The sequence below is a fragment of the Acanthopagrus latus genome, chromosome 13, assembly GCF_904848185.1.
Source record: "Acanthopagrus latus isolate v.2019 chromosome 13, fAcaLat1.1, whole genome shotgun sequence".
NCBI classification, from domain to species: Eukaryota; Metazoa; Chordata; class Actinopteri; order Spariformes; family Sparidae; genus Acanthopagrus; species Acanthopagrus latus.
The window spans coordinates 3391938-3657707 of NC_051051.1; the positions used below are offsets into that span (position 1 = coordinate 3391938).

General features: G+C 43.3%; 10 protein-coding genes and 2 long non-coding RNA genes across 20 annotated transcripts in view; 4 read left to right on the forward strand and 8 right to left on the reverse strand.

The window, feature by feature from the left end:
• The window catches only part of ssh2b (slingshot protein phosphatase 2b), a 21413-nt gene extending 5369 nt beyond the window's left edge, over nucleotides 1–16044 (forward strand). Inside the window, exons 1-15 of one of the 3 annotated variants that reach the window (XM_037119644.1) lie at nucleotides 5087–5491; nucleotides 8114–8226; nucleotides 8309–8373; nucleotides 8472–8593; nucleotides 8767–8832; nucleotides 8926–8991; nucleotides 9139–9333; nucleotides 9559–9652; nucleotides 9867–9995; nucleotides 10302–10348; nucleotides 10462–10608; nucleotides 10701–10901; nucleotides 11602–12598; nucleotides 13029–14318; nucleotides 14498–16044. In XM_037119644.1, coding sequence (XP_036975539.1) covers nucleotides 5364–5491; nucleotides 8114–8226; nucleotides 8309–8373; nucleotides 8472–8593; nucleotides 8767–8832; nucleotides 8926–8991; nucleotides 9139–9333; nucleotides 9559–9652; nucleotides 9867–9995; nucleotides 10302–10348; nucleotides 10462–10608; nucleotides 10701–10901; nucleotides 11602–12598; nucleotides 13029–14318; nucleotides 14498–14518 — 3681 coding nt within the window. In that variant the 5' untranslated portion in view covers nucleotides 5087–5363 and the 3' untranslated portion in view covers nucleotides 14519–16044. Of the gene's footprint in view, nucleotides 1–5086; nucleotides 5492–8113; nucleotides 8227–8308; nucleotides 8374–8471; nucleotides 8594–8766; nucleotides 8833–8925; nucleotides 8992–9138; nucleotides 9334–9558; nucleotides 9653–9866; nucleotides 9996–10301; nucleotides 10349–10461; nucleotides 10609–10700; nucleotides 10902–11601; nucleotides 12599–13028 lie in introns of those variants that run through there. The other 2 variants (XM_037119643.1, XM_037119645.1) reach the window with 2 other exon arrangements.
• Nucleotides 16045–17993: 1949 nt separating this feature from the next.
• coro6 (coronin 6) lies at nucleotides 17994–32244 on the forward strand. Its single transcript, XM_037120561.1, has 12 exons — nucleotides 17994–18242; nucleotides 21786–21985; nucleotides 24712–24834; nucleotides 28176–28305; nucleotides 28448–28626; nucleotides 28759–28878; nucleotides 28982–29086; nucleotides 29231–29376; nucleotides 29562–29619; nucleotides 30238–30465; nucleotides 30816–32126; nucleotides 32179–32244. The coding sequence occupies exons 2-11, from the start codon at nucleotides 21788–21790 to the stop codon at nucleotides 30936–30938; spliced, it is 1410 nt and encodes a 469-aa protein (XP_036976456.1). The 5' UTR covers nucleotides 17994–18242; nucleotides 21786–21787; the 3' UTR covers nucleotides 30939–32126; nucleotides 32179–32244.
• Nucleotides 32245–32436: 192 nt separating this feature from the next.
• Nucleotides 32437–40904, reverse strand: LOC119031820 (von Willebrand factor A domain-containing protein 7-like). The gene is made up of 16 exons (XM_037120560.1): nucleotides 40881–40904; nucleotides 40101–40303; nucleotides 39740–40012; nucleotides 39552–39645; nucleotides 39278–39412; nucleotides 37239–37425; nucleotides 36965–37140; nucleotides 36753–36865; nucleotides 36536–36652; nucleotides 35718–35921; nucleotides 35489–35621; nucleotides 34722–34871; nucleotides 34167–34259; nucleotides 33808–34079; nucleotides 33212–33505; nucleotides 32437–33107 (listed from the first exon to the last, which is right to left on the reverse strand). The coding sequence occupies exons 2-16, from the start codon at nucleotides 40278–40280 to the stop codon at nucleotides 32700–32702; spliced, it is 2829 nt and encodes a 942-aa protein (XP_036976455.1). The 5' UTR covers nucleotides 40281–40303; nucleotides 40881–40904; the 3' UTR covers nucleotides 32437–32699.
• An 860-nt stretch (nucleotides 40905–41764) lies between these two features.
• LOC119031969 (von Willebrand factor A domain-containing protein 7-like) lies at nucleotides 41765–48412 on the reverse strand. 2 transcript variants are annotated; one of them, XM_037120824.1, is made up of 16 exons: nucleotides 48328–48412; nucleotides 47812–48079; nucleotides 47363–47635; nucleotides 46919–47012; nucleotides 46668–46787; nucleotides 46366–46552; nucleotides 46094–46260; nucleotides 45736–45848; nucleotides 45528–45644; nucleotides 45163–45372; nucleotides 44941–45073; nucleotides 44553–44702; nucleotides 44327–44419; nucleotides 43970–44244; nucleotides 43183–43476; nucleotides 41765–43098 (listed from the first exon to the last, which is right to left on the reverse strand). In XM_037120824.1, exons 2-16 carry the CDS (start codon nucleotides 48049–48051, stop codon nucleotides 42652–42654), a joined length of 2913 nt encoding a protein of 970 aa, XP_036976719.1. In that variant the 5' UTR covers nucleotides 48052–48079; nucleotides 48328–48412; the 3' UTR covers nucleotides 41765–42651. The 2 variants fall into 2 exon arrangements, with proteins under 2 accessions (XP_036976719.1, XP_036976721.1); XM_037120826.1 differs by lacking the exon at nucleotides 48328–48412 and having other exon boundaries at nucleotides 47812–48295.
• A 1593-nt stretch (nucleotides 48413–50005) lies between these two features.
• Nucleotides 50006–56401, reverse strand: LOC119031970 (von Willebrand factor A domain-containing protein 7-like). Its single transcript, XM_037120827.1, has 15 exons — nucleotides 56149–56401; nucleotides 55698–55970; nucleotides 55259–55352; nucleotides 55008–55127; nucleotides 54636–54822; nucleotides 54364–54530; nucleotides 53980–54092; nucleotides 53758–53874; nucleotides 53448–53657; nucleotides 53226–53358; nucleotides 52838–52987; nucleotides 52614–52706; nucleotides 52257–52531; nucleotides 51520–51813; nucleotides 50006–51435 (listed from the first exon to the last, which is right to left on the reverse strand). The coding sequence occupies exons 1-15, from the start codon at nucleotides 56362–56364 to the stop codon at nucleotides 51055–51057; spliced, it is 2823 nt and encodes a 940-aa protein (XP_036976722.1). The 5' UTR covers nucleotides 56365–56401; the 3' UTR covers nucleotides 50006–51054.
• Nucleotides 56402–58553: 2152 nt separating this feature from the next.
• Nucleotides 58554–62995, forward strand: LOC119031060 (protein ABHD15). Of its 2 annotated transcripts, none has more exons than XM_037119185.1 (3): nucleotides 58554–59364; nucleotides 60329–60558; nucleotides 60653–62995. In XM_037119185.1, exons 1-3 carry the CDS (start codon nucleotides 58639–58641, stop codon nucleotides 61344–61346), a joined length of 1650 nt encoding a protein of 549 aa, XP_036975080.1. In that variant the 5' UTR covers nucleotides 58554–58638; the 3' UTR covers nucleotides 61347–62995. The 2 variants fall into 2 exon arrangements, with proteins under 2 accessions (XP_036975080.1, XP_036975081.1); XM_037119186.1 differs by having other exon boundaries at nucleotides 60671–62995.
• Nucleotides 62201–84677, reverse strand: taok1b (TAO kinase 1b). 5 transcript variants are annotated; one of them, XM_037119183.1, is made up of 22 exons: nucleotides 84228–84677; nucleotides 83947–84012; nucleotides 75786–76038; nucleotides 75104–75175; nucleotides 73683–73784; nucleotides 73537–73582; nucleotides 73327–73423; nucleotides 73121–73234; nucleotides 72657–72748; nucleotides 71692–71785; nucleotides 71281–71362; nucleotides 69289–69456; nucleotides 68833–69039; nucleotides 68454–68588; nucleotides 68052–68288; nucleotides 67791–67919; nucleotides 67551–67634; nucleotides 67228–67347; nucleotides 66910–67149; nucleotides 66609–66821; nucleotides 66294–66476; nucleotides 62201–66020 (listed from the first exon to the last, which is right to left on the reverse strand). In XM_037119183.1, exons 3-22 carry the CDS (start codon nucleotides 75915–75917, stop codon nucleotides 65520–65522), a joined length of 3048 nt encoding a protein of 1015 aa, XP_036975078.1. In that variant the 5' UTR covers nucleotides 75918–76038; nucleotides 83947–84012; nucleotides 84228–84677; the 3' UTR covers nucleotides 62201–65519. The 5 variants fall into 5 exon arrangements, with proteins under 5 accessions (XP_036975078.1, XP_036975077.1, XP_036975076.1 ...); XM_037119182.1 differs by having other exon boundaries at nucleotides 84153–84677; XM_037119181.1 differs by having other exon boundaries at nucleotides 83947–84042; nucleotides 84153–84677.
• A 2392-nt stretch (nucleotides 84678–87069) lies between these two features.
• Nucleotides 87070–100321, reverse strand: smg6 (SMG6 nonsense mediated mRNA decay factor). Its single transcript, XM_037118842.1, has 19 exons — nucleotides 100220–100321; nucleotides 96619–99010; nucleotides 96248–96440; nucleotides 95746–95856; nucleotides 95379–95485; nucleotides 94895–94973; nucleotides 94540–94650; nucleotides 93865–94080; nucleotides 92863–92924; nucleotides 92564–92709; nucleotides 92212–92325; nucleotides 91475–91634; nucleotides 90707–90926; nucleotides 90403–90579; nucleotides 90122–90289; nucleotides 89834–89978; nucleotides 89370–89626; nucleotides 89176–89257; nucleotides 87070–89095 (listed from the first exon to the last, which is right to left on the reverse strand). Exons 1-19 carry the CDS (start codon nucleotides 100308–100310, stop codon nucleotides 88965–88967), a joined length of 4962 nt encoding a protein of 1653 aa, XP_036974737.1. The 5' UTR covers nucleotides 100311–100321; the 3' UTR covers nucleotides 87070–88964.
• Nucleotides 100322–102450: 2129 nt separating this feature from the next.
• Nucleotides 102451–110954, reverse strand: LOC119030893. Its single transcript, XR_005078448.1, has 5 exons — nucleotides 110857–110954; nucleotides 108670–108840; nucleotides 107640–107699; nucleotides 106209–106322; nucleotides 102451–104184 (listed from the first exon to the last, which is right to left on the reverse strand). It is a non-coding gene; the product is annotated as an uncharacterized LOC119030893 (long non-coding RNA).
• A 10407-nt stretch (nucleotides 110955–121361) lies between these two features.
• On the reverse strand, nucleotides 121362–123343 carry ovca2 (OVCA2 serine hydrolase domain containing). Its single transcript, XM_037118843.1, has 2 exons — nucleotides 122936–123343; nucleotides 121362–122111 (listed from the first exon to the last, which is right to left on the reverse strand). The coding sequence occupies exons 1-2, from the start codon at nucleotides 123075–123077 to the stop codon at nucleotides 121594–121596; spliced, it is 660 nt and encodes a 219-aa protein (XP_036974738.1). The 5' UTR covers nucleotides 123078–123343; the 3' UTR covers nucleotides 121362–121593.
• A 4129-nt stretch (nucleotides 123344–127472) lies between these two features.
• On the reverse strand, nucleotides 127473–139753 carry LOC119030894. The gene is made up of 3 exons (XR_005078449.1): nucleotides 139477–139753; nucleotides 130235–130430; nucleotides 127473–127926 (listed from the first exon to the last, which is right to left on the reverse strand). It is a non-coding gene; the product is annotated as an uncharacterized LOC119030894 (long non-coding RNA).
• Nucleotides 139754–154108: 14355 nt separating this feature from the next.
• LOC119030674 (reticulon-4 receptor-like 1) lies at nucleotides 154109–241792 on the forward strand. Its single transcript, XM_037118439.1, has 3 exons — nucleotides 154109–154760; nucleotides 236949–237403; nucleotides 238583–241792. The coding sequence occupies exons 1-3, from the start codon at nucleotides 154748–154750 to the stop codon at nucleotides 239471–239473; spliced, it is 1359 nt and encodes a 452-aa protein (XP_036974334.1). The 5' UTR covers nucleotides 154109–154747; the 3' UTR covers nucleotides 239474–241792.
• The last annotated feature ends 23978 nt before the right edge of the window (nucleotides 241793–265770 follow it).

Here is a 265770-nt window from a genome sequence, read left to right on the forward strand (position 1 = left end):
TTGTATGAGACGCTTAACCGTGATTTCCTGTGTGTCCATCAGAGGGCAGCAGGCTCCATGAGAGTGAGTCAGGTCTGGGTATGTGGGTCAGGGGGAGCTGCACTGCTGATTCAGGAGCAGATTGGTAGCCCCTCCCAAAGTCAGAGCGGCTCTGTGTCTGTCTGGTCATTGGAGCTCTCTGCGATCCAACTGAGAGGGCTTTCTGTATTTGTGCAGCTGGGAGTGAAATCTATATTCACATAGTGTGTGTGTGTGTGTGTGTGGGTGTGTGTTTTTGAGAGAGGGAGTCACAGAGGTATCACATCACATATCATTTTGACTTACACAGTGTTGTGTAAAATAATATTATTTTCAATGTTTTGTTTTGAAGTTCTGAGATTATTTGACCTTTCATACTGACGTACACTTTTGTCTAAATGTGTCTCTGTAACCTTCTTACTTGTGTAGAAGTGCTATTTCATTTTTTTTTAAAGTAACACATACCATTATACAGAATGAATATCAAGTTCCTGCTGAGGAGCTGCGCCTTGTCTTGACTTCAGATTAGCCGATTGGTTCATTTGCCTTTGGTTGAACTTGGTGTCTCTGTGCTGCCAGGCCGTCTTATTGCTCTCAGGAGTGACTCACTACTTTTCTTGCAACTTTATTTCAAAACATTACCTAGTAAAGACATTTTCATCCACACATCTTGGTAACGGTTAACACACAACAATGATGTAAGACATGACGAATGCAGCCCTGAATATTTTACTATCTTTGCTGTAGCTCCCACCAGCAGCGCACAGAAAGTCGTGGATTTCAGTTTTAATCCCCCCGATCTTAAAGCAAATTTGATTTGTTCAAAAGTTTGTCTTGCCTTTTTTTTAATCTCTTAATGTGGGAGCATCACAAGAGAAGAGTACTTGTATCTTCCCCAGTAAAGTCACAGATTTCCTGTTGAGTAATCAGATGACATAACTTCCACAATCACTGATTTCATACATCATCATTTAGCTAAACAAACCCATTAATCAGCTGTATGGACGGAAATACACTGTATCCGCTGGTGACGAACCATAGAAAAAGCATGAGAAAGGTCATGATGTGTAGGATTAAATGAGCCTGAGTGAGTTATGGTAGTCAATTTGGGCCAATATGCTAATTCAGTCTTAGTTTTAAAGAAATGGTGACACAGGAGTTGAAATGGTGATCATTGCCTCATAAATACGGTGCATTATAAAGCTCTGGAAAGATATGGAAACAACAATTTCCTTTCCCTCACCCAAATCGACCTGGTGGAGGAAGAAAATGAGGTTTACATGAATTAAGCTGAAGTTATTTTTAAAGTCCAAACAGCAGTGTAGAGTTTTCACACCCCAGTGGACTCAGATGTTGGAAAACTGGAAAACTATTTAAATGAAAGTGAGCCCACACGCTGAGTTACTGAATTAATGCTTCCACAGTGCTGCTGACGTCTGTGCCTGCCGCACCATAGAAGGCAGCTGCAGCAGAGCTCATCTCATGACACAGGTAGTGAGATTCATTCAGGCGGGAACAAGGCTTTCGTGATGCAGGGTGGCGCGCCTGCTGCAGTGCTGCTGATTAAAGTCAGTGACATCAGCAGAGCAGTGACATCAGCTGAAACAGCAACGTCACTGGAGGGCTTTCAGGGGAGGAATCGGAGGGGGGAGAGGAATTTATTATGGCACTTCAGTTGAGGAATTCTTAAATTGGATGATATAAATCTTTTTCGCCCGCTCTGTTGTAATCTAATATGTGTATTCTGATCGATAGGTTGTCTGGCAGATTGATTCAGCTGTAAACCATCGCATTGACTTCCTGTCAGCTCACAACACGTACAAGTCTCTGCTGCTGGTGGGATGGACGTGTGTGTAGTTAAGATGGTTGTGAGCTTCAAATCCAGAGCACACAGTAGCCTCAGGTGTTCTGTATTATATATGTGATGTTGTGATCACTAAGGTGACTGTCTGTGTCTTCTGTATACGTGGAGACGTAAGAGCAACAGAGGAGTGTCCGGTGTCTGTCTACATGTAACAACCACTTTGTTTGCCTTCGTTGATTGTCATTGGACGGCGTGAATTTCAGCCGTCGAATGAGGGAACAGTTAGGTAGAACCTGAGAGATGGGACCAACACAGCAAACATGTGGGTTGCTGAGAGTTTGTGGACCACTAGGAGTACCTGACCAATGGCAGGCAGAGAACAGGATGATGACTGTGACTGTTCCAAGCTAGATCAACCATTCTTATACAACAGATGTATTAAGCGTTTTCCTGATCAATGTGTTCAATTAAAGTCAGAAGATCAGGAGATGGAGGAGATTTTGGGGGGTCAATGTGGGAACAAGTCAGACAAGAAGAAGGAAACCTCATGACAAGAACAGGAAGTTGAGATGTGGTGCTGTTATAAGTCAGTGATGAATATGAGTCTTATTTTAGGCTGCAACTAAAGATGATTTTTCATGATGCTGTTGATTATTTTCACATTTGTTTATCATTTAGGAGGGTTGGGCCTCTAGACTATGTCATCATCCATTGTCGAAGGCAGACAGTCGTCGAGTTATGAGCCCTGTACCATCGTAACATCATGGTGATTTAGGTCCTCCAGAGTTGCCGTTGATGTTGTGTCTTGGTGTCCCATTGACTTTCTCAATTAGGTGAACCCAAGACAGTTGGTTACGTTGGTGACAGGGTTTGTTTCTTTTCAGCGGGTCACTGTTGGTGTGTTTCTTTCATTTGTACCATTTGTTATTTGCGTTTTCTTAGCTTATCTTCCTCTAGCTAGCCACTCAACTCCTTTTTTGACCATCTGAGACTAAATTTAATTGAGTTACGTCGGGCTGGATGTCAGTCTACAGTCCCAGGTACTGTCCACAACCACACAAAAGGCTCGTAATTTACTGTCATACAGGACAAATGAAAGCAGCAAATCTTTACATGTAAGAAGCTGAAACCAGCAAATATTTATGAACTATCAGCCAATTATCACATTAGTTGGTGATTAATTCCTTTTAGTCAACTAATTGATTGATCTACTAGTCGTTGCAGCTCTAGTCTCATTAGTTTAACTGTCGTCTGCTGTGAACATTCACAGTGATCATGCTCTCTCTGAACCCTTGACCTTTCAGCTGTGTATCTCCATCCCACTTTAATGTTTCCACTTGATGTTCGGCAGCCTTGTTACACCATCTAGTGCTGTGATATGTTAAACCTCCCGTGACTGAGACGGACTAATAAATAAACAATTTTATGCCTGTAAAGATCAGTGAGGGAAGGTCAAGGGCTTTAACATTGTGGGGTTAATTGATCCACTTCATCTTGTTGCTGAATCAATCAACATGGAAACACACACAGCTCATGTACCTGTATGCAGTATTAAACATGCCCTGGATAGAAAAACACCACTGCAGTTGTTGTTTATCATGGGATATGTATTGACAGTCAGGTGGTGGCCACATATTTACCCTCAGGTTGTAATCCAGCCTATGAATTGAAACCAGGAGGGATCAACAAGCAGCACGACCAGTCTCAGGTCGAGTTTCTCCTCAGCTCGCTCCCGATGTCTCCTTTCTGATTTCTCAATCCTTTTTCCGTTGTTGTTGTTGTTTTTGCTGTTGCTGTAAGCAGCAGCACATTTAGGTGTCAAGTGTCGCTGCGTCTGGTGAGAATTTTCCTTAAAGGACACAGGCGGAGAGTTGGTTACACAACCTCGTCGCCCTCCCTCCAGCAGCAGGGTTCAGACACCACACATGTGATCAGCGTGTGGCCCTCCGTCTCCAGAGGATGCCCCCTCAGGGTGTGTGGAGTAATTAATGCTTAATCAGGAGGAGTGTTGTCATGGAAGCTGAGGTACCAGGTTACTGACGCTGCAGTCGCCATGAGAAGAGAGAAAATTGACAGTGATGCTAGGTGTTATTGACAAAATGACAAACGACCAGAAGAAACTCCTGAAGCGTCGTCTTGATGTCTGTCAGGATCGAGGGAACCGTGTCATGTTGAGAAGGTTCAAGATGAAGTCAAATTAGTCATTTTCAGTCTAAAGTAAGAGGGTCAGGGATTGTTGTGTTGGTAGTAAATAAGTTTTGATTCTAAATTGGAAATCAACTGGCATAAGCTTTATATTTCGATACCAAACTTAAACTCATTCTGATGCCGTGAATTGATTCTATTGAATCTATTGTACATAAACTAGAAGTATGATATGAGCTGCATCCCTTTTTTGACTTAATCACATGAACTAATTAAATGAAAGCCAGAAAAATCCAGCTCCTATTTATTCATTTGTTCCAAAGGATTCAGTTTTATGACTGAAGAATTGTCTCTGTTAAAGAGGTCATATTATGTTTTTTATGTAGTTATGTAGCATTTTTTTTTGCATGTTAAAGGAAAAGTAACTCTCTGCCTGAAACTCCTGATTTGGAGTCAGGCCTTTACTTCCGATGTGCATCACTATGAAACATGTGAATATACATTTTTATATGTTCATTATGAAATATATACTCCGGTCGGTCAGCAGACATACAGCTGCTGCTGCTGTAGTGGTGTTATTTTAGATTTTAGAGTCTTACGATCTCTGCTGGAGCGTGCCGGTGGCGAGTGCATGTGTTTGGGAAGCGAGTGTCAGAGGATGTATCGCAGTCAGGTAACGTGTATATATGTGATATTTCATTAGTGATGTATGTTATCTGACCCAAACCCAGGCATTAATTAAACTATATGAAAGTCTTTATGTGGATAGTCTGGTTTGTTGTTACAGGTTATCAGAGGAATCACTAGAAACTGTTACATAAACGCTTAAATTCTCCTTGTAGTTACTTTTAAAGTGTTATTTTCTACTATGACCCCTCAAAACAAGTATAAACCTGAAAACTGGCACCATGTGAGACATTTGGCACCTGTTTAAAGTCATGTTGTTGTCCCTGGTTGTCATACCACCCCTCCTTACGCACCGTGGCACTGATCACCCCTCATACAGCCGTCGACGCACCGCTGTTCTCGGGGATTGGACCCTGCGTGTCTCCGCCCCTCCAGCGGATGGATTTACCGCAGCCTGCTGCAGACGAACCAGAGCGAACAGCTGAGCAGATGTTCAGAGGCACCTGCTCTGTCAGCACCTGTTAAATAACTCAATATCTGAATATTAGCGGATAAAACCGCACCTTTTTTTTTTTTTAACCTATTTGACGGGTAACTCCCAAACTAAGTCGTGATGTTCATTAAAAACAAGTCGTCAAAGTGAGATTTTTTTTTTTTTTTAATAACCGAGCATCCGCGTTCTCATAACCACCCTCCACACCTCGACACCGAGGTATCGGTAGCTGCAAACCCGCTTTCTGTGCGCCCTGCTCCCGCCACCAGAGCAGCGATGCCTCCCGGCGTTGTGACCGCGCCACGGAGCTCGTCACCCGGCTGCTTCTGCGCCTGCTGCGGGGTGAAGATGAGACCGCGTTTCGCCGGGAGCCCGGTGATCTCTCGGGGGGAGATTTATCAGCTGTAAGTTGCATGAGACCGGTGTGTTCAATCGGAGCCCCGTGTTGTCTGTGTGGACATCTGCTGCTGCTGCATGCCAGCTGTAAGAATCAGACTGTTTGCAGATGCTTTCTGACTTCCAGCTCACTTTGTCCTGCTTTCACACATTTCCTAACTCTTATCCTGCATGATGAAGGCATGTGGTTTTCCCATGATGACTCAGTGGGAAGGATGTGACAGCAGCAGCAGAGCCAGTAGCTGCAGGAAGACGTTTCCTTCCCTTTGCTCCTTGTGAAATGTCTGCCAGATGCTACACTCATCTGCTCACATGTACCCTCCTCCACCCACCCACCCTGTTTTTTATTTTAGATGTCCTTAAAATGCGTCTTACAGGAAGGCACACGGTGTACCTGAGACGGATCGTGAATCGGAGGATGTAATTAGTCTGTCAGCTGCATGTCTTCAGAGATTAGAAGCCACGAATGATGATGACATTTATTGGCAATTTCAGTTTTCTTGATCAGCCAAGTGGAGACGTAGTTTGTCTGCACTTGGCCATTATTCACAGCTGTATAAGACAGCTGTCAGGTGTGTATTTATACTTGGTGAGAGAGTGCTGTCAGCCTCTCACTGGGTACAGGACTGAGGATCTTCTAGGTGTGCCAACCAGAATACAAACCCCAATTTTATGAGTTTTATTTATTTGAACTGATGCAGTAAATGCATAGTTTCATCATTTGCCGGTGTTGATACAGTTGAACCCTCTGTTAGCCTTTGGAGGTTACAGAGGCTTCTTTTCCCACTTAAAAATAAAAAAAAAGGTTCACTTGGAGCCAGTCATGCTCGCTGTGTGCCCCAGATCCAGTTTTATGATAGACATTTCTAACTTCGCCACGAGAGAAACTGGGTGTGACGAGCGAGACATAGGTTTTGGAAAATGTTATAACAGCGAATCTGTTGATGTTAAATCTCTAACATCCCTCTAATTAAGGAATGTAACTGTATACTGTTAAAACCTCCGTCCTGAAGCTGCGGACTGTCTAATGTCACTTGTGTAATTACCGCTGTCCGTTGCCCTTCGCCTCCGCTCGTCTTCTCCTTCGTCCTAACAACAGATAATAACAAAATGGGACTTCCTGTCGCTGATAGGCCTCCCCTAGCCTTGGCCTGTATTTACCATTGGCCCCAGTAAGGAGTGAGAGTCAGTGATCAATGGTGTCAGAGGTAAATCTGCAGTAAGATTGTCACCATGTGAAAATTTTAAAGAGTTTAAAGAAAACACAAGCGATGCCTGTTTGGATATCAAAGCAAAAAGGAAGAAGTTCATGTTCTTCTTTTTTCAGTAAACAAGCTGCACACAGTGTCGGCACAGAAAGTGTCGCCAACCACCAACACATCGTGGTAATGTTAAAGGATAAGTTCACTTGAAAATAAACATTTTGTCATTATCTCACGTCCATGTGGACTGAAAGTCAGGCAAAGTTTCGTAGTCCACAAAACATTTCTGGGGATTCACAGTAAAACAGCTTTACTGCATTCACCTAAATAAGTGAAGTAGATGGGGACGTAAAACAACAACTAAATAAAATTACATAACAAACATAAAATGACTCCAAACTGCCTGTAAGTCTCCAGAAGCCCCAAGATCCCAAACTTATTTGAAAAGTGATTATGATATTACATTATCCTACATATTGGTCGTGTCTTTTCAATTACATTACATAACCGATTGTTGGGAGAGCCGTGGTGCCAAGAGGTGGAGATGCAGGTAGTTATGTGCCATAAATGACTACTGATAAGCTCTAATGGCCTGTAGAGTAAAAAGATAAAGAACTGCCTGTAGGTCGGCTAGTTTGAGAAAGGGCAAAGGTTCATGTGAACTGCAGGCTGGTTACATGAGTGTTGTGTTTGTTTTCCTCTGTGACTCAGCGAGTCGTCGTCGTCCGATCCCTCCTGTCATTTCATGTCCAGTTCAGTTGAGCCAGCTCGTTATTGGAACCAGCTGCTGTTTGTCTTGAGCTCATAAAAGCTCGTAAATCTCACATTAATTATGTTGTATATGATGTTTGTGTAGGTTGTTGTGTGTGTGTGTGTGTGTGTGTGTGTGTGTGTGTGTGTGTGTGTGTGTGTGTGTGTGTGTGTGTGTGTGTGTGTTTTCTAAGAAAACAGAAGATTAAGTCACCATTATTGAAAACGCAGTCGACTTTTAGATGAAGAAATCCTTCGTGGTCAATATTCAGCAGATGTTGAAGTATAAAGGCTTTCACAGCAAAGCCAGCCACTGTTTCAGCGTCATGTCTCTGAAGCTTCAAGATGACAACACATACAGTTTAGTCTAGAGAGTAAATTGTCATACAACAGCGGAAACTCCTGTCACAAGTTCACACAGCCTGTGGTTATGTCTTTATATTGCTTGTTTTTGCAAATGAAAGAGTTCACCGACACATGAGATGAAGAAAGGCACAACATCCTAACAATTTAGTACTTCAGACTGTGTTGTGTTTGGCATTTTTACTTAGTTCTTTCATTTAAAAACAAATATTTTAGTTAGACTCAGTTGTAGTGTGTTTTACTGTTTGGTGAGCTGTTTTAAAGGTGGTAATCACTCACTTTATTCTCTCCCTTCTTTTCTCTCCTTCCGCCCAGCATCAGTGAAAGTTTCCTGACAGTTAAAGGAGCTGCTCTCTTTTTACCTCGAGGAAATGGCTCCTCCCCCTCGTCTGCCTCTCGCTTCTCACAGCTCCGCAGCAAACATGCAGGTGAGGAGAAGAGAAACTGACTGTTTGACTGCATCACACGTTCGTTGACACTGATCAGATTTGTGTTTTATTCCTCCACAAGGAGACATCCAGCAGCATCTACAAACCATGTTCACGCTCCTCAGACCAGAGGACAACATCAAACTGGTGCGTAAACACTTTCACACACACACACACAAAGTTAAATCTTAAAGTTGTTGATCCACTTCCAAGACGATCAGCTTTGTTTTATCTTGTCGATCCAGGCGGTTCGGTTGGAGAGTGCCAACGCTCAGATCATCCGCTACATGGTGGTGGTCTCAACCAACGGGCGGCAGGACACGGAGGAGAGCGTGGTGCTGGGAATGGACTTCAGTCCTGTAGATAGGTGAGGCAGAAACACTGACACACCATCTACACCTGGGAATAAAAAATGATCTGTATCTGGAGATGTTATCAGGATAACGAATTATCCAGCCAGGTGTAATTGGGGCGTGACATGTACCCTCCTGTTTTGCACAGAGGTGTAACATGCAGCTTTACTTTTTTTCCCCCTCCTAGCTCGTGTTCTGTTGGGCTGGTTTTGCCTTTATGGAGCGACACGTTGATACATCTGGATGGAGATGGGTAAGATGCACAGGGCAAACACACACTAAACACTGTGCTGCTAGGATGACTGGCTGTGTGTTATTAATTGCACCTCTCTCTTCTTGCTCTCAGGGGTTTCAGTGTGTCAACGGATAACAGAGTGCATGTATTCAAGCCTGTTTCTGTGCAGGCCATGTGGTGAGTCACACTCCATTAATCACACACCTTGGAAAGAAAGAGATTTCAGCCCTTAAATTCTGTGCAAGTCTTCATCCCGGTATCCATTTATTGGAAAGTCTCTTTTTCTGTCCGGGTGTTAAACTCTCTCCCCTTCCTCGCCTGCAGGTCGGCCCTCCAGTCACTCCATAAGGGATGCGAGGTGGCCCGTTGTCACAACTACTTCCCAGGCAGCTTGTTCCTCACCTGGGTCAGCTACTATCAAAGCAGAGTCTCCTCAGACCAGGTACGCATCAACGAGTGGAACGCCATGCAGGACGTGCAGTCACACCGTGCCGATTCGCCCGTGCTCTTCTCTGACATGTGAGTGTCCAGGTCATCTTTTTATATCTTACTTTTTCCCTTTTGCTATCATTTCAATACGATTTACTGTGTTTGTTGTCCATGATTGAATGTAATAGCATAGTACCAAAAGGTAGGTTTGTTATGATGTCTCTTCTATATGATGTACTGACTGTTGGCTGCAACACTTCATATATGGAAATGGACTTTCACTTATCGTATTTTAATGTCACGTTATTTCTGCAGACCGACAGAACGAGAGCTGACCGAGCGTCAGATCAAAAACAGTTTGAGGGAGATCATGATGCAGAAAGACCTCGAGAATGTCACCTGCAAAGAGGTGAGTCGGTGCTGCACATGCTGGATTTGATGACGCTCCAAACAGATGAACATGGAAATTTGGGTCCAGAGGAAAACTTAGAAAAATGATGCGTTCATGTTCCGTTTTAGTCATCAGTAGATGAAAGTCTAATGCCTGCTTTACAGGTTTAGATTTGCTGCGTTGAGATTTTAATCAGTTTCTTGTCTGCTCTCCATCTGACTACGTTCTGTAGATCCGAACAGCGCTGGAAATGCACATGACGTGTAACCTCCGAGAGTTCAAGGAGTTCATCGACAGTGAGATGATTATCATCCTGGGCCAGATGGACAGTCCTACAGAGATCTTTGATCACGTCTTCTTGGTATGTTGAAGATGTTCTGCAGTACCAGAACACTTTACAATAGAAAGCATCTCAGTTCTTTTAAGTACATTCTATGAACATTACTTGTTCTGTGCATGAGGCTTAATTCATGTCTGGGGAACCTGCTAAGACATGAGATCATCTTTTTTTTTTTTTTTTTTAATTCCTTGCTAATTTTAAGGTATTTTGTTGTTGTTTATCTTGTGGACACAGACGTCACGCAGGCCTCGCAACAGGATTTAAGCATTATGAAAAGCTCAGCTGAAGGCTCTGAACTAGTCTGACTTTTGCTTTTGTTTCCTGCAGGGATCTGAGTGGAATGCATCCAATTTGGAGGAGTTGCAGAAGAGCGGGTAAGGAGGGGGGGACACAGGACAAGCTGTACTGAAGTCAGTAAAACCATGAAGTATTAGATCATTAACCATCATCTTGAAAATATTACTATTCCTGTCTGATTCTCACTCAGGGTTCAGTACATCCTGAATGTAACGAGGGAGATTGATAACTTCTTCCCCGGTGTGTTTGAGTACCACAACATCCGTGTTTACGACGAGGAGGCCACCGACCTGCTGGCTTATTGGAATGACACCTACAAGTTTATATCAAGAGCCAAGTGAGTTTGACATGACTGCATGTTTCATTTTGAGGACTTAGCTCCATTTTGAAAAACTGCTAAGTATGTTTGTTTCTTCATATCCGCTCCAGGAAAGCTGGATCCAAGTGCCTGGTGCACTGTAAAATGGGAATAAGTCGCTCTGCAGCCACGGTGATCGCGTACGCCATGAAGGAGTACGGCTGGGATTTGAAAAAAGCCTTTGATTACGTCAAGGAGCGCCGAGCTGTGACCAAACCGAACCCCTCTTTTATGCGACAGCTGGAGGAGTATCAAGGCATACTGCTGGCCAGGTACCCTCATATACACACACGCAAATAGATCTCATGTGGATTTGTGGGCGAAGCGTGAACACAACGCAGCATCGACTGCACGAGTACAAAGCTAATGAGATTAAACCGTTCAGCTGGAGGAAACATAAAGGCACACATGGCTAAACCACTTTAAAACCGCTCGATTACATAATCTTTCTGGATGACTTTTAATGTGCATCCTACATTAAAAAAGGTGCAGATATTTATATTTAAAAATAACTTGAAGAAAAATGTCTCTTGAGCACTGTCTCACCTTTTGAAACTGGACAGGTTAGCGTACACGTATGCGTACATTTATTTACAGCTTCATGCTAAAACCTGCTGCGGTGAAAGGGGTTGATGGAAACTGAAAACAAAGATCAATCAATCGACCTTTATTTATACTCGAGAGATCACTGAAGTGTGACCCTCATTTACAATGATGCCGAGTCAAACAACACAAAGAAAAGGAAAAAAAACAGTCACAAGGCGAAACACTGACGAAGTAACTGCAGTCCCACAGTTGTGCAGATTTAAAGTGCATTTCATATGAGAATACTGTCTCTCTGTAACACAACACATTTAGCATAACAAGCCTTTAAACCAAGTATGTGCTTGTTGATGTATGAATGTCTGCATAAAGAAGATAGGAGTGAGATGAAAATACGCTATAACAATGTGTTTTTTCCCCCTCTTACAGCAAACAGAGGCACAACAAACTGTGGCGATCGCACTCTGACAGCGACCTCTCCGAGCACCATGAGCCGCTTTCTAAATCTCACGCCCAGCCGCACAGCCTGGGTCACTCCGACCCCCATAACCAGGCCGGCAGCACGACCGGCTCCTCCATGAAGGGGCTGCTGGAGTCAATGGGAACTCCGAGCAACACTGGAAAACCAGCACACTCCTCCAGCCAGCCTGATACTGGCATCCAGTCCAATCAGCTCAGCTCCACAACCACAGAGGGAGTGGCAGCTGAGGCTCCCTCTCACTCTGCTGTAGTCCAGATCAGCCAGTTGGACTCCCCTTGTCCTGAGTCGTCTGCGTCTCAGTTATCTCCCCCGCTCTCCAACGGTGTGTGTCACTCCGAGGAGCAGCCCCCAACGCCTCCTCTCTCCCAGCCGAGAGCCGCCACTGTGGTGCCTGAGCTCCAAAAGACAGACATGGTGACTGTTGCACAGAGTGTTGTAGTTGGCCAGCCTCACCCGCCTCCGTCCTTTCATCACGTCCCCCTCACCCCCGCCCCGTCCCCAACTCCCACCTGCCTGGATGAGGTTATCAAACCACAGCCGTTGTCCTGCTCTCTGCCTAACATGAAACCAATGCTCGTGTCAGTGCCTGGGCTCATGGCAACGCAAGCAACAATCACACACCCGGCTGGACCCCAGTGTCTGTCTGCACCAGTGCCTGTCAAAAACCCAGACTGTGACCAGCAGATGTGTGGCTTGTCTTTGGACGATTTAACGGCCCATTCTCCCTCCACTAGTGATTTTATCAGCTACCCCAGTGCCATTCCACAAGACAGCGAGGTGTTGTTGGGCCACAGTGCAGATCACATTAACTTCTTCAGTGCCAGGGAAAAGTTTAAGGGAATGAGTCGAGATGGTAAAAGCTGCCAGCTGAAGAGTTGTGGCAAGGAACAGCAACCGCTGCCTCAGGACGTCTCCACCTGTGAGGGGAAGGAGGAGAAAAGAAAGGTGAGGTTACTGCAGATCCCCAAACTGCTGAGCTTTGGTCACATAAGTTGTGTTCAGAGCTACTCCCAGACTCTGATGAATTTTTGGGGGGATTTTTGGAGCTGTTGAACCTTCTGCAGTTCAGTTTGGTCGAGCTTTGTTGTTGTTTTAAGTACAAGAGCGCCACCTGGTGGCAAAGAGGGAAACACTCCTGCTAGAGTTTCTGTCTTGGCTGATGGTTTAACTTGAATATCTTCTGAGTTACAGGGATTATACCAGGTCTGCATCGAATTGTTATTTTCTTTATTGATTCATCTGCTGATAGCTTAATCAATTAATCGATTACTTCTTTGATATATGAAATGAAAGAAAATGGTGAAATCAGTCACAGTTAATCATTGCAGCTCTGGATTATACCAACTCTTTTATTTGGGGTCTCTTTCCGTTGTAGGAAATGGCCGTCCCTGTGCAGGTCACAGGACTGAAGCCTGCAGGGCACACAGAGGCTTCACCTCTTGGCCAGCTGAAGCCGCAGGGTCCTGAAGACCAGGAATCAAGGAGGTCCAGCCAGGAAATAGATGCTACAGATGTTCTATCACACACGGAGGCTGAGAATGGCAAACATGAAGTGAAAGACAAAGACGAGGAGGACGCAGCTCCTGCTGGTCTCTACAGCGACTGGACCAGGGGGTCCGTGCGACGAGTCACACGACAGCTGGAGCAAAGAATGAAGCAGGAGCACGAGACTCCGTCACCCTCGTCATCTCCACCGGCCCTCTCCGGCAGCTCCTCCTGTTCTCAGCAGCATCCACTCAGCGTCCATCCCAAAGCCATGTCCAGTTCCCAGGACGCATCAGTTTGCTTGGAGGTGTCAGTCGTCAGAAGCATGCAGGAGGAGCACGAGGAGGCTGATGGGAAGGTTGGATCAGTTCCAGTTGAGATGGAGGCACTACGAAGTGATAAGAAAAGCACAAAAGGACACAAAACCCAGCCTGCTGAAACTAGATTGCTCTCTACCTCTTCTTTCCACCGCTCCGCTCAGTCTCCCTTCGCCTCCGTCAACTTCCTGTGTCTGGAAGGCGTGACGGAGCTGGAATCATGCACAGACTGGGACTGCTCCACAGAGGGACCCTACAGTGACATCATCATGAGGGAGACATGGGAGACTCTGTGCGAGCTGGGTGCCTTCCTACAGCAGGTGAGCGGGGGAGGAGTTCACAAGGCCAGACATGTGGACCAGGTGTTTGATCTCAGTGGTCGAGCCCCTCAGAAGCGAGGCAGCAGCATCCAGAAGAGGGTCAGAGAGGTGGAGGCCAGAATTCGGCAGGCGGGACTGACCCCTCCGTCCCTGATGAAGCGCTCAGCTTCTCTGGCCAAACTGGGTTGTCTGGAGCTGCTCGCCAACGACCTGAGCGATTGGGAGCTCAGCCGCTCCTCCTCCGTAGCCCCGTCCTCAGCAGAACCTCCGATCCACACCGTCACCGACGAGTCCAAGAAGCAGCGGGTCCACAACTCCCCCTCCTCAGACGGCCAGCAGCCAGAAGTCCACGGGATCGGTGTGGAGAGGCTTTCTGATGCTGCGGAAACCTCACCGCCTCCATCATCTCCACCATCGAACCCGCAGGGAGGACAGCTGCCCAGCTCTGACCAAGACTCTCTGCATTTCTCTGGGCCAACTCTCATAACAACAAGGCAGCAATATGGAAGGACTCATCCCCTGAGGCGGCTCAAGAAAAGAACTGTTAGTACCCTTTACCACACCATGTAACCCTCACTGTGTGTGTCTGTGTGAGTGTGAGAGAGAGAGAGATCATGCACACCTGTGAGAAATGGAAATTAATGTTTAAAATGTATTCAGCAACACAAACCGATGCCTCTTGCCTTAAAGGATATTTTAAGTACTTTGTTTTTTTCCTGCAGATCTGCCAAGAGCTCCTGTGAAATCTGCGCAATGAGATACTTGTCTCGGTGCAAGAACAGTGACAAGGCTATGACGGCTCTGGTCAAATGAAATATTAAAAAAAAAAAATAAATGCTGACTGTAATTGGAAGAGACGCCTTGTGGTGTAAACACCTTCAGATGACGTTCAAAAAGCAGCAAAAACAATCAGACACGATGGAAACAGGCCTGAGCCTGCACACACACACACACACACACACACACACACACACACACACACTCTTTACATCACTGCTGGTTTCTCCATCATCAACTTGATATTTACTTGATCGCTGTTGGTTGATTTGAATAGTCTGACCTGGTGTTAGGTGGAATGTAGCCTCTGTTTTCCTCTTCTCATGTGGGTTCACGTCTCTTTATCAAAACATGCTGAGCTGACAAGAAAAATGACGCAGCTGTTCCTCTGGTACAATCTGAGGTCAACGAATCAGTTTAACACTCAAACAGACTCTCAAACCTGCAGATTTGGTTCAAGTGAGGATAAACTTTTATTCATTTGGCAGAAATACTTGAAATACTGACACATAGTACCAATCAAAAACTAATTCTGCCACCTTCAGACTGGTTTTGAGCAGCAGCTCTGTTTGAAACGGATGAATGTTTTTTTTTTTTCCCCTGTAGGAAAAGTAACCAGAGCTGGTGACACAGCTGCTTATTGAATCAAAATGCGAAGAGAAGAGGCATGCTGTCCTGTCTTTTTTTTTTTTTTTAATTTTTAAATACAATGTTTGTTTTGACTACACAATACCTCAGTCAGTCCGAACCAAATCTGACCTGCACAAACGTCAGGCTCGGGAATCCTGGAATGTCAGTCAGAACCATCTTTCACCTCTACGACTCGATAAACTGAAGTAAAACTCATCTCTCTCGTGTCCTCTCACAGTTCCGATGCCACTCAAAACTCGACATTTTTGTATGTATGTATGTATTTGTGTGTGTGTGGGGGGGGGGAGTTGAAGGCAGAGTGTATATTTGTGAGTTTTCTGCCGTGTTTCTCTTTGAGATGTAAAGGTCTATATTGTGAGTGTCGACATTTTAGGAGCTGTACATGTTTTTATATCTGGTTCGTGTCTGTGTGTGTGTGTGTGAGTGCGACTGTGCAGCACAACTTTACCACGTGGGTGTGTACATTTTATTTTATTTTTTAAACTGAGGTGTTTTTTTTTAAATTTTTTTCTCTTTTTGTACACATTTGTAGGAGTGTGCCTGTGACTGGCAACTGAAGTTTTCTCTGCAGTCTATCAGAAATGTCTGTACAGGGAGGTCTGTCATACATGCACTTTACTCCCTTTTTCTTTTTAATGTTGTTGTGTTTTTTTAATGTATGGTTGCTACTCTTGGGGAGCATGCTTAGGTGGTAGCAGCTGTTGGGTGTGTGTGTGTGTGCGCGTGTGTGTGTGTTGTCAAAAACTGACTTTTTTTTTGTTTTTGTTTTATTTTAAACTATCATTGTAAATAGACTTTTATATCCTGTGCTTCAACTGTGACCATTAAACGATGGAAGTTACCGAGTGATTCGCTGTGAGTCTATAAGTGTTGATTTAAACAACGGATGATGACGGCATGTTTTAAGATGTAGAGTGTCAGAAAACAGTAAAACAAAATGTCCTTCACAGTTTCACAGATTGTTTCTTCCTCAAATTGCCCTTATAGTTGTTAAAGCAGAGAAGCCATTCATTTATACAGATCTGTCAACACTGAACGTTTCAGCTCTGTGTTTCTTCTTCAGTGTGTTTTGTTTTCACAGCACGGTGATTGTTTTTCCTCCTTTTATGAGGTGAGTGTTTTCTGTGTTTGAGAAAACACACAGAAGTTTTCAGTTTGTTCATGTTGAATTATATTTTTTTATAACATTTGAGCCACAGCGTCTCTTTCTATGATTAATTTCTGAGTTATAATCCACCTTACGTCAATTAAAACTGCAGGTGAAACTCTTAAATTAAAATGATTCCCAAAGGCAGAAAGACAGTTGAGTGAACTCATGATTTCAAGGCAGTAAACTTAGTTTAAAGTAAAACTTAAACTCCTAAGATCTGGAATAAACTAAACATTTTGCTGACCCGAAGTCTTTTGTTGAGATACATTACTTCTCTTCTGTAAAAGAAAAAAAAAGAAATTAATATTTTAAATCAGTTTTCAGGTCAGAGATGTTAAAGACTCGGCCACAGTGACATGAAATGACATTCTAAACATTTGACCCAGAAAATCTTTTCGCCTGATAAATGTCTTTTTTTCAACAATTTTTAAATACAGATTTTTTGATTGAGTATTTTGCCGGAACACTTGATGATTACTTGTTGATACACAGATTTTTCAACATATTATACGACATGTTGGTATTCTGTTCTCCTGTCACTGCTGGTAAGTCTGAATCTTCAGTTCAACACACACACACACGGAGTGTAAAACACGGTGAGTGCAGTAAAAATGTTGACCTGTCGTTCCTCTGATTTTCTGTTCTTTTTGCTCCCAGCAGCAGGAAACATGACGACTTTACAAAGATCTGTTCTGTGAGCGACAGTGATGAACACAGAATGACTCCAGTTCAGGTATCCAGGTATGTTCAGTGTGTTAAATCCAAGGTGTACGACTAATACCAAGCTCTCCAGTAACACGGTGAGAATCCAGCACAACAACAGGTGATAGATGTGCAGTGGTGCGATGTAACATTTACCTAAATACTGTCCTTAAAGGGACACTATGTAGTTTTGGAAAAGAAAAACTCAGATTTAGTCATTTTTTCCGTAACTGAATAAAGACGCTGTTTTTTTTCACACCCTTTGAAGCTAAAAATGTGGCAGGGTCCGCCACATATTTAGAACAGCATGAGACCGTGTTCTTTAAAGTCAGATTGTTTATTTGGTCATGAAAGTGTAGAGAGTTTGTGTGTAAGTCATAGAATAAATTAAGATCTTTCTCTTCTGGTTTAAAATCTCGTCCCCACAACTACATACTGCACCTTTAAGTTCACATGTCGGATTGTAACATCCACTTGTGTTCTGATATGTTGCTGCAGAGACATTTTTTAAAATTAAATCTTGACTCATGCTCATGTTTGTTTCCAACCTGCTCTACAAACCAGTGAGCTCCCTCCATCTGACACACAAACAAACTGTGGTTGCATATCAGAAATCTCCACCTTCAGCTAAAGTGGAGCCCTTGAACGCAGCACCAGGCTCACCGGTGTGTGTGTGTGTGTGTGTGTGTGTGTGTGTGTGTGTGTGTGTGTGTGTGTGTGTGTGTGTGTGTGTGTGTGTGTGTGTGTGTGGTTTTATTTACCTGTCTAATATCCCACAATGCTTTAGCCACAGCTCCTCTGTTAGAAGTCCACCAGTTGTGGCACCGACCCCCGGGGACGCGCCGGCCCTCAGTGCCCGGCGCGCGTCACGTTTCCCTGCACTGACAGAGCTTGTTCCAAAATAGACGGCCCTCACCCTACACCCACCCACCCACCCACCCACACCCTCCTCTCTCCCTGCACTGTCCCGCTACTCTCCCCCTCTCTCTTTTCCTGCCGAGGAGCGTCACGCAGTTGTCCAGTGCGTCTCCTCAGCAAAGTCCGCACCGACTCCAGCAAAACGCACCACGGGGAGTATCATTTAATAAGGAATAAAAGCAGCAGAGGGAGGAGGAGCAGGAGGCGGAGGACATCCAACAGACACCGTGAGAGCTGTCCAGGGAAGAGGGGTCTCCCCAAAACCTGAGGTGAGCCGTCTGCTGGACCGTCTGTCCTAATATGTGTGTCAGTGTCGGTGCTGCAGTGAGGTGAGAGGTGCGTCAGCTCTGCTGCTGCACTGCTGGAGAGCAGCGAGCGCGTCCTCACCTTTGGAGAGCCAGTCGGTACAGCCAGTGTGATTGTGCACTTTTCTTGAGTCGTGCATGGCAACTGTGGGCTACTTATAAAAGCACGTTGCACATTGTTCGCTCCCTCCCCTCCTTCCTCCCTCACACCCCCTCTGCGCCCCCCTCTCAGCCCATGTCCCCGTGTTTGTCCGGGTTTATGTGTGTTTGTTCGGGGCCGTGCGCACTGGCCGGTTACATTTACATTCATTAGCGGTGAAGCGCCACAGAAGTGCGTCGCCTTCATTCTGGGACTATTTAGGATCCGGGCCCCGGGTGGGCGGAGCGGCCGGCCCGGGTGGGACAGCGCAGTTTGTCATGTCTATATTAGGAAAGTGGCAGTGTCATTCTTTCGCTCTGTCTCGACTCTCCAGAGCCGCGCCATGCGCCACAGAGGAGGGCTTTCTCATTAACCTGAGGCAGAACCAGAGGAGCACGCCCGAGATTCTGTCAGCGTTTCACTTATTTAAAGGTGCACTCTGTAGTTTTGGGGAAGACAATTTAATCAGAAGAGAGAAAAAAATCTTCACTGACTGATTTGTATTTTTATGTTTTATGCCCAAACAAACAAAAAAAGAATTAAAAAAAACAACAAACAAACTCTCAACCAAATAAACAGTTTCATCTTGTTTTAATGTGTTTACAGGTGGCGGACCCTGCCACCCTCCTAGCTTCAAATGTTTATTCAGTTATGCAAAAGTTTAATATTTACTCATTAATATTGTTTCCCAAAATGTACTTTTTCTCAGAGATCTTCTCTGTTCAAATCTCCCATATTCCATTTCAACGAGGCAGCTTTTTTATATAGTAAACAATTCATGTTTGAATTGAAAAGGTGCAGTTTGAATATAGATATTAACCAAAATGATCAAGAGAATGAGACGACACGACCGTTTACGGTATGTTAAAGACGTCTTTGTGCTGTGTTACTGAGGTATCTTACTGAACCAGCCCTGTGTCGGAAAACCTCGGTCCAAACCTCCCGTGGTGGTGTAAACACCAACACTCCCCTGGTAGTTCCGGCTAACTGCACTGCTAATTTAGCTAACTAGCTAACAAAACAGCATTGCAGCACTTTCCTAAACAACTGAAGTAGATGGAGACTTATGGTAGTAGATGGAAACTTATACTTATTTGGGTGAACTTATCCTTTAAAAACCACCCATGATCAAGGTGTTTTCATGCTCAAATCAGATGGTAAGGCGTGGAAAATGAAAAATATGAAGGCTCTAAAAGACTTTAATAGACGTCTGTCTGTTGTCTCGACTCCTAAGATGGAAAAACATTTAATAAGTTTAATAATACTGTCAAACCATCTCTGACACAGCAGCAAAATAAGAATATATCGTATGTGTGATATTGCCTTTGCCCTGAAATGCCCCGCAGCTGTCCCTCCTGAAGTGGCCACTGGAATGTAAATCTCTTGATAACGGAGAGCTTCCAGGAACGACGCCGGAGCTTCTGTCCTCTCATCAGCCTGGTTGAGTCGTGTATCCCACAGTCGTCACGTCCAGTTTTGGGGTTTATATGTAGAATATTCCTTGTGTGAGAGCGATGACGGTTTGAGTTCACGATCATCCGCTAAACAAGAGGACGAACTCTGCCGCATTCATCAGGCGTCTTCAGGGACTGCTGCAGGCCTACTTCTAGATGTGGGTTTTTAGTTTTTGCCTTATGTAAGCCGGCACATTCTGAGAGTGTATGTTAGATGAGTTTCAAACTACATATTCTCACAGGGGCTGTATCACATGGATGTGACTGAATGTAACCGCTGCGCTACACTCTGGGATCGTGTCTGTCATGTATTAAGTTCTCCCAGGCTTTTATCTGCTCTCTGCGTCTTAGTGTTCGTCTTTGATGTTTGGCCGTCACATAGCGTTCGGTGGGACAATCAACTATTAATATCTGCACTGATGGCAGGCACTGTTATAGAATATCTCCTGTGTTTGGGAGGATTACGGCCTGGGACAGCCGCTGAACAGCGAAATGTCAGTCAACAAACAGCCTAAAAACACATTACAGAGTTCATTAATCAGCGAAAAGATGATGGATTTTTAAAGCCACTTAAATTTGGACAACAGCGAACTAAGAAACAGCATAAAATAGGCAGAATCATGTTTAAATAATGCAATCTTTAGGTGTTATTTTGTAAGAGTTAAAGGTCCAATATGTAAGAATAAGCCACTTTTCAAATTTATACTCCCAACCAGCAGAGGGCAGCATAACAGCAGAGTAAACGCTAACTGCTGCTAACTGTAACTGCTGTTAGCTAGTTAGCTTAGTTAGCTGTGGAGCTAGCGGTCTAGACTGGGAGATCGGAGCAATGGTGGAGTGTTGGCGGTCTTTGGTGCCAACGAACCGGACTGGAACTAATCACAGCCCCTGAGAACGACAGAGGCAAGTTTGATGACAGTATGGAGGTGATTTACAACAACTCTCACTTCCTGGCACGACAAAGACAACGTGCGTTCATCCAGGGAAACACGACCGCGGTCGGGCACGAGTCAGTGCCCACCTCCGGAGGTCTGAGCTATACTGATGGACCCCAAAGTGGTATTATGAGACAGGCTGGGCTGTGGCTAGCTTGTTAGCATGCTAACTGCGACAGAATACATAGATATCTTTGACATAACATCAAAATTGTTATTTCTTCACATCCTGTTTATAATTTATTTAGTTTTTCAATGTTTTAAACAAAAATGTATTTGTATTGGACCTTTTGACACCCTGTGCTGGTGTGGTTTGATCAGAGTCGATTGATAGTGATGGTAACGTGTCATCGGCTGTCCCACGATTTCTGATTGGTCCATGAAAGTAGATGACATCACACGTTTAATTGAAAGAGCACAGAAGAAAAACAGAAAACTCTGACTTTGACCCCATCGCTTACAATAAGTAGAGTAAACTAAAAAAAGTTTTCATTGATAGATATGAAGCGTGAACGGACAGTCAGTAAAAAAACATAAGAAGTCCAGTCCTTGCCAGCATGTCAGACAGAATCTTTTATCTGTTCTATGTAGCTTTCTGCCTGATTGAAGAAAATATCAAACAAGACCAAACTGTGCTGTCTTTTTCAATAAATAAAGTGCTTGAAAGCGCCACAGAGCTGCTGATTCATCTTCAAACTTGGAGACCGATGACAGAAAACACAGGAGAAATCAGCTCTAAGCAACAGATGAAAACATTCAGAAACACTGTTCAACAATCTGCCTCAGTGACAGAGACAACGGCAGACTGTTCAGTGAAGGAGACAGTTCAGTTTTGTTGTCTCAGACACTCGTTAGGTTGTTTTTTTCTCGTTTCTAGTCGTTTTTGTTTCTTGACCATCCTTTCCCAACTTTTTTTTTTTTTACCACTTCTCATCCTCTCGCCTCTCTTTGTTCCCTGATCTATTTTTCCTCGCCTCAGCCATGAGTCGCAGCATCGTGCGGCAGAGCAAGTTTCGCCACGTCTTTGGCCAGAACGTCAAGGCGGAGCAGGGTTACGATGACATCCGGGTCTCCAAGGTGACGTGGGACAGCTCCTTCTGCGCCGTCAACCCAAAGTTCCTGGCGGTGATCGTTGAGTCCAGCGGCGGAGGAGCGTTCCTGGTCCTGCCCATCTCTAAGGTCAGTTAGGCCACCGAGTGGAAACACAACAGAGTGTCTATAAGTTTAAGTGTTCGAGTCAAACTGCCACTGATGATGAGACCAAATGCTGATTTTATAAATGGTTTGCCCATCCCTTACGTTATCAGGCATCAGAGGCAACAAGGAGAAAGAATAAGAGATGTAGAAGTTTACAGGGAAAGAGGGAGAAAAGACAGACGAGTAAAAATAGTTTGCTCATAGTTCGTTGATGTAAATGGACAGCTTGGAAAGTTTTCTACCTCAGTGTTTACGAGGTGGCTTTAGATTTCTTAACTAAACATCAGCCCTGTTTAAAAGTTCGTCTCAGTGACTAAATGCTGTGTGATGTTTAGCTACAAGCAGCTTTAACACAATTGATGATGTGTGAAAGAATCAGCAGGCTGTAGTGGTGAGGGTGAGGAAAAGGACGGCCAAAGACTTTGGCAGACAGCTTGGGGTCAAATCCTCTGAGGACGGGCTGAAAAGGTTAATGTAATTCAGAAAACAGTGCCAAGTCATGGTATCAGCAGTGTGATGGTGCAGTTTTAAGGCTGTTGTTGCAGAAGAAACGAAACTTAATATAACAGTTTGATTCGAGTGTGTTCTTCCTTCTAACAGCAGAGGGTATATATTCAGTAAGACTTGGGGGGGGGGAGGACTCCATGATTGCTAAAGCAGACATACAGTGACAGAAAAAGCAACAGGTTGAGACAGATATGACGTTTTGGTGTGGAGCCTCGTGAGGATAACAACATCGCCTTAAAATAAACATCAGAAAGACAAATCTAAAGCTGCTAATCAGGTCTTTCTAAGTGAAATCAATTCATTTTGTTGTTCATTATATTTTATTGATGTTTACGGTTGAGAGAAGCTCTTCTTTCCCACAGAGAACACTGTTCCTTAAACGCCTCGTCAATAGTCCCGCCTTTAATTATGGGACTTTGTGACATCACACTACATCACCATGTCACACAGTCACATAATTTATTCCTAGTGGCTACTTTGGCACGCCAACATTGATTTAGCACAGCTGGCTCAGGTTTGTGTGAGCTGACCAATCAGAGGTGACTGGATATTCAGGAGGGCGGAGCTTAAAGAGACAGTAGCTAAACCTGATCTAGCAGTAACCCTGAGCAAAGTTATGAACCTGAAAATTAGCGTAATATGTCGCTGCAGCTGCTGTAATCAGCCTCATCTGCTGCATTTTAGTTAAACTGTGAGACGCCTTCAGCTCAGCAGGTTTCATACGTTTCATAAATTCGAAATGAGTTGGAAAAATAGTAAAACTTAATTGAATTATTGGAGCATTTGTTATGGGACAATAACGAGGGCAATAAACAATCTTTCATTTTCTGAGCTGAAGACTTAAAATGTAGAAATGTCATGACTGTAACGAGGTCATCTCCGCTCAGATTCATCAGCGTGTCAGCAGCTGTAATTACTGAAGAGGAGCTGGATGAGCAGCGCAGAGTGTTTTGGAGACTCGGGGAAATGGATGTGATTATGTGCCGGAGTCACAGACGTGCTATTAATACTCGCCAACGTGCTCTCCATCCTCCATCTCCCCCCTCCGGGTCCCCAACAGGCCACAAGAAAAACTCCCCTTTCAACGCCTCGTCACTCAGCTATAAATACACCTCTCTAGGGGTGTGTGTGTGTGTGTGTGTGTGTGGAGGGAGTGATATCTCAAAAGGTGATACACATGTTCACATGGTTAGAACAGGGAAACATGGAATAACCTAGAAGGAGCGTGATGATTTTAGTCCGTGTCATATTTAAATGTCTGTTGTTTCCTGGAAGTCCTCCATGAAGCTGAGCAGACTCTTCTAGACTCGAGCCAACCAGAACATTCACGCTGGTATCTGTCTCACTATACTGAACTAAAAGGCTTCTGAGGCTGGATTGCCAAGTGGCCAAAGTGGGCAACTTCTTCAGGGTTCCCAAAAACAGTCTCACTTTAAAAGGGGGAACAAGAAGTGGAGGGTCAGTGTGGGTCAAACAACAACGTCTTGCCACGCAACACACTGATAGGATTGTTCTTTCAACAGTCAAGCTGTAGTTTGGGCCAATAATCTCACCACAGGTTCCATTTTTTTTTTTTTTTTTTGATCGTGTCCCATCGTCTTCATCAGCAGAAGGCGTTTGGATGGTTCTTGTGATATCACTCTTTAACTTTGTGTCGTTCATTTTTGCTTGAATATTTAGTTTGAATCTGAATTCTTGATCTTGGAAGCAGTGGCTGGTCCATTTGCACGACAAGTCCTTAAAACACTCAGATTAAATGAACTTCAGGCCGAGGTTGTTTTGTCGACCACTGCTTGGACCGGTTTCACACTGGAATAAAACTTCAGGATGAAGTTGCTTTTAATCAACATCCCTGACGCCAAAAAAAAAAAAAGTTGGCGCACTGTGTAAAAACAAAAATGAAACAGAATAATTGTGATTTTGCTCACATGTTTGATACAAGTTGCGACGAGAGCAACAACAAGCTGGGAAAGTTGTGAACGCTTCAAAAACACAACAGGTTCATTGTTACCAGGTGACAGTATCATGATTGCGTATGAAAGTGGCGTCCATGAAAGGCTCCGTTGTTCATCGCTTTGTGAAACACGTAGTTGCATAAAGGGTGCTGTAACACTTCTGTTTTGAAACACAATATGTTTGATTGCACGCTTAACTCTGTTTTCTACGTCCTAACTGTGCGTCGCTGCTGCCGTGTGTTGCAGACAGGTCGTGTGGACAAAAACTACCCGCTGGTGGTCGGCCACTCCGGGCCGGTCCTCGATATCGACTGGTGTCCTCATGACGACAACATCCTGGCCAGCTGCTCAGAGGACTGTACCGCAATGGTAATGAGAGTGTGTGTGTGTGTGTGTGTGTGTGTTTGATTATATACCATATACGTATCTGAGCGTGTGTGTAGACAAAAAGATGTGAGTGGGAGAGAGAAGTTGCAAATGCATGTGGAGGAGTTTGTTGTCGGGTGACTCAGACAGCAGTCATGGAGGTCGTCACAGCCCGAGCCTTCATCACGTCTGCCTGCTCATTGGACGGATGAAGTGATTCAGACGAGGTTCTGCTGTGTCTACCTGTCTTGTCTGTGTGTCTCACTGTCCACCCACCTGTTCCGCCTCACCTCCGTCTCTTCATCAGTCTGCTCGGCCTCGTCATTGTAATGCAGTTCCAACTTGTCCCTGTGTGTGTGTGTGTGTGTGAGAAAGTGGAAATGTTTGGCGCAGTCGGATGTTTAATTTTGTTTCTACAGCATGACGTGTTCCCCAGACTCTCTTGTCTCTGCTCAGTGATACGTAGCTCTGCGTAACTTCTGCGTCAGACTAAGTTAACAGACATACAGTCACATCCAGAGTCCTTCTAAAAGAAATCTACAGTCCAGCGGCATTAAACAACTTTCACAGGCTTGTATAGACAACAGTCCGTTCACTATAGCTAATAAAAGACTGATAAATACATGGTAATTGCTACAAATTGCTCCAAAGAGCCCCTTTAAGTGTTGTGACATGCATTCAGTGTCCTTCTGTCAAAACATCTCAGGCCGTCCTGGAGGCTGCACATGGACGATATGATGCTCTCACACAGGATGTGGAGAAAAGTTTTAATAATCATCATCAGTCTGTGGTGATCATAAATCTGTCTGCGGTTCCTTTAAGTACAAAATGGTGACAGTGTGGCCTGAATTTAAATATGGTGGGAAATTAATATTTAAAATGTTTTAATAGATGCAGATGTGGCAGAACAAACTCTAACCTCCAACTTAAGGTAATAATTCAAAGTCAGAAATATTTATTTTTTCCATAAGCGAATAAACAAGCTGAGAAAATAAGGTCAAGAGCATCGTGTCATGGTGGCAGGGTCCGCCACATATAAACAAAGCAGAAAAGTATGAAACTGTGTTTTTCTTTAAGGTCAAGTTTTTTTTTTTAATTCAGTCATGAAAACAGAGAAAGTTTGTACAGTTTGTTTAGGCAGAAAAAAATCTGTCAGTGCAGATTTTTTCTCCCCTTTTTAAAGATTTCATCCCTAAATCTACATACTGCACCTTTAAACAAACTGTATTGTTGACTCATGACTGAGGTCAGTCAGCAGAGGTCACTGTGACGCCTCGACTGCAGGACGTGAATACAGATGGTTGAACTATTGTCACTGGACATAACCTTGCTTTGTGCACTGGTGCACAGTCATGTTGGAAGAGGAAGGGGCCCGCTCCAAACTGTTCCCACAAGGTTGGGAGCATGGAATTGTCCAAAATGTTTTGGTATCCTGAAGCATTCAATGTTCCTTTCACTGGAACTAAGGGGCCAAGCCCAGCTCCTGAAAAACAACCCCATACCATAATTCCTCCTCCACCAAATTTCACAGTTGGTACAATGCAATCTGAAATGTACCGTTCTCCTGGCAACCTCCAAACCCAGACTCGTCCATCAGATTGCCAGATGGAAAAGCGTGATTCATCACTCCAGAGAACGCGTCTCCACTGCTCTAGAGGCCAGTGACGGCGTGCTTTACACCATTGCATCCGACGCCTTGCATTGCACTTGGTGATGTGTGGCTTGGCTGCAGCTGCTCGGCCATGGAAACCCATTCCATGAAGCTCTCTGCGTACTGTACTTGGGCTAATCTGAAGGTCACATGAAGTTTGTAGCTCTCTAGCAATGTTGTTAATAAAAACTAATAATGATAATAATAATAACTATAACCTGGATGGCATCTTGGAACTTGCTATATATATATAATGGTCCTTTATTAATTAAATTTTTAATCTTCCATCATCTTCCTGCCTTTATAAGCACAAGAGTTGAACATTAAATGATGTTACTGAAGAAAGTATCAGTAGAAGAGACGGTGACAGTGACGAGACACGACATGAAGCAGGAAACGAGGAGCTGCTTAACTGTGACGGCTGCGTGGTGATCCAGATCCTGGATGTTATCTTCCTGCCCAATTAACTGATTAGTTATTACTTAAAATGTTCATCACAGTCTCAAACGTGTCTGTTTGTCAGTTTGCAGTGAAATAAATCAGACAGAATCAGAGAATCCTCACATCCAAAGATCAGGAACAAACACATTTTAAGCAGTTTTAACAAAAATTTAGCTGCATAAATACACAACTTGTTGTATTTTATGATTTCATTTTATCTTCTCAGCCTAATAGATGAAATATGTGACATTTTACATGAGCGTGTGTGTTCACAGATGTGTCTCGTGTGTCAGCATGTGTCCACGCTCACACGTTGGTTTGTGTGAGGACAACACGTCTGTTGACTCAGCATGTGTCTGCTCCCGAGCACAGTTGTCGCGTTCGCCCACACTTGTTCGCAGCGACGTCGCAGGAATCTTTGTGCGATTGAATGATTGAATCGCAGCTTCTCTGATGGCAACAGCTGCTCGGATGCTGTGTGTTTGCCTTTGTCTGTGTGTGTGTGTGTGTGTGTGTGTGTGTGTGTTGTTGTTGTCGATGCCCAGCTCACAGACAGACAGTTGCAGCTGTCCAGTTTTTGGCCGTGTTACCGGCGTGGAGCAGAGAGGCCATAACTGTGATGTCATTCTCTTCACATTGTGTCATCTGAAAAGGCTCATTACAGTGTGTGTGTGTGTGTGTGTGTGTGTGTGTGTGTGTGTGTGTGTGTGTGTGTGTGTGTGTATCAATCAATCACCAGCTTACGTAACTGAAAAGGCCACATTCCAACAAACTGCTTGAACATTTAGTGACATTAATGAGAAATGTGCTGATATATTTTCAATCAGTTTTTAGAGCAGCAGCTTCTTCTTCCACTCGTTGGACGAGTTTGTTAAGTAGCTGTGATGGAGTTGAACGCAGGTGTGGAAAGTAGCGGGCGGCTGCAGAGCATCACTGCCGGTAAATTTAGGAACCAATTTAAAATGACTCAGCTGCACTGTAAATCATGGCCGTCTGTGAGCTTAATGGAAAAATTAAGGATGTGGGCCTGGAGTGAAGGAGGTAAAAATACTCTGATACAGCATCCGAGAACAGTCATCACACAACACACAAGGCGAGAAAAACAAACCAAACTGCAGTCTCATTTGTCACCAGGAGATTAAACTTAACTACTGTAGTACACGTACTATAAGAACAGTACTAAGACAGAAACGACTTCTTGTGTTACGTCAGAGTTTCTGCTGTGAGTTTCCTTCACCTCTCTCTTCTCCAGGTGTGGCAGATCCCAGATCACATACTGACCCGCCCCGTCACCGACCCCATCGTGGTCCTGGAGGGACACTCCAAACGTGTCGGCATCGTCACCTGGCACCCCACCGCACGCAACATACTACTCACTGCGGGTAGGACACACACACACACACACACACACACACACGCACACACACACACACACACACACACACACACATTCTGGTCTTTTGACTGAGTTACTGAGTGAGTGAGTGTGAGCTTGCACATGTTCATCGTCTGCTCTCCCTGCAGGCAGTGATAACCTGGTCATCATCTGGAACGTGGGCACAGGTGAGCCCCTCATCTCCATGGACGACCATCCAGACCTCATCTACAGCATCAGCTGGAACCGAAACGGCAGCTTGTTTTGCACCACCTGTAAGGACCGACGCCTGCGTGTGTGTGACCCCCGCAAGAGGGAGGTGGTTGCGGTGAGTGCGTAGAAGATACTAATAAATATACCGTATAACGAATTCTAATGACACTTTCTGAGCTCTCAAACATTTATTACCCAGGAGAAAAGAATCTAAGGAACTAGCTGTTGTTTCTCTGCTGACCAACAGGAACGTCTGGCTCCACATGAGGGGATCCGGCCAATGAGAGCGATCTTCACCCGAGACGGAAACATCTTCACCACAGGGTTCACCAGGATGAGCCAGAGAGAGCTCGGACTCTGGGACCCCGTAACAAACTATTTAAATATCGCATGCTGTCCTTGAATATTAAAGATTTAGAACAACACCTGCACACTGCTGAGCTGTCGCCACTGTTTTTAACTCTCCTCAGACGAACTTCGAGGAACCCATTGCGCTCTTGGAGCTGGACACCAGTAATGGAGTGTTGTTACCATATTATGATGCAGACGCAAACATGGTCTACCTCTGTGGAAAGGTACAGACACGCCGGTTTAGTGACTCGAATCGTGTTTGCAGAATATTCGCAGATCTCATCACATCTCCAGGCTTAACAACGTCACTGTCACGTGTGTTTCTGACGTGTTTCACGGTTGTTTCCTGTGTTTGCGTGTTTGTGAAGGGGGACAGCAGCATCCGTTACTTTGAGATCACAGATGAGCCGCCGTACGTCCACTACCTCAGCACCTTCAGCAGTAAGGAGCCCCAGAGAGGGATGGGCTTCATGCCCAAGAGAGGCGTGGACGTCAGCAAATGTGAGATCGCGAGGTGAGACAGTGATCGCAGCAGAACACAGCGTCACAGCATCGTTTGATTGGTCAGGATATGAAGCGCAGATCCAGCTGTTTTGAGGACAAACACACTTTTTATCTTTGAATTATCCATCACGCGACACTGACGATGATCGATGATCGATTATTAACAATTGTCTCGTCTCTTTATCGTCCTCTCAGGTTATTCAAGCTCCTTGACAAGAAGTGTGAGCCCATCACAATGACAGTGCCCAGAAAAGTAAGTACGGATCAAACTTTCACACTGGTGGAAGGTTACAGAAGAGTATCGGGGCCAGGGATGAGGAAAAAAATGAGAGGAAGAATTATTTTTCTTTTCATTATGCACTTAAAGAAAAAAGTTGAAATATGGAGAATAAAGTCAATTCTCTGGTCTCTCAAATCCAGTCAGCGGAGCGAGCTGCCCGATCATCTGGTCTCTGCCAATACGTTATTCTTTCAATTTCAGCCTCCACGAATGCAGCCGCCACCTCCTGATACTGACGACTACACTGCGTTTATGAGCTAAAAGAGAAAAAATGTCTTTGTTTCACTAGTTCATCTGCACGAGGCACTTTGTTGAGGCAGTAAAATGTTTTACGTTGTCTCAGAAAGTCGACTTTAAGTTTGTATTTTGTAAGAACTAAACTTCTCACATTCAGACGTGACACTGATCCACATATCCTGATGCATGATAAGCACTTTAACCTATTTAACGTTCTTTAAGTATTCATTGAACTTTTTTCCTTTTTTATATCTTTGAAACTCTCCTTCACTTTCCCTTTGACAAAAACAGAGAAATAGAAAGATTTTTGAGTAAGACTACAAAACAAAACCACTTCCGTCTCTTCTTGCACAGTCGGACCTCTTCCAGGACGACCTGTACCCGGACACAGCGGGTCCTGAGCCCGCCATGGAGCCCGAGGAGTGGCTGGACGGCCGCGACGAAGATCCAATTCTGGTGTCCATGAGGGACGGCTATGTGCCGCCAAAGAGCCGAGAGCTCAAAGTGGCGAAGAAGAACGTGCTGGACTCCAGACCCACCACCCGACGCAGCATGTCCACTTTGGAAACCAACAGTCTGCCGGTAAGTTGTGTAGCTTCCTGGTACCTGTTGTCTCATGAAGTTTGTTGTGCTATATTTAATAAATCACGTAATATAAATTCAATATTGAGTTTTGCAGCCCGTAGTCTGAATGAGAACATTTATCTCTGTTTGACACTTTCTGTTTATCTCTCTTCTATTTGTACCTGCCTACAACTTTTCCCCCCAAAGCTCCCTTCTTTGTTTTGGTTTATTTTTCCTAGATGCTCGCTGTCCTTGACCTGTTTTTCCTCTTTTTCTTTACCCTTAATTTCCCCCTTCCCTGTCACTGTCTTTTTTTCTTTCTCCTTCTGTTCCCCTTGTTTCCTTTCCTCCACTCTTCTCCTGTCCAGCCTCAGTTGCTGGAGAGGTTGTTGGAGGAGATTCAGAATCTGAAGGCCACAGTTTTGTCTCAGGAGAAGAGAATCTGTGACTTGGAGAATAAGCTTTCCCAGTACACCAATGGCACTGACTGACGCGTGAAAACACACCTTCTGGAGGACTGGTCAGAATTTCAGCATCACGTCGATTATAGAAACACGTTTCCCTTACATACACAAGGAACCACTTTCTTTAATTGTATGGCAAACACATTTGAATATTTCCCCAGCTTTACTTTGATTTGTACAGAGCGAGAAGAGTGCAGAAGTAGAATGAGGGTGCTGTAGGTAAGACGGACTTGTGGGCTGAGGAAAGTCAACACTGTTATCACCTTTTTGATAAACCTGCGAGAAATGGACAAGAATTAAACGCCGGAAACAGACTTTTGACCTGGAGCGGTTTGCAAACGACATAGTAAGAATTGTACTTGAACTTCTACTAAACACACGCGACATGATTTAAAGAAACACAACATCACATGTATTTGACCCGCTGCATCAGACGATCACTGACCAGTTTATTCAAATAAGTCCCTCAGAAAACTTTTCAAAATGTAAATAGTGATAAAGGTGACAGGAGGAGAAATTGTGAACTTGTAGCAAAATGTGAAAAGCAAAACGTTTTGTGCTCTGTAAAGGATTATACATTAGACACATTAAACCAACAATAAAAACAGTGTTTTTTAAAAAAAAATGCCTGCATCTTTCATTCAATCTTTATTTACTCTCAGAAAATGTTTCTACGTAAAGGTACAGTACATCAATTAATGCAAGTATTTTCTTCATGTTGAGTTGATATGAATATATTTCATAAACTTTGTCTGCTTACGTTACATTCATGCAAAACATTTGTGTTGCTGGGCAGGGATCAGTAGCAGAGTTCTCGAAAAGTCTTTCTCATAAACACACCTGCCGACATCAGGTTGTAGAAAAGAGGGAGATTTTCTAGGATATCGCAAATGGCTTCAACCCTCAACACCGCTGCCCCTCTTATACGCCCTCGTCACAGCCGTCATCACCGAGCAAAAGTCAACATCTAAATCTGTCACAAAAATATTTAAGTGCAAACAGTGGAAGCAAGAGGACGGAAGCCGAGATCGGCCATGGATTTATCTTCTTTTCTTATGCACTCTTATCTCGTGATAACGACTTATCATCTCTTCATCTCGATATAACAAAGGTTGTTTCCCTGTTATACAGACTTATTATCTCTTTATCTCGATATAACAAAGGTTGTTTCCTTGTTATACAGACTTATTATCTCTTTATCTCGATATAACAAAGGTTGTTTCCTTGTTATACAGACTTATTATCTCTTTATCTCGATATAACAAAGGTTGTTTTCTCATCATAACAAATTGATTAATAACGTGTTCGTCTTGATTTCAACCCACAATAGCTGCCAGAACGACCTCCGTAGCCGGCTGTAGCTGTTGCCTACCGGTAAGTTAGACTTCACGTTAGTCTGTTTACTTGAGCGGTAATCAGATGAGAGGCTGACAAACTCACATCTATCCGGCTGCTTCAGCTAAGGTAACATAAATGTAGGATAACGTTAACTTAGCAATGTAGTGTGAAACGTAATTAAACATTTATTAATTCATTTCATCACGAGAAAACAATCTTTGTTATATTGAGATAACCAGATAATAAGTCGTTATTGTGAGATAATAGTGCATAAAGAAGAAGATAAATCCATGGCCGTTCTACAAGCGGACGTATCAGAGCTTGAACCATGAAGTGAATCATCAGGTAAATGCACAGTGAACAGTTGTGGGTTTGACGCTACAGGGAACTCTTTCCACAGTACACACAGCCAGTTTAGTGTCGACATAGATCAGCGCAGCTTTAACTGTTTCACCGAAGGCCCAGTTGTGTCATTAAAAGAAACCCTAACATCACTGTGTTCAGGCAGAGGAGGAGAGGCTGTCTGACTCTGGTGGAGGAAGACTGAGCAGACTGTGAACCTTCCCTGTTGGTGTAGAAACAGGAGCCGACGTTACCCACCCGGTCCACAACCTGGAGCTGCACATCAGCGTCGCAGCAGGACGCGCTGTAGGACACCAGCGTTACGTTCTCGTTGCCGGCGTCCAGGCTGGTGTTCAAGGTCCCGTTGCCCTTTTGGAGGCTGACACGATCGACTCCCGTCCCGTCAGCCCCGTCACTGACCCGGACAGAGAGATCCCACGTGGACATGCTGCAGTTCTCAGAGCAGTTGGCCTGTAGTTGGATCAGCTCGCACCTCGGCTCAGTGAAGTCTGTCAACTATGAGGAGAAGAGAAAGTGGATAAAGTCTGGAATATTTGGATAATTTCACAACAGTTCACGAAACCTCAGGGAGATTTTTATAAGAAAACGTGAGTCGTTACCGGGTTAATGATTGAGATACGCAGCATGATATAGTTCGTATCTCCGCCCACCGCAGCCTCGGCCTCAATGGTCAGGGTGAGGTCAGTACCAGATGGAGTATTGCGAGGTGCCGTGAGCGTCACTGTGCCATTCGCATCTTTTCCAGCTTCCAGAATTAAACTGGTCGGAGATGTCGAGTCAAAACTTCGGCTGTTGGTGGCTCGGATGGTGAAGTTTCCTCCGCTCCCATTGGTCATCACAGAGAAGGGCACAGTGTACGGTGTTCCTGGTGTCAAGATGCTGTTTGAATCAGCCTGAACACAGATGGAATCAGGAGTGAGACCCCCAAAATCAAAAATGTATTATGTTTCTCCTTACCTGTAACGCTATTTATATGTGTAGTTTGTTTTGGTGTGAGTTGCCGAGTTGTGGAGATATTAGCCGTAGAGACGTCATTAGGAAAACTCAACAAATGTCTTTTAGCACCAGAAGCTGATTTTCCACTCAGTTTCATGACGTTCGAGTGAAAATCCAAATCCAAAACTCATCCACTCACAGCGAAACAGTCCAGATGATTAATAGCACGACATGTATGTTCCTGTGGATGAGGACTCACGGTAACCGTCAGATTGGAGGATCTGAAGCTGGTGGAAAACTGCCTTTGGAAGACTTCTGAAGCGGTGGAGGTCCCGCTGACATTCTGCCCCTTCACCCGCACCGAAAACTCCACCGATGGTATCATGCTGAAGAGGACCAGGAAGTTTCCGCTGTCCTGTGTTTCCACGACTCCTCTGATCCCTCCTGAACCCGACAGTTCAACCAGGGCGACTTCTGTCAGCGTGGCGGTGTCGCTCCCCGTTAAAGACACCAACAAGCTGCTGTTGACACCTTTTAAAGAAAAAGTAAATGCATCATGTCTGATGAGATGTTACATCAGGGGAATGATTAAACTCACATCTGAGCAGTTTCCCTCACCAGCTCTGGGACGCGTGTCCAGAACATCAAACCCTCCCATCGGACCCTGCGACGCCTCCACAAAGTCAAACAGGAAGTCAACGGGACTCTGACCTGCACATTTAAAAACAAAAAAAAAAGGCTCATCGCATTTCACTCCCTGGTTGTTCCTGCGCAGTGCCAACACGACACTGAACACCTGTGTCTAATACAACTGAGACTGTGTTAAAGGAGCAGTCTGTAGTTTTGGGGAAGAAAATTTAATAAGAGCAGAAACTGATTTTTTTTTTTTTAATGCCTCAGCAAACGAAATATCATTATACTAAATATGATCAAAACAAAATCTCTTTGTTTTCATGACTGAATAAAGTTAAATCATCATGCTCAGATGAATTCTATGGAAGCTGGAGACGGCCACGGATTTTTCTTATTTTTTATGCACTGTTATCTCGACTTATTATCTCGTTATCTCTGAATTATTATTGCAAATTTTGAATTTCCTCGACAAAACTATGTGGTGCTCCTTTTAGTAGCTTTTGTGAGATCTGTGCACAGATGAAATCAAAGAGTTCTCACCCGTGACCTTCAGCGTGTAGGGATCAGCTGACACCATCCTCACTTCCCATCGTCCACTTTGTTTTTTCAGCCGCAGAGTGATGAAGTTTCCCGCCGACGTGGACGCAGTGATCACTGATCCTGTCGAGTCGCCGCTTTGCTGAGATTCACCTTCAAACAAAGAAGAATAACAGTCACAAGAATTAATTAGATTTTTAAATATCAAAACATTTTCACATCATGAGGAAAATAAATTTAATTGTTTGAGGCCACTTTTCTTAAAAACCCGCTTGATTCCTGTCACGAACAAGAATCTTTGGGAACTGTCATGATTTTCAAAATGAATCAAATTACATATGCTGTATGGCTGCAAACACTAATTATTTACATAAGTGATTGTCTGCTGGTTATTTTTTTTACAATGAATGGATCAATCGTTTAATCTATGAAATCATTGATTGTAAGAAAATAAAAATAAAAATCTGCCTTTCAACTGCTTCCTTTGTCCGACTAACAGTCCAACACACAAAGACTTCATTTTATATCATTAATGACAAAGAAAAGCATCACATTTTTATAATCAAGATGCTGGAACCTGAAATGATTTGGTGTTTTTTGCTTGAAAAATGACTGAATATATATTAATGGAATATGAAAAATCTGTGAATCAGCAGCTCTATCCAGTGATCATAACAAATCAATTGTAATCAACAGATTTACGTCCAAATCAATCAAGAAAATTTCTTGAGTGAAGAGGTGAAGCAGAGAGTAGAGAGACGTGTTCATACCTGTCGGGCTGATGACAGTGAATCTGACGGAGCGTCCAGTGATGTGAACTCTCGGGTCTGTTACCGTTTCATCAACTATGAAAGTGAAGTTATCGGCCTCTCCAGGGTTCCTGGCTGCCTGCAGAAGAGTCACCTGGGGGGGGGGGGGGGGGGTGACATTAAACAGATGACTCAGCTGAAATCTTTGACTCGACAGAAGCAACTAGAAGTGAGACGTGTGTGATGTTACCTGAGAGGAGCTGGAGGACTCTGTAATGATGCCGATGGCCTTGGGCAGCTCGCTCTTGGAGACTTCTACAGCCAGACCTCCTGAAGTCTGAGCCAGGTCTGTGTACAGCTGAGCGTCTGACGCTGATATCCTGCTGCTCAGCTGTCTGTCATCACGCCGTCTCCGACGATTGAGCGCCGATGAGTTTGTAATCATGAAGTTCACCTGAAGAGGAAAAAAGAGGGAGTGACACATTAGATTGAGAAAAGACAGTGAGGTCTGTAATAAACATTAATGTGCGTATAAAGTAAAAAAAAAAATTCTTTATCATGTCAAAAAAAAAGTTTCATCTGCATATTATTTTCTCTATCAATCAATGAGTATATAAAATGTCAGTCACATAAATTCCTTCAGGTGACTTTCACTTTCAAGTAATATTTTAGCATTGTATAATTTTACTTAAGTAGGTATTAATAAGCTAGGTAGGTAATATGTATATGATTCTGAAATTTTTAGCACTTCTACTCATGTGGGATTTTGAACTCCTGACTTTCACTTGTAATAGAGTACATGTATTCTGTAGTATTGCTACTTTTACTCAGGTAAAGGATCAAAATACTTTTTCAACCACTAGTTTTTTTCTTTTTTTTATTATAGATAATTTAAAGGTGCAACATAAAGAACGCCAAAGTTTCAACATCTGTAATTTGCACAAAGTTTAGTCTGTTAGCTTGGTTGATGTTGTACAGAGGGAATAATTACACAAATAAAAACAACATCCAATCCATTTTATTCTGACTATGTGTTTGTCCACGCTGACTGGCGGATCAGAGCCTCACCACTGACTGGGTCCGCTCTATGAGTGCCGTCACGGTGCTCTTCAGCTGTTTGTCTTTAGCAGCTGCATCCGTGAAGAGGAAGATCTCAGAATTAGGAGGAGCGCTCATTAAAGCCAGCTGTAAGAGGAAGAGAGGACGGCACAGCGACGATAGTTTTAGTTGTTTACACATTAGTCATTCTGGGACGGGACACGGTAGAAGCGACACGTCACAACACCTGAAGCCCTGAAAGACTCGGCTCCTGCTCGTCTCCTCCTCCAGATGCTGATAGTCCATTAATGACAGTCTGGAACACAGTGGAATCTGTCGTCTTTACCAGCATCCCAACATCTGAGTTTCAGGTGGAGACAGGGGAAAGACGTTTGTTCATTTTCTTTATCATCACCAAAGAAATGATTTGACTCACGTGTAGCATCCTGAAGATCCTACCTGGATCGTTGAAAGGCACAAGAATGTACGCCGCGGGCTCGTCCTCTGTTCCCGCTTCACTGTTGATTATGGAGGAAGTGACGCTCTTCACTGCGTCAATGTCTTCGCTCATGCTTTGCGTGGTGTCGATCACAAAGCAAAGAGCTTTACTGGACCTTTTGGAGATTCCAATCATCCTGAGTGACGGAGAGAGACGGATTAAACGGAGACATAACTAAACAGAACCACGCATCCTGAGAGTGCACAGCTGAAACAAGCAGAAAGAGTTTCTTACTGTAGGAACGGTCTGTCTCCAGCATCCAGTCGAATGTTCTGTAGCAGCTCACTGGTCGCAGCTATCGCCAGATTAGCTGCGGTGGTGTGGAGATGTCCATGGCTGGCGCTGAAAGTGTCTTTGTTGATCCCACCTTTAGGTTCGATGGTACTTGTCTGATCAACTGCTCCACCGTGACTGCACTTTCCTGTCCAATATATACACATTTTTGTTTAGTTTTTAAATCATATCAGACTTTTCTTTGGTTATTTCTACAGACCACCGTGTGCAACCCTTTTAACTTCAAACACCTCATGAATATGAGCTTACAACCATGATAATGTGACAGCAGACAGATGGCAGCTGACTCAGCGCTGTGAGCAACGAGGTCAGGTCATATCCCTTACAGTGCATCTGGAGGAGGAGAGGGTGGAAAATGTCTCCAAGGCAGAAAAAAACCCCCAATGCAACGACAATAGAGGAGGCGAAACAAAAGCTCAGACGGAAAAGTTCCCGATGCAAAGATCAGTTTTCAAATGCCACGATGTGAATTCCCAGAGGGCTTCGCTCCAAATCACACACTTCCTCTCTTTACGCTTTGTGCCAGCTGCAGCTGCCAAAACACTGTCACATGCAGCGTGCAAACAATGAGGACATTCTACTCTGTACATCTGCAGCAGCCCATAGCGCAAACAAAGAAAAAAACCTTTTCGATTGTGAAAGTAAGTCTGCTGTCTTTGCTCTCTGGGATCAGCTGGCTTTCATACTGCAGAATGTGACCAGATACACTGATGGCGATGCATGCAAGGTGCCGACCAGCACGTCAGGAGCGGTTTAGTATCTTGCCCAAGAGCATTTTGACATGCAGACCAGAGGAATCAAACCACAACCTTCGGATAACAAGACCCTGGCTCCACCCCTGAGCCCAGATACCCCCGTACTAAATCCTTTTCAGGCGTATATACTAAATAATGTGATAGCGCTGGCATTGAAACGCAGCTTAAATTTGTGTCCAATACGGAAAGACCTGTGAATTTGCCTGTTCAGTGATTTTCAGTCCTTGTTTATGCACATCCTGACTGTATCAGTATATGTATAAATATTACAATGGTTTCATCTCCATCACCACAAGCCGTTGTCAAAAACAATAAAAACTTCCCCCCAAGTGTTTCCAACAGTGTCAGACTAATTTAATTCGAGGTATTCGGCCGTGTCATTTGGTCACCTGGTGCCATAACTTCCTCCTGAGCGTGACCAGGTGAATGACAAACTGTTAACATGACTAAACATGATCTGGTCCTTGAAATGAGTCACACAGATTTTAATCAGCAATGGTGGCTGTTTAACAAGGTAGAGTCCGACGCTACAGAACGTACGTCTCTTTGTTTTAACTGGGAGATTCCTGGTGGTAGAAATGACTGAAACTCTTCAACGCTGAAACCTGAAACCTCTGACACAACGGGACTGTGGGGACAGTGTGGCACTGAAACGTGAAACATTGTGTGGAGGAAGGCTTCTGTCTTTTCAGCTGTTACGTAAAAAAAAAAAAAACTGGGTTCAAGCTGTTGATTTTGTTCTGATGAAACCAGTTTTACAGTAGATAATACATGCGTTGTCGTGAATAAGGCGGACTGTATTCTGCAGCTGAAACGTTGCTGCGATGTTACTAAGACATTATGTCAGATGTGTGTTGGGTTAATTTATATATTACACACACAGACATTAAACTGTATTATGGTTCAGTTAATTCTAAAAAATCTTTGCAGTGTTTTAAACATAACAGAATTCGTTGATGAATCAACAACTGTTCAGTTTAAAGGAAATGTTACAATAGATTAAAAGTGGACTCTTAAATTTGAGGTTTTGAAATACAGTGCTCGACCAGTTTACCAAAACCTGGCGCCTACATTACCCACAATGCAACCTAGACACTGAGTGACATCACTGGAGGAAATGTATCAGCTTCAGTCACAAAAGGCTCTTGTACTACTTTCTTCACTCATGCAGTAGTACTCCCCAAGAAAGTGTGCTGAAAGTTTAATGTTGAATCAGTCATTTACCTTTTGGTTTGGTTGAGACTAAAGGCACAATCCCAAAATATCCCGAGGTCAGTATCTGCCCCTCGATGACGTCCTCCAAGATGTTGTTCGTGCAGTTGTCTCCATCACAGTTGCGACATGTCGCCCTGCTTTCATCTGCGGAAGTATACATCATGTTTTCTACTGGATAAAAGTTTTTTTTTTTTTTCTGCAATCACATCCAAACTGCATTCCTCCTCAGTGCTGCTCTCTGATTGTTAACAGAACGAGACATCACATCATACCATCTCTTTACCTGCTATGTTACCAATGCTGGTGTCGGATCTGATCAGATTAGCGTTTGGGACTTTGTTTCCCAGCTCCACCCAGTTACTGTGACTGTAGAAGTCCTTCAAGTTCACAAAAGAAAATGAAGGTTAAGGTCATCTGAATTATTCACAAGAGTTCAGTAAACAGCAGCAGTTTTAAAACAATGATGAATACCTGTGTGGGATGACAAATCTCTCCCAGTTTCTGCCTCGCTGCTTCAAAATTTTCTTGCTTGATGTTTGCTTTTATAGCCAGGAGTCCCTCAGTGATGATTTTCCTTCCTTGGACAAACATCTCTTCATCAAAGTGGAAGCTTGCATTGAGGGCATGACGGATGTCCACACGTACATTCATCACTGTGATGAAAATAATGGCTTGGCGGAAACTCTTGGATGATTTAGGTGCGCCGCAGGCCACGGCGACAGACTTTGCGGTGTAAGGCTGTGTCTACACGCAGACAGACAAAGTCAAATCATACCAACATCACTACACGTCATGCAGTAATTTCAGGAAAAAAAAAGGGGTGGATTCTTACCGGAAAAGAGAAGTCTGTCCCTTCAGCTTGAGCCAGAGCATGGCACACCTGCACAGCGGTATCTAAAATCGCTCTCTCGGTTATTTCCAGGTGATTCAGTGAATCTCCTGGCAATATCCCGAAGCCCTGAGCTCCAGTGAGCAGGAGCAGGAGACACAACACAGCCAGTCCTGAAGACATCGCTGCTCGACCTGACGAACACTCTGAGGAAGACAGAAACACGTTTACTGAACTCTTTCAGTGGTTCATCACCTCTTAGACTCAAAGAAAGGTGCTTGATTGTTTTGGTTTATAACTCCATAACTAATCATAAAGTCTCTTGTCAACATTTACAGTTATACCTTAAAGGAACTATTATAACGACTGGTAATTTCATTGTCATTTGACTGACAACAAACAACTTCTGAAGTGTCACCTCATTACTAAAGTACACTGTACTTTAAACTCTAAAAACAACAAAAATAATCATTTCAATGCAGCCAGCTCACTCCTAACTGCAACAACTTACTTCATGTGAAAAACATCATTTGTGATTATACGCAGCCTTCCCACAGTCCTCTCTGCATCTGTTCACATGTAGATCACACTCTAATCTCTAATCAAAGCATGAGCACCGTAAAGATGTTTTTCTTTAAACCCACAAAACTCACTTCTTTGGTTTGTCACAAAGGTTTTCATCTTGTGTAACAGAACTCGGCATATTTAAACCAAAGTCTGGCAGAAAGTAATGAAAATCTGATCAGGCATCACAAATATGTATGAAATAAAGGAGTAACGTACCTTAGAGCTCGAGGCCGTCCGGTGCACTTTATCATCATTGTGTCAGCACCTGTTTAATAGCGCCTCATGGGAGGGGCGGGGTCACTGCAGAACTTGTTCCACCTGTTGCTCTAATAGCAGTTTGTTAATGAGGGCGACACCAGCGCAGTGCCATGAAATCATCTGGGAGTCTAAACAGCAAATACGCCTCTAATAAATCTTTGCACTAAGCTGACCTGGCAAACACTGGTACTGGATAAATCCTGAATATCTGGAAGAGTTAGATAGTGAAACCTTTTCCTGTAAGGTGTGTGTGTGTGTGTGTGTGTGTGTGTGTGTGTGTGCTGCGTACACAGGAGCACTCAGCATTTTTTGTGTGGGAGTGACTGAGACAAACCTCCTGGTTGTTGTCATTTCTTTTCAACGGCGTCCTACATTATTCATTTTAGTTTCAGTTTACATCTGTGTCTGTCAGACTCATGTTACGTATGTAGTGAAGACTTTAAAGGAACTGAATTTAACTTGTATAAGTTCAGGGGAATGGTAGTTAGCAGCATTTTAACATGTATAATTTCACGTTCGCATTACATGCTTACTGGCCACAAGTCACAACAGAAGGTGGAGGGATGGGTGGTGGTGTTGCTGCAGACCACCGAGGCCTGAAAAGACGGACACCTGTCGACAGTTGCAGCAGTTTTAGTGGCGACAGAAACATGTATTTTTTTCCTGGTAGACACTCAAGATTACTGTCACCAGTTCTGTGTCCAAGTGTTCCGTGTTGTGTTTTCATGCGACAGGACAGAGAACCTAATTTAAAGATTGTTTAAAGGCAGTTTTATAATTATAATGGGAACATTCACAGGGGAAGCAGCTAAACAATGAAACAATGAGACAGTTTGTGTTGAATTTATGAATGTTCTCGTTTTGTTTTTTTTCCAGCTTTATTGTCTCATCTGTTACATTTTTCTGTGCAGGAAACAAGCCGCAAATCAAGTGTCTCTCTCATTTTTAAAGGGTCTTTGGGGAACTTCTGCATCGTGCTGGATGCTGGTTGTTTATGTCAGCTGAGTCCATTTTAAACTTATGTCGCAACATTAATCATGCTCAGGCTTGTACAGGCAACAGTGTGGTCAGTGGATCACATCATGATACAATCCTCTCACATGTGGTCAACAAAAAAAAAGTTATCAATACATGTAAATTGCAAAAAAATCGACAGTGCCCCTCGAAAGGATCAAAAACATTTAACAACTCAGAATACAACTTAATATCAGAGAATCGTGACTGTATTTTGATTTATGTATTATAATCAAACTGACATGATCCCCTGAATTATGTCTTCATCATTACATAATCAAAGCCCCATTATGATTTTAAAGTAAGTTTAACAATGGCATCAATCACCCTGCGATGCATAGAGTACATGCAATTCACATTTCATCGTTTAAACATTTCAGCATTGGTTCTGAAGTAGTATTAACTACCTGGTTGTACATACACTCAGTTGCCAGGTTATCAGGTTTGCCCATAAATCTATTTATTTCAAAAAAAGGTAGACCAAATATTAAAAGAAACAGCAAACAACAGCCTCCTGAATGTAAACCGTGAAGGGTAACTCCACCAGTTTTTACACACTGAGCTGACAGTAATCTGATTAGTTGCCTCCAATGGTGCCACTCAGTTGTTAAACTGAATTGTATATTAGACTAGCAGTATTTAAAGCTAAATATTCTTAATAAACAGACAACTGAGTATGTATTTGAAGTCAAGGGAGTTTCTGAATAAGTCCTCCTCAATTAATTCCCATCTCAAATGGTAAATTGAGGCCAAGGATGGTGATAACAATGCAAAGGAGAAAAGACTGAAAAGCTTTGGTGGAGAAAGACCCAACAGGTGCTGCTGTTGGAGTCTGTGGGGGGGCTTGTGAGCTGCTGGTGGAGGTTTGCCTGACGCTGTAGGAACAGGAGCCAACATTACCCACTCCATCAACAACCAGCAGCTCCACATCAGGGGAACAGCAAGATGCAGTGTAGGACACCAGCGTTATGTTCTCGTTGCCAGCAGCCAGGCTGGTGTTCATGGTGCCATTGCCCTGTCTGAGGCTAACACGGTCGATAGCTGTCCCGTTAGCCCCATCAGTCACCTGAACTGAGAGCTTCCATGTGGACAAGCTGCAGTTTTCAGTGCAGTTGGACTGCAGGCTGAGCAGCTCACACATGGGCTCAGTGAAATCAGTCACCTACAGGATGAGGAGAAGAAAAAGTCAGAGAAGAAAAAGCCAGAATGATTATTCACTGCCTTCACATTTCAACTGGAGAGTTACCGTTTTAAGGACAGTGAGACGCAGCACAAGGTAGTTGGTGTCTGCTCCACCTGGAGATTCAGCCTCGATGGTCAGGGTGACGTCGGTACCAGACGTAGTGGTAACAGGTGCTGTGAGGTTCACTGTACCGTTAGCACTGCCTCCAGTGTCCAGGACTAAACTGGATGGGAACGTTGATGTAAACCCTCGGTCATTAGTAGCTCGGATAGTGAAGTTTCCTCCTGCACCGCTGGTCTTCACAGAGAAGGGAAGTGAAAATGTTTCTCCTGGTGCAAAGACGCGATTTGTATCAGCCTAAAATGGAAGGATATATAAAAAATAAATGACATATGAGATGGCATGCACCAACTTTACAGAAGTTTTTGTTTCCTCACTGCTGTTAAAGAGTTTATTTTTCTTGCCTAATCAATAGTAATAAACATAAACCTGACACAGTAGCTAAACTTGCTCAAATGGCTGCCATCTCTCAGCTTTGTACATTTTATTGTAAACAGACTCTCCTTGTGAAAAGGTATTTTTTAGGGGAGTTTTTCCTTATTCAAATACAGGGTCGAAGGACAGAGGGGGTCAGTCGCTGTAGAGATTGATTTGACCTGACTTGAAAGTGCAACCAAATCACTATCCCTGATGATAATTAATTATTAATGAGTAATGTTGAGTAAAGCACTATAAATGGCGCCCCGTGTGAGGCAATGTACTGTTGGCAATCATTCATTCACACTTGACTCGAAAGGGCAACCAATCTTAAAAGTCATACCTGGTTTTCAGATGAAGTAGATTAACTTACAACAGTGACAGTGACAGTCGATGCTTTGATGCTGCTGGTTGACTGCCTCTGGAACGTCCCCGAGGATCTGGAGGAACCATCACTATTCTGCCCCCTCATGAGCACCACAAACTCCTCTGATGGTACCCTGCTAAACTGTACCAAGTAGTCTCCTCCACCCACAGCTGTCACATTGCCATTGACATTTCCTGACCCTGATGATTCAACCAGAACCACTTCTGTCACATTGGCGGAGGTACTCCCGGTGACGGTCAATAACAGAGTACCATTAGAACCTTCAGAAAAAGAGAGAATACGTTGAAATATGCTGAACTTAATCAAATGTCATGTGCCTGTCGTAAAGTCTGTTTCCTTTACCAGCTCTGGGTCGATGGTCTATGACATCAAAACCTCCAAACAGGCCCTCGGATGCTTCCAAAAAGTCAAACAGGAAATCGATGGAACTCTCACCTGCAAATAACAAAAAGGACAATCAACCAATGAGGGAACATGCTGAACATGAACATCAGCTTGATCATTACTACATCTGGAGGGACATACGAATCTCTCATGTAATTCATCCACATCATCATGGGGTTCTCACCTACAACCTTCAAAGTGTAGGGGTTTGTTGACACCATTTTCATTTCCCACAGTCCCACTTCTGATTTTAGCTTCAGAGTCTTGAAATTCCCCACTGTCTGGGATGCAGTGATCAGTGATCCTGTCGTGTCGGTGCTTTGCTGAGAGACACCTGACAGCAAAGTCAGGGCAAAAAAACAAAGCACACTGGTTAGAAGACTAGTTAGAAGGTTGGTAGTAGCATGCTTTCATATAACTGAACCTCAGTGTGACACTGACTACGACCACCAGATGGTGCCAAAGTCAGGAAGTTTCAAATCTTAAAATAGCTTCAAAACACCTTTTCAATGCTTATTGACAATAATCCAATTAAAAGCTTTTAAAAGATGTCATCTCCAGAGCAGTATCACCTGATGGACTGATGAGAGTAAAGGTGACTGATGTCCCAGTGATGTAAAGTGTGAGGTTTTTTACTGACTCGTCAACTGTGAAGGTGAAATTTTCAGCCTTTCCTGGAGTCCTAGCTGCCTGCAGGAGGGTCACCTGGAGGGTTACAGGAAACTGGTGACACAACTGAATATTTGAAACAATTAGGAAAGTCAGTAATCTCCAGTGAGAGCATTATTTAATACCAGAGAGGAGCTGGATGACTCTGTAATGATGCTGACGGCCTCAGGGAGCTCACTCTTTGTGACTTCAATACTCTGACCCCCTGAAGTCTGAGCCAGGTCTCTGTAAAGCTGAAGGTCTGATGCTGATAACCGACTCTGTTGCTGTTGTTGATCGTTACCTATCTGCCTTCTGCGACGAAATAGCCCTCCACCTGTAATCATGAAGTTCACCTGAAAAGAAGTCAGATGAATAAAACATGGAGTTCACTATGTAGGATTTGGGAAGAAATTTTAATCATAGGGGGAAAAATGTGCTTGTATTGAATTGGATGAGGTGGAAAACATGACATGTTTGTTTTTCTAACACTGAAACTAAGAATACTCACCACTGTCTTGGTGCGCTCTATGAGTGCAATCACTGTGCTTAGCAGCCGACTGTCTTTAGCAGCTGCATCAGTGAAGAGGAAGATCTCAGAATTAGGAGGAGCGCCAGTTAAAGCCAGCTATGAGAGGAAGAGAGGATCAAAATTACACAGCAGTTTGACTTTTTTCACATAATTTAATTCTGAAGTAGCGTCAAAGACATCACAGCACCTGCAGCCCTGACAGACTCAGTTCAGGAGCATCTCCTCCACCTGTTGCTGATAGTGAATTTATAGCGTTCTTGAATTTATCTGGGTCTGTAGTCCTCATCAGCGGCCCAAAATCTGTTCAAGGGCAGAGAAAACCATTGTAGGGATTTCAAGACACAGATTTTTTTAATGCATATTATTAGAGCATTCAAAATTTTCCATCAAGTTTTTAGCACATGTCAGCATACAACAATCTGCAGGTCATGTCAGTTAATAGTTAGCAGTTAGCAGATAAAGAGCAAATTCATAAACGTCACAACACAAACATCCATTTATTTCATTTACGAGGATAATAAGAATTAATAGTCTAGTTGCACTACCTGGATCATTGAAAGGTACGAGAATATAAAGTGAGGGCTCATCTTCTGTTCCCACTTTGCTGTTGATTATAGAGGAAGTGATGGTCCTCACTGCTGCAATGTCGTCACTCATGCTTCCTGTTGTGTCGATCGCAAAACAAAGAGCTTTTCCGGAAATTCCCATCATCCTGAGGGAAGGACAGAGACAAATAAAACAGACATGAAATACATAAAAAGCGTTTGCTTTGCCTCCTTATGGTACATAACCGAAACATGCAGAATATGTTTCTTACTGTAAGAAAGTTTTGTCACCAGCAGCCCCTCGAATGTCCTCCAGCAGCTCGCTGGTTGCAGCTGCCGCCATGTTTGCTGCTGCTGTGTGAAGATGTCCATGCTCAGCACTCATCTTATCTTTGTTGATCCCACCTGTAGGCTTGATTTTTTTTGATTTATCAAAAGATCCTCCATGGCTGCATTTTCCTGTGATTTATAAACATTTTATTTACAAGCCTAAAGACAAAATGACATTTTCTAAATAGTCCTTGTACTGTAAATTAAGTCCAGTTCTTATGACAGGCGCTGGCAGGACATTTACCTTCTGGTTTGCTAGAACCAAAATATCCGGAGGTAAGTATGTTTTCCTGTTTGATATCCTCCAAAATGTTGTTGGTGCAGTCATCTCCATCACAGCTGCGACAGGTTGCTCTGCTTAAAGCTGTGGGAGATAAAATCCACCAGACATTTTGAATCTTTTCAGAGTTTTAATTTGAAAACTATCCCTTTAATCACATTTCTCTCTCTCTTTTGGTAACACAGCCAAACACTGACATTGCATGAGCTCGTTACCTGCTATGTTACCAATGCTGGTGCCTGATTTGATCAGATTGGTGTTTGGGAGAGTGTTTCCCAGTTCCACCCAGTTACTGTGACTGTAGAAATCCTGTTATTTGAAAAGAAAAACAAGGTAAATATTTTAAATAACCCTAACCCTTTATTGTTCCTTTTTAATAGAATGTTGAAAAGTACATAAACCACAGAGCTTACACTGTAAATTCTAATTATTCTTACTTAATGATAATAGATTTAGTTTATAAAGCTCGTTTATTAACAAAGTTAGAAAGTGCTTTACAAAACAACCTTTAAACATGACCGAGTGCCATAAAAAACAGTAAAGTAGAACAACCATGTCAACATAAGCTTTGTCCATGTATTCAAGATTAGTTTTGAAGTGAAACATTTTTTAAAGAACATTTTAATAAACATGGGAACCAAACAAATACCAGACAGTACCTGTAGAGGGTGTGTGATTTCTCCAAGTCTTTCTCTTGCTGCCTCAAAGTTCATTTCCTTGTTGCTGGCCTTTATAATTTCCAGTCCTCTTGTGATGATTCTTCTTCCCTCTGCAAACTTTTCATTGTCAAAATGGTATTCGGGGTCAGAGACATGACGAGCATCTACGAGCCGATTCCTTCGTTGGATGAATTCAATCGCTTGGCGGAATCTCTTGGATGATTTTGGGGCTCGACAGGCAGCAGCAACAGACTTGGCTGTAAAAGGCTGAGACTGCACACACACACACACACACACACACACACACACACACACACACACACACACACACACACACACACACACACACACACACACACACACACACACACACACACTTGTTGTAGTGTAAAATCACATATATTAATAACTGATCCAAAATGTATAATTCACTCAGATTGAACACTTACAGGAAAAGTGAAGTCTTTTCCATCAGCCAGGGCCAGAGCACGACACGCCTGCAGGGTGGTATTTAAGATCGCTCTCTGAGTGATGTCTTCATGCTTTTGATTGGCTGCTTTACTGCGAAAAAAATCACTAATTAACTGAAAACCGATATTAATTAAAAACTCCAGATCGAGCTCAATGGTGAACCCGTAAACTCCAGTCTGCATGAGCAGGAGGCACAATGCCACCGAGCCAGGAGACATCGCTGCTCAGCCTGCGTCTGTTTCAGGGCTGAAAGATGACAAAAACACAGCTTTAGATCAGACCTCACCCAGGTCATTTATCTCAGTAAAATAACATTTAACAGCTATTTTGACACCCTAAAGAATCAAAGACACAAAACAGTGACTAAATTGTGTTTTAAAAAAAGTTAAAAATAATTCCAAATATTCTTGAAAAAAATCTCTGCACAGCAAAAGAGAAATGTGGCGCGAAAATCCTTCACATAAAAAAAAGAAAAATACAAACATCTTACTTACATCAAATTGTATATTTCAATACGATAAAATTTTGTTAGATCAGAGAATACTGTATCACAGGTCCTGGTCTTCTCTCTCTTATAATGCTGCACATCCGAGGTGGAGTCACTACTGTGCTGAGCCTGTTGGACCGGTTGCATGCTGTAGTTATTGGTACTGGACATGATTTAAAACTCTGATAACACTGTGTTTAATGTCACACTATGAACTGTGTTTGCAGAAACGTAGACTTGGAAAGTGGCCAGAAAGGGCTCAAAATGTGAGCGAGCCCTCATGTCCTTCACGGTCCTTCACAATTCGACAGTTGTACAGCCGTCACACACAGTAAGTCATCTCTGGATACCAGAGCTGGTTTTCTTGAGAAAACAAGAATAAGAATTTCACAAGAAAAGAGATCTTTGTGATAACAGCATTGATAAAGTTATTGAACGTATTGACCATAAATGGCCTCAGTTTATAATACAGTCAGCTCATCTCCAGATTCATTATATTGAGAAACTGATAATGATGAATGGGGCTGAGAGTAAAACATAAAACACACCAAGACATTAATAATATCAATCAGAGGCAGATATCCAGATTTACTGCTCCTGTAAGATTACTATTAAAACAAGCGAAGCACAAATCCTCCTGCTGTACATTTGAGTTCTTTCACCTCTTTTCTCATGCTCACAGGTTGGGTGACCCGTTTCACTTTCACTTTCCTGACAGAAGGAGCCGATGCACAATATGACAGATATCACTGGAATGGGAGGCCACTCCTTTCATTCAAGGTTACTCAACCAACCTCTCAAGAGAATAGAATAGAAATAAACTTTTAGAATTTTACACTTTTGAGTATTCAGTGTGATAGATAGATAGATAGATAGATAGAACAGTGTCAACAGCTAAAAATCAGTGAGATAATCAAAGATCAACTAAATGCAAATGTGTTCCTGTCCTGTAAGCTGCAACTTTTGTTCACCAGAAGGGAAAATAAACTACACACATCGGCGGGTACTTGAAAGCTTTAGGCCAATATTTAAATAAGCTTTATGTACATTCTGATGCATTGATCAATAATGGCTATTTCTGGATACCAGAGCTTGTTTTCTCAAGTAAACAGGAAAATAGATTTTCAAGTAAACTGATCACTGAGATGATTAAATAACAGCACCTACGGCCATTAAGAGCTTCTCTTTATATGACAGTCAACTCCATTTTACAGCTTTCTGTTGTGTGTTCTGTCATTGTCAGCTCTCATTCTAACAGGTTGGGTGAGATAACGTTTGTACACTCAGTTTTTTCAGACAGTGTGTGTGAACACGTTCATGTTCTCACGCCAACAGGTTGGGTGACCGACCTGCATTCTTGGTCCAGTTTCCTGACAGGAGGAGTGGATGTTCAGCAAGTGACTCACGCGGGAGGATACACAGAATATAAGTTTACACTGGTCAATATTTTCATTTAAATGTAAAGTGTTTCGGAATTTCGGCTCGCTTGACCGTTCAGGAGAGACAAAGAAAACTCAGAGACACAGATGACTTACTTTGTAGTAAAGCTGCAACTTTATCACTGATTTATTCTGCCCGAACAAACAAAATAAACAAAACAAAATTCATTTTCATGACTGAACAAACAAACTAGTAAGTTTTACTTACTTGTTGTTACAACACTTGTTACCCTCTGATGATGTAATGTGGCACTGCGAGGTCACCTTACTCCCAAAAATACACTGAGCGGACATAACTTTTTTTTTTTAAGCTTTATTGAAGCAAGCCTCAAATCAAATGCATTAAATGTATGTATTTTAAAACAGTCTCTGGGGATCTTCTGCATCAACACCTGTCAGATTCTACAAAGCCACATACTTTCAACTGTTGTGGAAAATCTGTCCTGAGACACGGAAAAGAGACGTCCAGTGGATCACATCATGATACAACCCTCTCACATATGGTAAATAGAAAAAAAAAATGTGTGCATGTTAATAGCTGAAAATTGTCACACATGCCCGTCTAAATGATTAAAAACATTTAACAATTCAATCAACTACAGCAGTACACAACTTAATATCAGAGAACCTTGATTGTATCTTGATTTACGTACAATAATCAAACTGACATGTCTTAATCACGACATAATCACAGTCCCATTCTGCTTTTAAAGTAAGTTTGATAATGACATCAATCACCCTACGATACATAAAATACATGCAGTTCACATTTCATAGCTTAAAGATTTTACAGCTGACTGAAATCTGACAAGTTGCCTGCAGTGACGCCGCTCAGTGATGATGAAGTTGCATTGTTGGTAATGTAGGAGCCAGGTTTTAAAACAAATGATTCAAACTGAACCAGAACTAGAGATATCACCTTTTTTATTCTCTACATTCTTCTTCATTTTCAAAACTTGGTGCCCACATTACCCACAATGCAACTTAGAGACTGAGTGACACCACTGGAGAAAATGATTACAGGCAACTTCTTCTGGTGCCACAAAAGGACTTATACTTCTCTAAGACATGTAAATACCTGTTAATGTGGGAAATTGGAGGAGTTCCACTTTAAGGCTTTGCCACAGTACACTTTCAGCTCCAGCAAACTAATTCATAGGGTTTACTGCAGTGCTGTTGTATAAGACTGCATTATTTAAAGTTATATTTACCCAATAAACTGGCAACTGAGGAAATATTTGTTTTCCCAAAGTCATGAGAGCTTCTAAATCTTCCCAACATTAATACGTCAACATTCAGTTGATTCCCATCTCAAACGGTAAAATTAGCCCAAGGATCGTGATTCCAAGGCAAAGAAGAAAAGATTGAACAACTTTGGTTGACAAAGACCGGTAGGAACAGGAGCCAACATTACCCACCCCATCAACAACCAGCAGCTCCACAATAGGGGAACTGCAAGATGCAGTGTAGGACACCAGCGTTATGTTCTCGTTGCCAGCAGCCAGGCTGGTGTTCATGGTGCCATTGCCCTGTCTGAGGCTAACACGGTCGATACCTGTCCCGTTAGCCCCATCAGTCACCTGAACGGAGACCGTCCATGTGGACAAGCTGCTGTTTTCAGTGCAGTTGGACTGCCGGCTGAGCAGCTCACACATGGGCTCAGTGAAATCAGTCACCTACAGGATGAGGAGAAGAAAAAGTCAGAGAAGAAAAAGCCAGAATGATTATTCACTGTCTTCACATTTCAACTGGAGAGTTACCGTTTTAAGGACAGCGAGACGCAGCACAAGGTAGTTGGTGTCTGCTCCACCTGGAGATTCAGCCTCGATGGTCAGGGTGACGTCGGTACCAGACGTAGTGGTAACAGGTGCTGTGAGGTTCACTGTACCGTTAGCACTGCCTCCAGTGTCCAGGACTAAACTGGATGGGAACGTTGATGTAAACCCTCGGTCATTAGTAGCTCGGATAGTGAAGTTTCCTCCTGCACCGCTGGTCTTCACAGAGAAGGGAAGTGAAAATGTTTCTCCTGGTGCAAAGACGCGATTTGTATCAGCCTCAGATGGAAAGTGGAAAGGAGAGTGGGAGAGTTAGTCATATCAAGTATAGATGACATATGAGATGTTAAGGAGGTCTGCATGAGCACTGAACAGAAGTTGTTTTATCTCACTGCTGCAAAAGAGCTTATTGTTCTCATCTGCCCAAATTTTCTTGGCTGCAATACCTAAGCTATGCACCTTTTATGTAAATCTGGATTTTTTTTTTGTAAAATAGATGACATTAGATTCAAAAATGACTTTTCACTCAGGCTCCTCTCTGCTGGACCACTGGCTATCTTTTATCATGTTCTTGAATAAAACATTTTTGTTCTCTTTTGGGGTTCTCAGTGAGGTTTCTTCCTTATGAAAAGGTATTTTTTAGGGTTTTTTTCTCTTACTCAAATGTGGGGTCTAAGGACAGAAAGTCATACCTGGTTTTCAGATGAAGTAGATTAACTTACAACAGTGACAGTGACAGTCGATGCTTTGATGCTGCTGGTTGACTGCCTCTGGAACGTCCCCGAGGATCTGGAGGAACCGTCACTATTCTGCCCCCTCATGAGCACCACAAACTCCTCTGATGGTACCCTGCTAAACTGTACCAAGTAGTCTCCTCCACCTACAGCTGTCACATTGCCATTGACATTTCCTGACCCTGATGATTCAACCAGAACCACTTCTGTCACATTGGCGGAGGTACTCCCGGTGACGGTCAATAACAGAGTACCATTAGAACCTTCAGAAAAAGAGAGAATACGTTGAAATATGCTGAACTTAATCAAATGTCATGTGCCTGTCGTAAAGTCTGTTTCCTTTACCAGCTCTGGGTCGATGGTCTATGACATCAAAACCTCCAAACAGGCCCTCGGATGCTTCCAAAAAGTCAAACAGGAAATCGATGGAACTCTCACCTGCAAATAACAAAAAGGACAATCAACCAATGAGGGAACATGCTGAACATGAACATCAGCTTGATCATTACTATATCTGGAGGCATATTAGTATCTCTCATGATGCATCCATGTTCTCAAGGAGTTCTCACCTACAACCTTCAAAGTGTAGGGGTTTGTTGACACCATTTTCATTTCCCACAGTCCCACTTCTGATTTTAGCTTCAGAGTCTTGAAATTCCCCACTGTCTGGGATGCAGTGATCAGTGATCCTGTCGTGTCGGTGCTTTGCTGAGAGACACCTGACAGCAAAGTCAGGGCAAAAAAACAAAGCACACTGGTTAGAAGACTAGTTAGAAGGTTGGTAGTAGCATGCTTTCATATAACTGAACCTCAGTGTGACACTGACTACGACCACCAGATGGTGCCAAAGTCAGGAAATTTCAAATCTTAAAATGGCTTCAAAACACCTTTTCAATGCTTATTGACAATAATCCAATTAAAAGCTTTTAAAAGATGTCATCTCCAGAGCAGTATCACCTGATGGACTGATGAGAGTAAAGGTGACTGATGTCCCAGTGATGTAAAGTGTGAGGTTTTTTACTGACTCATCAACCGTGAAGGTGAAATTTTCAGCCTTTCCTGGAGTCCTAGCTGCCTGCAGGAGGGTCACCTGGAGGGTTACAGGAAACTGGTGACACAACTGAATATTTGAAACAATTAGGAAAGTCAGTAATCTCCAGTGAGAGCATTATTTAATACCAGAGAGGAGCTGGATGACTCTGTAATGATGCTGACGGCCTCAGGGAGCTCACTCTTTGTGACTTCAATACTCTGACCCCCTGAAGTCTGAGCCAGGTCTCTGTAAAGCTGAAGTTCTGATGCTGATAACCGACTCTGTTGCTGTTGTTGATCGTTACCTATCTGCCTTCTGCGACGAAATAGCCCTCCACCTGTAATCATGAAGTTCACCTGAAAAGAAGTCAGATGTAATGTAGTTTTTGGGAAGAAATTTTAATCATAATGGAAAAAATTGCTTGGATTTTTTAACATCGACACGAAGAATACTCACCACTGTCTTGGTGCGCTCTATGAGTGCATTCACTGTGCTTCTCAGCCGACTGTCTTTAGCAGCTGCATCAGTGAAGAGGAAGATCTCAGAATTAGGAGGAGCGCCAGTTAAAGCCAGCTATGAGAGGAAGAGAGGATCAAAATTATCCAGTAATTTGACTTAAATTTTACATTGCATTTTGCAGAGGCTGATTTTGAGGTAGCGTCAAAGACATCACAGCACCTGCAGCCCTGACAGACTCAGTTCAGGAGCATCTCTTCCACCTGTTGCTGATAGTGAATTTATAGCGTTCTTGAATTTGTTTGGGTCTGTAGTCCTCATCAGCGGCCCAAAATCTGAGGTACAAGGGCAGAGAAAACCATTGTATTGTTCACGTTGTGCTTGTGCTTTGCAAGTGATTTAGAGACACTGATATCTTTCTGCTTATTATTTGAGTATAATTTTCCAACAAGTTTTTAGCACATGTCAGCATACAACAATCTGCAGGTCATGTCAGTTAATAGTTAGCAGTTAGCAGATAAAGAGCAAATTCATAAACGTCACAGCACAAACATCCATTTATTTCATTTACGAGGATAATAAGAATTAATAGTCTAGTTGCACTACCTGGATCATTGAAAGGTACGAGAATATAAAGTGAGGGCTCATCTTCTGTTCCCACTTTGCTGTTGATTATAGAGGAAGTGACGGTCCTCACTGCTGCAATGTCGTCACTCATGCTTCCTGTTGTGTCGATCGCAAAACAAAGAGCTTTTCCGGACATTCCCATCATCCTGAGGGAAGGACAGAGACAAAGAAAACAGACATGAAATACATAAAAAGTGTTTGCTTTGCCTCCTTATGGTACATAACCGAAACATGCAGAATATGTTTCTTACTGTAAGAAAGTTTTGTCACCAGCAGCCCCTCGAATGTCCTCCAGCAGCTCGCTGGTTGCAGCTGCCGCCATGTTTGCTGCTGCTGTGTGAAGATGTCCATGCTCAGCACTCATCTTATCTTTGTTGATCCCACCTGTAGGCTCGATTTTTTTTGATTTATCAAAAAATCCTCCATGGCTGCATTTTCCTGTGCAAAGAGGGACAACCTATCAATGTGTGATTTTAGAAACTAGCAACAGTTTTTTTTAGCTGTAGAGCAGTGATTTGTAAACATTTTATTTACAAGCCTAAAGACAAAATGACATTTTCTAAATAGTCTTTGTACTGTAAATTAAGTCCAGTTCTTATGACAGGCGCTGGCAGGACATTTACCTTCTGGTTTGCTAGAACCAAAATATCCGGAGGTAAGTATGTTTTCCTGTTTGATATCCTCCAAAATGTTGTTGGTGCAGTCATCTCCATCACAGCTGCGACAGGTTGCTCTGCTTAAAGCTGTGGGAGATAAAATCCACCAGACTTGTTGAATCTTTTCAGAGTTTTAATTTGAAAACTATCCCTTTAATCACATTTCTCTCTCTCTTTTGGTAACACAGCCAAACACTGACATTGCATGAGCTCGTTACCTGCTATGTTACCAATGCTGGTGCCTGATTTGATCAGATTGGTGTTTGGGAGAGTGTTTCCCAGTTCCACCCAGTTACTGTGAGTGTAGAAATCCTTTTATTTGAAAAGAAAAACAAGGTAAATATTTTAAATAAGACATTTTATTGTCCTTATTAAAAGGATGTTGAAAAGTACATAAACCACAGAGCTTACACTGTAAATTCTAATTATTCTTACTTAATGATAATAGATTTGGTTTATAAAGCTCTTTTATTAACAAAGTTAGAAAGTGCTTTACAAAACAACCTTTAAACATGACCGAGTGCCATAAAAAACAGTAAAGTAGAACAACCATGTCAACATAAGCTTTGTCCATGTATTCAAGATTAGTTTTGAAGTGCAACATTTTTTAAAGAACATTTTAATAAACATGGGAACCAAACAAATACCAGACAGTACCTGTAGAGGGTGTGTGATCTCTCCAAGTCTTTCTCTTGCTGCCTCAAAGTTCATTTCCTTGTTGCTGGCCTTTATAATTTCCAGTCCTCTTGTGATGATTCTCCTTCCCTCTGTAAACTTTTCATTGTCAAAATGGTATTCGGGGTCAGAAGTGTGAGAAGAGTCTACGAGCCGATTCATTCGCTGGATGAATTTGATGCTTTGGTGGAATCTCTTGGATGACTTTGGGGCTCGACAGGCAGCAGCAACAGACTCAACTGTAAAAGGCTGAGACTGCACACACACACACACACACACACACACACACACACACACACACACACACACACACACACACACACACACACACACACACACACACACACACACACACACACACTTGTTGTAGTGTAAAATCACATATATTAATAACTGATCCAAAATGTATAATTCACTCAGATTGAACACTTACAGGAAAACTGAAGTCTTTTCCATCAGCCAGGGCCAGAGCACGACACGCCTGCAGGGTGGTATTTAAGATCGCTCTCTGAGTGATGTCTTCATGCTTTTGATTGGCTGCTTTACTGAAAAGTAAATCAATGATGAACTCCAGATCGAGCTCAATGTTGAACCCGTAAACTCCAGTCTGCATGAGCAGGAGGCACAATGCCACCGAGCCAGGAGACATCGCTGCTCAGCCTGCGTCTGTCTCAGTGCTGAAAGATGACAAAAAAACACAGCTTTAGTAAAGATCATAACAGCTCAAAATATTTATCTATATGGTTAATATTTTTACATCCTGAAGAATCAAAAACACAAAACTGACTGAGTTGTTTATATGAAAAATGTATGTCAGTATATCACTGAGTTCAGTCCTCACCCAGGACACTGAACGGTGAACGGTGACTAAATTGTTTTATAAAAATGTGTAAATTAAAAATATTCCAAATATTCTTGAAAATATCTCTGCACAGCAAAAAGAGAAACGTGGTGCAGAAATTCTTCTCATAAAAAAGAAAAAATGTTAAAAAAAAAAAACATTACTTACATCAAATTAATTTTTTTCTAACACGATAAAAATATCATCAGATGTGACAATACTGTATCGCACAGTCCCGATGTTTGAGACAACCTTATTTATAATGCTCCACATCCGAGGTGGAGTCTCTACCGGGCTGAACCTGTTGGACCTGTTGCACGCTGTTGCTGGTACCGGCCCACACTTCAGTCTCTGACATCCCCTCATGACACTATGAACTGTGGTTAACTCTCTCCGGCAAAGTCTGCAGAAAATGTGGGCTCAAAATATCTGCGAGGGAACGGCCTCAAAGTCTGTGACTGTGCAAGTGGACAACTGCACATTCTTCAACATTTACCAGTGACCATGAAGGGCTTCAGTTAATAATACAGTCAGCTCATCTGCAGTTTCTTTATATGATTTGTGCAAATGTGCTCAGAATCTTTCATAAAAGCAAAAGTAGTTGTTGGTTTGTCATTTGCACATCTCCACATTCACTGATGATGATGAAAAAACATAAATCACACCAAGACATTAATAATATCAATCAGAGGCAGATATCCAGATTTAGTCCTCCTGTAAGATTACTATCTAAACAATGGAAGCACAAATCCTCCTGCTGTATATTTGAGTTGTTTCACCTCATGTCTCATGTTCGCAGGTTGGGTTCTGCTTCTCACTTTCCCGGCAGAAGGAGCCGATGCACAACACGACAGTTATCTCTGGAATGGGAGGCCACTCCTTTCACTCAAGGTTACTCAAAGTTTACACTTTTGAGTATCCAATGTGATAGATCAGCAGCTAAAAATCAATTTGATAATCAAAAATCAACTCAGTGCAAATGTGTTACTGTCCTGTGGGCTGCACCGTTCGCTCACTAGTGGGGAAAATCAGAATCAGAATTCCTTTATTTGTCCCGCAAACAGGGAATTTCTTCATCACAGCAGCCAAAGAACAGTAATATTGCAATAAACAATATAATAAAAAGGGAAGAAATAGAAATGGACTCATATACATTGTATATACATAATAATTTACACTACGAACAGTGTAATCGTAAGCAGTGTGGCAGTGTGTTGTTGTGAATAAATAATAAACTACACACAGCGGTGGGTGGGTGTTTGAAAGCTTTAGGCCAATAAAATACATATTTAAATAAGCTATATTTATATAATAATTCTCAAGTAAACTGATCTTTGTGCTGATTAATTAACAGCACCTTAGGGGCTTCTTTTTTGTGGTACAGTCAACTCTTTTTTACGAGTCAACTCAAAGCTTTCAGTTGTGTGTTGGAGTTCTTCTGTCATCGTCAGGTCTCATGCCAACAGGTCGGGTGAGATAACTGCGTTGCGCTCAGTTTCCCGACAAGAGAAGCTGATGTCAAAGTGTGTGAATCATGTGTGGAATTAACAGAAATCTTTCAAATTCTCATGCTAACAGGTTGGGTGACCTGAATTCTTGGTGCAGTTTCCCGTCAGGAGGAGCAGACGTACAGGAAGTGACTCGTGTGGGAAGACATATATATATGTATATATATGTATATATATGTATATATATGTATATATATGTATATGTTTAAACGTAAAGAATGTCGCTTGAGTAATTTAGAATAAAAATCAACCTCAAATGTCTCTAAAATCAGAGAGCAATGTATTGGAAAACATTATTTTAGCTCTTTACCGGAGTGAGCATGCAAAAGAAATAACGTCAGGAACGGCGTATGGAACAAAGTCAAAGGGCGACAATAGAGTTAACATTAAGGGGACAGATTTGTGTGGCATGTGTTTGCTTGCTGTAAATGATTTATAGAGTTAGGGGAGGAGTGAGATTCAACCATTTACATGTCAACAAGGCAGAAGTCTGTCAAAAATGGGGGCAAGATGTTTTTGAGGAAAATTGCAGCAAAATTTCCCAGAGGAAACATTGGACGTCCTGTATTTTCCAATGGCATCATTTGTCCAGGACTGTGTGTTCTGCCTGATTCCATCACTGCTGCCTCTGCTGCTGTGCTTGGCCCTCCGCTGGCCCAGGGTTCACCGCTGGACGAGGCAGGCTGTCAAAGCTGCAGCCTGGAGGCTCTGGGTCTTCATTTGCCTGATCCTAGAGCTGCAACTGGACGTGAATACAAGAGCATGGACGGATGAGGCTGGATCACCAGGGACCGATGTTTTGTCTGGGTCAGGTCGGGCCTCAGATGGCCCCAGGCTCATCTGCAAACACACTGCGCTGGCTAAATATCTGCTCCGGCACTGTGGCTCTCTGGCCAGGCCGAGACTGGCCTCCTGGCCCAGGGGAGACCCCCACATTCAGACTCTGTCCAGCATGCTGTGTGGACAACATGGAGACGGTTTACAGTTCACTAGAGACCATCTGCTACTGAGAGATGGGGGTATTATTGCTCTGGACTGGGGGGTTGAGAGGAGGCGGTGGGAGGGAAGGAAGGAGCATCAGACAGGAGGAAAGGCGCTCGGCTGTTTCACCACGACGCCTCCCGTCCTGCTCGTCATCCCTCAGTCCTGGGGAGGGATGACCCCCCACCTAAAGCTACTGTGCCAGGAGGCCGTGCGTCAGGGCTTCTACGTGGTGGTGTTTCACGCTCGAGGCACAGCGGGGTGCCCGCTGACCACAGCAAGGCTGACAGAGTTTGGAGACCCAGCCGATCTTGAGCAGGTACTGAAGCATGGCCGGTGGAAACAGGAGAGGTTGAAGGGTAACTCCACCGATTTGACATATTACAGTGCGATTCACGAATTCTAGTGCATATATTAAATAAAGTAGTCAAAAACCTTTTTGGTTCCACAGGAAGCTGCATGTAATCTGATTTACTGCCTCCAGTGATGTCACTCAGTGGCCAAATTGCATTGTGGGTAAAGTAGGCACTGGAATTAAAAAGAAAGAACGTGTTGAATATAGGAGGTGATATCTCTTATTATGCTGTATCAAACTGTAAGTAATGAGTCGAACAGTATCACAGGAGTGTGATGCAGGACCAGTGGACCGCTGCCTACATTACCCACTGTCGAGAGCTCTCTGGTGCTGGACTGAAAAACAGCTGCGGTGGAATAGAAACCCAGCAGGAAGTCAGTCATGCTTCTCAATTACCTAGAAGCAAAGTGGTGCTTTGAGCTAAATGCTAACATGCTCAGAGGGACAAGCATGTTTCACCATTTCATTTTAGCATATTAGCATGCTAATATTCACCTATTATCACTAAACAGAAGCACAGCTGACGCTGGTGGGGACGTCAGTAATCACAGCAGTACTGATAGAAAAATGATACTTTTGCGCCACATCCCTGCTGGAGAAAACAGCACAGACCAGAACCAAAACACAACATACGCTGGTCTTGCTGGTGACTGGATTTTCTAGCAGGGATGATAAGTTAAAGGTGGACCAAAGTTATCAGAGTTCATCCTCTGGGGATCATGAATACATGTACAACGTTTCATTGCGATCCATCAAACATTCGGGATGTTTCAGTCTGGACCAAAAACGAGCGTTTGAAATAACTTTCCACAGAGGCTTCCTGCAAAGCTGCTGCTAGCGAGGCCAAAACTTGCTTTTTGTTTATTCTGTTTGTTTTTATTTTTTTTTACCTGAAGATGATGGTTTATTCGTTTTCTTCCATTTTCAGGTGGTGGTTTACGTGCACAGCCGCCACCCGTCCTCTGCGCTGGTTGCGGTGAGCGAGGGTTCAGGCTCAGGGATTCTTCTCTCCTACTTAGGCGAGTCTGGGTCAAGTTCATACCTGAAAGCAGCTGCAGCCATCTCACCTGTGCTCCTGGGCCAGCTGTGGTTTGAAACAGCCATGCCTCCCGTGTATCGCTGGGGGGCTTTACTTCACAGGAAAATGCAGCTCAGCAGGTGAGAGGAATCAAAAACAAGCAAATTATCAGTGGTTATGACTCGTATGAAACAAGGACAGCGTCATAAAAATGTTATTATTCGCTCTCATAAGATATGAAAGTTCCTTCAGGGGAGTCCTGGATGTGGACCGGGCCCTCAGCTGTTCCTCCCTCCGAGCCTTTGAGGAAACTCTGTTCTGCACTTCAGCCCAGCTTCGGCAGGGGGCCCCCAGACCTCCACTGAGCTCAGGATCTCACCCCCCACAGGGCCTGGCCCCCTCGGTGGCCTGGGCACTGGGCGAGAGGGCGCACCCAGCCAAGGACTGGGACGGCTACTGGGAGAGGAACGAACCTCTGAGAGATGCAGACGAGGTGGCCGTCCCTGTGCTCTGCATCTGCAGCCGTGATGACCCCGTCCTCCCGCCTGCCTCCACCTTACCCCTTTTCCTTTTCCAGAGCAATCCTTATTTCCTCCTGGCCCTGACAGACAGAGGGGGGCACTGTGGATTCAAGCTGGAGCGGGGGAGGACTGGTGACGAGGAGCTGGAGGAGGGCAACTGGAGTCATATCGCAGTTCTGGAGTACTTCAGAGTGGTGGCTGATTTCCTGAAAGGGGAGGAGAGGGACGGGTCGAGCTGCGGTGGCACATCAGGAGAATACAGTCAGGCTGGGCAGAGGAGCAGGAGCAGCCACGCCGCGGCTCCACCGCGCAGGAGGACAAGGAGGCCGAGACTGCAGGCACCTGAGCAGAGCGCTGCAGATGCAGAGGGAGCGAACTTCACCTGGAAGAGGTCGTACACGCGCTGAGGAGGAAGAGATGGTGAAGATCTGCAGACAGAAATGTTGTTGACTTTGGACAATATTTTTCTTGATATTCTGTCACACACACACACACACACACACACACACACACACGTCATCAGCCTGCAGACCTGCAAGAACCATCTACATCTATGATACACAAAGATTTTTTTATTCTTATAAAATGAACTAAGGCCCAACCAGGAGTATCAGGAGCATCTACCTGACCTGATGTCCATGATAAATGTCTCAGATGTCGAGCTCAATCCAAATAGTTTCATCTTCGGTTTGTGGCAGTACAGTTGGCTGGAGCACAGGACTGCAATCGTGCCCAAAAAGGGAGATAAATATGGACTATATCTATATCTTCACATGCTCAATAAGGCACCTGTTATCAGGTTTTTCATTGAGAGGACACTTCAGCTAACAGATTTTTACATCTTTACTGAGCTAAGTGAGTGAAATAAATCAGGGGGACAGAGGACTTCTGGTAAAGAGAAGCATAAAGGACTTGTTATAAAAACATTTTTCACTTTTTCAAACAATGATAATTAAAATAAAGCGGGGGGGTACATAATGTTGCAGCATTTATCAAAATGTGTTACTTATTAAGGCAAAACTTTTTTTGGCAACATCGCTGCTGTTTGCTTTACGAAATCCCCCCCGAGGCAACAAGAAGTGAAGGTTAAACAAATATTTGAAGAGCTGAAGCTTTGAACAGAGGTGTGGTAACGTAGTACAGTTAAAACATGGAGCACAATAACTCAGGCAGTTTAAGGAAAGAACAATTAAAAGCTGAAATTTTTAAGGCTTTAAAATACACAAGACGAAACAATCAGAATCAAACAATGCGACAAAGAAATATTAAAATTACTTTATTACAGATGATTCTTTATCCAGTAGCCCTCTTCCAACAAAAAATAGTAATTACAAACAAAATATTACATTTATCCCCTAAACTTTGTTTCTGAATTTCTTTTATACATTTTAAATCACTTTGTCATCTGTAAGGAATAGCTTTTCTCTTCTGCTATGCGACATTCAGCTTTTTGCACAATCTATACAATTGAATACAGTTTAATACAGGTCTCTGGACTACGGAGAATAAAACAGCAAGATCCACCAAATGACAGGAGAGATAAAGGGAATACTGATAAACAGACTGTACAGAGACATAACCCTGCCTCCCGCCTTCTTTCAACCAATGGCAGCCGTCCCTCGGCACGCTGAGGGGGGATCACAGTAGACTCTTTAATCTGGTCAATCACTTGTGCAATCAGTGCAACTGATCCAGTTCAGAGTGACCGAGGTCTAAAGCTAGACTCTGTCCCGACTGCCTCGCAAAACACCTGGGAGTTCTAGTAAACACAAGAGAAGGTCTAAAAAAAAAAAAAAAAAATCCACCAGTCGTTTGGCCCTCTGCAGACGCCATCTGGAAATTAAAATGAGCCTTTCTGGCAGAAAAGTAAATAAAACACTACGGCGCCGGGAGAACGGGCTGATAAAAAGATGTTGGGTACGATGGCATACTGGCTGAAGAAAGACCGCCACACTCTGTTGGTTCTTTTTTTTTTCTGTCATCAGAACTGAGCCAAGAAAAACGACAGGATTATAAATTCTGAGTGCAGGTGGTGGTCTTCGTTTCTTTTTTTTTTTTCTTTTTAAAAAAAAGGCAAATACTTAAGTGCAGTGTGAAAATGCTTCGTGTAGAACCACAACAAAAGAGGGCGCGCGTTTCATAAATCAGAAATAAAAAGTCCAAATAATAACCGTGGACCCCACAACACCGAAGAGTAACCCTTTGTAGATATCAAACAACAGATATATTTTCACTGTCTTGTGCAAGAATTTGGAAAGAATTTGTGGAGCTTGTGGAGTGCATCAAATATGGATTATGCAGCCAAACACGATTCAGCGTTATTTTGTTTTTTTCAGATTTTACAGATCTTTGAAATAAAATTCTTTCTCTCTCTACGTCTTCTAAAAACCATGAAAAACCTAAAGAGACAGGCGAGTCTACATTTGGGTATCATAATGTCAGTAAAACATAGCCAGTGCTAAAGCAAAGGCTACACCTAACTACATCTCAAATTATGTGCAAAATCATCCTCATTCAGCATTAAACAAAACGTTGCCGTCTACTCGAGGCAACCTGCCCTACAGTTGTGTTGTTATCAGTCACAACAGAATATCTGTAACACGTTTCCGAACTCGCAGCTGCAAGTGAGACAGTGAAAACTCTGCATCACAACAAGTTAATTTTGTCTTTGATTTGTCGATCAGATTTCCATATTTTCAAATTCAAAATATACAATATTAACAGGTTTCCTGTACATCTTCACCTCTGAAATTCATATAATGCATAACCTCTGCATTTCACAATAAGACTTCCACCTTTATCTCTAGTTCTCTATAATCCTTCTTTTCTTTTTTTTTTTTTTTAAAGATTTATATAATAATACATATATTTTTTCTTCTTTTCTTTCACTTCAAGAGCTCTTCCCAAACACATCAGGGAGGAGGTGAATACCACACCAGGCTCAGGAGGGGAGGAAACGGAGGTAGAAGGGAGGCGGGGAGATCGTGACCAGGGGTGAAACAGAGCAGGGTGTCAGAACGGGGGGGAAGGTTGCAGGGGCATGGCAGCGGAGATCACAGCACCACCACCCATCCACCCACTGAGACATTCAGCAGTCGCCAACCAGCAGAGGGCAGGTGAAGCTCCTCTGTCACGCTCCTTTGCTCGTTCACTACATCTCTGTGACCTCTTATAAAATCAAAAGTGCTCTCTTTTTCACACTTTTATGTCCCAGTATTTACCCCTGTACATGCATTCATCAGCCAAGTGTGCAAAGGGACATACTGTCAATTCAAGAACCTTTGTATCTATGTGTGAGTGTGTGTGTGTGTGTGTGTGTGTGTGTAAATGTCTGATTAACATTTAGTGTGATGTAGAAGGCCTGTGCCAAAGTGCAAGTCATTGTCCAGTCATGACATCCTGTGGTGAAGCTCTACTTGGTGATCTTGAGGTAGACCAACAGCCGTGTTTATTTATTTATTTTTTTTACTGCGTAGTTAAATCGCTTTCACTGACCAAACACAGTTCCAAAATTAGACCTGGAAGTTAATGCAAACGAGCGACGAGTGAACACCAGTTTGGAGAAAAGTTGGTGGTTAGGCGCTGCTGAAATATCCATCCCTGTCCCGAGGGCGCGTGTGAGCGAAGTGCAGAGGTCTGTGGAAACCCAAGAGCCCAACGAGGCCGAGCGTGCACGAGAAATGACTCCAGCGACAAATGCACCACATAGAATTATACTGAACGTTCACTGACATCTCTGGCACAATCTCTTTAAAATACATTAATATGTTGGCATGGATAATGACAAATCTGACTCTGCACCTTTGGCATCTTTGCAGGTTTTTTGTGTCGGTAAAACGCTGCACCTGGCGGTCAGATCTGCCCTCTGCTGGAGGAGAAGCCTCCCGCTTATATTGCATGCTTCCTTGCCTTGGTACTCACTTACGGCAACCTTCGTCCTCCTTTCATTTTCCCTCTTCACCTGTCTGGCACGTTCTCAAACTGCTCCTCAATCGTCAGTCCTGCCTCCTGCCTGCAACTGCACATAAACTATAATCTCAATAACTGTCTGTCAGTGAGCTGTCAGTTCTTTAATCGTGAGCGGTTTGAAGGAGTTTGCACACTGATACATTTTAATGTTAATCAGAAAAATGCATACTCAACTTTCCCCATTCTGCTCAACTTTTGTGCTACTTAACATCTAAAAGCATCAGATTAACTCCACGTGTGTGTATAAAACAGCGTACTGCAAACAGACAACTCCTGATAATAAACTCCATGAATATGACACTTTGGGTCTATGGCAACGGAGACTAACATGGCGAATACGAACACATATAATAGCGCTGTAGGCTGCAGTAAATATGACACTATTGCACTGTGGCGTACTGTAAATGACCCTCGGCCATCTTGGATTGGACTTTTGGGCTTCCAGAGACACACTGATGTAAGAGAGCAGTGGTGTCTCAGCACTGTGCAGTGTGCGCTGTATGCATGGTGTGTGTGTGTGTGTGTGTGTGTACAGTGTTACCTCGGCGCACAAGAATTTGACTTTAAGACAATTACTGTGTGTGTGTGTGTGTGTGTGTGTTGTTTCTTGTTTAGGTGTACGACAGATGGGATCCGTTGGATATCTGAGAGGTGATGCTGGCGCTCCTGCTCATGCCCTGTTCATTCCTCCCCCCTGATGACGTCCTCCTCATAGCCTGCGGGCTGTTCCTCACCCCTCCCGCCCCTCCGCCGCTCCCCCTCTGACTCCCTCCTCCCGGGTGGTGGAGGCTCCAGGGCGGCGGGCCCCCAGCCAGCATGGGGTGTCCCCAGGGCTGCTGTGAGCTGGAGCCCCCCTGGTGGTGATGACTATGGTGGCCGCCTCCGCCGCCTCCTCCGGGCCAGTGGCCTCCCCCCTGAGCCCCCTGGCCTCCTCCACCTCCTCCCCCCCAGCCCCCCTGGGAATCGGGAGCCAGGTTAGTGAGCACCATGTTGCTGAAGCCCAGCCGCATGGACTCCGAGTCGAAGGCCTCGATCTCGCGGGCCTGGCGCTCCAGCAGCGAGCGGATTCGCTCCAGACGCTCGTTCTGCAGGGCGAGCATTTCCTCCTCAATCTGGGGAGATGAGCACAGTGAAGAGATGAGTTTGAGATAAGTGAGAAGAACGTGAGTCTGCTTTGAAAGGACAACGTCAAACAGAATGTAGCCACTCAACTAGATATTTTCACACTACAGACAAAAAGAGGGAAAAGAAAAGTAAAATACGAAAACTACGTAGAATCATCCGTTACTAACCCACAGACAGTGTAATGTCAACGTCAACAATCATCACTGCTAAACCTATAGACAAACGTCCTGACACTGCAGGAAGTCGAGCGCCTCTCTTACTTTCTGCTCCAGCAGAGCCCTCCGCAGAGAGACCCTCTGCTCCAGCTCCCTCCTCTCCTTGTCGTGCTGAGCGTCTGTTTGCATCTTGATCTTGCTCTGGTAGGCATTGAGCAGCTCCAGCTCCTGTTGCAGCTGCATCCTCAGAACCTGACACTCCCCCTCCTGAGCCTCGTCTAACCGCAGCTGAGAGCGAAGAGGAAAGACAGGAAGTCAGAAATACAGAATAACTCATTTTCATCTGTGACTTTGGACTCAATAATCTGAGTGAGAACGATAGTATCTGGTAGTTTTCAGGCCTCCTCTTCAGGTACTCACAGCCTGCGTAGAGAGCATTTCGTTGATGGAGTGGTCGTACTGCTCAGCCAGGATGGCCAGCTTCCGGGTCTGCTCCTCCTTCAGCCTCTTGAGCACGGCCTTGTGATCAGACTTGGGTGTGGTCTCCAGCAGGTGGTTCCTGAGGGCCTTGTACTGCCTGGTCTGAGTTTTACAAGTCTCCTGGAACTGCTTCTTAATCTGAAGCTCTTTAGACTGTAGACCGAAAAGAAACAAAGATGTCGAGTGAGGGAATGTGTGTTGTTTGGAGTAACGTCAGTCACAGAGTGGCACGTCCGTTTACCTTGAGGCTCTTGGGCTGCTGTCGGACCTCCATGACATGCTTGCGCCTCAACTCCCTCTCCCTCCTCTTGTTGTATTCCAGCTGGTTGGTGAGCTCAGTCTGGTGCTGGGTCCTGATCAGCTCTGCCCGCGCCTTCTGGATCGTCCCCAGGTGTCTGAACTCCAGCTCCTGCATCGACTCGTGATGCCTGAGCAGCATGGCGTGCTCCAGGTCCTTCTGTGTCTGCCGTTTGTTTAGCTCCTGGAAAGAAGGAGGAAATGCTGGGTGAGACCAGTCACATCAATAAAATCAAACATTGAATTCAGAGTGACTAAGTACCTCTCTGGCCAGGTCCTGCTCAACATTGTGTCTGGCAATGAGGATCCTGCGTTTGAAGCGCCGACACTCCAGCTCCAGGTACTGCCTCTGTCTCCTCAGCAGGTTCGCCTCCTCCTCCGCCTGAGAATCGACACCATGTGGCATTATATGACGTGCTGTCATGTATATGGAAATAAAGTTTGGGGACACAAATCCAGGAAGCAGGGTCTGGCATGGTTAGTAGTTGGCTGGGAAATCAAATTGATTTAATGTCACAGGTTCTATTAACTGTAAAATCATCATTTTGTTTTGGCAAGTGTTGATGTTGTGTGAGAGATCCTGACCTGGAAGTGCTGGATGTTCTCTTTCTGCTTGGACAGCCACTCCTGCTTCTCTTTCTTGGGAGTCGATTGATTCTCACTCAGTTCCTGCAACACATTCAGTTTTATTTAATAGAAATAGGAGCATCACATGTTGAACTTAACTACATGTAAAAGAAGTTTAAGTATACACTTATGTTTTTTTGTTAATGGACAAAACCAACATAGGTTGTGGTGAAGCTGTATGCTGTGTGATTGTGTTACCTCTTTGAGCTGCTCCTTGCGTAGTTTGTATTCCCGTTTCTGTGACTCCAGGAAGCTGCTGAGCTCTTTCTTCTGCTGCACCTGGATGTGCTGCTGGAACTTCTTCTCATCGTTGGTAAATGTCTTCAGCTGAACAAAACAAGAGACAAAACAGCACTTGATTTACATGTTGAGAACGGGAGAAGACAAATACTTCAGTACAGACATTTAAATGAATATTTTATTGTCATTTTTTTTTAATCAAATGTCTTGTCTTCATACATCTTTGTCCAGAGCCGCCTGGTGTTTTTTGAGCAGCTTCTCCATCTCCTGGGTGAAGTTGTTCCTCTGACTTTCCAGCTCTTTGTCCAGCCTCAGCCTGTGCTCGTCCATCTCCCCCTTCAGCTTGTTCTCCAGGGCCATCAGGTGCTTCTGATGTTGCCGCCTCATGCGTTTGTAACCCGACATCTGCTCCCGCAGCTCAGAGTCCTGCTCGTGTTCCTGCATCTCACGCGTCACCTGCAAGATGTGGATGCAGTGCCGTAATTCAGATTACTTGAATTATGACACAATATAGAATTTTGACTTGGTGCTTGTTAAGAGGGATAATGGCATCTAGTGTGGGGGTGTTAACAGCCACTAACAAATGAAGTTAGTAAGTGAAATAAGCAAGTGTGTTCTCACAAGTGACGCTGTACGTATGGTGGCAAAGTGCTCTCTGTTGCGGTAGTGCTTCCTCGGGGCCTGAGCTGGTGTTTGAGGGGGCTCAGAGGGTTGACTGGTGGCTGCCTGCTCCCCGGAGAAACTCTCCTCTTCCTCCTGCAGACGTAAGGCAGCGTAATTAACATATTATCTTGTTTTAGCATTTAACAGGACATAAACAGAAGCATTAGGGGCATGGGAAGGTAGAACCGTGTACACCAAATTCAACAGAAAAGAACCACATAAGACATTATCAACTAATCTGCATGTGTAAAATCTGTGGATTGCCCCGTTGACCAGGAATTAACATAACCCTACATCTTTGCTCTAATTAAATGTGTGTATGTGCCACTTCACCCACCGGTTTGAGGTGTATGACGGAGCTGTTGGACATGACCGTGTGGTCTCCCTCCATCAAGTCCAGCTCGCTGCGGCTGTCCTGGGCCGCTTCGTTCAGACTGTTGACGGAGCTGCTCTGGGAGCTGGCGCTGATGGACATGCTGGGGATGGACTGATTACTGCCGACACTGTTCACGGTTCCCGTTCGACCTCCGCCCGGCTCCAGCTCCTAGAGACGGAGTGGAAAGAGCAGAGAGAGGTAGAGACAGAAAGGGAGAGAGAGATGGACAGAGAGGGAACAAGAGAAAGAAACAAGAGACACAGACAGACAGACAGGAATACAACCCGATGCGCGCTTGGTTATTTTCTCTGCACGATGGAATGCCATGAAAGTGGCAAATGTAAAACAAAAAAGGGAAAAACTCTTATTCTAGCTCCATTACTTTGGTCTGATTCTAACATACAAAGTTCCACAGACCTCGTCTCCATCCTGGACCTCTGCTGTGGGTCCGTTGTGGGCTTCCTGAAGGAGGATCTTCTTCATTTTGCGGTACTGCAGATTGTCCAGCTCTCGCACCGCATCCTTGGTCCTCTGGATAAGATCCATCAGCACAGAGTCTGGACGCTCACGCTGCAGAAACGCATGCTGGACAAGAAGGAAAAGAAAGAACACTGAGAACGGAGAACACACAGGAGTAGAAGGAGCAACGTCAAAGTGCAGGGACCATGGGAAATACACTATAAAATCTTATGTACTGTCCAGTCTGAACTGTCTGAAATATTCATCTGTATTAATCAGATTTCTGAATGACGTTCACATGTGATGTTGTTTTTGGACACAAATCAAGAAATGCACTCATCACAAACATCATGGGTGGAAAATGTTTAATTTCCTCAAGGAGCCCGTCTCATATATATCATTAAATATGTATAGAACATATTTTAAACATGTTATCAGTCTGTATGTTCTTACATTAAGAATATATATACACACATTAGGGCTGGGTTATCATGTAAGACTTCACACCGTCTGAGATTCTGGATCTAGATATTTCACACTACATCATGAGTGTTGTCTTCTCTTGTTTACAGACTGCGTTACAGTAAAATGATGTCATTTTCTGAACTTACTGGACTGTTTAACTTCACCACCAAGTTAAAATAAGCCCATTACTGATGACTATCATAAACGTCATTGTGTTGATTTTTGCAGAAGTGCCAACAGCCATCCCTACAAAATTACCACAATGTTTATTTTGAGGTATTTGCTCAAAAATAAAGTAATATGATGCTTCATTCTAACATTTATGAAGTGCTTTTAAACACATCTTTATAACACAGATATATCATTTATTGCAATAAACCCTAAAAATACTGTCACATTATTTATGGCCATACTGCCGAGCCCTGATATCATCCAGTATATCCTTTATATTTATACCAAGAAGCTATCGTGTGTTATCATTTCTAAAGCTATATTTCTATACTTTGTCTTTTGTACATTGCTACACACCATATGCATGCTACACTTATGGATGATTTTTCCATCTGCTTATGATTCTTGAGCTGTTATAAAAAGCAAACATCACCAGTGATCTTATATCAGCCCTGCTAGTGTGTGGAACATACGTCATGTGAGCCATCCAGAGCTAACGGAGCTCTTTGAACATGCAGCTACTGTTGAAAATAATGAGCACCACATACACACTTACCTTTAAACATTAATTAAACTAGTTTCCTACTAGTTTCTTTATTTCCAAATACCGTAAGTGTCCACATAGAAGCTAACATTACAACGTGGCAATCAATCTTCGACAGTGTGGGACAGTGGGTCACGCAGACGATGACTTATTGTCAGAATCAACAAAGAAATCGCAAAATATGAGAATAAAACCCAGATTGACCAAACGCAGCAGTTTATTCTGAGATTAGCATCAGTTGTCTTTGCACTTTCCTGGAAAATAAAAGCAGAGCCTGAAGTGCAATTTTAGAGGATAACATTTGGAAATCAATCGTAAAAAGCAAATCGTAACTCTTTAATTTTGTTTGAGAACAGGTATTGTTTCAGAACTTGACATTTAAAAAATACTGCGGAGAAAGAGTGCGGAGCTTGTTCACCCTGAGGACACCTTCCATTAGCAATAGTGAGTCCATTAGTGAGCTAAGTGACAGCTGCTCAGTTACTTAACGATGGACACAGAAGTCACATCTCTACAGTAATTACATCTGCGTTCTTTCTACAAAACCACGCTTTGTGTGTGTGCGTGTGTGTGCGTGTGTGCGTGTTCTGATTGTGTGTGTGTGAATCCGGAAGCAGAGGATTAGTGAATCAAAATAGAAGCTTATGGGGGAGAGAACAGAGCTGAAACATCAGAGAGATTTATCACTGGAGGGGCTTTGTCAGCCTCCCATCTTAACACGCTGACCCTGCTCCCTGTTTCTGTGCCGCAGCGCTACAGTGTGCACTTACGCCCAGCATGTCGTCGGAGTGTGGTCTGTCCTGGGGGATTTTCTGAAGGCATGAATCGATAAAATTTCTAAAGTAATCCGACCTGGAACAAAGAGGACAAACAACGGAGGGTCAAACCAGAGCAGACACACAGATAGCCTTCAGCAAAAGAGAGCACGGAGCAAAACATGTAACATAATTACAGTAACAGCTGTGAACTGGATGCAACAAGTTTCCACATCAGTTTTGTATTTTCACATCTTAGAAAACAAACTATTATATACGTATTGTATCACATTTGTTGCTGCTGCATTGTCCGAATTATAACACAACCAGCTTCTGCACAAGCTCTCACAATATCTTAGACCTGTGTGTGTGTGTGTGTGTGTGTGTGTGTGTGTGTGTGTGTGTGTGTGTGTGGTGGCAGCTCACCATTCACTGGCTTGCAGTGTAGGGCTCTCATTCTGCGCTATGTGATATAAGGCACTCATTGCATTCATGTTAAACAAGGGAGGCTTCCTCTCCGCTGGAACGGAAAGGACAGTCAGCATATACTATCATTAAAACATTGTAATGTTTCTTTAAATTGCAGGTTTATTCAAGCAATCCTTGAAGAATTCAGGTTAGATTTATTACTCCTTCTTTTTGTTTGTTGGTTTTCTTTTTGGGGTGACAGAGGAAAAAACCTGGGGAGGCATTTTTCTAGGTTTTATGAAATCAACAAATTTGGAATATAAAGAACACTTCAGAACATAAGGAATGTAGATGAGTGTAAATTAACTAAGTTAACAACATAAATAAGTTAAAACAAAAATCTCATCTACATACATCTAGATGTCTTAAAATCACATGTGAGCAGTCACAGTCTGTACAACCTGCTGCCGTCTGGCAAAAGATACAGACGTATTTGCTGCCGTGCCACCAGAATACTGAGCAGCTTTTTTCCTCAGGCTGTGAGACTCCTGAGCTCATCCTCAACACTCCACCATGAATAGTTCATTTATCTGACTTGATTATTATTCATTATTTAGTGTGTGGAGTTTTTGTGTGTTGCTTAGAGAAATCTGATTATACAATCTCGTGTTGCATAACGACAAATTCATCTTGACTCTAGAATCGTGAATGCAAATGTATCAGCAGCCCTGAATGCACCATATAGAAAGCAGTCAGTCAGAAGAGGCAGCAGCTGTTTGCTTACATTAAAGCAATCAAATGTAGTTTCTGACATTATTTCTTGGATCTTAAGCATCGTGTGTTTAAGGCAGATGTCAGGTCCATGGAGCTGCTCACACTGGATCACAGACTGCAATTTTTCTGGGGTTTAAACTAATTTTTTTTATAGAAAAATGTTTGTTCTACTGCAGTTACGCTTTAATAGACACAAAACTGCCACCCACCTAATTCTATACAGGTGATCCCTAAGGACCAAACATCCACCTTCCCGTCATACTGGCCCTCGTCCATAGCTAGAATCACCTCTGGGGCCATCCTGGATGAAGTGGAGAGAAGGACAAACCTCTTGAAATGTGGATTTTTTTTAACTTTAAATCTCTAAATTTAAAAGCCACTGTCACTTTATCCTTTGGAATTAAATAACAGTGCTTTTCATGACTCATCTCAGTAGTTTCTCAGCAGCATGGATAACACCAAAAAAGGAGAGTATATAACCCTGAGGATGATGCATGAATCCTGAGCTCACATCATCTCCCAAAAATCACTGCAGCTACACACTTGAATGTATCAGCAGGAATTCATGAATAAATGCCATTTCAAACTCAAATGGCAACTCTTCATAAAGTCAACATTCTGGTCATCCCAATATTCAAAACACACACGAATAATTCCTTCAGTTTTCACTCACCAATATGGCGTTCCCACAAAGGAGTTGGCAGGTGAGGCGATGGAGGCGGAGCCGAAGTCGGCCAGTTTGACCAGCCCAGGCTCAGTCAGCAGAATATTACCTGCCTTCACGTCCCTGAGAGCGAGAAGAACGAGCGTGTTTGAGAGATACGTGGGAGATGTAGTGTTTACACAGGCATCTTATTAAACAAAGCAGTAAGAACCCACCTGTGGATCATATTGTGGGAATGAAGGTAGGCCAGCCCCTGCAGAGCACCATGTGTGATGGCAGCAATCTCTACTTCTTGTAAAGGTTTTTTATGAACTGAAGGAGTAAAAAAAAAAACAACAGTTTGAAGAGGAATCAACATCAGTGACTGAAAACGCATCAAAGTCAAAACTCAGACAAACAAAACAGAAAAAGGAAAAACTGCTCACCTTCTAGCAGATCGGAGGCTGAGCCAAGACAGTATTCCATCACCAGCTAGAAGCGAAAGATAAAGCCGAGGATGCATAAGGCCCTTTAATGTAGCAGACTGAGATAATCTTCCAACGCTGTGCATGGACAGTAAACGAGCACTCACCCATGCTGTGTGCTCACGGAGGTAACAGCCTTTGTACTCTATACTGTTGGGGTGCCGGATCCTCTGCAGAAACTTCACCTCCTTTATAATGTCCTGCCATTTCTGTCGGAGAAGGAAGGGATTTAAAAATAAATCAGGCAACGCTTTCTTGGCTTTCTGTGCTCGAAGTGGCTGTGTGTGTGTGTGTGTGTGTGTGTGTGTGCAGAAGATTGTCTTTCAGTGTAAAAGGAGTAAGGTGGCTCTCTTCACAGATTATGTGTAATCTGATTATAGCTAATCTGAAATCATGAGTAGAGTAGACTGTCTCTGGGACGACAACAGTGAAAGTGAGCACGCAGGGGTGACCTTGTTGAGACGGTCGGGTTCGGTGAATTTAACATCAGACTCACGATGACACCAAACATTAACACTGTAGTCCAGCAGCTCTTTATCTTTCGTCCGAGTCTGACAGAAGAATAACACAACAAACGACTCTAATAGCTACAATCAGAATATCTTAATTTAAAAAGGGTCAACTTTCTGTAATAGTTCTGTTGAGTTATGTCTACATCTGGTTATATTCTGCATGGAGAAGAGCAATCAGCTTAGTTAACTACAGCTAGCATTCATTACATGTCAGTAACTTCCAGCATACTTAATAAAGACTCACCGCTAACACTGTGATAAAACCTCCTCTACGGTCTACAGAGTAATCACACTGCACTGATGCACACAGCAGCTCATTAACAGGCTGCGCTATGTTGCTTCATGTGGACTTACTGAGACACAACCGACGATCTGAACTAGGGATGTTAATCACTAATCGATTAAGACAATAAGAGTTTAACCAATTAAAAATATTTTAATCAGATGATAGACAATCACAGACGGCCACAAATACATCGAAGAGTAACTTGCTACAAAATTACAAACACTTGCTTATCAAATAAAGTGTATATAAAAATAAAATACATGTTTTTAAATGTATTTAACTAAAATAAAGTAACTTGGCTCTATACAAGCTGCAATTATTAGAGTTTAGACATTTATTAGACATTTGTTGTATTGGAGTAATGGAGCTGACACTGATTTTGCAACAAACAGAGATTTTAGTGCTTAAAACAGTTTATATACATATATAAAAAGAAGTACGTTGATTAAAAAAAAGCCCATGTGAGCATTTCATACAACAAATGTATGTCTTCCTACCACAACAGTCTGCCGAAGTGCTGCTGAGTAAACACATCGTCAGATTGCTGAGCTCAAGGCCTTTTTCCTTCTACAGCTTCTACACTGATCAGACTGTAACACGCTACTGTTAAGCAGGCCGTGTTTTTCACTGCAACGCGACCAAAAACATACAGAGTTAACAGTGAATGTATGATGTGAATTCTTTATGGAGGAATTGAACTATTACATTATTACAATCAATCTTTTCTCACCTCATTAGACTGTTTCCCACTGTAGGACATCTTTTTAATGGCCACCACCTCGTTAGTGCGCACATCCCGTGCCTGGGAAACAGATTTTTCAGTAACACACATAATCAGTTCACACACTTCAAAAAAAAAAAAAATACAGTACATTTAATTCTCTGTACAGGATGTGCTTTTTAAACCTCACTGTGTGCAGCGTTCAAGAACTGAAGTCAGATCAGACTGCTGGGGTGAGTCACATCACTCCGCTGTAGCTCGGTGCTATTAAACCTCACCGCAGGCTGGTAAAAATAACTTTGCTCAAATAGTTTCTGTTCTTTATCAAAGAGGAGCAACAGCTTAATTTTGTTATGATCGTGAAGCAAACTCAGGCTCATTTAAAGCCCACAAGTGTGTTAAACAGAATTTAAGATGTACTTGATTCTGCTGCTAGCTGTAACTAGCCATGAGGTTCTGTATTATTCACAGAAAGGAACTCAGCTACCGTAATTAGATATTGAGGCAAAGTTGGATCAAAGAATTGATCATTTCAGCTGCACCATGTGACTGTGTAGAGACTTTACTGACTCAGAACTGACAGTGATTGTGTATTTAACTGATTGTAGCCCTGATTATCGTCAATGAGTTCTGTCTACAGATGAGTTCATGCTCTTTTGTGTGAGTCAGTGTGAGGATGTATCTGCCGTACAAAGTAGACAGCGCCGAAGCTGCCATGGCCGATCTCTCGGAGGTCAGAGAAAAGCTTCTCTGGGTCTTCTTTGAAGAAAAGCTCAGCCACCTCCGGATCCTTCAGGCTCCCTGCCCTTACAGAGGAGGGCATCCTGGTGAATGTAGTCCCTTATCACCCACGCAAAGGGGACGGGACTATCTGGGTGCTGAGCTACGCCACAGCAGCTGAAGATTCATCTGCGGTAATGGATGGGCCTAAGGAACATGGGCACCTAGACGGACAGAGAGGGGGACAAAGAGAGAAAGACGGGGGTGTTAAGAAGGACAAGATGAAACATCCGAATCATCCTGCTGATGTGGGATTGAAGATACCAGAGAGGAAAGTCGATGGGACAGACTCTGAAAGAAGAGAAGAAGGCAACTTCTGCACAATTTTGAGCTCTTAACACAAATCACAGTCTAGAAACACGATCACGGTGGCTTTGAACGGCAACATAATTAACGATGAGCTTCCTCCACAGGTTTAATGCACGACATCTGGCCACATCCAAACATTTAGAACAAAGAGGGGTATGTAGCTCATGATGTTGTCACTTTTTAAACTACATATGAATTCTTGTTGTATTTTGCATGCAAAGTTTATTTTGGAATGGGGAATAAACTGAAGGATTATCCCAGTCCAGTCGAGATATCCTACCAACCACACCCTGTGAACACTCAGACTAATCAATATCACATATGCAGCCCTTATCCCACTGATGTGTTTAACCTTTGGTAGAAGACACAGACGGAGCTCTGGACGACTGACTGGTGGCATTTAACACCACCAGCTAAAGAACACACACACAAAGTGTCTCCAGCAGGGTCAGGGGCTCCTGAAGTACTGTAAACTGTGATTCTGACCACTGCTCACAGCCTCAAGTGCTGACCCTGATATAATCAACTATTTGCAGACTCATCACTTCAGACTGCTTCAGCTACTGAAATGACTGGGCAATGCAAATATCCCAGCTCAGGGATTGATTTCATGTCCATTGCTATGAGGTGGCCTACAGTAATGAGGGGTGTGCGGCATCAGATGATCAATTAGATGACCTGGGGTCAGTTCGTACAGTGCAGCACACTCCAAACTGGACGCATCAATTTAGTACAAGTTCATTTAAGGAGCATGCATGTTAGATTAATGATGTGTGTTATGTTTGCATTGTGTGTTTTTGATTGTACTGGTTTTGTTGCATTTTTTAGTTACAATAATTAGCGAATCCTTTCATGGTTGTAAATTTTTCCATCACAAACAGTCTATTGAGTAAATTACCATTAAATTATCAAGCTTGCAGACCTGCAGCATCCTTTGTTCCCCGAGTAAACACTTGAAACTTCTGAGCAGGAAGATAATGTTCAGAATGAGCTTGTAAAAAACCTTTTTGTGTCTCACCACAATTTTCTGATGGCTTGATGACAAATAACCTGACATGCTCAACAGAGCTGCAACATCTGGTCAGTAAACCTACCAGTCAATTCTCTGATTCCAGATTCTTAAAGGTGAATATTTTCTGGTTTCCTTCTCTGACAGTAACCTGAGTGTAACAAGACATTTGAGGACTTCATCTTAGGTTTTGGGAAAGGCTGATAGACTTTATTCTACAGTTTCTGACATTTCATAAATCCACCATTTCATCAGTAAATTAAGTAATACATTGATCAACATTGAAAATAATCCTTAGTTGCCAGTCTGATCTGTTTGTTACCGAGCTGCAACAATTGGAGACTATAAAGGCCTTGACGAAGAGCACCTGATCACCATGTGGCCAATATATGAAACACTGCATGAAGTATTTCAACTGCCATTTTGTTACATGTCATCAAAATACTATTCCGACGGAAATCTATAACTGATGACACTGAACTGTTACCAAGCTATATGTTCCGACTGGTGACCACAAACAGGGGATACACCTAAAGACTGGAGAGGAAATATACAAAGCACTCTCCTCTCGTAAAAGTATGATCAAAAGACAATCGACATGCAGCCTTAAAGTTTGACTCCACCCTCGTCAACCTCATGTCCTTGTCTTGTCTTCAGCCAGTTCTCAAATTGGCAACCACCTCCTCCATACTCAAACACCACACATATGCAATTACGGAAACGCTCAGTGGGAAAACTGCTAGTTTCCTCTCTCGGTTTATCTTTGAGTCGGCAGCACCGCTAACCTAGCCAGCTACAGTTATCAGTGCAGGCCGCTCCACCAAAGCCACACTGCTGGCTGAATGTCACAAGGTTTCGTCCGGCTGAAAAAGCCATCCAGCTGACTGAGGGGGAAAAAAAAAATGAAAGAGTGAAACTTATACAACGACACACAGCCCTCAAGGACAACAAATATCTCAGTGAAGAGAAGCTAAAAACTGCTGCTGGTAACAAACTTTAGTAACACCGACCAGATCCAGATCTTTTTATGTGGGCCTCTAATGAACAGAGAGTTTGCTCAATACCTGCAGCATCATTAGAAAAGCACTGTAATGACTGGCTGCTAAATTCATCCCAACAACGCCAAACCTTGACTGTTTGAGCTGAAATAAAAGTGTAATGTTGTTGTCAGGTTAATGCAACTGCACTGAACACTCAGGATGTGTCTCTTATCTTCAGCTGGTCATGTGCAGAGTCAGTTCAGGCAAGCACTACCTCTTTCTGAGAAGACATGCCATCTTATCTGACTCGTCCTAAAGTGGATTCAAATGATTCATTCTTTGAGCCGGACAGTGCTGCTAAGTGTTCACTGGTGAACGTGGCAGACGTATAGGCGGTCATAGGAGAAGCAAAGAGAGAAGCAGACGGCACTACAGAGAAGGAAAAAAACGTACAGTCTGCAGAAATAACTCATGAATTCGTCGAGCTGACGATCAAAGCAACAAAGTGAGCTCCGGTATTGGGCAACGCATGATAGCAATACTTAATAAGTGTTGCAACAGGCCAGTATGCAGCAGGGATATAAGAACGATGCAACATATTTAAAAGGCATTATGAATTCAAGCTATAAAAGGTAAATGGTGACAACAGAGAAACCTGACATTCAGTATATTTAATAGACAGAAACCTCTGTGTGTTTGTGTGACAGACTTGATTATAAATGTTCAATGAGTTGAAGTTTCTGAAGATTTTTGTGAAAGTCTTCGAAATACTGTTGACAAAGTAAAATCCCTTCTGCACTCTACATGATTAATATCTCGGCGTAGACAACACTGACTGTCTCTGCTCCCCCCAGAACAACAGCAGGACCCAGTGAACTGACACACATGAGAGTCAGCAGCAACAACCAAACTGAGTAAATATCACTTTCAAAGCCGATGGATTTGCTTTAATCAGCACACGTTGATTTCATTCACGGCTAAATCACAAGCTAGTTTCAGTCTTCCTAACCCTCAGTGGAACTGCAATGAACACTTCCTGAGATAACTTACTCCTTATAGCAATGTTATGATTCATTTTACAGTTTAAAATCTGCCAGAATCCCTTTGAATTTTCTTTCCATGTAAAAATTCTGCAAAAATAATGTCAGATGCCCCAAATCATAAAACCTTTTCACAGACCATGTGAGCTAAAACACACAAGAGGCCTGATTCTCCATCACAATAACTCACTGATACACGTTCATAATTGTCCAGGCAAACTCACTGAAATATGCAATAACCAAGATCAGGGTATACAACGGAACAGCAGCATTATAATGTGCCATATTCTCTCTAAGAATAAACCTGCACTTAAAGTTGGACTGTGTGTACATTTCTAATAGAGTGGATAACACAACGTGTAGGAAGACACAACAACAAAACACACTCTGACTCTCTCACAAACACACACACACACACACACACACACACACAGTGAAACAGAGCACTAAACACCAAGTCACAAGACTGAATCTGGAAGACATACAGTGGACTGCAAGACACACACACACACACACACACACACACACACACACACACACACACACACACACACACACACACACACAATCACAAAGAACAGTGTGTTCAAGAAATGCACCAAAAGTTGTTTTGCTTTGCTCCTCAAGAAAATGGATTCTCTCTTGCTGTATTATGTGAATTGATTTCCTCTGCACTGTAAAATCACAGAGGCCCAATGAAGAGGCACGCGATACGCTAAGCTGAGTAACAACGGGCGTCACAGAGAGAGAGCGATAGACAAAGAGAGAAAGAGAAGTGGAGAGGGATGATAAATAATCAAACACTTTATTGATCCTTATGGTGAAATTCTCTTAGCTGCGCTGGGGTCAGATACTGAAGAGCAAACACGGAGCGATCCTGCTGTCTGCTGGTTTATCCACACGCGGGGATAAGATATGTATACACAAAACACGTATGTGTCAGGCAAACCTTCCTGAAATCCTGCCTAAAACATCCATCCATCCATCACACCGCATGTCTTGAACTGCACAGTTCAGGACAAATACACCAACTCTGTTACACCCCTGCTACTCAACCATCAGGCCTATTACACCTCCTCCATGCATACTGTGCTTGACTGACATCTCCCTGACCCTCTGGGTTTTGTTGCACCTGCTAAAATTTGGACAACTTTCTCACACCGTTGACTCTTTTCACGTACCGGGAGCTGACCTCAGCAAAGCTCCAACTTTAAATGTCAGCCTGAAAAGAAACCTCCTCAAGCAGAACAACTGACATCACCTGTGTGGGTGTGCAGGGCCTTTAAACTGACTCTACAGGACTGTTCGAACTCAGAAGTCATTTTGATTTGCTTCAACTCCTTTATATTACACCTACTTATTGGTCTCTGTGTGTTAAATTGTAACAAAGCAGCTTAGTAACAATTTATTTACATATACTGCATGCACTCTTGTGCTACCTCAAACAAGGAAGAATGACCCCAGTGAGGTGTACAGATTTGAAAAAGAAAAAAAGAAAGGGACATCATCAGTCAAGTGCCCAATCCTACACAAACAACATTACAGCTGTGTGCTCAGTGACAATGTTCGTTTCATGACCTACATGTGCGCTCTCGTTCAAATGGCTTACACACTACGTTTCTATCCCCCAAGATAGAGGGTGGGGAGTCCATGCTCCTGCCTCCCAGACTGATTACAGATTGTGGCTTTCAGTGAGTGGAGGAAGTGACAGACGAGAGGAATGGAGTGACCAAACACTAAGAGGATTTGACCCATCCCATTTCACTCACAGAGCTCCATTTACACTCTTCCTGTTGGGATAAATGTCACGAACATTAACGAGACACCGCGTCTCTATTGGACAAGACTCACTTAGGTTAAAAAAGAAGACACGGTCCCTGTGGCACCTTGAACGAGACATACGGGCATCCGAATACTCTCAACCCCTCTCATCTTAGTGGATGTGGTTTGTCAAATCGGACGGAAGAACTAATGGATGATGGAGTAACTCGGACTGGAGACAGAGTCAGTTTGACTGCTCAAATAATTCTCTGAAAATGTTTCAAATTTAAGCCTGAAACTGATCACAAGATTAAATCTGTAATGTGCATCCTATTTCCTATTTTTTTTTCCTATAAACTGTAACATTTTTGGACGTTCCTACCCATAACTTTTTTTCTTCTTGCTCTCAGTCTGACTCATCAAATATGTGAGTGGTTTCCAACTGTTCGGCAGCCAGCCTCAAAGACCTTGACCAGATGCTCAGCGAAGTCCTTTTATAGGTCTGAGAATCTCTAGACACCTTATGAATCAATGCAGGTCCGATTCAGAGGGTTGAAATCTTAAACGCATCTCGATTCTCAGCGCAGAAAGGTCAGTAATCGGACATTTAAAACCCAATTCTGGAAGGCTGAACGCCTGTAACAATTTTGTACGCTGCGTGTGAAACTTAACGGACATATAAATGTGTCGCGTTTGTGTTTACATGTTGTTACGAAATGATCCAATAGCAGTCAACAGTACTATACAATTATGGCACGCAAATGTAAACAGTATGATAATTATTGAATTTGATACTACTGTGTACCTTGAAAACTATATCGCTGCAACCCTGTTTCGCGCCTTACAGACGGGCTGAACGATAAGAAAAAAAACATCATATTATGATTATTTTGACAGATGTTGTGATATGCGTCGCCTTTATAGAGAAAAATGGTCGTCATTTTTTAATTTCATTTTTACGGAAAAAAAAAAATACAAAAATGACTGTGTGACTTTCGCTGGAGTCTACACCAAATACAAATGTTCCCTGTACCCACATGTCTGGAGAATATGATTGGTAGGCTGGGACGTCTCTGTATCACCAAAATGCTTCATTTCTATTTACTTACTGAACCAACTGGAAGCTTTAACGTAACAGACCTTGTTGGTCGGATTAGTCCACACAGTTTACCGGTTGTTAGATTAGCCATTAGTCTTGCCAAAAAATGAGAATCAATATTTTAAAAAACAAAACAAAACACTGCAGCGTTACAGTCAGTAAGTTAAATAGGTTAATTCATAAGTACATTACATAACTCCAACCACTAACAAATAAAAACATGGTGGCGACGCTGCAGTGGATCATCTTGTGGAACCAGCACTTGTTTCTGCAGCAGCTGACTGTCACCGACTGACTTGGATCTAGACTTCAGCAGGCAGGGCAGGCTTTGCTCCAGTGTCTAATCCATTTTTCCTGGGAGACGCTTAAATCCATTATGCAGTGTGTCCACATTCGGCACCCCCTGATATAACACACTGACACAAGGGAAAACACAACTTTGCAAGGGCTTCTCCTGCACCGAGATATGCACCGTCAATAAACAGCTGCGTACTTCTCAGCATCAGCTCACAGCCCCTTGAAAGTGAAGAAGGGGAGCTGTTCCAGCCCGTGAACACACTGTTGTTCTGACAAGCATGCAGAGACCTGAAATGAACAGATGACAGGTGTGCAGATCGGCACAGGTTACAGAGAATACAGGAAGGCAAGGACAGACAGCCTGGCAGAGATCTGTGATACCACAGGAAGAGGACAAGTTGTACCTGCCTCTGGGATCTAGACCACAGCCTGCATTCACAACATGGACAGTTCATCCCGGGCTGAAGACATCAACAAAGAAAGGTGGAGGGCTCATACTGCAGTGCACATAAAACATAAATGCACATGTGTAGGTGTTGGGGTGGATCAGCCGTCAACAACTGGACAGCAAATCTGACCAATCACCCCAACAGAGAGCAGCTTCTTGGTCAGATGGATGTCACAACACTGGCGTTATGATTTAACCACAATCAAAGTGCTGTGCTCAGTCCCGGTGTGGCCGATTCACTGTGTCATGCATAAGTTAAGCGGCGAAGTCACAGATAAGCCCAGCAGAAGAGTAGCCTGCTGAGTGATGGCCAGTGTTACGCAATATCAACACAGAAAACTGAGGAATGCGACTCACGTCAGTGCACAAAAACAGCCATCAGCGGCAGATGGACGCGAGCCCGCTCACACAATGATCACCACAATGATCTGACACACTCTCCTGACTAATGCTGCTTGTAAACACAATGTCAGCACACACACACACACACACACACACACACACACGAGCGACGGACAGTGAAAGCGGCTTGACCAATGTCACCTACCGTGACACTGCTAACAATTCAGTCGGTGTGTGACTCATGATGTCCCCTTTCCAGGTGATCAAACTTCCCAAACAGACACATCCGAGACCGAGTTTCACTTAACGCACACAGCCACAGTGGACAAAAACAAAAACGAGGGAGTGGCACTGCTTGCAACGATAGTTGCATAAAGCGGATTAGCAAGCTAACGCAGCTAGCTAACGCTTGTTGGGTAAAGCAATCCGTTACCATTATTTACAACAAACCAACCCACTGACAATGAAGCTCACCAGCCTCGCTCAACGTACATCGATATTATATGCTGATGTGTCGCATTGGCATTCACAACAAACACCCCTGTTGCTAACGAGGAATCACTCAAGTTGCCCAGTGAGGCAGACTAAAATCTGTCGATGCGACAGACCATACAAGTTGTGACAGCAACTTTTGCTTTAGCTGGCGAATAGCAAGCAATCTAGCTGGCTAACTGGCGAGCTAACCTCTGTTGAAATCGAGCTCCACTGCAGCATGAAGCGCCCGGAGAACAAACCCAGCGTTACCAGCCGTTAGTTAGCAGAAAGCTCAAGGTAGCGACCGACTCACCTGGTCAAGATGAGTCCAGCCCGGATGAGAAGTGGGGCATAAGCGGCCGATTAATCCAGTCAGTCCCTGTAACACGGTCAGAGTTGGTGGCTGACGCTAAAATCACAGACGAGGCAATGCAGTCCAGAGAAATCAAAGTGTGAATTCGCTAGCTTATAAGTTAGCAATGCTAATATTCGGTATTGTAACCGTTACAACTGCCCTACCCAATATAGACGGCTACACTGACTCCAAGTGTAGCTCGTTCAGCAGTACGGGATGTTTTTGTCATGTATACTGACCGGCCGCAGGGACGATTCACATCAACGTGAGGCAAGCTAGCCCCGCTAACGACTGTCAAGCGTTAACTGTCACCGCGAGACTGGTAGGCAGGCTACTCGCCAACTAGCTAGCTAGCTGCTAACGTGAGGCAGTAGCTAGCAAAGTTTCTCCTCGATAGGCAGTTCCCTAAAAATGGCGGCGAGGAGAATCACCTCCCTTCCATCGTGAAGGCATCGAGGAGCGAATGAATCGGCTAGCGGGGAGTGGGAGCGATGGGAGTCAGCTCTAAACTGAGGAGAGAGAGTACACGTGTGACAGGAGCTGGAGAGGCTCGGGCAGCAACTGTGTGTCCTGCGGGGTAAACGTTGCCCCCTCCCCGGTCTGAGAGGCAGTCTGGTGCTGCTGCGCCCCCCGAGCAGCTGCAAGCATCTGGATGGAGATGCAGGCAGAGACTGTCAACACAACATGACCCCTTAACCCCTAACAGTAACCAGGTATTACACACATCCCTCTCCCCTGTGTGTGTGTGAGTGTGTGTGTGTGTGTGTGTGTGTATTTACCCTCATGCACTTTCAGTCTCCTCAGAGCTCCTAACCTGATTAACAGTTTGAGTCTTAATCTGGCCTCTGCTATAAATAGCCTGTCGTTAACTCAGAGACTTAAAAAAAAACAGTTTTGTATATCTGTGAGTAACAGATCTTCTCAAGGTGTCTGGAGAGAGCCAACCAACATTTAGATGCAGTTACCAGAATGTGCATCAGTCACCATCTAATGCAGAGTGTTTTTGTTGCTGTTGTTGTTGTTTTTACATCATCTGTTCCAGTAAACAGTCATAGTAATATGACTGCAGTACTATGATTAGATCCTCAGATGGAGCTGTCAGTCTGCACTGTGAATCTTGTAGTTGCATGATTATAAAACATGAGGTTTGGGTTGACAGTGAAGCTGATGAGTGCAGATGCCATAGCTAATCTTAACACCTCTGCACTCAGACCCCCAACACATCTGACACACGTCTATTAATGTGCTCCGGATGTCCTGACACTTTTTCTAAAATCATGTCATGTTTACATCACTGATGCTCACACGTGACCATGTGTGCAGCTGAAGCCTCGGTTTACTCTGCACTCACACAAGAAGTCTCCAGTAAAAATGTTCTGCTTCCTGACAACAACTCATTATTACATCAGCGTAAACACGCCACCCTATCTCCAAGGATTACACATGTAGGTGTAATCTGCAGGAGGAAACTATACAGGATGTATGCACTGTGTGTGCATGGCAGCAGAGAGGTTAAAGATGGGCATTCCACAACAGGCTGCAGGCCGAGAAGCCAATCAGCTCGCAGAAAGGGGCTCCGAGGGCTTTGATTGGTTGCTCAGTAGTCCTGTTGTCATGATGATGGGAATCAGGTCCTGCCTGTGTGGTCTGTATCCAGGCGCAGAAGTATACCAGAGCAAATGATATGGATGGATAGGCTGCAGAACTTTCTGTTCCTGACACACACACACACACACACACACACACACACACACACACACACAGATACATACATATGATGTAAATACATGAACCCCATTGAACATAATCATAGATATGCTCTCAAACTTACAGTAAACATATGTGTGATGATGGTGCCTGAGTTGATGCTGGAGCATCAGTAGCTTCTCATTATGGTGGAGTGAGTTACATCATGTAACAGTGAACAGTACGAGCCCCTCTGAGCGCTGACTTTATGCTGTTTCCACTGACTGACTCTGAGCCTCACTCTTCATTATTAACACTGGGAGTTTGAAACATTACCATATATCAACTCTAAGAATAGAATTTCAGGACTGAACCAGAGCAGCTCAGTCTTTTGACGGACGTCTGGATAATGATCATGGACATTAAACTTCCACACGTCATCTTGCTCATCATAGGATGGCTGACTTCTACTGTACATTCGCTCGTATTTGCCTGTTTCGTCAATATATCGAGACTGTCCCTGTATTGAACACTTGGTCTCATCACCACCTGTGTCTTCTCCAACTACCACATGAGGGCACGCATGTAATGATTATCACTGATTGAGATTTAACTTTTGGCAGATTATATAGTTATGTATTTTATGCATTTGGTATGCAGTTTCTTGCAATACCTGTATATAATTGGAGGGTTAAAGGCTGCTATTTCATTTGTTTTGTCCAATTTTTCATTTAAGAATCTCAATGTAGCCCAAACTATAAAAGCAGTAAAAACAACAGGTTTTGATGATCAGGCTCTTAAACTTTAAGGATTAAGATAAAGTTTATATTGAGCCTGTCTTTATTTATGCAACACTCACAGCATTGTCGATGTGACACAGTAGGATAAGTACAGGTATGAACAATAACAATTAATAGGCTGAATTTCAGTTTCCTGGTATCGTGCATGCTGTTTTACTGGGACAATTTTGTTAGTGTAATTAAAGGAGCACTATGTGGTTTTGGAGTAGATATTCAAACATTTTTAACACATTTTTTTTGTTTTCATGACTGAATAAACACGCTGTTGTCAGAGGACAATAAGGTCCCAGAACACTGTTTGTAGCTAGAAAGGTGGCAGGGTCCGCCACATATAAACAATAAGCAACACAGTATGAAACTGTGTTGTCCTTTAAGGTCAGTTTGTTTATTTAGACTAGAAAACAGAGTTTGTTGAGGCATAAGAAATATCAGGCAAAGATCTTTGTCTTCTCATTAAAATGTCCGTCTCTGAACTGTGCAGTGAACCTTTAGAAACATCTCGGCCTTTATTGTTAAGCCAACTCAAAACGTCCGCGGTGAAAAAAGCCGGATCGCATCCTTCAATTGCACATTAATGAGGTCAAAACAAAACAAAGACTTTAAAACATTTTTAATAATGGAAGATGAAAAGGAAATCTCGGTTGAACTGATTATGGGTTTACAACTGCTCCAACACTAAAACTCTGCAGCACTTGACACAGTAGATAGTACTGAACACTACAGCAGCACCAGAACAGAATAATCAAACCTGTCGGACGGTTCACACAAATACACAAACATCAACTGCTGACAGAAGCTGTATAAGCCGGGCTGAAACATTACAGGACAAATGGAAAGCAAGGTAGCCACTTCTATGTACGGTATTATTCTAAATCCATATGATCAAGCTGCTATGAGGAAATAATGAATTATGTATGATGCAACACAACAGAGGACACAGGTGTACATTACATCTATTTTAAGCATCCAGACACAAAGTCTCAAATGCACACAAAAACAAACACAAGTATCACTCAGAATCTCATGAAGCGATGTATAGAAAACAAAAGCACCAACACTCCCTTTGTGTTAAATGTTAGCTGAATGTGTCGGAGAGCCGCTGCTGTAACGCAATGGAAGTTTTACAGGCTGTGATTTATGGTGGTGCACCTAATGCAATTTTTTCAACTGAGTGGATAGTGGAGGTGAATAAACGTGGAAATAAAGTGTCACCCTGAAGAGAAGAACAGGTATTGTGATTAAAAACATTTCATGAAAAAGGTTGCTGTCGTGGTCATATGCACTCAAAAGCACAAAAAGCTGTGTGTAAAGATGAACAGACAGTAAAGTGAAACAGTCAACAACAATACTCGTTATTTAAGTATCTGTAAAGTCATGGATGAGGACCAAACAATCTCTGAGTGTCTGAAAAGCTCTGTTCCATTTTCTTTTAAATGAGACAGGTGAAATTTCATTCAAATAACAGAATCCCGTAATTAGCGAATGTATATTACGTAGTGGTGTTGATATATTAAATGTATCAAACTGTTGTCATTAATAATTTGCGTTCGCACTGTTTGTCTGGAAACTTTGCCATTTTTTTTTTTATCAGCGTCAACAAAATGAAGAAAATCGAGAAGGAAACAAAACTTTTTACACACATGAGCTCAAAAACAAGTAAAAAAAACAACAAAAACATAAACAATCAATGTTTTTTTGTTGTTTTAAAAACATTTTCTTAAAATAACCTCAATGTTAGCATCAAGCTGGAGGAACAACCCAAGGTACCAAACAGGCAGGAGGCACTTCCTGGTTTTAGCAGGAAATACCACACCTGCGTGAAGGTGTTGAGGTTGCATGATGGGTCTTGGTCAACCTTCACTACAATCAGCCACTTGTTATTGTCCTGACAAAGACCCTCCAGCTGTGCTCCTCTCCGCATAGCTTTCTCTCAGCTCTGCAACACAGGCCAACGCAGTCAAACATGACCGGGCTCACACACAACTGTGGAAGTGCCAGTCATGGCCTTCGTTACTGCCGTCTTTAATCAATTAAATGACCATTAACTCCCTCCCTCTCTCTGCCTCCTCTATCATTAGCCTCAAATTTTAACACTGCTTGCAGAGTACACTCACTAACTAGGAGCAGAGGCTCGAGGCTGGACCACTCAACTTCCAAATCAAATCACTCCATTTTTACCTCCCTACTCCCTTCCAATCCAGCCTTTCCTGAGACTTATCATGTCTCCCGTGGCTCTTTTCTGAGGAAGCTCACTGATCTTAACACATACATACACACACACACTTCATCACGAGGGGGGGGAAAGCTTAATGAGACCACCCTGCTCTCACTACATTTGCTTGTATTTCATAAGAAGTGGTTCTTTGCTTTCTTTATCATTTCCTCTCCCCTGCTATCTCCTCTTCCTCTGCTTAAGTGTGTCTTCTCTCCTTGGCTGAGTGGCAAGCAGGCTTCAGCAGTTGGGCTCCTTTGATTCCAGCTTAGCCTAGTTCAGCCCACTTTGGCCCAGCTCAGGAAAGCAGGGATGTCTCTGACTGGGACGTTTCGGGTCAAAGCTTTGACGCGGAGGTTACGGTCATCTGTAAGGAGTACCACCTCCCTCTGGAGCCTCACTGTCCCATCTGTGTGTTTGTGAAGAAGCACAAAGAAGTAAGAATTTGCAAGTGTTTTCAAGTGTGTGAGGACAGTCAAGGTTACATACTTCTCTGATCAGGCATGAAGTCTTTAGCCTTGTCTTTGCAGTAGTGGAGACAGCAGGACAGAATCACATCATCATTGTTCCCCTGAGAAAGAAGAGAACACAAAGTTACCAAAAACAGTAGAAACATTTAATCTGATTTGTGTCACTTCTTACCAGCAAAAGAGAAGGAAACTAATGAAAAAAAATCGTCTCACCTGCTGTCCAGAGGTATCTTCACTGCGGAAGGCAATCGACTCAAGCTGATTTCCTCTGCTCGTCAGGGCTCGGAGGCACGGCTCCCTGGCTTCAAATCCTCTCTCTAGGAAAGCCACTGCCAACCGGGCCTTCTCCTGCACGGCCCGCACATGGGTAGCACTAACATTGTAGTTGCCACGACTACCAGTGCTGCGCCCTCCTGACCCTCCACCAAAATTGTCCTGGCCTTTAGCCAAGCCGTCCAACTCTGTAATCACTGCGAGAGAGAGAACACGCATCACACTAAGTACACATAAACAAGGATTTCCTGTTTCTACACTAAACTGCAGACACATGGGACATTCTTATCATTCTAAACAAGTCACAACACCACAATTTAATCCTCCATCATTTCTCCTACTAGAGAGCATACTCATTCTTACATTTCTTTCATATTTTCTCCGTTTCTGTTTTTCATTCTTACCAATGAGTGGCACAACTATGATGTACGTTCCACACTGAAGGAGTTTCGTCAGACCTCCCAAGTGATCGATGAATCCATTTGTGTCCGGAACCAAAAACAGAGGCCTCACTTCCAGCTCCAACTGCCCACTTGTCTGCAGCACTGCCTGGAACACACACATTGTGTTTGATGTTAAATTCAGCAAAATGTTTTAACAGAATACACCTGCCCTTCTCAATTTATAATGTATAATGTTCTCCTGATGTGAATATTTACTATTAGATACATACATTCATACTTCAGTTTTACCTGTATTTTATCCCTGCGCTTCTGTTGCTGTGCCAGTTTGTTGGCGAGGGCGTGGCGCCGTGCCTTCAACTGTCTGATGTCATTCTCACTGTCTCCTGCCTCCTCTGCATCATCCTCTCCGTCAGATGCGGAGAGAGAGGATTCTGCCTCGACTATGACGTCATCAGCCTGCAAAACAGACGCAAACACTGGATAAGACATAGAAAAGATGCAAAGAACAGAGGGTGCTAAGCGAAGAGGGGATGTTATTTTCTGGGGGAATGTAGGTGAAGGACAGTCACCTCTTTTTCTGTGAGAGAGTCCTGCCTGCTCCCTGTTTCTATCGAGTGGTTAGGTGGAGTAGATGCCACAGAGATGTATTTTCCTCCCTTGAAGGCCAACAGAGGCTCTTCCTGTCCACACAAAGCCTCCAAAAAGTACTTCAGCACTGTGACTCTCTTACAATCTGCTGCTATTGCCTGAGGATAGAGGATCAAAGTGTAAATGCATGTGAACAGGAAGAGCATGATGTAAAATCAAACAAGCTAAAGGTGAAACAAAAAGAATTCTGCATGAGCTGAATGAAATGAAACACTGTCCACTCACCATGTCAGTGTGTTTATCTGTGTAACAGGGCTCCTGTGGTGCAGCCAGCAGAGGTACAAAGCCAGCAAGGAGCCTGTCCTCCTTTAGCTGCAGCACAGTCAACTCCTCATCTCCCTCACTTTCATCAGTTTCGACTTTGTACAGCGGCACTTCCTCATGGTCCACTCGAGCCAGCACGTTACACAGGTCAGCCAGACACTGCCAAACATCAGGGCAGCAACTTGACAGAGAGGAAAAACCCAAGTGATGGTGAGGAATGATTATCTTAATGAACTGCTATGAGCAAAACAAACAGACTACGTTGAGGTAGTAATTTAAAGCTGTTATAGTCAATATTTTTATGACGACAATGTATCAGATGACAAGGTGTAATACATAGCTAGTAATGATGAACCCACAGAAAACTGTTCTCTGCATCTGCGGCTTTACAGAAGTTTAAAGACACTTTCAGCTCATGTTCTGTTCTGGTTCACCCTCACTGCTCTCATAGTGTCTTTTTAGGCTAAAAAAAGAAAAAACACTGTCCACTATCTGTTCAATACCAAAAGACAGCAGCCAGACTCAGTTAGTGACTAGCTGGTAAACGTGCTGGAGCATTAAGTAGAGCCAGATATTCCCCCTCAGGATTTGGTAGAGTCCCACTGGAGAGCTATAGAGAGTCAATATTGGACTTTGCAAAACTCTATACTGTGTATATGTGTTCATTACTTGTTTCCACTGCCTGCGAGTGGCCAAAAGCATCAGTTATTACCAGTTTAAAGGACTCACTCTATAGTGCACGGTGGTGGGTTCCACTGGTCTGGCTGTCCCAGCATCCAATCAGACCAGACCTTGATGCTCGGCAATAGTTCTCTCAGGTCCGAGGGGAAGGCAGAGACCCTCACCATGCCCTCCAGCTCCTCTTCTCCATCTGCCATGGGAACTGCTTCTGAAAGAGACACAGAGAGGAGCATTCTTTTAAACCCTGCTCTTATGAGTAATTAATGAAACAAAAACAACTGAAACTCCAATTATTTGGGATAAAGGATTATGTTTTAATGCAAAAAATGTTATCACAGCTGTACAAATAAAGATGAATTACACTTATTTGAGGATGTTAAATCCATTTGATGTTGAGACACATCTCTTTACAGACACACAACATATTTTCAACAATATTAAACTGTTTGAAAGTAAAAAAGACACCTGGCAACATTAATTAGCCAACTACATGAACGTGTATTTTTGCTGTAGCTGATACTTCAAAGCCAAAACTGACTGCATGTTCAACTACACGGTTTATTAAGTAGCTCTTTGAATAACTTGCACTGGTGATCTGTGGGACAGCATGGACATTTGTGGTTTTTTAACGGTTTATTTGATGTTGATGCAAACACCTAAATACTATGTTGACCTTAATTTCAAAGTACGTGAATTGGATACGAGAGTAGTACCACAACTTTGACGAATGCTGCTGATCCAAACTTGAACTGAACGACTACATGTGGATGTTACTGTGTGTGTACCTGCAGCAATATCTTTGAGCAGCTCTGTGCAGCGCTGGACCAGTAGTGCAAACATGCTGAGACCCAGAGCAGTGCTTTGCTCCTGCAAGACAGACCTCACTTCTCCTTCTTCACCTGAAAAGGACAGACAAGAATTTGAATTTTTATGTGAGAGATATAAAATGAGTCAATGGTCAAAGTCAAACATGTCAAAAAGTTACAACAGAGTTACAATTTACACAACAAATGAAATCCATATTCATCACCTGCATAAAAAAATAAGTTGTACCCCAGCCAGTTTAGCAGATAATGTTTTAAGCCTGGACACGATATTTGTTTTTTGATGAATGATGGTGCGTGTGTGTAGAATTACCTCTGCCGTGGGCATTGTGTATGGTGAACATGTTGATGGTGATGATCTGCAGCATGTGCGTGCTTCCCAGTAGAGAGGGGCCATGCTGCAGCAGTGTCTTGAACTCCTGCAGAACACGGCTCGCCACTCCAGGAAAGGATTCCATCCTGTGCAGAACAACATACATATGTAAAACATACACATTCATACAAGAACAGAATGAACAGATACAAGGGCACATACAAAAAAAAAAAAGAACAAACGCATATTATGTTTCAGTCCATTAATTTAAGGGCTGGAATATTTGAGAAATCACTCACCCCACTTTAGTGAAGAGCTTTCCATGTGCATGCAGGAAACTCAGAATGAATCTTTTATTTAGCTGTAGCAAAATAAGAGAAGGCCATGAGAAGAAATGTATTAGTAACAGTTTTATTTAGCTACAAACCCTGGAGCACAGCATATGACAAGAAAACACATCTCCATCCATTGACAAAGCACAAGGAGAGCTTTGGAGCTGATGTCATCATTTAAATGCACCCGGGAATTTGAACAATAGGGGTGGGAGGAAATGGACTGAAAGGCCACGGAAGCTGGAAAGAGCAAAGTGGACACACATAAAGATGCCTCTATCAACAGGATACTCTGACAAATAGTGGACAGAGGCAGAGTATCGGACAGAGACAAAACAGTTTTGTCAAGAAAGTGCCACACGTTAACAGGATATTTTAAGCTACGATTAGCATAATTGCTGGGACTGCTATACAGACTGTCAATAAAACTAAAACAAAGAGCAAACAAATGGACAGATGTCCAATCACTCCATATAAATATATATATAGTTGAGAACACAGTCTGTTTCGCTTCATAAAACCATGGTGAGTCATTACAAGCCTAAACGAAACAAAACAAAAAAAACAACCAAAAACGGCCAAATAACAAAATATGAAAGAAGGTTGGAGTACATGGTTAAAAACATCCTTGGACATAAAACAGCTATGAAAACCAAAAGGATAGCATTCAGAATCGAAGGCCTGGGAAATGGAGAATAAGTAAAAATGAAATGACGACAGAAGAAATAATGAAATTAAGGTAATGAAAGTAGAGGACGTAATGAATTAGATTACAAAGAGAGAGGGGAAATTAAATTCTATAAAACAGTGTGGTAGACGTCAGCAGGGATTAGAGTCTTTAAGTGTTTTAAAAAAAACTGCATAAAAAAACCAAACGGTGTCTCTGAGTGCGTACATGTTAAGGCGTATGACGCATTAATGTGCAATGTGCGTGTTTGTGAGAGAGCTAAAGAAAGAGAAGGACCTTACATCACTAGCGCTGAGACTGCCCAGCTCTCCATCCTGTTCAGAGTCTCTGCTGGATTCACTACCTCCTCTCTGTGAGGACGGGGTTGCTGCTTGTCCGCTGGGGCGAATCCAGATCTCAACACGTGCTCCATCTTCCCCTCTTCCTCTTCCTCTTACTGCTGGACCCTTGGAGCCTCCTTCATGCTCCTGCCTCCTCCTTCGCTCAAGCTGCTCAGCCTAGAAAAACAAAGGTTGTAAACAAGAAGGACCTTTGCTGCCTGAAGTCTTGGTGTACACCAAATTATAACCATGTGGACCAGTTATGCAGATAAGGTAACCTTTATGTATATATATTTGTCTTCATAATGGGTGTAATATTTGTATGAACTCAAGGACATGGTTCGTGTTAAAATCAGCAAGTGTGTCAGGTATAAATACGATATCAGTCGAAACCTCATGCAGCCATTCTGCTCTGATAGTTCTGTTCTAAATAAAGTTATGAGATTATACCTCTGTCAAACCAACAATTAATGTCCACCATGGTTCATTTTCAAGGTTTTGACTCAAGCTATTTTCTGAGTCTATCTGCGCCAAGGCTATGAGCTGAGAATTAAAGAGACCTTGACATACTTTTAGTCCAAGAAAAAATAAAATAAATATTCTGGCAAAAGTTAATGACAGAAGTGTGAGTCTCACCTTACGCTTTGCTTCTTCAAACAGACTCATTAGGCTTTCCTTTGCGGTCAGGATGGGGTTGGAAGCTGCCAAGCTGCGCATATAATAATACACAGCATCCAACTTCCGCTTCTGTGAGTGAGAGAGGTGGGAAGAGAGTAAGAAGAGGAAGGTGGCCGACAGAAGGATAGAAACTAGGTAGATGCGAACAGACCATTGCTCAAAATTGTTGTCTTTTAGATCATCCCTGGGGCTCGTCAGAAGAAAATATAACCTAATACGACGTAACTCCACTTGTCTAATTATGCCTCATAAAACTTTTTAGCTAAATATCAAACTCAACTTTCCATCCCTATTTGAGCTACATGTTACTTACTGTATAAACTGCCAGCAGGGCCAGCTGGTTATATGGTCGTCCATTTTTGGGAGCAATCTGTTGGGCCTTCAGGTACCAGCTAAACAAATGGAAACATGTTATCATGAGATACAATCATAGAGACTGTGTGGCAGATTTGGCCTTTGTTTTCTGCTTCTACCTTTAAATTATTAGGTCAAATGCAACTGAGCAAACATGTTCTCTATTATAGATTCTCTTGTTTATTTTCTTTAAGAGGAAGAATCTCAGGAGAAAGACTGCAACAGGAATTTTCTAAATATTTAAGACTAATTGTATGGAAGAAATTAAACGGTAAAGGTATGACATCCCACAGCAAAATGGCTAGTCCTGACTACTCATTCTTGGACTTAAGAATGACCAAAATTTGATTATCTGTTTTCATGCCAATGCAAATAGTGTACTCTTCAATGTATCCGTCATTTTTTTTGTACAATACCTAGAGAATGCTCAAATCACAGCCTACCTGCGAGCCTTTCCATAGTTGGCAGAGTCACTGGCTTGTTCCCGGTAACGTGCTATATCTCCTAGACAAATCATGCAGCGCTGAGCACTGATAAGTGCATATTTTACCTAAAAAAAGACACAACAAAGAAAACCATTTAGCACCAATATAAACTTAGGTTGGGATATAATTGTTTAAACAACAATGAGTAGTAAACTACAAAGTCACTGTGTAGAACATGTTTATATGACATGACAATTTTGAAGCTTTAGGTTATTTTTCATTCCACGATGCATTTACATCTCATCAGTTTTATTTTTCATACTATGAATATTTGAACACATGTCAAGTGCTCATACAAGCACACACAGATGCAGTATTGCTGTACCGTTTTGCGTAATGGCCGAGCCCTGATAGCCATGCCGTCCATGTACTCCTCTAATTTAAACTGGTACACTGTCTGCAGCTTCTGAAGCAGCGCATCAAAGAAAAGTGCTCCCTGTAAAAACACAAACAAAAAAACAATGATCACAATAGACAAAGAAAGTTAAAGTGGATTTTTTTTTGTGTGTAGCCATGTAAACAAACTTAACAGGTTTCTTCCTCATATTCAAGATCTTAAAAAAGTGTGACAGTAATTGATTTACTGTGGTCTGTTACCACTACAACAAATGAACACTGTCAATGGGTTTGGACACAAATATTTCCAAGATTCACAGGCTGTAAAGAAACAATCATTCTAAATTGGGGTTTACTGCTCACAGTGCTTAAACTAAAGAGACAGTAGACGTATCACATCATATCCTGCATATACACTCAGTGTCAGACACAAAACTCCAATATGCCTCCCAGACAAAAAGGGAGGTACACATTTACCACACATTCCTTACCTCATCAAGCAGCGTGAGCAGCATGTTCCTGATATGGGGGGTATTATCACAAGTGGGATCTTTGAGGAGCTGCCTGAAGCGCTCTATGACCTGGTAAAAGACGTTCTTCCACAAAGCTTGATCCACGTTCTGAGAGTCTGACAACTCAATGTCATTCAGGATGACCTGCTCATACAGCCCCAAAAGTTCGGCTCTAGAAAACAAGAGGGCATAACAAGATTTTTTGCATTTTCAGTGTGCCAACTGGTTCAGTTCTGCTGAGTTCATTATTAATTAGTCCCAAGTGGCAACTCACAACTACAGACCAAAGAGTAAAATATAAAACATACACCAAAAAAAGCCACCACACATCTTTTCCACTGAATCCTCACCTGAACTGAGCCATACGATCCAGTCCATCAGCACTCACTCTGTCTCTGGAAAGCAGGTTACTTAGCTGGAGCTCCTGAGCATCTGCAGCCCTCAGCAGCCTCCCCAGCTCCCCTCTGGCTTGTTGCTCCACCTCTTCATATGTCACAACACCTCCTGCACCTGACTGAGCATAACCTGCCCCCCGGAAACTCCCACAGAACTGACCCACACCAGGGCCTGTGTACATGCCGTTAGTGGGAGCCATTTGGTAGGGCCCCATATGATAAGAGTTAGGATAGCGCTGGCTGGTGGCTGTGCCGGGATTATGTGGATTGCTGGTGGGCATGGGGTAGCAGTATGGGTTGTCAGAGTTTTGGAATTTGTAGTAGGACATGGCAGCAGCCTGCTTGGAGCGAAAGTGCTCACCATGTGGGACCGGAGGACTGCCTGCTACCTCATCGTCTGTGTCCAGAAAGTGAAGTTGCCCATACCCAGTCCCGGTCTGAAGATATACAGGCTGTTGGAGAGATGAATGCTGTGAGGATTGGGTGCTGGTAAGAGCTGGTTTCTGGTCAGGATTATTAGGATCCCAGAGTCGTCTCACTCCCCCTCCTCTGCCTCCTCTGCTCCTAGAAGCTGCTCCTCCCCTTATTCCACCAAAAAGAAGCCTTTGCCCAACCTCAGGTGAATTAGAGATGTCTGTGCGGGCTGGAAGCACCAGAATACCTCCACCTCTGCCACGAGGAACCAAGCCTGGCTTGCGATGTTGTGCAGCCCCACTATGGGACGAGTTATCCAACTGTTTTTCAAGAGAAACCCTCAGGATTCCTCTACCTACACCTTTGTTTCCCTTTGGTCTGTTCCTTTCTTCTCTCCGCCTCTCTGCACTTTGCTCCTCCTCCCCACCTCTTCTTCTCCTCCTTCTATCTTCTGCAATGTCACTCATCTCACTCCCTTCACGTGATTCTGTCGATGATTCCCCGTTGGCTGTCCAGCTTTGTAAGTGACTTCTTCGTCCTTCCCCACTATTAGCCACCCCATCTTTGTTATTGTGTTTAGGCTGCAAGCGAGGCCACTTGGTACCCTCCATATCTCTTCCCAGTCCAGGACCATCCAGACTTGTCACACTGCTGGCTGAGCTGCTGCTGTAAGTTCGATTCCGTGAGCGCCGAATATCAGATTTGGAATAGCGTTTCGAGGTTGGTGTTGGGATGTTTGCATTTGATTGTTTTCTATCATCTCTTTCTACAGCCCTGTCTACATTTCTTTGTGTCTTCACATCTTTCTCAGCATCTCTGGGTCGGTTGTTGTTGTTGTCTCCTCTGCTGCTTTCTCTGCGATTTTCTCTTCCTTTGCTTTGGTGTGTCTCTCCTGTCTTTCCTGGTTTGTTATCCCGATCGGCTTCTGATGATCTCTTGTCTCTTTCCTTTTCAGCCTTTCCCCAGTCACTCTTTCCCCCACCAGCTACTTCATCTTCTCCTCTTCTGGAATCCTGATTCCTCTCTTTTCCTTTCTCCCCTCCTCTTCTCCTGCGGTTTCCCCTTTCCCTTTTCTTCTCTACCTTTTCCCCCTCCTCTTTTTTTCCTCCCCCATGGCCTTTCCTTTCCTCAGTCGATTCCCCTCTCATGCAACTTGGCTCTTCAACAGCTTGGCCCACCTTGCCTTTCTCTTTCACACAAAGCTTTTCTACTTTGCGAGTAATTTTCTCCAATGAAGCATCAGTTGGTAATGGAGGTTTTTCCATATCTTGGCTTCTTTGCTTTCTGTTTCTCTCACTAGATTTAGACAATTTTACATTTTCCTGTATACATTTTACTTCTTTATCTTTTCCACCCTGATTATGTGAAGGTGCCTTTTTGTTCCCGTCCCCTTCCCCTGTACTCAATTGGGATTCTGGTTCAGTTTTCTGGTCATGTTTCCTGGGGGAAGGCTTATCTTCCTCTCTTCCAGCTCCACAGTCCTTCCCCTGAATACTCCTCCGACTCCCAGGTTGATAAAACTCCCGGTCTGGTTTGCGGGCTTTCTTTGTCGGCTTTGCCGCTCCAGCAGGTTCCGGATTTTCTCTGTCATTTTGGATAAGGCCTTTTGGTTCATTTGCTTCGGTTTTCGCCTGTGACTGGTTGCCCTTTCTACAGTTCTGAGTGATACTACCATCGCCTCTCATCCTGTCTTCTTCCCTTATCTCAGTAGCTGTCCCACCGTCTGTGCATTCGTGTCTCTCTAAAACTTTTTCAGGCACACGCTTTTTCTCACTCTGTGATGGTTGATCATGCTCATGTGAATCAGTAGCCAGGGAATCACTTTGCCCAGTTTCTCCCTCCTCGCTGTCCAGGTGACGCCGCTGGTAGCGCTGGAGTTCAGGGCGCTTTCCTTCACGTCTCCCTTGTTGCTTTTGTACGTGGTGCTGCTCCTCTGCAGAAAGAAAAGCACACAAAAGTAAGTAAGATGCTGATAAACAAAGTCAGTCCTCAACACAGTAATAGGAGTATGGGATTGATGAGGCTGTCATATCCTGTTTCTATTTGTGTCAACAAATCACATGAAAATAACAATTTCAACAATGCCTTTGACTGTCTCTCAGTACTTTCCAGCCTCTCTACTCTGCCTGTGGCACTCAGCGCCAAACCAAGGGTGTAAATCATTAGGAGTGCATCTCAAATAAATTGTTGAATTTCTATAAAGGGCTTGATAATATACCTAATCAATTGGTCACTGTAGTTTATAGCTCTCAGTACATAAACAGGAGTGAAAAGAACATTTGTTGTGGCACTATTATCAGCTGTTGTAAACATGCATTTAGTGCTGTAGGAGTCGCAGTCAGGCGTTTATACAGTTTTTGGTTCACAACAAAGGGACATTCTACAGTAGAGAAACATGCAGAGCATCATCAAAGATACAACAACTGAAATTCTGCTTTTTAGTAAGCAAGTCACTGGAGATGAAAAGATTTAATCTAACAACCAGGTGTTTGGAATCACAGTCAGTGAGGGAAACAGATGTCTGCATCGTCATAAACTAGAGCTACTCACGAAACACTACATCATTCACACTTAAGCCAAACGAAAGTCAACAGTCCCTGTGTGAAACTTAAGGAGTACACTTGGGAAAACTGGCATGTACTGTTTAGACTACTTCTTAAATATAGTTTTTCAGAATAAAGCGTGTGCTCTCTTCCGTGGAAACGAAACGCAAATGCTGGCGTTAGTTGACGTCAGCTGAGTGAATTCTGACGTTAACTAACGGTTAACGTCGTCAAGAGTCGAGCTCATGTCATCGGTCGCAAACTCACTCATCATTATATTCTAATATAATGAACACATTTCGTCCACTAATGTAGTTGCACATAGAAATAGCACGAACGACCCGAAGAATATTTAAAAAGTGTTCAATTCGTGGCACGTAAATGCGCTGGTGTCGTTTTGGTTGAGGGGGGCGTTTAAAACAGACCGCGCGCCACCAAAGAATGGGCAGGTAGTTAGCTCACTAGCTAACAACATTAGCTGGTTAAAAACTTAGCAACTCCGTGGGCGACTTTCAGCTAACTTGCGACACCGCTTCGCTCGAATTTATCACTTTTTCACGAACGTCTCCCGTCCAAGTGTCTAGTTCACTTCCTCTTACCTCTCTGACAGTCCGAAACAACGACTGCGTTCGACGCCTCAGCTCGGAGTTCCGCAGCTGAGATTCGCACTCTGTCGAGTTCGTTCGCCATCTTTGCTTTCACTAAAACAAACACAACAAGTATGGTGGCCCAGCTGGGTCAAACATATTCAACCGGTGACGTTCCGGCGAAGGCTGTCGGGTAATGTAGTCCGGGTCTCCCTGACAGTTCAAGCAATTTATAATGTTTTCTCCACTTCGCACACACAAAAAAAGAAAACTTCATAACTTTTGAAATATTTAATCATGTTTAAAACTGCAATCAAGGTTTTGTTATTGTAGTATTATTTTACATTTTCTAATCCAAATGAAGAATAACAACATAACTATATATGTATAGTAGAATATACCTTTTCACTTATTAAACTTAAATGTATAAATTCCTGGTATTATATTAGGCCTATGTAAAGCTTATATTATCCTCTATGTTTACTGTACTTAATATACCTTTTAACGTTTTAAAGCTGGATTTTGTGCTGCATGTTCTGGATATGTCCAGAAAATCATTGCACAAGGTTTTCCATCTTTGATTGTAATTATTATCCTTTCTATGAACATTCTCTGGTACAGTCTGTGCCATTCTACAGTGTGCCATTATGTAATTCTTACGTAGGCCTTGACCTACATATGAGTCCTGGGGGAAGGGGGCTTAAAGGTCTCCACATTATGTAAACTAAGAAACAAACAGATATGCTCCATACATACACACACCCTCAGTTCCACACAGTATCCACCAGATGTCAGGATTGATCACTTATTCTCAGTTTTAGCTCAACGCTCCTTTTTTCTCCAACCGTTTGGATTGGCCCAGCAACGAACTTTCTCTCTCCTCCACTTTTGTTTGAGAGAATTTTCCAATGTAGTGCAGATCCTGCGCCTCATCACTTCTGTTTGACGTCTCCTGTCTCCACTGATGACTTGGACGTGAACTGACGAATTGCACGAGGACGTGTGGAGGGAAACAAATGACAGAAACACACAAAGACGCTCTGTGTGTGTGTGTTGTGTGAGTGTGTGTGTATATGAGGTGAGGGGGGTGAGTGGAATCTCCATGCAGACATCTTCAGTGTGGCTGATGCTAGAGTAAACAGCTTCATTTCCCTAGCAACACCAAATTAAAGGGCCAGAGTCTCTTGTCCTTCCTATAAATCTCCCACACATGATTCTTCACCCAGAGACAAACCTCCTCTTTTTTCCACACGCGCCTCTTCATCATGTTACTAAATTATTCATCCAAGGTGCTTGGCTCACTTCTTTGGAATTGTAATCGGGACGGTCTACACATGGTTGTGAAGTGTGTAGATTACAGTAATAGAAGTTACTTCCGTCTGACTGAGGCACTACAGTGAATCATAAAGCAGGCAGGTGGCAGAGAGGGGAAATACAAGCGAGGGCTGAAATAATGACAGTTTTAAACACCATTTGTTTGGTTTCTTTATTGCTTTTTCTGAATTCATGAATTTGATACAAAGGTTCAATTAAAATAACATTTCTGTTTTGTTTGTTTTTTTTCATAAATTTTAAATCTCCACCACGTCATGAACTGTTTCTCTCATTCTCACGGTGTTATTACAGTTATTCCTCTGCCCTGTAAACAATACGCCACATTTGATGTAGCGCTCGCAGTGTCTCTTGATGAAGCACTCGCACACCAGGGGTTGTAGAATGTTTCGTGTCTGCAGTGGAGAGGTGTGAGAGGGGGGGGGGCTGCCGGAAGTGGTGGGCGTGTGTCTCCCTGTGTGTGTGTGTGTGTGTGTGTGTGTGTGTGTGTGTGTGTGTGTGTGCAGAGTTCTGATTGTCAGTGCTGCACCACAGTGCAGGTGGAGCAATGCAGGATGATAAGAGACACAGAAGGACAGAGAGGGGGAGGCAGGGAGATGTTGTGAGGGAGGGAGGGAAGGAGGGAGAAGCGGAGGAAAAGAGGAAGCGAGGGAGAGAGGTGAGGAGGCATGATGCAGGAGGAGAGGAGAGACTGTGAATACAGATGAGGAAAAAGCGGGGGAAGCAGGGAGTTTTTGCAGGTGAATTTCTGACACCAGGGGGTTCCTCCAGTCCAATCATATCTCGATCTCTCCTGCCCCCATCTCATTCTCTCTCTCCCTCTCTCTTTCTGTCTCACTCTCTCCGTCTCCCCCCACTGGGACACCGGGAGGTGGGAGGAGATGACTTTTAGAGATGACTGGAGTGGAGGAGGAGGAGGAGGAGGAGGAGGAAGAGGAGGAGGAGGAGGAGGAGGACAGATGGGGGAATACAGTCAACAGAGAAAGGTGGAGACAAGAGCGGGGACATGGTGGATGAGGATGGAGCAGAATGAAAATTGTAGGGGGGTTGAAAAACGGGTAACAAAATAAAAGAGAATGAAAATGGCAGGGAGATGAAAGAGAGATGACTGGAATGGGATCCACATCTCAAGTAGTGAGAGACACAGAAATGAAAGAAGGCGTGTGTGTGTGTGTGTGTGTGTGTGTGTGTGTGTGTGTGTGTGTGTGTAGGAGAGAGGCAGACAAAAAGGCACAGAGAAAGAGAGTCTGAGGCCAAATACTTGTGTGACGCATGTTAGCTGGCACTAGATGTTTAGAGTATGTCCATTTCGATTTTAATGTATAATTTACAAAAAGCAGAGATCGCGGGAGTGACAAAGGAGGAAAGCGTGAAAAGACAATATGAGATGCAGCACGTCGAGCGATGTGTCAATGCGGAAAGCCGAGCAGAATATAGAGAATATTTGAATCCAGGGCAGAATGTAACAGTGGAAGCTACTGACTGCATTTCACGACCTCGTTCAATGAAAGCTTTATCAAAGACGTTGGACCCAAACTAAATTTTATTACTTTTGACGATGTTGTGCACTTGATAAACAGATTCTCCCCTTATTTCTCCTTCAGCAGCTTCGGTGTTGTTACAATCATCATTTTCCACACTGTCTGACTGGTTCCATTGTCTGTACGAGCTTGCTTACTCTTCCTGAAGCCGAGTACAAATTGCAACCCCCTGAATGTTTTTAATGACTGCACTTCTCCCTAAAATTCGGCCTGACATCTTTGGTATCTCTTAAAACTTTAGTCTGAGATCTTCACTGTGAAGTTCTGTGCGTTTGAGCATTGCTTGGCTGCAGGCAGGAACACTGTGTTCAAGAGTGGACTCCAGTATAATGGTACCTCTATCTGGAACCAGCTGAACAGGCACATATGGGGACTAATGAAAAGTTACACAGAGCTTGTAGGAAGAACTGAAGTATCTCTTTTCCCTACAACCATTATTATGAGTACTTAACAATGATAACATTTGCTAGCTAGCGTCAGGAGCGTTAGCTAGTACAACAAACTGGCGACCACTTCAGGGGGGCAGATGATTCGAACAACAGTGGTGTTGAAACGTGAATGCAAAGGAAGCGGGAAAAGTTGAAGCCACACATAGAGACTGAATGTTGTCAGTTATGCCTTTAACATAATCGCTCTTCCCTGGAAATGTTGACTGGAGCAGGTGGAAAGTTTGAACTGACTGTTTTTTCTCCCTAGAAAAGCAGAGTTGCCACCACAGACTGTATAAGTAATGGACAAAGCTTCCAGATTTTGAAAAAACTGAATTCTTAAACCTGCATTCTCTCTCGCAGCCTGCAGGGGGCGACTCCACTGGTCTCAACAGGAAGTCCAATTAAGACTAAGTTTACGAGAAAGAAGGACCCTTGCTCTCACTTGATTTACATTTCATGATGGGTTTAAGATCTCAATTGCTTGTTTCTAAAAACAGTACGATGTTCATTTAGTAAATTAAAGTCCCATTTAGAGTAATAAAGGTGATAAAGCTTTAGGGCGTGGCCTCCTTGTGATTCACAGGCCGCTACTACAGCGTGTAACAGGGCTCTCATTCGGATCCAATCAGGACATCCTCCCAGGCTCCACCCTCTTGTCCAAATATGGTCACTTCTGGCTCCAAAAGAAGAGGAGGAAAAATAAAAAGCTGGTGATGACTGTGATGCCCAGTGGTATTCCACAAACAGATGGGTGACGTCATTTGGTTGATATTGAAATGCAGTATGAGTTTGTAACCACCTGCCCGCTCGCAGGAGGTCAGTGAGTTTACAGCTGGTTCTGACACAAACTCCTGCTTCGCGAAGATATACATATGTGGACATACAGCATACGTGATATTAGGTCATGCGGTGGGCTTTGACTCATAAACACAAACACATATGCTGCTTCAAATTTTGCTGTGTGATCTGCACTGATAATTCAAATTATCCCCACATCGAACTCACGCAAACAGATGCACACACTCAGTCACTCAGTCACCCTCACACTGATGACACCCCCCTCCAACACATGCGCATGCACAAACGGCTGCCCACGCTTACACACACACACACACACACACACACACACACACACACACACACACTCATACAGCTGGCATTGCGCGTTAATTACATTCAGCATATGACTTTGGCATAATGTTGTGAAGTTTGGTGTGAGTCACTGTTGGAGTTACAGCAGACGTGAAGAGATGGCATATGACTTTGCAAAAGGACAGCCCGTCTCGGCATCCTTAGCCACAGATGCTCCTGTGAACGTAATGAAATCATAGTAATAACCTCATCATGCCATCTCAGGTAAGGCAATTTTCCTGGCGCCATCTAACTGGCTCCGGTGGCTGATGAACGCATGTCACCGAGGAGGAACGCGCGCCATTACATGCTTCCTCCTCCGCCTCTGTCACGCAACCTCAAAAAAACGACACACACATATTCAAAGTTTCTGAGGAGAGACGGGTTCACAATAACTGTTTCTTCTTAGGATTGTGTGTGTGTGTGTGTGTGTGTGTGGGTGGATGTGGAGTTGCGATCTCACAAATCTTGTAGGCAAGAGGAGCACAGAGACAGTGGAGGGAACGACGTGGGGGCGAGAGGGGTTTCACCAATACACACCCACTCTCTCTAAACCTCCGTCTCACTCTGACACACACACACACACACACACACACACACACACACACACACCCACCATCACCACACACACACACACACACACACACACACACACACCTCCTCCTCGGCTCTTTGACAGAATCCTCATTACGGGCACGTTTTGGCAGCACAGAATCTTCCTCCTCCTCCTCTTCCTCCATGTCTCCATCCCTCCGCTCCTCTCTCTCTCTCTCTCTCTCTCTCTCTCTCTCTCTCTCTCTCTCTCTCTCTCTCTCTCGCCCTAGCTCATTGCGTTTCGAGCCAGCTTGGCAATCAAAGGGAGAGAAAACACAAATGAGAGCGGAGGGGTGGGGGAGGCAGGGAGGGAGGGAGAGGGAGAGAGAGGGAGAGAGAGGGAGAGAGGAGGCTCACTGGGATTTCAGTATGAGTCAGAATGGGAGAAGGGGAGGTGGGAAGGCAAGGTAGGCGGTTGTGAGGAGAGAGAAGAGTGTATGGGAGGGAAGAGTTTTTTTTCTTTCTTTCTTTCTCTCTTATCTGACTGCATTCTCTGTTTGGAATACAGATGAGGAGATAAAAAAGAAAGCCAGCAACTGGGCTTGACAAGACGGATAAGAGATTCTGAACAGGAAATAATCTGCATCCTGATTCACAATCAAGCGTTGAGGCTGAAGTTGAGTGTTGACGGCCTCGGGCTGATCACTCAGAGTCAAAGCAAAGGAGCAAAAGGTTCACAGACTGGGTACATGATCCAGAACTAAAGGAAGAATCGATGTAAAGATAAAATAACGAACCTGACACCGCAGCAGTGTGTGTGTGTTTGGTGTCGTCGTGGTTCCAGTAATGACAGAAAGCTTTAAATGTAGGAAGGAGTAAATCAAGGAACTAGTTCATTCACACTATTCCAATCCTTCATCCAGCACACACACACACACACACACACACACACACTTAGATATTCATGTGGGATGTATTATGACGAAATCAGATTGTGTACGCTTGTGCACACCACGCTCACACAATGCTTACCCTCTTCCACACGTCAGCACATTCGCTGTTCGGTTGCAGCGAGTGGAGATTCTACATTTTCGGAGAGATTCACACTCCTCCTCCCCCTGCAGTCGTTTCTGAGGTGAATCCAGTCTAAGAAAAGGAAGAAAAATACCAAAGTGTAAGAACGTCTAATGTTGCACCTGCCTCTTCTGTGGGTGTATTGTTGTCCTGATTTCTTATCGGGGCTGCAGGGATGTTTCTTTTTTCTGTTTTGGTGATAAGCGTGCGCCCCAGTGGGCTGCCTCTGAATGTAGACTTGAAAGTGAGCAATGATCTATACGTGCGTTCATATCGCGTCATCCTTCAAACATCAATGCGAGTTAAGACGCACCTCAGCAAACTGGGCCTGTGCACACTGTATTTATGATAACTGAACTGAACCAGCGTCACTGACACTGATCCCTGATGGGAGTTAAACAGGGAACTCTAGCTACATGGCGTGCACCTTAAAGGATGAGGTCACCCAAAAATTATACCTCAGTCATGCCAAAGAAATTTCGTCATCCATAGAAAGATGTTTTGGATCTACACAGCAACACGTCACTGGATCTTCTCAACAACTGACCTAGATGGAGACTTGTTTAAAACGCTCTTTTCCAAGCACAATCCAAGTCTCCAGAAGCCCCGAGATCCTAAATTGACTTGAAAAGACTTAATTTACATCCTTTTAGAGCTAAAAGTGTCCAGTCTGAAGTGGGTATAAGAGCTCGACTGCATGTCGCGGGTGTCAATAACATCTTTTCAAATCACTTTGTGATTTCTGGGCACCTGGAGAGTATCGAGTCCCCGTCTACTTCAGCTGTTTAGCAGAATGCTGCAGCGCTGTTCTGCTGTGAAGATCCAGAAACGTTCTGCGGACTACGAAACTTCACCCGACTCTCCATCAGCAGGAGGGTGAGCAGATACTGACTGAACCTTTACTTTTGGGTGAACTTATCCTTTAAGCCCCATGTCTTGTTGTTTAATATAATAATAGATCTTTTCATCCAGGCAGAGAGCTGAGGGAGCTTTGTTCTTGAATCACAGCTGTACCTGAGTCATTTACATTTAACTGACGTCTCACCCTGTCAGCTCATTTAGATTTTCATTTGACTGTAACGTTTCAGCTGTGTGATTCAGAAAATGTTCCGATTCGGCAGGCAAATCAACACTCCTGTCTGCAGCAAAATGTTCCTAAAACTCAGCTTTTGATCACATACCATGTACTTCTTCAGTGACTGAGCCAAGTGATGGTATTTGTCTGTTCAAGGATGATCTCTGGCCTCTGCAGGCATCCATTGATCCAACCGTCTTACATTTACAGAGGAAATGCTGGGGGATGTGTTTGAAAACTCCAAGATAAATCTCCTGTTTTGAATATTTAAGTGCACATATGTGTTCTCAAGGTTAAAAAAATCAGCCTCTCACCTCTTCGGTTTTGGAGTTCTGGCAGCCTCTAGGTGAAGGTTGAGGCCCAATCAGAGCGACCTTGAGAAACAGAGAGAAGTAGCAGTGAAGGTGAAGAAGGAGGGGGAGCTCTACACAGCTCATCACCACTACAGGCTGTGTCCTTTCTACCTCATTTAAATTCACAACGTGGGATTATGAATTTTTGGGTGTAACTCCCCGTGTCGCTGAATGTTGCTCGGACACATGCACCCTCAAATTGTGTTTGTGCATTTTCCAAGTGATGAAGGAGGGATATTCATTTTTAAAAAAAAGTTTTAAATGGCACCAGGAGAGTGAGAGGAGGTCTTTCTCTTACGTCTGCCCACCTTCACCTGTGGCATCTGGCTGCAAACTGAATGACAGTCATGAGAAACTTTTCTTTTGAAATCCGCAGTGATTAAGAGGAGAATCATCTCCAGTTCTTTCAGTAATGCCTGAACAAGAGAGGCGTGCGGGGGTGGAGGTGTAGGTGGAGGCGGTGGCCTACTGCCCCCCCCCGCAGGAGCCATCCAAGTCTCATCTCAACTTCCACTCGGTGCTTCTCAACTCCACCGGCATCTTTTCTTCCTCCTCGTGTGTCCGAGGTGCGTCTAATCTACAAGAGTCTCTCACCGCACGCGCCTGCCTACGCGTGTCTGACACACTTCTTTACGCACGAGGGTCTCCCCCAAAAAACCTCCCTGAATGTGTTGTGAGTTCAAACTCGCGTCTGGGTGGATTTTACGCACGACTCCTGTCACGTCTCCTCTTCGACGCTCCGAGTGATAACGTGAAATCTGGGCTGGATATTTGGATGCATTTTTTTATTTACTCATACATCAATATTTAAAAAAAGAAAGAAGGAAAGAAAGAAAGAAAATCTGTGCACTGCAGCAAATATTTCCAGTCAGTCTAAGCAGGCAGCTGCAGTGATTCATCGCCTGATCTCAACATCACGATTTGATCTTCACCTTGTAAACAAAAAACAAAAAAAACAAAACGTTGTTAAACATATGCTGATGACACTCACAGGTAAAAGTGCATCGAAGGAGAATCGAGGTGTGAGATGATTTCACTGGACTTTCATGATAATCTGATCGGTTCTCAGCATTGCAAAGACAATAAACTGTTGATGCCTCGGATGATTCTGTCACCGCAGCAACAGATCAAATCCTCTGACAGGAGAAAATTACAGCATGTTCTGCGAAAAGAAAAAAAAAAAAAAAAAGAAATCAGACAATGAGAAGCTGAAAACACACACACACACACACACCCCCTGCGAAATTTACCAGCAGATAATTATGTAATAAACAGGCTGGTATAGGAAGACCAGGAGACGGAGACGCGCCGCAGCTCACTAATGAGCACCACCGAGACTCCGAATGTCTTTATTTTACAGGAATTGTCTCGCTCGATGCTTTTAATATTTCACGTCTCCGCTGTAACGGAGCTCACACACAACAAACATGCTATTTTCATCCTCCCGTTTCAAGAGTGATTCAGGCTATACTTTTCCTCCCCCTTTATAAATAGCTGCACTCCGCTCAATGACGTGGGATACGCACGTACATGTGTAGGTGAATCTTTGAATGAGCTTCTCCTTCACCACCACCACCACCGCCGCCGCCCCCCACCCTCTTCCTCCCCTCCCTCGCCCTCCTCCCTCCTCCGTTCCCTCTACTAGTTACTACGGGATCTCTATAAAAAGCCTACGGTTGATGGGAGAGCCCGGTCTGTATGGGAAGCGACTTTGGGAGAAGAGGGACGACGGCGCGCCGTGAAGGCAGCGTGGCACAGATTTTCGCGCTCACAGTCTGATGTTGGCGAAGACAGCGAGGTTAGAGATAGGACAGACATATTTCTACAGCGAGGAGCCGCAGCCACACACGGAACTTTGACTGAGGTAAGTTATATTTATATTTTTTGTTTCGACTGACTAGATCTTGTGTCACTTCATCTAAATCTCGAGAGGAAAAATCACTTGTAATACGGGTCCACAGGGCCCCTCTTCCCTAAGAAGCGTCATATAGAGTGACAGAGTGCTTTGACTGACACGGTGCTCATCTGGACTCGGTTGGAAGTTGCTGCAGTGTGACTCATTTTCTCTCCCATGTGGGCAGCAGCCACCTGAAGACAAAAAAACTCGGATGTGTCGGAAATTTAAAAAACAAAAACGTCTTAAAACGCGTCTCTGCTGTCAGAATCTGGCACTTTGTTCCAGTTACGCGCGGTGCAGATGTGTGTAACCCCCACACACACGCACACTCACAGCGAGTGACCGTGTGTGTTGTGTGATCCTGTTCACCTGTCGGTTCGGTGCTGAACAGGTGGGCGCTGTTTTGGAGCCTCTGGTGCAAACTGACACGTGCGCAGACACACACACACACACACACTCGTCTCTGGTGCTGCGACGTGTGTGTACGCGCGGGTTTCTGTGGGAGTGTGTGCGTGTCATGGGGGGGAGTGTGTGTGTGTGTTTGTGTGTGTGTGGAGGTGGGTGAGTGCTCCTTGCCAACCCCGCTTCGTTCTCGGGAGCGCGTGGCACCGGAGGTTTCCGGTGATAGTGATGTCATTACTGCCATCACTTTCTTCCGGTGTGGCGGTCCACTCCTCTCCTCCGCCCCCACCTCACACCCCCCTCCTCTCTCTCTCTCTCTCTCTCTCTCTCTCTCTCTCTACCCCCCCTCGTGCACTTCCGGTCGGCGTTTTCCTTTAAACTTTTTCTTTTTTTTTTTTTCCAACTTCTGTGACGTCGTCAGCCGGTGAAGTCAGCCCTGCGTCATTCTTGCGCACTTTGCAGATGATACGCAGTCACCTACTATAACCCTTTTAAGGCATTGCGCGCACGCACGCAGGCAGTCACGCATGCACGCACGCGCACACTGACGCGCACACCGCAGTGTGATCCTCCGGCGTGCGGGGGTGTGAATGCGCAGTGTGAGAGGCTCGTGCACGGACAGCACGAGGGAGGAGTGGGTGGAGCGAGTCAATGAAAGCACCTTGTTCATTCACAACTCGTTGTTGGACTGACTTTGATCTTAATCAGGCGTTAGTAATTAATACACGTGTTATATAAGAATCTATTATTTAGTAACATTTTGGATGAATATATGTAAATGAAACAATAGTCCATCATGACTCTGACTGTTAGTTCTGTGTCTCAGTACAGCGCACGTCTCTAACAGCCAAATGCTTACGTCTCCTTCTCGTGACGTACTGTGTCTGTGACGTACACGCAGAGAAGATCACTCCCTCAGTCACGGCTGACTCCTCTATCATCTCCCTCCGTCGGCTCAGTCGGCACGGAGCGGTTTCTCCCCGGTGCCATGGAAACCGAGCCAGACCAAGCCGCTGCCCACGCGCTCTGATAAGCCAGGCGGCAGAATGCGAAGAGAGCCCATTGGTTCGATCGCCAAGTGACGTCACACGCCCGTACCCCTCGGGCACGTGACTCGCCGAGCTCGGAGACGCGTGACGGCAGCCTCCGCGTCACCTGACCGACGTGTAGTCGGTAATGAGAGCAGAGAGCGCAGCGCCCGGGGCTCGCTGCGGAATGTAGGCCACGACGTGTAATCTAGTGTTTACACTTCGTAGATTTAACACGTCTCGTTGGGTTAAAAACTCACTCGAGTGTTTGAAAAATCACAGCAAACTGAAATATGTGATTTATCACGTGTGAGTGTAAACAGACACCAGCTGCCGCTCCGCTGTTCAGCACCGCGGACAGCTCCGAGCACCGGGACGCGGGTCGCTGTCCGGCAGCGGCGGTGCTGAAGCAGGTGGAGGGACCTGTTGCAGAGACTCCTCCTGAAGAGAAGACACAGTACTGATACCTGAGGTAGAATTAAATTAACATCGTGAGTGGAACTGATGGAAGTTGGTACAGACTTAACAAACATTCGCCCTCTTGAGAAAACTTTAACATGACAGCTTTTAAAAGTCTTCCAGTGAGTCACTGAGCTGAGAAGTGTCTCAGTGTCCAAGGGCCCAAACACAGAAGTGTAGCAAGAAAGAGAAAGGAAGCTGGTTCTTAAAGTTTTCAAGCTGCTTTAAGTTTTAGCAAACATGTCAGTATTCTAAAATTCATGTCCAACTGTGGCTTGTTAGAAGACAAGGCAGCCATCATCATCATAATCACAAGTGTTCAGTGAATTCCCAACAAAGTTCTTCTGTCCTCCCTCCTTAGGGAGAGGTGACAGACTGACACAATTTACTACATCTGTTGTCTCGCTCTCTCTCATCCTTTCATGCATTATAACACCGACTAAATCAGAGACAGGAAAGAAACAGTGGGTGGATGAGGCCTGACACCGATCCTGACAAGAAGTTCTACATAAATATTCATAAAGTTTGAGATTACTTGTTGATCTTCTAACAAATGACCGTCCTGTCTTCTCTTTGACTCGACTGATTATTGACCGATCAGCACAGCACTTCGATGATTACATGAAGTGAAGTTCCTGTGATGTAGTCTGGATACTGCAGATGGTCCATTCACTTGTTGAAACATGAGTGTAAATGACGTCATCACCTGCCGTCTTCCCGTCCTGCCAGGTGGAGGGCGACCACATCTGAGAGTCAGTGTATCGCTCCGGCCTCGAAATAACACAGGACTGAAAATTTGACTCATGTATGCTTGTTTCTAACCCAGGCAGTAAAAGCTTATACTGGACTGTCTGTAACTTAAGTCAGCAACATGTTGTTGTTGTAAACTTAATGCACAGGAATAAATAAAAATGCAGAGTTGGTGTTAAATCTACAGCTAAAATAAGAGGAAATATCACCGGGATGGCTAAAGCAGTAGCAGTATAATCTTCTATTCGTGTCTCTGGTTGTAAAACACTGTATTATTGATCAGCACCTCTTTGGAACTGTGTCAGGTTTGATCACACCTGTATCTTCTCCTCTTTGTGTTGATGCAGGTCTCCACAAGAGGAGCGCCTCCCCTCCCGCCTCGGCCAGAGCATCAGCACCTTGGCTTTAGACTGCTTACTGCTTATACAGTGTCACAGTACAGTAACAGTCTACAGTCATGGCTACTGAAGCCTGGTAATGCACCAAACGGCTCGCTGGAGACCGTGGAAATCCTGCTCGCTCGCTTTTTAAAATGGTTGACACCATGGTTGAGAGCTGATGCATGTTGGAGATTTCTCCCCTCGCTGCTGCTCAGGAAGGAAACCTGTGTGGGCTTTGCATTGGGGGAGTCCTGCAGCCGTCTAAGTGCGTAACATCCACGCTCCAGCCAATGAGACCCCGCAGTTTTTCCAGTTACCATGCCAACTCCAGCCCCGCCTCCTCCACCCTGCTGTCTCCATGGCAACCGTGGCTTTAGATTGTTACTCTAGCGGTAGCACCATGGTAACAGTCTACAGCCATGGTCGTTAGGGGCAGGTGTCATCAGGAAGGAGAGAAGAAGGGAGTGAAGGAAAAAGTTAAGTTGCATTAAGTTTGTTTAGAAAGTAGGTCACTCATCCACGCAGACGTCAGTCTGACTTCCTCATGGCTGCATGTTTCTCTGTGGAGACACCAACACTGCAGCTTTTATTTGACTTTATATCATGTAATCACAATTATACACATAACTTAATCCATCTGATACAACAAACAGATTTAACAGTCAAGCAGGAGAGTTATTATAGTTTTGTATTATTCATTATTCTTTTTTTTTTGTTGTTGTTTTCATTTCTGTTCAGTCACAGTTAGTTTCTGAAGCAGGTTTGCTCACTTTAGTTTGGTTTTTATTACTTTTAGTCTTAGTTTGAAGCGTCACTGTGTAGTCTTTGAGAGAATATTCAAACTCAGGAATATTTGATCTTTTGTAAGAGAATAAACAAGCTGTTCTCAGAGGAGAAAAGTGTCCTCAGAACAGTTTGAAACTAGAAAGGTGGCAGGGTCTGCCACCTATAAACAAAACACAAAAGCATGGAACTTTTTTGTCCTTTAAGGTCAGTTTGTTAATTAGTTTATTCAGTCATGAAAGAAGAAAAGAGTTTGTTTATTTAGTTTATGCAGGCGGAACATTCAGTCAGTGCAGATGTCGCACCTTTGAGGTTTTTGTTATTATAAAATGAGTCATCACAAGACAAACACAACACTTTTTTTATGTAGACGTCACATTTTCAATAAACATACACACCGATTCCTCTTCATGATTGTTGAGTCGACCCATTCGACCAGCCTGACAAAGTAATTAGTATAATAAGTACAAAGTGTCCCTTCAGTTCTTTAAAAAATAAAGTTAATACTTTGATATGAAGTACACAACGACACACTCAGACACATATTGCTTTTCGCTTGTGCTTTATTGGCCATAATGTGCTTCTTTATGGTTTGAGTACAGTATTAAACGCAGCTGAACGGATGAGTCAGCCACATCCAGCACCTGTTCCTCTCTCTGTTCAGCTGCCTCGCTTCACAGTAGGCAGCGCTGTAACCTGCAGGCAGGCACAAAGCGCACTCTGGGTCCCGCACAGCTCGGCTAACCCACAATATACGCATGCACACACACGACAAACACATACACAAACAATGGGCCAGTTCTTGGTCACTGTTCTCACTGCTCACTGCTCACTGCTCTCTAAATATCCAGAGCTACGCTGCCCTCTACAGGTCAGCATGTGTCTGTGGCGCCAAACCTCCCCCAGTGTTTTGGAGCAGAACATGTATCTGATTTAAATTAAATAAACATGAAAACATTTGCCAGTGTTTTATTTATTTGTATATTCTTGCTCAGGTAGCAGTTTCTCTGGTGCTGTAATGGATGTGACAGATGGTTTGTTGCTTTAATGTCTGAGTAGAGAAAGTTGGTCAAAACAAGACAAACACTTTTTAAGTGACTCCAGATTCCAGAACGACAGAAAGGTGGATTTCAAAATCAAGTTATGCGTCACAGCTCCTCGATGGTGGAGTTTTTCAAAGTAAAACAAAATGTTAGGACACACCATAAGTTTAACTACATGTAAATCATCTAATTCTGTTACAGGGGAGTCAGTGTGTATAAATTAAATAACTACATGTTACAGGATTATGTTTATTATTATTCTTTTGTTGGAAGTTCCCCTAACTTTATGTTTAACAACTGAACACATAATGTTTATGTATAAATCTGCATCCATTTAATTTAAATGATGTGCTGCAGCCGTCTGAAGTCTCAGACGTCCTTTCTGGTGGCGCTTTTCAAAGTAAAACAAAAAGTTAGCACAAACTAAAACAAGACTTTAAATGTACTTTAACTTTAAACATTAATTTTACAACAGTTTAAAATAAAGGGTCAGATTTCATGCAAAGTTGAGAAAAAATAAACTAGATTTGCGATTTTGTTATTGGAGAATAACAATATAAAATGATAAATAAAACATAAAACTTGTATGTTTTACACATGAGTAATTAATACTTGAAAAACACATTATGTTTAAGTTAAACAGACACATACTTTTCAAAGTAAAACAAAAAGTTAGCACACACACACACAAAAATATTAAATATTTAATTTAGACATGAATTTTCCATCTAGCTTAACTACAATTTCAATTAAAGGAAAATAGTTTTTTTTATATTTCATATGCAACACTTATGTTTATGTTTAAGTTAAACACACAAGGTTTATTTATAAGTCTGTATTAATTCAATTCAATATAATTTAATCAGACCAATTATCTATTTTATACACATTGACTCAACGTCATATATTGAATTTATGTAACAGAATTTCATGGTAAATATACATGTGATTAAAATATACAGAATATAATTTGTGATCCTTTGGATGATCGGTAACATCTCTATTTATCACCAAGCACACTAACTGATTTTTTACAGAAGTTTATGAAGAAGCGATCTATTTCAATCTCTTTACACTGCGACATTCAACATCACATTTCAACCACACATCGTCTTCTTCGTCCACAACAGCAGCGTACATTACAGTATTCGCTGTGTTCTGACTGAGTGGAGCAAAGAGAAGACGAGATAAGAGAGAACAAAGCGTGGAGAGAGATAAGTTGGACGAACAGCTGTTTATCCTCCGCCTCCCTGCACCGTAAGAGCTCGTGTGCTGACGGAGACACAACAGCACATAAACTCTTACTGTTCAGGGCTGAGAGGGAAACTTCTCTCTATCTCTAAACCATTAATATAAAATAAATATCAGTATATCTGTCTGCACTTCCAGCAGCACACATTAGGTCCTCAGTCTGGCATATGTGAACATCCGTCAAATGTTATTTTTTTAATCCTGGAGGTTTGGTGGAGTATGACAGCAAATCAACAGCCTTTACGTTGATTTATTTTACTTGACACTGATCATTTTAACCTCAGAAGACAACCACAGCACTCCTGTTTATCCTAAGATTTTATAACTAGGTTGCCGAACAAAGATTGATGATTGACTCCATTTACACATCCCTCCACCCCAAACCCCCTTTTTTCTTTTCTCTCTCTCATCTGAACACAGAAACCACTCGGGGCACAATCTGAATAAAGATCCAAGCGTATGAAGAAATGGTTCCCCCCCCCCAACTCTGATTCTCAACTCCCCTGGTGCATCATCCATCCTTCCACAACCCCAGTTTCTCCTTCTCTCTTCCCTTCATCCCTCTACCCTAATCCCTACATCCCAGCCTCCCTCTGGACCGTTAATCTATCCCTCCTACATCATAAACATCTGTAATAAGCAATAAGATTCTACAGCTTAACTGCTATGGACTTTGTTAGTAAAAGTATATGATGACCTGGCCGTCTTTGCCCGACAAGTCTTTAGAGTTTCTCCTCCTTTCTCCCACTCTGAACGGCGAGTGAAAAATAGTTTATACTGTACATATAAACTGATATATGATGGAAGCGCTGAGGGTCAAGTGAGATTTCTAAATTTCTTATTTGTGTGCCGTGTGAAACAGAAACGGAAAAAAAATAACTTCAACTTTTTCTTCGTAAGGCTAATTTTTCTCTTTTTTTCATACACAAACACAATGAAAATAGATATTGTTTAATATTTCTTTCCCCACCAGATCGTATGTCATAAACACACGGGAGAAAACAATTAAGAGCAGATCAAAAAAATGGATTACCAGAAAAAAAAACCTCACTTGCCCCTCAGAGCTTCTGTAATATGCACTTATCTGTACACAAATCCATAAACAAAATACATCAAATGTGACTTTAAGTACTTCAGGAGGTCGTTGATTGTTAAACACATCCTCACTTTCTTTGGCCTGGACTGTGTTCAACTACAAATATTATGCAGCTACACAAGCAGAGCCAAGTCTCTTTACGGAATTAATGTAACGTCTCTTTTTCACCGTCCAAACCTCCTAATAATTGTCTGAAACCAAACAAGATTGCGCAAGTGTTCACATTTTTGGGATCTGTGAGCCAAGCCTCTCTCTCTCTCTCCCTCTCTCTCCCTCTCTCTCTGTCTTCTCTCGCTCTCAGACTCTACCACAGTCCTCCTCCATAGTCCTGATGACTAATATTTACCCCAGTAGTGTCAGTTAGGCACCTTCAGAGGAGCCAAACCACAGCTCTCCTCGCCAGCGCCCAGCCACGGCCTCTAAAACAGAAAAGTACACGCGCAGACAAACGACTGCAGATGACCTCATGCATCAAAAGTCCTCTGCCCTGACTTCAGACGGCCTCATCTGTGTCCTCGCTTCACCTCTGTACCTCTGAGCATATTCACATCTGGCGAGGCAGACACACCCACGTTTAGCAGGATCGAGCGGCCAATCAGAGACAGGATGCTGCAGGAGATCAAATCTGGGACAGTTTGCCAAAGTGACAGGACCAAACAGGACGGATAGAGAGGATAATACGCCTGATGACTGGACCGGGGCGAAGAAAAAAAAAAAAACAGAACAAAAAAAAAAAAACACAGACCAAGTGTTGGCCCGAGCCAGAGAACACTTTGTCCACACAAACAAGAAAACCACAAAGTGGAGCAAAACCAGAAGTGTGTGAGTATGCAAGCATGGAATAACAAATGACCAAATCACACCCATATGGGGGGAAAAATATGCAGACACACACCCACGCAGGCACACACACATAAACACACACACACACACACACACACACACATAAACACACACTGCCTGCTGTTTGGGCCGAGATATCACACTCACACTGCAGCGTGGATGTCTTCACCGTGTAGCTCCACGACTTTAGGTAACATGAGCTGTTCTTTTAATAGCTAATTCAACTCCAAACACACTCGCACAAACAAAAACAGGAAGCAGAGAGGCACGGCTGAATCCCCATGTGATGCTGGACACAGGCCATACCTCTGGAGCACATCCAAGTTACATCACACCCACTGAAGCACACGCACACACACACACACACACACACACACACACACACACACACACACACACACACACACACACACACACCTAGACTTAAATGAGTTGTGATATTAACATGAATTCATTTTGACAGAGGAGTGAAAATCCTCAAAACCCCAAAACACAACAGTCCCTCTCTCCTCAGAATCTCCTCTTTCACTGCATATTAAAAAAAACAAAAAAAACAAAACGAAAAAGGTACGTAGAGGTGAAAAAGCTGCAGAAAAAAGGCAGGTAAATCCACAAGTCGTAGGTCAGGTGATAAAATCTCATGTCCTTGTAATCACAGGTTATTCCAGTGGGAGCTGTCAGAGCTGGAGCCTGCCGGCAGGACTCGGTCATCAGTGTCTGGACCGGCCCGGGCCCTGGGATGACCGGGCTCTTTGGAGTTTAAGTGCAAGTCTTTTATAGACGTACGCACCACGTGGCCCCTCCCCTCCTTCCGTCTCCCATAACAACAAACGCTCCGTAATCAAAATAGAGCCCATCTGTGCCGTGACACACCCCTCTGCCCCCTGCTCCTTTCCCCCACACCCCGACAAGAGGGAAAAAGTGATCCCTCAATCGCGGCGAAGAACTTGAAGGCGCCCTGAAACTCTCCCTTTTTAAAACCACAGCAGCCAGAGAGAGGGAGAGGGGAGATGGAGAGAGAGGGAGGAAGGAGGGAGGGTAACTCCACCCTCATCTGTCTCTGTCTCTCATTCCATTATTTCCCGGTTGTTGTGCAACAGGGGGAACGGATTCCTGAGAAGAGAGTCACGGCTCTGTTGTAAAACTTACTGGCAGGAGTGACCCTCTGTGTTTTTCTTTTACTGTTTCCCCCTCGCTCGCTCACTCTCTCCGTTCGTCTTTACTTGTTATCAAAACCATGTGTGTGAGTGTGTGTGTGTGTGTGTGTGTGTGTGTGTGTGTGAGTCTGCTGTGAGGTCTTGGAGGGACACAAGGGCCACAGGGGAGCTCAGGAGAGAACGAATGCGATGGCTGTGACGGTGAAACGGGACCACGGAGCCGTGATGTGTGCGTCTCCGTGAGAGTGTCGGTGGAAGCTCATCAGAAGTCGAAACAGGTGGCACGATGTAAACATTCAGACAGACTGATGAGGGTTAGGGTTGGTATAGGATCAGGGGTTAACCCTGTGCAGTGACACACTTAACCCTGACCTTCACTATAAGAAGGAATTTCATCCTCGCAAGACAAACAACAACCCACAAGCAGCCCACGTGTTGTCTGCAGTCTTTAGATGAAGCATGAGCTTTTTTTGAGTGATCCAGACCAACAAAACTATTTCCGTCCTTGTCATAAACGCAGCGGACATGTGAGAGTGGATACGTTGCGCCCAGAGCTGATGACACACAGGATGTGGAAGGGAGGAGGGTGTCGAGGAGAGTTCGGAGCGAGGTGGAGGCCGGTGGGAGATGAAAGCAAAGAGGGAGGGGAGGAGAGAGGAGAGAGAGAAAGAGGTAGAGACGAGAGAGAGCACACATCTGGAAACAATCGAGCGAGCGCAGTCTGACGTGCACATGCTTTCAGCTACAAAAGAACAACATGTCCTTGAACTTTGCACGTTGGAGCGTTGACCTGCCTGTGTGTGAGGGAACACCTCCACAAGCAGGGAGATACTGTACATCAGCCTCTGACGGCGGAGCAGCTGTCCTCCCATACATCGCAGTGCCGACTCACTGGGAGTGGAATGAGTCATTAACAGCATAACTGTGTGTAAAGATTTTGGCGCCAAGACAATTTTTTTTTTAAGTAACTATCTGCTGAGGATCTGTTACACAGCTGTCACAATACTCGAGACCAGTTTGCAAAAATGTTACGCAAATTGTTACTCAAGCTTATTAAATCAAGGTTTCCACTGTGGCTCTGATGTAAAATTCTTCTCATAACTTTCCACAATCATGGCAGAGTGTTCCCAGAACCCAACAGTGTCTGTGCCATCCTGGCGTAGACATGTTTTTATGAACGGGAAAACACTTCTGAGCTTTCATATTGAAATTACTGCACATACAGATTGTTTGTCCTCGCTGCAGCGGCCCCGGGTTGGAGTCCCGGCCTGGGGCCCTTTTCTGCGTGTCACCCCCCGTCTGCCTCATCCTGCTTCCTGTTGTCTCTGAAGCTGTCCTATCAATAGAGGCCCAAATAATAATTTAGAAAAAAAAAAATTACTGCAGGGAAGAAATGGAAAATATACTCGTCGACTCTTGGGAAACGAGTGATTTATAATATGTTCCTAATATCATTGTGTTCCCAAACAAATTTCCAAAAATGTCCCTGATTGATTCCATCTGACGCTCTGTGTAAAGGCCTCAGTACGCTTCAAACACAGCACGGGTTAGATCGAATTACACTGTTTGAAAATGTTGTACCTTTCTGAAGCGATCAGGCTAACTTTAGCCAGCAGCTAGCCACGTGGGCTGTTTCCATTCTTCAGATTTCAGTCAGTTTTCTTGTGTATGTCAGAAAGTGAAAGCCTTTAAAGAGATGTGTCTCATTAGCCGTGCAAGAGTACGAGAGCACGTAAAACACAGCAGGCAGGCGGACGCAGCCACGAGGAGGCGAAGACGTAGGTGGAGATACTTTGGCACCGAGACATTTGTTTTGTTGGAAGCGTACTGAAGCCTTTAACTCATCTCGATTTCTTTCAACGCAGAATTCCTGAGTACTTTATGGCGCAATCAGTTATTATGTTACTTATCATGTCCATGTTGGAGAAGATGGAAGAGTTAAGAAGCTGGTTTCAAGACCTTTTGAATTCGTGCTTTTCTCCTTCTCTCTAGTAAACAGCAAACATTGATAAGGCAAGAATAACAAGTCTATCATTAAAATTTGAACATTTTGGCTCAAAAAAAGCATTAAACTTTTATTTAGTCGACGTCTCCACACTGCTGCATGACAGAGAAAATTACTGTTGAGTCACTGTCTCCCAAACTACAAAATATTTTGAGTTGGTTTTCCAATCCGGAAAAGCAAAATGACCCTGGATGTTTACTAAACCACAATATTATGATTTGGCTCTGAATAAATCCATTAACCTGTTTTTTCTTTGGGCCCTCTGCAGTCGACTCAGCCGTTCGACTGAGCAGGTTTAAACTGTGACTTGTAAGCTCACGGTAAGTTATTCGTTCATCTAGTCTGAATCGTGCAAACACTCAACTGTAACCCTCTATTTTTATCTTTGAGATTTAAGAATACACGACACTTAAACAGAAACATACTCATAATTAAATCTGCCCAGATTTTGATGCTTAACTTCCTCTTTCTTTTACCAATAACTGGTGATTTGTTATATGATTATTTAACTGGAGCTCAGAAGTATCTTTGTCCAACAAGAAAAACTTTACACCACCCCCAATAGAAACAGAAACCACAGAACATTTGATCCATTATTATCACTTAATTTATTATCTGTCAGAAGACATCTTCCCTGAGATGGACAGCAGCCATTCAACTGTTTTGGATGGATTAGACCAGCGGAGAAACAAAAACAGTACTTCGATCCAACTTGGCATTTTAACCCAAACTGCCTCGTTACCACAAGATTTTTCTCAATAATAAATAATCATTGTCCTTTGGGAGCATGTGTATTGGCTATTTTTCAGTGTTAATTTTCACTAGAATTTCTTCAGAAATTCCTGGTAGGTTTGTCTGTGAGCAGAAGCAGCTGGAACAAAATGGCCACCCGGATGGGTCAGAACCTGCGGGTCTTGGAAGGAGGGAAGAAGCTCCCTGCTCATGTTGTCAGGGATGACTCGGTCCTCCAGTCCAAACACATGCAGGGACGGGATCAGGAGGGGAGTACCATAGAACGTCTGGTGTTGCTTACACGCGCTGCGGAAACCAGCGACAAGTATGGCAAAGCGGAAGTTGAACTCAGGCTCCAGTTTTTGTTCCTGAAGAGAGCAGACCATGGCCACAAAAGCAGCTCCCTGACTAAAGCCAAGGATGCCATCAAATGGACCTTGGTCCTTCACAGCTTCTCTTACAGTCGTCAGGCTCTCGTCGAGTCCCAGGCTTTCCTGACACTGCTGCTGTGCGCTGAAACTCCGAGCCTGGACATCAGAAAACCACCAACCCCTCTGGTCCTCATCGTCTCCAGCTCCAGGACCGGAACCATCCTCCTTATCCGGCGCTTAGGAAAGAAGAACAAAGTGGTTATTTTATTCTATCAAGGCACAAATTGGACACAAATACAAACATTTACTGTTTGATTTACAACATCACTGCCTGTTATTAGTGCATGAAAACATAAAAAAACTTAATTTTCTGTGTTGTGAGTGCTGCCTGTCAATCTGAGTCTTTCAAAATCTAGTATTACAAATACTTTGAATACAAAAAGGAACCTATTTTCAGACTGACCATGTACACAGTGTACTATAGGTAGGGGAAGAGCTGATTATCGACACTGGCAGACTGACCATAAAATAACCTAATTTAAATATGTCCCCTCACACTTTGTCCCGCTTACAACAATATCTGAGAGGTAACATGTCACAATTAATAGCTTATATCTAACAGCTAATCTGAATCTGTAAAACAACTAGTAACTAAGTGTGTTAAATACATTTATAAAGGGGCAGAAAATGGAAATACTCAAGTAAAGTACAGCAAAATTGTACTTCACAGTACTTGAGTAAATTGTACTTGATTACTGGTTGATGGACATTTTGACGTCAGGTAAAAGTCAACTAATAAACACCAAAAAGCTACATTTATTAAAAATAATCCTGACTATATTTAAGCAGTAATTGAGTACTGTCTATGCCAAATTTGCTTTTTGATTAAACTGTTTACTTTGTTCAAAACACTAAAACACGTCGATGAGAAGTCAGTGTGGAGTAAAGTGAGAGGAAGCTTCATGTCACCACTTTACTGTCAGTAACATGAAGTCACCTAGCTAACGTTAGCTGTCCCACCTGTGAGAGTTTGGGGGACAGTGTAAGGTTGAAGACCCACCTTGCTGCACACTGTGCGGTGCACTCAGGTAAACCAGCTCCACCTGCTTCTTCAGCAGCTTCCGCAGAGCTCCCGTCTTCTCCCGGAACGAGGTGCCGTTCTGACGGTACCCGTGGATGCACAGGACCCGGAGGGGCGCCATTCAGAGGTTAGCCTAGCCTAGCTAAACTTAGCTAACGCTAGCCGGAGAAGTTAGTTTCAACTACCGCTCGGAGGAAAGAAAACGAATAACAAGTCGTTTTCATTAAGTTAAACACTTGAACCGGTCAGATAAAATATACTACTGTAATATTTCAGGAGATTTAAACGATACGGAGGAGCTGGTTCGCTGTTATAGGAAGCGAAAGTTCAACACATTTGGACAACGGCTGCTCACGAGACCAACCGGAAGGAAGGAACAGTACTTCCGTTTATTCTTTTCAAATTAAAATTCTTGTTGGTTAATGAAAATAAACAAATGCTAAAAATTAAAGTGTTTGTTGTCTGTCGTCTGCACAGTAAAACAAAAGAGAGAAAACATTCAGTAAAAGTGAAGATATTCTGTTACTGTAAATATTTATTGTGTTAATGATGAATGACGGCTGTAAAAAAAAACCAAAAAACATTGTAGATCAAATTTTGGACCATCAGCTTTCTCCATGAATGGCTGTCAGATCTCTGACACAGTACCAGCTGAAATCTAAACTGATTTTAGATGCAAAATCCTTTACAACAAAGGTGTGCTGGCAAAGAGCAAGCCAAAGTTGTACCCATTATTGTATTTTGATTCTATAATACCGACCATTGACATCTGTATTGTTTTTATGTCTTACAGGCTTTATGTAAAAGCCTGCAAGAATTGAAAATTAGCAACAGCTATAAGCTCTCTGTGCAGAACATTAGTTACAATCTCTGTAAATTTACGTATCTATTAAATTAAATTCAAATAAATAAATGAATAAAATGTTACTTTAGTAAAGGTTAAAGCCACACAAAACAATATTTTCTGTAATTCTCTACAGTGTCTACCACTTCGATTAATTGAATTGTGCCGATAAATGAATAGTGTGCTACTGCATGGTAGAGTCCAACACATTTCTGTAGGGAAAATCTGTCAGACTTTGAGATATCTCGGTCAAAGATGTCCTGGGGATTTTTTGCAACATACTTTTCCGAGAAAGTTGATTACTGGAACCAAAACTTCCCTCTGTCTTTATTTGTCTATGAACAAAGGAAAACCATTCAAGCAAACAACAGCAAAAGTCTTCCTCTTACTGTCTGACTGATGCAGGACTAATGGATACAGTGTGTTCTTGCATTTTTGGGGCAGAATAATGGACTCTTTGCTACCTGGTGGGATGCTGACCCCTAAAGACACAGATGAAAACATTTCTTGCTGTGACATCGCAGACGAGCCAGGTGATACAACGCAGCTACTGTAAAAATCATGAAATCTTTGAGCAATTAAATCTTTCATCTCTCTGCAGCAACACAGACAAAAATACCCTGACAAAGAACTTCATTTTCAACGCACATAAAAGTGAAATGCTAATTCTAGGCCACAGGAACTCGCTTATCAGACTCGCTTTCTACTCCAGCGCCAGCACAGTTCTCCCGAAGGACCGTGTCAGAAAAAATACAGACATTATCTTTGATCTGGATTCTCTTTTGACAAACATATGAAGCCAATATCCCGAACACCACATTATCACTTCAGCAGTGATATCCAGGAGCTGGCATTTAGCCAGTCCTCCTAAAGGGTTTGGGGACGGCCCAAAGCGGTGACAGCTATAAAAGCCCAGCGCTCAAAGAGGGGAAAATTGGATGATGGGTGAAAAAATGAAAGGCCTTAATTAAGTTTGCATTAAGCATTACAGCCCACCTTCTAGGCATCTGATGCACACATATTTTCCCAGGTCCCATGTTATGCTAATTTTAAAGTGAAACTCTCGCCAAAAAACAACCAAGGCTTTATTTGTGAATGTATATAAGCCAAACCTTCGTGTAAAAGCATAATTACAACGAAAGAGGCACTTTTAAGATTTACCGTAGTTTCATTTTCGGGCAAGCTAATTTTCAATGGAGTGCAACCGGCACTCTTACACTAACATCAAAATCATATACATTTACAAATAAAGCCTCGGTTGCTTTTTTGGCGAGAGTTTCACTTTAAGATCTAATCTTTTAATTTAGGGTGTTCACTAGAAAATGTTTGCATGCCTTAATGTACATAAAAAAACAACAAAACATTATTTTTCTGATACTGTCCATTGCTGCAGCACCTCTATTCACGCTCTGTTAGAAAACGCTTAATTTTGGTGCCTGTCTCTTTAAGGCCGCCCCTCAGGAAGAGCCCAATCTGCTCTGACCAATCAGAGCAGAGCATGTTTTTATGGCAGCCAAGGGTTTAAATGAGCGTGATTACTGTAAAGCTGTGACATCACAACCATTCGGAAATCCCGGCGGCTGGTTTGACAACTCCGTTTCTGAATACAGACTCCATTTCTTTATGGATAGAGCAAATTGAGACTTTAATTTGATCAGTCAATGTCATGTCGGTTTCTGTTAATGTATCTGTAAGACTAAAATCTCGTGGCTCCAGGGTCAACCCACTAAGATGATTACTGAGATGTCTTATGAGCATTTGTGTGTTATGAAAGCGCTCTGGTCAGGGTTCACCCAGCTGGGACTTTGTAATTGAACAGGGGGAGGACACAGACTGTTTTGCAGGTTTGGCCTTAAGGCAAGGCAGGATTCTTCTCTCCTGCGTCTGTGTCCTCTGTGTCAACAAGCGATTGTTTCCTCTGTGGATGTTGTTCCAGTTTCTGGAATGCTCTCATCTACAGTATCTACAGGGTCTGGCAAATGGTTTTTAGTCAAGGTTTTCTGTTGTTGCTGAGAAGGAGCATGTGTTGCCTGGCCATGACGCACATGCATGCTAATTAGGAGAAGCAAAAAAGAAAACAAAAAAGAAAACACAATACACCCGAGGGACGAGGCTGCTGTTGAGGTTCTCGAGTGCTGGTGGAGGAGCCATGTGTCAGAGGGAGCACTGGTGTGGACAAACTGATGCCCTGCTTAATTTTTTATTCTTAATTCCTTCCAGAATTGGCTGCTGCAACACATTACGCGCCACGCTAAGACATTTCCTGTTATTCAGAACTCAGCATCCTGATGTTGATCACAAAGCACAACAATCATCATGGTGAACAAATACACAGCAGCCTATTAGCATGAAGATTTCATCATGAGCCACTATCATCACGCTAATGATCTAAAGCATAATATAATACACAACATTAGGTATAATGGTAATGGTAACATAATATAATGCACATAATTATTCTATAAATATAACATGAGGCCATAATGTGAGTCAGGATACACTATAACTAAAACCAAAAGTTCACTCATGAGCTGACACGTCTATAAAAGCAGTTTAAATAAGTTCAAATTACTTTTTTCCTCTTTGATTTATTCTATTTTGAATTCAGTGAGGGATATTTTTCTAATTTCTTGGTCAAAGCAAACATTTTATATCAATTTTAGAACTATACTACACTCACAGTGGTTTCTTTGATTATTCTAGAACAGGTCTGCCATATTTTTCGGTGTACTCTATAAATATGTAAGATCCCTAATTATTAAAAGGAAACATTAAAAGACCTCAGTTTTCTCATTCTGTCTGGTGCTGCAGCTCTGTGTCCCCCCCACACTCTGTTTTAGCTCCTGTCCCTTTAAGGCCCGCCCTCTGGTATACCCACTCTCCTCTGATTGGTCAGCTCACACATGCCTGAGCCAGCATTGCAAACAACAACAACAACAACAGAGCAGCTCTGCCAAATCAATTCTTACGTGCTAAACTAGAAAACAGATTTATGAAGTTATACCTTCTCAGAAAACAGCGACTGTCCAGAGTTTAATAGAGATCGACTGATCTCATCGCACCTCCGAGGACGACTTCTGCTCGTCCTCTGAGTTGAAATCTGTTGTTATACCCGTGATTTTATGACAGAGTTTTCTAATTATTATCAAAGCGTTTCTGATTTCTTGTCAGACTGATTTCCGTCCAACAGTCACTGTTTTTTCTGTCACTGAAGAGCACCTCATTTTTCTCTCAGATATCACTTCACTATTGTTCCTGACCCAGTGTAGCGCGCCCTGTCATTTCTTTCATGAAAAAATAGATGTAATCTTTAGTAATATCTGAGAGACTAAAACACAGAACAAACCCATGCGAGTTGGTTTGTGTAAAAGATTGAGACTTCTGTGTGATGTGCTTTGGTAGTCGTAGAATGTCTACAGGCATCCAAATCTGCCTTTGAAGACGACTTAAAGAAGTTACCAATTATTATGAGGTGAAATGAGGTCTCCCTTCTCGTTTCACTGCAGTCCACAGGGGGGCAGCGGAGCACCACGAGTGCAGGATATGCTGCCGTAGCAAAGCTCACAACTCCCTGGCAGCACATTCCTCCCAGCAAGCTGAACCTACCTACCTGTACGAGCATCCAAGAGAACAAACCCACAGCAAATAACTGCACAGAATAACAATCAAGAGTGGAGTCATGCATAATGTTGTAATTACGATACTCAGGAAATGCTGTGATTCAAGACTGAACCATTCAAATTAAAAGCAGCCGATCCACCCTGCAGAGTGAGGATCACAATATGAGACAATCCTGAATGTATTTTCACTGTACAGCCAGCTGCTGGAGTGTGGTGGTGCAGCAGGGGCACGAGGACACGCAGGTTAAGCTTCGCAGCCAGAGCCAAGAACTAAAATAGGGGGAGCGGCCGGGTTCATAGAGGTCAGAGTGGCCTGCAGGTGGTGTCCTCCAGTCGAGGATCTGTGCTGCTGTCCTCTGCTGTTATTAGAGTCCCTGTCATTCTGCCATGTGATCTGTGAAGTCTGTGTGCACATAAAGGAGGACAGAGAAGAGTATGACGAATGTCCTGTCTGCTTCGCATCCTCACTGGAGCTGGCAATGTAGGCCATACACAATGTGAATGCCCTGGAAGAAAAGCAGATAGACGTGGGGAGGAAAAGAGCATCTTTATTCCTATTCAAAGTATTTATCTTCGAGCGCTGCGTTGTATTCAGGAAGACACCCCTGTGATTCTTATCAAGACGAGCATAGTGCGGAAACGGAGTGATAAAAGGCTGTTTTGTTGTTGTATTGTTGGCAGCTGACGGATGTCATCAGGAGACAAAGGTGACAGGTGAGGCTGCAGAAGTCGGGGGCTGAAAGTGTCAGCACTATAACTCTGTTAGCTTTATTTGGTAAAACGGTAAGATAGTCGTCTCAGACAGCTGCGAGTGTTTCAGAAGTTTCCTCTGTGTTTAAGATTTGAGGCAGAGTCCCTCCAGGTTTTTTTTTTTTTTAATCACGTTTTTGGTCCTTGTGTTTCATTTCACATGTTTTCATTCGTGATATCACGTTTGAGCCACACAAGGCTCTGCTTTCCCATCGGGCTTATCTATGCCAGATTGTTTTGGCAAAGCAAACAGGTACAGCAGAACCCCAGTTATTATAAGCAGCGCAATTAACATCAAGCATAAAGCAGGGAGGGGGGGAGACATCACTCCCTTAAGTTTCATTAAAACCCTGTCAGTGGTATGTGAGATAATGTGTGTGGAAGAGCTCATCTGTAAATATCGAGTCGAGGTACTTCCTGTTACAGAGCCTCTCATCTCTTCCTTTGGATGATGTGCGTGGCGCTCTGAATGAGCAGGCTCACACCTTGCTGATACAAAGATGAGTTTACTCATCGACTCACGGACTATCCCTCCACAGCAGCCCTGAAACCTGAGAGCTACTAGTGTTTATTTAAAGCTCTGAGTACGATTCTGATTGACTCACATGAGAGGGACTCCTCTCTGAGAACGAACCGCAGCAAGTGACTCAACTGGTGGGAATGTGAGGAACGCATCAGTTCACTGAGTCAATAACTCACACTTCACATGTAAGCTTATGAAGAAGGTCCCTTTATTGATTATATCAGACTTGCTTGTGACTAAGTAGTGTATGTTGGTTTATGTGTGTTTTAATGTAATTAACTGGAATTACTTTTTAAAGGACCAATTCTACCTGTACGGACATTTCCACCATGGCAGCTATGGAAACCTTTTTTAACTGAATGTCAGTGAACGTGTCGTGAGGGGTGCCTGTGTGTCAACTGTTGAGTCACCTTTATGCAACCTCATACTTCTACATCTAAATACAGCATTTTTACTTCACTGCAATTGACAGCTGTACTCTAAAATTAGCTTAACACGTTATAAACTTAGCTTAGCTCCTAAAATATGATGCACTGTCATGGATTGAGACGTCCAACAGCACAGAAAACATCCAGCTGCTTTTAAAAATAATGCTGTCTTAAAAGTGCAATATGTAAAAACTGGCCACCTGTTGAATTCATATTTAAAACTAATAGCTGCTGTTTACTGTAGCTGCTGTTAGTTACTTAGCTCAGATAGCAGACTGGTACTTATGCCACATGTGCAGAACAACGGAATACAAATTTTTACCTGTCTGCAAAAGGCCAATGGCCAATATGTAGAGAAACATTTACAGACAGAATAGACAGTCTCAGTGATGATATGAGCATGAGTTTTGTACTGAATAAAACAAAAAGTGAAAGAACCTTCAAGAGGACCAAAAAAGGAAAAAAAAAAAAAAAAACATACTTTAGCCTCGAATGATTCTTTCCCACATGTGGGAAAAAAGTCTTTGTTGTGAAGCGCTCCCCGACACTATTCTCCGGTGTGTGTTTCAACAATGATGCACTGATGCATCGCTGTTCAAATCCACAGTCCATCGCCTGCTGCAGAGCTAAAGCAGAACTTCAGTGGATTGCAAGTGATCCTGATGCTTTTGGCTGCGGGCTTTCATTAAGAAATAGATCAAAGAGATTGAATTGATAAAAGTCTAGAAGGGGGGGGATAAACCGTGTCGCCACCAGAAATTAAATTTCATGATCAGACGCACGGGAATCAAACACTGAACATGGGAAATCCCACTCTTTTCAAACACGCCATCATCCGCTTCACATGCTGCTCAATTATTTAATTTTATGTTTCAGAGATTTTCAAGATTTCAAGATCAAGTAATTAAAGTCAAACCGCTGCATACGTTATAAAACATTAACTCAGTGCGACTCCTCTGTCGGCAGTAAAGCAGCGACTCGAGCAGAGTGTTGCTGATCTTCTCCCCCACTAAACAGTAAGTATATCTGTTGTTTCTGGTCCGAACATTCAGAGAGACGAATGACCCCAAACTTGTTCAGAATTGTATATCAGGGACATTTGGGAAGTCTTACCGGCTCGCAATGGAGGAAGCTGCAGCAGGAAGAGTTGTCCGGAGGGAGGGACAAGATGAAGATTGAAGAGATGAACATTGAGGTACTGTATTAGTGCTCTCAGAGAGACAGTGGAGAAAGACATCCCTGTCTAACGTCTCCTGAAAGGGCTTCTGGTATTTCACTTGCCTTGAGCAAATGGGTAACATAATGGAGGCTGGCAGGAATGGAGAGGAGAGAAAAAGTTACGGACTGTACTTTCTCACAATTTCATGGGACCTTGTCAGAGTTCCTTTCAGAGAGTTTCACCACCAACAGGCTCGACATTTTCTTTTCTTATTAAAGTCTGCAAAGATGGATTCTCAGATGTAACAATGAAGGACCATACCCATCATTATATATATAAATATATATTTTCCAAAGCAAACCATATATTTGTAGAATGACTTTTCTCATAGAAGTTGTAAATCAGAACTCTGACTATATTAGAAGCAGCGGTAGAAGAGAGATTCAGATCCGTCAGTTAAACCGACATTAGACAACTTATTTTTTGGCTTTAAATACTGACCGCACAGTGTAACGGCTGTAGAAAAACAACACCATCTTGACTGGTTCCTTATAAGCCTTGTTTACACTTCGCCATTCGATTTCTCCAGAAAAATTAAGGACAGAAGCCGGTCAGGAATTTCACAAACAACCCGGTAACCGTGGAACAACCGCAATTAATATTGAACTCTACATCGCAAAAGAAAAAGACGCATACTGACGAAGGCGGAGAAAAGAAGAAAGATAGTGACAGAAGCTAGATTAATACAACATTCACTCAACGGAGAGTGCCAGTTGTGTTGTGTCGAGGTTTGTTCCCCCACTGGGACTTGACATGGTTCGAAAACAACATTCTCTCAATTAAATCGGTAAGTAGCAACACCTGCCTTCTTAATTAATACAACACAGTGTTTTATTCTTCCGTTTCATAGCACTGAGATCAGGATTTCTGGGTCAAATCGGTTGTGTTTGGCTTCGGTGTGTAGCCAGGCTGCCAGCAGCAGCCATGTTGCTGACGTTATCTTTGCTTCGGCGGTCCCAACAGTGATACCACAGGGAGGCGCTGGGAGGGAGAGAGAGTTCAAGGGTTGTCTATTTCTGCTTTAAGTAACATTTGGCTCTACTACATATAATTGTCTTGCATTCAGAATGATAGTTTTTATCAGCAAAATGTGCCTTAAATTTCAAAAGTACTCATTCACTAAGACCAAGTCCGGTTAGAACCAAAAGTCATACAATAGGATCGTTGGAACCGAGTGTGTGGTCGTTTTCTCTTCAATATATATCATCCACCAGACACCTCCTGCTGATTGGACCTTCTCCTGACAGCCAATAACATCTGTTCATTCTGCTGCTGTATGCAACTCAACTTGCAGAGACCCGAATCACGCTTGAGATAAGATCCCCATCATCAAAGTGAACATTTCACCACCTTTACGTTGCTCAAAGTCATTTTCCTCATGTGTCGTTCCCCAGATGTACGCGGGGTCAAGAACCACATGTCAGAAAGTTTAAACCATGTCGAGAAACAAGAAGAAAACATGGATGTTGTCAGAAAAGGTCACATGATTTAGCTGATTTTATTGTGTTTAAAAGGTCGCTTTGCCGATCAATATTGTTCCATTAACACCGAGTAAAATAAGGATTTGTTCAACAAAACAACATTTGTGTACGTGCGAGAGACAAAACCTTCTAGCAGCTGCTGTTATTATGACTCTCGTCCATCGGAGCAAGGTCGGGTGATGTCATTGTTGCGTCCGTAGATGGAGGAGGTCGACGCATAGGTCGACAAAACATGGGACACTGCCACGGGAGGCAGCTGTGACATGCAGAGAAACATCTCTATTAAAGATGCGTTTCACTCAAATTTGGTCTGCCTCTTCCTGAATTCTATCCTTGAAACCATTCCATCCATAATCCAGGTTTTTGTTTTTACACATTAGAAATTTGTTGATCTTAGATTGTCCTATAAAGTCTGCAAAACTTTTTTTCTCTAACCTTTTTTGCTACTAAATTTCCTCCACATTTCATCTGCATAGTCTATCATTACATGCATCCCAATCTCACTGGCTATTCTTCAAAACACCCCAACTGCTTGATTTAGTCAGCAATGTGAATCGTCTTGAACAAACTGGGGTGGTACTTGGACCTTTAAAGGAGCAATTTGTAAGATATGGACAGAATTTTAGTTTAAAACATACACAAAAATGAACTACTGACGTCACGTCAAGAGGTGACAGTCGGCAGGTAGGTTGTTTACTGCCACAATCTCCATAAATCTAAAGGAAATTATGAGAAATCTGTACCTGTCAGCTTATTTTGGATTAGCAAGATTTAAAAAGTGTATATTTGAGTTGTAGTGAAATGGTTTGGGGGCAGAGGTAGCAGCTGGTTTCAGTTGGAATATTGTTGTTTGTTCATTGGGTGAAAGATGCATAAACACGTGGTTTTAAAGATTTACACTGATCTGTGGTTTCTACAGTAGCCCAGTGTGGACAAACCGACTCGAGAGAGATCTATGTTTTTAGTGACCATGTGGTGGAAGGCGAGGAGGGATTTCACTCAACTTCTCCACTTGATGCCTCACAATCTGACACGCCAGCGTTAAAAACACGGCACCTTACACATCTTCCATGTTGCTGCCTGTATCTTTAACAGAGAGACATCACTGCCCACACAGCTGTGTCCTGCAGGAGTCCTGTGAGCATCTACATGTTTTCAAAGAGCCCAGCTGGGACCTGGTAGTTAGGCGGGGATGACACCAACTGCCTGATAGGTGTGGTCTCTGGACCTGCTTCAAGGCAGCTCCCAAATGAAAGTGTTTACAGTCCCCCTGTCTCTTCTCAGCATGTCAGTTATTGTTTTCTTTTTCTATTTTTCATCCTAAAGGATGTGACACTGGTTCTAGATAGGTGTCACATACAGGCTCCGCTAGTTACGTTTACTAAAAGTCTTTTGTTGCTGTGAAAGAGCACACAGGCCGACTGTTGCGTCGTGATGCACATGCCAATTAGGGAGAGTTAAAAAACACACCCGGGGGACAAGGCTGCTGTTGACGTTCTCCCGCACTGATGAGGAGCCATGTGATGGTCCCCCGGGGGAGGCACGGGGGAAAGAGAGTGCAAATAAGAAGCGGGTGTGATAAAAAGGTAGGGAAGAGGAAAAGAAAGTGGGGAGTTCCTGTAACCAGGTGAAACGTGGCCCCTCGCTGTCACCGTGATTTATGAGGAACAGAAATATTATAATATTCCCGCTGCAAATCTGAGAAACGGGAGCAAAAGGGGAGGGGAGTAAGGAGGTGTTAAGTGTGTGTGTGTGTGTGTGTGTGTGTGTTATGTGTCTAAGACAAACAAGTCAGGCACAATTGATTGAAGCCAAAACCTGACAGGAAGCTTCGTGGACACTTACAAGAACACATGCTGCTCCGGATCTACAGTCGGCGCCTACACAACACGCCTGTATGCCTTTGAGTGCGTCGCTGTGCAGATGCTTTCTCACACAGATGAAGCAATAAATATACCACCGGGATATTTTAAATGCATGCGACGCCTTTGCCTTTCTCCTATACTGTAAAGGTTGGAGTCTACTTAATGGATTTTCACAGTGATGACTCGACTCAGTGTCCTTTTGCATTTGAACACCAGTCACTTTATAGGTCAGACGTAGACTAAAAATTGAGTTTCTCTACTTGAGACTTTCTTTTACATTTGTGAGTGAGAGCTGCAGCTCTTCTCTGCAGGCTTCAGCACATACGTGAGGCTCAGCTTGTGCTCTACATGTGTCAGTGCAGTTGCATGCACATGTCTCCTATGCGGCTTTAATTAACCTTATCACGGGGCAACATGCACACAGAGAGAGAGAGAAAGGGAATGACTGATAACCTTGAGACAACGTTTCTCGACGTGACTCTCTTTGCTTTCCCTCTTTGAAGTATTGCTCTGCGACCCCTCTCCCAAACGCTTATCACAGTCATCCATGCGCCAACACATATCTCACCTAACACCCTCCCGACAAACACACACACACACACACACATACATATGAACGGGCTCATGTACTGTACACCCGCTGCTTTGCTGTAGGATTAATGATACGTCGCTCTCATACACATTACTTATAAGCTTCAAATGTGCTCCACCATGAGAGCTTCTGCCATTTCCAGGGTTTTAATTAACACAAAATGATATAGATTATATTTCAAGAAGAAATATTGGTATTGGTGTGCGCGAATGGGACTTTCCTCCTGATCTCAATTAATGAGAATACCAAGAACCATGGGATCAATCGATCTTTGACTTTGGCAGAACATTTACATTTTTAGCGTACATGAGTCTGTAGCCGCTGATTTCCGTGGGGCCGCTCTGGGGACCTCTAGTCAGCAACAACTTTTAACCTTTATTTTGAACACCTCATCTAAAACACGCACCAGGTATTTCCCAGAACCATTTTGCTTTTATGCAGTGGAGGGGAAAGGGAGTGAGCGTCGGCCGTGTAGAGAAAGATGGACCTGTCCTCAAGTTTGACAGAAAAGGTGAAAAAGTTCCCAAGAAGTGGAACGTTCGTTTAGGCACTGCGATGGCAGGACGTTGTTATTTTTACAGAAGTCCAGTCAGAGAACAGCACATTTAAAACCTGTCGCCAGAATAAATATTGGCAATGTACTTTTCTGCAAGCCACAGATATGCTGAAAAATGCTTTAAATTTCTTTGGTTTAGAGTTTTCTATTTTATGGTGTGACAGCACTTCTAGTCAGTTTGTGCCACAGAAACCACTTAAAATACCTGTTTTGGTCGCCACAAATGCGGCTGCTAAATGTCCTGAGGTCTCCTTTAAAATATCCAGTGGTTTTCTCATCTGTAAAGGCTGATTTATTCATCTTGGTTGGGCGATCTAGTAGAGTAGATACATGCCTTACACTGTAGTCTACAACCTAGCCTGACGTGCATCTCCCCAGATTTATAACACTTAGGCGTTGCACATAGTGGCGGTGGTAAAACGAGAGGTTGTCACCTGTAGTTTCCCCAGTAAACACGCCGCGGCTCTTTGCTGCAGGAGTGTCGCAGGGCTTTGGAGAGCTGACAGACCTGCTGCCCCTCCACGAGCAAAATCTGCCTTTCCGAACTGAGTCATTCAAGCTCGGCCGGTCCAATCTGCCAAACCCAGAAACACAGCTGAGAGCCACAGGTGTGTTTAACGGGGAACCATCAACTCAGACATGCAAGCTCACATGTATGACTGCTCACTACGGCATAGGCCACCAATGTAGGTTAAGGCACCGGCTCTTATGGCGACCGTAAAGGAGCACTAACTCCACCACCATCCTGTCAACGTCCTAACATGAAAGTCAGGTCATAAATATTCAATGTGAACATGATTTGAAAGGTTTTCTGGAAATGTCCGTGGCACAAATGCGAGCGCATCGGTGGTTTGCAGAAATGTTTCCCGCCTACGTGTTTTCCTGGCAACTGGCCTGAACGTCGACACGCTCGCACATACACACAGCAGCTGATTCCACTTCAGGTAGGACATTTACAACATCGTCTCCTGTCGTTAGCGACCTCTTGGTGATGATGAGGACGGGGGGGAAATTCAGGGGCCGCACATCTAATAATAATGGCATGCAGAGTCAGTGGGCTGAGAGATGCGTGGAGTGATGCAGGAGGAGCGGAGTGAGATGAAATGAAAGAGGGCAGAGGGGGGGATTAGCTACAGCTATTAGCAGCTTCTAAAGTAATCACACTCATTAGCTGCTATCAGATCGGGTTAGATGGTTATAAAACAAAAGAGAGAGAGGCAGACGGAGAGACGCATGGAGCATATTCTCCTTTTTTCTTTCACTGTTAATGGCAGTGATGCGCAGACATGGTACATAATGACATGTCTGGCTGTTTAAGTGTTGTAAGAGGGTTTTTTTTTCGGAGGCTTTTTAAAATAAAGTTAGAGGTACCTCACTGCGAAAAGAGGTCCTTGAATAAAAATATGTAGTATGACAGCAATTATATGGTCCATGTTGCCGGCCTCTCAAATCTCAGCGCTCAAGTTGATGAGATGTTAGTCTTGGTGGTAGAAATGGTGATTAAAACCTAAAATTGGGATCCAGCATGAAATAAAGCATAATCATCTTTTAAGCAGAAAGTATCTCCACTCGAACCAACACATCACCACCGCCCGCATAGCATTTAAAATCATTAACAACTTCAAGATTCAAGAATTTGTCAGTAGATAACAAGATTGTAGCTTGTAGCTTCCAACAGTCTGTCAGACGTTGTGCTGATTGTCTTTGGAAACGAGTAAGAGGCCTTGATTTATGTGAGTCATTTGCGGAGGTATGTTTTCGTCCTGGCTCTCAAAAACAGGACTGTTTTTTTTTTTTTTTTTTTTTTTTATATTGTTCAATATTGGTTTCTGTATCTTGTTCTGCGAGCTGCTGTTGCAGTAAAGTTCAGGCCGCCCATTATATGACTGCATACAGTAAAGATTTTTTGCTGACTGGGTTTTTCATGAATAATTTTCACCTTTTTTCCCCCCCAACGGTGTGAAACACACTGAGACGGGGTGACACAGGCAGTGAGGAAGAGAGAGAGGAGACACCAGTTTATAACAGAGGTAATGTGAGCTCTCTGCTTCAAACGTGAAGCTCCTCTTGTATCTGTCAGGAAGTTAAATATCTATTTTTTTTTTCACCAGTCACATGGATGAATTAGCTGACCTAGTCTTGGTTTGGCTGCAGAGTAAGTGTTGATATTGATGAGCTGCCTGAATAGATGAACAGTGTGGGAGCCGGCCAGTGTTTATCATTAATTAACACAATGAGCAGTGATACGTGTGTTTTAAAGTACCATCGGATTAGAAAAACGTCTTCTAATGGTTTCATCCCACACTCTCTCTGAGGGCAGAATTAAGTCGAAATGATCCGGACTTGAGATGTGAATCTACCTTAATCAATACTTTTATTAACCACGGTAAAATCACAGTGATGCCACTTCCCTCAGCTCTATAAAGCGTGTTAGTGTCTTGCAGCCCATTGTTTTGTTTTTTTCAGTTCACTTCCATTAACTTAATTCCGAGTCGGAGGAAGTTGTTGTTATTTATCTGTGTGTTTTGAGCCTTAAAGCTCTTAAAAGCAATGCTCCCTACAGGCTATTTCCCTGCTCTCATCTAGCAGTGCCTGATTTTATTATTTCATAAGAGACACGGCAGCTCTCTTTAAAACAAAAAGAAAAAAAAGAATGAGGAGAAGAGCCGGGAGGGGTTTTAACAGCTCCTCTCCGACGTCTCTGGACTCCACTCTGTATTTATCTGTATTCACTGTGCACTCTGGACAGAAAACACAGTGTTGATTACATTAAATGTGATACAGATCTGGTGCCGGTGCCACTGGGTCAATAAGAGAGAAGGCTAAAGACAGCGGGTTTTTAGCTCACTCAGCACTCCGCCTCTTACTTAATTACTCCTGATAAGTCGTCTCCACACTTCTCTCACCACTGTGTTTATCACTGCTGCTCTCTCTTACTGCAAACCACATTTGATATTCGAATTCTGCCGTTGCTACAAATGTGTCTTTGACCTAAATCACGACCACATACAGAGAGATGATTCTTTTATGCGTTACGTTGATGTCCTTTTACTGACATGATTCAGAGCGTCTGTAAACAAATAGTGTCCTCTCATCATGATATCATAGATCCAGGTGAAAAAAATGGCTGAGACATTTTAGGAAATTGGCTTATTTGCTTGAAGTAGATGAGGAGATCGATATTTTCAATTCAAAGGGGTTTTATTGTCACGGACCACACGTGTTTATATTACCAGTGTGTGGACTAAAAAACGACAGGTATGGATTATATCTCTTATCTGTATACACGGTATATCACTGTGTTTATAGATAAATTTATTAAAAGAAAAAGAAATGTAGACTTGTTGTAGGATAAATAATAATAATAATTCCAGTTAATGGAGAACATAAAAACGTTGTCATACCAAAATTGCATGTTGTCTGTTTTGTGACATTATGAACTTTCAACCTTGGAGCGCTAACAGAGGTCGGCTTCTGTTGTTTTTTGATAGGTTGGTCATTTTTGAATAACTGCATTTTCTTACGTTTTTCACGGGAGCTCTTGTACTTTTTGTAATCTTTGTATATTGTAGATTAACCTGAACCTGTTTGTGTGTTTGGTTGCTGAAATTACAGAGACTACAGAGACGCCTACCCTTGGATTCATTGTCTGATGGATTGTGAAACCTTGTTCAACCAATTATCAAACTGCACATCTGATCTAGGTCGACTGTAACTGTTTGCCACATGTCTTTGTCTGCTCTTCGCCTCAGCTGTCCTCCAGCACCAGATTCAGCTGCATTTTGCTGGAGGCTGCGTGGAGAACCTGTTTTCTGATTGCATATCAGATATTGCAATATTTGCATTACCAAACCCGCTGCAATACGTTTTCATGCCTGTTAAAAATGAAGCTCAAACCAGGAGATTGGTAATTTAGCAGCGCTGTCCAAAGAAACCATCCAGCACACCATCCTCTCTAATACCAAAACTTTGTTATCAATACAGAGATAACTAAATAGATTTAGTACAATTTTGAGGTACTTGTGCTTCACTTGACATTTTCCATTTTCTGCTTCTTTAAACTTCGACTCCTTTAAAGCTGCGGTCTGGAGTTTTGAGGAAATAGTGGACCGAAGAGGAGCCTGCTGAGGACGAGCAGGCTTGTAACCATGGTAACAGGATGCCAGATAACCAAGATGGCGCATTCAAAATAACAACAACACAATAAGCCCTGGCTGTTTTATTTCTGATCAATAGATCTAAATTACAATGATGAGTGCCCCATGCTGATCACTGTAGTAACAAGTAACAAACAATATTTCTCAGTGACCAGCTAATCATCACCCGGTGCAACATTTTTGCCACATTGCCTTTCTGAAGCATGAGTAACATTATTTCTCTAAACCAGTTCAACCACTTCAGAGCGTCCTGAACACAAACTAGTTATTATAACTGCCCGGTCACTTGACAGACACTTTGCTAACCAGCAGCCATAAAAACAAAGCTAAACACTGGAGTTAGCATACAAGCTAACAAGCTAGATTTACCAACAAGCTACGTAGCTCGACTGCAACATCAGTGATATGCAGTATTACTGTAACCGCCGTCACCATGGCCTTGAGGATAACACATAGAATGAAACATATCAAGCAGGAGTCCTTACCTGTCCAGAAGAAAAGCCACTAACGCTGCGTCGCTCTCAGTCAGCAGCTCCTCCACCTCTGAACTGACACTCTGGTTCGGTCCAATTCTCTCTTTTTACTCTGCTCTCCTTCGTCAGTCTTATTATTTCCTCTCTTCGACGTGGGAAATGGTCGAGCATTTCTCTGCTGCTGCCTCTCTGCCATTGTTTACAGTTTGAGTTTGAGCTTGAATTTACCTGAACAGGTGAGAGCAGGCACTGCACCAGTGTGGGGGAGGGGGGCTGCCATATACACGAGCGTGACTGACACTTCTCAGACACGCCCCTTGGCTCTGATTGGTTGTGTTGATCCAGGAGCAGTGTAGGGGCGGAGCCACAGATAGCTGACCTGTATATACTGTATAACAAATCATAGTTACAGACTACAACTTCAAGTATTTTTGAGGCAAACTGTTCTTATACTCCCCTACGTTTGATAAATTACTTCAGAAACCAGTTACTTTGCAGAATTTAAGCCACTTCAGCATCAGAGAGCAGCACACCTTTACATTATTTATCGGTCTAAACAATGTTCAGATAATCAGTAAAATGCTGAATGTTGGATCCAATAATCGGCCAAGAAGCAGTTAGCGTTTGATAACTTCATACATTCATTGCTGTAAATTACATTTAATGTCAGAGAACTTTACTCGAGTCCAACTCACCAAAGTAATATTTTAGTAAAATGTTTTCACTTGTACTTGTAGAGTAACACAGTGCAGACATGAGAGTCGTATATGATAAAATAAGCAGATTTTCAAACTCAGCTGAACGGAAAATTATGTTTCTGTTTACAATTCAGATCTCGTGAGACGCTCCATGTTACTTTGTGTATGATTATCAGATCTTTCTATTTTTTTTAATTATTAAAGCTAACAACTGTTCTCTCCAGTATCCCCCTAAATAAAAAAAAAAAAAAGAAGAATCAAAGCTGGAACAAAGCGACGCCTAAAAACAAACAAGAGCCGTGGAAGAGTCAGGGGAGGTTTTAACAGCTGATGGCAGCTCGAACATCACGAGGTGAAATGTAAATGTTTTTGTACCAAAAGCTCTGTGGCTTTTTGGGAATACATTGTTGTTTTCTCATTCAAAAGAATCAAACATTCATGTATATTAACTACTTACTGGAATCACCAGGTTTTTCAGCTAAAACCCAAATTTTAGAAAATGTTAATGCATAAAATAACCAAAGAATGTGCGACAGGAACAAAGGTTATCAGGGAGGTTATTATGTGTTTTGTTCGGTATTGTTGGCTGTTAATTTCCCCGTGGTATTCAATTAAACACGATTTATATGTCTCTCTGCATGTGAATTATTCATGAGGCTTATTATTGCTAATGCTTAAGTGAAGACCATTATCTTATTATGTGGGAAGTTTTGAGAACGACATTTAAAAACCCGCTAAACGTTAAGGATGAGCTGCGCTATTTAAAACAATTTGTGAGACAGCGCTGCGTTCTAGAAATATTAAGTACATGAAGAGGAGGAGAGGGTGGGGGAGGCTAATTACTGGAGGGAGATGGGAGTTGTGTGAATTATATTTGTTTGCTCTGGTCTGTGATATTTCGCTGCTTACGAGCGGAATAAATGCATGAAGCAGTGAGGGGCCGAACGGTGGCTCGGTGGAAAGAGTGCCGCACTCAGTGGTGGGTGATGTACTGAGCTCACAAATGTTTTCTTGCAGTTTTCATATCAGTAAAGATAATTGCACCGTCCAGCAGTCTTTTTTTTTTTCCAGCTTCCTCTGTAATGGTGACACTGTTGGCCTGCAGTGTTTTTTACCAAGAACCACAGAGAGGCTCTAACAAATGAAAGCGACATGTGCCCATAAAACAGGACGAGTGGCGACACTACAAACAAAAAATACAAATCAGTCTGCGTGAGCCTCCACACAGAACAAACAAGTGTTTTCAAACACTGAGCCACATCAGATGTAATCACTAACAGAAAAGACGGCTTTTAGTAAATCCTCGCAATTAAAATATTCAAATTACAAGACTGGTGGTAGTCTAATTTGCTAATTGTCAACACATCCCATGAAGTCACAGCCCAGTCAGCTCAGTAAAATGTTGGCGGTTTCTGCAAATCAGTGTAACGTTCACATTTGTACAAGTCGAAGGCTGCGAACTATAGTGACGCTCCCAGGGGTGGATGCAGGACATATGAGGGGCCGGGGCGAAGAAAATAAGGCCACCATGTTTATGTGAGAGGCACCAGCGTGCAGAAAGTCATGATGTATTTATAGAGAAGAGAGGGAACTTCACCATGTTTTAAGACGGATGCAAAGCCAGTGACCACACTCAAGACTTTGTTTCAACCTTTTTCAAGCCATTTTCACCACCGGATGTTTGTAGAAACATGAAATGTAGCATTTGGACAGTTCCCAGTTGTGCTTCTGGGGACAAAACAGGAGGTCTGGTACATTTCCAGCTATGTTTGCTGCAACAAACATCTCCAACTGTGTTTGTGTCGACCAAAAGAGGGATTTGAAGCCAAAACATAATCTTTTCCTGAACCTGACCACGTGGGGTTTGTGCCTAAACACACAGTTGAACCTATAGAGATGTAAAGTTAAAACATATTGGTGGTTTGCAGAGATGAACATCATCGACTAATAAACTTATTGTTCTATATAGCTGTGCAAAAACACATTAGTTATTCATACTGTTGCGCTGGATGATATGATATTATAATGAATGAGGGACACTGTTGTTTGTTTTGAGACGAGTGTGTTCCAGTTCACAGCTGCAGCTTTGAGTGACAAGTAGCCGGCTGTATTAATTGGCCTCTTTTTAAAATTTTTCACTTGTAGCTGAGTGTCATGAACAGGGCAGGAAAACACGTACACAGAGTTGTTTTTCGTCAATTCATGTGATTTTTCTGTCGGATTCAAGAAATAATGTGAGGATCCTTCTTGACTTATGTCCCGTTAAATTTTATTTTCTTTATCATTTCTACACTGTACCTACATCTTTACATACAGAGTGCATGTTTATGAGCTGAATTTCTTGATGGGAAACCAACAAAACTGGATAATTTTAGTAACCTTTGGGACTTTCTGATAACTTTGTGGCAAGAAAACATGATTTTTTTCTAACTAGACCATCATTTTAACTGTATTTTAAACCAAAACATGATTTTTTCCTAACCCGAACCAGGTGGTTTTTATGTCTAACCCTCACAGATCGTAAGCACAACAGAAAACTGAAAACATAAGGGGACAACATATCCATGGTTTGCTGAAATATACAATTAGCTCGCATCTCTACAAGCAGCTTCTTCCACATTACACACATTATACAGATATCGATAAAGAACAGCGCAATGTTAATTAAACAAAATAAAACTATATGTCTCTGGCCCTTTAAGAACGAGGTTTACAATGTGTCTTGCACACCCACTTAAATCTCTCGTGCATGTTTTTGCGTATATGAGCCGGAGCATGTTCGTCAGTGTGCACACACTTCAAGGTGAAGGCCAGCGGGCTCTCCCACGGGGACCAACACATGAATATTGCTGCAAAGCTCCGCAGTAAACACACATCTTTGTCTTCCCTGCTTCCTCTCTCTCGTTCTCTCTTTCTCTCTCTCTCTCTGTATCTCATTTCCCATAACCCTGTAAAACAAGATAGACAGCGATAAAATACAACAGGGAGAGAAAGATAAACGACAGGACAAGTGAAAGATATGGATTGGGGGAGATAAAATAACTCCTTCATTTGGGTTCAGTCTCAGAGGAGTAAATGCAGTGTGTGGGCAGGCGCTGCTGGCGGTTTACAATCGAGCCTATAGTCACCGCTTTATATTATATATTGAACATTTCCATCTGCTGCTGTGGCATTGTTCCCATCTGAAAGTAAGTCCAGCTGAGCAGTTGATTGACTGCAGAGGGCGAAGCTGCTTTCTGAGCTCTGCAGGTCGTCAGCTCAGGCGCCAGACTGACACGTGAAAACCACTGATATGCTTGAAAACGTTACCTGTCACATGTGCCATGTTGATATTATAACAATACATTTCAGATCGTATTCGCATTACAGATATCAGCCGTGAGGTGGAGATCCAATGTATATCTGACACGCTGGTTCTGCTCCAGCACCGACATTGAAACTGACACATCACCTGAAACTCTGTGACAAAGGCCAGAACAATGTGCACATGGGAGAAGTTATCCTTCCGAACACGTGTTAACATTGTTAAAAAACAGACACAGAAAACTGAAGTGAAATGGGAAATAAAAAGGTATGAAACAATGTGTTTCAATCAGGATTTAAACCCTGTTCTCCTGAGTGAGGGTCTTAAATTTAACCCATCTAGCCACAGTGGATTGAAACGAAATGACGGTCCTGGATCAACATTAACTATGATGCTCTAATAACACCACCAACATGTCAACAACAGATACCGCGCCAAGCCAGAGACTGTCCCTGTGGTGAGGACACAAATGCAGATACGGAGGCAGGCAGAGCTTTAATGAAGCTGATGGTCAAAAAAACAAAAAAAACTAAACCAAAATCCAATAATCCAAAAGGTAAGCAACAAAGGCAGGCAGACACAAGTCCAAAACACAAAGGCAGTGAAAACTCAGGAGATAAAACATACATCGGCGAGCGACAAACTAAACAAACCGGGGAGACTCAGGTTGATAAAAGAACGACACGGGACCGGTGGACAGAAGAGACAATGGAGAGTGATTAATGGAACACAGGTGCGAAGCAAAACTGTCAGGAAAACAGACAAAGGGTGGAAGTAGAAAGTGAAACATAAACACATACATACAGAAAGGACGAATGAAGGCATGAAACACAAGTGTGCACAGAAAAATGAATAATACCAAAATAAAACAGGACACGTCTCAACTGAAAACAACCACAATTGTAAGATAAAACATGATTTCATAACCCTAACGTACCTGAACCTGACACGACCCTCAGCAGAGCGTCGCAACAACATAACATTTTACAAACAGAACCAAAGGAAACATTTATTCTGGCGATGTGGGCCGGAGGAATACGGAGGAAACGAGCGAAGGTGTACTAGAAGCAAGTTGAGGAGTTTGGAAGAAGAGTGAGCTGCTACAGGAACTGAAGAGTAACTGAAGAACATCCTCAGGCTGGATTCACCTGGAGGACACAGTGAAATGTAGGAGAACACAACTACAAATTCGCTGTGGTTAACAATGTGGTGGTCGATAAGCCTCATCATGTTACCCTTCAGAAGCAAAAAGGGGAGACGGGAGACGGGCTGCTTGAGGTTGAGTGTTGGATTCCATGTGTGTGTGTTTTTGTGTGTGTGTGGTTTAACGCTGCTGCAAATGAAGGCGGTGGAGAAGCAGTCGGGGCGAAGGAAGAGGCAGCAGGAAGTTGGACCTTTTGGCTGAAAAGGTCGTCCAAATAGCTCCAATTTTCCGGCTAATCAGAGAGGGACGCGGTAGACACTAATCGGCTGGTCAGAAGGCAGCGAAAGGTCGCTAAAAGGTTGTAGAGGTCACGGCGTCCCGGCGCAGATCACCTGTCCATCATCTCTGCGTATGACCTATCATGGCAAGGTGAGCCGGAGAGCGAGACAGGAGACGAGTTATTAATGTCTCCGGTTTGCATCCGTTTTTGCTTAGGTGAGGCCAATGCAGCATTTACTGAAAATAGGCACAGCTCGCCTGGTCAAAGAAAAGAAATTAGCCTCACAAGAGCTGATAACTAGATGAGCAGGAAGTATTTTTATAGCAGCGATGCGTGGGGATGCTGGAGAGACACATGGGAGGGTGCAGAGGAAAAAAATATACGATTGCAATTAAATGAATCTAACAAAAAAAAAAGGACTGAGCAGAGCGGCGCACACAATCTAATATCTCTCAGGAAAGATGAACAGGAGCATAACAAACGAGTCTATTAGCAGATTCGGATGGAAGATAAAGGAAGCTAATGTGCGCCGGACAAACTGAGAGACTTGACATTGATTGAAGTCTGAAACAGGATCCCTGATGACCCTTTTCACCTCTTTATCAATACAAGCAAGTGAGCAAAAGGCCATTTTACTCTCAAAGAGAATATATAAATGTATGATCAGGATGTGTTACAGAGGCTGATGTATCCTAAAGACTTTGATTGTTTTACCCACCAACCCGTTTTAATCATGAAATACAATCCGCCAACAATGGCTGGCAACCCGCCAGAGCCACCAGTAAGTAGATAATACTGAACAACATTTGGCAGATGAGTGACTCGATGGACAGATGGCGGCTGACCCGTGCTGACATCAGAACTGAGAAAAAGACCACGTTCGGGCTGGAAGGTTTCACACGCCAGGAGCCGAACATCGCTGACTCGAAGATAATTATTCGCTTTATTATGTTGCATAACTGCAGATCTTATTTTGATAGGAAGTGACTGTCGACAGGAGGTGTGGATGTCATGAATAAATGTATGAGACGATCTGTTTGTTTTTATACACGAGAAGCACTTTTTTTTTTCCTTGAACGGCCGATGCTCAACTGTCAGCTACCAAGAAGTGGATGTGGAAAGATCCCCCCAGGAAATGTTTTAAGACATTTTACAAACACCACGCCTTGAATAACAATCAGAGTCTGATATGGTTAAATATCCTTAATAAAAGCACATTTATTCTTCCTCCATCATTGGAACATCCAGAATATATGAATAATAAGTTTAAACTGGATTACTCTTGTTTAAAGACCATGTATGACTTCTGAAATCGCCATAGAATCTTTCCCCGGATGTTTAAAACTCGTATCTGAGGTGAGCACAGATACGATTTTCTCCCCCTCGGATAATGAAGGTGAAAACTCTGCGTACGTTCATTATGCACAGTGAAGGTCAAATATCCAAGTGAATACTTGATTCGTGCACAAACCATGACAGTTTGAGTATTTAACATCAGGATGCTTTTCTATTGCTATTTCTGTTTCTTTATACGACTGTCTGCACACGCGCAGCAGCAGCCTGTAAACCCCCTGAAGAGTTCCGCTTGAGGCGCAAAATACTCACGACTGCACCGTGTTTACATTTAGTTTTATATCTAATCATCCTCTAACCCTGACAAACCTTCTGATATTCCATGGGCAACTTTTTAGACAATTCATCAAACCTCTGCTTAGATTTTCTTGAGGTCCTTTTTAACATTTCAAGCACAAAAAACCCCCAACTATACCAAGAAAGTAGAACCCGACCGGTACCTGATTCTTCGGGCTGATGTGATACAGATGCTGTGTTATCAACGACTGTGACACACATATTTCAGTCACGAGACGAGTGAAGAACATGGTTATGATGGCAGATGATACGTGATAATGAGTCTTTGGCATTTAGACTCGACAGGGCGATTGATGCGATGGGTGGTTTTGATTGACTTCTTGCAATCGAATTCATTTCTTGGGGTGATTTTTGTTGATGTTGTTGTAACAATTTGTTCCAGGCGAGAAGAAACTTCTGCACAGATTTCCTCCAACTTGTACTGTAACGAGCCACCACCAGCCTACCAGCGCTCACCTGTCTCAGCCCAAACCCACAGCAGAAAGTGTTCCTATTCTCATGACAGTTTCATAATTACCATTTTGACATCCTCCACAGTCTTATAATCATCCCACACAAGCCAGCACCGTAAAAACAATTAATCCGGCAGCTCTTGTTCTGTGCAGTTTGAAAGTTTGTCTCCAGTAATCTCCTGCGAAAAACCGGACCGACCTCCCGCCGCGACGGAACAAGTGACCTGACAGACGATTATGAGCGCCGCCGCACAATTATCACACTTTTACGTGACGTATTACACTCATTTACCGCTGAGTATCATCACAGGACCATCCGAATAAGATTGAACATCAGACATTAGATATTGCATTACTCAAGTAAATCTTCAAATCTGTCATGATCTTAATTTCATTAAAGTATGCACATTTATTCTAATAGGGCCCAAAAGCACATTACTTTCAAGTGCAAAATTGATGTATTAAGCCGAGTATCCAGCACCCATACAAATCACTTTCCCCTCCACGTTTGCTCCTGATGAGCTGCTGGACTCGTTCAACACTGAAACCAGAACACAAGAGAGTCGGATTCTACACGTTTTAATGGCCTCGAGATCCAGAGATTCATTATATTCACAGAAGAAACCAGAACGTATTTCATGAGGCCACTTATACAACTGATACACACATTCGTCTCAACTGTGTATCATATGGATCTGTGCTTTACATACGCCTGTATATTATCACCCCGTGAGTACTAACAATACTCTCGCATGCACGGAGCCGCCATTTACAATATCGTTAAATCTAAAATGTCCAAAGAAACAACAAATCAGGAGAGCAATAAAAATAAACAGAACCTTAAATGAAGTTGGGGAATTGAGCGGAGCACTGGAGAATTGACTGCAACACTATGCAAAAGTTCTTCTTCCAGAAGCACATCTGTGACATCACACACTGATGTTTGTCAGGAAGGCCCGGCTCTCAGTCTGCAATCTAATTCATCCCAAAGCTGTTCTATCGGGTCAGGACTCTGTGCAGGCCAGTCAAGTTCATCCACACCAAACTCTCTCCTCCAGGAAGGGACCATCCCCAAACTGTTCCCACAGAGCTGGGAGCTGGAATTGTCCAACATCTCTTGGTGTGCTGAAGCATTCAGCAGGTACCGTTCTCCTGGAAACCACTAAACCCAGACTCGTCCATCAGATTGCCAGATGGAGAAGCACGGAGAACGTCTCCACTGCTCTAGAGTCCAGTGGCGGCGTGCTTTACATCACTGCATCTGACGCTTTGCAGTGCACTTGCTGATGTACGGCTTGGCTGCAGCTGCTCGGCCATGATAGTTGACTGTGGAATATTTAGGAGCGAGGACAATTTCACGACTGGACTTTGTTGCACAGGTGGCATCCTATCACAGAACCACGCTGGAATTCACTGAGCTCCTGAGATCGACCCATTCTTTCACAGATGTTTGTAGAATCAGTCTGCATGCCGAGGTGCTTTTATACACCTGTGGCCATGGAAGTGACTGGAACACCTGATTTCAATTATTCGGATGGGTGAGTGAATACTTCTGACTATATATATATATATATATATATATATATATATATATATATATATATATATATATATATATATATATATATCTATATATATATATCCTCCATTGTGTACACTAATAAATACTTGCTGATGGGATATTTCAGTATTATTAAACACAGAGAGCCTCTCGACCTGGACTCCAGATTAATTTCCATGAGTATGTTATGGTTGTTTCATTTTAACACAATCAATCCATTCTGCAGCAAATTAGAAAATAAACACTTTCAGTCCAGTGCTCCAAAAAAAAAAAAAAAGGCACATTTGCTTTGTGTTTTTATTGTTTCTGTAACAATTATTTTATGCTGATTGAGTCCATTTAGAGCTGATTTGGCTCAAGGGCAGCAATTCAAAAATGTACAAAAAAAAGCGAAATTAACTCTGATGCAAACACTCGTCGAGTGTTTATTTTTTCATGTCCGAGTGGAATTAACACTCACGATTTGAATTTAGGAGCAGAGAGTTCTCCTGTGCCAGTTTACACAGACTTAATAAGGAAGTATTTTTAATCCTGCTGTATCTGCTCCCTACTGTTTCACTCCTATATCGTGTTGCAGTATAGAGAATCTTCCTGTTCGCTGCGGCCAAATCCCTCCGAAGGAAGTCTATTTTAATGATTGAATATGGGACACACAGACATCCAACTGCTGTTGCTAATGAAGCTCAACTCTTTTGGGGGGGCTGGGGTGGGAGAATGGAAAGAGAAATGGGCTGGAAAAAAGACAAACAGATGTGATTCAGACGATCTGGAAGAGAGAGAGAGTCGGACAGATCGTCACATTTTGTGGAGGAATCTATTGTGGTGTTGTAAAGGCCTGTAGTCGATTCAGTGGTCAATTTTATTAATATAGCTCAAAATCACGACGCCTCAAGGGACTTTACGATACTCTCTGTTCTCAGACCGTCGATACGGGAAGGAAAAAAGCAGAGAAAACCTCTTTTCTCTCACTGCAGTCTCACCCCGAGGTGCAGCGTAGGCCGACAATTGCTCGTTTCCATCTTACACAATTTTGGGCAACCGTCGAGTCCACACCAGGTGTAACCTTCTGCCCTTCCATCTGCCTCCACCTCTCACCTCCACGCTCGCCTCAGTCTTCCTCGACTGTGTCTGCCTGATGGAGTTCATCCCACTGCCTGTTTGGTGATGATGTCCTGGATTATCCTCCAGATAAACTCTTGGACTCTCCTTAATGTGGTCTTTGTAGCGAACCAAGATTCAGATCCATCAAGGAAGACAGTTACATCACTGGTGTTAGTGTCGTTATGACCCTGGCCTGCTATATTTTCTGTAAGATGTTAAATGCTGCTCCGGCTTTTCTGATCTTGGCCTTGACGTCTTCATCTGCACTTCCATTAGTAAGTATTAGTACCTCCGAGGTTGGACAGGGGACGCAGCCCTGCCCTCGAGGTGGGTCCAGGGGCACGTCTTCAGGGAGAAACTCTTTTAAAATGTCTGCTTTTAAAATGTGGATTAACATCCGATTTTAGCATGAGGATGAAGGGAAAAACACACCCTAGAATTAAAGTAATTTTACTGCTATAGAAATAATGGGAGACATAAAGTTCAGGGCACTTAAAAACAGTCAAGAGACTGCACTGAATCCATTATACAAAACGGTTCATTGAACAGAGCAAAAGCACAACATCCACAAGAACTGACGGACCAAATGGAAAACACAGCGTATGTTATATTTTGTTACAGAGCATCTGTATTTGTTTTTCACAGCTAATTGCAACTGCTGTCAATTAAAACACTCGGCTTTTATCCTGACATTTATAAATTGATTTCAGAGCCGCTAGTCGCTGCCAGTCCGGCTCTGTTGGCGTGAGTGCGTCCCAGAACGCCGTCTCGACTTTTAGTGTGTCACATAAACAAAACACTTCAAACGCAGACAGAGAAAGAAAAAAAAGAAAAAAAAAAAAAGAAGCAGGCAGGCGAGAACGGAAAGCATCGAGCGTCACACAGCGAACTCTGGTAATGCAGTTTATTCAGAGGCCGTTCTGAATCGCCCAGAGACCCTCGTATGGAGAGGGCAGGAAGGAGAACCGGCGGGTTGTGAGAAGTGCCGACGCACAAGAGAAGAGTCGTGGTTTATTTATTCATCTGTCGACATCTGACTGTGGGTTTTAATTTCTTCTCCTGTGTACAAACTATTAAAACAACTTTCCCCTAGTGGGATTGTTAAAGTTGTCTAAATCTGAATTTGAAGTGAAAAATGAATAAGTGCTGGTACAACGTAACAGTGAGTACATTTCCAACACTGGTAACATCATTATTTAAGTCTATTTCAGCTAAATGTTATCTGCGTAAAGCATGAAGAAAGTGGATCCATCAGGCACTAATATTAACTCTGAGCTGGCAGATTGGCTGAGGAGCTGAATTTAGGTTAAACAAGTGGTCTCAGGACGCTAACATCAGAAATGTTACACGGTTTAGAACAACAAGTACACTAGATAATGTCAGACTCCATGGAAATAATGTCAAGGGCGACAGCCCTCTTTGACGACTCAGAGGGCGTGGTTCACATTTTAATCCCTCCTAAATAACAACCATGAGATCTTTACCTCCTCCCACCCTCAGCACCTTCTACAGAGGGACCATGAAGAGCATCCTCGCTAACAAGTGCCTACAGTTGGACATCTGGTCAGAGACGCTCTGACGACAGCTGAGACGACCATCCGCCGCCATCGCTGCACTTCCCTCCTCCCTCTCCTCCCGTGGTAGGGCGGCGGTCCTGGATCATCTGGGCCACCTCCACAAACCTCTGCAGCATCTTCCCCCCTCAGTCAGTCAGTGCTGCCTCCTCCACATCCTGGTGCTGATCCACATAGTTTTGCTCAGTGGAATGGTAGATATCAAAGTTTCTCTTCTGGGGCTGATGGTGACGAGATGCTCCAGGACGTCTCTCTGATTGGACGAACATACTTTTCTTACATCTTTGGCTGCTGGTCAGTCTTCTCTCTCCCCTCTCGTTTCGTTCATAACCAGTTTAAAGTTTAATGAACTTTCAGCCGGCGCGGTTACTGCCAACTCTAATTTGATTTGTGATGGCAAATGTTCCTGATTGTGACAAAACAGCTCAACTAAATCACTGCAATCAGACGGAAACAAACGGAAACAGGCAAAGGCTGATGAGAATAATCACCATTTTGTTTCTTAAATGGTTTCCTGCTTGTGCTGATATATTTAGCTGTCTCCGGGGAGGATTTCTGTCCCAGGAGGCATCGCATTTGGATTTGTTCAGAAGATGTACCATTCTGTTTGAGAATTGAAATTTGAATATTATTTTTGCAAAGAATTTGGCCCCCGTCTGTATCATATTTGCTACAGTGGAGCAGAAAATGTTCGTCTGTCATCTCATTTCGAGGGCAGAACTGACACATCATGCCTTTCCTCCGCTGCCAGGTTTATCTTTGTGTCGTCTAGTATTGATGTCTGCCTGCTCGCGCTCACTTTGTGTTTGTCTCTGTCGATGATGAGCGGTTTATACTGCGTTCAAACTGTGACAGAGAGGGTTTTTAGAATCTTTTCAGAATCTATTCTGTTCTCTCTGTTTTCACCCTCGTTTCTCGACTTGGTTTTCTCTCCGTCTGTTCCCTCAGAATCATAAATGTTAGCATTAATATTTTAACTGCCACAAATGGAACATAAAACAACACAGCTCAGACAATTAGACAATAAACTGACTGCAGAGCACAAGAAGGGAACTGAAGTGAAACACACGAGTGTCCGATGTGACTTGTGTCAGCATCAAATCTCAAGAGGAAATCTCACCAGTGATCACAAAACACGATGAAACCGTCCCCCCGTCTCTATCTCCAAATGTCTCGTATTTGTTTGAACGCACATGCAAAAGATCTTTTATTGAGTGTTTGAACGGACTGATATCACATGTAAGATTCTCCACAGCTTGCTGGACTCTTTGGTTGCAGGGAGGCGAATTAATGGGCCTCAGCATCAAGACACGACACGACCGCCTGTTAGTGCCTCTATCTAAATAACTTCGACAAGGAAAACATGGAGAGTGAAACAAATTAATCTAAATTTATATCAGTAAAACCACCCCAAAAAGTATTTTTTCTGTCGTCTATTTCTGGCTGTTTGGTGGCAGCACATCAAACTGGCAGTTAACGGAGTCTTGTTCCTGGACATCTGCTGATACAGCGAACTGTGTCTCTGTCAGTCCTGCTGTCTGTGTGTCCTCTGCATGTCTCAGGAACTGTTAATCCAATCTACTTTGGCAGGTTAAGTGCTTTGGTCCAATATGGTGCAATTTGGACACGCAGCACATTCAATATTAATACATTTTGGATGAGGAGTGAAAAAAAAAACCACCGCTCGGTGCCGCAGCGCAGGCGTGGCGTTGGCGCTCTGGCTTCACGGCTCTGCAGACACTACAGGCCTTTTTGAAAATCCTGAAATTTGAAAAGCAGAAGGTTAAACGAGTCTGGACGGGCGAGGAGACACGATCAACACAGGTGTTCTACCTTACAGCGTCACTGCAGGTGAGTGTCTGTCAACAGTAGTCTGCTAGCTGACATTAGCATCAAGGGCTACATAGTTTTGTCGTCAATGGTTGTTTCAGTCCGGCTTGGAAAGCACAAATGTAATCAGTGGGTTTTACATGCGGCTTCCCCTTTAGTGATGTCACTACAGTTGCATTGTGGGTAATGTCGGCGCCAGGTTTTTGAAGAGGAAGAAGAACACCTGCAATCAAAAAAGTTGATATCTCTGAACTGTCCATAATGAGTCCAGCAGTGTGAAATGAGGACAATACTTAATCAGTGCTCACCTACATTACCCACAATGCAGCTCAGCCACTGAATGACATCACTGGAGGCATTGTATCAGTATTCATACAGAAGAATATCACAACCCGTCAGCACCGTCAGAAACGCATCAATGAGTCATTTCTAAAGGCCTAAAGCAACTTTTTGGGACTTTTTATAAACTTTTAAAGGCATTTCATTGTTAGTTTACAGTCAAATAACTATGAACTAAAGTTTGATCAACTACACATTTAGCATTTATTAATGGTGGTTATTACAAGGTGTTATTCTACCTGCATTTTACATCTTTCCGCCTGCAGCATGAGGCTGAGGGATGACGGCCGGATGACCAGAGGACAGAGAAAGAGGAGAGTCATTGAATTGTGACTGAACGCTCCTCTGACTCTGTTTGCGCAACAGTCACGCCCATAAAAGCAAAGCTGAACAGGTTGGGGGGTGAAACTGAATTAAGGGGGAGACCAAGGTGTCGGTGGAGACTCGGGCACAAGAGGAGAGGAGAGAATTTAATATGGGAATCTATAATAACCGCTCCAACTACATGCATGGGCTTCATGCAGGCCATGATAAAGCCCGATAAAGGCTGTTTTGAGAGAGAGAGAGAGAGAGTGTGTGTGTGTGTGTGTGTGAGAGAGAGAGAGAGAGAGAGAGAGAGAGAGAGAGAGAGAGAGAGAGAGAGAGAGAGAGAGAGAGAGAGCTGCCCCGGCTCTCATCAGTCACATCTCGCGGTGGGAGGGGGCTGGAGCGGCTGCCTCGGAGCTCTCCGGTAACAGAGACAGTCGACGGCAACTGACTCACACCGCAGCGCATCTGAGCCTCCACCTGACCTGCAGCCTGACAGCAGGAGGGCAGAGGAGGAGCACATGAAGGAACTTCCTCCCGCTGCTTCATTAGTATTATTTTTATTCTTGTGTGTGTTGCTGCGCAGTGGGGGGGATGTGGAGGGATTGACAGACAGCGCTCCGCTCCTCTTCCAACTCAGGGCATCGGCTCGCATGTCACCGGTCCGCAGACAGCAGGTGGCGGGTGAGTTGACGCACATGTGAGCGCGCTGGGACGGGACTCTTTCAAACCAACTGCGGTGGAGACAAACTTGGCTTCTACCAGCAGCGGATCTTCTATTTCTCCATCCTTAGTTCTGCCAAAACATCATCCGACCCGCTTTTCTCTCCCCCCCACCACCTCCTCCTCCTCCACCTCCTCCTCCTCCTCCTCCAAGCATCTTCACTTGAGAGAACAGTCAGCGAGGAGACGAGACTACAGCCTGCCTGCGGTCAGAAAGGAATCAGAATAACAGTTTGGTGAGCGGCAGCAGAGGATTGGACCCGCACAAGGATGCTACTCCCGCACAGACACAACTAGACGCTCCGACCAGCCGCTGCCAACATGTTCAGGCGAGGTAAGAGAAGGAGGACCGCTAGTTCTGCTGCTGCTGCTGCTGCTGCTGATGATGATGATGGCGGGCTGTTTGTGTGTGTGTGTGTGTGTGTGTGTGTGTGTGTGTGTGTGTGAGAGAGAGAGAGAGAGAGTTGGTTCACATTATTATGAGAGTGTGTTTTTGTGTTCTTGGTGTGTGTTTTGCGCGCTGAATGGAGGCGCCTCGGGGAGCCTGTCGCCAACTTACCCGCCGTCCTTTACGCGCGCTGGTGGAGAGAAAAGAGGCGGAATTAAAAATTCATCCACTTCATGAAGAAATTATTCTTTAAATAGCGAAACGCTGCCGCACTGCAGCTCGTGGGACTTACCTGCACGAGGGGGGATACGGTGCTGGTGCCAGGTCCTGCGCGCGCTATTGATGATAATGATAATGATGATGATGATGAGGATGAGGATGAGGATGATGATGTGCGCGAGCGTGGAGAAGAAAGAACGAGAGAGCGCGTGAGGATGAGTGTGGTTATTATGGGGAAAGTTGGTTCATTTTTGGTTATAAAAGAAAAAGTTGAACTCGTTTTGGTCACTTTGTGTGTGTGTGTGTGTGTGTGTGTGTGTGTGTGTGTGTGTGTCTGCGCGCGCGTGTACCTGTACTGTTTACTATCACGCTGACAGACTGCTGTTCAGTGGTGAGGAAATGGATTAAGTTTAACCACAATGACCTTGCCTCTGTGTGTGTGTGTGTGTGTGTGTGTGTGTGTACCTCTGTGTGTGTGTGTGTGTGTGTGTGTGTGTGTTGAAACATCACTTTTAACCAACAAGCTTGAAGCCCCACCTTAATAAAAACCCCACACCCCTCATTAGTCATAATTAAGATGAAAACAGGAGGCACAGTTTGAGGGTGCAGGCACTCAAACGCACCACAGCTTAGTATTTTGTGTTGTGGTGACTCATCTGCCAATCCCCCTTTTTTGTGTAATGAAAACTCCCTCTCTCTTCCTCTCTTTGTCCCTCCCTCGTTCTTCCTCTATCTCTCTGCTCGGCCAGTTCCTGCAGCCAGCCTCAGTCTGAGAGGAGGAGGAGGAGAGAGAGGCCTGGCAGGCTGGCTGGCTGCTGGCTGGCTGGTTTGGGTCGCTGCCGACGCTTTGTTTCCCAGCGTGTTTGAAGCTGGATTTGTTTCCCTTACTTGACTTTGCCTCCGTCTCCAACTCTTTCAGTTGTCTCTCTATTTATCTGCAGCTTTTCACAGTCGAGTACGCAGCGACACACACACACACACACACACACACACACACAGACACACACACACAAAAAAACATGCCAAACCTTAAAATTTAGTGATGAAAAGAGCAGCTCTTTTATAAAGGAGGGCACAAAAGAGAGGCTTTATCCTGCTCTGTCACAGCCGGTAAGAAGAGAGTCGCATGTAGGTTTTTTATGTTTTTAATGGAGGCCTGATTATTTTATAACAGAGTCATCTGGCAATTCATTTCTTGATGAATCAATCTGTCTAAATGCTGAAAGAAACTGAAAGAAAACATGGTATGGATCTTGAGAGCTCCTCGACTCCTCTCTCGATGTCATTCACCTCCTTTTAAAGATGAAATCTTTGCTGTAGCTACTCAGCTAAAGGCATTAGCTTGCTTAGCGTGTGTCGAGTGTGTTAATGATCAGTTTGGGATCACGAACAAGTCAAGTCAATTCAAAACAAGTCTCCATCTACTGCACTTCAGTTGGTGTTTTGACTGTGAAGCTCCAGAAGTGTTTTCTGGTCTACAAACCTTCACGTGACTCTCCATCAGCATGGAGGTGAGGAGATGATGATGATGAGGAGGAGGATGAGATATTATTTTTGGGGTGAACTTGTCCTTTAAAATGTTTAAATTGTCCCAGCAACAGTCCCAAAACCAGAGATATTCAGTTCACTATCGTGTCTAAATCAAGAAGACGATCTGATCGTTACATTTTAGAGGCTTTTAAAGCAAATATTTGGCATTCTGGCTGGAAGAACAACTTGATCCATCGACTGTTTGCTTGAATTTTCTGTAATGAAACAGTTTAAATATACAAATGTGTTACCACAAATGTTAATGGAGCAAAGCAGTCTTGAGCGAGTTTTCATCTTTTAGAGCATTGGCTTTGAAAACTGTGTAGAATGGCACTCAGTAGAGCGTATACCTCCGCACAGTGACCTTCAATTCAGCCAAGCTGAGATCTGTATCGTCATTGGATCCGTGAATTATTCCCTGGCTGAGAAATGTGTGGAAACATCAGGAAAATCCTGCGACGTTAAAGAAAGTGAGCAGGCATTTCCAGGATCCGTCCCTTTATCCGATTCTGCACCAAAAATAAATAAGCTCCATTCTGAGCTGAAACTCATCCTCCGTCCAAGTTTCCTGGAAATCCGTTCAGTAGTTTTTGTGTAATCCTGCTGACGAACCAAGAAAGAGACACGGGTGGAGACAAGGTAATTAAGGTTAAAGCGCCATTTCATTCAGAAAACATCATCGTTCGGAGTGAAGTGACGTGCGGCTGAACTCAAGAGGAAACATGTGGATGAAGCTTTAGTGTTCTGACAGTTGTGGATTGGGTTTTTGTATTTTTGATAGATAGTCTTCTTGTTCAATAATTGGAAAATGGCACCGTGCCATCGTGCTACTTTCAAAACGAGGGTAAGATAATCGGATAAAAAAAAAAAAAAAATGAAATTGATGGCACCATTTTCTGGCTTTCTGGCGAGACTCCTCGGAGATTTAATCCTGATTTGTTAACAGCGATCCTCTTGAATTTTGTGTGTCAGAGGGTTTCAGAAATAGCTTTCACTCAGCACCTCAGATAAGAGAATGCAAATCCAAAATGTTCAAAATGGGCAGTTCTCGCTGACGGCTGGACTGATTTGAGGAATAATTCAAGTCGAGTCAGTTTTATTTTCATAGCACAACGTTACGTAATGTCTGTAGTGTCATATTGAGACACACAAGTTCAATTAACATTAAAAAGAAAACAATTTTAAATGGAGTTTGGTTCAGGCTGTGTGATTTTGACATTTTTGGGAATAATGAGAAGAAATGTGTCAAAACAGCCACAACTTTTACTTCCTGAGTTGAGAGATTATAAACCCACGACTCCGTCTCGTCCTCCGTTCTCATCATTAATTGTTCATTTTTCTTTCATCCGCTCGCTTTCAGGAGGAAAATCAAAGAATATTCCGTAATCCACCCCAAAAAATGTGCTATCTGAAATGGTGAAATGATCTGTAACATTACCTTCAGCCATAATTATATCTAACTAGCTTCAGCTCAGTTCTGAAATTCACTGATCAATATCAATACAAGATGGTAAAATTGCAAGTCACTGTTCGTTCAGACTGCAGCCTCAACCTCGCTTGAGGGCCGATGGCTTTCTCCAGGCTCAAATGTGAATAAAGTCTGGCCTAATTATGAAACTTTCCAGCAGTATTATGGAGTTCCCGCTCAACTTTGAGCCTAAACGAAGCAGAAGTTTGTCCTGATTCAACCCCAAACATTTTCCTCACAATCTGCACGTTGGCGCTGAGACGTCGACCTGAGCAGAAGTCGCTCCGATGCTAATTAGGCCGAAGCAAAGTGGCATCTTCAGACGCACTCTCATTTGGGAATGAATTTCATTTGATCGACGCTGTTATAAGCACATTATCACGCGGTGCATCTGATGGCATCGCGACAAATACCAATGTCACATCTGCACCGTCTCTCTCTGAGCTGACAGTCGCGTTGGCACACATACGTTCTGCCTGCAGGCCGCTGTCAAATCTACAGTCAGACAATTAGAAGCTGCTGTTGCTGCTTTGCGTCGCCGTGCGTGTGCGTTGACTTGCAGCTATGATAGCCTCGGTGGACGATAATAACATATGGATTAGTGACAGAATGTTTATGCGGGTCGTGAAGCACCAAATGTTGGGATAATTGAGTGCTGAGATTGATCCAAATTTGCTGTTGCGGCGCCGGCATCCTGAGGCAGAGGACAGACTCCACAGATTAGATTAAATTTGCAGACAATGTACGAACTGGGTGTGGATTCTGCTGGATATATTATTGTTGGGTAAGTAAATCATCTTCAGCATTTGATGACTGGAATGGAATTCATATGTTAATCAATTACATCTCTAATTCGAGTCACAGCGGAGAGCAGGATGAAACGCTTCATCACACAGGCGGCCACACACAGCGAGCGTCCGTGCATATCAATGACCTTTTGCGGCCGCCACTCCCGCCTGATCTCAAGGTCACTCACAGACGCCTTCTTTCTTCTGCCTCAGCCGGAGATCAGTGTGGGCTGCTCGCCGAATTCTGTTCCATCATTAAGTTGCACAACAATTTTCCGGGAACCCGCATCGATACACCGTGTTGAAACGTGCTAAAATAATTACAGCGGCTGATGTTTTACAGCTCCGAGCCTCTGAACTCTCACAAACACAGTGCAAAAAAAAAAAAAAGAAAGAAAGACAAAGAAACGGGTGATGAGCAGGAATTGTTTTTGATGCTAAATAAACGAACGCCAAGTGCAGCAAATTACGCCGTACGGACCATGAAATGGCATTTCACAATGCACCATGGAGTTTCATTTCAACTTTCCTGCCAAACAAAGCTCAATCACACATTTATCTTTATGTGCAAACACACTGCGCTGCACTTTAAATATTTCCCACCAGGTTCCAGTTCAAGTTAATAAATGCAGACAAACAGACGGGCGGATGGCACAACAGAAAGTGAGCTTTAATGAGCTTATTGTCTGGTCCCAAAAAAGAAAAATCCAAAATGCAAAAGTACACACTAAAAGCAAGAGACAAGTGGGGAACAGCCACAGGAGCGCAGGAGACGCGAGGATGACAACAGATGAACCAGCGAAGAGGGAGGGAACAACACGGGCTTGAACAAAACCAAACTAACAGGGGGATGATGTGCAGGTGGAGAGACGGTGGGAACGGGGCAGCGCTAATGAGGCTGATGTGAGACAGATGTGGGGGGACAATCAGAGCGGGGAGGAGCACAGGAGGGAAACAGAACACTGGGATCACAGGTGAGCAGGAGGTAGAAAGTGACAACGAGACGCAAGGGACATAACCACAACATCAAAAAAAGGAAATCAACAAACCAAAAAGCCCCGAAACCATGACAAGCGCATCAAAAAGGAAGCGAGCGGGAATGTTTTACGCCTCGGTTACATCTAGTTACGCTCGTACTCTTCGTTGAGTTGCAGCTGAAGTGAAGTTATCGGCTGATTCGTGGTAAATACGGAACGCTAATTTGCTCATGAACCTCGCGGTTCACCTTGAGAGCCGGCTGCACGCACAGCAGGAAGGTCCTGTGTGAATAGAGTGCCCAATCAAATGAGACATTACTCCCTAACAGGAGCCCCGCGGAGGCCTCTGATTGCAGGTTCACATGGCAACAACTTGGGCTCATTGTGCATTTGTGTGTGTGTGTGTGTGTGTGTGTGTGTGTGTGTAATACAAAGAAACAGAGTGAGATGCATGGGTGTGTCTGCATCCAGGAGCGTGACGGCGTTTCTGGATGAAAGGGGGGAAATGTGTGTGATCACATAGCGAGAACAGGGCAATCATAAGGAGTGTGTGTGTGTGTGTGTGTGTGTGTGCGCGCGTGTGTGTGCGTGCGCCTCAGGAATCGTTAGTGTAAATGTCAGAGCTGGAGGACCAGAGGAGGAGCTACACTGTAAACCAAGCAGATGCTCATGCAGACATGCAGGAAAGAAAAGAGAGGAGAGGCAGAGAGAGAATGAGCGATTATTTGGAAGCAGACTTCACCTGGAGGATGAGAGAGGAAGCCAGTGGCGAGTGAAAACTGAGCTGACGGGAGCTGACTGTGTGTGTGTGTGTGTGTGTGTGTGTGTGTCAGGCTGATTTCCACTCTCCGGCCCAGGAACTTTGGTATTTTCTCGTCTCCGCAGGGAGAGAGAGATAGTTGGACAAACCAGCCGCTTGCAGCAGCGTCCTTGTTTGCTAACTGAAGTGAATGAGGCTCTATTATTCATGCTATGATGCCGGCGTGTCTTATTATATTAGCCATAAAGTTTAAAATGCGAGGAGCAGATGTGGACGTATATCAAAGTCATGTTTGTACATGAAGTACAGGAGCTTAGCATTACAGCTGGAGGCAGGTACAATCATTAGCCTAGCCAAGTATTTGAATTCCAGAGTTAAAATAACAGTGGGTGTTGTTTCAGGTGCTCTGTGGAACAAATGGAAGTAAGAAAATATGATTTAAAGCACTTTCAAGGCTCTGAAGTCTGAAGCTACGATATCAGTGTCAGTCGTATTCACTATTCACTCGAAGACGGAGGATCTCTCCTGTTGTCAGCATGTAAAGCAGTGACCTTCAGTGGCTGCAGGGCTACTTTTGTTCATGTTGGACTGACGCTTAATGCACCATCAGATTGATTTCTCAGGAAAAAAAACAATGAAGCGTATTTTACAAATGAAAGTGATAGCTGTGTTATCGACGAACGCGCACCACAGAGCGAAATACCTGCACATACTGCCAGAAAACAGCAGAATCAAAGCCTTTGTGTCTAACTCCCATCCCAGGATATATCTCCTCTATCCTCCCCCCCTCAAATCTCCTCTCCTCCCATGCCTTCGCCTCTGTAGCTGGTTCGCTCTGTACCTGTTGAATAATTGATAGCTGTTTTGGTTTCCGATAAGGCGTTTGGGGTCCACAGCTCTCAGCAGTATGGGCTCGCTGCTTTTCCTCACGGCACATCACACGGCTCAGTCCATCCTTTCACTTCCCCCCTCTCTTCCCCGTCTCCCCTCATTTAATCTGATCTTTTTTTATTATTATTATTATTATTATATTTTATTCTACGTGCCACTTTTTTCTTGATGTGCGCCACTCACACTCTCCGCCATGCGTTTGCATGCGTGTTCTGTATTGTAGCCAGCAGCTCCGATTCCATGTTTTATTCTAGATAAGCTCTTGATATCCATCTTCTTCTCCTGATTACAGACGTCCCTGCTATCATAAATAAATTGCCTTTTTTTCCCCCCTGTATATTACCATGGAAACAGAATTTGTAGAGACAGGAAAACTAAGTAAACAGGATAAGGTATTTAGCATGCGTCTGTAACCTGGCCCGTACTGCAGCAGCCCTGCTATCACATGCAGGTTTGTTGGACGGGATCTGAGCTCCACCCCGGCGTGTACAAAAGCTACACAAACGCAACGTGAAAGATTTTTTAACTTTGAGGTGGCTGAGTCATCAGACGAGCGAGTCAAACAGCTTACATGCCCGTAACGACCTCCCTCCACACTGTCCATCACGTCCCCTGCTGGTTCGCTTCAACCTGCCGCTGTTGTTCCCCAGAGAGCAGCGAGCGTCTCGAGACCGTCCTCACACGAGAACAACGCTGCTGCTTGTTTGTGCGTTAGTCTTTGGCCGTTGCTCATTTGAATGGGACGACTGTGTTGGTGCAGAGAGCTCAACTTTTGTGATTTGCTCAGACATTTGCTGCACTGGTTCCAGTCCGACTGTAACATGAACACTGTATATCTTCATCACAATTAAACCTTGTGTTTATATGCATCACCGGGTACTGAATGAAACACAGGGCTGTTTTCAGTATGTTTCTGCAAACCACAGATATGTTGAAACTTGGCATTTATTTTGTGATGAAACTCAAAACTCTGTCAGCTAAACGTTTTCTTTGGTTGCACTGGTGCACTGTTACGTTCAGCCGGTCAGATTGTTTGTTTCTTAATTATGTTGTTGCATGTGCTGTGATCTAGATAAAGAAAAACATATATCTGAGCTTTTATTCCTGTTAACAGCCATTTACATTTAATCAATGTGTGTTATAAGGTGGCTCTAAATGGGTGCACCAGTGCAACCAGTGTGGAAAGTTAGTCTGGAGCGCGGTTTAGGCACAAACACCACTTGGTTAGGGTTTGGAACAGATCATGTTTTGGCGACACAAACGTGACCTGAGACGTCACGACTTCCTGTCAAAAATCATCTTTCTGTTTTTGGAGTCACGAGCCACAGCTGGAAACTGTCACTCATGCTTACAGATGCTGAAACTCAGTCCTGAACACTGGTCACTGGCTCAAACTCCACCACCCCCATTCAACCTCCTGATACGAAATACTTTTAACGTGAATGTGATATGACACATTTTGTATAAATGTCAATAGGGTACTGTGCAGAAATGTTAACTGCCAACATTTTATCCTGGTGACTTTTAGTAGTCAAGCTAATTGTAACTTTTGTCTCTCTGGATGAAAGGAAGCGAGGCGAGGCACCGTGTAGGGAGGAGCAGAGAGTGGACAGAAGTACATGACTCTGCTGCTGATCATGTCTAGTTTGGAGATAATGTTGGTTTCTTTCAACAGCGACAACAACCGACCTCAAACCGTAAGCAAGGGGTTTTGTTGTGGGACTGCAGGTCAGGCTGGCTGCCATCCGAAAGCATCAGGATCTGACAAGTTTGGAATAAGAATCAAAAATGAGCTTTGGCAGATAAAGAAGGGAAACATACGTCTTTGTGGAAGGTGTTGGTCAACAGTGAGGTTTTTTTCGTTGCTCTCTGTGTTTTGCTCGATGCTTTTATGATTTTTGAAATGTTTTGCTGACATATAAAATCCTCTGGCTGTGTTGTTCTGCCTCGGTGGAGTCCCCTTTTGTCCTGATTTTTCCATTTGAAAACCGCTCATCAGAATTCTGATCCGCGGACCTCTCCCGTGGTTCTACAAACACTGCACACTGGCAATCAACCTCATATGATTCATTCACATTACCGCGTTGTTTGTATTACAGTTAGTTCACAGTTAATGGTAATTTTTCATTTATTATTTACGTTGTTTTGTCTGCCCCCGTGCAACAAATCACAAATGGAGCGCTTGAGTATCCCAAAATGTTTGGCTGTATTAATATGCATGCGGGAAAATAAATGCCCTACAACCTTTCTTCTTCATTTATTCCCTCTGCTTCTCGGGCTCTCTCGCCTCCTCTGCTGCTACCTCAGTGCAGTAAAGTGTTTCGAGGCTGTATCAGCTGTTACCCAGCGTGTGGGGAATTGAAGGAGATGGGTTAAAGAGGGAGACGAGTTCATCAAACCCAGGACAACAAGTCAATTCATCCTGATTTACCACCTCACTCCCCATCTGTCGCGCACACTGTTGCTCTATACGCACACCTGACCTGATGTGTGTGTGTGTGTGTGTGTCTGCACATACATAGCAGCTCGAGCCGACACACACACACACACACACACAGTGACTTATTCACAAGCTCTCTTTTACATTTTCTCCCTCTCTCGTTCTCTCTCTCTGTACTGCGGTACAGACAGACAGGAGCGGCAGCAGTAGCAGGTCTTACATAACTACATCACTGCATTAACGAGCCCATCTGCCTCTGACTGGTGCTTACACTCCCAGTCAGAGCTCTGTTTGAGATGATACGCGCCGTATATACAAGAACACCTGAGCTGCCCTCACAAACAGAGTGACCGGGCGGGAAGGAACTCAAGAGCCCCCGATGTTTGTTCTTTATCCAGTGAGTTTTCATTGTTCCGTACGAGACGTTGTCCAAATAGATAAAACGTAAGTTTGAAGATTTATTGACACTTTTAACTTTGAAGTTACAGTCGAGGCAGAAAGCTGTTGCCTCTTCACTCAGTTGCTAGTTTAATATGTACAACAGAAGTGAAATTAATCCGTCCGACATGAAGGATTCAGCGTTTTGTGTTCGTCCTAAACGTTGTTCCAAATTCCCATGAATCCCCTCTCAAGATGAAACAACAACTCTCGAAAAACTAAATTTGTCACATGATGCTAAAACTCGGTGGATGAAAGTAAACACTGTGTTGTCATTTATTGTGAAGTCATTGTATTGTTTCCTTTGACTCACATAGGGGGAAAAGCTGTCAGCGTGCTGTTTAAACCATCACCTGAGCGATCCAGATGCAAAACAACTTCTTTTTGGCGTCCATGTTGCTCCCACGTTCCAAGACGACACACATGAACGACTTCCCAACTCCGGAAATGGGACCAAACGAGCAGCACGTGAACGCATCGATAAAATCATAGAAACATCTGCACAAATTGTGATTTCAGTAATGACCATAAACATGAATCGACACTTTTCCAAAGCATTTTCAACATCACTGACCATTCTAACCCTCAAACAGACTGAGTTTATTACACGACTGCCACAGTCTGATCTGCCGGCCACCGGGCAGCTGCACCGGAGCGGTTGGGGGTTAAGGGTCTTGCTCGAGGGCGCCTCTGCGGTGGTAATGAGAGAGGGGCAGAGCGCTGCCTTTCACTTTCCCCACCCAGAGTTACCCTGCACGTCTGGGGAATTGAACTAGCAGCGCTCTGCTCGCTTCTCTGAACTTCTGGCCACCGCTGTCCAACACTGTGTTTCCTGTTCCCACGTAGAGTTAAAGGTAAAGGTTCAGTTAGTGTAATTTTATAACAGCAGGGTTGTAAAGCGGGCGGGTGGGTTTGTCTTTTAGTATTCTGTGGACGATCCTTTGGGTACCAGTGATGCTCTGGGCGGCTTGTGAGCCTTTTTGAAGATGTCCCTTTGATAAACGTATCGTCTTTTTACGTGTCAAAAACGAGTAGCTAATTATCACATTCGGTTTATATTTATGATTTACTCAGCATCCCAACCTTTTTTTTTTTTTTTGGACTAACGGCTGTGTCTTAAATTGAATTATATCAAGAAAACACTCATTTATTTATCATGTATCAAACTCCTGAGGCAGGTACGGTGGAGAGAAGATACAGGACAGTGACACGACCAGCAGTAAATCTAAATGATTGAAGAGCGTTACAGTGTGAGCGAGCGGTGGACAGCTCACTGATAATAATGATGAATAATAAACTGACGACCGAGCGCAGATCTCTTTCATCTTTTCTTTGAATCGCTTCTGTTCTGCCGCTGCTGTCGCGTGCTGACACAATCAGACGGTTCGTCTTGAGTGACAGAAAATGAGTCAACAACGAGTCCAACAATGGAATAATCACCAATTAACATCTTCTAGGTAAAAATTACAGAACATTCCTCGGTTCCACTGTCTTAGACTCTTAATTTGTATCTTTATAGAAATCGTATAAATCGATTTTTTCTCTTTTGTTTTTTTAACAGTTTCTGAGGTTTTATCAATGGCCTCATTATCAGTAGATGATGAGCAGACTGATCCATATTTCTTGCATCCATCTCTCTCTCATATACATTCATCTGAGCTTTATTTAAGGATCTGGGTTGTACAGCAACAGACTCCCAACACACACACACACACTCAGAGTCACAGCTGCCAAGACCCACCAGTGGGTTTAATGGAGTCCATCCTGATCCAATTTAACTGAAGCTGAATCCAAGTCCTGACTAAATTCCTAAATTTACCCTAGAACAAATAGGGAAATGCCAAAAATGACTTCACATGGCAGAACGCCCCCGCAAAGGTGCGCCGGCGCTGGCAACACCACACAAAGACAATGACGCATGAAAATGGCTGAAATTAGAAGAAGCCTCTATTTTGTGGGAGTCGGTGTTTGATGTGCACTTCACAGTGACGAGAGGAAGTCAAGATGGAGGGATGTGAGAGAGGAGGAGATGAGGGACGTGTGAGAAAGTGTTGTTTGTCTGCTGCCACAGCTTGTTTGTGTCTTCGCTCCGGGTCTCATTATAACGCTGAGGCACTTGTGTGTGTGTGTGTGTGTGTGTGTGTGTGTGTGTGTGTGTGTGTGTGTCAAACTTTGTCTTACATAACAATCAAGATGCTCAGCTGGGGATACTGTACAGATGACTCCCATGGCACCCTCTTATTGGAGCCAGGGTGGAGGTTTTTCTGGAGCACAAGCGAAAAAGTAATCAGAGGCGAGCAGTTTTTTTCTACAGAGCCGGGAAAAAAAAAGTCATAAATGTGTTTCTCGCTGTAACGTTCAAGTACATCAGCCTCATTATTACACATCGCCGCACAAACCTGCAGTCATTTTCATGACAACGCATTTATATTTTAGGCATCGCTGTAGCTCTTTTTCCAGAATGAGTGAGTCAGAATACTTCAGATGGGCTTTTACAGATTTAGCTTTTTGGCTGTTTGCTTTTCCTTTTACATTTCGAATTCAAGCCTGGAAGAGCTATTTTTATAGCATCCACTGTGACGTTATGAAACTGTACCGATTGTGATATTCTAGGTCAACGTTGTGCTGGCGTTGTTACCGCTGACGGGAGGTCGTGTTTTCACGGTGACAAGTTTGGATTTTAGAATTACCGGAAAGATGTCGGCTTCAAAATAAATCAGGAAAACAATACAGAGCTCCACTTTATCGAGCACTTGTGTGGATATTCACATTCATCCCGATAATGAAAATACACCAGGATCAGCTCATCTTCAGGGATTATTTACTGTGATTGGTGATCAAATCATGTTTGTCCCACCCCTTTTCTCAGCCAAACTAACTGAAGTCATTCAGACTTTCATTCCACCGTCTTTAAAAGAGCACAATTGGATCATGCAAATGCATGAAACACTGTTTTCTCAATTAAAACACCTTCTCTGTACAAACATCGACCACTGTTATTTGTGTATTTCTTTCCTATTTGCTGACTGGAGACGGATGTTTGGACGATGTATTGATGCATCAACTGAAGCTTCACGAGCTGCTAGAAAAGCAAATGTGGCGATTTTGTGGTCAAATATGATTCATGATTAGTGTGAATGATCGTTTTTGCGTCACAACTTTCATTTTCACTGATAAAACTAATCTGGTACGAGTCTGTTCCAAAACAAATGTACATCTGGAGATGAAGCGTTTTATAGGCCAGGACATCCCTGCAGCACTTCATACTTCATTAAAACGTCTGGACACATTTTTATTAAAGCAGCTTCTTCTTCTCTTGGCTGTAATGTGAATTCAATACTGTTTCAATTAATTGTGCATTATCCCAACTATACAGTATGTTGTGTATCTGTAACATATCAAGGGAATAAACTGAAAGCACTAAACCCACCGTGACGCCGTCTGCTCCATGTTCTGCAAATTGGAAATGATTTGTACACGATGGGCTCGAGGTAGCGGCTGTAATGATCCATAGTGTGTTTTTCCTTTCCTTTTATGTAGCCGTCTTTGATTTTATGTCGGTAATCATTCAGATGGCGGATCGCGGGCTGGGAATGAAACGTCAACATTTGTGGCGTGCACACAATCGTACTGTACGTTCGGCTTTGAGTCATGGAGAGATTACGACAGGTTGATACCATAAGAACGCTCACCAAGAGCTGCGGTGTGTGCCGAGATAGACAACGTTATATATATAGTGTGCTTTAAATAAAAGTGTCAGGACGGCGCAGACATTGTTGATGGAGCTGGTTTACGTCCCTGCTGCATGTGTGTCGGACGAGGCCAGAACAGCTAATGTGAGGAGTTTGGGTCTGTGAGAGGATGATTACCAATGTGTTCTTGTCTCACAGCCGAACAGCGTGTTACAGCGGCGAGAGGGAGGAAGGGTGAAGACATCCACAGCGCTCCCTCCGAACTCCCTCACCCCCTTTAACCAATACTGCATTAATCTCCTTAAGCTGTCAGCGTGACCCAAAACTGACGACGCACAAGTGCGCAGAAGGAGAAGGGGAAAAACTCTCCCGCCAAGTAGACAACAGCTTGTGACTAATAGTGAGTTTAGCACAGCTCACCAAGCTCATAACTGACTTGTAGCGTCGTCACCTTGGCACAATTCAATTACGGCTTTGAGAAAGGTGCTTACCTCGCGTGTTTCTGCTGGCTCGTAAGTCAGTCCAAACTCTGCTTGGTGTGTGTGTGTGTGTGTGTGTGTGTGTGTGAACTCTGCGTGAACCAACGGTCACCAGCTTTTGAGACCTATTTTTTAATCTTTTTTTTTTTTTTTTTGGGCCAGATGTGTAATTTAACAGATGGCAACAGCAGCGGCTCATACGTTAATGTCGGCTCACCCACACGACACGAGACACTCATGCGGTTCTGCAGGTGTGAGTTAATGAAAGGTGCGCATGCCGAAGCGGCGTGGAGCTAATGCTGCAAGACCACGGAGGAGGTGTGAAGTAGCGAAAGAATGGGAAATGAGACGGAGGACGGGAGGTGTGGGCAGGAGCAGACACATCCGCGCTCACGGGCGTCGCAGGACAGACTTTTTATTTCACCTTTGTCTGCACCTGATATTTCGTGATATAATGACCCGATAGATAATCACAACACAACAGATGCCTACCTAATAATGCAGAGAATTTCCAAAAAGCCTGAATGACCCGTGCTGTTGTTATGATTACAACAGTGCTACTGCCCCCCCAAAAAAAGACTCTGGCTCCACTGCAGCACAGCTGTCATGAAGATGGGCTGCCTGCCCAACTACACCAGCTGTGCCAGCCCAACCATCACTTAATCACCCTGGGAGGAAAGGAGGAGAGGGGGAGAGAGGATGACTCGTGAGGTTAAGGAGGAAAAGAGGAAGAGGAAGTTGTGAGGGTGAGGAAGAGCGACGAAAGTGAGGAAGAACAATGGAGGAGACAAGTGACAGCAGAGGAGGAGGCGCCGCTGAAACAGGAAGGGAAAGGTGATGGATCTGAGAAAGCAAAAGGATGCAAAGAGAGATGTATGAGGAAAACACAGAGGCGTGAGAGGCAAGAAAAAGTGGGGAACCGGGGAGCAGACTTTGACGGATGAGGGTGGGGTGGAGGGTGAGCGTCGGCAAAAAGAGTGATGGCGGCGAGGGTGATAACAGGAGGAGAGGTGAGGTGAGGGAGCGATTTGTAAATGGAGGCAGGAAGCAGACGTGAAGGCGAGCGGGCCACGCTTCAGAGTGATGAAAGGGACGGAGGGCGTAGTGCGAAAGAGACGGAGCAGGACGGAGGAGAAGATGATGTCAAACACGTTTTAGGTCGATCTATCAGCTCACCGGAATCGATACGGCGGTAAGCAGTCGGGTTTAGCAACTTCTGTCAGGTGTCCGGCGGCTTCACCGGAAAAAAAAAAAACACAAGAGGTCTGACTGCAGTCAGCGTCTCTTAATGAACTCCACCAAATACCACCGTCAGCATTAAACTGAAGGTGGATCTGTTGGCCTGTGAAACAAAACAAACACCACGGTGCATCTGTCTTTTCTTCCTTTGCTACCAAACTATCCATCAATCACATTCCTCCCTCCTCTCTGAATACGTGTGACTAACATCACATCAGGCGTCTGCGGGGCAGATTTGTGCAGCGCTGCTCAAAAATTTGGGACAACCGGGTACATTTGTCTGCATCGTAACGACAGGTTATTCTTTATCTCCACGCTGACTTGCAGATGGATCGACGCTGAAAGGGAGGATCACTCATATGTGAATATTTTTTGCCGGGATAAAAATATCCCGGCAGTTAAAGCGAGTTTCTGTCGACACATTCATTCACTTTCACCGACTCAGAACTCGCAAAAACTAATTGATATGAACGACTCCCAGGAAGTGCTGTCGTGCTGCAAAGTCCACTTGAATTTATTTACGTGGAAGGTTACCTGAGGCTATGAGCGCCGCGAGAAGCTCCAGGCCCCGAGAGCGGATCGCTGCGCCTCTTAACTGCCGTCACAATGAAGCAGTTCTTTGTGTTGGAGGACTGAAGACGACTTCGAAGCACGAAAAGCAGGTTTATATAAGAACGAAACAAATGAACGATGAAATGAGACGTGCGAGGTGTAATCAAATTGAAGATAGTTTTCTGCATCCTACCATTACTACTATCCTACTATGAAATATTAAATATGACACTAATACGGAGCGCCAAGCTTCCTGCCCACCTCCTGCATCTCCCTGTGCCTCCTCCTACCTGCCCCGTCTCTTCCCATCTGTCTCCTCTGCTAGTCTGAGGGACCTTACACGCTCCACTCGGCAGCAGATCAAGACAGCTACATCTTCTACCAAATGTCATTTCACAAGCTTTTCCCCAGACGCGTTCACGGAAGAGCTTTTCCGTGTAGTCACATTCGCATGTAGGCCGCCGGCGTGGGAGTCGAAGGCTCGCTCGCAAAAGATGCCGCAGTTTTGTCCAGATCAGCCCGAGCAGTGACCAATTATGTGTCGCCTGTTAAACAGATGATAAATATTGTTTTTTTTCCGAGGGAGGACGTCGTGATAAAATAAAGTATTGTGATGTGGTGGAGAGACGGAGACGCGGGGACTTAATTCCCTTCTTAATCGTCCTGAGATGTCACCAGAAAAGATGGTAATAACATGTAATCCACTTCTCCAATCCCCTCCCACTGCTGCAAGTTCATCTGGACGCTTGTTTGGCGTTTTAATAATGACAAGAACACTTCAGCCAAGGTAGAAAAATTGGATTAAATGTGTCGTGAAAACACAGCGTCGTTATTTCCCACCTCCCTCTCTACAGCTGGGCGTTGTTTACAGCCACCCCCACCCCTCAGACTCTCCTTCCTCTTACAATCCCTCCACGTTAACCCACGATCCCCCTGTGGTCCAGAGGCGGTGGAGCGCAGGCTTACCTTTAAGAGTTAGCATGGTAATACCTTCTGGAGTCGGGAGTCAGTCAGCCGGGGCCGGAGCTAAGAGTTAAGCCCCTGCTCTACTCACATCAAAGAGGCCAGGCCGTCTACAGCAATCTCCCAGAGAGGAGAGGAGGGGGGGGGCTGTCATATATTCCCTTTATCACGGGGAATTTTATGGTTCAGACCTGTGATTCTGAGGGGAATTTTATGGCCGGACCAAAGATGGGCTGCCTCAATTCAAAAAGCTGAGCTGTCTCATCACTTCCCGAGGTGTGTGTGTGTGTGTGTGTGTGTGTGTGTGTGTAGTTGTGTTTGTGAGCTTTTTGGTCGCGTTTGTACTTTTCCTTTACTTTAAAGCCATATTTTATCACCCCGACAGCTTATTGGTTATCAATTTGGCGCTTTGTACAAGCTGATTTAATTGAACGCTCCTCCACAGGGGGGAGGAAAGCAAAGCAATTCATTTTTTTGTTTTTTGAGGAGGGGGCAAAGTTGTGTCGCGGGCTGTTTCTCTCTTTTCTCGGATATCAGCTGTGTCGTTTCAGCGCCAGCCTCCCCCCCGCAAACATGTCAGCACTATTACGCACTTGTGATGTTTTATGGCTAGATTATCAGATTACAGCTGTTTTAGTTTTGAAAGCCTGATGGAGATATTATGACGGTGGGTGACGTAGCCACAGATACGTGCCTCACATAAACGTTTGGAGTAAACACAGTGGATACATCGCGTTAATGAAACATGCTCCCTAGAGATTATTCGCATTCAGTTTTAATTATGAGATGGTCTCACTACACAATAAGCTTCTTATCTGACTGCGAGCATCAGTTTATTTCTAAATGAGCCACTGATATCCACACACAAACACACACACACACACACACACACACACACACTGGCACACAGCAGCACCTAATGCACTCATTTCATCCTAGAATTACGATTATATGCAAACACTTATCATGAAATTAAATTCCACGATAACACAGTCTCTCAATCAGCATCTTACTCTGACTCAGTGAACGCACCATTCTGGCAGAATTGTGGTAATCACGAGAGACAGATTTCTGGACTGGTGGTTTGTTGGTTTGTCCGCAGCAATGCACAAAAACTACTGGCTGGATTTCAACAAAACTTGGATGTAGGATGGGTCTCTGAGCAGAATAGACACAATTAACTTTTGGTGCATATCCGAATGACAGAAAGCGACGGATCCAGGGGTTCTCTCTAAACTTCCTTTAACATTTTAGTTAATTTCTCAGGGAAATCTGAACTAAAAATTTCAGTTACAGCTGAAGCAATAAATACTTAAAGCAAAATGCAAAAAACTTTTAACTCCTCCCCCAAATATGATGATCTTCATCTTCTTTAGATTTCAGACTGCTGATGAGACACACCAAGACATTTTATCGGTCTGTGCTCTGGTTAACTGTGATGTCATGGGCAAATAATTAACATAAATCATCTTTACAGTAGCTGCAGCTCTGGTGAATAACTGTTGTTACCAGGTACAATGTAACAGTCAGCAGACGTTTCACACTTGTGGCCCTGTGGGCTGCTGTCCAAACTCCACTAAGCACTAATGGTGGACCACACATATGCAAGCTGTGGCTGCATTATGTTTACAGAGCAGTCTGCTGATGATGCTATGATATAATTAATGTAGAATTTGGCATCACTGCCTCTTCTACAACTCATTTGTGTCGTGTATACTTGCTGAATGTCGGCCAAACGGCAGCTCCGGTGGGAGGCTCTCACCTCGTGATTGAACATGAAACAGCGATTCTGGTATTTAGCTGTACGGGAAGAAAAACGCAGCGTGACATTACATCATCACTGATGAGTCACGTATCTGTGAAAGTTGTTGTTGGTGGCGATGATGTTTAAACGATGCGAAGACATCTTCAAACTTGTATTACTGACTCATAAGTTCTGACAGCTGAATGGGAGGCAAACAGAAGCGCAGTGTGAGGACACACAGTCACCGTGTGCTTCTGACCACAGCGACCACAGTCAGCGTCTTCGTGATCAAGTCTGTGCGTATTCGACGGTCCACATCAACGCGTCTCTTTACTGACGGTGTGTTAAAATAGAATGCTTTGTTGACATGTTGACAAAAGCAATCTGTGCCATGTTTCGCCCAAAATGTGTTAAAGTCCCTAAATAGATCCTAAATCTCTGCTTCTGTACTGACAACTCATCCTCACAACACAAATGACTGAAGCAACACGCGTCATGGAGTCTGGTTACATTTAGGCAAGAAAGATTGGGTTGAAATCACCTCGATACTTCTGTGACTTCCATTAAACACGTCAGGAGGTAAAATAACTCACCAGACTTTTGGTTTCAGCGGTCTCTTGAATGAAAGTCCTGCCCTTGTTTGATTCGTCCAAGCTGCTTTCATTTTTAACATGTGGTCATTTTTCTGATAAAGACAGGCTCCTAAATGAGAAACAGTCAACCTTAAAGGTGCACTATGAGCCTGTGCAGTTATGGAAATATTTTCTTTTTGTATTATTTCCTCATTAACATTGTAAATATAAAAATTCAGAGTCTGAGTTTCATCTAAATAAAACTGCATTGTGCCCCTTTGAAGTTCAGTTTAACCTTCAGAACCTCGTCTTATCCACCAGGGCTGGTTTGACTGGATGTTACTGACAGCCGATTGCACTGACACCCCTTGCGGACGTTCTTTCTGAGGAGTTTGTGGGTTCTGACAAAGTTTAGAAAAGACACCGTTGTCCTGAGCAGAGAGGAAGGTCACCTGTTCTCCAGAGAGCGGAGAGCCGAACAGTTCGGACTGGGTGGAGCAGCGACAGATCACACGTCACCGTTCCACCATAGAAACTGATGGACATGTTCTCATTACAGTAAACCAGCTGAAAAGGTTTCTATCTTTGGTTTCCTGTAAATAGCTAGTGATGCATAAACAGAAGCTAAGTCCACCCGCGTGCTAATTTCTAAGTACTCTGCGTAAGAGCGTCATCACGGTAAATATTAAATGCACTGAAGTGTCCTCAGAAAAGAGCCGTTCACTGTGCTCGCTTCTATTATAGAGCAGACTGGACCCGAAAAAAGTACTGCATTATTTTAAGTCTTTCAAACTCCACTGCAGATACTCTGTCTGCCTCTCTCTCTCACACACACAGCGACAGAGCCGTATTGAATGAACTTCATTCTACTGAGTATGTTCATTGACTGTGTCACTATGGTATCTGGGATAAACCAATCAATTCTCCTTCATCTACAGTAGGAAGCTGGAGAGACACTAAGCCCGTCTACGGAGTGGCATTATGCATTATGGACGGACCAATTAAGAAAAGGGAGACAGAACTGGATTGGGATGAGACACTGAAGCAAAAAACAGAGTGAAATGCGGGGAGACGGCGACGTGGGGAGACTATGCATAAAGTCAGATTGATGGTGTCGAACAAAGACTGGATGGGAAAAGAATTATTTGAATGGATGAAAAAAAAAGAAAGCGACTCATCGAGCCAACAGCGAGAGATCGATGCAAATGAACAGCGTTCGGTTTGGGAGTGTACTGGAGCGGAGAGTGGATCTTTGCAGCGATATAAGCTCGGTCCAATAACCATCACTCTTCCAGCAGAGATGGAGATGGTACAGTGGAGTAGCTGCTGCTGTTTTAGAATATATAAGCACAGCTGTCGCCTATAGCTAAAGCAGAAGGATTACGGCTTAACTCCGTAACATCTGCTGCTCCCTGGCCCGCGGAGAGCAGACCGCTGGAAAATACTGTAGAGACAGGAATTAAAAACAAGGGTAGGCGCGGGGCGGAGGCCTTTACGCTGTGTCATGGTGTCCATCTTATCTGTGTCACCTCTGCTCGTGATCCGTGCTGTTGCCCACGTTTAAAGCGGTGGAAATAAAGGGGAGGGAGAGAGGTCGAGAAGTGTAAAACGTTGACAGATGGAGAGGAAGGTTTTTTTTTTTCTTCTTTTGTTGCACCAAAGCCACGAGGGTCTGCAACACCACCCTGAGAACTGATCGGGTGCGAGCGTGGTTTGGCCTCATTAGGAGCTTGTTTGGGTAGGACAGGGCAGCGCTACCGTGAGAAGGAGGATCAAGAGGGAGCAAAGAGGAAGCTTGAAGTAGAGCGGGGATTTGAAGGCTAGTCTCTGCAAAGACTGCGAGAGAAGGACATCAAAGAAATGCAAGAAAATACAAAGTTAATGGGCTCACTCATATGTGCAGGGGCCATTCATGTAGCCTTGGCTGAACAAAACCTTTTAAGTGAGTGGAAAAAAGCAACGGGGATCCAGAGGAAATTATTTCATTTCCCATAATAGATACATTTTTACAAGACCATAAATAATTTTAGTTATTACATATAATAGCTATTTGAATTTGGCAATTAAAATAGTGCAGCTGAAAGTCTAAAAAAAACAGTCGTAACACTCCAGGATACAAAAATGTTGGAGCGACTAACACGCTGATGATTTCACGAGTTTTAGAGCCTCTTCAGGAAAAAAAGGCCAAAAAGGTTTTAACGGATGTTTAAAGAGACGCCAAGGGGTCGTTAAGATTAAGATTAAGAAAAGGTTCATGGCCGTGATGTCATGACTGGGCTCCTCCTAATCTACCAATCAGACGAAGAGATTTATGAGGTTCTGGATTGATATCTTGGCCTGAATGTGGCACTAGAGGGAGATCAAAAATGTTAAATTCATCCTCTGGGGATCACGAATGTCCTCAGCAGATTTCATGCAACTCTAGAGATTTGGTTTTGATGATTGGTCAGTTCACACACACCCACCACGGCTAACGGAGCAGCTGTTCTGAATCAATTCTTACAAGCCGAACTAGCTGCTAGGCATGAATTATGCAGATGTGTGACATAGTGACGTGGTGTGATGTCACAAAGTCACAAAAAATTAAAGGCGGGACTACTGACGAGGCGTTTCAGGGGCAGTGTTTTGTGTGGGAGAGAGGAGCTCCTGTTGTTGTGGACTTTTTTACCTTTAAGATCATTCACATGCAGCAGAACTTATATAACACTAAAGGAAAGGAAATATTACATTAAGTAACGTACGCTGGCTGACTTCCTCCCTAAAATTACGTATTACTCACAGTTTTATTTAATCGTATAAATGTTACATATTCTATCTTTTCACGATGGTGGCATCAGAGAAAAGAAAGTGGGTCACCACTAACAGCATTGATCTTCTGGATCAGAAACCACAAAATAAAAATGGTCATCCAGTTTGATGTCGATATGACCAGCAGTTATGGAAATATAACGTTGTGGAGCAGATCAGCCCACTGAACTCCACCGCCTCCATCGTTTGGCAAAGCTTTGAAAAAATGACATACATGTGCTGATGATTCATCAGGAACATACAGTGAGTCAAAGTATAACACAAGCACATTACATATATATATATATAGACACACAGAGGGAAAATATTATCCCTGTTTGTTTTTATTGCCTTTTGCTCGTGGAAGGATGCAAACGTTCGGTGAAAAATAAAAGCATAAATCTGTTAAATGAATGTTAATGTGAGAGTTTCATTTCAGCCAAGTTATGTTTACAGTGTAAGCTTCAGAAAAAATATGCTGATGGGTTGTCGTGTTATGACTTTCAAACCAACACACACACACGCACACACACACGTATCCCAGCATGCTCTGGGCAGAGGAGAAAGATAAACGCTGTACAGGTCGTCAGTCCAGCGACTCAGACAGAAAATGATTGCTTCCACAGCAGTTCATTTCACCACTGGTTCTGACGTGCGAGACGGGTCGTGATCCTGCTGCATTTGTCTCGTGCCATCACACATACTGAGCAGATTTATATCAAACAGTGAAAACTCTGTATGGTCAGTCAGGTCTATCACACACCCACTCACTGAACGATCCTGTGAGTGGAATCTTCAGTGGTTGCGAAAAGTCCTCATTATAAGTACATTGGTACTTTTATTTTGAAATTGATAGTAACTTTGGGTCACTATTTGAACCAAATGAGTATGAGCTCAATTTTGACAATGATTTATTTATTTTTTTTAGAAAGAAAACCTTTCAATAATACAAATATAATCTGCTGATTGTAGTTTATTTGTCATATTTTAGCGGTTTGACCATTGTGCACGACATAATAGTTGCACTGTGAGCGCAGTAGGATCGAATTCAAGTGCAGTAATCTTCGTCACAGAGGCTAAGTAGACGGCGGAATTAAAAAGCACAGCAAGAGAGGAGAGAAAAGAGGAATTTGGAGCAGAATTGATGAGGTGTAAAAAAGAAAATGGGGCTGCGGTGGCTTTGATGTTTTCACACAGCATCCCTGACAGCTATGCTGCAGTGGGACCAGGAAATTTTCCCATTATTTAAGCCATGAATGTGGAGAGTCTATCTAGTTAACACGGAGGAAAATAACAAAAATAACCACGTGAAAGCAGGCAGACTTCAGTGTGGAGCTGGGTGGCTGCAGAGGTTTGCTCACACGTACTGGATTCCATCCGTGCAGTCATATCTAAAGAGTTTTCAGAGTAGTGCGTTTTACTCGTGGCATTACAATATTTGTTTGCAGACAGTCGACTGCCCGCATACAAAGTAGCTCAGCAACCGTACTCCCTTCCCCTCGTGGATTTTATTTTGTTAACATTTTATTTCTCTCGTCTGCCTCGTCTCAGTCGCTCGGCACCCTTCCCTTATTTTACACACTGCTGATTTGTTGCTCATGTGAAAAATATGACAGAAATAAATTGTGGAGGAAAAAAAAAAAAAGTATCCAGATTCACTCGTCACACTGCGATATGAAAATGCCCGTAAGAGTAAGAAATGAAAAGTAAGTCCTGCATTCAAAACACAAGTCAAAGTGTGACTGAGCAGAAAAACCTAACACTGTTCACCCTGGAGAGCAGTCCTGTTCAGAGAGCTGAATTACTGCTGGTCACAGGCTTTGTCCCACTCATTTGGATGCGCCTTAGCAGCTCGGTGGTTTAAACTACAGCAGAAGTCAGGAATAACCTCATGGCTGTGTTTAGATTTGGGAAACAGGAGGTGAAGGTTCAATTCGAGAGCCATGGTCCATCGACAGAGGCGCAAAGTTAAGAGCGTCAAGTCGAGTTTAAGACCATGTCCACAAGTACCAAAACAATCTTTTTCCCTGCCGTCTTCCTTGGCATCGTTTCAAGAGTATTTGCGTCCAAATGGATCCATTGTAAATGACTCAACACGCTTTAGTTCATATTCCAGGCCTATAGGTCAGAGAAGAAAAGATAGAGCATGCACAGGAGAAACACAAGCATTGTTGTTGTTGTTGTTATGAGACATTGCAGGGTTTAAGAGGTTTTAATTACACAAAAAAGCGTTTCCATTTGCATGTGGATGTCCCCTAAATACAGAGAAAGACAAAGACAAACCAACAGGTGAAGAACGAAAACAAACAGTTTCACTCTCTCTCTCCACACACACACACACACACACACACACACACACACACACACACACACACAGGCCTGTGGAGGTCAAAGAGGACATGCTGGTGATTACAGGTAGGAGGTTTCATAACACTGTGCAGAGTACACAGAATCAGACACAGTGTCTGCCGGGCTTATGTTGTGTAATAAGGACTGAGGAGCAGGATGAAGAGAAAAACAGAATTCTGCTCGGTTCTGCGTAAAGATAGCGAGTGTTTTGACACAGATGAGAGTGCAGTGTACTGTTTATGAAAAAAGAGGATTTGCAAGTTTATCTGAGAAACTCAGCGGAGCTTGTGGCAGAATTATGATAGAGATGTGTGAGATTTTTCAATACTGCTGTTGGAAATGAGTGAGAATGTCAGTTCAAAATCTAATATTCATATTTGCAGCCATTCATAAATATTGGATTCACAGGATTTTTGCAGGACTGTAGAGGTTTTGACCACTTGCACATTCATACAGGTTTTCTTTAAAGGAGGACTTTTCAGGAATTAAACATGTGTTGAATTAATTCTCAGAACAAATAGGCAGCAACATATGAGCAGAGTAACCGCTAACTGCTGCCAACTGTGGCTGCCATTAGCTAGCCAGCTGAGTTAGCCATGCAGCTAGCGGTCCAGACTGGGACGTTAGGAAGTGTTGGTGCTTTCACCGCTAGCACAGGAGCTTTGGACCAGGACAGGCCGGAGCTAGTTGGTTAGAGCAAACTTCAGTAGATATCTCTGCAACACTTGACTCTTTTAGTTCATATTTGAATGTTTTCAGCTGAGTCCTTACATATAGCCCCTTTGAACTTGGCTAAACCTACTAAATAAACAGCAAATTGAGATCTTTCCCGCTGCCAGTGTTTTTTTTCCCCCGTTGTGTCATGTTTGACAACACAGAGAAGGGAGCAGCAGAAAGCAGCCAGAGGCCAGTGACAATGTTACCATGGTTGCTTTTTTTAAACATCTTTTTTTCTTCAGTCTCTCCTACAAACCAAGTGAACAGTGTTTGAGTGCATTTATGTGTCATAGCATCGCACCGAAAAAAGGGCGAAAATGAACGTCTGTTAGTGGTCAGAATATCGAGACGCAGTTATCAATACGCTGGCACCAAATATAGATATTTTTTTTTAATTTAAAACATTTGTATTCTTCAGATAGACAGATATCATTATGTATCATTAGATGATTTTCTTGCAACGTGTCGATTATCGTATAATTCCTGTATCATTATACTATCAATATCTTGGGCGATGTAAGGTGACTTGTATTGTATTATTAGTTACTCTGTGCTGATCCATCCAGGTGTTGGGTTTCCATCAGAGCTGGAGCCAATCAATACCCATGACGAGTGAGGAGTCATCTGACCCGAGAATGGATGCCAATCATGCCCTTTTTGTCCAGTCTCAGAGGGGTATACTAGTTTTCTGGGGCAATATTTATACAAGTGGGTCTCCGTTCTATATGCCTGGTGAGAAAGAATGCGAAAATTGTCAAAAAAAAAAATCAGCTATGCAAAAGGGGATCCTCCTCAAGATGTATGTGTGTTTTCTTGTACACAGATGTTTTACTCGGCTCAACTTTTCTCCAGCCGCCCGAATCGTGCTTACGTAACTCTGTTTCATATTTCATACCCTTCTATTTCAGCCCCTGTGCTTGACGTTGGAATCTTCGTAAGGTAGAAGATGAGGAAATGTCTGAGGAGTGACAGGCATGTTGGGGGTGAAAAAAAAACAACACAGGGAGGAAAGGCAGAAGGAAGGTGAAAGAAGCCGAGGCTGACGGCAGAAACGGGAGCGAGCTGAGGTGACTAAATGAAATACTCAGGCGTGCGCACAGACCTGGGTCAAACAACGTTTTGGGAAACTTTTCATAGTTTGCTGTGACTTTCTGAGATGCAAAATTCAGAGAAGAGAGCGTTAGAAAAACATTTCCGTGCGCTCTTTCCGTGACTGACTACTTACCTGATCTGACCTGACGGTTTAAACCCCGCACATTAAGCCGAATGCTAATATTTACATGCAGAAGTGGTTTGTGCCGGGTCTTTGGGCGTTTTAGGTGGCAAAGTTGTGCCCGTGTTGTGACATCATGCCTGTAATCCCGTAAAGACAGGCAGGAAGTGGGCAGAGCATTCAAACCCTCAGCGAATATTGTTCAGCTGTCAGATTCATCAGAGTCTGATCCCATTTGTGAGGATCAGCACCCCAGGAACATAATCTCACAATAATCTCTCTCTGTTTATAAATACAAGTCACAAGAGTGTTTAAATCAAATGTATTTTTGTTGTTGTTTTTGCAGAACAAAATGGACTCACATTTTATTTTGCATGTTAGCGTCCCTGTCCAAATCAAAAACACAACTTCTCTAATACAGTAATATTGGCTATTTAATGCCTTTGTGTGAGATGCTTTCTCATCATGTTTTAGCCTCCGTCGCCTCGAGGTTCACATTAAGTCATTTTCCCATATGCCTCAGACAAACAACTAAAACACACACACACACGCACACACACCCTCAGACACAATCTAATCCTCCTTTATTGTCCCCATCCACATCTCCTTTCACACGGCCGCAGGAGAAAGGCATTTATGCAAAACAGGCCCCAGTGCACTAACAGGGAGATACACAGACAAGCACAGTCACACATATATTCATATCTGCAAACACGCGCACGTGCACACGCACACGCACACGCACAAGCTCTTTCTCTCCAGTCGTGTCCCAGATGAAAACGTGCCAATGATTACAGCAGTTTTACAGCAGATTTCATTTCTATCGCTGTATGCAAATTCCAAACTTGCTTGAAATAAATGCCTTCCCATCAAAAAAATAATTTGCTTTTGTACCTCTCCCTATTTTTGTCATAACACACGAATGCGGGCCGCAATCAGACACACTCGAGCACGCCAGCGAGTCAAGCGCTGACAAACTATGAGAGGTAGCCGCAATGAAAATCTGTCAAAACTGGAGATGATAAGACAGCTGTGGCGGCGCATCACGGCACCAAGGCATGTTCATTTGTGAGTCGCCCGCAGAGATGCGAGGAAATGTGCGAACGTAGAGCATGCTCGTGCACAGGTGTGTTGTGAGGCTCTAACACAGGCGAATATTCATGGTTTAAAAATGATTACAACAGGCTGAGAAGGTCTACAAGAACACAACCCTTTTCAAGGTTGATTACAAAGCAATTAAAAAGAGAGATGACAGTCGTGTTCAACCAGTTAATTTTAGTGTCAGAGATTTCAATTTTAAATGATTCCAACAAAAATAACAACGGCGAAATTACAAAACATCAGGGATGTCTTCCTGATTTCCGAGCTGCCGTCAAATTTTAATTATCTTCAGCTTTTCACTGGAACTCATCTGCTTCCACTTATGAGGATGTTTGCATGTTCTGTTTAACTTTGTGATTGATATTTAATAAGGGAACTCCACAAGAGATAATGGCTCATGCCTGGATTCACCTCATCTGTGTACTCGATGAAAAACAGCTTCCATCCCTAATGTGTTGCGTATTCAGTGCACAGCTGCAGCCCCCATGTGACTTGAGAAATATTCCCTGACCCCGTCAGCTGTGGCAGTTCTGTCCACTTCTGTACATCAGCGAATCACACTCTGGAAATCCTCTCTATTACTACTGACAAACGTAACTTATGTCAAGATTTCCTCCACACCAAAGCGGACACAGTTCCTGCAGCCAAACACTTTCCTCCTTCATCGTCTCCACTCCTGTCAGATTTCACCTCTGTGACAAACCTCTCCTGTTCTCAAATCTGTGAGATCTCAGCCACTGAACACGCCAGACTGGTTGCGGTGAACGTGAGAGGATGCCCAATAGAGTCGTGACCTCAAACACCTGCGTCCCAGCCCTTCTACCAAGCACTACTAGTTTCGGTAGAAACTTTCAATTAATTGGAAATTCAGCCTTGTTGTGACAGGGCGAGATCCTCCAACCTAAACTTTTGCTGTCACACGTAGCCTCGAGCAATCTGCATCCTAAGTACACATTCACCCATTTTCTAAAAGCTGTGATGGAACATTTGGTTGGAAAACTGTACCTTGACTGCAGCTACAGCCAACATCTGCAACACTCCGAGGAAAACAGAGCTCATTTTGGAACTAATGACAAGTTTTTTTGTGATGCAAATCACATTGAAAACAAAATGGAGCATTGTCGTGGTAACACTTCATTTAGGGAAAAAAAGAGCATTATCCTTTGCTAAGGAAGAAAGTTTCGGGCGAAAACAATAGGACTGCAGCTGTGTTTGGCAGTGGTTGGCTGACGTGTAGGAGGCGTTAACACTTAAGACAGTTTGGCTGAGCAACACTAAAACATTCAGAGCTCATGAATATCTTAATTTTCTGCACTTGTTCCTAAAAAGCTTGAACTGAGGTCACAGGCAATTTTATTTCACTTCTATATACTAAACACGATTATATTAAATAGAAACGATCATCACTGTGCCGTGTTGATGATTCAGCTGTCTAATAAAAGGCTGTTGATGATGCTCTCAGCCTTTAGTTATTTAATGTGCAGTGAAGCGTTTTACACATTACTTTTTTAAAAAGTCATGCATTACTTATTTACTCCTTATAAAGTACTTTGTTATCCTTGTTACACTACATTTAAACATTTGCAGCATCACCTGAGATGTATTTTCATGTGATTTTCAGTTAAGAATATCACATTAATATGTTACATATGGCTGTTTATCAGTCCTATCCTCAAAGATCTGTTAGGCTTTTAAAAAAATTTAATACCACACAGCCAAAAGCGAAATAATGAAAACCCGCCTAAACAGGACAGTAAAATGTCAAATGCAGTAGTCAACAACAGCCTGAACATATATATGCAAAACAATATGAGAGGTTGGTCTTCCCAACAGCATTTACTCTAAATATTTGGCTAAAATATCTATATTTATATAATAATATATCAACAAGAAGCAGGCCTTCATTACAACATTAGGCTGTCATTTACCTAAACAAACGATGTATTGTGTCAGAGATACAAATAACAAATGATAGACTACACAGAAAAAATAGATACGACTGTCATAAGTGGTGCATAGCAGATATAAACTCTGGTCAGGTTTATCATAGATTGGTAGACTGTAATGTGATTACTGAATTTAGGAACAGTAACTGAGGTGGATATGAATGTAATATGATTACAGCAGTGCGTGGCTGTGGAGGACGTTACCACCAACACTGATAATGTGGTGGTTTACTCGTCCGCACAGTAAAGACAACAAAAAGTGAGCAGCAGCACCACAGCTTTATTATTTCTAAGTGGCTTTCTCAGTGTGCACCAACAGTGTTCTGCATTCAGATAATGGACCAACAATTTGCAGTTTATAATGTGGAGGGACGAGGTTTCCGGATACAAAAAGAGCATATTGCAAACAATTCTTTGATGTTGGTAATGATGATAGATCTTTCAGCATTCAAGGGTGCTGCACAAGGCCAAACCCATCTCAGGGTCTCAGACAATTTCCAAATGACCTTTACATCAAACAAAGAGAGGTTCATCTGCTGTAAAAATTGAGAGCTAGTGAAGTACTGAGCCTAACAATGTCGAGTAGGCAACCGCAGAATAGAGAAGCGCAGCATTGAAAGCAGCTAGTGTAGACAAAAGACATGACAATATCAAAATAGGTTTGCAACACAAATGTAAGAAGCATCCACTCGACATCACAGAGCAGCAGCTGTATGGTAGTTCAAGTTCAAGGGTTATATTCTGAGAACAAACAGTGCATGAAGCTCACATCCTCTGGGTCATCAACATGTTATATCAAACTTCTTATTCAACTCATGCAAAGACTTGTCTAACATTCGTGAGCAAATACTTCCAGACAATGAACTCACAAAGTTATATTCATGCCGTGCATCAACAACAGCTTCCCTTTCATGTTACTGTCTGTCATCTCTCTTCAGAGAATTGGCACTCAGCAATACAAGGTTGTCAAAGAGCAGTGTCATATCTTTTGAAGAAGGTTTAAACAAAGTGACACTGTCTGAAAGATGGTTATATAGTGCTGCAATGTTAAAGGAGAGGATGCCGTGTTTACCTATTCAGAGCTTGTAAACTTCTGATGAAACGGACATTTAATTTTAATACAGTTGAACATTTGAACATTTCTTAATTTTCAGGTGCTCTTATCTGTACCTGGCGCTTTTTTTTCTTTTTTTTTTTTTTTTAAGATACTCTAAAAGTCTCAAAGACCAAGACATGTCAGAGTTTATCAGTCCTGGCAGCTGTGGTCCACGGTGCATTGCAGTTTTCATCAACAGTGAAAAGAGGCCATGATTGGAAGCTGGAAGACACAATTCCCAAATGTACCAACATGTTGCTGCCATTTATCTGCATTTACATGCATCTGGAGTTCAAACACGACTCATTCTAATAATAGAGAAAACCTTACATGCAAACAGTGTCATGCATGATCATACCCATACAGATCAAATTACCAAACAAATATTAAAGATATAATCTTTTGATTGTTATGAAATCAGCCTCCCATTCTTTTTTTCTTTTCCGATATCATTTAATCTATTTGCATTCAGTGAATACCTCTTCATATGCTAATTCAACTTTTAGTGGCAGCGTCTGCCTTTCCCACTCTGGACCTTAAGGATTACATTTTTTATTAGGTCACTCTACCAGATGATGTTAGAGTTACATTAATACAGTATTAAGTCTGTGTATGCCACCGCACAGTTGGGTTGTGTAGGACTCAGAATGTAAGTCGGCTCAGATAGATGAGAGCAACACTTTAAGATCCTTCAAAGATCCTTTTATTTCCTTTTTGCTTCAAAACGGATGGTTGAAAACAGCAAGGGCATAAATACATTCACATCGAGAGGAAAGAAAAACTTGCAAAGCAAAAGATGTCAGCGTGTCCACATCCAGGCACCTCTCATCGACATCTTACAGTACTCTGGAAAAGGCCACTGCTGCTCATGCACATGAGTGGCATGACAGCAAGACTTCCTCAAGTGGATACCGCTTTGAGTTGGTGCCACAGTTTTTACTTTGTTGCAGTGCAGCTGACACATTTCTGAAAATTCATATGGATGCCCCAGTGGTAACCTTTTAGGTAAAGGATCTGGAATACGGGGGCTTCCATCAACTCCTGGTAACCCCCCCTGACAAAAGGGCAATGATCCCATCAAAAAAAAAACCACAGTGGGCTGTAGATACAGCATCATAAAATCAACAGAAAAAGCACAAAACCTTTAAATGGATGAAGACAGCGTGCTTGTCTCCCACTGCCACCATCAGTGAAAAGTTGATTAAGAGAGCTGCTCTGATGCACTCTTGATCCTGTGTTTATGGTGCAGCTGCCAGAGCAGTTGGAAAACATCTTATAGACTGTATTCAAGTGTTGATCTGCCTCCCAGTGGCAAAATGTTCACTGGATGCAAACCAATTGTGACCGAGATGATTACAAAGTGCAAAGCACTGTTACATTTGGTACACAGCATCTTTTACTGAGTCAGATGATAGAACAGTGGGAGGATGTTGTCTGTAGATGCTGATGGTCTGTCATGTCTTGTAAGATAATTATAAAAAATATATTTTAATCTGATACATTTACATGCATTTATGCTCATGCACTCTCATCTCCTCTCAGAGCGGGTGATTCATCAGTGATTAGTTCAGTCTGAATCAGTCTTTACAGCAAATCTGGTGGGATAATGAATTTGTGTGAGCATGCTCACTTGACACCTCTGTCCGCAGTCAACAATACTTGGCTCAGGTGTATATCCTTACTTTTCCCGCAATGCTTACTTCACACACCAAAATAATCCAGAATTTATTATTTATATTCTACTTATGTAAGCACAACGATAATTACTCATCGGTATGGCAGCAGAATGTCGGTTATGAATCATGTGTGTTTTGTAACAAGCTCTTATTGTTAAGCCACTCATTTACATACGTCATTGTTTTTATTTTTTAGTTTTTTTTCATGAGAGGCAACTTTTCTCTTTTTGTGTGACACAACCGCAGCCCTCTGCTGTTCCCCTTGACCTTTGGTGCTGATGGAGAGTTTTCAAAGCCTATTCATCCTTTAGCACGCCTACATATTTGACCAACATGTATTTGTAAATAGTAAACACTGCAATTTACTGTTTACACTAGAGCCTCCACACAAAAATGCATTTTGCTCACTTTTAGCACTTACCTGGATGTTTGGCCTTCACTGTGCAGAATGATGTATGTGAGTGTGACACTAGAAGGATGTTCGCAGATTCACCTCTCAGCCTCTCTCTCTGTGCTCTTTCGCAGTAAATCATTGTCCAATTTAGCATGATGTGTACGCTGAGAATGGCCTTTAGAGTGACGCAGGACACATTTTGTGTCAAGTGGCTAAAATTTAGAAATGAAGAATATATGCGTATTCATATGTTCTGGATTCAACAATGAGGGAAGTCATTTTAAGTATTAAAAAAAAAAACATCTGGCACAAATCTGGATTTTTAGAAGCATTTTTTTCCCTTTCCTAATGCTGTTTATTCATCCTGATTGTTTTGTTGTTAGTTGCTGAATTTCTGAGAGAAATGTCTACCTTCTCTCCAGTGTAATTAAACTAGATGGCACAAAAAAATTAATGCCCCCTGAAGTTTCTACGTGACACTGCTCACGATGAGAGTTGTGGATTATCTGGTCTATCTATTAACTGGTTCATGATTCCTGGAAAGAGACACTGTTGTTGAGTTTTACCAAATTGTTCGTTTAACAGACACAAGACATGGCTCTCAAAAGAATGATGGCTAACAAAAAAACTAAACACAAAAACTAAAGACCATCTTCAGCTTTAAAAATAAATATTTTTCCTAATAAAATAATAAAATTAATGATATAACAGTCTGTATAACACAAAAAAAGAAATACTACCTTAAATTGCTCACAACAAGGTCTGTGGACTATCTTGAGTCACTTAAGTCATGAAGTCTGGAAAGAAACAATGTTGTTTGGTTTCCAATTCCACCATATTCAAGAAAACGCAGATATCACAAAGGCCGATATCTCCAAAATTTGGGATCGCACACCAACACAAGTTAGATAGCTTTCCTCTCATCTGCAGCGCTATTTTTTTGGGCAAACCGTCACCATAAAGCAAACTATCCTGTGTGTCTGCAGGGATGTTTAAGTATCTGTGAGATGTGAAATAGGGCACAAACACACACGCATACTGAAATGCTAAAACTAAATTGAATAATGCAGCAAAATGAGAGTAACGAGATATGGCTCCGAATGGCTCTACTGCTCTGCTAATGTGACATGGGACTACAAATTCACTGTTTTATTAAACAGTTATTGCTTTTGGCACAGCGTATCTTTCTACTACTGTGGCTCCGTCACTTAGTACATCATATAAAAAGGAAGCATGTCCTCAAGCTAGCGACCAAATCTGCAAGTGTTTTAATGAAATGTGAAGAGACTGTCCTGCATGTGCATTTAAGGATAAGTGAAGTACATTACAGAGTAGAGTGTGTGTGTGTGTTATCTGGCTTTTCTCTCAAATATTCCTCGTTGTAAAAAAACTGTCGCACATGAAGTCCTCAGGGCACCCTGGTGGCTCAGTCGGCTCAGCAGTTATGTACCAGTGATGTCCTGGTTTCATGTCTGGTCTGTGACATTTGTCTCATGTCAACTTCCAGCCCCAGTTTTTTACATCACTCAACCGTAGACTGTCAAAAATAGAGACGAAATATAATGTCCATAAATCATCCAGCTCCACAGTTAACACACAGGATTTTCTAAACTAGAAATCTGAACCAAAAAGGTACTGCAGTGTCCTCCCTTTTGCTGTCCTGCTCCACAAGGACACAACATTTAGTACTGTCAATGCTGCTGTAAGCTCTGACCTTTTTAAGTCTATTTCCATCCCATGGATCTGTATCTTCAGTGGTTACTGTGCACGCCTCACAGAGCAGAAACTCTATTCCCCAATAAAGCCGAGACATAACACAACCGTCATCTTGTTGCTTATGTTTACTGTGCAGTTTAAATCTTTGTTTGCAAATAGTTGGACATTTCAGATGATTTATGTGCCCTAGATGTATCACCAAATGTCAGACATTTAGGTCAATGCAATAAAAAAAAATATATATTCAAAATACAAGAGGCATTTCAAGGCAAGCAAACAGAAGTACACATTGATATAATTGATTCCCATACATACAAACCAATCAGATCAATACAAATACAATGATAATTCTGATAAAAGAGACACATACAAAGACTAATAGTAGTGGTCCTTCCATAGCAGGCCAACAATATCCAACAACCTGAAAACAAATGTTATGTAAATGTAAACTGTCCCCACTGGGTAAGCTAATAGTTCAATTATTTAAGAGGAAGTAAATCTATAACAAGTTTGATCATCAATTGATATTAATTGATATTAATATTCCTGGGTAATTCTCACTGAAGATTCAAATCCCCCCAAAAAAGCATACTCGCACAGCCCTAACAGTATCAGGGAATGTTTATTTAATATTCGTTTTAGCTGCAGTCCCAGGTGAGGCAGTGCACAACTTGATCAGTTTTTCTGCCGTAATCACAGTCTCAGGTTTGTTTTCCTCTCGGCCTCACAATGAGCATCTCTTCATCACATATTCACAATCACCGCCTCTGCCACTTTAGTTTATGTGACAGTGCCGCTATTTACATGAACACTGCACCTCATTGACCCCAGTTTGTTCCCGTTTATTGTTCTCTCCCATCATTCCTTTCCTCTCTCTGCTCTCCCTCTGCACACCCATTATATCCGTCTCACTATTTCCCCTCAGCTCTTAGCATTCAGGTAGACTCATTATATTCCAAGGCCAGCTGGTAATTAGTGGTATTTTAACAAGCTTGTGAATTGCTCCCAGTCCCACCCCTCTTCAACTCTCTCTTTCTATCACCATCTCACACCTCTCACCCCCCTCCAGCTACAGTCTTTCTCATGTCCCAGCGCCCGTCTCCCTCATATGTCCCAATTTCACAAAACAGCTGAAATCAGATATCAGATAAACACCACGGATGGAGTAGCTGAACCTCAGCCTCTTCTGATTGTTCCATTATCATGCTACCTAATTTTTCATCACAGCTGCAGTGTCGTATTATATCATCTTCTGGTTTGTCTCATCTGAGCCACTCGAAAACGGTTAATTTGGACACCTTTCTTTCTTTCTTTCTTTCTTTTTTTTTTTTTTTGATCTGATCTAATCTAATGTAATCGTGCAGCACTGCTCTAGTATTCTGCTTCTTCCTGTCTTCTCTGACTTATTCCTCCCTCCCTTTCCCCCCCACCTCCCTGTGGCTCCTCTATCATTCTGCTTGCTATGCTGCTCACACAGACCTGTCTAATTACAGGGGGAAGAAAAAAAAAGAGACGGAACAAGAAAGAACAAGACACATCCCTCTATACACACCTTCAAGCCTCCTTCCTCTTGTTCTTTCTTTCATTCTCTCTGTTTTTTTCCTCTCTACCTCTCTCTCTCACACATACACACACATAGACTCTAATGCAAACACACTTTGAGCTGTACACTCGGCACATATTGTCCAGATGGGCGAGGAAGCTGAAGACGTGAGCTGTTGTCATCAGCAGATTTGAGTAACTGCATGTTGAAAAAAAATAGAAAGAAAACGACGTGATGGGAGCATTGCTTGCCCACTGTGTGTGTGTGTGTGTGTCTTCAACTAGAGCTCTTAATCTTGCACTTTTTTTTTTTCGGTCCTCACAAGTAACCAAAACACAGATGGACCCCACAAGGGACAAAAACAAGAATAGCAGGGGTTAGCATCAACCTATGAAGTGAGGACGTGGTTGGAATATGGGGACATTTTGGCCTCACAGCTTCAAAGGGCTGTTTGAAGGTTAAGACTTGGTGTTGAGGGTTGGTTTGGAACTAGATTTAGGCATTTAATTGTGATGGTTATAGTTAGGGTAGGGGTCTGTTTGTTATACAGAACCATCTAAAAATGGCGCTGCTAGGACTTGTTTGGAAACAGGCAGGTGCTTGAAACTTGACAGGTGACTGGACGACCCATTTGTCCATCACAGGCTTACTAGACCAATCACATCAACAGTGGGAGAGTGCTATCATCAGTAGAACCAGCAGCTAAATCAAACTTTTACTGAAGTCAGCTGAGAGGATTGCTAAAACATCGTTTCCACTGAGACAAGCCCTCAGTGTTGTTATTTGCTCTTCTATCAATGACGAATACCCTCTAGTTCTGATATAACTGATGCTGTAGCAGCTACGGTAACCTCATTAGGAGCAGTAATTGTTGTTTCCAAAAGAACAATTGCCTGGAGTCATGATGACAAATAATAATAAACTTAATCTATATAGCACCTTTCAAAACACTGTTACAAATTGCTTTACAAAACACAAAGCAAATTAAACAAGCTAGAAGCAATAAAAACTAAAAAAGAGAGCACAAAGACACTAAAACAGAATGTCATAAAGCAAATAAAACCACCACAAAGTCATTTTTAAAAAGTGGGTTTTCAAGGAGCCCTGGTCTCCCCTTAACAACCAAACACCTTTATATCCCACTTTTTCTTGTTCAGTGAGAGAAGTGAGCTTGAATGTTTATTTTCTGTGTTCTTTGGATTTTGAGTGGGTATGTTTGCTCAAAAGGCTCGTGCTTTGTCTCATAATGGTGCGTCACACCGCCTCATTTAATAATCGCCCCGTTCTCAGAACATGTGTGACACAGTGGTTTTGAAATCCCAGCTGGAAGAATGAACATTTAATCCATTCTTGAGCTGCTTTCCTTGTACAACCTTGTCTTTGTGGAGCATGGCATATGAAATATCTTCTCTTTAACTGTTCAATTGTCACTGGCACTGGAGTTACAGTCGCCTTACCTCTCCAAAAATGCTCAGATTTGATTGGCTGAGTAGCACCACGTTAGATGGTTTGGGGCCAATAAACCAGTGCTGTCAAGGCTAGAAAAAATATGGCATTTAAGATAGAAATACTCCAGTAAATTGTAATAATTCCCAACAATGTATCAGTTTTAGGGCTGGGTCTGGATAGGAAGGTGTCAGGTACCTCACAAGTATAGAAGTCCAGGTGTGTGTGTTTGTGTGTGTGTGTGTGTGTGTGTCAACTAACCCCCTGTGAACTTCAGGAAAGCTGACAAAAAAACCCATCTAAAAGATTGTGTCCTTGAGCAATATACTGAATGTGTACCAGCTGCAGGGATCCTGTTCTGTTCTCAGCTCTTCACTCTGACCTTCCTGTGCTGAGGATACACCGAAAAGTGAAGAGAATCTCCCTGCAGGAATGAATAAACTCTTATACTTAAATCCACACATCACCAAGAGTTACAGAAGCTCCAGTGTTATCTGATTCATGTTTGATGACGGATCCAGATGTGTGTTCAAACGCTCTCATTGCCTTTTTGAGCCTAACACGCTGAGTCTGAGCAGCTCGATTAGCTTGGCCTTTGTCTTGTCACATGGGAGACCTGAGTTAATTTAGGCTGCTTGGTCAGGGCTGGTTGCCATGCCAATTGGTGATCAAATCACAATGGTGCTTTTTTATACTCTGCAGCCAAATGGGTGGCTTTTATTGTGTTTCTCTGCCTGTGTTTGTTTTGAACAGTTGACATGTTCTCCTAATAATGCTGCTCATTTATTTTCACATGGTAGGTGGGAACAGGCCCGATGAAAACAAGTATATTAACTGTTGTGGCGACCAGTGATTAACTAATTGTGGGCTCATTAGTTTTGCAATCAAGTTTTTTCACAACAACTTATCAGAGGGGGAAATTGGATGGGAGTTGACTTTTTTGTTTTGTATTACCAGGAAGCGTTTGGGTGCACAATCAGCAGCTTATCTATCTTTTCTCATTATTTTTTTGTCTTTTTGATTGCATGATGCATGCTGTGAGGAGGACACATTCACAGTAAACAACAAAAGGTTTCATTCAAGGGCAACCATGGTAGAAAAACTTGGCACAATACCTGTCATGAAAATATGCCACCGACACCACTTAATTCTGTACAACACAAACAGTTGGGTTTTTTTTGTTTACATTCCCAAAGATTTATGGATCGAACAAACAAGACATAACATTTAAAGCCCAGGTAGTACTGAGCACTCTTTGCTTCCGGTCTTTATGTGAAGCTAGCGTAAGCTTACCACGTCTAGCTTTGTACTTTATAAACAAGATTGGTTATTTTTCTTGAGAAATCTGAATATTGCTGAGCCTCATGTTCCTGAAGCTGCACCTGGATTAACCCACATGTGTTATTAGTGTGTCATCGTCATTTGTGTGTTTTGTCTCTTAAAATGGTATTATAAAATGTTTTATTTATGGCATTACTGTCATTACTGGTGGCAGGTAGGACTAATAAAATAATATGAGCATGTGTGTGTATGTGTGTGTGTTCCTGTGTGCTTGTTTTTGGATTATGTTGGGTTGGCAGAAGTGCTGAAGATGAAGGTTAGAGTTGAGCTAATGGTCGTTAAAGGCCCCAGTGTTTATCTTGTCCTTGTCAACATGAAATATAACCCCTCGCTCTCTCTCTCACTGGCAGTAGTTGTGTGTTATTGCTGTGGGTCTCGGTCGTCCGCTCACCTCTGAAAGCCGGATTCGTGTGTAGCCACCGCAGCGGATCATTGGGAAATTTAATTACCCGTCTGAAAGCTCTTTCAATCAGACAGATTACCCGCTCTGTGTGCGTGCGTCTCTGTGTTTATGAGTGAGCATCCACACCCCGTGTATGTGCAGGCATATACGGTCAGTGTGTATGTGTGTGTTAGCACAGGCTGCCCACTGAGCACCGCTCCTGGGAGCCCATGGCAGCAGCAAGTGGGGAGAAATTTAAGAGAGAAAAAAAAGAAGCTTTTTTTCTCACACAAGTGAGAGTAAGATTAATAGAGGGTGTGTTTGATCGATTTTCGTCACGCAGAGACAGATTTCTCACAAAGAAAATCAAAAGAAAACTGAACCTTTGATATTCCAACCCCAGACTCCGTTTTATTTAATACCGGCGCACGATATGAAGCAGCTCACAAAAGCAACAGATTCCGTACCTTAGGCAAATAAAATAGCCTGAACGCTTTTGAAATGTACAACTGGATGGAAAATCGAACACAAATCAATTTGGTACTGAGTGATAGATTCTAGCACTTTGACCCTGGCTTTCTTTAAGCTAATCCCTTCAGCCATGTGGACAGACTGCATGACAGAGAGGTTTCTGTTTGTTTGTTTCGCTTTTCTTTTTTTTTTTTTCCTCAACAGGAACAAATAACTCCTGTTAATTATGCAAAAACACAAAACAGCCAGAGTGTTCAGTCCCCGTGCTGGAAATAATGTCCCATTCATACAATGCGACAAAGAAGGCATGGAGGCTGAGGGGAGGGATTTAGTGTTGCCTGCACCATCAGAGGTCTGGGTCCAGATGTGTGAAAACAATATCAGCAAGTCATCATTTCCCTGTGTTAATGATCTGGTAATTTTACACTCCATTGTGAAGTTATTTGTAAAGTCTGTTTAAATGTGAGGACAGTGAATTATTCATCAATTATCTTTCTGACATTTAATAATGATGATTGAGACACGACCGCCACGTGATTCATCTGATGAATTAATGATACAGGCACTATAAATCACCACAGCTGTGCATATACATAATAGCGACAGCTGCTCTGGTCATGTTGTAGAGCGCCATGGATCAACGTCTTTGTTGTGTAAGTATGCGAACCGGTGGTTTTTTATTGATTTAAGGCTAACACACTGAATTGGACACCTGGCTCGTTTTATCACGACTGATAAAGCACAACTGTTGTCATCCATGGACGCAGAGACTGAGGGGAGTGCAGCTCCTCCTACAATGATCCATTTTAATATCCATCAATTCATCTTGAGTGATTCCTTGTAATCAGATCTCACTTACCTGCTCTATACGCAAAAAAATATGTACATTACAGGGACCAGTGGACATGAATTGTTTTTAAACAAAGAAAGAAAAGAAAAAAAATCAAAGAAAAAAAAATAATTCGCTCCCTCTTTATCTAGCTGTTGACTGATGCAGCTGCTTTGACTTGAAATGTATTTGTGTTCAAGTTTGCCGTCAGTTGTCATGCAAATTGGTGTAAATTGGTGTTAACGACTATTAGTCATCTCGGGCATTCAAACCATATGTAACGACATGTCATTATAAAGACTGTGACTGACTTTCTGCTTCTGTGTAACCCACGGGATTTCAAATCTGACTAGAACAATACACTCGAATATTTGGGTCTTTGGAAACAAATTACAGGAAAAATCACGACGATATTTCCCATTTTAAACTGAGGGGCACGTTTTTTGTAAAGCGTGACTATCATTCCTTTCAACACATGCATATCATGTTGAAACCTCCAAACCCTGTTTCACTTCATTTTTATTCAATCGTTCAGCGAGCCCTCGTGCTCTGTATGGGAGCACCTGCATTTTTTATGTTACCCCACTCATCTATTGTATCCGTACACTCAGCGTGAAGGGAATAATATAATTCCTGTAGCAATGAGTTTCCCCAATGGTGATTTCTACAATAATGAAAGCTGTATTAGCCTTCACATACTGGTCTCCAGTGTGTTTAAAGAGTTTCTCTGATTGCTCTGATACCATGTAGCCGTGCAGTTTAGCCTCCTGCTACATATCAGACCTTGTAATCCCTCATGAGCCAGTTGGCAGCCTTGACTCCACAGGGAGGATCGTCCTGGAGTTTCTAAAGTCAAAGAGAAAAGATGACCAGGCTTTTGTAGTCAGAGCCCAACAGCTTTGGAAGACACGTTTGAAGAAGCTAAAGGAAAAGCTAAAGAAGTTTCATCTAAATCTCTTTTTAAACAACAACAAAAAAAAGTTGCTTTCATGATCAAATCTCCTCACAGTTGTCAATTTTTAGAACTTCCTGATTTCATCTCATTATCTGTGAATCTGTTCTACCTTGATTCACTTCAAATATGTCTCAGAGCTGTGACTTACTGTAACCTGTCTTTTTTTTCTGTCTATTTATCATTATTATTATTATTATTATTATTATTATTATTATGAGCCGGACATGTTGGAAGAGAAGCTCTAGCTGTAGCTGTTGTAGCAGCCATCTGGCTTTTATTTTGTCTGTCTAAACAATTGATTCTCCCCAAAAACTTTTAATTGGATTTTCATTAAACTTGGCGGACTGAGAAACCTTAAGAGGAGAGAAAAGTTGATTAAATTTTGTGATCTGGAAATAATGTACTGTTGAAAAGAGTTCATCTAAATTCAGCTGCTTCGCTGAAAACATTTAAGTCGATTGAATTTACTTTATAGTTTTTCTGTAAAGAGTTTGTTGTTTTGTTTATTTGCTTTCTGGTTAGTGGTTTTATTATTAGCATGTTGTCAGCCAGAGCTGTTAGTCAAGCACATGGTTGCGATGTTTTGATCCAAGAATTCCAATAAGAACTATTTAAATTGTAATTGACAAGATGGAGGCTCTCAGGTGTGACAGCCACTACGGTTTGGCAGATAGATGATGATTTCCTCCTTCGTCATTGAGGTATGAGCACCAAATATACTTAGGCCACAATATACCATTACCCAAGTGAAGTCTATGTGTGGGAAACACTAAAATTGTATATCCGGCTGACACTGCCAAACCCTAATAGCAACTGTACAATTGATGACCATTACCGGAGATGAGCACTCTGAGTGCATTTTGGGTTATTGATTGATTGATTGATTGATTGATTGATACTGGACGATTTCCAGTAATGAGATAGTTGATCAATATCTTTGTACTTTGTCTAAATGTTCTTCTCAGCTTAGTTTTTTCTGATGAAGGTACTTGTTTGAGGTTGAAGGATCAGCTGGTGCTTTTTTATACAGACAAACTCTCATGTACAGTAGCTTCTCATGAGTAGGCAGCAAGCGCAGCCTGGAACCAGACAACATATCGTGTGTCCATGTGAGAGGAGATGGAACGGACAAGCTGCCTGATGTTCAGAGAATAAAGTCCACACTGTGACTGTTTGGACTAGGAGCAGACGAAATTCAGGAATATCAAATCTCTTGGCTGTGCCTGACGGATCTACTGCTTTGCATCTTTCTGTTGCCTTGGGCACACACAGAAACAGTGCAGATCAAAGAGCTGATGTGCAATGTTGCAACAAGATTTAAAATAAGATTGTTCACAACTTCTGATTTCCTTCTCATGGTAGAATAAGGTTATCTTATGATAGAGTGGCAGCCATGAATTAATTTGTCCTCGCTGTCTGAACAAAATATATGGGCAGGGTGACACACTGAAAGATGGCTACTAACTATGACTGACACGGTACAGAAGACGTTTGACACATCAAGGAGGGAAAACAAAAAATTTGACTCAGAATCTTTCAACTTATTTTGTATTAACAAAATATATTCTGGGGATGTACTTCTCCAAGTACGAACAGCTCACATTAATGGGAGGCAATGATAAGCAGAAGGCTCTCCTAGTTAATGAGGTTCATCGTTAATAATTTGATGCCAAATTTAGAATCTCCTCTGGTGCCCCTCTGAAAACTCCTGGAGGTACACTTACCCCAGTTTGGGAATAGTGGTACTACATTCAATATGTTCTTCAGTGTAGACGGGGGGAAAAACCCTCAAAAGATCCTGAGGCCTAATTTCAGATTCTTACACACACACACATATTGTGTGCTTCCAAAGTACTCAAGTTAAAATCACTCCATGCGGCTTTATACTGAACTGGAAATTTTGCAAATATTCTAACTTTATTTTTCTCTAAATGTCAAATGATCTCCTTTTAAATGGTTCACTGCTGAGCCGCTGCTGTACTTTTGCTCAATTTCCAGATCGTATATCGGTTATAAAACTCTCACTGGAGATATGTTGATGCTTCTTACTTGTACAGTGACACAACACAGCCAAAGCAGCTTAAATTGAGATGACTTCATTAAAAAAAGGGAGGATGGAGCATTACTCATTTATTAAAATTATCCATTCACACTCAGAGGCCATGTTGCTAACCAGACAAAATAATTTTCTAAAATAATTCATGCACTGATCATCCGCCACACTCCGCAATGAAGCTTAAATATTTCATAAAGAATGAGCCGTGATTTGACAGTAAAGTGACACGAGCAAGTTAAGCCGGAGTATGTGCTTTTTGAAGTGAGTTCTGTCTGAGAGACGGAGCAGGGAATTGTTAAGAACGGGATATTATAGAATTATCATTGTTCAGAACATGTACTGCTGCATAATGCAAGAGTCAACTCTTTGATTCCTCCAACTGCCTGTATGCCTTAACTTCCAGCTGCACAGATGCTGTCTTTCAGCTTAAAACAGTATGCAAATGTACTTCTGGGAATCAAGTGTTTTTTTTTTTTTTTTTGCTGCATAAAAACATGCTTATTCTGGTTCAAGCCTGTTTTCACTTTGCACTTGTACTTGCATTAATTTTCCCTGAAGTCCTCCTTGAGCCCTGAGTGCAGCAATAACTTCAATCTTAGTCCATGACATAATTGCATTGTTTCCTATAGTTATTTCCATATTCATAATCCCACTCTTATTCCCACGTTTCCATAATTATGACTTCTTCAGTCGTAATACTCGTGCTTGTGGCATCTGCTTGCAGCACTTCAGCACTATAGTAAGTACTGCAAGTAAGTGAACAGCCTTGAAATGACAGCGGGCTGTCGTGGTGCGTACACATGTGCGTGTGTTTGCAAAATTGTGTGCTGTATTTATGCACAAGGTCAACTTTGATCCAGAGGCATCTCGCATCACGTTTGACCCACAAGAGTCATGTTGCATGTGTATCTGTGTTTGTTCCTGTACAGTCAGGACCAGTTATAGCTCAGTTTGATGCTCAGTATGGATGAGTCACATCACTGCCGGTTCCTGTCCGTCACTGTTTGCTTCTTCAGCTCTCCACGTTTACATTGTTGTGCTTGTGCACTTAAATCCATTTTTTATGTTTCACTTGATTTGTCTCAAAAGGCCTGAATAGGTAAAAAAAAATCACCAAGTAAATCACTAGAAAAAGAACATAAGAAAGTCATATGTCAGTGTAGACGAAAACATATCACATCAGGTTAATATTCACTCGCACTTAGATATTTCTTCGTTGTTTTTATCCAGGCATCCACCACTTTGGTCCAGACTGAAATATCTCAACAAGTGTGTTATTGATTGCCTTCTCTCTATCTACTGTGGCCATATACTTCCAGAAAGCTACTTAATTTCCTGCATATCACTAACACTATCTGTTTAAAAACAAAATGCTTTGCACACTGACACCATTCATGATCTTTTTTTGCTTATTGCGCAAAACTCTTCTATAAGTTCTGTGTTTTGTTTTTTTTCTAACAACATCTGTCACGTACTTTACAGTACATGCAGTATGAACCTTTGGACCTTTGGGTCTTAACTGAGGAGTCGAGCTGAGAGTTAAACAGCGCCATCATGGCGCACATGTTTATTAAATCCCCTCAACGATGCACAATTAGCATATTCTCTTTCCATGTCACTGGATGTAGGTTGAAACTTGCTGGTTGTGTATGCTCATTTCTCAGCTCAGTCATGTGTGCTGGCTTTAATGCTTACCCTAGTGTGTTTTCCCCGAGGCAATACGCCACCAACGTGTATGCACAGAAACAGTCATACGTTCAGTTTGTGTCCATGTGACTCCCGCTCACTGGGTTTGACACTCTGAGGCTGACCTACTTGACATAATTTTTCATGTATGCCCTGCTTTCCATCTGGTAATTTCTCTACATTTTTTTCCCCATCTTTCTCTTCTTTCCCTCAGACCTCAGCTCCTCCCTCTCATTTTCCATCCTCACCTCCCATCTCTCCTCACCTCCTTGCTGCATGACCGTGCACAAACCAATGCCACGCTTCATTAGGTGATCACGCGAGTGTGTGGAGAAACATTTCCTGTTCTTAAAGAAATCGTTAGTTCTGACCTCTGCTAGCTGTAACGTTTACCACAGTTTTTGATCTCATGAGCTCAGAATCAGTCCTTTCGGAGTCTCTTAAGGGGGTAAATTAATGACTTTAGATTTTCACACATACGGAAACATCATACTAGACTTTCAGACTGTTATCTCATATCCCAGTTTAGGTAATTTCATATCTAGTCAACAATAGATCATTCTAAATTAAACACTGATGTCACAGTGTAATGACTGTAGAAAAATGACACCATCCGTGTATAGGGTTCCCTATAAACCTCTCTTTCATTATGATATTCAGTCTGCAACCAGGCTCGATGTTTCCCGGAAAAAATTAGGGTTGGCATTACAGGAAGCGCATCTGCCTCTGTGAAACCAAAACTTGAAGAGGCATTGTTTCCCCTGTTTGCTCTACACGGCAACAGAAAAGGAACCCCACTGATGGAGGAGGTGAAGACAGTGAAGAGGGAGAGCGAGAGAAACCGCAGCAAAACAACAGTGAACAGACGGTATTCACTCAGTGGATTGCGCCAGTTTTGTGTCAAAGTCTGTTCCCTCGTTGATTTGTGTTTTTTCTTACTGTACCATCGGGACTTTATAAGGTTCAACTTTGGCATTCTTTCTTTTAGATTTGTAGAAAGTACAAAACCAGCCCCTTTTTGCTTTGGGTGGCAGCCAGGCTGCTAGCATTAGCATGTCGCTAGAGGTGCAAACAGTAAAACCGCAGGGGAACTTTATATAAAATGACCACGTGGAGAGGCTTGTTTGTTGTTCTCGACAAATGCTTACTCGTTTTTTCTTTAACAGTTTTCTGGTCTGTGAAGACTTTTGATCTGCAAACAAAATGTCCGCGCTCTACTCGCATGTTTGTTCCCAGTGCCTTCATGCAAAACCTCATCCAGCTAAAAAATAACACCACATGTGACACAGCAAACTAAACCAGAGAGTGTAATCTGAAACGATAGTGAATTATCACAAGACGTATATCATCATAGTCATCCATCGTATAATTAATGAAACAATCTGATCCCTACGATATATTTTCCTTCTTTCAAGGAACAAATCTATCGTGTTTTTCCTCTCAATCAGTAAATCTGTGCACACAGAACGAGCAGCAGAGTTAACAGGACATGATGTGCCTCAGCTGCTCTGTTCTGCTTTGTCATAAGGGGATCTTTCCATGTTGGCAGGCAGGCCGACTTCTTTATTAAGCATTTTCTAATATTCTATCATCGCAGTTAATCTGACTTCACTAAAACCCACATGCGTCAACTATTATACCCTGGTGTATTTAAGGCTTATGGCTTTATCAAAGCTTTTTTTTTTTTTTATTTCCTCTCTCAGCAAAATAAAAATCACCTCACAAACAACAGCATGTTTGTTCCTGCAGGGCCTGCAGCTACTGCAGGTCAAAACACAGGTTAACAGTGAGAATCATTTTGTGAATGTGTGCTGCACAGCAGCAGAAACAGAAACAGATTATTTACTTCTTGAGGCCTTTCGGCTTTTTTTTTTTTTTTTTTCTTTTTTGCACATCGTTTCTCTACTTTTATGACGGCTTCATTTAGTGTCTGGGTGTTATGATCTGCACTTCTGAGGACTGCTCTCGCCACGTTCCATGTTTTAATCCTGCTCTAATTTCAGTTTCTACCTCGCCAGAGGTAGAAAAACATCCCATAGAATTAAATCCTATTTTCTTCTATCCTCGATAACCTCTCACCTTGGCTAAGCCAGAGAAAAGCCTTCTGGGAAATGAAACATGAAGCCAGTTATTTGACGCCTGCACGCTACCATTCATTGAAACACACACACGCGTACACACACACAGATAAAAGTAGTGACCTCTACACCTGAATGACTACAACACTGACCATTTAACATGAAGATGATCCTGTGACCCTGAGGTAACACGTCTACTCTTTGACATCACCAGTCAATTGTTCGTATTGATGTGGGTCTTTAGCCGCTGACTTTGATGATAGAAGGCCTGTGTGAAGACAACTCTTGGCGGGGGGGCGGGGAGACTTCATCCCTGAGGGAGCAGTTATTCTGAGAGGGAATGGATGGTGTGTCGCATTGTGCTGCGTTGGGCAGAAACACAACAGTTTTAGTAATGGCAACCCACTGACCTTTCCTCTAATGCCTCGCCCTCCCTTCAGAGAAACACAACATCTAACACCTCCAAAACAGCACCGTCTGGTAAAATTTAATGAAATGCAGAAATTAAACTCTGATATGCAGATTGTGAACTGTGTACTGAAACTGTGTGAGTGCTTCCTCCCAAAGAAAAAAGACCTGAGCTCACCTGAGGACGACAAAAGTATAAAGAAACTATGAAAAAGAAGATTTAAAAAGAAATGTTGTTGTGCTGTGCCCGGATGTCAGACAGATCACGTTTTAGCAGCGGCCAGCCTGTGAACTGCCAACGATTAATGCATCACTTATCAAGACAAGAGCTGACCTCCTCTCACCACCTGCTGCCACCTCCTGCCAGCGTGAGACACGCTCGCCACACAGACGGCCACGAAAACTACATTTCAGAACAGACAAATAAAACACCAACCAACAACAAACAATTTACAACTGATCATCCCACGGCATGACAGATCGGTTATGAAGAGTAACCTCTTGTCCCTCACAAAGCCGGGAGTTATCGATTTCGGAATATTTGGATTAAAACAATAACGGTGGCTCTTCCTCGTGTCTTGACTCTGTTCTCCGTTCTTACACAGCTTTTATGAGTGAAGCTCGACTGAAAGTGTGTATTATGAAATTTTTACTGCAAACATTCCTCCGTAGGAACAAGAGCTGGATGTACTCAAACACTCCCACATAAAAAAAACAACTAATGCCAGATTTAGACTTCATGACATCATCCCTAAAATACTGCGTTCAGGATTGTAAAACGGGCACCGAGTCAGACAATTGATTGTTGTATTACACTGAATGAAGACCGACGTTGCATCTTAGACACCACACAGTGTGGAAAAACTAGCATGTGACAATGTTTTTACCTCCAACGACAGGTTACACAGCCTCCAAATATTTGCCTGGTTTGCCTCCTCTAGAATCTGGCAGGAGAGAGCGTCCTCCTGTTTAGGTAAAACGCAGGTTGAGGGTTAAAAGTTTGGCTTTATCGGAGGACACACCTTGCTTTCATGGCTTTTTATCTTTAGATGCATTTCCCGTCACCGCTGCACCAAATAGGCGCCTGACTGTTGACTGAACTGATTAGTCTCATGCTGTATGTTGTTGTGCTGTGAAACTGCGGGGCATCGTGCACATTTGCATCGCGGCCGTCTGATGTTGGCGGGAACATCGCAGCGTCCTGGTCCACAGTCGCCAGCACAACGTTGCTCCATGGTGCTGCTGTACAAACATCCACGAGGGGAAACTCTTAATAACGAAAACTAGAAATGGCAAAATTCTGACCATGAAGTTTTATACGAGCACCAACACGCCAGCTCCTCGTTCTGCTTCTTCTTTGTGTTTTCAGTTCAGCTCTCACGTGTGTCAGCTGTGTCAGAAATGTCTTATTTGTATGCACATTTTAAGATGGAACTCATCTGTATTTTCAGAGCCCCGGCTTGGTTCAGAGCCAGTTATTATGATGCCATTTTAAAATATTTTAATATAATATTCAAACAATCAGGAATCCTCAAATTTAGTCCCTGATTAACTGTGAACTGAGTGGCACCGGGGTGTAAATCAGCGTAACATCACAGACTAAAGTCTCGAGTTTCTGGTTTCCAGCTGTGACAGACACACACACACACACACACACACACACACACACACACACACAAGCTAACACTGATGTCCTACTCAAGAAAAGAAATCACACTGAGCACCGTTAGCCTTGAAACGACACATCCGTGTGATCATTCTAGTTGTTATGTGGACTTTAGAGTGGTGCTCTTTTTTTTTTCTTTATTCTTGCATCCATACTGAGGTCAGCTTTGATCATTACCATTTTACGAACTGTCTCGCTTTCTGCCGATAGCGAGACGACTGAACAGAGCTGTGTTAATAATCGAGCTCCTTCAGCAGCAACAAGAAAAAGTTTAGAAACATTAATCTGGTGTTTTTTGTTCCATTATCGATCACCAGGGATCCCATGATCCCTGGAGGAGGAAACGCTTCGAAATACGATATTAGCGGAATTAGACGAATCTGTGGAAATGGTCATGGTGGTTGAACAGGTGGAGGTTTCACAGGGTTTTCTGCATATTGGAAAAAAAAAGATTCAAGAAAATATTATGGTTTGGTTTAAAACAGCCCCTTTCAGAACATAACTACATGTTTGACAGTTTAACTTCTCCCATGTTTGTATTTTTCCGGTATCTTTCCTTCTGGTATTATTTAAGGTCCTGGAGCGACATTAATCATAATGTTTTAGAGACAACACCAACAGTGGTCAGCATTGGTGTATATATAATATAACACCTTTAGAATATATCTGCACATCCCTTCTACAGTACAAACAGCATGAACAGTGCTGACTGAGTGGCTGCCTGCTCCTTCCTCACTGCTCCTCGCCCAGCTGAATCCCTTTTAATATCACCTTGATGTTATAACCATCAAGAAACTATGCAAATCTTGTCACAATAAAAGTAAACCCTGCTTCAAACTAATCATTACAAGAGATGGAAATTACAGTAATCTTGTAAGGGTGTCCATTTTTCACGTCTCCCTTGTGTCTCATTTTCCTGAACACACAAACGCTGTTAATTTGTCAAAGCTCGTGCCTGGTGTGTGTAATCCTCGTCCGTCTGTCCCCATCCATTTATCAGCCCGACTTTTTTGGATTATTTTTCGTCCTCATCCTCCTCCTCTTCCTCCTCCTTCTTCTTCCTGCCCTCCTGGCTCCAGCGGCATGTCAAATGGTTAATCAATAGCCTCGTGTGGCTTTGTCCCGCTGCATGCTAGATAATGGTTAGAGTTGCCAGTGTGCCGAACACACCTCATTAACCACTGGTTGCAGTGGTTTTGGCTTCTCCCCGTGCAGCCCCAGCCTCTAGTCTACAGGGTGAGTGATGCACCTGACAGTCACGGCAATGACACACATATTTCAGTCCTGCTGCTGCACGGTTGACAAAATTCTCATCATCACCACGCTTGGAAAAAAAAACAAAAAAAACAATCAGACGTCCGGCTTTTCTTTGCATCATCTTTGTTTATTTGTCTTTTATGCTCAAACCCGTACATGTCAATCAGAAGGTGGGATAAGAGCGTAAACACGACCTGGATCAGAACCAAGAGGTCCGTCCTGTATCGCACATACTGTACACGCACAAATGTGAAAGAAATTCAGTCGGAACATGAATGTGGGAGGCTGAATGCAAGAGGAGACAGAGAGGATGGAGGGATGGACAGAGGCAGACGGTGATGGTTGTGTGAATCGTAAAGAAGGATGGAGAAGCTCAGAGATAATCCAATGGCTGTTGTCAGCAGTTCTGCCTCAGTGCATGTGTGTGTATGTGTGTGTGTGTGTGACAGAGAGAGAGAGAGAGAAACCTGCATGTGGTGTTATTTAAAGTCACTCTATGTACGGTGCTTCTGTTGTGGACTGTCAGGGAGGGAGACAAGCATCGCCTCTCATGTGACATGTGTATAATCTGCCGCGTGAGGGTGAAATAAGCTGACTTCCAATCGGCCAATCAATACATTTTATTTATCTCCACTGCGAATGTGAATGAGAAAAAAGAAAAAAAAATGGTGCAATTCTCCCTGCCGTTAATGACTTATTTACACCTCGGATTGCACATTCACACATCTGAAACGGCTGGACAAAATGGACAGGCGGGAAAATGAGTGCAGACAGTTCGATACAAACAAAGCAATCAACATGGAAACAGCCAATTTCGAGACAGCAGTTAACAGCATGAAAGGACCAACAGGCAGCTAAAGATTATAATTATTATCATCCTCAGTTATATTGATGAATTGTAGGTAGAGTTTTTCTGTATTTTAAATTATTGTGATGCTTCAAAGAGAAAAGTGAAGGTTAAAAACAGGATGTGTTTAAGCTTTAATCCTCACATCCCTCTTCCTCTCTCTGTTTCTTGCCTCCTCTCCTTCTGTTTTTTTTTTTTCCCACCACCTCTCATTCCACCTCTTCCTTGATTGGACGAGCTCCCTCGCTGCGAGCTCTTGATTGGCTCAGAGGGCATTGTCGTGCGGAGTCCGTGTCATACCGAGCAGACGAGGCTGGTGGTGTCTCAGATTCAGACATTCACAAAGGTGCAAACACGTCTGTGCATTTAAGATTCTCCTCTTTTCTCCCCAAAACACTCCACTGTTATGATACTGGAACTAAATAATTGAAATGGAGTCATATCTGCACTGTGTTCCCTGAAGTAATTATGTGCAGAGATGGAGACTGTGTGCATCAGGTCCGTCATGTCATCATGCTCATTCCATTTCATTTCCTACAACAGTAATATTTTTACATTCGATGTTTTTGCCGCAGCAAGTCAAGACATTATTTAGTTACTCAGATCATTTCACAATAAGGTGGTGGTTCCACAAAAATAAAGTAGTCCAAAAGCACATGGAGGCATGAAATGTCTTTTGGAATGAATCTTTATTTCCTTCCTTCCTCCCCCCACCTGAAAAAATCCCTGTCGGAGCACAGTCAATCTCTCCCAGCAATATCTTTCATTATTGAACAGCGTCTGCCGTCAGCACAGTATGGGAGATCTTACTGTCCCAGATTTGTACAGTTACACCTTCACAGAGATCATTTCTGGTTAGGACTTTTCCCTGTAAAGCTCTGGTGATGAAGCAAAGCCTGCAACATTATAACCTCCAGGTAATAATGTGTTTCCAGTTCTGGTTGTTCTGAAGTTTAAGAGGAAAAGTTCAGTCGTGTTCGCTGCTGTAAAGTAAAGTCACTACACCGAAAAATACCACATAAAAACACAACTTGTCGTCGCCTTTAGAGGTGCTGGTCATCAGATTATTCTCCCGGTTTTTGATCATGGCTCTAAAGACTGAAATCAATACCATCAGTTGTTAGCAGAGTCACCAAAGTGTGTCCGTGGCAATGTGATCGACCCCGACCAGACAAAACTCCATCGTGTGTTGAGCGAACGAACCCACTCAAGTGAGGGCGCAGGAAATCAAATATTTTATCTGGCACTGAATCACGACTCAAGCTAGAGAAATTACAGACAAAACCTGACTGGTATCATGACAGTGTGACCAGAGAACACAGAACAGTAGTGTGTCACCTCACTAACGTTACTTCTCCATGTCCCGTTTCTGTAGCTACAACTGAAGTCGTCAGTGGTTTTTTTGGGGGTCTTTGTTTGGTTTGGTGGGGCGTAACTTCATTATTTCTAAATTTCCTGGCTACGGCCGTGTTGTTTCTTTTCCAGGGGCCGCCGTTGTCATTTGCATTTTCATAGGTAGCTGGCTAATTTTTTTGTTTTAACCCTGTGGACATCATGTGTGACGGGAGACAGTTTTCTTTGCTGATTTGAGATCCATCGGTGCCAGCAGTGGTGTGTTAATGCCGCCTTACTGCAAAACTACGGCAACTTACGTTAAACTAAGCCCTCACCCAATTCTGTAGACACTACACAACCCTACTATTAAAGAAGGCATAGTAGAAATATAGGATTGTACAGCCTTAGCAGAGGAATGGATTCTCTGAGTGCTTTTTAGATTGGAAAACATTTGGCACTGGTATATATATATATAGATATAGCTGCCCTGCTTAGCAAAAAGTTACAGACGCAGCACAAAAAGCTGTGAACCAAAGCAACCAGAACTGTGTAGAACCATAAGCTCACATCCCTCCAAAAAACAGGATCAGGTTTTGACCTTAATGTGTCAGATCCAATGATGAGGTGCACGTACCTCAATTCAGCAGAATCGTGACTCACTCATTTTAGGAACAAAGAGTACACACACAGTATATCAGCAGCTCGGGAAGAGAAATACATGAAATGAGCAGTGATGAATTATTTCTACCCACAGTTTAAGTTGCTCTATTGAATTCTTTCTACCAGTCATCTATCACTGAAGTCCTTCCAGGCTCAGCAGAGCATGTTTCCCCTCCGCTGTATATCAGATAGCTAACTACCAGGACTCTCTCGCTGTACGTCACATTAACTTATATAATCCTCCGCGCCGTGATCCTTTACGTTAACGTTTCCGCCACACAGCGCGGACTTAAACCCATAGATTACGGATTATTTCAGGATTGTTAGATGAAAAGATTGCAGGAGAGGGACAAAGGAAATCAGGCAGAGGTGGGGAGGACGTGGAGGGAGTGATGGGGGACAATGGGATGCACAGACAGGTTCTGGATGACGCAGGGGAAGATAGAGGCGGTTTGGATTTGAGTGACAGACGAGGCGGAGGGAGAGAGAGAGAGAGCGAGAGCGAGGATATGTCAGAAGAAGATGAATGTACAAAAATGTGAGTGGTTACTGAGGAACAAGAGACGAAGGACCTGATGATGACTGAATCATTAATGAGGAATAGTAAGGGAGGATTTAAAAAGGGGAGTAACGGTGGGTCAACAATGAGGTCATGTGAGGTGTGTTTACTAACTAATGATTAACTAATTAGTTATGAATGAGTCGTTACTAGTATGTGCCGCTCAGTTAGGGCTGGAGGATGTGGCCTTAAGATGATATCACCACAGTACATGATTTTTGACCAAATACCGCAATATCAATATTGCAACAGTATTGTAGGGAGGACTATTGGTACTTACCGTCTGGTAAATTCAGAAAATTACATATTTTTACTGTGATGCAGCCTTTTAAACCACCGCATATCACAATATAATAATAACCTAAATCTACGTAAGATGAAATGTCGTATCAAGATAACGTCAACATAATATTCAAAATGTTTCCCAGCTTCTCATTGGCTGATTGACTGATCAGGGAGATTGAGATTGATTCAGATATCGGACTAATCATTACTAAATGATTCATTAATGCAGTTAATGTCCCCGTGTGTTCTCTGGTAACTCATCATTATCTATTAGTTCATAAGAGTCCATTAGTTGCTTGTCCTTGTTTCGGTCTCTATCAACATCTGAGGGAAACATCTGGATCTTTGTGGGCTCAAGGTGTAGCGATATAACGAGGCATTAAAAAAAAAAACATCAAGCGAAAAACTTCATGTATAACGTTTGCCAAATTCACATTTCAAGTCCCTAGTAATTGAGAATTTGTCCTAGGCGACATTTCACAAAGTTTGTAAAGTTTCACCGAACTCAAAAACTCTCAAAATGTAGAGTTTTTCTAACTGGAGTCTGGAGAATTTCTCTCCCTTTTCATCTCCTTGCTGCTGTTGACGGAGCTGTGGCTGCTTTGAACTGCAGTATATTAGTGTTGTAGTTTTCTGTCTGCTGTCGTGCAAAACATTCTCAAAATGTTGTAATTTGTTGTTAATAACTGTTAGATCACTATAATCTCCTCTATCAGAACTCCACTCTGTTAAGCAGTCGGTCTGTGGCCTTGCCGTCCGGGTCTTGGTGCTGAACACCTGAAAATAACACTGATGCCTCGAACGCTCATTAGAGCCGAGAGGAACAACAGAGTCAGACGATACGTCCTTCACATTACAGTCGGTTGTATATTAAGAATGGATGGAAGTATCGATTTTAGAGCTGCTCTCACTCTTTAACGGTGAGACCTGATGTAGTAAATCACTCGTTTAAAAACTAGCTAGAAGCTACTCAGAGCTCAGGAAGGACTTAACATGCAGACTTAGTAGAAATGAGTTTAAAAATAGCTGGAGCAACCCGGCGCTGCCGAGCACTTCCTCCTCTCCTTTGCATCTTCTCCACGCCTTGTTTTCTACCACACTGACTTTCCCCCTGCTCACACAATCACTTACTATTTTCTCCTTCCCCCCAGCCCTCCCGCTCCTTTCACCACCACCACCACCACCTTCTCCCCCTTTTTTCCCTCCTCGCTCTCTATTAAAAAATGCTTGCCTCTTTTCACCCTGCTCAGTCTTGCAGATTTATTTTGGTCCTGTGCCTGTTAGCACAGCAGAGTGTGCATGGTGGCTGTCACCCTCCCCTCACTCTCCCCCCCACCTCCCTCCACTTTCCACTGGCCTGAATCATTTTCTTCCTGGTCATCTCTTCCTTTCTTTTTTGATCACTTCTTCTCTCCCGGTCGGTCAGTTCCAGCCTCGGCCGACTCATGCACCCTCTTCCTTTTTTTATTTACCTCTTCGCCCTGTCTCCCTGTCTGTCGTTCTCTCCACCCCCGGTCTTTTAGCAGGGATATTTTCAGTGCGTTTTCGGCCTCCTTGCTGGGGTTCATCAGTGGCGGAGTGCGAGGACTCAGTTGGAGAGGTTGCGCGAGGGTTACTGCCACTGTGGAACTATAATTACCTCAGCTGTCCGTCAAACAGGGGCGCGTCTACGCACGTGCACGCACCCACACACCCACACAAAGACTCTTGTGAAGTCAGTAGAATGTTTGAATCCTTCATTTTATATTGGAATATACTGACACAATTGCTTCTGCTCAGCATCCTGCTGCACTCGTCTTCTGGTGCCAACACAGGCAGACTTAAATCTGGTATTTAATGTGTAAATGAGCATTAATATTTGTACTCCTGTTCGTGTACGTGCATGCATCTACTTGATTTGTCGATGTTAGGACGACGCTAACGTCTCCGTGGGGCAGTTTCGTCTGCTGACTCATGCTTCCGATTCTTTTGGGTCAGCAAAGGTCGTCTTTTTTTGTAGATTCTGATCCTGCATGTGATCGCATTGCTTGAGGAAAACCTCCAGACATCAGGAAAAAAAAACAAAACTGAGCTAATTAGTGGGGTTCTAGCCGACTTTTTTGAAGGAATATTTTCCTATAAGGCTGTGTGCGGCTGTCAGTGGGCGTACTACTGTATAAAACAAAATATCTGTAGGCCAGGGATTTGGTATTAACTTAATGGTGTGCAGGATTTTACACAGAGAGACATCTTTGGGGTATGGCAACAGTAAAAGGAGGAATATACAATGAAAATAAAACCCCCCACACTCTCATTTCTGAACAGATTGTGAAAATACCCTGTCAGTCACCGGAAGCAGCATCCATCATGCAAAGTATTAAATTGTTAAAATATCATTTCCATGTTGTCTGGCATGAAAGAAACACAATTTTAGTCATCACTGTACACAAAACAAACCAATAACCAATTATTTTTTCTTCTCCAGCTGTGACAGCCGGCTCGGACTGTTTTTTTTGTGTGTGTGTGTTTGTATTTCCAGCACTTTCGCTGGAATTTATTTAGCTGCAGCGTGCCTCATGTGTCAGATGGGTGTTATTATATGTTTGCTGCAGCGTCCTGGTCTCAGCTTAGCCAGGCACAGCGCAGTAATTGGTAAACAAAGTCAAATTCATTTTAAATCAAGTTTTGACCTCGCAAACCTTGAGGACTGCCAATTACTGATGGGTAGTGAGCGCGGTTTTGCGAGAGCGAGAGACAACATCAACATTGTTCGGAGAGGCGGTTAACGCTGCTAACACAGCGCCGCTTGTACGCTGAGTGTGGACTCGGGGAGAGCGGTGTTAAATATTTCAGCTGATGTCCTCCTTGCAGGCGTTTGCTGTGCTGAGAAAGAGAAAAAGAGAGAGAGAGACTGAAGTGAAAGATGGATGAGGAAAGATCAAACTAAACCAAAATAGCGGTAACAAAAAGGCAATAACAGTCTCTAATCTTTGTTTTTCACTGTAAAATTACTGCACTTCGGAGGATCATTGGAAGGGAAACTGTTTTGAAAGGAGATGAGGAGTGATGGAAAAACTGAGCAGGCCCCAGAGTGCTGAATTATTCGGGTCCCAGCTGACTCCCGAACAACTGTTACGCCAACAGGGAAGGGTGGATGTTGATGTGGAAACAGAAATCACCTCAGCTGTTTGTTTCCACAAATGTTCCTCTTATCTTATCTTTTCCGCTCTCTGTCACTGAACCGGGCCTCCTTCCAGAATATGTATGTTTGTTCAGCGCCATCGTTAATATCAAAACAATGAGCGCATATCCGCTCAGGGAAGAAAGAGTCTGTCCCACCTTTGCCTGCCTCTCTCCTGTCTCTGCCTCCACAACAAGGTGGATTCAGGGCTCAAATACCACAACACAAAGCAGAGACAGGCTGTAGATGTTTGCCCGGCTATTATTTCCAGCTCTCTCCATGTCGTAATATGCTCAGCGCTCTGTTTTGATGTGTACAATAAACTTACCAGAGGAACGCCACGGGAGGTCTGTGCTGCACTGGGAGTGGCGCGGTAGGGAAGGCAGCTTAGGAGCTTATGGACGACCAACACAGCTGTTATAGACAAAACAACAAAAAGGAGCTGCACTGTTCGCACCCGCTGCCAAGCATCGCACACCACGCAGCGCCTTTCTCCTCCTAACAGGTGCAAATGTTTACGACTGACGATAAATGAATAAAGAAATGAACAAATTGGGGGAAAATATGATGGAACGCGGCAGATTCTTGGTTTAATGTCTGCTCAGGCAGTCGCACCGGAGTAGCAGACAGCGGAGGCAATAATAAATGATTTTTTGAGCTCTCGCTGTGTGCATCAATTTATCCACATAATGACACTTCTCTGCAAAGTGCAAGAGAGCATAAACAGGTGCCAAATGTTCCACCCCAGAGTGTCTTTCCCCATTTACTCACTCGGCTGTTTTACATTCTTTTGAAAGTCTAAGAGTGCTCACGTAGTTTTTTTTTCCCCTCCCCTCCTCTCTCCCTGTTTTACATCCCTTGTCCTCTAATCGGACTTTTTTTTTTTTTTTTGAGAAGGGGAGAGGAGGGAGAACGTCTCCAGGAGATTTGAGAAGCCCATAAAGTAAAGCGGCTCTCTTCCAAAAAAGGCAGCTAAGAGGCTCAGGGGAGGATGGCAGTCGCCGTCTTCTTCCAAAACATGTGCCTCAAAGCAGTGACATGGTGTCACAGTGTGAGCGAGGCAGAGGAGCGCAAAGGGAAAGAGGAGAAAGTGAAAGAGGCAGAACGAGGGAAGGGAGAGAAAGAGAAAGACAGAGGGAGAAAGAACTTGGTCAACTTGTCATCCATTATAGATCGGCCATTATTCATTCAGGCCCGACCCGCCTGGTGCTGTGCTGTTCTCCCTCTTCATCTTTACTCTCTTACTCAATCTTTCTGTGTGTCTGTGTCTGTCTCTAGGCAGAAAACCCACTGTGCAGTATTTTAGGATCTCATAAGGGGCAGCGCAGCCGCGTACAGTAAAGCGTAGCGCTGTGCACTTCCCACAACACGGACACACACACACGCACACAAACACAAACACATTAGGCTATTATTCTATTACTAGACAGCACACATCAAAACAGAACAACAAACTGAATATCAGCTGAACACGAGCTGCAGGAGAGAACGAGGTCCTGCAGTAGATCTGTTCTCACAGTCTGGATGCTGAGAAGTTTAGTTTAAAGGAGAGAAATTGAAGAAAACTCTTGAATGCCTCGATATCAAGTTTTCAAAATGTTTTTTGCAGCAATCTGCCAATTTGGCCGTCCTTTTTGCAGCTAGGTCAGTTTTTACAGATTTAGACAGAAGGCGGTAAATTAGTGGTGTGTTTTGGTCCACCTCGGAGGGAACACTTATTTCCACCTCCATTGCTGTGTCAATCCAAGCCATCGACGTGCCGGCAATTGCGTGAGATGGGCGGAGGTGTCGATGACCTGCACTGTTGTGTGACCCACAGCTGGGGGAGTTTTAAAACCAGGAAACAGCTGATCACAGCGGTCAGTCCATCACTTCATCCGCAGACGTCAAGATGATCAACTGGACAGCTGCAGAGATCCAGGAGATGCAGCGTCTCCTCGGTCTCTGTAGCCGTCTTCACTGTCCGCTTGTTGTTGTAGCGGCGAGCTGCTAACGGTCGCTGCTTTCAAATTAAAAGCCCCTCGCTAAGAACCCAGCTCTAAATTCGACCTGCTTCACTGTTCACGCCCAAATTTAGGCTTCATGTCACATCACAGGTTTACGCCTACCACAGTGGCGGCTTTTTGGAAAAGAAGGAATATTACACCTCCCTTTTAGTGAGATAAGGAGGCACATTGCAGCATTTACCTTGCTGCAAATGTGCCATCTTTTCTGTCTAAAAGGGGCTAATGATGACTAGTATTATGCTTTTTACAATACTATTAGTATGTTCAGGAATGTGTTCACACCCAGAATCAAGTGTTCATAGATGTCTCCCAACCTGCTCAGACCAGGTCAAGTTGAAATTGTTGTCCTTGTCTTTGTCGTGTTGCTGCTACAACATTAAAGTGTCTCCAACTTATTCTGTTGAGTTTTCACCTCCGGGACAGGATGGGACCCCTGGAGTGTTGGACAATTGGCCCCGGTCACGTATCTCTGCTGCCGTGTTAAAACAGGTTGTTATTGACTATCAACAAATCAATCCGGCACAATAGCAGCCAATCAGTTTCCCTTTCCAGCTATATGTTGGCGTGATGGTATTAAGTCCAACCTCACAGAATGCTTCACGTTCTGGTCGGTAAAAGTTTTTTGCAGTTTTGAATGTTAGTAAAAGTTTTTTTTCTGAGGCTGTTGTAGCAAAACATTATATTTCATAATGATCGTCCACCTCCAGCCTTATTGAGGTGAACTGTTTGAAGTTTTTTGGCTCCAAGAAATAATCGTTTTTACTTTTATACATACTTGGCATCTGCTCTGAACACAATTGGCTGCTGTTTATGCCCTAAACCAACCTCAGATGGTCAGAAGAGAGAGTTTAGAGGAACAGAATTTATTCTTGTGATCGTTGGTTCACTCATCTCGTGTTTAGGTTCCTGTGAATCACACCATCTGCTTCCTGTTTCTTCCTCTATTCTCTATATGTTTCAACAACCTGCTGTTTATATGAAGCCTCGTATATCCATATATACACATATACATAAAAATATGCACCTCTGATGAGATACTCATAAATTAACCATCGTTAATTTATACAGGCACATGCTCAGACTGCTCAGGATGCTGCCTTGTTTTCATTTTTTGAATAATGATTTTTATGATTGGCAGAAACACACAGAAACACTTCATTTCTTACATTTATTTCAAAAATTTTGAAGGCGACAGAGATTTTCATCTTCCAGGGAGAGTATACGATCCCGACCGACCGTAATGTCACATAAAGAGCTATACGTTCTGATTAAAGCTCTCGATTTATGGCAAGGATTCACACTGAGCGGGTTTTACAGCGGAGAACAGACGGTGGACATATGCAAAGTGGGTTTAATGGAAGACATTATGCTTAAGTGTAAAATAACACTGCAGTGGCCAAAGATGTAAAGTGTGTCTGAGTCTCACCTACGCTGCTCTACATTTGTTTTTTAGACCTCGTATGTTAATGCAGGAGACGAAAATGCAACATTAACAGCCTCTTATTTTTTATAACACAGTGAATTTCCAGCCTGAAAAATGTTTAACCATTCCATCTTAAAGGGACGCCATGAAACAGTTTGTTGTAATTTACAGGTTTTATTGGCCAGACGCGAGTGGATTGTAACGTGCTGTGAGAAACAAGACCTTCCTGAAGCCTGTGGAGGATTTGTTGAAGTTGTTTGATGCCGCTGGACTGTTGTTAAAATGAACAGAGGACTATTTTCCAATACAACTAAAGCAAAAGCAACTTATTTAGTTGAGAGTTGCCTTGTATCGTGTTTTAAATTCATATAGATGAGAATCAAAATGTGGCACATCGTTGTCACTCTCAGCAAAAACCACATTTCTGAAACTTCCTCTAAACAGGCACTCTTAAGTTTTGCTTTGGTAAGAAGGAAATCTGATGATTACTGACCAGATGACAACATGTATACTTCGGTTTTTGCAGTAATTAGACCACCGAAGCTCATGTAAACATTCATTATCTGATTTCTCGCTGCAATTCCCGTGTGATTTTGCAAATGTAGGCAGTGAGGAGAAGTCCCTCCTGTCAACAGGCGGGTGTGATTCAATCCGTGTGGTGTCAACTTGAATAAACGCACCAGAGTTCCCCCCAAATCCTCTCGTTCTGGATTTCTGTTCCGTCAAGTCGTCTTCGTTCAAGCAGTCTAATTAGAGTCTGATTTACAGCTGAGCCGACAGATGACGGCGCTCGCTGACACGCTAGGACTAAAACAGAACACTTTCTCCGGGATCACTGACACAGAAACATGTCTGCGTGTAATCAGACACGTGACATATTTTGCACACGCATGCATCGAAGCGCTCTCCGCTGCTCCCTTTCACCTTCATGTCACTTTTGCAGTTACATAACAGCGGTAAGAGAAGCCACCAAGACCCAACAAACAAACAGTTTAACCTCAGGAGACCGAGCGAGCAACAAGAGAAAACACTCCCCTGTCTGCTGCTGAGGCGCTGTCACACTTTGTCTTATCACAGGAAAAGTTGGTGTTGAATATGGAGATGCGGGGGAGTCGTCACCAGAAGCAAAAGGTTTATTTTATCATTTTTAGGTCTGTTCCCTGACATCATTTGTCAAGATTCAGCAGGAGTCTGTAGGACAACTCTGGTTTATTACAACTCATTCTCATTATCAAAGCTTTGGATATCATTTCTATGGGTCATGGTAATGCAGCTGCTGATTTGGGGCGACATTGCAGCATAAAAGTCATGAAGCAGTCAGAGAAGTTAACGGGCCAGATCGTGTAAACCTCTTGATTTTAAGCGAGCACACTGGAAATGTCAGGAACAGGAACAAAGAAAAACAAGATGGCGACGACTGTAATGCCAAACTAGAGACTTTGAAATGGCAGAATGTGTGCAGCAAGGTTGGTTCACACCTGCATGTCATTAGCTTCTTTATTATTATTGCTATTATGTTGGGTCACATAATGGATGTGTCAGAGTGCTCTTCATTCAGTTTGGCAAGTTAAATAGCAACAACTCCGGCCAAACTTAATTAAACTGTGTAACATTTGCCAAATTATATCCATCAGCAAAGTAGAAGTATGAATCTAATCACTGTGTTTCATATACAGCATGTTCTGAGTCCATCCAGAGGTTATGTTAGAATGAATTACAGCTACATTTCTTATTTATGACATCAGGGCTGACTGCATTAGCTCCACCTGCAGTATGAGAGTCTCTTACATGGATAATCTGCTGGCTGACCTTTCCCTGCAACATGTTTTAACCTTTTTTGAATTATAGTGTGCGAGACGCCATTATGTGCACACTTAAGACCTCTTTAACAAGATCGCCTGACAGAATGAAATCAAACATTAGCTTCACAGAGACAAAAAAAGAGAGAGAGGGGAGAGTTGTTCTCCGCTTTGTGATCAGCTTTGTCTTAAGTAAAAAATATAGAGACACACTGCTCTGCAAAAAGCTGTTAATATGTTGAGTTTTAGGTGCATCGGTGCAAAGCCAGAGTCTTCATCAAGGATCAGAGCGAAGATAATCATCAAAAAATGGGTCTTGGCTTAATTAGGTAAATTCATCACAGGCGTGATAACCTGTTTTTTTTTTTTTTGATAAGTGCATTCTCGAAGCAGCAGTCAGCCAATCCACCGGAGCTTCAGAGTTAGCATCGGCCGTAGCCAGCTACAGACAGCGCACCAAATCAAGCTAAAAAAAAATAAAAATAAAATAAAAATCTGCTACCAGTGAGAAGCTCGCCTTGTTTACTTCTGTGTGAAATCGAAGAGACATTGTTTAAAGAGTTACTGAGAGTTTCGGGTGGTGAATCTTCGGCTGTTATCAGTGTGAGCAGCATGCAGAGCGAGAACCTGACAGGCATAGCAACAGTAACTGTTGGAGGGGGGGAGCTCAGTGAATAATTGATTAGCTCATACTGTATTTATTTTAAACAGCTTTTTATTATTAATAGGAATTGTGGCTAAAACTCTGAAAAGTTGTCAGAAAAACCAGAACCATCCTTATTCTTTTCAACATTTCTGATCGCGGTCTATCTGCTCGTGCATATCTGTGCCGGTGTGTGTGTGTGTGTGTGTGTGTGTGTGTGTGTGTGTGGTTCGTCTCGCCCTCCCAGCAGAGCCGCATCGCTGTTAATTACTTAGCTGTTAGATGTTGTAAGGGGGAGAGCCCAAGGCCTTATGGGATGGGATGTAAACACCAGCTGAACACAGCAGGATGGTTGTGCGTTGAACGTGTGCGTGTACCTTGAGTGCGTCTGCGGCGTTAATGCACATTTCTGCAAAGTCAGAGTGTAATCGCCATGGATGTTTTTGTAAAAAGGCCAACCGGAGAGAGACAGATAATACACCGCGCTACAGGTAACAAATCCCTGCGCAGTGAATACACTGAGCAGAGAAATCTGTGGAGTTAAAGAAGTGGACAAAATGGCTTCAAAATCCAATTTCCCAAACCTGCTCCACATTCAGCGGGGAACACTTTTTTCTTTTTTTTCCCCTCAATGCAGCATAAGTAAGAAAAATTGTGACAGGACGTTCGAGGAGCATCTCACGTCGGTATTTTCCTTTCTTCTATCTCTACCTCTCTCCAGGCACATGCGTCATACTGTACATCTGTGATAGAGGTCATATGGGAGGCTGAATACATTTTTAATATGACTGTGTTTGTGTATTCAGATGCACACGGATGAATTCGTTCACGTCTCATCCAACATCGGTGTGTTCATGTACTCGTACGTGTCTGTAAGTCAATACATAGTAAATACATGTATTTCTGGGAATTTGTGTGTGTGTGTGTGCACGTGTGTGTGTATTGTTGCGTGTGTGTTCCCCTATTCTCAGCTCTGCAAATGCTCATTTATGGTTTCTTCCAAACGTTTGTTTTTTTAATCTACTTCACTTCAAAGGGGCACATGGAGAGCTGGGGGCATTCTAGCATATGGGCTCTAATTGAAGGAGAGACAGACAAACAGAGAGATAAAGAGAAAGAGAGGGAGCGAGAGAGAAAGTGTGTGTGTGTGTGTGTGTGTGTGTGTGTGTGTGTGTGTGTGTGTGTGTGTGTGTGTGTGTGTGTGTGTGTGTGTGTGTGGAAGGTGCTGGCATACAATCGACCTCAGTGCAGTGAGACACTTTACCATCATGCAAAAAACCCTGCAGCAGAGAGGAATGTAACAACCCTCCATCTTCGTGTGTGTCTTTGTGTGTGTGTGTGTGTGTGCATGCGTGTGGGTGCGTGTGTGTTTCTCTCTCTCTCTCTCCGGGCTGCCATAAGCTGGCAGAAGAAAGTGGTATTTCTAAGATGCATAAGCACACACATAAACACACGCAGACTAATGTTAGTGGCAGTGCCCACCAGCCCTCTGCTAGATGGAAGGGAAAATGTCACCCAGCTCTCTTTCTCACACACACACACACACACACACACACACACACACACACACACACACACACACACACACACACACACACACACACACGCGTTAGCTCTGGTTGCTGTATATTTTCTCAGGCATCCTGCACACGAGGACAGGATACAGTTGAGAATCTTCTGATAGCGATGCCAATACGATAGCAGAGTTCTGGAGTCAGTACTTCTATATGCTACTGTGAGAAATATGAGCATGTTAGCAACTTTGCCTGCAGAAAAAAACAAATAAATATGTCCACATTCATTTGAAAATACTTTACACTTCGACTGCAACTAATGATCATTCTCATTTTTACATTAATCTAACAACAGTTTTCTCAATTAGCATTTTTTTTGCCTCAAAATGTCAACTTATTCTAATTGCTTGTTTTATCCAACCGACCCACACAGCTTTCAGTTCATCATCTTCATCTTCATATATGATGAAGAAAAGCAACAAATCCTCACATGAGGCTGAATCCACAGAATCTTTGCTTAGAAAATAATCATCAATTGTTAAAATAGTTGCACATTAATGTTGCTGTTGGTTCAAAGCTCCATAGTGTGGAGATATAAAAACTCAGGCCTTTAGTTTGTAGTTCAGAAATGGAAACAGATGCTGTGAAATATGACGACGGCACTCGGCGTGTCAGCAAAGTCAAAAAGCCAACTTTCTGTCGGCTGTAACTTTCTCTGTGATCACTCATTCTAAAACATCATCATGGCTGATTACACGGTGCAGCCGCTGTCATTCACTTCTAATTATGAAACGGAGCTTTGATTGATGTCTTAGTGCAGGAGAACAGCAAATACTGGCTGCCTGGTTGTTAACAGGTAGTAATTATGAGAACAACTGCACTGCGAGTTCAGCCGTGTTGAAACAGTGCAGGTGGCCACAGACAGCAGGAGGCGACGGACTGGAGGTTTCACCTGTGATGTGAAGCTTTGTTGTTTGCAAACCTCGGAAAGAAGAGAAACAAACAGAATAACTCACAAGATGATACTTAATCTCAACTTCAGACTCACTACTTCACCCCTTTTAGCATCTGCTGTGCGCATGAAGGGCTCAACCATCAAGTAGGTATGTAAAACTACTTGCAACGAGACTTAAAGCTTGTTGAAAAAAAAGGCCCCATTTTATGATGTTTGGACTGTTGTTTACATTGTAAAACGCTTGGTTAGGTTGAGAGCGATTGCTCCGTGGTTAGGTTTAGGCACCTAAACTATAAAACATCCTAATTGTGTTGAAATATCATCCTAAAAGAGGGCTTGACTAAAAATGTATTTATACACATATATTATGTTTTTGGAGCTTTACATTTGGCACGACATTATTTCAACTGTGCAGGTGCAGCTGTGCCTGCCATCAGCTGTCTGGGTCAGGCGTTCAGCGGCTGTCTGATGGCAATGTAAAGTGCCAAAAATGCTCACAATGTAGTGTACGCTTGTATATTTTCGGCTTTCTTTCAGGTGGTTAACATACGTCTTGCTGACGGTCATCTACAGGGACAGTTGCCTCGTACAACCTCACATCAAAAGACCCAAACTATCCCTTTAGAATTAGTTGACTAAAAGCAAACTCAGTGTGGACACTTGGTCACGAACAGACCTGTATTACCACACCCATCGTGCTCTTTCTGCTGCTTTTACTTCCTTCTACAGGAGTTTACATCACAGACAGTCACAGATTACTGATTCTGGAATGATAAACTGTCAGGGGAACATGTTTAGAGCGCCTGGTGCCACTGTATTAATAACGTATCACAAGAAGTACCTCTTCATATACACATAACCAAAAACCTCCCTGTCACACTCCATCAGTCGCCACTTATTCCCTCTGTCACACACACATCACAGCACCCAGTTTTAGAAAAATAACGTTAATTGTAGCCCTTCACAAATGAAGTATTCAGGGCCAGAACACATGGGCCATACCTAATTCAGATACATATTGGGAGATGGAGGAGGAGGAGGAGGAGGAGGAGGAGGAGGAGAAGGGGTCAGAGGAAGGTGGTACAAAGCGGGTGAGAAATTGAGAGGATTATGTCGCCAAGGTGAAGGTGGATTGAGTGGATGGACATAGCGAGGAGCGAAGGAGGATGGAGTCGGGGATATGCATTCATAATTCATTTCCAGCTGGTGTGTGTGTGCGCGTGTGTGCGTGCTTATGTGTGAGTCTTTCAGTGTGATGTGCAGTTCATGTGTGTGCGTGGGATGGCATGTGTTTGTGGTGGCAGAAATGTGTTCCTCGTGCTCGCTATATCAATGTGTGTATAGTGTTGCATGTGTGTCTCCACGTGTGTTGTTATTCCCCCAGCTTGTGCAATTGCATGTGGGTGTTCACATGTGTGCCGCTGAAAAGCGTGATTTATTTATTTATTTATTTATTTATTTATTCATTCCCCCCTGTGTGTTTTTCCAATGGGTGCTCACATGTGCTCAGCGGAGGGTGTGCTTGTGCACGACGCATGCGGCCTTGAAAACGAAAATCAAAAACATTTATAGAGTTGTGATGAGTGCTGTTGCCCCTGTGCTGAACAAAAGATCAGGGACACACACACACACACACACACACACACACACACACACACACACACACACACACGCTTCTCTGTCTCGCTGTCGTTCCGCGCCTCAGGTGAAGGAGAGAGTGGAGTCACACCGCCTGGAATAACATATTTTAGTTTAATTCAAAATCCTGTATCACAAAGGCGTCTTTTGTTAGAGGAATCCTTGTGTGTGTGTGTGTGTGTGTGTGTGTGTGTGTGTGTGTGTGTGTGTGTGTGTGTGTGTGTGTGTAAAGTAAAAAGGAGATAGAAATACTCCTGGAATAAAGAGAGGCAGAAAGAGGGGGAAGGTTCATGGGAAGCTTCCGTGCCCTGAGTTTAGCCTCGTAGGCAGCCCTCACAACAAGAACACTCTGAACTTGGTGGAACCGAACCCAGTCATGACCCGACTCTAACCTACCGACGTCTCTCTCTTCTCTGTAGAACCATTTAAAACACGTGAACTCACTTGGCTTGTGGTCCTTAAAAGCACCAAAGTAAAACATTAAAAAAAAAAAAAAAAAAAGAAATCAGCAGCAAAGTCTCTTTAGAGAAATCATGACCTGGATACTCGAGCAGATCAGCATGTAGGAACTATTTTCTTTCTGCCAAACTATACCCGGCAAACCAAAGTGCATCTAGTCATGGTAGAGCGGCTCGTGCTCATGACAGCGAGGGATGCAATGTTGTAGATTATTTTGAGTCAGAGGGTCAAATTTTTTGTTTCTTTTTTGGTGCATTTAGAGCCGCGTAGTCGCATTAAATTTGAGTGAAGGCTGATGTCTCTTCAAAACAATCTAGATAGATATGTAGCGTGGCAGGTACGTTTTAGGTTGACTGTCCCTTTAAACAAGTGTTTTCACGGCAGAGTATTTTTGCATTTCTCTCCTGTGCGTATTCCAGCCATGCACTCAATTTTTGTTTAATTTGGCAAAGCCTTGATATTTCCACCCGTAAAAAACTCTGCTGCCACTCCAGATACAATGGAGGTGGATCGAATTCCGCTTCGTGATGTTCAAAAGCGCCAAAAAAATGACATCTGAGAACCTCAGCAGTGACACGTCTTTCCAGAAACGGTGTCCCAGTTACCCAAGATAATACGCAGACCTCTCCGTGAACCGTCTTCATTCAAACTGCTTTCCACTGAAACAAGTAGTGACAATGAGCGGAGAGCAACTACAATCAATTGCGAGGAAAGAGAAACGGCAAACAAGGGAGCATAAGAATGTGGAGGAGACAAGGCCAGGAAAAAGAAAAAGACTGAAGGGGAAAAGCGCAGGAATAATTTACAGCAGGAAGTCAATGAAGAAAGGAGAGTAAAGACGAAATGATGATTCAATTATGGAGACGGGTTGTGGGAATATTCACTGTCAAGAAATCTCAAGCATAGCCCGAATGATACGTTCTGATTCCATGACACATCAGATTGATTTGCACCGATTCAGATGTCAGTGCGATGTCCGATGTCCACTCCGCTCCTTCCTGTTCAGTTCAAAATGAGGAAAACAAATCAAATGCATGACACACTCAAAACGGTACAGCTTCATTTTTTCCTTCAAGTCTTTGTATTTGTTCTTGTGCATTAAAACACATCTTGAAAGTTAAAAAAAGGTCAGTTACCACGAAGAGACGCTCCTCCCTCCCACAGAAAGCACTGCTCCTGAACGCCTCGTCAGTAGTCCCGCCTTTAATTCCGTGACATTGTGACATCACACTACGTCTCAGTGACAACACATTTTACATTATTTATGCCTAGTGGCTAATTTTGATTTGGCTCAGCTGCTCTGTTGTTGTTGTTAGCGGTGCTGGGTCGGGCATGTGTCATCTGACCAATCAGAGCAGACTGGGTATTCGGGAGGGCGGGGCTTAAAGAGACAGGCACTGAAATTGAGTAGTAACCCAAAATAAAATTGTGAACCAGAAAATGTGTATAACATTCTCGTCCTGAAGATCTTCATGTCCTTTGAATCAATACGTTCTCATTTGCTCTTTAAGTCTTGATCACATTTCACCACTATATCACCTGTATGGATGAGTCCTTCACGGACATCACGCTTGACATTTTTGAGACAAAACCATTAATTACATTGAGAAAATGATCAATTCCTTAATCAGCTGGAGCTCTGACGACAACAACAACATCCTTTACAACCTGCTGTTTATGTAAACCTATATTTAAACTACAGTGACTGTGCGTATACGAAGCACTACTGTTGTTTTTGGCTTGAATCCTTCTCACACTGCACCACAGAGAAAGTTATTTTCAGAGCGAATCTCAGGTTCGTTTATTTTTAGAAGTAACAGATTTCCAAAACGTGTCAGTGCCAGTTTGTCTTTTGCTATTTTTAAATCTCTTTTCTGCTGCTCTGCTTCTGAAGTCACGATTCAGATCAGCAATAAAAAAAAATTTAAAAAACACGAGAAGAATCGTTATTAGTCACATACAATATAATTTTCAGACTTCAGACAAGACCTTGATTTGAGGCTTACTTTCACCTTTACGTACCCAAACCTCCAGTGATGCCGACGATTGGCTAAGTAGGCCAAACAAAACATCGTCCCTCACAAATAAGCAGTGCATAAAAAAAAAAACTGTATTGATTTTCAGTTTCCTGAATCTTTCAACATTCTCAAAGCTTCCTACCTCTGCACTGCCTCCCTCATACATCCAGAGCGAAGCATCATATCTCTGTGATTTAATGACAGCCGGGATTGTTTTGAACACAGTGAGCACACAGCAGAGAGGATGCTTATACTGCAGGAGAGGTTTGAAAGAGGTTTCTGTGAGTGATTTGTTATGTTTAAAGACATTATCATGCTGCCGCTGAGTCATCGCTGGAGTCCATTGTAACTTCGGTGGATCCAAACTGTACAGCTGCAACTTCAGAGGCACTTTTCAGTCCTATAGTCTGAGAGTATTTTTATACCCAAGCCAGACTTTTCAGTGCCAGCGGCTCGTTGAATACGAAAGAGGAAGATATAAAAAACTGAATGCAATTTTACAGGAAAGACAGACGGATCAACGTAAACACAGTAGAAAGCCGAAGAAGGGCAGGGCGAGACGTTACCAAATGATTCTAACCTTCACAGGAGCCAAACGGCATGACTGATGTTGGAGTTTAACCAGCAACCTTCAGATTAGCCAGATCCAATGACTGATCGAGAGGCGTCTCACCGACACGCTCTCCTCGCTTCATCCGTCTCTCTTTAGCTGATGTAGAAAAGCTGTGACACCTCCTGCTGTTCTCCCGTCATACATCCTTCCCCTCCCTTCCACTGCCCTCCTCATATTTTCCTGACTGATGTCTCCTCTCCGCTATTTCTCTGTCATTTCCACCTGAATGTATTTTCCTCCGGCGGGCGCGGTGTGTGAAAAATGTCAACAAGAAAAGACGGGCCGACGGGGATGTGTAGCACTTTACCACGCTAATACCATGCTAATGGTGTTGTGCAAACGGCTGATTTGCTGTCAGTTGAAAGCTATTAGAAAACAGTTCAGTTTGACACTCTGGGTTTAGATGGAGGGGGTTGATCCGGCAATTTCATTCCAGCGCAGCGTACTGTACATGTAGCTGTGCTCCCGAGTCATTAATCATTCTGTTGCTGTGGGTCTCACACTTGTCAGCTGCCGGATAACTCATTTTGGAATGAAACTGATCGCATCAAGCGCTGACACTTCTATAGTGTTTGAAATCATTCTCCATAGGGAGCCCGTTTAATGAGAGGACCTGATGCCGATTTCTCTCTCTCTCTCTTGTTTGGGCCAATCAGTCTGAAAACTGGCCGAGGCCCGTCTGCGATTGGCTCAGTAAAAAGGCAAGTGTGCGCGAGCAGCGTGTTATCCGATAAAACAGCCCCGGTGACAGATGATCCCTCGGACGTGTCGCTGTGCTGAAATCGCTCACTTCACTTGTCATTCTGGATATTTTGGATTTGTAACCCTTCATCTCGCTGCCTTTTCTGCCTCCGTCCTCTTTTCTTCTCTCTTTCTCTTGAATCCCTGCGTGTCTGATTTACAAGTGTAATCCCCGAGCATGACGGAAATTTCCCGCTCTGAGAGCCTCAAAAAAAAAAAAAAAAAAAAAAATACTGTGGAACCAAGGTGCAAGAGCGCCGGCAGTCATCGCTGTGAAAGATTTATGCAGTAATATGTCCTGATGTACTTTTAACAGTCTTTGTAATAGAGACAGATGGGAAACTAAACGAACAACAGGGAGTGGAGCAGAGGAGGGTGACAAAGGGTGATTCATACCTGCAGTGTAGAGTGCAGGGAATGATTTAGTCACAAGAAGAGGAAGAGAGATTTTCCTCATGCCGGGGGGAATTGGACAAACAGCTATTAAGAGAAGAACCAGTTCGCCCCCATGCTGCACTTTCTCTTCTTCCTCTTCTCATTGGCCTGTTGGACAAGCTCATCTCTCGCCGCTCTCCGCCGAGGATATCTGCCAAAGAGTGCTCCAGATCCGGTGATGGCAAGACACAGGAGGGCAGCCAGCGCCTCAGCCAACACTACTGTGTGTGGATGTGCACACACACACACACACACACACACACACACACACACACACACACACACACAGATGTGTAGCCCCAACAGGGCAAATACAGTACACACCAATCACAGGCATTTCACAGCTGACTGACCCTGATCTAGCAGAAGGCATCTGTGTCATCTGAGATGGTGTGTGTGTGTGTGTGTGTGTGTGTGTGTGTGTGTGTGTGTGTGTGTGTGTGTGTGTGTCCTTGCAGCTTTTTTTTTTTTCCACCTGAAGTTCTATGCTCAGTCACTAAGACAAAACTATGGACAATAGTAACATTTGTTGTCCATATTTTTCACAATACTAAAATATCAAACAGCCGTTTCAGCTTCTTATGGCTTTTATTTTGAAAGGAAAATGCATGCAGAGCTGTCGTGGCAGCAGAGAGCAGCGTTAAGTCAATATTTGGGAGGTTACTTCAGGTTTATTGGTCAGATTTAGCGGCACGCAAGCAGCACTTTAACATACAGACACTGAAGACTTCCTGAGAAGAAGGCCAGCTCGCCAGTTTGGCAATGTTTAGGTTTAGAGTTGGAGAAAATGGAGGCTGCATGTCATCTTTGCTGTAAGCAGTTGTTAACAGGGCAACTGCCCAAAAGTCCATCACCTAACACATTTAGCCGGGCGCGGATGATATTGTGTATCGCAATATTTGGGCGAGCAGGTGTCGCGATGAACCAAACCTACATCTGGTGAGAGAAAGTGGAGAGAAAATTGGTGAGAAATCGCAAACAAGCAGCTGATTGTGCACCTGAGTTCCTTAAGGAATTCATACATAAAGCAGCTTTATACAGTTCTGAGCTCTGCAAGAAGGTGCGCTTCAATTCACAGTTTTAAATTTATGATTAAAATCACGCCTTCTGTGTACAGCGTATGTTATGTTTCCGTGTTGATTAAAGAGTGCGTGGGTCTTGGCCTCCCCGTGTTCCTGCACGCCTGCATGAATGAGTCGTTAATGCCTGAGGAGGAGGTGCCACGCCTCCTCACCGAAGTCAGAACATGGCCCCCCTCCGTGTCCCATCAACACATGTCACCCTGTCGGTCTGTGTTACCATCGTGGTTTCTGCGAGGCATCAGCAGCACTGTACTCCCGCTCACATCTTCCCCCTGCTAATAAGCAGGAGTTAAATAGGGAAAGCTGTGACCTGCATCATCTGATTATGCATGGACAGTGTGTGTGTGTGTGTGTGTGTGTGTGTGTGCGTGTGTGTGTGTGTGGCAGGGAGGGATGGGCAAAGTTTTTCTGAGTATAATTAGAGCTTGATTAGTGTTGAGATAAGCTTAGCCTTTCAAATGACCCAATTACTGCATGCAAAGAGGGTAGAGGTTATTTTTGCATTTTCTCTCTCCCTCAATGTCTCAGCCTCACTGTCTCCAAAACACACACACACACACACACACACACCAGAGTAGAGTGTGTGTATTTTCTTTTTTTAATGGGCCACTATGAACAGATGTAACACGCTGGGCCAGGGGCTGAAGGGGTCTGACGGGGCCGGAGCAGAGAATCACACCACTGAGAGTGTCAGGCAGTGGAGGGAAAGACCACACAGGACCGCCGCTAATTATAAGATACCTACAAAAAAAAAAAAAAAAGGCTTTTCAGGCAGGCCTGCTCGGATTTGTTAAACAGGCGAGGTACCACTTAAGGTGCTTCATGATAATGAACATCGATTTTTCTTTCAACTTTAAGCACTTTGCTTCCCTGCTGGACAGAGGCGGACAACACCGCTGCGCTGGAGATCCCGAGGTTAAAGAGTCTGCAGGTTCCTATTATAACACAAACTCTCGAAGACTGTAACTGGGTGTTAACAATAGGGATGAGTGTCATTAAGGTTTTTATTGATTCTACTACTCTTAATAAATTCAGGAGTCGAATGTTTTGAATATAACTAGAGAGCAGCAGCAGTAAAGTTTACGACAGCTGAATCACCATAAACTCAAGAGATATCAGTCGAGGAAACAAGCCTTGAAATGTCAATAATATGAATAATGTTCCTGGCAACACAAATGCTGAGGGAAATTTTAGAAAGAATGAAGAAGACAGACACCAGTCAGTGTCAGTCCTCCACGCTCTGCTGAAATGACTCACTGCCTGCAGGAACCTTTGCTGGTTCGTCTCAGCCAGCAGCAGTTCTTTTTTTAGGAGTTTGCCAAATTGTAAGATCTCAGTCTGTGGCAAACTAAGTTAATCAGTTAGACAACACACAAACAGCTTTCTTTTTTATCGTACCAGTGGCTTTCTGTGATAGCAGCAGTACAGCTGAAAATTACAGATAAATCTGAACATTGAAGCTTTTCAATACTACGATATCTAATCATTTACACCCGGGGCCCGTCTAATACCAGGTGTTGTTATCCATCCATCCTCTCCAGGCAGCCACTGATGTTCTTGGTATGGACATCAACTTTGCTGAGATCGGCGGTCCATCACAGTCAGCTCTCTGCTGCCGTCTGTACGACTCTGCACAGTCCTCGATGGTGTGTTCAAGGACACTTCAGTCAGCTGTTGAAAACCCTCGTATTCTGTCATTGTGTTTCTAAATCAAAAGGCTTTATAAATAAATTACTAGCTAATATTCACGGTGTTGTGAATGAAAACCGTTTGGTTTAGTTATGCTTTCATTTGAGTATAATCACGGGAAAATAAGAATTATTGTTTTTGTTACTTTAGTCCGACATGTTTCTACAGTAGCCAGGAAGGGACAAACCAGAGGACTGGGGTGAAAAAGAAACTGTCTAATCGACATGAGGAGGAAAAAGAGGAAACACTGAAATGACACCAAGATGAAAAGAGACAAACCAACAAAGATTAGGGGAGGATGAAATACAGGGGAGGGAAACAAAAACAGAGACAGAAGGCGTAAAGCAAAACGTGACACGAGAGGAGAGAACCAAAAACCAGGAAATAACCAAAGTATGACAGTTTTTGCTTCAAACATAGGCAGTCCTCAATTTCAAGTTAATGAGATTAACTTCATGAATACGTAAAGTGAAAACATTTCCAAGGCGTGTCTCCAAACTGCACGACAAAGAGGACGTGAAGCTGAAATGAAAGGATTCCGATGGATTCTGGGTGCACGAAGTCTTTCTGGGTCTGCAGTATTTTTGTTCTGCTGCGATGCAGCAGTCAGACAGGATCAAGGATCAGGACAGGGTTGGAGCTACAATCATGTCTGTTTCAAGAAATCAATCTTTTACTCCCACTCTGCCCCCGTCAGCCAGCGATTTGCTTGTGAGCTTTGTTAGATTTCTTTGTGTTCGGGGTCACAAAAGTGGGACTTGAAAAACCAAAGAAACTTTAAAGTAGTAATTCCTAGGCCACAGAGGATCAGCGGTGCAGAGCCGGAGATATTGACCTGATTTGTCTCCAATATGAAGATGGATGTAATAGTTATGTACTATATTACATGAGAGGGGAGGATTATACAGTGCTGAGATATTTCAGCTGTGTCTTTGAGGCAATGACGCCATTTAAATCTCTCATTAACTCTGCCAGAGATTTATCACCATTTGAATGAGCAACGCTAAATGATCTCTGGGATTATGCTAAGCTAAATCAACCACCAACAAGAGACGAGCGGCGTCTATATCGAGTGTCTGAGCGAGCCGGCGTCCCTCCTGCACCCGTCCTCGCTCTCCTCTCCATCTTTTTTCTTTTTTTTTTTGTCAAATCCAGTCTTTTTCCTCTCCTCTTTCACTCTGTGTTCCTCTCGCTTTTCTCAAATGTATTTTATTTTTCCTCCGGTTCAGTCCTGCCACTGCTTCTTAATTAAGGTTGATTATCTGTGTCTGTATGTGGGTGTATGCGCCTGCGGCCTGTGTGCACACGTTTTTGTGTGTGTGTGTGTGTGTGTGTGTGTGTGTGTGTGTGTGTGTACCTGGATGCACGAGAGACACAAGATGAGCTTTGGCGTGACGAGATGTTTTCTTCTCTCCATGTGAGCGCGCATGTGTGTGTGTGTGTGTTATGTGGAATCAATTTCCGAGTCCTGATCTGACTCACCTCACAGAAGGTCACAGAATTAGTTGGCGATTCATCAGAAGTCGCAGTCGTGCGCTGCGCCGCGGCAGACAGACACATTTACACACCTACCTATATAATGGTCTACGCTCCGCACTACGTCCCTGTCATACACATCATCCTTTTTTAGCTTCAGTCTCGCTCGCTCTGCTCTCTTTCCCTCCCACACCGCCATGCTGTGCCGCTCTCCCCTTGCCTCTGCTTTCATGTTTTAAGAGCTCCTCTTTCCCTTTGAGTATGATAGTGCCCGTTCCTCCCCTCCCCTCTCCTCCCCAGCTCTCCTCCTCTCCTTTACCCCCTCACACTCCCCCTTACATTCCCCATTTTCTCCTTATGTTTGCCGCGATGAGTGGCAGGTGTCTCCTCCGGATGCCAACTTGTAGTTGGGAGGCGGTTGCGATGATGGCCTGACAGGCAGCATGTGTACGTGCCCGTGTCTTCCTCTTGTCGGTGTGTTTTTCCACGTGCACATCGCGGCTGGTGTGGAGCGATGGGAGCGAGATGGCTCTTGTAATTGAACCCTGGCTGTGCTTGATGAAGCTCTCAGCAAATATCTGACTGGGAAGCGAAGATTACTGAATTTAGACAAACAACCAGCAGGAAAAAAAGGACTCCAAGGCTGAAAGAGCAAGAGAGAGACTGAGAGAGAGAGAGAGAGAGGTTTGATTAAAAAGGCATCTCTTGCTGAAACAGACAATTGATGGTATGAAGTGAAAGCCACGTGGTTGTGTACCGACCCCGGGGACAAAAAGGACATCACCCATGTGATTATGACCCAATCGAGCTGGAACATGAACAGCCAGACGTCTCTGACTGTTTGCTTTCTGAGAGTAGAATTACACCACGTGGCCAAAAGTGTGTGGACACCACAGAGCCCCTGCCCCGGGGGGTCGTGTTGCATCCATTTTGCACAGTCTGTTTGCTACATTGACTACACCCCGACTTATTGTTCTCTATTCAAAATGGCACGGAGAACTACAGGCTACCAGTCTGTTTACAAGACAAACCAAACAGCCTCAGGTTATCAGGTAATCAAATGATCTGCAGTAATTGCGGTAAAAGTTTTAGGGCTTTTATACAACAGTATGTTAATTTGCCTTTCATTGTGTGAATCTATATCAAATTATCAAATGTGAAATAATACTTTTAAAATGTTTTTTATGCTAGACAATTATGGGATTGCCTTCCTTTACCATTAGCATGTCCTTGAGTTGATGTCTTTGAAAATGAGGGTCGATCCTCAATAATCTTGAGCAGAAATGAAAAAGGTCCATTGAGTGATTGATTCATTGATTGATATTGTTTATATCTCACATTTTATTCTCTGCAGAGCTGATCATTGTGATTCTTTCTCCCACTAAACTGTCCCTGGAGGTCTGAAAGGTTAAAATCTCTCAACCTTTACACATATCTGTAACAGGCTAATATCATTATATGTAGTTTTTGACTGGGAAAAAAAAACAAAACATGTAAATCTAGGAGTAATGCCCAGTGTCCCATACTTGGACAGCAAACCAATAAACAAATGCGCTTCCACAAGCCCCTGGGAAATAAAATGTCAGACTGAAGGAGGATAGGGGCTTTAGGTTTCAAGGGGATCAGGAATAAACAGTTTCCTCACTAGAATCGTGTGGAGCAGCCTAGAAAACACTACGGGGCCGAAACAGATTGGCAATCTAATAGAGGATGAGGTTCTCAGAGATTCAGGGACAGACTCAGATGAGGGTCAGAGCCACCTGGGTGCCGTTCCTGTCATACCTCTTTTAAGCCTTCGCAAAAAGGCGTGCTCCACTCCTCAATCAGGAGTCAGTCTCTCCACCACCATCCTGCACACAGGTGATCTGAATCCACTGCAGTCAGTCCAGAGGGATTCTGGAAAAATCCACCCAAAACAAAAAAAGACAGCAAGTCTCAAACGATGGCAACATCATCAGGGGGCTCGTATACCCTGCTGGAAAGACCAGCAGCAAAACCAGCACCAGAACACAACAAAGAACAAAGAATATTTATGCTGACTCCTTAAAAAGAAGATAATAATGTGCTTCTAATGGTGCGCTGTGAGGTCCAGGGCTACAGACCCCTGACCTCTGTGACCTCAACAATCTCAGAAATGCAAGTCAAGTTAAAAAAAAAATAATCCAGTGTAAAGCTTTTTTTTTCCAACAATTTGAGGCTTATTAGAAGATTATTAGTACTTCTTGTTGGGGCCATTTTAAGCCTTTAGCAGGAAATGAGGGTGAGGAAGACGCAGCAAAGGTCTCCGGCTGGAAAATGTGGACACGGTGGTTCACAGTCAGCGTCTGTCTGTAGCTACGTAGCAGCAAAAATGACGGCTCCTGGTTTCAGAAAAGGGATTATCAACAATTACATGCCGAGTGGGTGTCCACATTCTGTACATACGTAGAAATGATTGCAGCATCGGGGAGGTTTAGTGCACTCGCGCATGTTAGATGAACAATAGAGAAAAATATTTCTTATTTTTAATTGTTCCTTTTTTCTTTTCTTTTTTTTTTTTTTTGCTTTTTCCCACGGTCCTCCTAATCAAATTTGGAACGATTTAACACGAGCAAACATGAGACAATTACACTGCAGCCCACACACTCCCTCCATCTTCGTTGAGCGGAGCACCTGGCTGACAGAACCACTCGAAAATATTTCAATCTTAAGAAGGTGTTCGGCATCAAATGAGCTTTAAAACATTACGCCCCTTCACCAGTGACTCACACCAGGTATGAATTACTTAAATGGAAACTCGCCCTCATTCATTTTATCCTATTTAACCGCCGCACATGTTGAAAATGCATCACGAAGAATTGCTGGTAAAACAGATTTTTATGTATCTCGATTGCTCCTCACTGGAAGTTGTTACAGGTTTCAGGCCTGGCTTAGTGCCAGCTTGATGCCTTTGCTAATTGCTGTTTCGCAATTAGCTGTGAATTTATGCATTGCAGGCTGTGCTAGTGCTGTGGAGCAGAAGACGGGGGGGAATCTACAGTAGTAAATCCAAGGATGTGCTTCTGACTTGGAGTTGAGGTGTTTGAAAACGTGTTCCTAACAAGCTGCAGTATCACAAAGTTGTTTCTGATGCAGGATTGTAGATTTTCCTGCACTGCTGCTGGGAGGAGCTTATGAATTATCTACATGCTCACACGATCGAAACATTGAACCAACAACCTTTTTTTTAAAAAATTTAATTATTGCCTCTTTTGCCGCCTTACTATCAAATGAATAGATATAATTCCATGTTTTACACAACTCATGAATAACTAAAACAACCGGATGCTGGTGGAAGATTTTTTTTTTTTTTTGCCCCTAGTGTCAAAGCCATATGGCAGTCAGCACTTTTCTATCTCGTATCATCACTTCCATCGCTCAATCTGTGAACTTTAAACACCCACGGCTAATCTGGCCGTATTCTCCTCGTACGGGCTCACGTGTACGAACGCTAATGCTGCACAATGAACAGCAGAAAGACAGAGGATGTAACTGGAACAAAAATGAAAGAGGCAAAGAGGAGGAAGGAGGGAAATAAAGATTTAAAGCTGCGATGATGAAAATACAAAAAAAAAGAGAGACTGCGGGGGTAAACAGACGGCAACGAGGAAGCAAAAGCGATTGGAAATGCAAACTAACGCTAGAAGCACTATCATAAGTACGTGTCGAGCAGACTTGTACTGTAGACAGTTTGAATGTAGGGAAAAAAAATATAATGGGACCGGTGGGAAACAACGCAGCGGTGAGTTTATCAGTGTAAACTCAGACTAAACAGCTGAGAAATCACATGTCACTCGGCGAGGCGGTCGAGGTTTGAACAGACACTTCAAACTAATTCATGGATCTGTTCGGTCGTATGTGGAGCGTTCTTTACTGAGAAATGAAGGCCTACGACGAGGAGCTCAGCGCCGCCGCCGTGTCATTTCGACTAAACAAAATCTTAAGGCTCAAAGTGTCGAATAAAAAAAAAAAGGTGTAAACAAGCTCGAGAGACAAATTCAGTCAAGTGTTGTCAAGTGATTCTCATTAAGACACACAAAGAGACAAAGATACACACACAGGTAGACCTGCATGTAGAGTTCACCTTTTCACACATACATATATAAAAGAGAAAACAGCAGCTTTACACCTAATTAACACAGCCCCAGCAGGCGGGGCAGAGCAGCGCATGAAGATAAAGCTGTGGAGGAAGAGACGTGTAAACGCTGTGGAGATAGGAGGCAGAGAAGCATGAAGCAAAGGGCAACGCAGATGAGCAGATAAAGCAGAGGAGTAGAGAAGAGGAGGAAAGAACAGAGAGATAAAATCACTTTGATACCCCGAGGAACTGAATGCACACTGTATGTTCCAGCTTATAACAGTAGTCTGACCAATCAAACCCATCGGCTGGCTGAGAGAGAGAGAGAGAGAGAGGGAGGGAGGGAGGCAGCGTGAGACAGATAACAGTCAGAGGAAGAGGGCTGCACATGTGAAAATGCTGCAAAGGAGTCCTCAGCATGAAGCATCAATAATAAATGTGAATTGATCACTGTTTAATATTTATAATTCAGCCCTCGTCCAACGCTGCATCAATACAAACACGTCACATGGCCGAACTGTTTAAATCAAAAGATCTCGTCGGGCTGAATGAGAATGTGCATAAAACGGCGCTTTATTTGATGTAAGAGTTGAAAATCATATATTTAACTTCGTATCACGAAGCTAGAAACACTTATTATCATCGTCAGTGTGACTCCAAGTGTTCATCAGCAGTTAGCTTATGATTGAAGTTTGTACACTTGGTTACTTATCAATATAAAAAGACAAAATGAAGCTCAATAAAAGGATTACTTTTGTTTTATTACCATGAAGTTGTTGCAATTTAAACAACTAAGATAACGAGTCCACAGCTGTGCTAATGTCTCTGTGAGGGTGTGCAGCGACGGGACTTTTAGCTCAGTGTGAATGTTGGTTTTTTTGCATAAAATCATAATCGTAAAGCATCGTCTCAGCTTTTAGTGAAAATTGCCTGTGTGTTAAGTACAAAAGCATTTAAGTAAATTTACTTCTGACTACATTCTGAATAGTGGAAGGAGGCGATGTTTTTTGGGGATGTACCGCACTGAGGCTAAGGGTCAAATTTAAATGATTTATTTAAATTGCAGTGATTGTATTTCACAACAAACTGCTAATGAAGAGTCACAGGATTTTAGAAGGGTACCTGAAAAATCACTTGAGTTTCTTCACCTGCAGAACCAAAACGGTTTCTCAGTGAGACTCTGTCACACAAGTGTTTGATATTTTGTGTTTGTGTGTTTCCTCTGCGGCCGCAGGAGGCTCACAAGTGGACGTCATTCCTTCAACGTAATCTTACGATAGAAGGTTGAAAATAATGACGACGATAAAAGAAAAAATAAGAGAAAGAGGACAGAAGTTGGGCTGCTGTGACAACAGCTGCTGTGTGTCAGGGTTTGTTTTATTTTATTTTTTGTGGATGAAAAGGTCAGCGTCGTCAAGCACAGGAGACACACTGCTCACACAGTATGTTTCAGATTGAATGTAACCTCTATAGGAAGACATACGGTGAAGGACACACAAACACATTGTGGTACCAGTGTGCACACGGTTACATAAGTGTAACAGACCTATACAAACATATGTGGACCACAACAGGATAATACGGATCCTCTGTGCACATTTCTGGACATGTTGATCTTTACGGAGCAGCGATGTCCCGTCAACCTGACATCTGTCCATCACATCTGTCCAAGTCGCTGACACAAACACAAACACACACACACACACACACACACACACACACACACGGATGGACAGATGCACATGATGTTCATATTGTATCTCCCTGTTTGGAAATGACTCCCTGGATCAGCACGTCTCCACCCTCATCTCTCTCTTTTTTTTTTTTTTTTTTCCCTCTTCGGGCTCACAATACATCAAACACCAGAATGATCCAAGGTGGGGAAAAAAAATCAAAAATCAAATGAATAAGGATTGAGACGAAGCGGAACCTGAAATAAAAAGTAATATCCACTTCAGAGGCAGGCTGCAGATGATTCCTGCACCTTCCCTCCCTCCATCCCTCCATCCCTCTTCCTGTGTTTGCCTTATTGTGGGAATGTATTACAGGTGCGCTGCGTGTTCTTGTAAGCAGAAGAAGCATCGATTTTCTGTCGCCTTTAGAGGATAACCAAAGGAAATAACACTGTGCGGTGCGTGATAGCATGCTGTGTGTGTCTGTGTGTGCCGTATCATCACGAGGAACGCATAAATACGAAAGTGCGTACCTCTGTGACAGTCAAACTACAACACAGTGAAAAAGACCACACACACACACACTGCACTCCACAAAGTGTTGGTACACCTGAGCAGAGTTTTTGTGTGTCTGTGTGTGTGTGTGTGTGTGTGTGTGTGTGTGTGTCTGTGTGTGTGTGTGTGTGTGTGTGTGGTGAGGAGGCCCATCTGGTATTAAGGGTTTTCAAGGTTTTTGCAAAATGTGGAGAAAACAAAAGGTCCCCCGAGTTTAGATTTAGAAACAGTTTAAGATGAAGATAACACTGAAGGTTAAGGTTGAGGGTAAACAGTTCGGCCGTGGAAACATGCGAGGAGAACGGGCTCCCGAAAAACAATGAACGGATGTTTGTGTGCATCGGTGTGTGTGTGTGTGTGTGTGTGTGTGTGTGTGTTTACACTAGATTTGTGTCAGCGTTGTAATTCGTCTGCACTGAACCGTGCCTATTGTTGTCCTTGTAAACTGAGAGCAATGAGTTTTTCATTTAAGATGCGTCTGATAACAGGAGCTCTGCTGTATGAATTCAATTAATTGTGCTTGTCTGTCTCTCACGCTCTCGTTCCCTCCGTCTCTTCATGTCTTTGTTCTGATTTTCATCCACCTCTCCTCTCCTCTCGTCCCTCAGGTTATGGTGGGGTGGAGTTACTCTTGGTGCTGTGTGGCCTGGATCTCTCCCTGCCCTGCCCCCGACACTGCATCTGCTACACTTCACCTAGCACCGTCTCCTGCCAAGCCCACAACTTCCATGCCGTGCCCGAGGGCATCCCGGCTCAGAGCGAGCGCGTCTTCCTGCAGAACAACAAGATCCAGCGGCTGCTCCGTGGCCACTTCTCACCCACCACCACCATGTTGTGGCTTTACTCCAACAACATCTCCTACATACAGCCGTCCACCTTCCACGGCTTTGATCGCCTGGAGGAGCTCGACCTTGGGGACAACCGGCACCTGAACGCCATCGCCTCAGACACCTTCATGGGTCTGGGTAGGCTACACGCCCTGCACCTCTACCACTGTGGCCTGATCAGCCTGCCTCCAGGGATCTTTTCAGGCCTCCATAATCTTCAGTATCTCTACCTACAGGTACACGGATGATAGCCTCCTTTTATCTCTCTTGTATATTGCATCTGTAGCCACAATCGCATTAGGGTGTAATCTGTCCGTCAGCCCGGCTCAGCACTTACTGCATATGAATTGGATGCTGATCAAATGTTAGCTGTCATCCTGAGTGCAGGGGAAAATACTACAGAGCAGCCCTCACACTAAGTAATCCACGCTATAGCTTCTGTGGTCAAACGCTGCGGGTTTGAAATCCTGGGTGGAGTAAATAATTTCTTTAATTACATGGCGGCTTTATGAGGAGAAAAGCTGCTGTCCATATGATTGATTGGAAAATCAATGTATATTCATACAGAGTGAGTGGGGTAAAGGTTACAATCTGTATGGCGTCAGTAACATCTGTAACATCAGCTCGTCAAATATAGAAAACCACATCTAGTCGTGAGTAGACAGAACTCATCGGCCACTGGCCCCTTCCTTTAACGGAGTTCTCGACCACTTCAAGGGCAAAGAAAATCATTTCGACCTCTGTGACTCTGCTCAATAGCTTCTTCTAGCTGCTGCTCTCTGGAAGCTGTACAGATCACTGAATATCCAACCAACCGGTATCAAAATAAACCACACTTTGAATTCATGGCAGTCCAACTGGTTCCTGTATGAAATGGGATTTGTAAATGTAGTCGTAACCTATTCTGTGTGTTCGACATGTGACGTTACTGGCTTCTTGTGTGATGTCAGAAGGGCGTCCTGTTAACATGGCGGCCGTGTTCCTCCGACTCTGACAGGGATGTTACTGGTAATTGTCTTGCTGTCTCTTCACCCAGCCTCAGCAGGCTCTTGTTAAGTCAATTGCGTTATGTAACATCATGTTCAGCTGAACACACATGTCGCTGTAATGTTCATACGTATCCAACACAACACTGCGCTCCAAGCACTTAAGCAGTTAGTGCTTTGTGTGGCACGAAGAGGCTGACAAGACACGTCCGCCTCATTCAATAAAGTGTTGTCAGCGTTCCCAGAAACAACGTGACCACTGCAGCAAAACAGCAAACCTTCATCATGCGGTCGCAGTTGGATTAGATTTAGGAAAACTTAGTCGAATGAGTTACACTCTACGTTGCTTCTGTAACTCCCATTACAAACATATGTACATTATCTAAGTATCTTACATTACGTTACTGATCAGGTGTTCTCTCCTTGCAGGACAACCAGTTAGAGTTCCTGGAGGACGATCTGTTCATCGACTTACTGAACCTCAGTCATCTCTTCCTGCATGGCAATCGATTATGGAGCCTTCGACAGAACACTTTCCGTGGTCTGGGGGTGTTGGACCGTCTGCTTCTCCACCAGAATCGAATCCAGTGGGTTGATCGGCAGGCTTTCCACGACCTGCGACGCCTCACCACCCTTTATCTGTTCAATAACTCCCTGACTGAGCTATCTGGTGGCAGCTTGACGCTCCTGCCTGCCCTGGAGTACCTACGACTTAACGACAACCCCTGGGAGTGTGACTGCAAGGCCCTGTCACTTTGGGATTGGCTGCGGAGGTTCAGAGGCTCCACCTCCTCACTGGTTTGTGTTTCTCCCCCAGAGCTGGCAGGAAAGGACCTGAAGACGGTGAAGAAAGAGGAGCTGCCCAGTTGTGAGGGTCACGCACGTGGCGGCCAAGGTCGGGAGATGGAGCACGGAGAGTCTTTGAATCACCTGAATCGGCACAGAAACCATCACAACCACCATCAGCGGCCGTACTTGCCTCACGGGGACCAGTACAGCTTGCCGTCACCCTCGCCCCTGCCTCGGCCACCTAAGGGAGGCCGCAGAAACTGTACCCGCCGGGGCCGCAAGGCCAAAGGGGGGCTCAATGAGGTACAGGTACTGCGGGAGGATGGGGAGAAGGACTATGCTCCAGACGGAGGTAAATATGACCTGTCTGGATCTGGAAGGAGGAAGAACAAGTGCATCCCCAGAACTTCTGTTGGCCCACCAAGCGGGGTCCAGAGAGCCAATAATAAAGCAGGGTCACACCTCGCTGATTATCTCTTCTGTTTACCGTCAGCCCTTCTGATGTCACTGATCTCTGTGATCGTACGCTGAGACAGAAAATGTGCAGGAAATGAGACTTTTGTGCTGGTGATGCAACCTTATGATTCATTCTCCTGAACCACCCTGACCTGGCTCTTTAAACGAGGCATGTGTGCATAACTGTGTGTGTGTACATGACTGTGTATAAACAACTATCAAATATCTACTGTTGAAGCGTCCCTGCGGTATTAAGGCAGGAATCTTTAACGAGTCATAATCTAAACATGGACGTCAGGGAAAACAATTCAGCCCACAGCTTTGATGATGTCACCAGGGGATCAACAGGAAAACTTTACATTCGTCTCGGTGGCATCGACTGCTTAACTGAATTCATGTGCTTATAAAAACTGTACAGCCACATAGAATAACAAGCCAGTCAATCATTGCGATGATAGCGAGGAGAGTGTTTGATATGGATCGAGCAGTTCAAGGCTCAGTCTCTATGTTTAGCCCCTTTGACATGACATCGCTCTCTCGCCGCATCCTTCCATCTGTCATTCATGCTGAGACAAAGGCAGTCACTCAACAGCACCTTAAGATCAAAAACACGAAACACTGCAGAGTGAAGTGGCAGTAAAATGAGCCATCGTTTCAGCAGTAATAACTATAATCACCACACATTCACCAATGAAGTGGTTTTTTTTACTTACATGTCCTCACAGGAAAGGTGAACCCACTTCAATGCACATCTGTGTCTTTTCAGTCGAAACTCTAAAAAAAAAAAAAAAAAAGGCACCACCGGAGTTGTGACACGTCTGTGTAACTGATAAGTCCTCAGATAGTCCTGCTGAAAGGTGTCTGCTGTCCTTGCTGTCCATCGATTTAAAAGCCATTCAGAAATAACCAATCATAAGGGCCAACCAGTCACAGTCGGTGTAAATGAGCAGGTGAGTGAATGAGTTTCTGTGTTACTGTTTGTAAGAGTGTGTCTCAACCAGAAAGAAGAAGGAAAAAAAAAACAAAAAAAAAAAAAACTAAAGCCATGCGGGTAGAACGACACTAGATAGCAAGAGTGCCTAATGCGAGCCAGATGATGGAGGTACGGTTTGGCTTCATTCACACTTGGACCTCACTGGCTACACAACAGAGGCCTCAAAAAGCCTGAAGGGTCGACTCACGCAGGCCAAGGAAAAGCCGGGACCCAACTGTCTGACTCCCAGAAAACTGTTATGCACTTTTTTTTTTTTTTCTGGGTAACGGAAAGAAAATATACCCTTCAAGCAGGGATGAGTCAATCCAAGTCGTCACAGGAGGGTTTCGCATACTGGAAGGAGTACAGATGACCACCACAACACCACAATGTGGGATATATTTATATCTCCTGCGATGGTTTAATGAACTGCTGAACCTGGAAAACAGAAGCAGCTCAGAATCTGTGATGATCATCACAGGGCAAAGGGACTGACGAACTGCGACTGAGTTTCTTTCTCTGTCCTCTCTGGTGTGTTTAGTGCGCTCCAAAACAGCTGGACTTGACACTCTGTAAGCCCTGATTGGAGAGTTGGATTTTTAATGCTGCTACGACTGAGAGGAGCCCTTTCCGAGGCTTTCTTCTGCAGGAAATAACAAGGACAAAGAGGACTATGGGATACAGTGCCCTGAATGAACTGGAGCGGTTCAAGCACACACACACACACACACACACACACACACACACCCCTAATAAAGCCCGATCACCTTCACAGCCTTCCTGGCCTCACTGCAAACAGATAACCCCTGTCAGATCCCAGAGCAGAGCACCACGGACGCTGTATAGGTGTTCAGTCATTCACCCAAAGTCTCAAGTGCTCAATTACAAGAAGTGAAACCTGTACAGATGCACACGGGTCGTCCGGGTACCTTAACGAGCCAGTAATGCTAAAAAAAATGTAAAAAAAAAAAAAAAAAGCCTCTTCATTTGTTAAAGCATTACAGAGTTATGAAGAGTTAAAAAAGGAGCTGCCCCTGTATGCAAAGGACCTAGCTAAGAAGCTACAAATGCTGACAAAAGCACAACAAATTATTTGTTTGGTTTGCTGACGACTTACTGATGTGTGGGTCGGATGGGAATCTGAGTGCGAGGGGGGGGCGACATTTGTTCCCCGCCGGCGTGCGCTTCCTGCCGAGCCCCGCCTTTTTTTCGTGTCTATCTATCTAAATGTTGGGGGACGAACAGGAAGCCCGTCGCTGGTGTCGTTCTCCCGACATGTAGGATTATAGAGACCCCCTACTGGTGAACTTGTTTGTGCTGCTGTGAACCCAGAGGTGATGTAAATTGTGTCTGTTTATTCCTGTGAGGATGACTTTGTTTTGTAAAATAATCCAAAAAAAAAAAAAAAAAAAAAAAAAAAATCACAAAAAAGAAAGGAAGAAAGAAAAGAAGGAAAGAAAAATGAAACTCTCTGTTACGTCTTGGTCGTTCCCTGAAAAATACCCAGGGAGCTCGGAGCTGGAACTTTTTTTTTTTTAATTTCGTATGATTACCATCATTATATACCTTTTTTTTTCAGTTGTGTCTTTTTGTTTTGCTGACTCATTCAAGATAAACACTGCACTGCCCCCTCCCCCCTCTCTTCTGTTCTATCCACCTCTTCATCCCGCCCTCCTCCTCCTCACCTCCCTTCCTCTCTCTCTCTCAACCTTTTACCGCTCCCTCCCCTCCCCCCTTCCCTCTATCTCTCTATTATTTTCCTCCCCTCTCTTCATTTGTGCAACACAAATGTTTTGTATGTGGTTATCAAACAATGCCAGACTCAAAAGCTGTTTATAAATAACATTAAACAGAAAGTGTCCTCAAACGGCTGAGGTGGTCTGTGTTTGCCTCCCTTCCTGTCGTATATAGTGCATATGCACATCTGTCTGTGCATGTCTGTGTGTGTGAGTGTGGCTAATAGACAGACCTCCAGAATGGGCCCTGAGGCTGAATGATAAGGCAATGAAAGGAATGGGAAAAAAATGGGTAAAAAAAAGTAGAAAAAGGTAATGGAATAAGTGCACAAATTCATCTATCGCCGCGAGAGAAACACACACACACATTTAACCAGGGTATATTTTGGCCTCCTTCATGTCCTAGTTTCACTCATACACTCAGCAGCCTCTAATAAAATATGCATCAGAATGACTGTGAGCACACACACACACACACACTCACAAAAGCTCAGAAACACACACACCTGTCGAGCCGTATTAGCTGTGAGGGAGGTGTCTTGCATCAGGTCAAGGTGAGGTCAAATAGAGCGCTCGCGTGTGCTGCGTCCAATTTGATCGTTTGCACAGTGTTCACGTTTATGCGCGTGGGTTTGCACGCGGCACTGAATTTGCTTTATGTCCGTGTGTGTGCGCTCGTGTGCGATACGTGCGTGTCCACTGGTGTACCAAGTATGCCCACCGTCACGGCAGATCCAGCCTGACAGCAGGCTGGGGCAGGGGGAAGAGGTGTGCCTCTGAGAGACAGTATCACTGCTCTGTTTGTAAAACAAAGCTGACAACCGGGAGAGCAAGGGGGAGAAAGAACGAGTAAAGCTCAAGGATTTAAAGGCAGAGGGGTGAAGATATCTACGGAGGAAATCCAAGAAGTAGTTATCAGTACCAAACAGACCGGCAGCCAGGGGAGAGGAAGTGGGCATAATATGGGTGGCTGCAGCATCAGCTCGGAGCTGTGCTCGCTCGATCACTGCGAAGCCTGGGCTGCAGTTTACATGCGATCATCCATGTATGGACACCAAATGTGACGGAGGGCAGCATTTGAATCAGAGCACAGAGCTTCACATAAAACAGGAAACATGAAAGAGTTTCTAAAACAGGAGTGAGGCACATTAAAATCAAGGGAATTCAAATTAGTGTTTATATACTTTAAATGAGAACAATATAGAATGAGCTGTGAGAGTGAGGGAGGAAAAACAAGTGTTGAAGAAAGAAAGAATTAAAGGAGAAATATGTTTTCATGTGTCAGATTTTTCTTTTGGGTTTCTCTGAGAATATGTTTACATGCTTTATTGTTCAAAAAACACATCAGTTTTCTAAAACTGCCCAGTGTTGCAGCTCTGTATTCCCCCTCCTTCTCAAACACTCTTTAAGGCCCCGCCTCCTGATTATCAAGCCCTCTCTGATTGGTCAGCTCACACACGCCTGACCCAGCACCTCTAACGACAACAGAGCGGCTGTGCTGAGTCGAAACTTGGCATTCATTTCGAAAACGCGTGACATGGTGAAGTGGTGTGATGTCACAAAGTCACCAAATTAGAGGCGGGACTCCTGACGAGGGAGGAGCTTCTGTTGGTTCTGACTTTGACCTTTTTAATTCATAAGATATTTAACCTACAACACTGAAGGAAACTAAACAAAATTTAAAAAACAAAACAAAACAAATATAATATGTAATAAAATAGAAACGCAACATTAAACACACAACAATAAAGACAATGATGAAAGGAGGATCTTACTGAGGACAGAGGAGTGAGGGAGAGAGATGGCAAGAAGCAAGAAACAACTTAAGAGAAAATAAAGTAGAAGGAAAGTCGAGGCTATGAGGAAAAAATAATTGAGAAAGGGAGAATGAAAAACAGAGGGAAAGAGTGATTAAAGGAAGAAGACAGAGAGAAAAAGAAAGGAGGAAAGAAAACAAAAAGGGTCGAGAGGAGAAAGTAATAGGAGGCAAAATAAATCAAATGATATAAAGATGCCGCTGAGGACAATAAGAGGAAAGCAAGGAGGGAAGGAGGGAAGGAATGAAGGAAGAAAACAAGGTGGTGAGGAGGAGAGCTGTGGAACGAGGGATGCATCGGGCAGGAGAGAAACCCTCCATAGAGACGCATGTATACAGGCTCCGTGATCAAACAGAAGAACAGCTCATCCACGAGTTCAGTCCCTAAGCTGAGGATCTGAAATAGCCGCATGTGAATATTTATATATGCCTATGTTCCCTTCCAAAGGCAAAGAGGCCAAGCAAAATTGATTTCTGCGTATGAATCCCCGCAGAGTTGAGACTCAGCGAAAGAGAAGCTGAAAAGAGCAAGAGAGAGGGGAAAAATAAAAGAAATAAAGCGCCGCTCGGAAGAGCAGTTGTAGATTTTGTGAACCAACCTGAGAACTATGAAATGGGGAGACGCCTTCAGTGAGACGCAGATGTATGAAGTCGATGCGCACATGATTTGTCTTGCGTCCTGTCCTCATCAGGCAGGATATTCGCCTCACGTGTTTTGATTTTTGCACCCATCGCCATCCGAGCGCGTGGCATCGATCACGCACCAGCTCACATGCATCACACTTCCATCCCGTAAGCACCATTGAACACCAGCCGCATTTTCGCCGCCATAACTCCATCAGGCTACATTGCACTCATTACAGGCCGATATCTGATTCTAATTAGGAAGAAGGTCAAAGTATGGAGCCGTAATGGAGCCAGACGAGAATATGCAGCCATGAAACCACGAGCCATAGATCAAGATCTGATGTTCCGGCCTGCTGTTTTAAGTCCAAACTTTCATCACTTGGCACTTTTGAATTAATTGACCAGCTCCTTTTTTTTCCCATCTCAGTGTCAACAGACCAGAACTGAGTTGTTCCTTTAATTCAATGTCTGCACTGTTGTCACAAGTCCAACAATCACAGTTTTAAAAAAGGGCAACAGAAGTTCACGTGCAGATGAACCGAAGGGAAAACGAACAATCTCAGCCTCAGTTGGAGACATTTCCGACCTTTCAGCAGCAGCGTCGCACACGAGGAAATCTGAGAATTGACATTCGGATATGCAGCCGATGTCTTCATCATCTGTGTATGCATGGTGAATCGAAACTGTGTCAGTGTGTTTTCATCAGTTTTGGAGTCTTGCTGCAGCTTTATTAAATGTTTCATCATCCCGGATTAATGTTTTAAATAAGTGAAGTCGCCGTCTCTGCACCGTGTTGTCTCTGCTACAATATTTGTGTTTCTAACTACATTTTTAATGCACTGTTCCCTCAGACAAACAATCGAAAACAGATGTCTAAATTAATTCAAACACCATCATGCACACGCATTATTGGGACCATGCTGGTTCCCATCTGGGAGCTGGGAAGCACAAACGCACCACGCTCCAACAAGGGTGGAGATACGACAGTATCTGTGGGCTTAAATAATAAATAATGTGGGGAGTGAGGCTGTGTTTGAGCGCAGTGAGTTCAGATAAATCCTGTCATCAGCATCCTAATATGATCACAATTAAAGGTGAGCAGGTAAGGTTTACTGTGTTTAATATCGCAGAAAAGCATCTTAGCATGCAAACATTTGGGAATTAGCTCTAAACACGAGGTACAGCTGAGGCTGATGGGAATGTTTTGCAAGTATTTGGTGATAATTCAACAGGAGTTGGTACAATCCATCTGAAGGGGAACACGAATTTACAAACAAAATTTGCCAAGACATTTCACTAAAAATGTCTTATTGTCACACTCATCATCGCACGACAGGAGAAATCTGAAAAAAGTCAAGATTTAGCCTCTGGGGACCATGACTGTCCTTATGAAATTTCATAAACTCAATAGTTGATGTTTCAGTAATGACTAAAGAGGTGAACTGGTTAACAAACTGAATCTCTGACTGATTCGAGCCACAATGCCAGCATGGCTAAAAAGGAAAAAAAAAGGGCGTCAGTGGTTGTAAATTTGGGGAGAAATGTCTGACTTGAATGCAGATGCATGTAAATGAACACATTTTGGTTCGTGCATGTGAATGAACATCCATCTTTGTTTTACAGCTTTGCCTATTCCACCCCAAAGGCTTCCCACAAGGGCCTGTGTGGGATTAGTCCTGAACAACGACCTTAGTGCTGCTCACCACAGAGGTGTTTTCTGTTGGCTTGGCTGATTAGACCTCTGCGGTTGGCTGTCCGACGCTGTACACACCAACACCAGTCAGACGTCAGAGTGAAGAGGTCGACGTGTGTCCGGGGATCTATGATCTAACACACTTCAAGATGAAGGTGTGAAAAGCAGAACGTCATCGTGTTAAGAATAGCGACAGCTTTAGAGGAGCTCTTCAGTGTGATGTCATTCACTCTAAGCTCCTCCCTTCCTGAAGACGTATGAAAATAGACTCTTTCTGTATCTGTATGTCTGAATTTTCCTCCTTTTCCCCCTAAAAAAAAGAAGAAAAAAAACCCCATCACCCAGCGATCCCCCAGTAATGGGGTCCTATCTATTATTTCTAAGAGCTCTGCTGTGCTGGTGGTTTGAAACCATTCCTAGTGGAGACAGTATTCCACTTAAAGTCCTCTACCTGTCATCTAGATGCTGTCCCAAGCTGATTCCTCCATCATAGCTTCTTCTATTATATTAATTATTTGCAGCTTTTTGACAGTTAGTCGTTCTCTTTTTATTTATTTTTTTATGTGCTTAAGTTCACCCCCTGCGTTGATGAAAAGCTCGTCTTGATTTTTTGATCTTGTCACTATGCCCCAATTTCTGAGCTCACATTCGTAGGAGACCATCGCTCCGAGCAAGCGAGAGTGCTTTCAACATCTCATCAGTAGGTTATTATTGGAGGGTATGAGAAGAGGCTACTGGCTTCTATCACGGATCTAAAAATCAAAATCTCGATACAGCAGTAGAGACGGAGCCCTGCTAAAAAAAAAACATCCTAGTTATGAATTTATGCTACATTCCTGACCCACTTCCGCACTTTGGTGTGCTGATCTGCATCATGCCGGAATGTGGAAGCAACATGGACACGAAAAAGAAGTTTTATAGTGTTAATATCAAGTTTAAACAACACACTGAGAGCCATACAAAGTGCAAAGGAAACAATGCATGACTCTGCTAACGGTTTCTTACCATCAGCCCATGAAGCGTCATCTCAAGTTCATCCTCTGGCTAACTTGTGCAGGGATCACAGGATTAATTCGTGCAGCTCTTCTAGACTTTCCAAATATTATCTGACCAAATGGATCAAATTATGTTAATTAAGTTATGTTGTTAAGTCATTTCGTGAGGGTTGTGACACTTATCAGAACTCATCAGCCGTTTTACTGTGTCAAGCTGTCTGAAATAACACGAACAGGAGGACGAACAGTGATTTCAGCCAAGCCATCCTTTTTTCTTTTTTTTTAATACCGGTTCTGCACACGTCCGAAGAGACACGAACACACATGCACACACACGACACAGTCAGACGACTCACACAGAGTAGATTTACTGACATATTTGATGTCCAAGCTCTGATCTCATCATCCTCCACAAGCTCACACCAAGCTCAACTCGGCTCAGCAGAGATCGCACAGTGATGATAAACTTCCTCCAAAACCACATTACACACAGAGCCCAACAGCAGATATCGTGTGGACGCCATGTGGTTATTCCCCAAAAGACCAACTGCAACCAGTGCAGGGAGTTTACCATCTAACGCACTGATGTGGGTAAATCTAAACAAAGCTGATTCAAATCAGGCGGCTATAACACATCCACTGCACACGCCTTAAGTTCAGTGAAAAACACAAATCCATGGCTTGGCTCTGACAATGATCAGCAGCAGGTGACAGTCAGTTCCTGGGATAAAGGTTTTCTCTGGCTGGATTTTGACTCCCTCCACATCGCTGCCAACATCCAGCTGACACATGAGCTTCAGTTTGTCAGGTTTACTTAGTTTACACTAAATCGCAGCGTTCAGGTGTTGCTGGCACTTGAATTTTGCAGCTCGGACTTTTTAAGTGACAGACTTGTCTTTTCGAAGCAGACTCTCCATGTGACACACACACACACACACACACACACACACACACACACACATTGTCTTTGGCAGCCATCATGGCCTTTCTGGTGACACGAGAACTTGGCATGTCAGCACTGGGGCTGGCACAATACTGGGCGTTGTTTGTGGTCACCAACCTGCAGAGTCTTTCACAGTCTGCATGACTGCGAGAAAGGACGAGACCACCTGGCGCGACCGTAGAAAGGTTCACAATCAGCGTCCCTCGTCCTGATGGACCCAGTTCACTCTGAGCCGTCCATCATCCGGGATCATCCAGGAACTTCTCAGGGCAAGAGCCAAGGAAAGCTATGCATAAAATACCTCAGGGGAGAGAACGTGGTGGCTTGGCATCTATTCATGCCGGCACGATGAAGCAGTTAATCCCCGAAGACGGTTGTTGTGAAGTAGTTCCTCACGTCAATGCAGAATCCTTCTTGCAGAGGAATTACATTGGCCTTTGCTGAATGCACGTGTCTCCTAGCCAGTGGATAACTCGTCGTCAGTCTGCTGGTATTCTCTGTTTCTGTAAAGAGCAGGCTGACATCCTCTCTAACCTCGTCCATCATTCTGACAAAAGCTTTGCAGAAGGCGAGCAGAATGTTTTTAAGGTGCAGCTCTCATGTCAGAAGTACAGTATGGATGCGAGGTTCATCTGTCTGGGGGGGTCGGGCCCATTTCAAAATGAGAGCATGTAGCTTTGATTGTGTACCAATCAATAACTTTTCCTTCCCTGTCCTTCTTCTACACCACTGGTGAAAAATATATCAGAACACGCACTTTCCGGTTGGAGGATGTTAGCCTGGTTTTCTGCAGCTGATTTTAGTGGTGTGTGTGATTGGATGGTGCAGGCCTGTTTCCATCTGCTGGCTTGCTGCTGAGTTCGATTCTGGTCTTTATGAAGCGAGAGGTTGACTTCTGGAGCTTCAGGTCGGCGAGCTTGGAGCAGATGTGAGTAAGAAAAGAAAAGACCTGGGAGCTGCTGGCTTGCTCTGGCTTTGAAGAGGACAACTTCAGACTCAAACTCACACCAGCGCAGATTTCCTCTCGCTGCCGTCGTCACATGTAGCAGTACATTGTGAAAAGATGATCCGCGTCGTGCTGACTTTTCAGCAGCAGCGTGCACGAGGTTTGCATGTACGACCGACTAAGTAGATAAGTAGACAGACTGCCTTTATGAATGCTCCAAGGCCTCTACACTGTCAGCTGCAACACAGCTGTTCCATGATGCCTTCTGAAGTAGATCTTTTACACTCAGCCCATCTGAGCAGCACTACTACTGTCATGCCAACACTGGGATCATACACACTGACAACATCCGTGTCTGTGCTACCATTAGTTGAGCTGCTGCACAGGGAACGGCTCATACATTTACTGCTGCTCTGTTAGTGTTCAAGGCAAAAGTGTTCTGACTATGTCTGCCACTGTAGTTCTGGCACAGCCATAATGTCTGGCAGCTACATCTTAATAAATGATAGTCCAGCATCATCAGCTACAGATGATGGCAAATTGTGCTCAACTATGAAGTTTGGGAATTGTATCTCTGCCCGGACTGGCTGCAAATCCTGTTCTCTGAAATATTGTGTGTTGATCTTCAGGACTGAAGCTGTTGGTCTGTCAAAATAATCTGAATTGACGCAGCTCTTCCTTATAACATCTGTCTGGGCAAAGGTATGTAGCTTGTACTGTTTATATTCTGTACGTTTTGATCAGCAATACTTGCCAATACATGAACATTGTTTAGAAAATGCATGTGACTCAGGTTCAAAACCTGCTTTTCCTTGATTACTGATCATCAGTCTATCAAACTTTCTACAAACCAAACACATTTAAAACATCTCTGCATTGTCCCACATAAACCTCAGTAAGGATTCACCTGGAAGAAGCTTAAATGTGTAAAAACACAGTTGGAATATAATCAACACACAACATGGATCAAGTACAACATCAAAATGCCCAGCAGCCATATCAGCAGTGTACACAAACCCAGTCTGAACAGATCCCAGACACACACTCATTACATGCATGATATAATGTGCATAAGATGCCTTTGCAAAGTGAATCAGTGATCTCCTGCCAGTCAGTATAGCTTCAGGCTAATTCTGTAGCTGATATGACAACATTCATCGCGTGGAGTCGCAGCTGCAGCACGAAGTGAACCCACTTAGAAATGTTCTCCTCCACAAAACCATCCCGGAGCGACGGATCGGACCGTTGGCAGGTGAATGTCTTCATGAGGTGTTTTGTGACAGAGTTTGCAACCGCAGAGCAGCAGAAACGAATAAGTGTGGTACAGATGGAGCAAACATCCAGTATTTCACATGTAGCAGAGCACAAAGTTGTGTGAATTGTGTCCAAATTGATTTTAATAAATTGAAAGATTGCAACTGTCAAACTGGAAAAGCCTCAATTTTAACGATTAGTTGAAATGATGACTGTCGCTGTCAGATAGCCAGATGTAGCTAGCTAATACTAGCCTTAGATTTTAAATGCAAAGTGATAATATTAGCTTAATTACACATTTAGAAAATATGGCTTTAATTATGAGTAGTGAACTCAGGGGTAGTTTAGTCAAGCTCGATACACCACTCTGTTTGTTTTGTATGTTTAAGAAGTAGAAACAGTGGGGAGTCCTTAATTACATAAAGACGTGATGACATCATTTCAGCAGACTTCGTTCTATTTAAAGTTCCTCTCGAGTCTCGCTGCTCCAACACACTGAGAAGTGTGGGTAGTCATCATCTGGTTGCAGAACACAAACGCACCATATGGCCGAGGAGAGTACATTGCCCGAGTATCCTCCTCCTCCTCCGAAAGCTCCAGACGATTATAAATGTGCAGCAGACGTCGGGCGATGTTCACTTTTAGACCTCTTGGTCCTGAGTGCAAAGTTCAACACTCTACCAAACTGCTTGAGAATGGAATGAACAGAATAACAATCTCAGTTTACATCCCCTGCCAGTGTGGCAGCTCTGGTGCAGCTGTTAACAGTGGAGGGTTGTCAGTATCTCAAAGTGCAGTAGGCCCATGTACAATAGGGCCAATCAGGCCTCCGAGACACACAATACTGAGACTGTCCTTCTTAAAGTCAAGAATGACTTTCGTCTGGCTGCGGACGCTGGATGATGTTGAGCTGTAATCCTCTTAGCCCGGAGAGCAGGTTTCAACCCCGCGTTGCTCCATTTTGATCGCCTGCTTCAGAAAGCGGCTGTAAGGTAACTTACATGGCTGAGCCAGAAACATGTTTTCATGTGTTCGTGTTACATCATCAAGTTTTCTGCCGTGTCTGCAGCGTGTGATGCACAGATTTCAACACATCACACACTGTAGTGTGGTGTGGAGCTCAGATTAACATGGTTTTATATTTAATCTTCTTTCAGCCACAGTTGGTGTAAACTCTGACACCTACACCGTAAAAAAAACTGCTGGAAACTGTAAAACTGTGTGCAGAGTTACTGAAGTATATTAATTTACAGTTTGATTACTGTGTTCTCATTTACAGTATCGTGACTGTATTTTCACTGACAGTATGTTAGCTGCGTATTTATTTACAGTGTTGCTGTATTTTCATGTGCAGTTTAACGACTGCGTTCTCATTTGCAGTATCATTACTATGTTTTTATTTACAGTATTATAACAGTATCAGAACAGTTATTCTATAAGTATAGATATTCTTACTGTAATTGTGTTTACAGTATGATTACAGTATTTCCATTTAGTCTAACATAATGTGCAGTATCATTACTGTTTTACAGTATTTTGGGGTTTTTTTGCAAATGACAGTTTTACAGCATTATTACTTTAATTTCATTTAAATCATTGCTGTGTTTTCATTTACATTTTTATTACTGTATTTTACAGTGTTTTTTCATGGTGTTATTATCTCAGCAAATGACAGTTTTACATTATTAGTGCTGTTTTCCCATTTCAGTATTATTACTGTCATCTCAAACACTTTATTGTTAATTACAGTAGAAGTTCTGTATTCTCTTTGAACGAACAGTCTTTGCCAGAGCAATATGTTCCTTTTAAACCAATTCAATTGCAGTAGAGTACTCTGAACCACTTTTTCTTCTTTTACTCAAAGAACTAAAATCAAAATTACTCATGAACATAACTAGATAATAACAGCTGGCACCGTGAGTGACACTTAATAACTGTGTGCCTGCTCAGACGACAGAGCAGAAGCTCAACAAAGAAAATCTACGACATCAGAAATATTGTGAGATTTAAAGAAATTGTACGACAGTGTTTCAAGATCGTGCAGCGCTGATGTGAAACGTGTTGCATGAGGGATGTAAGACTCTGCTCGGGCGTTTTGTTGTTCAGAGGAGAAAATGGAGCAGTCCTCAGGAGGAGGAGTTGATATTCTCAGGAATGCTTTCAATTAAGGGCTTCTCTCTTTCCCTTATTAATTAAAGCCCGAGCATTCGGAAAATTAAAACCACATAGAGGGATGGATAGAGAGAGAGAGAGAACAATGACTTAAGTGTTGGTGGCTTGTGCCTTCAGCTTTCTGTGTGTGTGTGTGTGAGTTGTTATGGCGGTAGAAAACATCCAGACGGAGAGAAAGAAGCCGGAGAAACAAAGAGCTTCTTGTCTCTCTCATCTTTATCTCCGTGTTGTCTTCATAACATCTCCCTGTTTATCTGACTTCTGCTGCAGATTCCCTGATCCATCACGGTTTAATCTGTTTTTTATGAGCCCGCCTCAGCCTGGTGTCTCCCAACACCTTACAACTGTGTGTGTGTGTGTGTGTGTGTTTGTGTGTGTGTGTGTGTGTGACAGGGGGCTGGTTACAACAAACAATGCAGTGTTTATTTGATTATTGTCAATTTCGAGCCACAAGACTACTCAGCGTGTCCGCAGAGACCGGCAGCTAATGTAGCATCCATGTAAGTCCTCCAGGCAGGAGCACTGACAACATGTTGCCATGGTTTTTATTGACAAATCCTTTGCAGGGATGTTTACCACAGTATTTATCATCAACACAGATAAGAATTTAGTTTCGGTGGACCAGCAGAGAGCAGTTCAGGGACCGGTGAACGTAAGCAGCACTAATCTAAGACATCATCACCGGCTCCGATACATCTCAACATTAGTGATGCTCTTTTTTCTTTTTATATTTCTTTATTCGAGCAGGGAGAAGACAGACGGACAGCTGACACTGTCTGCTCCACTACACCTGTTTTAGCTTTAGAGCTGAAGTTTCTCTTCTCTGTTCCACATTTTGTAAAGTAATTTATTTTATTGACAATCAGACTTTAAAAAAAAACAACATCCATTCTGCTCCGATAATCCGTTATTACAAACAACAGTGACAAATATGTGTAAGTTATATTACTTGTGCATATGGGGTCAGTCCCATGTTCCCACATTTCAAGGACATTTTCAAAATTAGGATTTGTGTTCCAACATTTCCCCTCAACTTAAGTCCTATCCTCCCACACTTTATAGTAAATGAATGAAGGAGTAATTGGTTAGAGTTAAGGTAAAGGAAATGTGGAAACACTGGGCCTAATTTTGATGAAAAAAAAATCTTAGAAATGTGGAAACAGGCCCGTACATATCACATGTCACTGGGACGGATGTGGAATCTGAATTATAATAATTCAACTCCATGATGATCATTTTCACCTCAGGAGAGTTTTGAACACATGTGAGCTTCACCTGTCGACACGGGGAGAAGATGTGAGTTTGAGAAGAATTCCAAGCAGCTGCAGAGGAACTTTAAACTCTGGGATAATAGTTGCACGAGATCTTTGACACTCGAGCTGTTATGATGACGATGAACGTGAACCGAACCCGAGTTCAAACAGAACCTGCAGGGGGCCCGTTTGAGCTCCCATGAACACTCATATCTGCGCCATGAGCTTGAATGCGGCTCACGCACAGCTGTCACAATACGCCTCAACGTTCTTTATTGTTTTGCGAAAACACCACAGAATGGAGGGAATCTATACCCAGAACTTGGTGGCTCACGATAAACTCGGCGACGCTATGAATTCCTTATAGTCCGCCGAAAAACTCCCAGAAGAAAGCGATTCAATACTCGCTGTCACTCACTCGCTTGTTTTCTCTCTCCAAAGCGTTTCTGCGGCTCTCCACCCGAGAGCCCGTCAATATCAGAGGAGGAACGATGGAATTGAAATCTGTTTTATTTTATTGTATTTATTTATTTATTTGTTTTCCGCTGGACTGAAAAGCTGTCAGCAGATTATGTGGGAGGACAGCAAGTTGACAAGATTTGTCACATTTCACTCTCCACCTCCCTCCTGCTCTTTCTCTCTCTCTCGCACACTGAGAGACGTTCGGGCAGGAGAAGCCCGTCACCCTCACCAAGCTGAAGCAAACTGAATAAATAAAGAAAAGCCACGAGGAAAGGACGGAAGGATAAACATGCTTATTTACATGAATTATCTCTTTTCACTGCTCTGATTTACGTGCTGCTGTTTTCTTTCCTCCATCGTACACCTTCTCGTTTTCTCCATCATTCTGCCTACTTTTGTCTCGCTCACCCACTCTCCAACTCTGTCACCTCTCCTTATGTCTCGCATCTCAATCCCCCCCCCCCTCTCTCTCTCTCTCTCTCCTCCCTCCCCTCCTCTCCTCCCCTGCCAGATGCCTATGATTCACGTTCGAAGTGTTTATACCTCCTGCTGTTCCCTCGCTTTCCTCCCACCCTCACACTCTTACCTCATCCTCACGGTTTTCTCCAACTCTCTCACTTTCCTTTGCTCTCCCCTCATCTCTTCTTCTTCTTCTCCCACTGTTTTTCCTCCCCCCTCCTGTGCCTCTCAGATAACTGTCTTCGCCGTCGACACTTTCATCGCTGTAAGACCAATAGAACTGGAGGAGGGTGCGACACCCATCCGTGTCACCCTGTCACTCCCCCCCTTCATCCCGCCGCGTGGAATCCTCCCATCTTTTCTTCTGCAGCAGCTTTCTGAAATCCATCATTTCCTCCATCCTTGTCAAGTAAATCACCTCATCCCCTCCGTGTTGCCCTCAGACTTGTTCCATGTTCTTCTGTGACAAAGTTGCTTAAACCTCCTGTAATGACGGCGCCGATACAAGGCTCTCAAGTTCCCTTTTCAAACACGTGATGCATTAACATTAAGGATTTTGAGCAGTCTTGTGTTCGGCTCTGATCTTTTAGACTTTTTGACTTCTGACCCAGTCGTGGTCGTGACTTTAATCGCTCCGGAGGTGTCAGCGAGGGATAAAAGATGTGGTTAAACTCGTGATTATCTTAGTTATTGGCAAATACAACTATCTTATTAACCCAAGGCTGCTTCTCAGACAGTTAATGAGCCTCTAGTGACTTCTCTAAAATCAAAAACTTGGTGAACAACTTGAAAGTTGCGCGGTGAGCAAACTTTTTATCATACATGCAGCTTCACACATCTGTATTTACTACTGAATGTTAAGAATATGAACAGAACAGACATCCAGTCTGAGTCCTGCCAGGTTTAGAGAAGGAGCACTTGGTTGTTCTTTGTCATAACTATTTATTCAGATTTGCTCCACACACACTCATTCATTCATTCATTCACCACAGAAAGACGTTCTCCAGCGATCGTTTCATCTGCAGATTGTGGTGATTTGTGGCGCAACTGCAAATCCATCTCCTACTTCAGCACCATGGACAGAGTCGTGGAGTCAGTTAGCAGTCAGGCTCACTGTGCAGAGTTGTGTATTCTGACATGACAAACCTCAACATGTTCAACCAAACGACGTCTCTGTCTCTGCTACTACAGGCCGAGGATGTGGGTTTGGTGGACAGCTCACAAAACTCAGATCAAACTGTCAAACGCCGCAGAGCAAATGTTCACAAAGACGTATTCTAGTGTGTTTTCAACACGCAACACCCAACTGTGTCACCGAGTTCAGGCTGTAGGCTGTAGCTCTCTCTGTGTCTCTGTCAGCTTCATCTGGTCAGCACCGGTTCTAAAAACAATATTTGCATCCTTCTTATACACAGACAGCCCAGCTCCATTAAACAACAATCTCTCCACTGTCTTTTTAAGACGTCTCAAAGCCGGCAGGACGAAGCCGTCTCCTGTGATTTGTGGTCTCCAGTGAGCTCTAACTTGTCTCGTATTTCCTGAAACCTGCCTTTATTTATTACCTCGGCACATTGGAACAGATGTCGAGTACGCTGCCGGGCTGCGTGTTTGTGCACTTCCTGTATGGATTTAAACTCAGGTAGAAAAAAAAGGCTTTTCCTCGTGAACGCGCTCCACAAAATCAAGACCTTTCACCTCTTCTCGGCGCTCGGTTCAGGATCGAATGACAGATTTGCCTTTGCTGCACACGAACAGTTATTCTGTGTTCTGTAACTGTCTTTGTTGCCTGATGTAATATTTGGCCTCACTGCAGGCAACATATTACAGCATCCAATAACCACATCCAGCTCCTTCCACAGTCACTTCACGCTCTGTGACTGCTGCGTGGCCGCGGTTCAAAAATGTTTAAAAAGCGAGCACAGAGAAACTCAGTGCCTTTCGCTTTTCATACGATTTCCCACACTTCACAATGAGTTTCAGCCAAAGTCACACACACATGCAAAAAACACACACTTGGGTGACTCAGACAGTGTGCTCTGGTGATACCAGATGGGGGGAGGAGGGAGGGGGGTGTTACAGCAGACAAATACAGCTGGCCATGCTTGTACACTCCACTAAACCATTTGTTCTGCAAACACACATGCTGCAGACACAAACACAAACACGCACGTGACGACGTTCACTTAGCACCAAGGTCTGTCAAAAAAAATAAATAAATAAAATATATATATATATATATATATATATATATATATATCTATATATATATATATATATCCTGTTTGTGAACATCACTTACGCAACATTTCTCAGTTGAACTGTAATAATAAAGCACAGGTCATCAGGTGTTTACAGATACTCAACATGTTTTGATATTTACGATGTAACATCTGGATGATTACCTCGAGATTTTCTGAGCCGAATCACAACAAACCACTGAAAGATTCGTCCCTGGAACAGCTGACGAGCAAACGCAACCGTTCTTCACCTTGAAGCTAACATCAGCTAGCATATGAAGCTGAACTGACATTGTTATTACTTGATTTCTCGCTGAAGTAATTTGCTTTAATAAGTGTTAGTTAGTTCACATTTGTTTTTACAGGGTTTCACGCTCACTGCTCACACAGAAACTGTTGTACTTGCCCTTTAAGTTGCGAGCGCTGTCCTGGTAGACAGAAAATAGAAAAACAAACCGCTCTTGTGTTGGACTATAAACCCTCCTTTAGTAAAAGTTGCAGAAAAAGGAAGACGGACATGTTTCTGCACCATCATTTCAGGGTTGCAACACATTCTGAAACTTAAAATCTCCCGTCCAAGAAGGAAACCTGCCTCGACTGCGTCTCCACGCTCGTTTTTTTTTTAACCTTCTGCTTCCGTCACCTCAGCAAGTTGTTGCACCATCTCCATTTTGCTGCTGCACAGAGCGATGTTATCTGTTATTATCAATATTGGAGGTGTGTGTCCAACACTGCACTTCCCTGTGTTCTCTGCAACACACCTGCAGAGTGTGAAGAAGATCGGACGTACTGCTCTCCAGACAATCGAGGAGCAGACGGACAGAGAGGCCGAGGTTACCTGCTTTATATTACTGTTGTTTATTTATCTGCTGAGGTTCAAATGATGCTCATGAGGTGACGCTGCTGGTTTGTTCTCCTGTGTTGGATCCTCTTCACGCAGGTCCCAGATCAGCATTCTTGTCACCCCTGATAAAGATCCCAGCCTCTATTTCTGGCCTGAGAGACAACTGACAGAGAACTGACCCGAGTCTTTTCTTTCCCATAACAAAACGCCGCCCATTAGAAAGCCGAGCAGAGTCACGCTGTGTGAAGCGAAGCTCCATCTGGCTCCGTCTTCAGTCCTCGTTATTTCTGCCTGCCCAGCGGCCCGCTGCCACACAGGCGGCTCTTTACTGATGACAACTAACTCACTCCACACGCCCGGAAACTTTTTCACTTCATGTGCTCTCTCAGGACTTCTGGGTTGCAGGCACGCACACACACACACACACACACACACACACACACACACACACATACATACATACATACATATAAATATGCCTCTCAGGTGTTACTTCTTGGGTTATACACACATCGTCCCTGGTGAATCGTCCCAGACAGATCCTGAGATTCCTGTTCCCTCATAAATGCTAACCTACATTGTATGTTTGTCCCAGTTCTGCCTGGTGGTCTGCGAACCCCTCTATCTTATGACGGTGAACACACACACACACACACACACACACACACACACACACACACACACAAAGCATATCTTCAGTATTGTTTTTTTTTTTTAGCCTAAAAGATATTTCCCAGCTGTAAAACAATGAAACTGGGTCTGTTGGACTCCACATAAAGACAAATGTGGAGCTTGCACTTCTCTAACCTGTCAGGAATTAGAGAACATATGTTTAGGCAGGATTTAGAGGAAACCTGTCCAGGCTTTTATCTTCAGCTGGCTGGGCTTCTGTGAAAACTCTGTCAGCTCCACTCCAGTTCTCAGATCGTGTGGCTGGCTTCCTGTGCGCATTTTAAAATCAGAGAACCGGTTTCAAAAGACATTTTCTGACCCGCTGCTAAGTTAAGAATGGTCCATATTGGAAACAATGCACGTTAGTGAACCGGATCTCTGACTTCTCTGCCTCACAAAGAGACGGGATCAATGGAACAGCATCATACTGCACAGCAGAGGAAATCCATACGATGTAAAGAACAGACCCACGCTGCTGCGGAAGATATGGAGACATTCAAGTGCTGCTGGACCTCATTTTAGTTCTAGTCGCTCCAAACCTTAAAATGGTATCATTATATTTTCTCTGATACTGTGATTAAAACAGAATACAAAGGACAGAAACAGATATAATCAGTATTATTGAAAAATGTTAAATAGTAGCTGCATTTTTACCTTTTTTAAAAACCAGAACAGTCCAGATTGTCCGGGTCGAGTCTGTTTTCTGTCCCCAAATATCTGCAGAAAAGCTGTTTTGTTTTCAATATAAAGAAGCTTAAAACTTTTTTTATTTGATGCTGATTACTTTCAGGAGCATTCATTCATATGTTGCACCTCTGACTAAGTGCATTTCAGACATTGCAAACGAGGAGCAAAGGTTTTGCAAGACGATGATTAGATTTACTTAAAGTTGAAGTGAAGATGAAAGAACAGGATGTGAGACCGGCGGAGGATCTGTGAGTTATGTGCTCGGGAGGTGTTGAAGACGATGATGCAGGCTGGATGTCAGCTGGAGGAAGAAATGCAGGACGAAGCGCTGAGACTGAGGGTCGTCGTCCTTTTGTAGCCCGGAGCTCCGGGGAACTTGATGAACTGCGTGACGACCATCCGCTTGACAAGGACGCGATGTCTGGACAGTGGGAAGGACGTCACGACCCCGTCTGTTAAGAACAAGGCTCCACCTCGACATGTGAAACATAAAAGTACAGGCCAGTCTCCAGGGTGAGGGAGCAGGAAGTGTTCCTGCAAACCAGAGATACGTCCATATGTACGTACATTAACATTTGAACAGGAGTAATATCACGTCCACATTACGTGTTTACTGCCTGACTTGCAGCGGACGGTGACAGAAATCTGCCAAGTCGTGTTTCAGTATTTGTAGGAGTGATACTGCTGGACAGAGAACTGAAACTGCCAAAATCAGACATGAATAAATAAACAAACAGCTCAATAATAAATTAAATATGCCATTAAATGCCCCAAGTAATAATACTGGAATTAAATGTAGCCATTAATACATCCACCTTGACATAAATTCATATTTCTGTGTTGATTTCTCTTTATTTATTTCCTTATTTATCAATTCAACTATTTATTTACTTTCCCGTTTAATATTTCAAAGTATTTATACATTTCCAAATAACTTATACCTTATATCCCCCTTTATTCCCACAGACTAATAAATCCCTGTATTTCTTTTTTAACTTTTCTGTTGCCTCTGCATTATGCTAATGAGGAAATCTGTCATCCAAAGCCAATCAAAACGCAGCAGAGCTGGAGTCCGGGTGATTTCTGGAGTTTTAAGTGATTGTCGTGCCTAAAGCTGAGTTTAAACTTGTGTTAAGAGAGAAATAGAAAATTGCATATACACATGACACGATAATACAAATGTCAAACAAAAGGCAGTAATGTAGCACATAAAATATACACGTCACATTCACCGACTGCATTTACAGCTTCGCTTCCGACTGAATGAAAATCGTGCTGCCCGACTCCACTTTTTTTACTGCAACACTTACTCTAACGGCGTACTCGACCCTCGGATCAAATGTAACCCAGACGGAGAACAACTCAGCCGCTGAACTCTGTGGACTCTTCATAATCACTCCATGTTAAGTGCACTATCCAAAACTGTCCAAACGCTTTAAAAAAAACCCTTCCAACTCCACAGAGGTTTCAAAAATTCAGCCGCTGACTGCTATCAAGATCGTTTTCGATTTAGATTCCAAACCTGCGTTGAGGTGAAAATCCACGATGCTGTCGGACAGAAACGTTCACGGACGAGGAAAATGTGTTTAGGTTTATTTCGCGTGACGTCTGCCGACCTCCTCGCTCTCTGATCTGATGCTTTCCTGGAAGATGTAACGACGAGGCGACCAAATTAAACTCACCGTTACCTAAAGTTGTGGATTTTTCTGGGTTTGAGCACGATTGGAAACATTTATAAGAAAGGTTTTTTAGTCATTTCTAGACATTTCAAAGCTAAAAATGTTACATATTCTGATACTAGACTGATGGTACTTTATTCTTGTATACAGAGTTTTGTTCTGAACAAGTTTCGGTGAAGTGCTGAACTTCCTCCACAGACTAAACGTGTCAGACCTCACCTCTCTGCGGCAGAAGGAGGTGTGTCACTGATGGAAGCAGCCCACTCACAACATGTCAGTCTTCTGAGTCAGTGCATTAAATTAGCCCATATTTTATCAGCCACAACGATCAATCATCACCTTCCACTATAGAAACCTGCTGCTGAACGCAGCACGCTACACAGTACGAGTTTCCTCAGAACTGAAGTCCAAGAGCCTGAAGGAAGGAACGATTTCCTTTGTGAACAATCTTAAAACAACACAATAAGCCAGTATTCCCCTGAACACAGCGACTACAAGTCTATCCATAATGAAATATGTTATTATTCCTCTTTCTTCTTCTCTTCCACGGCGTGATAACCTTCCCTCCAATTACGTCCGCGCTCCAGAAACACGCTGCGAGACGAAGACTTTCTTTGTGTTGAAGTAATCTGCTGTGACTCCTGAACGGGCAGAAAGAGAACGGCTGTACTCTCGAGAAATCTTTTCTTTTTTAAATGAAAACTCACCAGTGAGTGATCTCAACATTTCATTGGTTTCTAAGTGAAATGGAATGCCTGATTAAGCCCGACTCATTAGCGGAGGGTTCGGGGATAAATGCGAAGGAGAGGAACTGAGGGGAGAGTGATTCTAATTAGACTGAAGACAAAATGAGCGGAGAGGTTTTCGTGGTTATGTTATTACAAAGAAGGCTACATTTTCAAAAAGGCAACCACTGTCTGAGTCTTAATAAATATGGATGAATGACACCAAAATAAAGATTGTACGTTTTAATAGAGTTGAACTATCCGAGGAATGATGAATAAACATCTGGGTGAAGACACCCGGGTCAAGGTTTTAACCAATAAGCGCAACAAGTACATGCAGTTTGGTTTCGGGCTGCGGCTCCAGTCTGCATTTGAGATGTGAGCGAGTCTGACACAGACTTTGACGCTTCCCCCACCGGCAGAGCCTGAGAAACACAACATCTGATGAACACATATTGAAAGAAACATTCAGAATTAAAGCTGGATGCTGATACTGGAGGAGGCCGGGGATTTATAGAAACTGGCAGCAGCGTAACAGCCAGGATGCAGATTGAAGAGCCGCAAATGTTTCCGTGGAACAGTGAACATGTGGTACGTTTGTGCCGTGAATAGGACTACACAGAAAACGTTATAAGAAAGAGGAAAGAGTTACAGCGAACACACACAACTTCAGACAGGAAGTGGACTCTTAGTCCTGCACCGCGAGTCAACTTCTTCCTTGTCAGAGGCAGCAGCATCCGTAACGCGTCCAAAAGATACAGAAATGTAGATACCAGCCTTTGTCTGCACACACACACACACACACACACACACACACAGTCCTGCCAAAAGCTTTGGAAGAGGAGGAGGTGATAAAAGATGCCTGTCCATTAGCCGGTCACGGGACTTAATCATGTCCAGACGGATTCAAGTTCCTATTGTTTTATTTGCACTGTGAAAATTACCCAGCGTGCTATCGCTGAATATGCATTAAATAAGGATTATGTAGGTGTAATCTACTTTAGAAGGGTATTTTTTGTTTTTGGATAAGCACTTAATCGCGGTGTCATGCAGCTGATGGCATCTTGAAGCAGAGCTGGATGGAGAAGCAGGTGTGAGGTTCAGGGTGTGACAGCCTGAAGTCAATCAGTCAACGCAGGAACAACAACGTCTTTAACGCGCTCGCAAGGATCGCTGACTCTGGCGCCCCCTGTGGTGAAAAGTGGTGGGAGCGCCACCTCCTGCTGCGAAGATCTCAGTGTGGCCAGGATGTCTTTTAATCCCATTTTTATTCTTTTCTTTGTTTCTTTATTTATTTATTTTTCTTCTATGAGGTTGGTAATTTCAAAATTTGCTGCTCACCCATGAACAAGTAGAATGAAGGGAAATAAATACAGTTGGTACGAATCCCAGCCTCAGTTTTGAATGTGAATGTTTCTGCGGTCAAGTGAGCAATAAATCATATGAAACGTCAGGTTAGACTCTGCTGGGAAACATTACATATGATCCTTCGTGAGTGTTGAGCTGGTAGTAACGTTGTCTCGGTTTGATCAGGTTAAAGCACAGAAGCTGCGTGGTCGGGATTAGGAAAAGATAACGTGTTATATTCTCCAATCTTTATCACACACAGGAAGCAAATCCAGCCTCCAGGGCAGAAGGTTGTGTGTACGATTCCTCCAGCCTTCCTGAAGTGCCCCTCATCTTCATGTCTCGCTCTTGAGAAGCTGCTCCAAGAAGTGACGTTAGAGGGAAAACTGAAGCATCAAACTACGAAGCAACAGAGCGCAGATCTGCCGTACGGAAGTGAGGAAGTGGTGTTTAATGAGGCGGCTGTGGCTCAGGGGTCGAGCCAGCGTCTCGTCAGCAGAAGGTCCCTGGTTTAATTCCCCTGGCCTGCATGTTGAAGTGTCCTTGGGCAAAATACTGAGCCTCCTACAACCTGACTGTATGTTGGATAAAATGTAAAATGTTTATTTGCAACGATCAGGACGTATGGATCTCACCAAAATGCATTGTGGGTATCCTTAATGCCTCACAAACAGAATGAATCCATCTTTTTTAACTTACATTTGAAAACATTCATCACTGCTGCTCATTCCTCACAGGAACACTAACTGTCGATTTGCATTACCTGCTCTGCATGCGTGTGCAGGACTGTGGATCACGCCGCGGCGGCGTGAGGACAGCGTGTGCTTCCTCGTGTGTGTTAGACAAAAACAACGTGGGCGTGCTGCTCGCGAACACAGCGACGGCGCCATTAGTGCTGAAAAAAGTCCTTTACCTGTAAAGTGCTTCTACGGTCGGCCATATGTGGCTCCCAGTTGGTTAGAATGACTTTACAAAAAGGATTTCCCCCGTGTGTCCTCCAACAAAGCGGCTTCTTAACATTTCTCTTTGACAGCCTGCAAGGATAAAGGAGCAATCAGCGATTGGAAGATGTTTGAACGGTGACGGGTTGCTTTCTCTCTCTCTCCATTGTGTCGCGTTGCACAACACCTCGCTGTGAACTGTTCTTTTAATAACATGTTGGTTACGTGTGTCACATGAATGCTGTTGCTGCCAGCATGGAGCGATAGGTAAATGTCCCGACAGAGATAATTAAACGCTCATCTCCTCTTGTGTCTCCTCCTCCTCCTCCTCCTCTCTAATGTGACTTAAAAAGGTGCAGCTGCAGTTCAGTGATTTTACACCTTACGTGTGACGTGATAGAGTTTTTAAATGGGGCTTCTGCTGTAATTCCACTGTCTGTTTTTTTGTGTTTGTGTTAAATCCATGATCACTTCATGGAGACTCGAGGTTATGATGATTAAAAAAAAAAGTCACAGCGGGGTGGATCAGTCGATGGCTTCCTGTGTGTGATTGAGTATGTGAGCGCAGGTGAAAAGAAGCATCGTGATGTCACGGCAGCGGGAGGAAAAAGATCATTTTCACAGGTTTACTCCGACCTGACAGCCTCTAACTCTCCAATCCCCCGTTTAATAAAAGCCTTCTCCGTCTTCTTTCTTCAAAATCTAATTTGATACAAGGTTGCAAGGAAAAAAAAAGCATTCCAGCCATCACCTCCTCCTCCTCCTCCTCCTCCTCCTCCTCTGGATGTTGTGTGTTGAGGAACGCGGTTCGGATAATCTGGCTAAACAACCGAGCTTCAGACACGCGGCGCGTCTGTGATTAGCCACGTCCCTTTGAGAGACAGATTTATGAGCTTCAAGCATTGTTTTTTTTTTTTTCCCAGAGTCAGATACCAGGTACTGAAAGCCTTTTCAAACGCCTCTGTTATTTTAATCCTGCATGAACGGCAACATTTAAAGGGGTCTCTGAATGCTTAATTAAATATCCACCTGCCCTGAAAGCTCAAAGAAGATCTTCAGAATAACACTTCATTGTACCTGTGATGAATTCACACACACGGCGAGAGAGAACAGAGGAAGGAGCTTCCACACCCTCCACCCTGTTTCCTCAGAATCAGTACGTACTGCATGCTCATCGTGTTACGTCCCATAGGGGTGTAATTATGTTTGTGGTGTAAACTGGGTAATTAGCCCTGTCTCCACTTAGCTCTCAGCTGGAAAACACAGAGAGGTGCGAGCAGCGCAGCAGACAGAAACATCACCGCATCTGCTGACTCTGGTTTCCATCGCAGGGATAATGTAATTCCAGAGCAAATCATTACAAAACACACGCCGGCATAATGAGAATTATCCATATGCTGCGTATACAATCCCACCACGGCTCGCCTTTCCCGTGCCGCCCTCCCCTCGCCAGGCGTCCTTTGTTGCAGGAAACGAGCGGCGTGCGCGGAGACGTCTGCACACTCGTTCATTCACAGCGTGACTTCTTGTTGGAGAACGCTACGTTCTTCTGACACAATCTTACATCTAATACATCTGATTTCAGTTAATCAAATCAGGAGACACTTCTGAAGGTATTTCACAACTGCGAACAAAGGCTGGCAAACAAACCTCAAATGTAGAGGTTCAAAAGTTTATTTTACCTTGATTTACTCAGCGTGTCAGCATCTATTATTTTGAATATGAACTGTCAGCTCTGAGTCATCTTAGTCATCCTAATCGTCGGTAGAAAGAAGATATGATATATGTAAACACTTCCTGACTTCAAATGTATAGCTCATGATGTTTGTATGAGCACTTCCTGGTTGTGTAACAGGCTGTAAACGCTTCAGATTATCATGTCACACAGTTGATACGGCTGATGTGTGAGCA

What these genes read in the sequence shown, in the direction of transcription:
- coro6 (XM_037120561.1), top strand. Translation starts at nt 21,788, where the DNA reads ATGAGTCGCAGCATCGTGCGGCAGAGCAAGTTTCGCCACGTCTTTGGC. An exon ending in AGCTCGGACTCTGGGACCCC is followed by an intron (nt 28,879 to 28,981) that starts GTAACAAACTAT and finishes AACTCTCCTCAG; the next exon opens with ACGAACTTCGAGGAACCCAT. An exon ending in TGGAAACCAACAGTCTGCCG is followed by an intron (nt 30,466 to 30,815) that starts GTAAGTTGTGTA and finishes TCTCCTGTCCAG; the next exon opens with CCTCAGTTGCTGGAGAGGTT.
- LOC119031820 (XM_037120560.1), bottom strand. Translation starts at nt 40,280, where the DNA reads ATGTCTTCAGGACTGGCTGTGTTGTGTCTCCTGCTCCTGCTCACTGGA. An exon ending in AGTCCTCCAGCTCCTCTCAG is followed by an intron (nt 35,622 to 35,717) that starts GTAACATCACAC and finishes CCCCCCCCCCAG; the next exon opens with GTGACTCTTCTGCAGGCAGC. An exon ending in CACTGTCATCAGCCCGACAG is followed by an intron (nt 34,872 to 35,488) that starts GTATGAACACGT and finishes CTTTGTTTGAAG; the next exon opens with GTGAATCTCAGCAAAGCGGC.
- LOC119031969 (XM_037120824.1), bottom strand. Translation starts at nt 48,051, where the DNA reads ATGTCTCCTGGCTCGGTGGCATTGTGCCTCCTGCTCATGCAGACTGGA. An exon ending in CGTACCTTTCAATGATCCAG is followed by an intron (nt 45,849 to 46,093) that starts GTAGTGCAACTA and finishes GCCCTTGAACAG; the next exon opens with ATTTTGGGCCGCTGATGAGG. An exon ending in TGAGTCTGTCAGGGCTGCAG is followed by an intron (nt 45,645 to 45,735) that starts GTGCTGTGATGT and finishes TTCCTCTCATAG; the next exon opens with CTGGCTTTAACTGGCGCTCC.
- LOC119031970 (XM_037120827.1), bottom strand. Translation starts at nt 56,364, where the DNA reads ATGTCTCCTGGCTCGGTGGCATTGTGCCTCCTGCTCATGCAGACTGGA. An exon ending in GAAAAGACTTCAGTTTTCCT is followed by an intron (nt 55,971 to 56,148) that starts GTAAGTGTTCAA and finishes GTGTGTGTGCAG; the next exon opens with TCTCAGCCTTTTACAGTTGA. An exon ending in TGGTTCTAGCAAACCAGAAG is followed by an intron (nt 54,823 to 55,007) that starts GTAAATGTCCTG and finishes CTCTTTGCACAG; the next exon opens with GAAAATGCAGCCATGGAGGA.
- LOC119031060 (XM_037119185.1), top strand. Translation starts at nt 58,639, where the DNA reads ATGGCATCATTTGTCCAGGACTGTGTGTTCTGCCTGATTCCATCACTG. An exon ending in ACCCAGCCGATCTTGAGCAG is followed by an intron (nt 59,365 to 60,328) that starts GTACTGAAGCAT and finishes TTCCATTTTCAG; the next exon opens with GTGGTGGTTTACGTGCACAG. An exon ending in AGGAAAATGCAGCTCAGCAG is followed by an intron (nt 60,559 to 60,652) that starts GTGAGAGGAATC and finishes CGCTCTCATAAG; the next exon opens with ATATGAAAGTTCCTTCAGGG.
- taok1b (XM_037119183.1), bottom strand. Translation starts at nt 75,917, where the DNA reads ATGCCCTCCTCTGTAAGGGCAGGGAGCCTGAAGGATCCGGAGGTGGCT. An exon ending in GATCACCTGTATAGAATTAG is followed by an intron (nt 71,786 to 72,656) that starts GTGGGTGGCAGT and finishes TTTCCGTTCCAG; the next exon opens with CGGAGAGGAAGCCTCCCTTG. An exon ending in CCGTCATACACCTCAAACCG is followed by an intron (nt 68,589 to 68,832) that starts GTGGGTGAAGTG and finishes TTACGTCTGCAG; the next exon opens with GAGGAAGAGGAGAGTTTCTC.
- smg6 (XM_037118842.1), bottom strand. Translation starts at nt 100,310, where the DNA reads ATGGCGAACGAACTCGACAGAGTGCGAATCTCAGCTGCGGAACTCCGA. An exon ending in CAGATAAACACACTGACATG is followed by an intron (nt 90,580 to 90,706) that starts GTGAGTGGACAG and finishes CTCTATCCTCAG; the next exon opens with GCAATAGCAGCAGATTGTAA. An exon ending in CTTCATGCCTGATCAGAGAA is followed by an intron (nt 89,096 to 89,175) that starts GTATGTAACCTT and finishes ACAAACACACAG; the next exon opens with ATGGGACAGTGAGGCTCCAG.
- ovca2 (XM_037118843.1), bottom strand. Translation starts at nt 123,077, where the DNA reads ATGGCGCCCCTCCGGGTCCTGTGCATCCACGGGTACCGTCAGAACGGC. An exon ending in ACCGCACAGTGTGCAGCAAG is followed by an intron (nt 122,112 to 122,935) that starts GTGGGTCTTCAA and finishes TTCTTTCCTAAG; the next exon opens with CGCCGGATAAGGAGGATGGT.
- LOC119030674 (XM_037118439.1), top strand. An exon ending in TTCAGTATCTCTACCTACAG is followed by an intron (nt 237,404 to 238,582) that starts GTACACGGATGA and finishes CTCTCCTTGCAG; the next exon opens with GACAACCAGTTAGAGTTCCT.